The sequence below is a fragment of the Mustela nigripes genome, chromosome 3 (assembly GCF_022355385.1).
Source record: "Mustela nigripes isolate SB6536 chromosome 3, MUSNIG.SB6536, whole genome shotgun sequence".
NCBI classification, from domain to species: domain Eukaryota; kingdom Metazoa; phylum Chordata; class Mammalia; order Carnivora; family Mustelidae; genus Mustela; species Mustela nigripes.
In genome coordinates, this window is record NC_081559.1 from 64,582,810 (window position 1) to 64,871,167 (window position 288,358).

Below are 288,358 nucleotides of genomic sequence, written 5' to 3' on the forward strand. Positions count from 1 at the left end.
GCACAGTATATCCAAAGTGGAGTCAACCTTCAGTGTCAGATTTCACCTGGAGGCTTTCATTTCCTCCCTAAAATTTAAAAAAGGGCTAGGGCCTTCAGCATGGTGGAGTGATGAAGTCACCAAATCCTTTCCCCAAAAAGCAACTACAAAACTGGACAAAAATATCAAAAACAACCATTTCAATGTCCTGGAAATAACTCAAAAGCTTACAAGGAACCAAGAAGCATTTACTCCTGAAAAAATACTCAAAAACAATTATTTTGAGTATTAAAAATACTCAAGAACATTAAGTCAGAGACAAAAGGCTACATATTATATAACTCCCATTGCATAAAATATCCTTTGCGTAAAGTAGCCAAATAAGGCAAATCCACAGAGACAGTTCAGTCTTTTCTTTGAGCTGGGAGTGGAAGCAAATATTAACTGCATGAGGGCCTAAGGGAACATTCCACAGAGATGGAGACATTCTAAACTGGTTTGTGGTGATGGTTGCAAAACTCCATAGAAATAACTGAATTATATATTTACAATGGTGAATTTTATGATATATAAATTATCCCTCACATTGTTCATTTATACCTCAAAATCATTAAATTAAAAAATATGGACATCAGCACTTCAAAGAAAAGAAAGTGTACACTTTCCAAATACACAAAAGACATTCTATATAGTAATAAAGATTCTAATGTACAGTAAAATTTGGGAATACATACAGTAGGTATTCTTTGGGCCATCTATAAATAGGAACCCAGGTGAAAAGTGTCTTTCCCACAAAGATGTTATAAAATGGCTGGGTCAAGAATGCTTCTTTAAGATGGAGAAAATAGAGGGTACCTGGGTGGCTCAGTGGGTTAAGATGGAGAAAATTATATATAATGTTTATCTAAGGAAAAAGTAATATGCTTATGTTTGAAGAGAATAGAAGAATAAATAATCAGGAAAAACCTAAACCCCAGGAAAAACCTAAATGAATCAGAGTGAGAAAGCTTTAGAAAGAACTGAAATTATTCAACTACTGGAATTAACTGAAAAGAGGGCAAACTGTATTATGAAGAAAATAAATAGTACGGCCCAATGGGCCGTTCTGTTGGGTCCTTCGGTGATCCAAGGGAAAGTTCATGATCATTTCTAGAGAAGAATGAACAATGAGACAAGTGGAGGGGTACCTAGGAGATCAAAAACTGGGTCACTTAAAATACTGTCATCATGGAATGCTAATATTCCTGGAATCCTAGCTGGAATGGAAGTAATTATTTTCTAAAAGTCACTAAGGTCTCCACTCAGTCTGAAGTAAATCCATTTTACATTACACAGTGACACTGGAGAGATTCAAATACAATGCAAGTTATTTTACACCAGGCGGATGAGTTTGTTGTGAAAGGATAATGACCATGCACAAAGACATAAAGGTCAATACCTCCAAAATATGGTTTTGTTTACTACAACTGCACCAGCAACACAAGCTAAAGTCATATACCTCTGAATGATGTTGAGTTGCAGAGAGCACTATACCTTAGAGATGAATGGTTCAGTTTATGATAAGAATATATCTTGTGGTTATATATTTGGCATGTAGAGCAAATTAAAAAAATTCTAGCTTCTGTCCTACAGGTTGCAATCTAAGTAAAATAGGCAGGATTTTCTGCCAATCAAAACCCCAGGAAAAACCTAAATGAATCAGAGTGAGAGAGTTTTGGAAAGAACTGAAATTATTCAACTACTGGAATTAACTGAAAAGAGGGCAAGAGTCCAGAGTTTTGAGACTGGCTATAGTATGAAAAGATTTTTAAAAAGTCATTAAGAGGAAGGAAGTCATTCAGACAAGCAAATCATCCTAGGCAGATTGGAGTACTGAAGATAACTCTGAAGAAACAGGAAATGAAAAGATCCAGGGTGTAGGCACCATGGAAATTAGATGGGATTCCAGTGAACCTTATGCTGTACTTACCTCACTTGGGTCAGAGATTCTAGTAAGAATCTTGTGAAAGCTGTGGCCTTCTTCCAAGTAATGTGCACATGCACTAATATTTTGCATACCATTTCAGAAAGTTTGATGATGTCAAATTTGGGTCTTGGCCTCGTGGTCAAAGAGATTCAGCTAATATTAGAACCAAATCACACACTCTTAAAATTTTCTTCCACTCAGAAGTGCTTTAACTGTCACGGCAGAGCTCTAGTCCTTGAACAGAACATGGAGGAATTAAATGGAGAGTCCTACCACAGTGGGAAGAAAAGGTCTTGATCCTGAAAAGCTGGTATTTGTGCCATTTTCCTAAGACTCTCATTATGAGGTGGACATCTGGCTTGATTCTAGGATGTAGCAGTGAAACATTCAGATTTGGTTCTGCTGTCTTGAAGTTATCTTTGGTCTCAGGGTACAGGCGAAGGTTGAAGTTTGTGACCAATTCAAAGACTGAACTCGGGTAAGTGTTTAGCATAAAAAAGAGAGAGGATGGATTTAGCAAGAGAAAGATGGATAGAGGGAAGGGGAGAGAAAGGAAGGAGAAAGAAAAGGAAGGGAGAGAGGAAGAGGCGGAGATGTCAGAGCTCAAAGGAGAAGTAACAATATTGGAGTGTTAAGACTGAATGTTATCACTTTGCCCTTCTTCTACTCTGTTCAAGAACCTCATGACAAGAGGTCAACTCCTCTTTTATAAACTATTTGGCAAAGTAAGAACGACGAATGTTAATTAGAGCTAATATTTTGAGTGTTTCCTTGGGCCTTAATAAAGGGGGCTAAGGAGAATGGAAAGGAGGTTACAAAGAAGGGAAACAAAAACACACCAAATCTGCATTCACAGGGAAGAAGAGGAATAGTACAGACCTCAAATAAGGGAGCCAAGGAAAAATGCCCTGGGGTAGAAGTTGCGAAAGTAGTATAACAGAGGGTCAGCTACACACAGGACACACAAGAGGGGTATGACAACCTGTATCATCACTCCTCATTCGTTCAGAGACAAATTAAGATGGAGTTTCTGTAATTTTATGTGTATAACAACCCCATAAGAAGCTTACTAAAATGTGCAGTTTTGGACCTCCATCCCGAAGAGTCTGTTTCCATAGTCTGGAAAGGGCCTGGGGATCTATATGCTGTGGCAGGAAACAGGTGGTCCACAGACCACACTTTGAGAAAGTCAACCTCAAAAGGTGAAGGATAGAGGTAGATAGATCTACCCTTTTTTGGATCTTGGACTGCATAGCTTAGAGGTGGGTTTGTTCCATCATTTGGTGAACCAATTTGGGACAGACCTTAATCTTAACAACTTTGACTTTGAAATAACTCAGTGTATGAGGCAGACTCTGTTAAAAACTCTATGTGAAGATTATTAGTAGCAAAAAAGAACCAATTCCCTGCCTTTCTTTCTTGCTGTGACCCACATGGGATAAGTAAGTATTGGAGAGTATCCTTAACCCAAGCCATACCAACTCTGATGGCAGCTGAGTTTTATATTATTTTTTATATTTTTATATTAAAATTTTATATTAACTGTTCTTTAAATTTAATTTAGTTTTATAATTATGTAAAATATTTACATGGTTTCAAAGTCAAGTCTAGAAAATAAATGTATTTAAAGAAGTCTGGCTTTTCTCATTCTCTTCACTCTATCCCCTTCTTTTCTTTGTGGAGAACATTTTATGATTATTTATTCTTCTATTCTCTTCAAACATAAGCATATTACTTTTTCTTTAGATAAACATTATATATAATTTTCTCCATCTTAACCCGCTGAGCCACCCAGGTACCCTCTATTTTCTCCATCTTAAAGAAGCATTCTTGACCCAGCCATTTTATAACATCTTTGTGGGAAAAATGCATTTGAGTTTCAACTGACAGAATAACAAACCTTTTTTAAGTCTCTCTATATAAGTTAGCACTCATATAAAGTTCTATTTGATAATTTATTCATTAATTCAAGAGATATTTATTGAATAATGAGAAAAGGCCCAGGTGCAGGTCCTGGTTTTGTGAGAGGTAAAGCTCTTTTAATATCAGGGCCTCTCTTTAATAAAAAAAGAATATAAAACTATTAATATGCTGTACAACTCCCAGCAGCTCCCAGCAATAACCTGCCATAGTAGGGGTGCATGTAAGCTTCCTGGGAAATCAACCCCAGCATGGACTTATGCTGGGGGTCTATGCTGGTGGCTAGTACACAAAGCAAAACATGATCCTTTATTTTATGGAGCTTGTGCTATGGTGCTGGAAAGAGAGATTCAACACATAAGCTCAAATCAAATATACAATTACAAACTGTAAGTCAATCCCTGGTATGGGCTGAATTTCATCCCCCAACATTTGTATACTGAAGTCCTAACCCCTAGTACTTCATAATGTGACTATGGAGATAGTTAAAGAGTTAATGAAAGTAAAGTGAGGTCATTAGGATGGGACCTAACCCGGTATGACTGGTGGACATCCCAACAGAAGGATGACCATGTAAAGACGCAGAAAGAAAATGGCCACCTACAAGCCAAGGAGAGAGACTTCAGAAGAAGCTATTCCGGTGGATACCTGTTTAAGACTTGCAGCTTCCAGAACTGTGATAAAATAAATTTCTGTTGTTTAAACCATCCAGTTGTGTGCTTTCTGGGTCTGTCCCAATGGACTAATATAATCCCTTAAAAGGAAAGAGTGTTTGAGAGAAAGCACTGTCAGAGGAATGGCAAGGATACTAGTAAGAGATGGCATCTCTAAGGAAGTACATATAAGATGAGATATGAAAAGACTGAAAATGATGAACTCCAGGGAATAAAAAGACTTAACAGATCCTGTTAAAAGGCAAAAGAAATCAAGGTGCTTTTACTTCAGTTAATTATACCACAGTCTATAGAACTAGATAGTCCTCAGGAGATGATTGGTCTCTCTAAATTAACTATCCTAGATGAAAAATTAACATGCAGCTGAATTCATCATGGTCCACAGACTCTGAGGCACTGAATGAGCATGAAGTTGAATTTTTAATTGTAAGACAAAATGTATTTGAAATCATTCACACCTTGGTTTAGGGACAAGACATTTCAGAAGAAAATGAATACGATGAAATATGTAGCTTAAACACTTCTCAGAAAAAGAATAAAGAGGAGTTATGTCCTTCCTCCTGGCTCATTAAAGAGATTATGGGAATTATAGAACCTGAATATGCAAAACAAAAAGAACAGAAGCATAGACTCTGATTAGTCAAGGCTAATGACTCACACAGAGTAGTGCATACCTAAAAAATTCATTTATCTTTGGTAAGCAAGTCTATGCTTTTTTTGACTCAATGAATAAAAAGAATTATAGAATTATAGGATAGACAAGGGATTCCCTTATTTCGTGGGATGCCACAGAAACTACTTCTAATGCATATTTATTCAATTTGTTTTGTGACAGACTGAATTTTCGAATGGACAATGGCCCGACCAAATATGACAAGAGAATTCTGACCCAAAACCTCTGAAGCAATCTTCCCAGAATGGTCAGGATTTGGTCAATGACTGCTAGCTTCCCTGTTTTTTGCCCCAGCTTCTTATTCAGGACCAACCAGTGAAAGCTAAGTAGGCTCCCCAAACCAATCACATGAAGTACGCAGCTTCTAGTTAACTTATCTCCAGCTTGCCTGTGCCAACAACCTCTAATCAGAGCATACCTGAGGCCTTCTTTAGTCCCACTATACAATAAAACTTTTCTACTCCCTGCCTGCTTCTGAATCTTTGTCATATGCAAGTAATGGTAGCTGACTCTTGCAAATTCAGAATAAATAGCCTCTGTCTGTTCTCATTTGAGTGGCTTTCCTTATTTGCATACTTGTCTGTCCCAGAGAAGATGTCTGCTGGGTTGCCAGGCTGTCAGCAGAGGATGGGAATAAGCTGTGAGGTGTGCATCTGAGTGCTACTTGATACTTCCTTCAGAGAAGATGTCAGAGACTGGGAAGCTAACAGTAGCCCCTGAATCCCCATAACAACAGTGTCTCTGCTGTCCAATGACGGGATAAGCCATCCGAGAGAAGTTCAAAGTGGTGATTGTATCTATGAAGTTCTCCTTGTGCTCTGGCAGCTGGCCAGATGTGCTTCTGTGTCAACCAATCTTCTCTCAGGACTACACAGAAAAGCTTCACAGAACGATGATACCAGTGAATTATGGGGTCTGGGTAGTTGAAAACATTTGAAACAAACTGGTCATAACATTAGTTTTTATTCATTTTACCATTGTTTAAAATCTCACCAATGTCGGCATTGAACCCCAAGACAGAGCCTAGACTAAGAAGAAGCATTGGTCTGGAAATAAAATTTAGTCTCTAAACAGAGCTCCTACATGAAAGAAATGATCCACGCCAGGTTGCTAACACATTTTTCCATCACTAAAATGAGGATTACTGAACTATTGTAAAGTTAAAAGTGGATAATAGGAGGGAGTATTTTTGAAAGCAAATAATTGGAAGAGCATGAATGCAAGGCTTCCAAACCAAAACAGAGTTTTCAGCACATTTGATTTTATCCCAACACATAAATCATTCAGATCAGATGAGCACACTAGTGGGAGGACCAAGGGTGTAATTCTGGGCCACCTGGGGGAAAAGCAAAACTCTGCCTGTGCCGAGAGCCAGGGCTGGCTGACTTCTTCCTGGTTCTCCTCCCACTGAAATGATCAGAATGATAAAGGAGACTGGTAAGTTTCTCACTGTGAATAGAGATCAATATTCATTTCCTGGTAGCCATTTAAAGTCACTTTCTGGGGGGCACCTGGGTGGCTCAGTTGGTTAAGTGGCTGCCTCTGGCTCAGGTCATGATCTCAGGGTCCTGGGATGGAGTCTTACGTCAGGCTCCACACTCAACAGGGAGTCTGCCTCTCCCTTTCCTCTGCCTTTGTCCCTCCTCCCCCCTGCTCATGCTCCCTTGTCCTCTCTCTCTCATATAAATAAAATAAAATAACAAAATAAAATAAAATAAATTCACTTTCTGAAAAATGACCTGGTGCCACTCGCCATCCCACTTTGACTGTCAAACCAGAGTTCTCACCCACAGAAACCATTTTATTTTAACTTCCTTCCAGATGAGTACCCCAAAAAACTAGGTGAGGGAGGCTGCCCTCAGTATGCCCTCCTTTACGAGGCACGCATTTCAGAAAGCTGTCACCATTGTTTTACCTCTTCTTGACCACAGTATCAAGATTGTATACAACTGTTACCAGCTTTATACATCTCTCAATAGATTAGGGTTCTTTCATTCTAGATTCTCTGAAGTCTTTACATCAGCCGGTGTGAAAACTGAGTGGAACAGGAAGATCCTGTTACTTACAGTAATTTACACATTCAACGTCATTGAAGCTTCTTTCAGGTTGCCTTTGGACAGGGGGAGGAGCTTAAGGCTGAAAGGAGAACAGACAATGAATACATTTCTTTATAATAACGCTTCTCAACCCCAGCTGCACATTGGAATCACTTGGAAGGTATTTTTTAAATTACCAATGCTTGGGTCCCATCACCAGAAACTTAATTTGTCTGGGGTAGGACAAAGATACAGCATTAAAAAAAAAAATCCAAAAAGATTTTAATGGGCAGTCAAAGCATTTTCTCCAGGGGTGGCAACAGAGACTAGGAAAGTGCTTATGGACATTGGATTCCCATGACGATAAATGATAGGGCAGGACACGATGAGAAATCCATGGGGCTGTTCACAGCCTGTGAAGAAAGTTCCTCATAAAGAGACCATGATAAGAGAAGACAAGGATGTGAATGGGAGGAGAACAAACACTTGACCTACCTTCCCCCTCCGCCACTGCGTGGGACTTCATTGCTTTTCAGGGACCCTTGAAGCCTTGCACACTTGGTCCTCTAACTTCATCACCTCACTGCTGACTTGGACCCTGGGTCTCTCTGAGCTGCCCTTCTGTTTATTCTCAATCTACATGCTTGTTTGGGTGCTTCTCTCATATTTCTCCTGAACGCTCTGTTTTCAACAAGCCATTTTCCTGATCGGTGAAAAGCGTTTTAAAGCTGATTTTTGTCTTCCTGTCACGTGAGTGACTCCCTGGTGTTCTCAAGTGTATTCTCTTGTCCATAAAAATATGACTCATTCCTAACACACTTCTATTACCCAAGAGACCTCTGTGTCTTCATTCCTGCCTTTCAGTCAAAAAAATAGGTTTCCTGGCAGATTTTATATATTTCATGTATTTCCTTCTCTGTTCCATATATGTCATGTCATTCTCTCTGCTAATAAAGAAATATCAAAATATTTTTATTTGAAAGTCTGCATTCAGAAAATAACCTATCATATCGCATACATTTTTCATGCCCAGATGTTTACTCATCCGTTTTCCTCAAAGACCCAATAAAATAGTCAAAAAGCCACAGTCTATTTTAAATTAAAATGCATGGCTTTAAGGGCTATTTGACATGCAGTAATTATTTGTGTAGTCTTCTAGCCAAGCATAGAAATTGCCAATGTCTCTGCCCTTGAAGGAAATGAAGTGTGCAAAAAATTTCAAGCAAACATGAGCCAACTGTGCACACAAAAGGAAGGCTGCATAAGAAATTCACTGTGTCTCTACCTAAATTTCCCCTCGACTTGCCACAGATCAGCATGTACTTCACCTTTTTGGCACCAGTTAAAATCATCAACAGATGAGCTTTCCGGCAGAGGAGGGCTGACGTGCCCTCTCACAGATGGTCAGCATCACATGTTGTGGTAATGGCCAGACCGCCATGAGCATAGCATATAAAAACAGTGGCACTCAGGGCAGTTCAGCTCCAATTGCTCTGTGTTTAGAACTGATTCTCTTTCAAGATGGATTTCCTTCATAGGAATGGAGTGCTCGCTATTCAGCATTTGCAGAAAGACTATCGAGCTTACTACAGTTTTCTAAATTTTATGTCCAATGTTGGCGATCCCCGGAATATCTTTTCTATTTATTTTCCACTTTGGTTTCAACTTAATCAGACAGTTGGAACCAAGATGGTATGGGTGGCAGTCATTGGGGATTGGTTCAATCTTATTTTTAAATGGTAAGCCTTCTATTTGTTTTATTTTGCGTAAAGTTTGTTCTTAAATTTGTAGCTTTGGCTTAATGATCACATTTCAGATGTGTGTGGTTTTACTTGGAAAATCTTTCAAACATGGCAGTTAATTTGAAACACCTATTCATAAATCGAACTTACAGAAAGCATAGAAATGTATACTTTATCTGACTTATCAGTAAATTCCAAACCCTGTAAAACATATGCTGTGATTAAATAAGAAGTTAATTAAATGAGCTTCTTAATCTTAATGAAAATCTTAATGAAAAGATTGATAATTCTAGGAACCACTTGGATATCCCCAGTCTAAGAATCCAAAGCATCCACAGAAGTTTCCCTACAAGGAAAAAAGTCCCTCTTTTTACTGGAGACTAGGATGCCAAAAACTCCCTCTATAATAAGAGACATACCAGAACCCAAAGTCTCTTAATCATGAGCTTTCCCTGTCAACCCTCTGTTTGACTCATTTTTATAGGAGAGATCACTATTCCCAGTTAAGCAATAGTTGTGTGTTTAAATGTGTATGCATATTTATATTTCTTTAAATACAGGATATTGTTTGGTCATCGGCCTTACTGGTGGGTCCAAGAAACTCAGATTTATGCAAATCACTCGAGTCCGTGCCTTGAACAGTTCCCCACTACATGTGAAACAGGTCCAGGTAAGCAATTACTGCAGCCTCGAGTTACTAAAGATATTCCAACAGAGAGTCATTATGTGTGGTTATCACCTACCTGCTCTATGATATTATATAGGGTATTAAAGAAAATGTCATGAGTGAGGATGCTAAAAGTTCATAAGCATAAAAATTGCTAATGAAAAGGCAAGAAGTTTTATGAATGACCATTCTGTTATATGTAAAAGGGTAAATCAGGGACTACTTTCCAAATGATTTTATATTTTGCATTTATTTCTTGGAAGACTGTAATGGTTTGATTCTAAAACAAACAAAAACAGTTAACTAGAAGAAATTCCCAAAGAACTGTATTAAAATCCTAGAAATGTTGATTTATCTGTGGCTGAGCAACTTTCAAAGTTATTATGGATCTTCTGAGAGTGTCATGAATGAGGTAAGAACTTCCTGGTTTTACTATTGCCAGTAGACAATAGTTCCTAATCTTAGAATTTTTTTCTTTCAAATGTCTTTTTTTTTTTTCTTGCTTATAGAACATATAAGTAGACTTCTCAGGCCACTTCCTTTTATAAGTTAAGATTCTGTATGAGTGTGAAATCTATACTATGAAAGTTGATAAGATTATGAAAATGTTTTTAAATACATATATATATGAAAATTTATTTTCATACTTTAATTTGTGAGACTTTAATTTATGAGAATGTGTGATATTCTCATAATTTATATATGTATATATTTATATAATTTCATACATATATACATATTTCATACATATATACATATAATTTCATACATATATACATATATATAATATATATGTATGAAAATTTATTTTTTTTAAAGATTTTATTTATTTATTTTATATAGAGAGATCACAAGTAGACAGAGAGGTAGGCAGAGAGAGAGAGAGAGAGAGAGGGAAGCAGGCTCCCTGCTGAGCAAAGAGCCCGATGCGGGACTCCATCCCAGGACCCTGAGATCATGACCTGAGCCGAAGGCAGTGGCTTAACCCACTGAGCCACCAGGCGTCCCTGAATATTTATTTTCATACTTTAATTTGTGAGACTTTAATTTATGAGAATGTGTGATGATGTACCTTAGCACAGTTTGTTACATAGCAAAAAATTCTTGCCATTTGACATCTTGAAACTAATATTTAATATACTGAATATGTAAGTTCCTAATGAATTCTCTGAATTTATTTCTTTCTTGCTCCCATAAAACTATACACCCATCTGTTATATTATTTATCTCACCATACTATAATTAATTCTTCACATATATTTGGCTCCCCTAATAAGCTGTTCCATTAGGACAGGGGTGCTGTGTATTTTATCTTTGTGAAACCACTGTGGGATGGATGGATGCATAGATGGATGGATGGATGGATGGATAACATTTGAGACAACTGAAATGCTACTTTGGTTTATCCCAGCACTTCCCAGGATCTTCTACCTCATAAGACATTTTCTGGAGAAAAAAAAGAGAGAAAGAGATTGTATTCTATCTTCACTCCCTAAAGATTTATAACTCACGTAAGGATATAATAGGCTCTGAAAAATCCTGTATAACTTTAAAAGAACTTGGTCTATAAGGAATAGGTTGTCCTTGTTTAATGTAATATTTTTCCAAAACAGAGTGGTGCTTAATATGAATAGATCTCCACTTGGTAAAAACTCATGGCAAGCATCAAAGCAAATTATTATTATTATTATTATTATTATTTTAAATCAAGCAGCATAGGAAAGACATTCTGGAAATAGAAAGGCTGCCAGGCTTCTGGCAGGATTGATGCCCTTTACAGCTTCCCTCATCCATTTAACGACAAAGACACCTGTCGCAGTGGCCAGGCACAAGGTAGGCCCAGAGGTAGCTGCTAGAGCATGGCAGTCCTTTGTAAGTCAGTTGGTAAAGCAGAACATAGTAATGATACCTTTCAGATGTCTGACTTTCCAGCCCGAGGAAAATGAACTGATTCAGGGTCCAATGCAAGTACTTTAATTTTCTCATCAATCAAAAATAGGCATGAAAGACATGGAGGGCTGGGGCAGATTTTGGTGCAACAGCCCATGTTCTTAATTAGCCTTGAACATTTTGATTTCTGGCATTGTGATGAACTTGAAAAAATCTGAAAAAATGTTTCTTGAAAGTGTTTCGAGGCTCCATTTGACTCGATTTCTTTTATTTCTACCTATTTCTAAACATTACATGTAGCCTGTGGTTTTTTCCCGAGTTCTGTGTCACTTTCATGGCTAATATTCTACTATTTCTGATACCAATACTCTATTAACCACCTTTCAAATGGATTAGCACTTTGTTGTTGCAGGAAGCCCATCTGGCCATGCAATGGGCTCATCGTGTGTCTGGTACGTCATGATAACAGCTGCCCTGGGCCACACTGTCGGTCGGATGGACAAGTCGTTGACCATGTACCTGTACAGGTCAGCCTTGCTCAAGTTTCTGCGCCACTGGAATGTGCAAACAGATAGTCTTGAATACAGAAAGCCTTTTAAAAATTTACTTTGGCATATTTTTAGTTGTTGAAATGTGCTTATTCTCTTCGATCATAGCCAAAAAGCAAGATGGATAGAAAGTTAATAGTTTGCTTTAAGATAATGCCCTCGTTAGCTCAGAGCTATTGCCACATTATAAGGTTGGAAATGTTTAATTGATTAATGACTCGCCGGAAGTGCCTTTAGGTTTCCATAACACAATAATCATTTTGGTAGCTCATAAATAAGTCATCTAAAATTATATAAGGAAGTATTTTTGCATGCATATTCCCTCTTCTAAGATTAACGAGAAGTTTGGGACTCATAATTCCCCTTAAATGTATCGGCTTAGAAAAATTATGTTTCCTTCTTTGAATAGCCAATGTTTTTGACATCAATAACATATATTCTAGCTTTAAAGACTATACAGCCTTTTTAATTAAAAGCTTTCTAAAGGCAAACTTAAATGTGAATCTTAGTAGACTTAATGTTAGTAGAATCATAGTGTTTAGAGAGAGCCGGAATTTTAATATTAGATTATTCATAATTCTTATAGGAATTGGGATATTTCCTTCTCTTTTCTCCTGAAGTACTTAACTATCATTAAAACAATTCTGAGCACCACTTTAATCATACATTATTAGGCTACCAAGATAAGATTTGTCAGTTAATTTCTTAAAAAATTCTATAACATATACCATTACATTAAAGTTCTTCTAAAATTAAAAAAAAAACAAACATTTCCAAGTTCCATCACATATTCTACTTTTTAGAGTAGTATTGGACAATATAAGAAACCGCCAAGAAATCTGGATATTTTCTAAGTTTATTCTAATGAGACCACAACCTATACACCTTAGTATGTTTGTTATCCAACCCCAAACAGCAAGTCAGAAACTATAATTTAAAGAAATTAATATTTTCTATCTATGGACAGGTTTTCAAAAGAGAATCTAAATAAGCCTCACCTTTTCCCTGTAGTGCATTTCTTCCGCAATCTTCCAGACCTTGAGAAATGTTTGTTTCTTTTTTTTTTAATTCTATAATTCCCTTTCGGTTTTTATAACTGCAACATTTCATTTCTTCCATCAATATTTATTGAGTGCCTACTCCTTATCTTAATACAAACAAATCCCTGTTTGTTCTTCTCCCATAAGGATAACTTCTGTTTACTACCTCTTGGAAAGTCTCATTTCTTTCTATTTCTTAGTTTTTCAATAACCAGTTTGGTCCAGTTATCAGGAACAAACATTCAGCAGCAGAACTCCAAGCATTCTTATAACTGAATATTGCTAAATCTTCATTAAAATTATGAGTTTGGCCTACAGTATTTTTGAAAACTTTTTGAAAATTGCTGCTTCTAATCAAAAGTATATAATGTCTAAGTCAACTTCCTAGTCTCATTTTCTATATGTCAAAAAACAAAGAATTGGGACTTGAGCATCTGTAAAATAAAGCCCAGTGAAAATTTGCCCTTGATGAAATGCTTGTGTTATATTCATCAGAGTAGTAGCTGCCTCTCCAGTGAGTTTTCTTGAGACAGAAAAGAGGAAACACATACAACAGAGAGTAAAAATGTAAATGATCCACTCTAGGTCATTCTAGATATTAGTAATTCCCCCAAATTTGAATTGCCCATACTCCATTAAAATAATTTTCAGGTTGTCAAATTAGCTTCCTTTTATTTCACTTATTAAAATCTCAGGATATTGCACTGGTTAAGCTTAATGCATTGGTATATGTAGAAACCTCTGTTAAAGCTTTTCAAATCCTACGGAGCACATGAAAACATTCTGGGGGAAAAAAACCGACTCTGGAATCATAACGTTATGTCACAGTTAGATGGATTCCTCTGAGAAAGATCATCTGGTGTCACCCCCTGCGTTTTACAAGTGATACAATTTCTTTGCTTTTTATGTTTATATGTATTCTTTCATCGTAGACTGACCTGGTCGTTTCTTTGGAGTCTTTTTTGGTTGATTCAAATCAGTGTCTGCATCTCCAGAGTATTCATAGCAACACATTTTCCTCATCAAGTTATTCTTGGAGTATTTGGTGGTAAATATAATTACTTACCTTGAGTTGCGTCATTGGAAAGCTTTAGTGTCATTTGTTTTATGTCATCCATTCTCCCTGGTAGTCGGTACCCTGGTCTCAGGTAACTCTGTCAAACTACTGATACCAAATGCTGCCCTGGAAGCATAAGCCACTCAGTACACCTCTCAAATCCTCCATGTACATGATGTGCATGGTCTCATTCAGTGAGATGGGGTTCTCTGAAGTGTGGCTAGCACCATGTCCAACTCCCAAGCTATCAGCCCAGACAGAGGGCTTGTGTCTTGGTTTGGGAGATTTCATAATGGCCCTCCAGGCTGTACGCCATGCCACTCTCTTCGATACACCTGAAGTGATTATTACATGACCAGGGACTTCATTGAGCAGCTGCTTTGAATTCTTGAAGCAGCAACCTTCTCCATGATTGAGTTTCCACCATTCAACCCCACACACCTTTCAAAGGTTCTCTAGATAATTGGATTTGGCAATTAAAATATTAATTGCAAGCACCTAGATCAGTGCTCTGCCTATCAAGTGTTTGCCACCCAGTGCTGCAGACTCCTGAAAGATTCACTTGTGCTAACATGGATGGTGTAAAGAGCATGGGGCAGGTATTTTAGCTATTGCCTAGGGAAAGGGCTTTGGAAAATGAATAGGGTCTAGACGTCTAAAAGGCTTTGATCATGAACATGATGGCGAATTCTTTAATACAGAGAGGAATGATGCCCGAGGGGCTCAAGGGCACATGGTAGTCTTCAGTGTCTCTTTCTAATCCCCAGGCATGCTTGTGGCGGAGGCCTTTGAACACACCTCAGGCATCCAAACCGCCAGCCTGAGCACCTATCTGAAGACCAGCCTCTTCCTTTTTCTGTTTGCCCTTGGCTTTTACCTGCTTCTCAGACTGCTTGACATTGACCTGCTGTGGTCTCTGCCCATAGCCAAGAAATGGTGTGCCAACCCTGACTGGATCCACATTGACACCACGCCTTTCGCTGGACTCGTGAGGAATCTTGGGGTGCTCTTTGGCTTGGGCTTTGCGATCAACTCAGAGATGTTCCTTAGGAGCTGCCGAGGGGAAAACGGCTACAAGCTGAGCTTCCGGCTGCTCTGTGCCGTGGCCTCGTTGATCACACTGCAGCTCTACCATTTCATCAAGATCCCCACTCATGCAGAGCATTTATTTTACATCCTGTCTTTCTGTAAAAGTGCATCAATCCCACTGACTGTGGTTGCTCTGATTCCCTACTGTATTCATGTGTTAATGAAACCGAGTGAAAAGAAGATTAATTAGAGCTGTGCAGGGGCTTAGTGCTCTGTGGTCCCAGCATGACGCTCCTCCTCCATCTTACAGCAGAACCATAGAGCAGTGGCAGGCAGGAGGCTTCCAGAGATCACAAAATGGCGGACACAGGCCCCATGGCCCATCCCATCATACCTAAGCTTAGTTTGGTCTCAGTGTGGTCTCCCCCACACCCCCATTTTAAATTAGTTGCCCACCAGAATATTTGACATAAATATTATTGTCTGGTTTGAAAACCAGAATATTTGACACAAAATTCTGAATTTCTATATATTTTTTGACACACCAGACAATATGACACCTCAGGGTCTGCATTCCCACCTATAAACAATCTACCATTGTTGACCAATTGCCCCAGTAAGAAGCAGCATTCTCCATTTTCTCACAGTCCCAACAAGAGCCTCAGTGTCATTTACCTTCATCATAGGAAGGTCAGGCCATTTATGGCTCCTGTGGGCATTTTAGTGGGAGCCCCCATCAAATCCAATCCCCTTAGTTTTCAGATAAGGAGAGGGAGTTTCATCCTGTTGTGAAAACACTGGCTGTTGTCACACCATTTTCAGAACAGGAAGTAGAACCCCGAGTTTTCTCATGTGTATTTCCATCATGTGTTTTTGTTTCTTCATTTTTAAAAAGTAAAAATCTGTTAAGAGTGAATCCTTCTGTGATGATTGCCATGTAAATTAGCTGTTTTTCCAGAAATGTCATTAAAATTCCACATCCTGTTTGACTTACCCCATGCAGCGTGCTGACGGGGCCAGTCATGGCTCTAGATTTGGCTACATATCCAGGGGAAACAGGTCAGGTTACTATCTGGACTTGAGCTTCTGCTTAAGTTCTGGTATCTGTTTTACAGTAGCACTTTCTAGTATTTCAATAAACGTTGCCGAAGACCCTCTGCTTAGAACATTATTTACCAGTCTTTCAAAGCCAAGGAAATCAAGTGCTTTCCTCAAGGTCATGCTCCAACCCAAGAAAAACATTATTGGTTTAATCTTTATGATTATGGAACTGTGATGAAAATCTATAGCTTTACTTTAAAAAATTATTATTGAAAGAATATTAATATTATACTAGAATTTCTCAAAAAGAGTTTTTCTTTGCTTCTTTCTTCTCATTGGATCTCATAATTCTGGGCTTTAAGTCAATAATTATGTTATTTCAATCAAGTACATTTTGAGTCAGATTTTGCTACAGATCCTAGTTACCTATAGTCCACCACAATGTTTTATGTAACTTTTCTCAAGAATATCAGTACATGAATTATTTTAGATGATGATATATTAAATCATCCATAAATATTGAAAACATAACAGCTGAAGCACGTATTATTTGGCAAAATATTCGTTGAGGATAACAAAACCTCTAAATATCAAAGTAATTATTGTTTCCTTTCTAAATGTATTTTTAAAGTATATGCTGTTGCTTTTATAAGATATACATAGCAGCTTTATCGTTAAAGGTAATCAAACTTGGTTTCAGTGGTCAGGTGATTCCTAAGCAAGAAGCTTAGGGATGACGAAAGATTATCTTAAGAATGAATTGTCTCATGTTGATGGGACATTTGGGGAAAGGAGAAAAGAACGTTCTTAAGGTGGTGACCCTTGGTCATTGGTTCAAGTCCGCCCCAATTGTCCTCAGAAATTCACTTCAATCCTTTAACACTTTACGATGCATTTGTCTCATCTCATATTCTTCTGCGCTTGTCAGAGAGCTCATTCCTATCTGGGATCCCTTTTCCAAAGCTTTATTTGAGATTAGTAATGTCAGTTTGGAGGAATCCTCCATCTCAACAGAGACTCAGACTGCTGTCACCAAGCATGAAAAAACTGTGGCATTAACAGTTGAGGGATTTACTCCAATATTGACTCCACTGTGTAGCCCTCCTCAGTTCCCAGAGAGAAGTTCTCTTCAGCCACACATAGTGAGTGCTATCTGTTGGGTGACATGTGATCTTCGGAAGGGGAATACGATGAGATGTGGGTTTATTTTCTATAATCAATCCCCAACAATTCCACCCCTATCTGCCATAAAGCCTGAAAGTCCCCCTGTGATTAGATTTCCCTTTTTACTCTAGTTCATGTCTCCCGGAGGGATCCATCTGGTGGCAAATTGCTTTTGCAGTAGAAACTGCTTAGGCAGCAAGAGGAACAGCTTCTCACAGCCTTACAGAAAATGCCTCCCTTTAATAATGATGGAAAAACTCTTGTGCTTCCAATTTATTTGCCAAACATAAGTGGAATTGAGCTTGTTTGACTCACTGTTAATATATCCATATACTCAAAACGTCTACACATCTACATATTCAGGAGAAAAATGTCAATATCATGAGCTTTCAGGATAAGAACATCAAGACAGGCGACTTGAGAAACAGTCCAAACATATATTTGAAAAGAAAAGCAAAGAAATTGATTATTGCCTATACAAGTTCTCACGATGAGTGTTGAATCCCTTTCCTCTGACAACCTATTGATTGGACATCTACCTTACAAGTTTAAACTGGTGACCTCTCTAGACCTATTTCAGTATAACAGAAAGAAGATTTTTAAAATTACATTATAAGATGCCCTTGAAAGCTATATGTCTGAATGCTTTACACGTATTTACAATCTATAAATAAATTCAAGATCAAATTGGTACATACACATACCAAAAACCTTGACATAAGAGAAACTCAAAGACTTGCTTTTAAAATGTGCCTCATCTCTTAAGTATTACGAAACTGTATATTCTAGCTCTCTTTAACAAAATTTACAATGATGGAAATGTTCTATACCTGTGCTGTCTAACACGGTGGCCACTAGCCACATTGGCTCTTGAGTTCCTGAAATGCAGCTAATGCAACTGAGGAACTGAATTTTAAAATTTTATTTACTTTAAATCACTTTGAATCTAAAAAGTCATGTGTGTCTCGTGGTTCCTGAATTGAATAGCACAGATCAAGTTGCATAGTGCTTCTTCCTGAGGGGGAAAAAAAAAAAAGGTATTTTTATATTGTCACCTGTCCACAATCCTGTGTGTGAGACAGCATGAATGGTACTAACTAACTCCTTATTTTATTGCTCATATAACATGGACAAGGTGTGTTCCCCCCAGCCCTGAGATCTTTAATTAACCCCTGGAAGTTTATTTTCCAGATGAAACTAATAATAGTTACTGTTAACAAGGTATGTATGATGATAGAAAAATCCCATTGTGAACTTTACATATTAAAAAAAAAAAAAAATTAGCCTGTGTGGTAACTGAACATTTCCGAGGCTGGAAGGACTAGAGTGTGCCTACAGAAAGTGAACGGTAGACTCTGCTGCATTTCCCCGGGAGACCACTGCAGATCTAAGAGGCTCTCTGTGCACAGCCTCCTTCTCTCTCCCTCTGGCCTGTGAGCTCAGACCACCTGGTCTTTCTGGACCCTTAGCTCTCTGTTGCCTCAGATCCAGGGCTCTAGGCTCCCTCTCCCTGCACTGTGTCCTAGAACCCTCGAAAGGCCACAAAGTTGGGTAGAGTTTTCCCTCATGACCACATTCTGGAAGTTAGGATGACCTTCTGACCAAGTTTTCCTGCTTGTCTGGGGCTCCTGCACCTGTACGCTGCACACCAGTACTTCCGTGCATATTCAGAAACTGGTCAAAAAAGGATCCCTAGTGTCCAGTTGTCCCTGCAGATTTTGCCCTACTTACATGACTGTTCTGACCACACTGGGAATTGCAAATAGTCTCTGGATGAATATGTGGACCTAAGAGCTGTCAAGAAACCAAGGTAGTGTTTTAAATTTTTCCTCCTTCCCTACCTTTAATGCTTTCGGATGGCGATTTCACACTGAAACTAGTGTGGTGCTACATGTTAATTTAAAAAAAAAAAAAAAAGACTTCTTTTTTTCTTGAAAAGAATTGTTAGCAGCAGGAGAGGTGTACAAGAAGCAACAATTCCAGAAACTTCTGCCAAATGACAGCGACTTATGGGAAAACAAGAATTAGAAGTGCTTCATTTTAGCTGTGCAAAGGACGAGAGCAGTCTCCGTCAAATTTGGGGGTGGTTTGGGGTGGAGTACGAGTTACAGTTCTTGCTAGTCTTTGATGGAGATCACAGTAATGGCTTGGGAGGAATTACATCTCGTTTCTTTGGCAGCACAGAAGTGATTGCTCTCCAGGAGGGAGAAAATTCAAAGATTGAGGTTATGAAGGCGAGCATAAAGCTGATTAATTATTTTCTGTTTTGAATTTTTAAATTTCTTAGGATTTTTTTTTTCTTCTAACATTTTGCCATGTGATACTGAAAAGGAATCTGTCTTCAGCTCAGAAACCGTGGTATTTCCCCAAAGAGATGCCAGGACGGGGAAAGGTAATGAGAGAAGAGCGGCAGCTGTCGTCCTCCAGGGTGGGGTTTGGGGCACAGATCAGGGCCCACCAAGAGGATCTTTCGCTCAAGGAGCAGCACCTGAGCCTGTGTCCAGGGCTGGCTCAGGTGAAGCAGAACCCACTTCCCTGGGACAATCTGTATATTCTGCAGGAGCAGCAGGCCATATGTGTGTCTGGAAAAGAAAGCCAGAACTCATTAAGATGAAGAGCGTCCTTCCTCTGCTAGCTGTCACCTGCCTGTGCACATCATTGGGCCAATCACACTCTAACTTCTGTTCAAAGAACTGACTTTTTCCTCGTTCACTGTGTGTCTTATGAACAGCCGTGGCCAGATTGCCATCCTTGCTCACACATTCTGCCATTAATGGAGGGTTTTCTAAAGGTGGCCGCTGTATATACATGTCACTGCCTTTCCTAGACACCACCCTTGCCTTCAAGCTCAATAATTCCACGTTAAAACATCTGGTCCTTGAGATTTCTTTTTCTACAGAATGATTACAAATTCTACCTTTTTTAGATTTTTTCAATGAAAGCAATGGTAGAGATGTTGCTATCTTTCTAATGAAGCTTGCATTGACTTAACAAAGGGAAAATAAGTATTCCTGTCTGACTTTGTGAGACTTTATTGTGCATCTTATTCTCTTAGCATTGAAATGTTGATGCCTTCCCTGCTCGTGCTGGCCAATCAAGAGGCAGTGTCACATATCCCCATGTGGATCCCAAAGGGGATCAGATCCTAGAGGGGGAGGTGCTAGAAAATTCTAGGGCAGATAGATGTATGAAAGACTTTGAGGAGTTTGATAGCAAGCTCCCTGGACTGGAGTCATTAGGCCTGCATTCTAGTCTAGTCTAGTGGGTTTCTAGATCTGACCACTGTGATGCTGGGTGGTCAGTTAATGTTGGAGGTCTCAGTTGAGTAATTTCTCAAGTGAGTAAAATGAGCTTAGAATGAAAGGTTCATGCATTCCACCTCTGACATTCAGCACCCCTGAGGGTCTCATTCAATCAAATTGGAAGAAGAGCCGGAGCATATTAAATTTTACTTTTATGTAATCAAAAATACTGTAAATTCTAGAAATTAGTCCATGTTTAATTCGCTACTTTAATAAACAATTTTAGATTTATATAATACATTTCAATCTTTAAAACATTCTATTCCAATTAGAATCTGATTTTTATAGCTATGAAAAGAGATGCATGGAATAATTTAATTGATGTTACTGGGCCAAATTAACATGAGAATATTCAGACTGCCTGCTCACCTATCTTACAAAAGAGAGACTATAATTAAATTACCAGCTCCATTTCCCCTTCCTCACCATCCTAATGAGGACATATTTCTTGCAGGTAGAGATACTAAGGGGTTATCCATAATAACAGGCATACATAATAACATATATACATAATAACATTCTCTAGCTAAAATAGGACCCCTCCGTCCATGCTTATATTTTCTCCTGAATCTCCCTGGGTGCCTTCCTGACAAATACTTTATGTGCTAGAGATGCAAGGATGAGCTCAAGATGGGCCTGAGGGGTTGGAAGAATTGGTTGAGACTACATCTAGATGAGATGGTAACATTATTCCCCATCTCTTCCAACCCACCCTGTTTCAAATTCATCCTCCTAGTGTATCACTTTATTTTCAGCTCTGGCTATATTGTGCCAGTAGAATCTAGATCATTCCCAGACTAACAACAATTTCTTATGTGAGGGGACAAGAAAGCATGACCACAAAACACAAGTCTCTAAGTGAAAGCCTGCTTCACTAGAAGCATAATAAAGTGGGATACCTGGAATGTTCCTGGAAAATCACTAGAATGAGCCGCAAGGATTTCCATCCAGTGACACCTCCTTTTCATAGCATTGACATTTGAAAAAGACTGTGATGAGTTCTTTCTTTCAACTGATATTTTTGATCTACCTTTAGATATCGAGGTCATATTTTAAGGTTATTTGAGCAAGGTCATAGTTTAAGGTTATTTAAGCACACGTCAGTATCTCAACATGGCGTTATTTATACTTACATGTCAGTATGTTTATTAACAAAACTAAAAGTATTAAGATTGTGTTCATCCATAATTAATGGCAACATCCACAGCTACACTAAATAATTCAGTGGCCGAAACAAATGAGGGGTGTTTCCTTTCCATGCAGCAGGATGGCTCCCAGGTAGGCGGGAGTAACTGCTCAAGGATGTCCAGGAATCAGGCTCAGCCCATCTCCTTGCTCTGCCAGTCATGGTATGTGGCTTCTGACCAGGTGACAACCGCATGCCTGCTGTGCCTCCAGGAGAGAAGAAATAAGGAAGGAAAACAGCCTTTCTTCAAGCCAGGCTTTGTTCCAAAAGGAAGAGCCTCAAAAGAGACTTGAGTCTGTATTTTTTTCTTTTAATTCATGAACTACAGAGAAAGAGAGAGAGACAGAGACAGAGACAGAGAGAAAGAGAGAAGCAAACTCCCTAGGGAGCAGGGGGCCCCATGCGGGACTCAATCCCAGCTCCCAGGGATCATGACCAGAGCGGAAGGCAGATGCTTAACTGACTGAGCCACCCAGGCACCGGAGCCTGTATTTCACTAATCATAATAGTTTCATCCCGCCTCCCCTAGCCTTAGGGGAGGGAGTCTGGAAAGGTAAAGACTTTACTTCCCAACCTCTGTAACAGAGGCAAGCAAGGGAAAGGGATGCAGTATTGGGTGTAGACAAGCCAGTCTATGAGACCCATCATAGTGATTTCTCACATATTTAACAGTAAATACAACTTATGGCTGCATTCCTTACCTACAGCCTGCTAACTGATTTCATAGTAACATGCAAAAATTATAAGGGCAAAAGACCTTCTAAATTATAAAATGCTTTGTGAATGTTATCATGGGGTAGATATAAACAATTAACTGAATTTTCATCTTCTGAGAAATTTTATTAAAACATCGCTCATCTCTTCGTTGATTCCATGCTTGGTGTATTAGGGATACATACTCCCGACACATAAATGCAGAGTAGCTTCTTTCTTTTCTGTAATCACTCATAATAACTTTAGGCACTTGTTCTGTGTCACCTTGAGTGAAGATTTCCCTTTCTACCTCCAGCCATTCTGCTGTTCTCAAATTTATCCTTTTGTATCTGAGAGTAGGAGCTGTACCTGAATCATACAAAGGAGGAAACTGCCAATTTACCAGCTGTGCATTCTTCCTTTTTCTCCTGCACATTCTGTCTTCTTCCTGATTTATTGGATTGAGTTGTTGCACCCAGACAGCTACATGCCAATCACGTGTACCCTGATTACTCATTATGAGCCTTAGGATACCAGACAACTCACTAATGAGCACATTATAATGCTGGCCAGTGCTAATTAGATGATAATCATGTGCACTGCTTTATTTACAGTCTATCCATTTAAATTAATTGGGCATTTAATTGAACACAGTGTGAAAGAAATTGGAATTGGGTTTTCAAGTTTATTTAAGTTATTTTCACTTCCCATCTCTTATAGGCAGGTGAAATTATTCCCTTGATCTGGACATTTAGAGCAAATATGAATGGAATAAATGCTTATTTTATAATGATACACACATAGATGTAAATTTATCTCAAGATGTGTTTGGAAACAGCAACCAAATTTGCAAAATTTTTTTTTTATCTCCAACATACTTACGTGACCTGATTACAGAAAGATTCTGCATGCATAAGAGATATTAATCAATCCAACACTTAGCTGGAAATACGAGGTGAGAACCTAAACCAACCTGATGGGAATGTTCTGGTATTTTTTTAGGATAGGACATTTACATTTAATTCATGAATAAATACGTGGCAAACTGTACCTAATTGTGATCCTATGTATTTTCCCTTTTTCATGACACAGTATCCAAATATCCCGGGGTATACATTTTTAAAAGAGTGTATAATTGTCCAAAACTGCATGAATGAATGTATTCCTGAATTCAAAGTGACCTTTCATTGAAATAATTTCCTAAGAGCATTTGTAGAGTATACCCAGAGTAACTATATGGAAAAGGTTTCTAGACAAAATAATCCAGAGGCCAATTCTACTTTTTCCCCTCAAATAATAGCATATCTGGTTTGTGGTCATCTGCTCTCATGCGGTTTGGAGAGGTATCAGATGACTCAGAATCTCTTCTCTAAATAAGCTAGGAAATGTGCTGCTCCAATTGTTTATAAGAACAGTTCATAGAAAAAAAACGCATAAACGGTTTCTATAAAATAATTGGAAGAAAACGTGTCTTGGGAAGAGAACTCAAGGGGATTAGATCAAATGGAAGTTTTTGCAGTTATATTGTGTTTCATTAAACAATCTTATGTTTTCTTTGTTGACTCAAACAGGTGAATCAAGTAAAATAAATGATGTAAAGAATTTAAATCACTCTGATAAGGGCCAATATGATTCTGTTTGTAACAATCAAACAGAATGTTTGATTTTTCCAGGTCTTACCATGCTGCTTGTTAGTCCAAATGAGTCCAAATCTTTAGCTGAAACAAGTTTTACCAAGTTTCCAGGGACGGTATAAGAACATGTTCCAAGGGAGAAGTTGGGCTCCTGTTTTTATAAGACCCAAATTGTGTAGAAACAATGGAGGCCCAGACCAGGAAATTCATGGAAGTGGATATTCTAACCCTGTCTTCCCAATATGGTAACTTCTAGTCACATGTAGCTAGCAGGAACACGACAAGGGGCTAGTCAGAGTTGTGTGGTGTTTTAAGTATAAATACACATCCGATTTTGAATATTTAATATGATGAAGAAAATGGTCTTATTAATAATTTGCATATTGATTACATGTGATAATAATGTTTTGTATATATTGGGTTAAATGAAATATATTATTTAACATTCATTTCACCTGTTTCTTTTTTCCTTGCTGTGACTAGAAAATTTAAAATTAAAGATGTAGTTTGCATTAGCAATTTATATTTTTATTGGAAGACACTGCTCTAACTTAATGGGTTAGTTATTTGGGGGCTGACAAATCACTGACTACTTGTATTAATTTAAACTGATTATTCAACCAAGATGCATTGAGCTATCACTTTATACCGAGTACTGAGTAAAGTACTGGGAATGTATTTCCTTTCATGTAGATACTGAAACTGGATTTGAAAGACAAATCACAGGAATAGGAGAGTCCAGAAATAGATTCACCAGGAATCCCACTTCTTATAGTGTATTCTAAATTTCTGATCACAGAAGTGAGCATGGTTGACTTTTCCTGCATTATTCAGAATAGCTTGGAAACAATCTTAAAGTTCAAAAAAAGGGGACAGGGAAAAGAAAATTTGTCGCTACCTAATGTTTATCATGAAGCCAATGAAATGATAATATGGACCCATGTTTATTCTTTTCGTGGAATGCTGTTCATTGTATGTTGTGTAGAAGTGAGTTTCTGATCATTATGGGTGGTATGATGCCATCTGTCCATCTGTGTGTGTGTGTGTGTGTGTGCCTCCAACAGATTGGTTTCCTGAGATTTCCTTTCCTAATCATCCTGGAGACTCCTATCATCGCATTCATTTTTTTTTTTTTAAGATTTTATCTGTTTATTCAAGAAAGAGAGAGAGTGAGCTAGGGGCAGAGGCAGAGGGAGAAGCAGGCTTTCCAGTCAGCTGGGAGTCTGATGTGGGACTCAATCCCAAGACTCTGAGATCATGACCTGAGCCAAAGGCAAATGCTTAACCAACTGAGCCACCGAGGTGCCTCCCATCACCTAATTCTTGAGTTAGATCACCTGTTTCCTAGGTCCCATCTCTTCCTCTTTCTTCATTTACTTTGGTTTTAGGGAAAGCCTCCTGTGGCTTCCTGTGAAAATATGTGTGGGGAGGGAAAGTTTTGAAACTTTACATGACTGAGAGTGTTTTTAGGCTTCTCTCATTCCTGAGAACAGTTTTCTGGATATGGAATTCTAGGATGGAAATAATTTCCCCTCAGAATTTTGAAAGCAAATCTTTACATCTTCTGACTTTTAGTGTTATTGTCAAGAGATTCTGTGTCATTATAATCCTTGAGTATATATAACATGTTTGCCCTCTCCTTGAAAATTTGAGTGTCTTCTTTCCCCAGTTTTCTAAGATTGCATAATAGTGTGCCCACAGAGGATCTTTACTTATTTATTATATTTGACATTAGTTGAACCCTTTCAGGTTGTAAGTTTATATTCTCCAGTTACAGGAAATATCTTCAGACCACATAAAAATTTACTCCCTTCTAATCTTTCTTTCTAGAACTGCAATTAGCTAATTATTATACCTCCTGGGTTGTTCTTCTAAAATTTTTCTTTTTTTTCTTTCTACTTTTTGGCTCTATATTTTTGTCCCACTTTTAGGGAAATTTCCCCAATTATATCTTCCAATTCTTTTACTTTTTTTTTTCTCCTGTAAAAATTAAATACTTGGGGTTATGGGATGAGTTTGATCATAGCATGAACCCATCCGAAAACACTAGAAATCACAGAAAGACTTGAGATAAATGTCAGATAGAACAGAGAAAGCAAGTTACCCCTATTATCTGAGAAACATTAATAATGTAAAATTGCAGAAACCAAATCCTTTCCAGTAATATAAGACATGGGATAGATATGGAAACACTGGCGCTCCCTGGTGTTGTAAAATAAATTTGCAACTTTATTTATTTCTATATTTTTAAGGTTATAATCCTTTACCTTGTCACTGAGCCTCAAAAACAATTGCTTTCCCACATTATTTCAAACCCTCTGCTATCAACCTTTTCCCACTCATCAATAACTTTCAAGTACCTTATTTGAAAAATGACTCTTCCTCATTCATTTTTCACACCCCACACATTCCACTCCAGGAAACTGGCAACCTCCCAGCACAGAGCTTATGTTCTTCTTTGAAATGCACACTTAAACAAATGGGTTTTGGTTTTCTTTCTTCAGTATTACAGAATGAGCACATGCATACTGAAAATTTTAATTCCTTCTTGCAGGCATCTTCATTCTGCGATGTTATTGTCCCTGCCATTTTTCATGACTTAACTAGAGTGCTGATTTAACTAGACTGCTGTCCTCCACCCCCTCCCTCCCTGACTTGGCAGCCATCAATTCTTCTGACCTAACTAATTAACTTACTAAACCACCTTTCTGGTTATTTACCAGGAAATATGGGACAGACACATAAATAATATACATCAATATACAGCAGCTCAGGCTTAATTTGTAGGCAAAATTTCACGTGTTGGGCATGGGAAGAGAAAAATGTGTACATCGAGTATATCTGGAAAGAGCTAGAGTAGGAAGACATCTTGATGGCAGGACAACTTGATAGGAACTGCTACTGAATTTTTCACTTCTGTTGACAAGACCTCTTTTTTGTTTTTGTGGTTTTTATTTTTTATTTTTTTGGGGTGTTCATTTTAATGAACTCTTGCTTTTATTTAAATAGATGGGAATATCTTCTCATCTCATTATGTAAATTTATTGCCATTCTTAATGTTTTCCAAACCTTTTCTTTGGCTCTGTTACCTCTAATATCCTTGTTCTGGGCATTCTATTGCTGTCATTTTGATTTTTGTGTTAAAATATTTCCTCAGTGTCTGGTGATTCTCAACAATCTATTCCCATGGAAGAGTGAGAACTGAAAAGCCAAGGGGTACGTGTTGCTGGCGTAGAGTAATCTGATTGGGGAGTTTCGTTGGAGGATCTCTGCCCCAATAGTCTCTTTTCTTGGATTAGCCAGTTTCCCCAGAGGGTACCCCTAAAAACTCCTGCCAGAAGAGGAGGGAGCTGGATTTTTTTTTCTGCTCATATATAGCTTCATATTCAATCCCTTTGTCTTCAGCTGTCCCTTCAAATGTGACTTGTGTTTCTAAGTGCAAATGAGCTTCCCCATCCATCCCCAATTCCTTTGCTAGAATTACAGAAGGGCAGCCATCCTGCTGCAGGAGGAGTGTGTACTTCTGCTTCCATACAGGGGCAACCAATGTGAAGGGTGGTGACAAGGATTAAAAACCTGGGTTAGAGTCTTTATCCCAGGCTGCTGTCCTTCATCTCTTCAAAGTCTATTCATGAGATGAAAACAGTGCATTTTACCTTGCTGCAGCTTCATATAGTATTATACAAAACAAAACAAAAAAGCCACACTGGTAGATTCTAGTGCAGTAAATGTTGACGTCATCACCCACCTACTACACCCTGAATCTATAAATCCACACTCCTAACTGGTAAGTCCCTGCAAATACTCGCTCCTTTCTTCCTCTCCTAGCCTGAGAGTATCCAGAGTATCAAAGCCCTCCTTTACCTATCCTCATTCTTAGAGATGAATGAATCTGCTTTCACTTGCAAGAAAACTTAAGTGAGGAAATAGTTGGTTGTCGGTCCTCCTGTTATTTTCACACAGGATCCTGGTCCAGCTTGATAAACCCTCACTGACTGCCTATTATAAGTGTAGTGGGCTTTGTGTAAACTGAAGTTTTAAAAATGCAAAGGATAGTGCTCTGGCCTTGAGGAATCCAAAGTCTGATTGGGGAGTTTCATTGGAGGATCTCTGACTTCTTGTTAATTCCCATGTAGTTGGGACTGGCTTCTGCATGGAGAAAGCCACTGGGTAATGGCTGAGCACCTGCTTGACATTGGATTTTCACTCATGCTAACCCTAGTTTCTTTCATTTTCTATATACACATTTTTAAAACTAAGATATTATTGAAGGTCATTAGAAATTAACTTGGATCCCAACATATGACAATGTCTGTAAAAGTAAAATATAATCATTTCTCCTTAAAGAAAAAAAAAAAAAAAAACCCTGGCCCTCTTGTCATTGGTGCACGATCTGTACATGAAGTTCTTCGATCAGATCAGCTGATGGGGGCTCCTGTGGTGACGAGTTTATAATAGGCTCCTTTCTGGGCCATCAGTTCTTCATGGGTCCCCTTTTCAATCACTCTCCCCTGTGACATGACAGCAATGATATCTGAATTTTGGATGGTAGACAAGCGATGAGCGATGACAATGCAGGTCCGACCTTCTCTGGCTTTGTCCAGGGCGACCTGCACTGTCTGCAAAGAGAAGGTGGAAAGTGATGCAAAGACACATGTTTGTTGCCTGGCCCAACATCGCAAGAATTCTGCTGAACATTATGTGAGTAACATTGCAGTTCTCCGGAGTTAAACCCAAAGGCTTGACGGGTGGGAAAAGATGGCACATGTATTTGCTGACTGCAAGGCATCAATGATTTCAATTGCATTCACAGGCTGAGATGTTTCAGTGAAGCAAGAATGAAGCAAACTAGAGGTCACTGGAGTTTTAAAACACTTGATGGTCTCGTTGGCAAAAATGAAACCAAGGAAACCATGTAAGGTAGCAGTTAAGTGGTTGCTCTGGATACTGATCGTCATTGAGGGCATTTTAGTTCTCTCCAAATGAACCCTGATTTTTTAAGGAATTCACTATAAATGGTAAATTTCATAATTTTGCTTTGCCCAGTTTCATTTGCTTTCATGCACACTGCACTTTGGACACCACCTCTTACTTTGTGTTGTACACTGTCTACCTGCTCTGCCATGTAACTTAGAAATTATAAAATATGAAGTGCCCAACTGATGACCTAGATTATTATATTTCACTTAAGAAAGCTAATTACTTACCCTTGGAAAAGTGTCACCTAGCCTAGGCAGTCTTAAAAACAATTCTTATTTTAAAATTCAAATGCCTTTTTTTTATTTGAAACAATCTCATTTTGCCTCACTTCCCCTCGACTACTGTCTTTTTGGTCCACCCGGTAGTGCCACTTATACCGTCAATGAATCAGAAAATTGAAAAGAGTGCCTTTTTATAAGGGCATATATTACAGCAAAAGACTCATTTATAATGATCTAAGACTTTAGAAAATCAATACATACCTTTTCGCTTTCTGTATCTAAGGCAGAAGTAGCTTCATCTAGCAGCAAGATTTTAGGATCTCGTACAATGGCCCGAGCAATAGCAATACGTTGTTTCTCTCCTCGAGATAGCTGAGACCCTTGGGCCCCAACATTAGTTTCGTATTTCTGGAAAAGGTATGGTAAGTTTGAGACCCAGAAGCAGTCATTGTTCCTATGCTGGATGGAGCCCACATCAATGACCTCACCTTGGATTTAAACAATTTTTTTTTTAATTGGGAATAATAAATGAGTCCTTTTCTAAAGGATGTCAAGTCCATTTAGGGATATAAGAAAAATATGGGGTTTGTTGGGAAACTAGGGGATTTTATATCTCTTTCTCTGCATTTATTTTAGGTTTGTATTATCTTTTTTCTTTCTCCCTGTCTATGAGATCTCTGTGATTTAAGATTCCTGATTTCCAAACCCTTATCTGGAAGATCTTTCCAAGGTGGAATGATCCTACCAATGCAAGGGCCCTTTGAGAGATCTTTTGGTCCACCCTCTTACTGGGAAGGCATCATTCTGGATCTCGAGTTTATGTGCAAATCCCCACTCTGCTGCTTACTAACTCTGTGAGCATGAACACATTATTTCAATTTCTTTGAGCAGCCAACTTGTCTGTAAATGCAGACATTAATAACTAGTTCATATATTTGTTGTTTTAGGTGAAGTTATGAAGGAAGATCCCGAGCTAGATGCCTGGCATGGCTACATAAAAAATAGTTAACATTCATGGAATATTTACCACACATTGGGTATTGTGTTAACTAGTCCAGGCAGATGATCCTTTAACATTCACAGAAATAATTTTCTCCCTACTTTACAGATTACAGTTTTAGGCACAGACAGCTAAGAAGATTGTGTAAAGACAAACAAATACAAAACAGTGAAGGTGAACTCTAAATTCAGGTGTATCTTATTTCTGAGACTTTACCCTTGACCACTACTCTCCCTTTCCTTCCATAACAAGCATGTTTCCTCCCTGTCTCCCTCGCCTCCTGAAAAATGCTAACCAGCCCAGAGAGATTCCTGACAACCTGCTTTGTCCTAGTGGAGAAACAGTGCTCAATGAAGGGTATGATGGGTAAGTCTGTATGAGAAAGAGGCCATAAACCACCTCCAAGCCACTGTCTCTCACAAAATGAGAACATGTTCAGCAAAGATTCGTGGAATAAAGGAATCTCAAAGGAACACAGGAGCTTTGCTCTTCATTCAGAACACAACAACCAGTAATTTCCACATGCTTGTGGCTTAATGTTACCCAGGCTAGAGCCAGGCTAAGACTTAGGAGCCCTTGTGAAAAAGAACAAAGGGAAAAGCCCACCACAAGAGCACAAATTTTAGAAACATAATCACTTACAAAGAAAAGCAATTTTCCGGTGATATCTAAAAGAGCGGGAAAAGGTTAAAAGTTTGGTTCCTAAAATTTTGTTTCCATGTGTTAGTTTTCTTTGTGAGAAACCCCCACGAGGCTCTTGGTGGATGGAAGAATGCAGAGTCAGTATTGTACTAAGTTCAAACTTGGCTCTGGAAAAGTGAGAAGCATGAAGGCAGGTGCAACTCCCCGCACCATGCGCAGAAGATGCTGCCAAGTAATGCCATCATGACCATGACGATGACCATAATAATAGCAGCAGCTTTCTTTGGATGGCTATTATGTGTATTCTCCCATTTTAATGTTGTTTTGCCAATGGCAGAGTCTCAGAAAAGATAAGAAATTGTGCCACAGTTACCCAGCTAGGGAGTGGCAGAGTTTGAGTTCAAACCTCTGCCTGCTCCAAATCTCAGGATTGTTTCCCACCTTGCTCCTCGAAGGCTCAGTGTAGTTGTGCTGTATTTACAATAAGTTTCATGGCATCTTTTGCACTGGATAATATAATACTAAACACTAAACACTAAAAAGTAGGTTGATGAAGGACATTTTTTGCTTAAAAGACAGAGGCAATCCCAGGGCACCAGGAAATGACCCATGTTGCCTTTGACCCTCTCCTTGAGCCACAGTCTTAACACTTTTTAGGCCCTCTACCTCTACCCATCCCCATCTCCCACAAGGAAAGACTCTGACCTAGTCCTCACCTCTGGGAGTGACATGACAAAGTCATGGAGCTGTGCCTGCTTTGCGGCTTCTATGACTTTTTCCATGGGGATTTCTTTGGTGGTGTCCCCATACTTGATATTGTCCATGATGCTACAGGCAAACAACACTGGCTCCTGGGAAACAATCCCAATGTTCGATCGGAGAAACTGGACATTGACCCTTTTGCTGTCATGCCCATCTATCATCTGCCAATAGAGGGGACAAGCAGAGCATTAAGTTTTAGAATCCCAACAGTGAGGAAGGCTCATATTCTAGAGGTAGTATTATACAAGACATTTGCTTTGCTTAAGAGAGAAAAAATCCCGGGAGTCTCATAAGTAAGTTATGTTTCCTTTGACGTCTGGAGGTAATATGTGTCAGGAGTGGTGTCAGAGTTAGGATTATATTATGGTTTTGTTTGTTTGTTTTCCAAAGTCTAGCTTTATAGATAGTGCAAATGAGAAAGTCACTCAGAACAGTTATTTTGTCAAGAAAAATTTCCCTTAGACTTTGATGCAGTACGTCCCCTACAAGTATGAAGAATTCTCCATTTTGAGACTCCACAGGTTATGAAAGAGGCTTTTCTATGTAAAGCTATTGGACTATATAAGAATTAAATCTGTTTCCTTTATTTTACTGATACTAACAGGAGATAACAGACCCAGTAAGACAGGAGTACATTTATTCACTGAGTCCACAAACATACATTGAATTTCCTGTTGCAAGGACACCATTCTAGGCAGTCTTTTGGTTGTCATGTGAAGGAAAAATAATCTGTGTTCTAGCTATTCATGGGCAAGACACTCAAGTACAGGAATGCAAATATCTACCAGTTGAGCTGTTTCACTTAAAAGCTTTAAAATAGTAAAGGTATGCTTTAAAACAGTAAAGGTATGGTATGTCTAAAACTACCATAAATTGTTTGGCCTTATGATTTCAGAAAAAGATCATGTTAAATGTTGTGGACATGCTATATTTTCATTAAATTCTCAGCAACGGAAAAAGCAAACATTTGTTGGGAAAAAATGTAGGGCATTCCTCAGCAATTAGCCCTTGTTCATCTTCCTCTACTTATTTTCCATAGTACTTATAGATTGTAAAGCACAATTTAATACCTAATTACATACGGGAGCTGTTTGCTAATTACTGTACATGAGCTAGTATTGTAAGCCCCCAAAAGGCAGAAGACATGCTTCATGCTCTTAGAATCTCCCAGAGGACCTAAGACAGTACCCTATATCAGAGGAATTTAATTTTGAACATGTTAAAAGCTGCATTTGGTAGCTTTCTTAAGAGCAAAGACAATTTTTACAAATTGCATAAAAGGTGGTGTCTTTCTACTTGAAAAATGTTCGCAGAATTGTTTTACAATGATCCAACAAAATGGATTGTGTTTATGAGATGCAAGGAATCATGCTGATTTCATCATGGGCATGACCAGAACAGGCACTGAGCACATTGAGAGAAACACATTTAATGGATATGTTAATGTTGGAAAGCTCAAATATGAAGCGTGAGGGTCCCTGTATGTCTCATAGTTCACAGTCAGCCTGGGGTGATAGGATGATCTGACATTTTGGGAAATTAGACCCTCTCCTTTGCAGAGATCAGATCCCAGTGTGATATGCTTTCTAGGTTCATCGATCACTACTTACCTTTAAGCAAATTAAAATCTCTATACTGAAAATTAATAATAATGTGATTATAAATTATATATAATCAACTCATTCTCCTTATTTGCATAATTTCTTCAACTCTACCAGTATCTGTTCACTTGTTTCTTAGATTGCTTTATGCAGGGGACTCTTTAGTTGCCTCCTTTGAGTTTTAGCATTTATTTTCTTAATGTGATCTGTCCTCATGGCAATGAAGATTATACTACCCACAGAACTCAAAAAGGCTTTTTTTCAAAATATTAGGATTAAGCAACCAATCAAGTGTGGAACAGAATAAAACATTTTCAGACCTATGCCTCTGAATCATTTTTAGAAAACTACTGGTGGATGCACTCCAACAAAGTGAAAGGGAAACCCAGGAAAGAAGACGATATGGAATTAGGAAATAATGGATCTAATCCAAGAAAACTTGGCAGGAACCTCAGAGGGTGATAACTGTTCGGCAGCCACAAGTTGTAATTAATCCAGACAGTGATAGACATGAGAGAAAAAAGAAGTTCCGTCAGAAAAGGCAGCGGGATAGAGACATTGGAAGAATATAAAAATTTTATATAAAGGCAGAGGATGCAAGAAAAAAGAAAGCCTTTCAGAAAAGGATCAAGAAAGAAAATGTACTGCTGACCTAACTCACCACTTGACTAGCGGATGAACAATATTTGATTAGTCATAATAAAAGTTGTTCGTAGATTTTTAACTTTTAGAGTCAGCCTAGAGTGAAAGCTGAAAGATAGTAAATGTTATAAACAGAATATTACTGTTTTGCATTTTGATAATATAAAAGTACAGTTATTAAGACTGGAGAAATAAAAGGAGGGAGGAAGAGGTGAAAATAAACAGAATTGCTACTAACCTCATATCAGAAAATGTGAATTCAAGAGTAACTATCTGTAGGTGGTAGAAAAGAAGCAGAATTATATTCATTAAATTTACAAACAGAGGAAATGTTTAAAGTGATATATCTATGTTGGGAGAATGTGCATAAAGGGAACGGGAGTGGGAAGGATAAGCTAAATTTCCATCTCTTGAGAATAAATCAACAGAGAATCTAAATTTGTTAAATCGTGAAATAGCAGCATAATCATATTATGTAGAGACACTGAGGTAATCATTGAAAGATCTAAAAACATCATGTAGTTAAAAATAGTCTTTGAGCAGAGAAATGGGGAGCGGTGGAAAAGGGTAGAATAACAGGATGCTTTTTATCACAAATCTTTTCTATTTTATTTTGTAGTCCTCTGTATATATCATTTGGAAAGAAAGAAAAGAAAAAGGGTAGAAAAGAGAAGAAATGCTCTGGAAAATGAGCAACAAAGCAGTTCACCATTTTTTCCAAATCTCCTTGCCAAAGTTTTATGGCACAGAACTACCAATTTGAGTTCTTCATGTCATTGAGATGTAAGTTTCTCAAACCAGGATTGTCAGATTTTTCGTATTACACTCCCCTCCCACCTTGCTTACTTATCATTCCGTTCCTTATCACCCCCGTCAGTTTTTCCCTTCGAGGTCATTAGTTTCCTAATTAGTTTGCACTTTCTGCTCCATTTACAGGTAAGTGAACACTTCTGTTAAACACACTCATCTCTAGCTTTGCCGTGCGCCCAGTTTGCTTTGTGTAACTGGTCAGCAGGCCATCTGGAACTGGAAAGAATATGATGTTACAGAGTGTGAGGTAGAATCAGGTCACCCAGCAAATGACTGAAACTGGAAAATATCCATAGGGGTAAGTGTCCAAGGCAAGCATTTTAGAGTGAGTCTGGCAAGGTGTGATCTGGAAACCATGTTGAAAGGGTTGGAGATGCTCAACAGAAAGCAAAGTTCTCCAAGGCATTTGCATTGCTTACCAGCTTCCCTTGGTCAGGATCATAGAAACGTTCCAACAGCTGAATACTGGTGCTTTTGCCACAACCACTGCTTCCAACAAAGGCCAGTGTTTGACCTGGACGAACTGATACTGAGAGACCGTTCAGAACTTGAATATCAGGTCGAGAAGGGTATGTAAATTTACAGTCAACAAAGTCAATCTGGCCCCGGAAGTTGTCCTGTGGATGGGAAGATAGGACTTATATAGGTTCCTACTAGAACCTAGAGTACTGAAAATGCAGCTAACTCAGAGTTTTAAGTCCTTGTTTCAGATATTCCTTCAACAGCAGGCAACCACAGTGCAAAGTCTGAAGACAGCCACTTGATGAAACAGCATCCTGTTCCCTATTCTGGCAGGCAGAGGCTAAAGGGAGGTTTGAGTAGTAATATGAAAGATGTGAGACCTCTCCTTCCCATTCTAACCTAAAGGGATTTCCTCTTTATCCATTCCTTGACATTCTTAATGGAAAAGAATGACTAGAAGATACGATTCCATTGCAGAGGCCAGGAACTGTCCAAACCCCTACAGTTGTGATCCCCCTGAAGATTTCAAATAATAGCATTATGCTTCCAATGACTCCGAAAGTTACTTGCACCCATCCAAAGGTGGATGCCATTATTTGTATTATCTGAATCATGAATTATAGAAAGGGATAGACATTTAATAACAACAGGAGGAATGGGTCACTTGACCAATTTACAAAGACTTCTGAATTTCAGCTTTATTAGGGTTTGGTTTTGTTTTACTCTCTTGAACACACTGGAATATTAAAAAAAAAAAAAAGGCAGGAAGGATTAAAAAACACCTGTGAGAACCATCAGAAGAAAAGATACTTTGTTGAGATCAACTTAGTGTTCTGGGGTTCCATATGAGCTAAAACTTGAACCTAGATAAACATTAAATCAATGTTACTGGACAGGAAGAACTGGTTTTTCTACATCCTGTGCCAGAACATTGGTAGAAAACAAGGTGGCTGGGTAGGTTTCAAAAGACATCCAGCTTCATTCATTCTGGAACTAAGTGTGTTTTACATTACACAGAATTTAGCATTTACTGGATATCATTGCCTTATTCAAATGTCAGCTTTATGAATAATTTTAATGCTAATTTACTTCATTCCTTTACATTTATAAATCTACTGTCTGTGCACTCTGAGTGCAGATGAATGAATCCATAAACTGCAGGAACTGAAAAGCTAAGTGGTGTCATCTGACCAGCCCCCACGGCCCTTCTGCGCACATGTACACACTCATAAGCACGTCCTCCCCCATCTTCCCCTGTACCCCCCTCAGTACTCACCCACTTTTCACCTGCACTGCTGTACACCTTGATTGGGGGCTGTCGGTCCAGCAGTTGAAAAAAGCGTGCAGCTGCTATCTTAGCTTTGGCATAACTAGGGGTGTAAGAGGAGGCTCTTCCAAGGGCTGTCGCGCTGAGTACAACCGAAGAGATCACCCTGCAGTAGGGCAGATGCCGGGTGGAGAAAGAGTGTGGGGTGGTTGATAGGACAGCCTAAGAGGCAGACATGGGGGGGGCAGGGAGAGGGGGAGGCAGCCCTGGTTCTGGTAGGAAAGAACGGAGCAGCCTTGAGCAGGTCTCCCTAGACTTGTCTGGGAATGGGGGCTTGGAGAGACTAGCAGTTTGCAAATGAGTTCTATGTAAAAATGGTAAGCTGAATTGAACAAGGGGTGTTCACACCTCCAAACCCTGCTTTAACGATGATAGCCTCTTTTTCAAAAACTTGTTTGGGGGAAAAAAAGACTTCTTAAAAAAAAGAAGAAGAAGAAGAGAGGGGGCTTGAAAGACCACCAGATTGGGTTGAATTCTTCCAAAGCCAACATTCTTTGAATCTCTGATCCATTTGTAAAAGACAAGGATTCGTGATATAAGCATCCTTTTGTACCAAGCATGCATGTCATTCATGCTTAGACACCATGGGGAAGATACAATTGTCTGCTTGCTTCTCCAGCCTTTAACTATATTCAAGGGGTGCATAATTAGTGAGCCAATGGGTGTGTGAATACAGGAGTGATTAATATGGTGAGAGATCTGATTGAAGGGATGCACAGAGGTCCTGCCTCAGTGGTGGTGGAGAGTGATGTGTAGAGTGTTTTACTGCAGAGTTCATAAACAGGAATTCTTTCAGGCTAGACTTGCAAACCCAAACATCTCTAGGAGCCCAGCCCAAAGCTTGAAGCAATGAAAAGCACCTGGAACAAAATGGGAAATGGTAGAAGGTGATGTTTCAGTTTTTAAAGAGAAGCCGGAAGTTGGGAATTTTCCACACTTTCCCAATTTTTACATATGTGCAATTAATTCTTCAAATATCTCATATAAACTAACAAGTCAACGGTATGTGATTTCTGATTTGGGGGTTCACAGCTCTCAATAGGCCAAAATTTAGGAAAGAGGCTTTCCTGATCGGGGTGGGTCGAGCAGGAGAAAAACCTTCTTCCATATTTTTAGAAGAAATATAGAAGGCAAGAAGACAGAACTCATAGTTTGAGAAGGACCCCAAAAGAACAGATTTCTATTGGGACCACTTTTCCTAATGTCTTCCCAAGGCCTTCTCAGACCATTCCCCCTCATCCCTCTAACATACCTCCACTGCCCCCCAACACAACAGCCATATACACATGCCGCTAGTCCCTTTGTACCCTGACACCCTTTGGCTTTCACCTCCAGAAATGTGAGAAACTGGATTCAAAGCTAATCTTATCAGAAGAGCAGGCACAGATGATAAGAAAAGAACACAATTCTCCTGTCCTGGCCTTTGCTATCTCCACCTGGCAGGATTCAGCTGGAAACATGCCCTTCTTGCAAGAAGCAGAGTTCAGGTAAGACGGTTCAAAGAACCCTCTGATCCAAGGCCTCTAGATTTTCTCAGTGTTCACCAGTATGGCTGACTGGAAATGGTTCATTCATCCTATTACTCTGTACACATCCCTTTGCAATATGACTTTTTTACTCCTCTGTGATAGTGTGAATTATAGTAAGAAACATCTATTTGGTCTTTGGCTCCCATTCCTGGCACAGAGCTCTTAAATCCTTGGAAGTTCCTAAATTTGGAGAGCGATCAAGGTGTCTTTGGTTACGTTAATGAGGTGCCTTTGAAAGGCCCCTAGCAACCTAGAGCTGGGGGCTGGTTGCCAGGGGAAACAAGCACACAAGTAGAGGGGTGGAAATTTCAGTCCTATACCTGCCTCCCAACCTCTGGGAAAGGTAGGGTGTCTGAAGGGTCTAAGGAAAGCGATATGCCCAGTCTTGCAGGACAGAGCCCTTAACCTGTGAGATCCAACGCCATTTCCTGATAAATGGGTGTCAGAATTAAGTTGAACTGTAGGACAGCCACTGGAGGTCAGAAGTGTCTGTGTGACAGCAGTGTGACAATAAAACAGAAACACAATTGGCTCCTCTCATTGAAAGGTAGATTTTCATTCTCTTTTCTTAAGTCTGGGCTTGGTTGTATGACTTCACTCCGCTAAAGAGATATTTGAAAATGTGGTGCCTGCAGGGACTCGAAAAGTGGTTTCACAAAGCACAACAGGTCTTGCTTTCTTCTGTTGTGCTTGGAATGCTGAGACGGTGATAGGAAGAAAAGCCTACCGGCTAGAGAGGCCATGCAGAGACAGACAGAAGACACGCAAAAGCCTGACTGAATCAGTCCAGTCCAGAAGAACCACCCTGACAACCCACAGAATCTTGAGAACTCGTAAATCCCAACTGTTGAAGACACCAAGGTTGGTATGGTTCATTAAAGCAGCAAACGCTACCTTACAGAGTCAGGCTATTCCTCCCTAGCCTGCTGATCTTTTATGACCTTGGCCTGATAGTCCTCACCTGAACACATAGCTGAAATGGAGCCCCTCGTTGGGGATTAAGTAACCCCCGTATCTGTAGGAAGCAGAATTAGCAACAAACACCATGCACTGGGAAAAACCAAAGCAGAATCCATAAACGTTTGCTTTTCGAAATGCAGTCTTGAACGGCTTCTCCAGCTCAGTCTCAAAGGCTTCAATAAACTGCCTCTCCTTTCCAATCCCGGCGACAGTGCGGATATTACCCAGAGCTTCATTTGTAATCTGAAATGTGGAAAAGAGTCTTGGGAATAAAAGAACAGAAGTAACTACCCTCGTGACGTTTCAGCGGCTACGCGGACTGGATCTGGTGTGAATGGCGGAAGTCGGAACGTGCCTGTGTCAGAGGCATCATCTGGGAACACAAAGACCCTGAGTCGGTTAAACTCAAGTTCTACTTAACACTAACATGGACTTGTTGCCAGTTCCCCTAGAAGACAGAGGCGGAAAATGCACCCATGCTGATCCTTGAAAGCTTTTTAGCTCATGAATGTATTTGAAATGTCTAAAACGATATCTTTAGATGTCTTCTGACACAAAAGATACTTAAGAATGTGAGTTCAAAATACGATTGTATTTTCTTAAAAAATTAATCTGACCAAATATTATATAAGTATAAAGTTGATTTTTAGTCTCTACTATGAATCTGTATTTGTTTCAACCTGTACGTTAGGGTAGATCAGCACTGTTTTGGAGTTGGCATATCCTACCCTAAAAGAGCACAGAGGAGGGCTACTCTTCTTGGCTTGTCTACTTGGGCAATGTTCACATTCCCTCTCTCAAGAAACAAAACCTAGATAACTGTAAATTTGTTAAAAGAGTAAAGGTGTGTGCATGTGTACATATGATTCCTTATACCTGATAAATGTCTATGCTGCCATCTCCCCATTTACCTGATAACCAGATACTCATTAGAACACACTTTTAAAAGTGCATCCCTGAAAACTAAGAATATTCGAGACCTAAACTGTACGTCATAGTTCTATTTGGGAAAGACATTTGTTAGAAGTCTAGCAGACACTAAAGTGTGAAAATCCCAAAGTGTGTGCCATTCAAAAGATGGTAGCTCCTCTCTGTGGGAGCAGCATGACCTGGAGAAACCACTTAGCTAAAAAAACCAAGCAGACAGAAAACTGAAGTTTCCACTCCTGCGAATATGAATATACAGAACTGTGGGGCGCCTGGGTGGCTCAGTGGGTTAAAGCCTCTGCCTTCAGCTCAGGTCATGATCTCAGGGTCCTGGGATTGAGCCCGCAAGCCTGCTTCCTCCTCTCTCTCCGCCTGCTTATGATCTCTGTCTGTCAAATGAATAAATAAAATCTTAAAAAAAAAAAAAAGAATATACCAAATTGGGATGTGGAGAAAACAACCGTCAGAGAGGACGCTGAATATGGAGCCCTGTTTGCCCCGCTGTTTCTCTACACCTGTTCGCACTCATCAGAGCTTCACTGTCACAGCCTTCGGGTCAAGGCACACACAAAAAAGTCTAGAGGGACGCTTCCGGGGATGAACGTTTGTAGGCTAACGGCTTCCTTAAATCTCTCTGTACTGCTCACTCTTAACGGTTTGACAGCCACGGAGCTGTAAGCAGTTTGAAAATTGGGTCTGCTCGATTACCTGGCCGGCGATCTCCAGAGCCTCCTTGTCTTGAGAGGCAAAGCCTGTCAGCATTCGGGTCTGTATGGCTCCCGATAAAGCCAAGAAGGGGAAGAAGCACAGTATGACCAGGCTTAGCTTCCAGCTAAAGAAGAAGGCAATGATCATGGCCACAGTGATGTTAGTGAAGGAATTGACCATCATTCCGATTTGAGAGCCGGCTGCCTGCAAACCAAAAGCAATGAACCCATCTCAGACACACAGTCTCTCTTACCAAATTCCACTATGTGAAAAGGCAATCTTATACGAAAAAGAAAGTATTCTGATAAAATATGCATAACACGATGTTTATACTTACACTTAGCCCTTCATAAGTATACAATTCCGTGGCATTAAATACATTCGGGCTTGTGTAACCATCACCACCATCAATGCCCAAAATCTTTTTATCATCTACAACAAGAACTCTGAACCCATTAAATAATAACCCCTCTTTCTTCCTCTCCCCAGCCTCCTGACAACCTCTATTCTACTTTCTGTCTCTATAAATTTGCCTCTTCTGAGTACCTAAGTGGAATCACACAATAGCCTTCTGTGTCCAGCTAATTTTACTAAGCATATCATTTTCAAGGTCCATCCACGTTGTAGCACATATGAGAATTCCTATTCCTTTAAAAGCTGAATAGTATTTCATTATATGTATATACCACATTGTGTTTATCCATTCATCTGTTGATGGACGCTCACGTTGCTTCAACTTTGGGCCATATGAATAATGTTCTATGAACATTGATGTACAAATATCTATTTGTGTTTTTCTTCTTTTGGATATATGCCTAGGAGTGAAATTACTGGGTCATTTGGTAGTTCTATGCTTAAAAAGATGTTTTAAAATAATGAGCTCCCTAATGCATTTGAAGACTGGATTAATAAAAGTCCATTTTATTCATAGCTTTGTGGAAGCTCATCCAGTGACTGATTCCATTTCATGGGTGTCAGAGCTATAGCAGTCCATATGAGATTAATTCAGCCCTAAGCAAGGGCTGCTTGTATGTCAGGTGACTATGCATTTGGTCTGCTTGAAACTAACCAGGACTTGGACTTATGGTAATCTTTTTGATTATTCAGTGAAGACTGATGCTTGTTCTATAATCATAGTTTTGAAAACTGTACAAGACTATTCTAAGAGCCCACTTTGATTCTCATTGAAGTTAACCTGCTCATTGGTACAAAATCACATGCTGACTTAATAACTAGCTGTTCCATCAATACAAAATGGACAAAAATGATTCAGTCTCAGTATAGGTGGAGAAGGGACACTCATGGTAATTACTATTTATAATAAAAATTATTTCATGGTTTCAAATCTTTCAGTTGCAACTATGCAGATGTGACCAAAGGTCGGTATCTTCTGTGTAGAAAAGACTTGCATGGGTACAATTGCAAGATTTTTGTCAGGATTTTAGAGACTTTAGCATTATTTAAAAGATAAAGAATTCAAAACAATCACAAGTAAGCTATTAGGTAACAAGGAAGTGGTGGACAAGAATAATTTACATCTTCATTCTGTATTGAAGACTCATATGGAATATGAGCTCTCTCTCCCAAGAATTCCTATATATTGCTTATAACTTCCTTGAAGATAGGAATGAAAAGCTAAATTAAAAGTTTATATGTACACCTATATATATAGCAGTGTTATCCATAACAACCAAAAGGTGGAAGCAGGCCAAGTGCTCACTGACAAATGAATGAATAAACAAAATGTGGCCTACACAAACAATGGGTTATTATGCAAGCCTTTAAAAAGAAATGAAATTCTGACACATGCTACAACATGAATGAAACTTGAGGACATCAAGCCAGGTGAAATACACCAGTCACGAAAGGACAAGTATTATATGATTCTGCTTATATGAGGTTCCTGGAATAGTCAAATTCATTAAGTCAGCATGGGATGGTGGTTATCAGGGATTGAAGGGGTTTGAGGGGAGAGGGGAAGTTAATATTTAATGGGTACAGAGCTTTTATTTGGGATGATAGCAGTTCTAGATATGGAGAGTGGTGGTGATTGAGTAACAGTATGAATATACTTAATGTCACCGAATTGTACACTTTAAAATGGTTACAATGACCAATTTTATGTTTTGTATATTTTACCACAGTTAAAAAGAACAAAAAAATTTCTGGTTGGCAAGGACAGTCAAGCATTATAGAGAATTTGGAAAATAGATGCTAAGTTCTTTGGGATCTTATTATTTTGTTTTCTTTTACATTCTACTCAGTCAATATTTTTTAAAAAATTTAGAAAGTAATACAGCTCAAGACATGTAAAATAGATTACATGTACAACAATAAACATTTTTGCAGGGGCGCCTGGGTGGCTCAGTGGGTTAAAGCCTCTGCCTTCAGCTCAGGTTGTGATCTCAGGGTCCTGGGATTGAGCCCTGCGTCGGGCTCTCTGCTCAGCAGGGAGCCTGCTTCCTTTTCTCTCTCTGCCTGCCTCTCTGCCTACTTGTAATCTCTCTCTGTCAAATAAATAAATAAATAATCTTAAAAAAATTTTTTTTTTTTTTCACAAAAAAGGCACCAGTCTTGATATTATTTTGTACTTCAATTTTTTTCACTTGGTATAACATAAACATCCCCCCAGATCATTACATTAATACCTTGAAAAATAGTTGCCTAATTTTCATATTGATGTATTCACTCAACTATTTTCTTATTGGTGGATATTCAGGTAGTTTCCAGGGGATTTTCGTAATTTTTGATCAATATAAACATAGATTTGAATGCACATAGTCACAAAATAGGAGAGAATTTACTCATATGAATTTTAGTCAGAGAATTTGCAGACCTGATTATTCTCTAAAAAATGTCGGAAAAATTCAAACTGTAACCAATATTTTATGACAGTGTCAGTTCCTCCTCATCTTCACAAATATAGGAAGTTGTCATTCATGATAGTTTTTATTGAATTGATAGGTGGAAAATGGTGTTTTATTGTTTAATTAGTATTTTTCTATTAATAAGGTTATACAATTCTTCATTTGTTCATTATCTCATTGCACTTCTTTTTTTGTTGCTTGTCCATATACCTTTTTTTTAAACCTTTATTACTACTTTTTAAAATTCTCTGACCAATTTTAGGAGCACTAAACTTACCAGGTATATTAATCCTTGTTACAAATATTTTCATAATCATTTGTTTATACAAAAGTTTTAAGTTTTTATGTAGTCTGACAAGTCTACTTTATGTATTTTTGTCTTATTTATGAAAATCCCCTCTTCCTCCTCTTAGCACTCTACTCAAGTGTTTGAAAGTTCTAGTAATGAAATAAAATGGGAAAATTAAAATAGTTGGTATAAGTATTGAAAAAGAAAAAAATAGAGAAATAATTATATTTCTTTACATATAGTTTGATTATATACCTAGAAATTCAAAAGACTATATTAAATATTTAAAAAATTAGTTAATAAGAAAACCTGAAAAAGTGGATGACAATAAGATAAATATACAACTAAAATCTCAATCTATGACATTCATTCAGAATTGTGAAAAAATACATAAGAGAAAATGAACAATAGTGACATATTAATGTATCTGTGTATTATATATACTATACATAGCATATAGTATATTGTGTAGTTATAGATCTTACTAAAAACTAAAGATTCTAGTTTATATGTTTCTCTTGGGAACTTTTAGTATCCTCACAACAACAATCTGTGTGTGTGGGAGTCAGGGAAGTGTTGTGGCTGCATGGATGTATTCAGTGGGAATCAAAATAAATTTTTTGAAGAAGCCAAGATGATTTTAAATACATTAGAACAGTTAATGCCCAGGAATTAAAAAAAAAAAAAAGAATTTTGAGGAGGAAAAATTATTGTGCAAGGATCTACCTTACCAGATAATAAACACTTATCATAACATTACATAACTAAAATAGGAAGGTCCTGGCACAGAATAAATCAAACTGATCAATGAAAGAGAAGAGAGAATCCCCATAGCTCCACGCATCCTTGGGAAGTTAACATTCACAATGGGCAGGAGGATTTCAAATAGCTGGAAAATGACATCTGCATTAAATTTTGGTGGAGGAATATTTTCTATCCAGGTTGGAGGGAAAAAAAGGCAAGATTTCTACTTTACACCAATATCAAAATATATTTGACCCTAGTTAGCAATCACATTTAAAAAAATGTTTAACTGGGGTCCCTGGGTTAAGCCTCCGCCTTCAGCTCAGGTCATGATCTCAGGGCTCTGGGATTGAGCCCCACATTGGGCTCTCTGCTCAGCAGGGAGTCTACTTCCCCCTCTCTATCTTTGCCTGCCTCTCTGCCTACTTGTGATCTTTCTCTCTCTGTCAAATAAATAAATAAAATCTTTAAAAATAAATAAAACTAAAAACTAAAAAATGTTTAACAAAATTATTAAAGAAACTCTTAGAAACTTTTCATTTTATTAAAGAATAAGAAAATTTTTGTAAGATGATCAGATGCTACTCTCTGAATTCAAGTGAGAGTGAATAACCTTAAAAAGCCCCTTGCAGATTGAAGGATGCAAAAATAGAAGCGGTAAGGTGATTGCTTATTTATTTGATCTAAGCTTAAGAGTCTGGAAACTGGATACTAGAATACTCAGATGGTAAATGTGAGATTGCTACAGACTTTCTTCAAGCAGTAAGACAATGCATATTAAAACCCTTCAAAATGATTATACACTCTGAGCCAGTGATTACATTTTGAGAACCAAAAAATGATAAGGATATGGCAAGCTTGATGTAAAATGATGTAAGTTGCTTATAAAGAGGGAAAACAGAGATACATTTAGATAAGGAATTCTTAAATGATGACACCTTAAAATAATGGATTATACAACCATCAAAAATCTACTCTAGAAGAATATATAATTACTAAAATATGTTCACATCAGATTGTTGTAGGAGAAAAACAGAAAGCTAACAAAACAATATGTAGAGTGTGACCCAAAGTCTATGAGGAACACATTTATGCCCAGAAAAAAGCTCTGAGGAAGAGGATCCCAAGCTCCTCTGAAAGTCTCTCATACCATTGTCCATATTTTTGGTTGAGCTGGCTACGAGTCAAGACATACAGTACTCAGTTTTTCAATCCTGAGGGTTTTCCTTTCAAGAACCTCACAAATTGTGGTTTTCCTTTTTCGTCTTCCTTCCTTCCTTCCTTCCTTCCTTCCTTCCTTCCTTCCTCTCCCTTTCTTTCTTTTTATGTCCACAGAAAGTGAGCAGAGGTGCTGGATGGCACATTTGACTCTCATCACTTTAATACAACCCACTGGTTTTCTAAAAGCATTGCCTCACCTTACACATGGATGAGTCACCTGAACAACGAAGGCTGCAGGTTTTGGGGTCCAGAAATCACAGCTTTGTCTCTATGAGTGCCTCTATGAGTTTCTTCAGTTTCCGGATTGGCATTTACAGAGGCAACTAAGATCTCTTTTCCTAAGATTACCTGTCCACTGGGCACCTGTGTGAGGAGGCTTTGCTTCCACCTCTGGGGGGCGCCATTAAGTCTCATGGAATCCGAACCTCTGGGCCTGAAAATGATCTGAGGAATGAGTCTTAGGAAATTTCTCAGTTGCTAGACTCCCAAAAAAATCTACCCTGACAGATTTGACTCATGGCACTGATTCTGCACATTGCCTGAGAGAGACTGCTGTCCGTCAGGCTGGTGGGAAATGTGGCTCTGGGACATCTCAATCTTGTGAGTTCTTATTTCATGGGAAACATATAGGTGATTATCAGAATGCTCAAAGGAAAAAATGTTTACTCCAGTTAATAACATGCCTTGTCTCCCCCACTTCCCAAAGCTTACCCCTTGAACTTGGGAGGCATCCGTAGCAAGCCTTGTTGTTAGTGCCCCAGGACTATTTCTGAGGTCATCAAACCAGCCAATGTCTTGCCCTAACATTGCTCTGAAACCATATTTCCGTAGCCTTTTTGTAAGGAGTTCTCCAGATTTAGCAAAAGCATATCCCTGAAACATAAAGGAGTCTTTAGTGATATTTTAACATGAAAAGGGAGGAAATAGCTAAATCGCTTACTAAAAAATAAAATTCCTTACCTGCAGAAACTGAGTGCAAAGGGATACACAGCCCACTACTACAAATAGCAGGCACACACCATTGATCTGTGACCTTTGTTCTTCTTTATCAGGAAGTGAAAAAGTCTTCATAAGATAGTAAGCAAAAATATTACTTTATTATTACAAACAAGAGCAAAAGAAATAAAATACGTTTAAAAGAAGTTTCTCTTAACCATTGAGTTAAGAGAACATATTAGTAATTAGACCAAAGTTATCTATGAGCATGTCTACTTTAATTCCCGTGGGAAAGAAAACTTGGCAAATGAAAACCAACAGCAATAATTTTCAGAATTTTGGTCTGATTTCTTAGCCTGATGTAGGGGTGCCTGGGTGGCTCAGTGGGTTAATCCTCTGCCTTCGGCTCAGGTCATGATCTCAGGGTCTTAGCCTGATGCAGGCAATTGTGTTGGCTTTTCACTGATAGCGATGAAAAATATGATGCAATATCTCAAATCCTTTATGTAATAAGGCAAAGAAAAAAAGGAAGGAACGATGGGAGGAGGGAAGGAAGGAAGGAAAGAAGGGAAGAAAGGAGGGAAGATTAGAATGTTATCTGGAACGAAGAGTGTTATCATGACTTCTGCCCTTCTCAAATAGTAGAAGCAATAAAGATGATTTTCCCATTCAGGTATCATACATATATGTGTATATATATATATGTATAGACATATATATGTATATGTATGTATACCAATTTATATATGTGAATCATAGCATCATTAAAGTAGCTATCAAGGCATTAACTGGAACTAGTTTTCTATCCATCTGAGGTTGTTCTTTCTAAATCAGGGGAGGTTGAAAACATCCTTCCACCCACACCCTCCCCCGCCAAAAAACACTCTGGAAGTTGTGAATGGGGTGTTTTGAGTGTATAATTAGGAGCAGACTATACTTTATGAGCATACTCTGAACTTGCAGACGTATGCTCGAGCAAATGACTGGGGACTCAGCTGTTGCAATAAGACAAGGGGAGAACAGCTGCATATTCTAATGACCTTGCTCTATATGGAAATGGATTTCAGGTACAACAAAACTTCCTAACTTGAGCTAAGTGAGGGAACTCTCAGTTCAGAAAAAGTATGCACTGGACAGCCTTATTTATTGTTCTAAGTTAATTTAAGTAACCAGAACAATCCCAACAAGCAGTTGCTCAAAAGAAACCATTTATTCAATAAATATGTATTAAGTGCCTGCCACATACCAGATAAATCTCTTGAAAACAATGTATACCACTCCATTAACAAATCCTTTTTTGTAAAGCAAAGTAACCTATTCAAATCATCACAAATTCCAAAGTGGAGGGAGGGGTTCTAGATTAAAGATTTACTATTTCTAGGGTCTTCATGGTTCTTAATACTGGTGGAAGTGGGATCAGAAGATTCCATGCTCATTCTTCCCAGCACAGAATAACTCATACGTTTACAGGGTTTACTAATTTAGGGATTTAAAGACCTGTTTTTTTGGTTTTAAAAATCACTATACAGGGGCGCCTGGGTGGCTCAGTGGGTTAAAGCCTCTGCCTTCAGCTCAGGTCATGATCCCAGGGTCCTGGGATGGAGCCCTGCACTGGAGCCCTGCACTGGGTTCTCTGCTCAGCGGGGAGCCTGCTTCCTCTCCTCTCTCTCTCTCTACCTGACTCTCTGCCTATTTGTGATCTCTGTCAAATAAATAAATAAAATCTTTTTTTAAAAAATCACTATACAAATCCCCCAAGCCCCAAGCTGTGATTCCACAATTTCCCATTGCTCCCTCATGTCACCTATTACAATCATGGGCTATAGGACCATAGAAGTGCAGATTAGTCAACTTAACTCTTATTTTATAGATGGAAAACTAGAGCCCAAACTATCAAACCTTCTATCCAAGTTCATTTAGCTAGTGATTATTAGATAAGGAAATGTCTATTTTTCTGATTCCAGTGGTTTTCTTCCTGGCAGGCTCTCTTGGCTCCTGGCATTACTCATCTTCTCAGTATCAAACAAGTATTTGGCTAATATTAGATCTACACGACTGTCCAGTTCAAGACTGGGCATCTGTCTATCCATAACCTTTTTCACAAAATTCTACCCCATGAGTCCTTTGTATATACTTGTTGAAATGCAACCCAAAAGGCCACCTATCCATAGGTTTCCTTTTAATACATTTGCCATTTTTGTAATGGTAAGTTTGTTTAAGGAGAAAAGAAACATTCACTAAACTCTTGATATTTACCAGAGGCCAAATGTGTTAGTTAGCCTACTTTAACTTAAATGAAGATTTCCTTAAGTTGGGCTTCTTAAAACAACCCAGTAAGGTAGATTTTCTTGCCCCTCATTCTAGATGAGGAAACTAAGACTCATCAAGGAAAAGCCACTTGTTCAAATGCTTGCAGAGATCCAGGGCTGGCTGGCTCCAAAGTTCATGTTTTCTCCCAGCAGGCTACATCCACATTGCTGTGCTTGGAATACTTGTACATTTTCCAAGTCAACTAGACCCATGGAAAGTGAATCAGATAAATTATGTTTTATGTGTGCATCGATGCCTCGCTCGATTAACAACCAGGCTCCTCAGTGTCCAATCATTCGCTGGGTCTCCATTCCAAACTGTGGTTTCAATACACCAAATGTGAATATTGTGCCCTTTAGGTATGTCAGGATGAAAATAGCGTAATTACAAACAGACTATTATCTGACTCATGATTACACCCTGTGAGATGAAAGTATCATGAATCTGCTGATGAATATGTGGTAATTATGCTAAGAGACAAACAGAAATGATCTTCTTTATCAGAGAGGGAAAATAGTACTTCGTTTAGCATCATTCGCTTAGCAAATATAACCCTGTGAGAACATTAACCGTGAGCAGACTTTGGATTTCTCCAACTAGATCCTGTTACTCTGGTACTGCAGCCCTTAAGCTAAAGGCTTAAGCTGAGTTTTTCCTAGGATTCCTGGTTGTGACCCGAAGAATCACAGAGACTATTCTCACTACCAACAATGCGGGGGATGCTCTAGAAGAGCAGGGGTTAAAAATTTGAAAAATCAAATTTTTTCTAACTTGGCCACTTCATACACTAATAGGGCTGGAAGGTATCTTAGAAACCATTTTTGTCAATCCTTCCTTTTATTGTTGAGGAACCCAGGGCCCAAAGAAATGGCATGGTGCGACCCCAGGGCCTATGGTGCTTGAAAAGCATCTAGAAGACCTAGTTTCAGAAGAAAAGATCTCCTGGTTGGGAATCCAGCACTCTTTCCACAACAGCTCATATAAGAGTTTGGGTAAGGCTGAGTAAATGTATTCTTCGCCCTGTTTTTCTAAGAAAGTGGTGATCAGGAAGGAAGATAGTATCCCAGATTTTTTTTTTTTTTAAGATTTTATTTATTTATTTGACAGAAAGAGAGATCACAAGTAGGCAGAGAAGCAGGCAGAGAGAAAGGGGGAAGCAGGCTCCCTGCGGAGCAGAGAACCCAATGCGGGTCTCGATCCCAGGACCCTAAGATCATGACCCCAGCCGAAGGCAGAGGCTCAACCCACTGAGCCACCCAGGGACCCCCCAGATTTATTTTTTAAAGCAAACATCTAGAACTTAGTTGGGTCTTTACAGAATTCAATCCTATCCACCACCCTTTCTACATCTATCTCATCACTGCTCAGTGAGATGCATTTCCAGAGCCTTTCCCTACTAGTATGTCAGCGTAATGAGAGCAAGGAGGGGCTTTGGTTTTCTTGTTCCTCCCTCTAGCCTCAATCCCAGCAACGATGTCTATCTGACAAACAATAAGTGACTCATAAATATTTGCTGAATTGTGGGTATATTTCTGTGTTTAATGTCTTTCTTCCTCATAGACTACAAACTCTATTAGAGAAGCCAGCATGATTGAATGCAATCCCAAGTTCCTAGCACAGTATCTATGGGAGACAACCCGCAAACATCTGTTGAGTAAGTAAAAGAACATTTCCATTATATTTAGGATATTGTACTTACCAGAAAGTAAGCAATATAAGTTAATTATTTAAAAGATTGTCATCATAAAGGCTTTCACACTACCAGAAATTCAATTTACCAGGGTTGAAGGGCCCAGTTTCCAATTTCCTACCTCTCCGAAATTACCATGATTTCCTCACTTACCACAAGGGGGCAGTATGGAAATTAAAGCCCCGGCTGGGCCCTCCTGACACAATTGACTTGATTTTGTTTGTAGACTCTCCAAGTCTTTCTGTATGATTCGTGCCCGTGGGGACATTATTCGGGTCAGGACCTCTTCCAGAGAGGCCACCAAAGAAAGAGAAGTAGAAGGGAAACTAACGCTCAGGACTCTTGGCAAGCTCTGACAGTCCGGTGTGCCTAAATTCTTCAGCCTAGGCTTCGGAAAAGCTCAGTTCTAGTCCTGGCCCTACCACCTAATGCCTGTTTCACTATGAACAAATTAATAAAGTTATCTAGATTCTAGGTTTTTCTCCTTGTTAATATAATGGGATCTGTGTATGTGGGTAAATTTCAACTAAAAAACTTGGCAGCATTTCAATAACTAATTTTACAGTGAGAGTTTTATTAGAACCTGGCTCTCCAGTTACATTGGATTTGAATCCCCGATCCATTATTTGCTATCTGAAGTTCTGTATACCTTGGTTCGCTTCTTTGTAAAACAGGAACAAGAATATGTACCTGAGGTGGTTACTAGGAAAATTTAGTGACCTATTATATTTAAAGTGCTTAGATAGTGTCAATTCATGCTTATAGTTATTATTTTTTATTGTAGCAGTGAAGTCAGATGGAGACTATCAAAATGCCTGGGAAGTGAAAAATTGAAATAAGCTTATTCTTTATCCATGCCTCGTTTTACTTCTCTCTTCCTTTTCCTGTTTCCTCCCCCACCTGCCATTTCAATGGTGCAATCAGCAGAGCAGACAATTCTACAACGCGCACTCACACCTGCTTTTATAAGCCAACTTTGCACCTCAGCTATTTCTGCAAGATCAAAATGACCCTAAAATCCTTCTGTATTATTCAACGAACCTGCTTTGCATTCTGATTTTGTTTGCATCTAGGGAAATTGCCCTCTCCTAACACTACATTCGCAGCCACATTGCAGCTTTTTACAGACACGATGACTGGAAGAGTATCCTGCCCCCCACAAATGAGAGTACCTAGCTTCGTCTTCTTATCTTCTGTGGATGGAGACTCGGGGCACTTTGAATCCTTTAGAAATGAGGAAAAGAAAGCTCAATCCATTAAAATACAAAGCCAACCCATCAAAAATGACAATATCCACTGATGGAAAAACAAAAAAAAAAATCAGAAAACAAAAGTTAATCCATCTGTTCACTTACCCCAAGAATCTGGCTGAATAAAAAGGCATAGAGTGGTGTGACTGACCCATTGACAGCAGCCCCCACGGCCCCTACCAGCATGTAGGGCCACTCTGGAGCATTGAATTTTAGAATCCTCCTAACCGGGGCAGGTTCAATTTCTTCTTCCACAGGAATGTCCTTGTCCTTGAGGGGAAAAAAGGGTACATTAGTCACTCAAGGTACACGCAGATATTTTTGCCTATGTTCTTTTCTTATACAGCAGACCCTCTGGTATTCACAGATTTAAAAGTCATGGTTTGACTGGTTATGAGTGACCTCTAAGTTCTATGAGATGCTGTGATTCATTGTTTTGTAAGAAATGGTTTTGAATTCCTTGAGACCACCCTGGGACTTGGAAGGGACACACTTGGTGGGTACTCAACTGAAGGCAAACTTGTGGTTTCCATTTTGCAATTAGATATTTATTATTTATTTATCTGTTTATTTGGATACATTATTTATCTATTTCACAATTAGATATTTACTTATCTATTATTTATTTCATTTCACAATTATTTATTTATTACCTCCAGGGGAGTAATAAATAAATATGTTGAATCTTTGAAAAAAGTAACCCCTCCAATTTATAAAATTTTGGGGGGTATGGTGCTATTTACATAATTGAGGACTCATAAAAATTTCAAGGTGAATCCTTCATAAATGGTAAAGTTCTCCAATCTAGTAACTGACTAAAGTGCTAGGGCAGGGCAGTGTATCTGAAACAAGGCAAAATAATTATTAAAATGTATTAAATGGTGTCAACAGTTACCATTGACATGCTTTCTGTAAGATTTCCCTTAATTAGTGCCCAGAAGTAAATGGTAATCCAAAAAAAAAAAAAAGAAAGAAAGGAAAGAAAGAAAGAAAATGGTAATCCATTCAGGATTTCTAAATTCTACATATTCTTTTCAAGGCGTGAAAACTGTTTTAATATTTCCCTATTCTGATCTCTTTAGTTGTTGTCATTGAAGTGTCAGAGCTAACAAATTTTTGTCCTCTTTAAAGTAAATATTATAATCATAATCCCATAATTTTTACTATCATTTTCCCTTGCTATAGATATTACTCAGTGCATGATTTGTAGTACTAATCAATCATTTGTTAAATTTATTACTGACTTCACTTAAAGGATTTTAGGTGGCTTGTATAGATTTGCATTGATTTTTTTTTTACTCTTTCTATTAAAATATACAAAAATACAACAAATTGACTACAAAACCATTAATTAGTGTTCTGTTTCATTAATACATGATAATTTACCCTTTAGGTAGTTGAATGTCAGGAACAGGCAACAGCAAGGAAATTCAAATACTCTCCTTTTGCTTCCAAAGTCAAAGACCACATTACCAATTTAGTTTAAATAATACTTTGTGTGATGTTATGTCATTATCACTGCAAGCCAACTAGGGTGGAAGACAGCTTGGCAGGTGATGGATTTCTTATTGCCTCCATTGCAAATTCTTTCCTGGCCTGCTCTCAACATCTGCACTTGTCACTATACATTCATGCAGCAAATCCTTCTGTTCAATAATTTCATCTCTGACAACCTATTAACTCTATAAATCAATTTCAGGGAGGAAGAAGAGGGACTAGAAAAGCATGAGTAGGGGATGCCTGGGTGGCTCAGCTGGTTAAGCGGCTGCCTTCAGCTCAGGTCATGATCCCAGCGTCCTGGGATCGAGTCCCACATCGGGCTCCTTGCTCAGAAGGGAGCCTGCTTCTCTCTGTCTCTTTCTGCCACTCTGTCTGCATGTGCTCCCTCCCTCTCTCTCTGACAAATAAATAAATAAAATCTTTAAAAAAAAAAAAAAAAAGAAAGAAAGAAAGAAAGAAAAAAAAGCATGAGTAGAACAAGTATAGAAAGAACAAGGTTCTTGGATGAGCCCAGTGTAGCCACCTATGGAATATATTTAGCTCTCTGGGGCTCCGTTACTTCATCCTCAAAATGAGAGAGTTGGATTAAGTTGTTTGGGGAAGACAACTTTCTATGGGTGTCTTGTGTTTCTTCACATCTTATGCAGACGCACTGACTACCTCTATCCAGACTATTTTTTCAAGGACATTTGCATATCAAATAGCCTTAGAGGACAGAGATGATATCTCCAACCCAAGAAAAGAGCAGATGTGTTTACTGTCCATTATAAAACAATCAAGCTCCTCCAGCTCAGGATTCTCCCCCACCCCCAACACCTCCCCTTTGTTTGCTGGTTATCAACCGGCCTTGTTAAATCTGGGGGTTGGGCTGGGAAACCAGTGCAAATGATAAACTCTGGATACTATTCTTGCTGTGAATAATGTTTTTTTGTCTCTGGCTCAGGACGCTTGCATATTCTGCCAGCACCCATGAAATTGTGTCAGGATAACTTGGAAGCTTGCAATCGAGCAAAATGTAGACCCTTTACCATTCTAGACGGTGGTTAGTATCCAGATGAGGATGCTTGCTGGACTTACGGTAGATCAATGATTAAAAATACAGATTCCTGGGTCCCCATTACCAGAAAGTCGAATTTAGTAAGCCTGAGTATGAATCTGTGTTTTAAAAATACTCCTCGGGTAATTCTAATAATAAAGTCCAGTCTGTGAGATTCCCAGCAGTATGTAATCTCCAAGACTCCTTCTGGAGCAAAATGCCCAGGATTCCATGATTATACACTTGGGAAGTATCAGCTGTGCTGTACATCTAGGCACATCAGACTCTGACATTTCCCAGAACCAGGGCCCTATGAGAGAGCCAACTCACAGCCCAACATGACAGAAGTTTCCTTGGCTTTCTGATTCTTGAAGGTATCCCTAACCCTAAGCAACAATACCTGAGACATTTAAAAATAATACAAAGTGATTTTTTTCCCAGTAGTTATCATTCCAAGATAAACTAACAGGAGACAAATTTTAATTGATTTGAATAATGATCTTTTAATCCTCCTTCACTAGATATTGGACTTTATGGGAAACTGTCCCCTGACCCACCCCCAAAAAGATGCACCATCAAGCCTGAATGATGCAAAAACTAGAAAACCTGCCCCTGGGTAACTGACTTCTGATTGACTTATATGATAAAGCTTAAAAAAATAGTAAGAGAATAAAAAAAAAAGAATAGTGGAAGAATAGAAGAACACAAAATATAAAGTCATTGTGTACAGATTTTTTCCTTTGATTTTTGCAAAGCTAAAGACAAATTTAGTCTTCTAAAAAAGCTCAAGATGATTTATTCATCTTCCCTGCATCTATGGCAAAGCAGTAACTCACAGAAAGAGATGAAATTATAAAAGTTGATAGGTTTCCTTTATTGTAGCAAGGTCAAGTTGCACGGCGCATATGTGTTTATCTCATGTAAAGAAGTATCCTGCTAGCAAGTCCAGTACAGGGAGACGGATGGTGGCTCTTGTTCATCTTTGCATCTGTAACACAATCCTTGGCACACAGCAGATGTATGATCAATATTTACTGGATGAAAGAATGAATGAAACTTCTATGCCCATGGTGCATACATGCAATGAAACATTTATTTAAAAAAACAAACAAAAAAACAAACCACTGAGCTCTCCTACTATGCAGATGGTTCAGTGGTGGATGTTCCTTCCTTCCATCTCCTCTTATAGGTCAGGTGAAAATATAACTTCCTACTTAAATCTTATGTCCTACTTTCTATACAGTGTTATGCTGGTTTCTGTGTGCCAATCCATCCGGACCTCCTGCCTCAATAATGACTTCAAGATTTGATGATAAGAAATGGTAACTATGCCAAAGGAGCAGAGGTTGTCCCAATGGACACATACTGAAAGTCATTTGTTAAGTGTCCTGTCTCTGTCCTCTTATAGAATATTTAAACTCTATCTTCTAAGTTGGCTGTGATGGGTTTCAAATGTGTGACCTTGGCTTGAATTCCTATAGATTCTACTTCATTAGTTTCCCTGAGAGACATGCCTCCATCAAAGACTGGCACCTCTGGTCTGTAGGTTCCCCCTAATCCTCCATTTAATTTTATCAGCATCATAGCTAAGATCTGACTCCAGTTATAGGAGCCCAAATCACAGATTGGAGAGTGGGAAGAAACAGGCTGCACTCTTAGCTCTGTTACCAGCTAACTAGAAGAACTTGGTCTCATGTAACCCCACTTTGTGTCTGGAAATACAATCTTCTCATGCAACCATCTCTTCTAAATGCCCAGAATCAAAACTCTAAGAGACCACAAGGTGGAGATAATTCCTTTATGTAAGTAAACTTTTTGCATTGCAACATAAGATAGAACACTTCCCAGTCAACAGATAAGGTTAGAACTCCTCCATAAAATGAGAAAAAGAAAGGATTTTGCCAGTATTGGTCTTTCTGGAATTCAGTTAACTTTTAAAATGCTTTAAAATCTACTTGGGATTAGAATATCCCACATATTTAAAGTACTTTAAAGTATTACTTGGGACTAAAAATTCCATAAATTAAATGGTATTTATTCCACTGTTTCTTTTTAAAAAATTGGTGGGAGCACCTGGGTGGCTCTGTTGGTTAAACGTCCGACTCTTGATTTTGGCTCAGGTCATGATATCAGGGTCCTGGGACCCAGCCCTGCATGGGTCTTTGCATTCAACATGGAGTCTACTTGAGGATTCTCTTTCCCTCTCTCTCTACCCCTCTCTGCCCCAAATAAATAAGTAAAATCTTTTTAAAAATGTGTTAATTTAAATCTAAAAAACTAAAATTTAAATCTAAAAAACTCTAATATCATTACCATACAAATGAGTACATTAATATAAGCATAAGATCTTATTTTCTCAGAGAAAAGATCACAGTGGCTTCCCTTTTTCCCCCTTCTTCCTTCTCTCCTCACTGGAGAGAGAATAGGAAGTGACATCTTTTAAACATGACATTGATTTACATTCACATGAGTTGATTATTCCATTCTAATTTACAACACCGAGAAGTAGACTATTCTATAGAGCATTTTTACTTCTCTAAAACTGGTCTGTATATTTGATTTAGGTTTCCTCTTATTTAAATGGTTCCTTTCTAGGTTTCCTCCATATCATGAAAACCCTGCGGCAATCTGATCTCCAGATCTCCAGGAATCTGTCTCTGTAGCTGTGCGGGGCCACCTGCCAGTTTCAACAGCAAGAGCAGAATTAGATTTTCTTCTTCTCCTTCCTCCCTTCCTTCCATTTTTCCTTTCTTTCTCCCCTGTTCCCGTCTCTTCTTCCCTCCTCCCTCCTTCCTTCCTTTCTGTCTTGCTTTTGTTGTCAAATAGTTACAGAAGCTAGAAAAACAAACCATAATGCAGAATTCAAGTATGATTGGTACCCTTACATTTGAAATCTCAATGTAGCATTTGTTTCTTTGTCCCGTGGAGCTTGACTAGACTACTTATATAAGGCATCTTGTTGTTGTTAAAGGCAGCACCATGCAAATAAATGAAATACCTATCTCTAGATCTAGAAAAAGAGCTGAGTCCTTAATGGCAAGATGCAGTAAACAACCATGTTTGCTAAATGTGTTTTCTCTCTCTGCTGCTCCTGAGAAAAAAGTGTTTCTCTATGAAATTTGTTTAAACCAACTCCACTGGATATTGAGACATCCATGTATTCATTCCTAATGATTAGAACCAAGAAAGCCTTCATAATCCTTCTGTCATAGTCATAACATCATAAGGAAGACTGTACTTTATTCCACATTTGTCACTGTGAACAAAGGTTTATAATTATTTCCAAAACAGATTCTCATTTTAAATTTTTTAAAGACAGTTTGAGATGACATCATGCATAATGGATGTGCTTGTAATTGAAATATTCCTTGACTTGCTTGCTTCGATAAATCTTACGGTTTCAGCTTTACTGAACTGTAGAAATTCAATTTTTCATCCTAGTTTTAGAATCTCCTGATAGCCTAATGAGGCATTGGCCTAAGTGCCCAAGGGGATACAAACACAAATAATATATAGTCACTACTTTTAAGAAGCTGTAATTAAGTAAAGGAATAAGACCCCAAATGAGACTCAATAAGAAAACTGTCATGAAAGGGTTCAAATGAAGAGTTAGTGGGGGGTTGAAAGTGAGACTCTCAGCGGGAGAATGAAGTGCAGACATTAGGAAAGGCTTTGGGGAGGGGAATGATGGGCGCCTGCTGTGAAGGTAAGATGCCCAAGACAGCTTTGAGGACCTGCATCCTTAGGAGAAATATTGCTGTGTCTGTTGATTCCTCTCCTGTTTCTTTCAATTTTTGGTGTTGTTTTGAACTATATTAACATTAATAGTGTTAATTTTAGATGTATCCTAAAAAAGTTATGGTAAAACTATGAGAGGTAAACAACTGTCCATAAAACGTATTTAACCTCTGTTCATTCAAAAATTGCGATACCTTGTATAAGGGCTAATGTTCTCAAATACCTCCGGGGAATATGCACTTCTGCCAAGGTTGTTATAATTTAAGAAGATTTAAAAATTTGAGAGAAATTGTTTTTCAGGTATTCTTAAAAACTCTTAAAATTGTACATATATGATCAAATAATCTAAACACATGTAATTTGTCTGTGTCTGTTTCGATGGTTCATCTGAAAACTATCGATTAACCGTTATAGTCCAGTTTCAGTTACCAGATGTCCTTACAGTAATTAATTTCTCTGCATTTCTTTTAATACATTGTGTAGAATTTAGAGTTTTCATCACATCCTCATGGGTTCTCCCATTTAATCTGACTTAGTGAACATTACTGGATCTGTGCCTTGGAAACACATATTCTCAAGTTTAAAGGTCATGCAGTAGTCCCCAGGAAAGACTGCCTCTGCTCCCCAGAGCAACTAGTGCCTGACCTTTCTGTCTTCTTCAGAAGTAGACTTGTGATCTACAACAGCTAACGGAGGTTCGTGCACCAGGTAAGAAAGCTGAGACTTGGAGCGTTCTCGGATGGAAGCTCTGAAAATAAACAGAAATATGAGAGTCCGTAGGTTATGGGCAAGTTGGAACAGGACTGACTTATGTCACAGAAGTCAAATAAACAGAAAAGTTTGCAGGTAACATTGCAACCAGGCTTGTTAGATTTCGCAGAACTCTTCCTGCAGTGTAGCTGTTTAAATTTGACCCTGACCTAGACTCTGATTCAGAGGGTGCTCAAGGAGGGAGGGAGAGGAGAGGAAAGCTGCCCCACCCGTCTACCAACAAAAAGTCCAAGATTCAAATCCATTCGGAATCCACGTGGTTGGCTGATTGCTACCATGGCAACAGACCAGCCCCTTTACCTTCTTTTGGTTGTAGGTTGTAGTTTCGGAAACCTTTCTCTCTCTAGTTACACCTGATGTTTACTCTAGTGTAAGGCGACCTGGATACAAATGAGCTAATAGGAGGAAAATGGGGCCCCTACTAAGATTTTCTTCTTCTTCTTCTTCTTCTTCTTCTTCTTCTTCTTCTTCTTCTTCTTCTTCTTCTTCTTCTTCTTTTTAAAGATTTTATTTGCTTATTTGGCAGGGGGTGGGGGATGCGGAGAGAGCACAAGCAGGGGGAGCAGCAGAGGGAGAGGGAGAAAGTCATAGAGGCAAGCTGAAGATGAGTGGAGGTTGTTACATTATCAAAACACCTCATCTGAAGTAAGAAGGCGTAAAAAGAGAGCCAGAGCCGAGGAGCTAGATGGACCCACCCACAAATCCCTCTCCCTCGTTTGTATCCAAGTGAAGTTAGACAAAGACCAATAGGCACTTGCCTATTATACCTGCTCAACTAGGCCCCTGAGGAAGCACCAACACATCCGTTCATTCCTCTGCTTTGTTCCTACATCCTGTTAGTGGCACCGCCACCCTCTTAGTCACCCAGGTGCAGCGGGTGTGTGTGTCTTGAGTCCTTCCTCTTCCTTGCTCTTGCACATTCCCACTCTTGCCAAACCTCATAATGATTGGGCCTGAACCCACTCCTCATCCCACCTCCCTGCTATCAAAATGCCATCTGGGACACCTCAACCGCCTCCCACCTGGCCTGAGACTCTCCAGCGGTAGAGTCGCTTCTTTGAGTTAGTTCCCTAAGGTCAAGAAGTCTTCAGCATGCACGAGGAATGGGCATGTGTCAACTGGACAGAGCAGAGTGCATGGTGGGGCTGAGATGTAAGGTCATGGGCCTAGAGAGACGCTAAGAGCATTGGAAGCCATGGTAGAGTGTATGGAAAAGGAAACATGGCTGATGTCTTCCCAATTATGAGCATGGCAAAACACATCCTTGTCGCTTCCGATTTCTACTACCTGACTCTTATATTTCTTAAGTCTCTCTTTCTTTCCCTATTTGGCAGACCTTTCCACCTCTCTAGCATAGGCTGTCCCATGGAAACCCTGGGCCCACCTGCCAGCTCCCTCTGGTCCACCATAAGCACCAGAGTTAGAATTCTATCACACGCCTGGGTGGCTCCGTCAGCTCAGTGTCTGCCTTCAGCTCAGATTATGATCCCAGGGTCCTGGGATGGAGTCCCACATTGGGCTCCCTGCTCGGTGGGGAGCTTGCTTCTCCCTCTTCCTCTGCTGCTCTCCCTGCTTGTGCTCTCTCTCTTTTTCTCTCTCTCTCTTTCAGTGTCAAATAAATAAATAATGTCTTTTTTAAAAAAAAGAAACTGACCACGTGGGCCAGTCCCCTTCTCAGAAGCTGTGTACCACTTCTCTCCTCAAATAAAAACAGCTAATTTGGGGACTAAATAACTCTCCCATGTTCTCTCTCTCTTTCATCATTATTATTTCAGGAAATTAGTTACTCTTATCCATTAAATTGTTCTTGAACCTAAAATATATTACTAAAGAGAGACTGAGCTGTCAGAAAGACCAAAGCCAAGGAAATAAGATATAAATTAACATTTAATTTAGTCATTTTTTAGCAAAAAAAATCTGTCAGCATATACAATGAGATATTTTTAACAGACCTTCTTATTCAAACTTATAAATCTTTCTCTGCAGGAGGTTAATAGCTACTTTCTGGGTGTAGATTGTATTTCTGGATTTCTCATCCTAGTCACCAAAATGTATAATTTGTGAGATTAATAACCATATAGGAAATATTTATATTAAAAATGGTTATTTGATCCTAATAATAAACTGTAAGTAAACTATTTAGAACAAATAGAATTTTATTCATCTGAAAAGTTAAGAAAATATTTATTTTCCGGGTGCCTGGGTGGCTCAGGGTGTTAAAGCCTCTGCCTTACGCTCAGGTCATGATCTCAGGGTCCTGGGATCGGATAGAGGCCTGTATCAGGCTTTCTGCTCAGCAGGGGGCCTGCTTCCCTTCCTCTTTCTACCTGCCTCTCTGCCTACTTGTGATCTCTGTCTGTCAAATGAATAAAAAAATATATATATATATATATATTTATTTATTTTCTTGTTGACATGACCATGAATATATTGATCACTTCCTCTTTGCAATCAAAAGAGGTGCCTAGCCATTTTCTGTGTTTAAGAAGATAGTATTTTCAGATTGTGATTCTAATGACCCTTATAATTTTTTTCTTCCAATAAGAGAAACATGGTTAAACATAATGCCTAATATCTGTAAAAATCACCTAATAATTTTGGTAAATTTTTAAATTTTTACCTTTCAAAGTAACTTGAAACTATTGCTTTATTGTTTTCCAAATTCAATAAATTTGATAAAACCAGCATTTCTTGAAATTTTTATGAATAGACTTATTCTCAAAAGGAAAAATAAAAACCCTACGCATAAGCTCTATGAACTGCTCTTTTTTTTTTTTTTTTAGTATAGTTGAAACATAATTACATTAGATTCAGGTGTGCACCATAGTGATTCAACAACACTATACATTATTCTTTGAGTATTAAAAATAAATCTGTGTTTGAATTACTAGGAGTTGTTACCTAAATGTTTTATTTTAAGCCTCTTTAAACCAGTTTTCAATAAGCAATATATTACCTTGAAAGGGCAAGTCTTATAACTGAGCCTTTACCCGAAGTACAGCCTTGAATTAAATATCCTAGAAATTGTAAATGCAAGAGTAAGGAAATCAGCTGTCACCCATTATTTACAACCTCCTAACTTAGGGGAAAAAAATAATAAGTAATGTTTTCATGAGGAGAGACAGATACTCTTGAGCAGAATCCTTCTTAATATGCACACTTTCAACATTAAAGAACTATTTTACTGAAATTCTTAAGTCAGGATGAAAGTCAATACTTTTATATTCAGCCATAAGAAAATAAATAGCTGGGGTCTAAAGAAATTCTTCTCAAATGCTAAAAAAATATATTTCTTATTTCCTCTAGTTAAGGAATGATTTGAATTCAGACTGGTCGCTCTGGAAGCAGGAACATTTGTAATTCAATTGCAGCTCAGCAGGCGAAAGAATGGACCTAAGGCTGCAACTTCACCTCCATGTAAAACAGGGCTCTATACCATGGTTAGATCAAGGGGCCAAGACCCAACAGATTTTTTAAATACGCTTTCTAAGCTCAATTAACAACATTTTAATTATAAAGCAGCTCTATCATGACCCTACGCATAATAAGTAGCCAAAGTTAAAAAAAAATTCCCCTTAAACTGGGAATGGAAATGTCAATATAGCATTCAAGGGTTCATTTGCATGTTCATAGTACAGGAAACCTGGGGCTAAGCTCAAGGATCTCCAGGTTGTACCTGAGATATTGCCCGAGGACCATAGGTGCGGAGGGCTCCTAAGAATATTTTAAAACCTTAAAATGTGACAATGGCTTCAGCTTACCTTAAACTAGCTTGGTAGCTCCCTCTGCAAAAGGTCTGTTTGCTGTCAAGTGAGGCCCCATCAGTTTCATCTTCCCCTATTCAACACAACAGGAACCATTCCTTAGTGTATGCTTGCTTAGCCTATCTTTATTATGTCTGATGCTAAAACATTCTATTAACTTTGTTGTAGCAAACAAACAAACAAACAACAAAAAAAAAACAAACCTTAGCACTTATCCAGCACATTCTAACAAAAATAAAATGTCAAGATACTCAGCAGGGGGTGCCTGGCTGACTCAGTTCTAAGAGCATGCAACTCTTGAACATGGGGTCTTGAGTTCCAGCCCCACACTGGGCGTAGAGATTACTTAAATAAATAAATAAACAAACAAACAAACTTAAGAAAATACTCAGCAGGATTAAATCATTGGAACAGTGTGATACCCCATGTATTATCTCCAACAAATAGATATCTGATAGCATGGCTAATTAAAAAAAAAAAAAATGAAGGGGAAACCCTTCATTCACCCTTTGGTGAATGAATTGATAGGTGATGTGGTGGAGAACGTCGTTTGGAGTGGTTGATCGATGTAAGCTGGGATAAGTTATCAAATCTGAAAATTCAGACTGAAAAAGAAAGATGCGCTAGGGCCTGATGTATCTATCTGCTTTAGTGAAAATAGGCATTCCAGTGTTTAGTCATTGGTTAATTTACTCAATCAGTAAGAATAGAGGTCCTACTGGGCACAGGGTGCTCTAAGAAAGCTTTCTTATTTGCAAAGTGGGGAGGGGGGCACAAGAGGGATGGAATCAAGATTGTCTGCCCACAAAACCTGGGTTTTAGCTCTCTGACTTGATCAAGTAACTGAACCTCCTGAGCTTTTGTTTTTTTCTCTTATCATCTCTATAATATGCCTCGAGGGCTTTAGGGAGAACAAATAAGACAGTGTATATAAAAATATATAGAAATCCATGAAACCATGAGAGCTAACAAACATAATGCTTTCAAGACTGTACATGTGTAATGGAAAAGACACTTGCCCTTTGTGCCTTCGACATTGACAGCCTGATCGCCTTGACTCTGCAAAGTCACTAGAGTGAAGTAGACTCCTTTTCTTTCCAACAGCTCCTCATGGGTGCCTCTTTCCACTGCTGTACCATGTTCAAAACCAATAATGACATCTGCAGCTCTGACTGTGGACAGGCGATGAGCCACCGAAATGATCGTATGTCCCTGCTGGATCTGCAGGAATGTACAGTGCACTGTTAACCCTAACAGTAAGAGCTGACATTGACATTTGGATGGTCTCAGAATCCACAAGTGATCAGATCCTGGGTCCTTGGGAAAATCCTCAAACAGGTCCTCTGCAGATATTAGAAAAGGCCACTGCACTTTATCAAAGCCGTGAACACCCCACATGTTGGTCCAGTTGCTGCTATTAATCAACAGCTAAAATCAAAATGGAAATTTTTTGAAATCACGTAAGTTAGATTTAATAAGATTTAAAATTTATATTTGTAGCTTTCGCAAGCCAAACTGACTTCTATTCAACTGTGAGGAACATTCTAGTCAGTCAGTAGTTTCTACATAGACTGGAGACACTGACCCAGATAGTCCTTCTCTTTCCCTCCCCATCTCCATTCTGTTCTTCCCAGCCCACCACCCCACCCCCAAGCCTCCTCTCAGCAAGCTGCCTTTCCTATAGCACATTTTCACATGGTCTTGAAAAATGAATTCAGACTTTCAACAAACCTTACTGAGCGCCTCTTGCACCATGGCTTCACTCTCGTTGTCCAGTGCTGAGGTGGCCATGTCCAAAAGCAGGATCTTGGGGTTCCGGACAAGGGCTCTGGCAATGGCTACTCTTTGCTTCTGGCCACCACTCATCTGGCCTCCTCCTTCTCCAACAAGAGTGTCAAATTGCTAGGAAGAAGGTAACAACAGTAATGAAGAGGAACAATTTGATGGCTCTTGGCAGGGATTATTACAAGATCCTTTCTAGCTTCCTTCTCAAGCATGACTTTTCACAGGACCAAATTTCACTGAAAGAAATACTGTTTCCTGAAACAGGTTACTATCTAATCAATATTTGTGTGTAAGAAAAAGAAATTGATCCATTTGGGGGGCACCTGGGTGCCTCAGTCAGTTAAGTATATGCCTTCAGCTCAGGTCAGGATCCCAGGGTCTTGGGTTGGAGTCTTGCTCAGACTCTCTGCTCATCAGGGCTCCTGCTTCTCCCTCTCCCTCTACTGCTCCCTCTGCTTGTGTTCTCTCTCTCTGCCAAATCAACAAATAAAGTATTTGAAAGAAAAAAAAAGAAATTAATTCATTCTTTTATTTCCAGCTTCACTGGATTGTATAAATGCTTCTCTCTAGCTCAACTTGAAATAAAATGTTTTCACCAATGAAGGGGAGCCTGGTTGGCTCAGCTAGTTAAGCATCTGGCTCTTGATCTCAGCTCAGGTCTTGATCTCAGGGTCTTGAGTTCAAGCTCTATATTGGGTACCACACTGGGTACAGAGCCTACTTAAAAAAAATAAAAAGTTTCCACCAAAGCAAAAGTTGATCAGGGTCCTGAAAACCCATTTTAAAGGGTTAAAGCACTTACCAAATTCTTCCTTCTTTTTTCTAGCTAAGCAACACAGAAAAACACAACATTAACACTATCTTTGTATTGCAAATGAAAGATCAAACTAGTTGTATAGTCATTACCACTGACAGCAAAAAGTTATTGAGTATCTTTCATGTCTAGCATTATATTGGAATGTCACAATGATGTCAGGCTCTTGTCTTGTTTATTATTAGCCAACATGAGTTGGGCACTTACCATGTACAATGCATGAAGTTAAGCTCTTCACACATATTACCTCGTTAGTCCTCCCAGATGCCCCACGAGGCAGATAATGCTGTTCCCCTCAATCAATGGGTAAGGAAATGCTGGGGTGTAAGGGGTTAGAGTAACTAGCCCGAGTTTATAGAGCTTGCAAATGGAGGAGCTGGGAGTTTCATGGAGGCAGTCTGATTTCAAAGCTTTATACTCTTTACCACTGGACTCTATCATACTCAGAGCTGTAATCCTATTCGCACAGGTAATCCAAAAGACCAAATAGGCAATGATCTAGAACGCAGACTCTGGAGCCAGACCACATGGGTGTGAACTTTGACTCTCATGCCTTGATTAAGTTATTTGGCCTCTTGGAAACTTGGTTTTCTCTTTACAGATGAAAATAGTAATAGTAGCTGCCAACAGGATGGTTGTGAGTGTTAAATGAGATGTAAAGTGCTCAGAACAGTGTCTGGTAGGTAGTAAGCACTACATATATGTTAACTGGTTATAAGAGCTCTTCTTTGACTTAGCAGACCATTGGCCATAAAATACGTATAATAATACAGAGTTGGTTTTTGTTATCATTGTTTAAAATGAAGACAGATGAGGAGTTTTTGAATATGCGAGATACAATACTGAGGCCACAGTATTAGCTGTTCAAGCACAAGGCAATGAAAGAACAATGACATTGGTAGGCATCCACGAGCATTGTGCAAGTCATTGCCACATAACAAATTTATCAGTTGCCTGGACAAATGCTTAACAGATGGAGTAAGAAGACTGTGCCCTTGTCAAAGGGAGCGTTTAAAAGAAAGTTCCCTGTTTGGTAGATTTTTAATATATCGACAACAATATGCTTTCAGGCAAAGGGGAAAACTCATGATACATTTCCAGGAATGCAACCTAACATGGCATTAAGAATTTAATAATTTGGGATTTGGGACTTTTTCTTTCCTTTTACAACTTCTGGGTACCCCCGCTGGAACGAGGGTCTGGGGGGGGGGTACCTGTGGCAGGTCCATGATGAAGTTGTAGGCATTGGCTGCCTTGGCAGCTCGAACGATATCTTCCATCGTTGCATCCTCTCTGCCATAGCGAATGTTCTCTGCGATGGTGGTAGAGAACAGAACAGGCTCTTGCTCCACTATCCCAATCTGAGCTCTAAGCCATTGAACATTAAGAGAGCGAATATCATGGCCATCCAAAGTCACCTAGAGAACATGAGCACAACATCACATCTCTTGGAATCTTTCAGGGTTCTGAATGAAAATGTTATGTTTACTTGTCCTATGAGGAAAAATAATAGAGACCCGCAAGATTTTAACAGATGATTCCTCCTATAATGAGGTTATTTACATTGGAATGACGATGTAGAGTTGAAATCAAGTCTAGCTGTAGAACAATTAGTTGTAAAAACACAAATGATGTAAAGGTCATTTAATGTAACATGATTGGCCCAGGAATGGGAAGATTTTAAATTTTTCAATGGAGTCAGGTCAGTTATTCACCGTATTTTGTATGTTTTTATTATCTTTTGACTTATCACCAAAAATGGACTTCAAAAGCTACCAAGAAAATAAGAAATGGTCCCTATCTTGCAGGCATACTTTACAGTAACTCTTACTTTCTGGAAAGATTCATCAAATAACACTTTGGTGTTCAAACGTAATTGAAACCGTAAGTGGGATAAGCAAAAACCACTATTAGCAAAAAAGTAAAAATCTTACACCAAGAGACCATGATTTCTATGTATTCAGAGTATAGTTGTGCTGGTATGTACAAAGAATACCTGTAGGATGAATGGTCCATCGAAAGGAATTCCATCGTGTTAGTCATGTCAGTGTAACAGAGCACCCATGTCGGGGAACACCTGACGTTGAAGCCGCTTGATATAGACTCAAATGAGTCTATCTCAAGGCATCAAGGAGATTTTGACAAGAACAACTTTGAGAGTGTAGAAAGAGCAGAGCCTTTGACATTTAAGGGACCTGGGTTTAAATCAGGGGCAAGTGTCCATCTCTCTTGACTCTGCTTTCTTTATTTACAAAATGAGCATATATACCTTGGGGCTCATTTTGAAAATAAGCAATCATTTCCATAAAGTATTTGACATATGTAATCAACAAATGACAATGATGGATATTTATTTTCTTAGTTTGGGTCTATGTCTACAGGCAAATAAACACAAGGAGAAAAGAAACGAAGTAGTTTGTGAAATTATATGATTTTTCTTTAACACCTAAATTCTCAAAGCAGCCAACAATCAATTTGTTCATTCTGGCCATGCAACCTCTCCTATACTTAGGGTTTAGAAAACTTGAAGGCACAATAATGATTTTGTTACAATACAGAGAAAGAAATGGAAATGGCGAGGCAGCAACACCATTTTGAACGTGTGTGCAGATCACTGAGCGAACGGGCTAGTTGTTCACGGAACGTGACCACCATGCAGGGAATTAGTCCATTCCATTCAGTCGAGAACTCAGTAAGTCAACTCTGCGTGCATCCAGATGGTCTCAGTGTATGCGAGGCGTTTGCGTTTGACCAATGTATCTCCATTTGCACTCTCCCATTCCCCTGTATTGAGAGATTGCTGCAAGACACACACCATGCCTTCACTGGGGTCATAGAAACGCTGAATAAGCTGCAGGGCTGTGCTTTTCCCGGATCCGCTGGGTCCTACCACAGCAGTCACTTCCCCTGATTTAACGACCATGCTGAGGTTGTTTAAAATCTGTAAAGAAAAGAAAAGAAAAGAACAACGGTCAGATTGTCAGCAATTAGACTTGTAAGTTAGGAAGCTTTGTGAGGATACTCTGTACGTGTTTACTTATGCCCTCAAAACAGTAACTATCAATATCCATCAATAGCCAGAAAATCAGTAAAGAGTGCCTACGATGAGGTTTTAGCATTTAGCACATTGCTCATTAATAAACTGAGAGTGGCACCCAAGGAAGCAAATGATGTGTGGTAACACTGGTGTAGTAAATAGACTACACCAACTTTTAAAAGTATGCTCCAGAACCCACATTTAAAACACTTCTGATAGGTCACCTGGGTGGCTCGGTCAGTTAAGTGTTTGCCTTTAGCTCAGATCACTATCCCAGGGTCCTGGGATCGAGCCCTGCATCAGCCTCATTCTCCCTCCACCTGCTGTACCTCCTGCATGTGCTCTTTCTGACAAATAAGTAAGTAAAATCTTTAAAAACAAACAAACACTTCTGATATGCTAGGATGCCTCAAAGAGACTGTCCCAATTAGTTAAGGAAAGAAAACCATTAAGTTCGAAATATAGTACTAATTTACTGATCATAGATTAACAACAAATTAATTCACAAATTTTAAGCTGTCCTACACTTGTATTGTGTGTGAACGTAGTATCTGGAAAACTTTCCCTAACAAATGTTCGTGGTACATTTGTTAAGTTTAAAGCACTGTTAAATATCGAGACTGAATGTTGTTAAGTCTAGAAAGGGAAGAATAGGAAGCTTTCATAAGCATCTGTTGGATATTTTCACCAAGTCAGTGGTGATTTTTATACTTATTAGGTAAAGGGGTTTTAGGGTCCTTTGTGTGACAAAATCCCACACGTATTTCATTTCACACCGGACAGTCAGGCTTGCAAATAGACTTTCACTTACTAGACTGTAACCTCCCCCAGGGAAGGCAGGCACTGCTTTCCCTCATTATAGCCCAGTGTGGTCAGTCCTCCAGCAGGGCTAACTAAGTACATATAGGTGTAAGTTAAGAAGATTTTATTAAAACAAACTACTGGTGTGGGGAATAGAGGATAAAAGAGAAATGAAACAAATGTGTTTTAATTCAACTGGTATTTATGAAACAGCTATTATGAGCTGGTTCTGAACAGATATTATAAAGCAAGCTTTTAGCCATCCATTAGAAAATCTTTACTGGGTACTGCCTTGCGGCTTCTCTTTCACAAGGTACTTTGACATATGTTGTGACATTGAATGTTTTCATATGTTACTGATATGTAACAGTAATATGATATATGTAACAGTAATAAAAAATATACTTCGGCAATTTAATCAGAATATATAGGTACCTATGTTTTATATAGGTATGTCTAATGTATGTGTGTATGTTTGTATGTATGTGTTTACCTATGTTTTAGGTATAGAGTATCAGAATTAAGTTGCATGGGATTTAGTTCCTATAACAGAAATATTAAGAAAGTGTGGCTAAAGGTATTCTGTTAAAAATTAGGAAAAAGTCTCATTTCAAAGTCAACCTATGCAAGGAGAGTAGATGCTAATTTTCCTATAGAGCAAATTGCCTTTAAACATACTCGCTCTGTAGGTGCAGTAAAACTAAATATTTTTCCTCATGTGCCCTGGGCAGTCATCCAGCCCAAGACACAGCCCAAGAGCAGGGAGCCCCAAGATTACCTTTCCTCCAAAGACTGATCCAGTGACCCTTGTGAACTTACCGATAGGAAGTGAAAAACTGCAAAGGCAGCAGCTTCTCTTTGCCAGAAATGCCCTACCCACGCAGTGTCCCGCCTTGCGCATCTGTACTTCTGGATTGTTCTGATTGCCTGGCAGTTTATTCAGCTCATGCTTACAATGACGGGCCCTGCCATTCATTTCAACAGAGGCTCATACCTAACCTGACCTAACCGGAACGGGCTGCCAGACCGTGTCCTCCCTGGAGGGACTGGCACGTTTTCGTTATTACAAAGGAATGGGACTTGTGCCTGAGAAATGACGTGATGCCTAAGGGAACTTCTAGAGAAATGTGCTTCTGCTCTTTTTCCTGAGAACAGCTATCCTTCAGAAAAACAAGTAATTTGTGGCCCTGGGTATGAATCATTGAAGAAGAAAAGTGCTGTTGTTCCCGGAGAAACACATACCTTCACCTCCGGTCTGGAAGGATAGTGGAAGGTCACGTTATGGAATTCAATTTCACCTTTAATTCGATCCAACTTGTAACCATCCTCTGACATGCAGTCAATGATGGGTTTCTGGAGTAGAGTATAAAGGAATATAGCAGCAACAAATATATATACATTTATTGTCCAACTTGGTTTGAATTTACTGATAAAACAGAACAATCACCAGGTAAAACACTGCAACAAAGTTGCTTCCACATTAAATATTTATTAATAATAGTAATAATTCTAACAATTACTGAGATATTAATATGAGATATTATATTACTAGATATGAATAGTATTAGTATGTTCTATTACATATATAATATATTAATAGAGAACATACACAAAGAATAAATATATAATTAATTATGATCAATATGAAATACAATGCCTATAATTGATACATAACTTCACATTAAATAATTATAATTAGTTTAATTACTACCATTTGTTGATATGTTACTATGACATTATATTATATAACAAATAATGTAATATGCAGTATTGATCTATAATTATATTAGCACATAATATGTTAACATTATTATATATTATTATATTATTGAGATACCATTGAAGACAATTTACAAGGTATTTAATATGTTTTTTCACTTATGTAATTGTCACTATAACCTAACTAGATAGGCACTATGCTGAGTTGTTTGCTTAAGGAAGTAGAGAACTCTCAGAGAGGTTAAGTATCTTTCCTAAGGCCACACAACTAGTCAGTTAAGCCGAGGTCCAATTGTACTCTACATCTGAGTACTATGGTAAATGATGATTAAAACTAACTGTATGTTCTTAAGTGGTATCCTCAGATACTACCAACTTTCAGTGGCTGAATTTAACCTCCGTTGTTGTTAGTAGTGAGCCTAATCTAGAATTTAACCATTCTAGTTAACCAGACAAGAATGAGGGCCATCTCCAGGGCCAGCTTGTGAGAGAAACTCATCATCATATCTCTATCTAGGGCAATGGTGTAATCTACTTTCTTCCTCTTGGGTCTGTAGTAAAGATAATGAAGGAATTTTTAAATGCCTTGGTTTTTTGTAATAGTTTCAAAGGTCTTTTAGACTCATCATCTTACCTGAGCATATAACAACCCTAAGAATGAGGTAGAATTTGGATATCTTAATGTGCCTATTTGGTTTTCAACAATATGTTTTATACTGCAATATGTGAAGCCTCCAAATATAAAGCAGATAAAGTGACAAAGTTTCCTCAGGCAGGTTTTATGCTTCATAAATATAGAATATTTAAGGGACCAAAGAAATATCTCTGGCTTTCCAGGGCTGCCACAGAGGAAGAACAACATCTTTCTGTCTTCCCCCTTCTATTCTTGGATTTTGACTTTCTAGCTGACGTCCAATGGTTGGGACTGCAAGAGTAAAATAGAAGAGTAGATAACCAGGGAAATCCTAGCTAGGCTACCAGAATCCTTTACAAGCTTGTAGAAGCTTTCTGTCACAGTTAGAAGATAATCCAGACTTACGAACTTGGCCTTAAAGCTTTGCATGATCTGGCCCCTTCCTCTCTCTCTCCAGCCTCCGTGCTCTTGCTCACTCTGCTCTGACACACTGACCTTGTTTTTGGTTCCTGCACTCACCAATTTTTCACCAACCAGAAGGCCTCTCTTCCAGAATCACCGCCCTGCTCTCACTTCCCACGTACTGCTCCTCCCCTAAGCCTTGCTTTGCATGGCTGACTCTCCTGGGGTTCTCAGCGCAAATACTACCCCCTCAGAGATGAGGTTCCCCTCACTTAATGACTCCTCCCCTCACCCCAACTGTTACCATGCTATTTTATTTCCTTTATTGCACTGATATTATCTTATCTTTGAATGTACTTACTTCTTTTTCCAACTTTTATCTTTCACTGAAGTAAGATTGGTTTCAGGTGTACAACATAGTGATTCAATAATTACACTACCAAATGCTCACCAAGATATGTGTAGCTACCTTCTGTCATCATACAAAGTTATTAGGTTATCACTGGCTATTATTAGGGTATCATTGGCTTTTCATCCCGGTGACTTATTTATTTCACAACTGGCAGTTTATCCCCTTCACCCCATCCCCCTCTCTGGCAACCACCAGTTTGTTGTTTGTATTTATGAGTCTGTTTCTGTTTTTTCGTTTTCCATTTGCTTTGCAAATAGGGATTCTCTATATAAATGAAATCATATGGTATTTGTCTTTGTCTGACTTACTTCACTCAGCATAATATCCTCTCGATCCATAAATGTGCTTACTTCTTTATTGTCTGTTTTCCAATATGATAGGAGAGCAAGAGCCTTATTTGTTCTATTTTACTCTTGCAGTCCCAACCAAGTATGGGGTCTGGCTCATGAAGTCCTAATTAAGTACTGCTGAATTAAGGGCGTTGTAATAGTCCCTCGTTTTTCCTAACATTGAGTGTAAATTCCTCAGAACTGCATTTTTCTCCCCACCCTCAACCAGCTCATGGCCTTTACTTCGGCTTTCACATACCCGGTCTATTGTCTGAAAAATGCTGGTGGCCGCTGCACGCCCAGTTGCAAAGGCTTCCAGACAAGAAGAAGCATTGCCAAGATTTAAAGCTCCTAGTAGAATACTGAGGAAAATCTGAAATGAAAAGAGATAAACATGGTTTTCACGTGTTTTTGTCAATTTGTAAATAGTGCCATCATTTGGGCTATCCATGTGAGCTCAGAGATTTCTCAGAAATATTCTTCCATGGGTGTTTGAAAGCTAAATAGCTCTTTAGAAACACCTGGAATAGTTTTTTTTTTTTTTTCCAGCAAAGTATCTCTAATTTTTCTATTGTTATGGTTTAAAAGACTATATTATATTTAACTGAACATCTATGTATAGAACATTACACTACAAGACTGTAGAACACTATTCTACAGAGAAGAACATATTTTGAAATGAGCAAGAGGTCTAAGCAAGGCAGCATATAGACACAAAGTGAGTTAGAATAGTGATAGGATAATTCAGTTTGTAATATAAGCAGGCTTATATGATCTTCTGGTTAAAGGGCCATTGAAGCAATGAAGACAGTATGATCATCTTGATTGTCCTAGCGATAGGTGCATGCAATACAGGTTTGCTATTACTGCTCTATTGTTGCTACTAATAGAACATTACTAGGATAACTATTGCTATTACTACTACTACTACTACCACTACTACTACTACTACTACTACTACTACTACTACTACTTTTACTCATGTATATTTCTAAGTGCTTTACCTGTACTACTTTGCTTAATCCATACAACAGAAGAGAAAACCAAGGTGTATGGATGTTCCCTAACTTATCCTACATTAAAACTTGTATTAAGTGGTAGAGCAGCATTTGAACCCAGGCTCTTGACTGACATTCTGTCTTGTAAACAGGCCCAGCTTCTACTGGTGGTATGCAGTTGGTATGGCCAGGTTCCTGCACAATACTGAGGAAGCTGTCCTTTAACTCACTAAGCCCTTTCATTGGGTTAGGGGAAGGCGACTTGAGGAGCATATAATCCTACCAAATAGTGCTTTGTGTTTATCAGTGCTGTTCATAAAGGAAGAAGCAATGAGGCAATTTGTCACATGCCCCTAGGAGGAGCACAAGACTTCTCTTGACCAAATGGGTGCTAGTCATATGATTCTCGTGGAGGATGTTCCATTGGCCACCATCCATCAGGGACAGGAGTTACTTGCTGAGCTGAAGGTCGGCTTCTGCCTGACTGTCATCTTCTTTGGGCAGTCAAATGAACTTAGTCTGTGATGGTTTCCCTGCTTTCTTTTGGTCTTCTGTCTGGACCATGAGACTCCTCAGAGCCTCCCAGTTACCTCCCTCCCTCCAGTAACCTCCATTCCACAAATCACGATGATGTGCCCAGTTCCCTCTTGCCTTCTCTCTGAATTCCCCACTTGGTGTGTGGGACAAACATTCTCTCTTCATCTTTTTTGTTCCTTTTCCTTACAGAAAGTAGTTCCTCCTATGGGCAGATTACTTCATCTTTCAAGCTCCAATTCCTTTATCTGTAACACAGGAATACTAATAGCCTACACCTCATGGGACTTGTATGAACGGTAAATGAAATAATTAGTCTAAGAGTGATTAATCCAGTGTTAGCCACATAAATAGTGGTAATGATGTTGAAAGAAGCAAGATTCCACACATAGAAAGTGATACAGTGAATAGACAGAATAGTACTTTTCTAAATTGAGTTAAGACCACCTTTATCAGAGGTCTTCCCAACTGAGCAAAGGAAGCCTTCCACATGTCCTAGATCAGGGGTCAGCAAACATTTTCTTTAACGTGCCAGACTGTATATATTTTAGGCTTTAGGCCATATGGGCTCTGATGCAATTATCCAATTCTGCTATGTCCTACAAAGGCAGCAATAGATAAGAGTGAACAAATAATTATGGTTGTATTCCAATAAAACTTTATTTACAAAAAACAGGCATCAGGCTGGATTTGTCTGGTGGACCATAGTTTGCGGACTCCTGCTCTAGATTCTAGATTGAATCACTAGGGGCCTAAACTGAGGTTTGCAATCAAACCCTGCTTAGCCTGGCTTTGCAAACACCTTTCTCAGGCTACTTAGGGAAAGCGTGGGTGGGGACAGGGCAGAGGCCTGTACCTCGTATCATCACAATGGCTAGCACCTACCCCAACAGACCATCAATTCCCACCCCAGACATTTCACTCTAGACCCAAGGATGGCAGTGTGGGAAGAGGAAATGTGAGGGAGACCACCGGGGAACAATCTATCTGTGGGAGTGCTGTGCTAGGGAAAAGGGGATCACTGACTCCTTGGAAGCCAGATCCAGACTCCATGCCCCTCAACACATATTTTTTCAATCTCGTGGCTCCATTTCATTTTTAAGTGGTCATAGAATGGCATCAATATAGAATGAAGTTTTGATATGACATATGGTATTTATATGAAATATGTCACTTAGTGCTTGATACCTTATACACACTGAATAATGTTACTCTCTATTCCTGCTGTTATTTTTTATTACTGAATCCCGAAACCTGGGAAGCACAAAGAGCAGCCTTCTGCATCCTTCAATTCCTTCTCATCTTCTCTCCTAATAGCTCACAGAGTTTGTTTTTCGTCTGTGTACAAGAGATACCAATCAGTCATTTATGTCAACAACTTACCATGTATGCCCAATTACCATGCAGCCAATAATGATTTTGTTCATCAAAAAATTTATTCAGTTAGCCTAATTGTTAATTACTTTAGTGGATTAAGAACACTCAACCCAGCTCATACATACTCAGACTTCATAGTTTGCTACTCAGAAGTGTGGCCAAAAATGTGCCTGCACACATGAGTGAAAGAAAGAGAGAATTGGAGGGACAGAGGAAGGAAGGAATGAAGGAAGGGAGAGAAAGAGAAAGATCAATGATTATACTGTTAATGGAGGTCTCTTGTTTTCCCAAAGAGATATTTCTTAAGGTGCAAGCAGCAGCTTGCAGGAAGGCATTTAGGAGTAAGAGGTAAGGTTAATAATTAATGATGAAAATGTTAGAGACACATAGTATGTCACATCTGCACAAAGTAAGTACTCTCTCAGCCCAAAAGGTATACAAAGGTATACAAAAGGTATACAGCCCAAAAGGTATACAAAAGGTATACACAAGAGAGGACGCTGGAAATGAGGAGCGTAAAATTAGTTAAACAAGGAGGCCATTAGACTGAGGTTGATTTGATGCCTTAGTAGCCTACATGAGCAACCTAAAACCTAAGCACAAATGCCTCAAGTTCAAGACATCAAAAGCCCAAGGACAACCAATCACAAATGGTCAATTCAGATTCCCCAGGCAAGGCAGCTGCTTAAGCTAGAGCCCATCAAATAATTGTTTTGCTTTGTTTCTGCCTCTTCTTTATAAGAGTCTCTCCCCCAGTCCTGTGGGTAGAGAGTGGCTTCTCATCACTTCTGATTTGGTGCTGCCCAACTGGAATTATTTTTGCTTAAAGAATCTCCTAAAGATTTTAGTATGCCTCAATTTCTCTTTAAGCAGAAACATCACATTGGATTCCTGCTAAAGAGTAAGCAAGGGGTTTTTAAAATTCAGTGTTACCAGCTGGAATTGTGTATTATTTAATTTTCAATTTACCAATTCGTTCCTCCCTCTGAACTACTGTTTGGGCACACTTCTGTCCTCTCCTTGCCGGCATGGAATGAAAGGAAGGATGTCTTTTCTCAGTGCATGTTTTTCTGCAGAATGAGCAGATCTAAGCATCTGGGATGGAAGTCAACTGGTAAATGTTGAAAGTTCTTAAAGGCCATTAGACCAATAAAGATGAGGGACTTCATAGTCAGGTTTCCGACCTGCAGTACTTTCACTGGATTTTCAAATGTGCAAAGCTATATTAGAGTTGTTAAGAAAGTGCTTAAATTACAATGAAAGCAACATTTTCCTTCTTTCTATCCCTTTAAGGTCCCAAAGACACTTTAATATGTCTTATCATGTTTAATTTTTTAAAACAAAGTTCAAGTGATGTCAGTTGTTCATCTTGCAAAGAAGGAATGAATTTTAAAATGTTGTTCTTAGTGTATCATCAAGCCATTAATGAAATAAAGTAGTAACTTAGATGGACTATGGCTTGACCTCTGATAATCATTCCTATTTGCAAAATTCCATCCAACTTTCCCTAGAAAGTTGAATAAAATACAATTCCATTCAACTTTCCCTAGATATGTATTTATACTAAATCAGTAGACCTCAAATTATAAGGTATGAGCTAGGAAATTTCTAGTATATAAGATTTTTAGCATTTTTCATTGTTTAATTGGTGCCCAAGAATCTTAGGCTCAAGATTCACCCAGAATCTTATAGGCTTACCCAGCCTAAGTATTTTTATTTAAGAATCTTATATGAAACTGCTTCTCATCTCCAGGCCTTTCAAATTAATTATTAATTAATTAATTAATTATGGGGCACCTGGGTGGCTCAGTCAGCTAAGCGTCTGACTCCTGATTTCAGCTCAGGTCATGCATGACCTCAGGGCTGTGAGACGGAGCCCTACATCAGGCTCTGCCCTCAGTGGAGAGTCTGCTTGAGATTCTCTCTCTCTCCCTCTGCCCCTCCCACCCCTCGTGCATGCATGTTTTCTCTCCTCTCAAATAAATAAATAAATAAAATCTAAAATAAAAAATATTACTCTATTTAATTAAATAATTAATAGGCAAAATGAGACAGGTATCTCATGTTTTATCTCCCTGGCCTAACTGTGTGAGGGCAGGAAGGGGTGGGAACAAATGTAAACCAATCCAAATGTTCCGTTTCACTCAAGGGCTCTGATGGGAAAGTTCAGCAAGGCATATAAGAGAATACAAGATTGGATGAGCATGGAAGGCCTTGCTGGGGAGGTGCCATTCCGCTGAGAATCAGAACGATGACAAGAGTCCAGCTGTAACGAGAGGAGCTATAAGCTAAGGAGGAAAGACGTGGGTTCATGAGCAGGAGGAAGAGCTTTCTCTGACCCTAGCCACACCTGATCACCCTGCTCTTCGCTGCTAATGTCCTTGTCTTCCATAGCACGTGTTTTCCTCTGTCATTAGACACTGATGGGGTTGTTTAATTATTGCTTCTCTTCCCCACTGATCTATATGTTACATCAGGAAGAGATTACATTTCTTCTTTTTTTTTTTTCATATTATTTTATTTTATTTTATTTCTTTTCAGTGAAGATCACATTTCTTCGGTTCACTATTGACTCTTCTGGGCTTTCTATGGGTCTGACTTAGAGTAGTTTCTCAATAATTCTTGAAAGAACAACGGAAAAAAATACTGAAAATTAGAGTAGCCATGGCATTCGTGATAGCATGACTATAGCACAAATGAGCAATAAAATATGGCTGTATTACCTGTTCAGTTGAGGATATTATTGGCTTGATATCTAGTAACTCATTATGTTCCACAAATATGCCCATTAGCACATATTTTGTACTATTATTAAGCTTAACTACATGAGCTGTTAATTTTTAGCTGAGAGACCACTGACTTCCCATTTTCATGGCATATTATCTTTGGACTCAGTCAGAAAATCATTGTTTTACAGCTATAAAATCTTCAGTTAAGTGGAAATCATTAAATCGCTGGTCTCATCAATTCCAATGCTTAGTGTTCCTTTACTATAAAATGTGTAGGTATTGCTTGTTTCTGCAGATGGACTCCATCAAATTCTTGCTGCTCTCCTCTCTCAGACACTAAAGGAGCACACAAAATGCCTTAACTCTAGACTTTTCTGAAATTCCAACAGGAAATGTGATGTCTAGGTCATTAAGACCAAAGTACCTGGACGAGGGTTCCTGCTGAGTATTCTCCATCATCTAGGACAAGTTTGGAGCCGTACCAGAAGGCCAGTGCATAACAGAAGAAGATGAGACACCACATGAATCCAGTAAAGAATCCCATCACAATCCCTTTTCTAATTCCCCAACGCTGGGCAAACACAAGATTTTTCTCGTACCTATGAAGAGAAAGCATTTGTGTCTATGTCAGCAGCAGCAGCAGCTCACGTTAGAATGTTTAAAACAGCCACAGCACTGTGCTATTACTCAATGGTCATCAAATTACCCCCAGACACACAGCAGCTTTCAGAAAAGAAAATTGCAAACTTCCATGGAGTTATTTAGCTTATTTCCACCAGGCAATGAAATATGTTGAAGGAACGATGCCTAACCAGATTTCATGGTTGATTACTTCTTGGATAAGAACAGTATAAAAAAAGTGAGAACTTTACCCCAAGAGAAAAGAATTTTCACCACAAATGTTTAGACACGAGGGATCTAGTACTATTTGTGCTTGAATTGTTTTTTACCAAGTCACATGGCCTGCTTTCCATCGAAAAATGATGCAACTCTTTCCCCCCAGGTTCAAAACCAGTGTTTGCACCAACTCATGTCCATACACTCACCTATCTGCCCTGTGACCAAGAATGCTATGTTGTAACATGACCGGTCAGGTTCACAGCCATTGGATATGGATAACTACCCAGAAATTCAATCCAAGCACTAGGCTGCTGTGATTCTATGATCTAGACATTAATAACTGGCATTGTCTGTAACTGCCTTCCTTCTTCTCAAAAAAAAAAAAATCATGGAGAATATTTAATATTTCTCAGGACAAAGTGAAGGTCTATCCTGTGTTTGTTACCATTTTCGTAACATTTATAAAACTGCTATTAATAGCAATAATGAATATCTTTTATGGTGAAGGAAGTATGCTACTGAAATTTTTTATAAGAAACTAGGTAACTTCACTCTATAAACCAAAAGGAGCCAAATGAGGGAAAAAAAGGAAAAGAGAATAATTAGAGATTTTAAATTCTCTTCTCTTGGGCCACCTGGGTGGCTCAGTGGATTAAGCCTCTGCCTTCAGCTCAGGTCATGGTCTCAGGGTCCTGGGATTGAGCCCCGCATTGGGCTCTCTGCTCAGCAGGGAGACTGCTTCCCTTTCTCTCTTTCTGCCTGCCTCTCTGCTTACTTGTGATCTCTCTGTCAAATAAATAAACAAAATATTTTTAATAAATAAATAAATAAATTCTCTTCTCTTTTTTACTTGGTAACAATTGAGAATGACATCATCATACTAGATCTCATGAAATAAGTGAATTCATTTAGTGACTATTTTATAAAATCAGTACTTGACATGTGGTAAGCACTTAATAAATACTAGATAAAAGGAAAAATAAAATCAAATTCTCAACAACAGTGTTATTTGGTTAGTTTAGGTTTTTTATTTTCATTAAGAATTAATCTCCTAGAATGATGGTCCGTAATAAACCCAATGCTAAATTTTGTTTGATTAAGTGGAAATTTCGTCAGACTTTATAAAGAGCATGTAGTACAGTAGCTGAGTAAAAGATGATGAATAAAAAATATGCCGAGCAGCATTTTAGATCATGCAGCAGTGTTACAGACTTCCAGGAGGTAATATATGTATACATATACACCACCAGTGTTGAAATAAATACCTAAACTAAGATAATGTTCTAAAAATCTCCACCTACATTTTCAAAAACATACAGCTAAAGGCTTGGGGTCCTTATAATGCTTTGCCCAACTGATTACTCTCAGCTACCTCGTGAAGAAAAGCTCTATCAGGGTAAACAGACCAAGGTAAATCTGCCACTTTATACAAAATAGGGAAGATTCAGGGTAGTATGCCAAATGATGAAATTCAGGAAAGTGGCAGACATTTCAATAAACCAACCTTTCAACCTCTTTTTTCTCACCACCAAAAGCAGCCACTGTTCGCATAGATGAAATGACTTCATCAGCCACTGACCCAGCTTTGGCATAGGCCTTCAATTCATAGTCAGTAAATTTGGACACACTCTAAAATCCAAAAGAAGAAAACAAAACATGAAGACCAGAGAATTAGGTACGTCAGCCTGTCATTCAGTGATTCATTTAGCTGAGTTAAGTATGTGGTTGGTTTCATACAAGACTGGCTCCTTTGTAACAGTGTTCACCGAGGAAAGAATCTAGTCCAAGTTTGAGCCATGTTAAGCCCCATCCACAAATATTTGGTTGTTAGCATACCAAAATGACTTCTTTAGAAGTCAGCCTCTAAAACCATCTCACAGAGTAAGCCCCAAATAGGGCATTCTGTGAGACCACAGTGTTTCACTCATTATACTAATAAATACCATACCACACTTCTTTGCTATTGACCACAGGCCTTTTGCACAATTTCTGGACAAACACCAGAGACAGAGACGGGAGGTTAGTCAGAGTATATAATTGGGAGAGAGGTCCTGACCACACAGAGGCTCATGATGCTGCAATGGAGAAAGCTCCAGATAAATATTACCCATTTTGACTCAACTGTAGGGACTCAACTAACTAGTTTTGCTCTTTACAAAAAGAACTAAAATGATATTGCATTTAATACATAAACAGTTACTTTTTCTAAAATTGGACTTGGATTAAGTTGTAATTAGAATTAATCACCAAAGAAATCCCTGGCACAGATGAAGATACCAGAATGAACACAAGCAAATATTGTGGAAGTTCAACTAGCTCAGAAATCTAAAATACATATAGTACCCAGGCTGAAGGAATTTATCTTCCAAGTTTTTCCAAACTTTTAGCAGCAGAACTCTTCTCAAACTAAATCTTAAATGGAATTTAATACAAAATAAGTAAATGTAGCATTTTGTTACAACATATTTATGTCACAAGAACACGCTTTACAAAAGTTGTGACTTGAAAGGGCAACCATAGGGAAATTAGGGCTATTTTCATCAACATGAAAATCTGAATTTAGGTATTACGAATGACATTGTAGTTTTTACCACAATCCTCTTCTAATTTATTTCTAAATTATGTATGAGGAAATGAAGTAGTTGTGAATATTAATAGTCTTATTATAATTTAATGCACATTAAATAATCTCATTTTACTTCTGTAAAAATGATACAGGAATTTAAAGATGTAAACTGGAAAATATTTAATGATTGCACATGTTTCTCGTGGTAAATATAAAAGTCAGGCAAAGGCATATAACATGTAACATGTCATATATTGCCTGCCTTCTACTTTTCGTCCTGCTTTTGAATTGGGCTTAGTGAGGTTGCTTGTATCATTTTATACAAACATGCATAGACTTGAGTTCAAGAAGAAACCAGTGCAGAACTACAACATTCCAAATCAGTGACACATTTACAAGAACTTGAAATATGGGCACTTGAGATAGCAAGAGAAACCATGCCTTAAACCTGTCAAAATCAAGTTACCCAGGCTACATCTCCCCAATGTTGAAATGTGACATCTGACCCATCTGAGTATGAATATTAATCACAAGTTTGAGGAAAGAGATTAAGTATATTTAGGGGGGAAAAGCTGAATCAAATATTTACAGAATTCCCAAAGTTTCCCCGTGAGTAGTGAGGCTTCCCTGGAATGAAGCTAAGAGGTGTTTGGTAGGAAAGACTGTCATAGCGGATTGGAAAAAATAAAAGCTAATATCTCTTGAACAATTAATTCTGTGCCAGATGCCATCCTAAGTGCATAACATGGATGATGCCTTAAGTCATCACAGTGACCTTTGGGAAATATTATCCTTATCTTCAAGATGAGGAAGCTCAAGTTTTGACATGCTAAATGTATCTTTCTTGAGCAAGATGGTAGAGTCTGCGTTGGGGGGGGGGGGGCAGTTGAGAGGAATGAGCTCTTTGCCATTGTCACTCTGTACTACCTGGGAAATGTTTGAGTAATATAGCCAGCAGATTGTCAAGAATATTTTGCTAGAAAACATTATGGAGATTGGTTTCCTCTTGCTCAGTGATATGAGTGTATGCAGCTTTTCACATAAATTCTATTCTCATTTACAGCAAATTATTAGTGTGCCTGATCCCATGACCTGCTATCTGATGTGACTGCTCTAAAAGTATGATATAAGCATTTATTAATCTTTGGGAGTGTTTTCTAACTGGGACGACTCAAAATTCCTACTCCTACACTTTTTCTTGGCCTGCATGCCTGGGGAATGGAGATACTGCTCAGAATGGGTCAGGTGACCTCTTTCTGAAACTGATCAGACTGCATGGAGAACAAAGCTGTGAATGCAGAAATCTCCTTTATGTTTTTGTTACTGAGCTGGGTACATTTGTTGGGACTTTTTGGAGAAAACATCTGATTGGGAGACCATGGGAAGCAACAGGCATATGAGACAGTGGATGGGGATCTGGACTCAGACTCCCTTGTACTTGAATCCAGTTTTGTCACTCTCTAGCTGTACAGTCTCAGACAAGTCTCTTTACTCTCCGAGCCTCTGTTTCTTATGGCTAAAATGGCATTAATACCTTTGAAGATCGTTGAGAAGATTAGAGATAATATATATGAAGTTCTTTATAGTGCCTGGCAAAATAGTAAATGCTCAACAAATGTAGCTGTTACTGTTGTTAATACAATAATATTTATGTTATTAAAACAGCATCAACCCCTGGACTGATGGAATGTTATTTGACACTGAGGATAACCAAACAAAATAAATTGAAACAGTGACAAATAATGTTAACTAAACATACATAGGAAAAAGGAATCAAGTTTCACATTTCTGGCTGTTTCTTAGTGCAGATGTCTTGGGGAGAAGTGAGAAGACATTCTTACCAGACCAATGATGGCTGCTCCAATCCCGATAAGAGGGCTCACAGAGATAATGACCAAGGTCAGTTTCCAACCCTGGTAAAATCCCAACAGGAACCCACAGATGCTCGTGGTCATGCGCTGAATGAAAATGCCCATTTGGTCGGCAATGGCATCATTGACTTTGTTAATATCACTAGAAACGAGAGGCTCCGATCACTAAAACTGATTTTGGCCAATTCAAATTCTTGTTGAGAAATCCCAGGCTTTCCCTTCTACTGCCTTCTCTGTATCCCATTGCCTGTGGAAAACAGCCTTTCACATTTGAAAAAACTTGCTATAGCCTGTGAGGTCATTAAGCCTCTCCCTCCCTTACAGCCCAGTACGTTTGTCCTCAACCCAGTTTTCCCAACTGGTGTCCATTCAATGTTGACAAAGACTTTCAGAAATAATCTTATTTGTTTCTTTCTTTCTTATAACTCATACTCTTGGTCTGTCCTGAATAGCCCTTCTTTCCTTCTTTATAACTGCTAAACCCTTTTAGCCTCAAGGTGCAACCCACACACCACCTAATTCATAAAAACCCCCAAGGAAAAACTAATATCTTCTCCCTGTGCTTGCACAGCAATGTAATGAATCTGTGTATGTATGTGTACACATATATAATTATTGCATTCTGTTTATAGACAATATAGAAGAGTGGTTAAGATCACAGACTCTGTGGTTAAGAACACAAACTTTCCCTAGGCTAATTACTTAACCTTTCTGTGCCTTAGTTTCCTCATCTGTGAAATGGGAATAATGACAGAACCTACCTCAATAGGTTGTAATGAGGATTAGTTAGTATATGTTAAGTATATAGAACAGTGCTTAGAGTACAGTAAGCCATCAATGTGTCAACTTTATTTGTTTGCTTGCACCTTTATCCCTCCCACTAAGCTGTAAGTTCCCTGAGAACAGGACTTGTGTGGCTTATCTCTATGGCTTGCATACAGTTAAGTCATCTAGAGTATTGGTTGAATATAATTACATTAAATTCATATTCCTAGGAACATTCTCATAATCTCTTGTTCAGATGGAACAAACAGGGTTTAGGACTTAACAGCAAAAAAATGTCTCAAGATATTACCCAGAGTTTTGACAATTGTATTCTAGCAAGATTAAATATCTGTTCAATGTCACAGTAAATGAGGGGCAGAAAGAGTGCTAGAATCTAAGTATCCCAACATTCAGTCTTTGATCTTCACTGTAATACACACTCTCTCATGAGACCTCATGGGACCCCAAAGTTCAATTCAATAGGGTTCAATTGTTTCTAATTACTCAGAGCTAATTCAGAGTACCTAGAGGAAGAGGGGAAGGGGGCTATCAATGACCCCAACTGGTCTTTGGGTATTAACCAGATTTAAATCCAGTTGTTTAGTTTGAATCTTTCTCAAACTAATTTGGACTTTTTTTTTTTTTTTTTTGGTCTTTGTTTTTATGTGCAGAAATGACCTCAACAACCAAGGCAAGATAATTCCTTTTAAGTGCATTGTTTTTCCCTATAGATAAGTGGATTGTGACATCCCTCGGTCTTTCTTTTAGAGGCCACACAGCCCTATTTCTTTTAACTCCATTCTGTAATCCTTCATTTCTAGTATTTTGATCAAGGACCTACAAACAAAACTGTAGTATCCTGGCTTTCAGTTGTTAATGATCATAAAGCATGACCTATGAAAAAATGATGCTACTCATAAAAGCTCAATTTAATAGACAAAATGTGTCCAAAATGACTGAAAGTGTGTTTCTAATTGTTATTTAATTTAGAAACAAGGGTTCTATGATCAAAAATGCACACGTACATTAAAACCTCCTACCAGCTACTTACTCAGAGAATCTTGTATTCAGCTCTCCCACGGAATTGCAGTCAAACCATCCGATTTCCATTCGCATTACTTTCCTAAAGGAAATTTTTCTCATTTTCTGTATCTGACGAGCTGCAGCAATCACCCAAAAGCATATCTGAAAATGGAGCAAGGAGTGTTGGATATTATAATGTTAAAAATATTCCTTCGTTCCTTCACTTTTCAGAAGAAAATACTTTTAGGATAAGCCCCGAGAAAGAGAGGAAAGTGAGTCACAGAATGCCGAGTCCTGGGAAGTACAGTGAGCTCAGCATCTGCTGCCCAGAGAAGGATGAGCGGAACAGCTGTGGCCAGGGAAGGAGGAAGGGTTGGGTGCAAATTTGGCTTTGCCACTTGTCAATCTAACCTTACCAAACTTCACTTTCCGCATGCGAAAAGAAGGCTCACAGTGCCAAAAAGAAATTCTTGGTCTTATATCCCTATTTTTGCATGGCACTTCTGAGTGTAGTTTTTCCCCCGAGAGGCCTGCCAACAAGCATGTATGCATAGGTTTCAGACTGTGGGACAATGATTTCCAAAGAAAGGAAGACAAAAATTATGACATAAGCAGGGAATCTTCTGATAGCTATCCCCAACCAAGCAAAGTCGGGCTGTCATTAAAACTCTCAGTACCAGAATGGGGAAAATGGATTCATTTCTCTTTATAATGAACATGAACTTCCTGAAATTCTTGAATGAATGGAGGTTGAGGAGAGTCATTATTTTTTTCTGCAGAAGAAGGTAAAAGATGAAATATTTTTCTTCTTTAATAAGGGTTAAGTAACTCCATGCTCTTCCATGGCTTAAATATGGACTACATTAAGATTCAGTTTATAGATTTGGGGTTGGAACACAGGTTGATGAGATTTTGGCAGGGAAAGAAAAAAAGAAAGTAAAGTTCACTTTTCTCCAACTCCTCATGTCTGACTTTCCCTGGGGGACCCACACTCGCTCTACAAACACACCCACAACCACCTATTTTTGAGTTTAGAAGATGAAATAGAGGAGACATCGAAATTCAGTCTATTCTCTGTCTCTCTAGACAATTGTCTGTATTTTCTCCCAGTCTGAGAAGATGAATTCTTCCTCTCACCGCCCCACCCCTGCCGCCACCTCCAAATAAAATTGTAGTCCTTAGGGCTTCTGAACAACTTAAAAGTTAGAGTGCACTTTGCATTTCATTTTAATGTCTCTGAGCCCAGATGTTGACCTAAAAATAAAATGTTGGCACCACTCACTTGAATATATCCTGTGATAAGTACTACCAAAGCGATTCCAGCATAGTAACTGGCAAATTTGATCATTTCACTTTCAATGTCCAGCAACCTTCAAAAGAGGGGGAAAAATGTTAAGATTCAGAAGTAGGGTCAAGTTTACCAAAGATTACATCTGTGGGTAATGTAATAATATATTACAGAGGAAAATGATATATGAAATATGGGTAAGACATCTTATCTATGTAGGATTATCATCAATCCAACAAATCTCTCCCTAGACCTCATGGTACCAACCCCAGCAAAGATGCCTACGCCTTTTGTTTTCATTTTATTTTTACTTTTTTTAAAACTTTATTTATTTTTTGACAGACAGAGATCACAAATAGGCAGAGAGGCAGGCAGAGAGAGAAGGGGAAGCAGGCTCCCCGCTGAGCAGAGAGCCCGACGCAGGGCCCGATCCCAGGACCCTGAGACCACAACCTGAGCCCAAGGCAGAGGCTTCAACCTACTTAGCCACACAGGCGCCCCTTATTTTTACTTTTTTAAAAATCTTACTTATTTATTTGAGAGAGTGCATGGGGGGGGGGGGGGGCAGAAAGAGGGAGAAGCAGACTCCCTGCTGAGCAGGGAACCTGATGTGGGGCTCCATCCCAGGATCCCTGGCTGAAGGTGGATGCTTAACCCATCAAGCCACCCAGGCGTCTCTACCCCCTTCATGTTTATGGGCAGAAATAACTCACTGGCAGTTGTTAGAAGCCAGGGGCAGTAGATGGCAGCTCAGTGCTCTACCAGGACCCTTCCCTCATGTTCATTATGCAGTGATGGAGGAATCACTGCGAGGGTGAGGCTTTTTTTTTTTTTTAATTAACATAAACTGTATTATTTGTTTCAAGGGTACAGGTCTGTGATCATCAGTCTTACACAATTCACAACGCTCGCTGTAGCACATATCCTCTTATGAAACTCAACATCCAAAGAACAAACTAATCCAATCAAGAAATGGGCAGAACATCACTCAGCATCAGGGAAATACAAATCCAGACCACAGGGAGATACCACCTCACATAAGTCAGAATGGCTAAAATTAACAAGTCAGGAAATGACAGATGTTGGCAAGGATTTGGAGAAAGGGGAACCCTCCTACACTGTTGGTGGGAATGCAAGCTGGTGCAGCCACTCCAGAAAATAATATGGAGATTCTTCAAAAAAGTTGAAAATGGACCTACCCTATGACCCAGGAATTGCTACTGGGTATTTATCCCAAAGATACAAATGTAGTGATCCAAAGGGGCACATGCACCCCATGTTTATAGCAGCAATGTCCACAATAGCCACACTATGGAAGGAGTCTAGATGTCCATTGACAGATGAATGGATAAAGAAGATGTTGTGTGTATATATATACAATGGAATACTATGCAGCCATCAAAAACTGAAGTCTTGACATATGAAATGACGTGGATGGAACTAGAAGGTATCATGCTAAGCGAAATAAGTCCATCAGAGAAAGACAATTATCATATGATCTCCCTGATATAAGGAATAGAGAAACAAGACAGAAGATCATAGGGGAAGGAAGGGAAAAATGAAACAATATGAAACTAGAGAGGGAGACAAACCATAAGATACTTTTAATCTCAGGAAACAAACTGAGGGTTGCTAGGGAAAGGTTTAAAAAGCTAGACTGTTGTCTGCAAAGAAACTGGTAGAGAGGTGTGGGCTGTAAGTTAGGAGATTTACTGCTACCTCCTCCAGGAGTCCAAATCAGCTTTTCAACTCTTTTATCTCAAAGTAACACTAAAAAATGTGTGTGTCATCATCCCAGAGAAGGAGAAAATACTTTATCAGCCTAATTTTTCTGTCCACTGCAGCCCAGGTGCCCCTCTGTGAAAATTTCTAAGGTGAGAATTTGTGGGGAACAGCAAGAAAGCTCTACAGTGTTTTTTCAGTGCAACTACCACGCTTTGGCACAGGGTTTGGAGATTGGCAGGGGTAGGGAGGGGAGTCACAAATTAGTATGAAATTGTTTTCAGAAAATAAAGAATTGTGTGCTTAGAAAATTAACATATTGGTTACTAACAGTTCTAACCCTTGAAGATGTTCTAAATGATAGCGAGTCCATTTCTTTTTTTTTTTTTTTAAGATTTTATTTATTTATTTGATAGAGAGAGAGAGAGAGACCACAAGTAGGCAGAGAGGCAGGCAGAGAGAGCGGGAAAGCAGGCTCCCTGCTGAGGCTGGATCCCAGGACCCTGGGATCATGTGGAGCTTGATCCCAGGACTCTGGGATCATGACCTGAGCTGAAGGCAGAGACTTTAACCCACTGAGCCACCCAGATGCCCCGCAAGTCCGTTTCTTTAGAAAACTGGAAACCCGCATCTTGGGCACAGATGTTCCCATCTGATGTGCTTTCTGCTTCCTGTCAGGGCTTCTTCTGTGACTCAAGCTTGAATTGTTCTCTTCCTCTACTGAACTAGACCAAGTGTTTAAGTATAATTTCTTTAATTCAGAACAAACTGTTATTCCATGCCAGATTTTATTGACATCTTGCACTATTATTTGATATCTTCATTGATTATATCTATACTGAATAGATTTATGCTTGTTTTCCAGATTGTAGGCCACTTGAGGACAAGGACTTTGTTTTACCTGCTTGCTCACACTGCCGGAAGCCTTGTACAATACCTTATACATAGCAGACACAATGCCTCCATAAATGCTTCTTGATTTTGCTTTGACTTTCAAAATACTTATAATGAAGGGAAATAATTGCCTTGGTCAATCCCTCTTTGGAGGGATCATCTCCAAAATAGCTAAAATGTCTGTTCAGCACATTTTTGGTCTTTTATTATGGTTTAAGGGAACCCAAGAATGAACAAGACCTAGAAAACTTATATATATAAGTATCCACAAACAGAGGTTCTCACAAAACTTAAGTATCTCTGTATAAGATGCATAATGGAGAACAAGACTTCTAATGTGTAAATGAGGCCATACTCTTTGTTTTCTGTGAAATTTTTCTTTGTGAAATGAAATTTGGGTGTCCCAAAACAGAGAACTAGGAGTATTTGTCAGTAAGTTTTACTTAGATATCCTGTGGTGCGTTCCTCCTACAAGCACTGAGGCAATAAAATGGCTGCGATGAAAGAAGCAGCTGCCAGGAATAAACAGACCTACTCAGATTAAAAGTACTGAGCACTGACCCAGCTCCAGAATTTATTAGGGCAAACTTCAGGAGAATTATATTATTGCTGGATGGTGTGGATAAGGACATGTGTAATTTATGATTCTGTTCGCTCCTGAGGCACCCCAGAGATGAATGGCTAACTTATTTTTATTTTATTCTTGGAGATAAGAAGTTATTAGGGTTTTAGAAACTACTTGAGAATATTTCTGGAACAACAGGACAAACCTATCAGAAAAACTGATAGGAAGTAAAGGAGCAGGCTGGCTTGGCTTGTTTGACTGCACATCAATTTTTTTTATCATCGGGTGGAAAGTTTTCTTGCGGTTATAAAATCCTGGAAAGGAGTTTTTAAAGTGTGTAGGTGATTTGGCTCACCAAATGGGTGCCTTTCTTTTTCAACAGCAAAATTGACATACATCTATTTGCATTAAGGTTCATTTGTTGAAGAGAGAAGAGGGCAGAAAGATGACAATTAGGGGGGAAATAAGATATATTTTACAAATTATTAAGATATGTGGAGTCTTACCTTGCTTTTAATGAAAAATAAATGCACCATAAAATCAAAGTACTCAATCTATACCTCAAGATTTCAGATTTACTAAAGCCATAGGGCTTTCATTTTAAATACCTAGGAGGTCTTTACAACAAGGTGCATTGCTTAACACTGGGTTTTCCTTTCAATGGTTTTCATGCACCGTTGACCCAGTAGCATTAACACTTTAGAATGAAATCAGTGTCAACTCCAAAACAAGCATCACAGATTGGCAGAAACTTGCCCACATCCTATTCTCAGAATGTTGGAAGCTCTGTATTCTTTTTTTTTTTTTAATTTTTATTTATTTATTTGATAGAGAGAGATCACAAGTAGGCAGAGAGGCAGGCAGAGAGAGGGGGGGAAGCAGGCTCCCCACTGAGCAGAGAGCCCGATGTGGGGCTCGATCCCAGGACCCTGAGATCATGACCCGAGCTGAAGGCAGAGGCTTAAACCACTGAGCCACCCAGGCGCCCCTGGAAGTTCTGTATTCTTAATGCACAGGACATCAACCTGTGGACAAAGGGCAGATCACTGGGTGAAACTGTTTGACAGAACATTTGTACACTATGGTAGCTTACTGCCAGAACGGCTCGAATTTCCTTTCAGAGAATCTATGACAATTATTCTCGCCAATGAAGCTATTTTTTTGTTGGTTTGTTTTTCACGCCACTTTTTTTTTTTTTTTTTTGAGGTAAGTTTGGATTCTCATGCAATTGTGAGAAATACTACAGAAACACATACTCCCTTTGGTAATACTATGCAAAACGACGGGACAATATCCCAACCAGGATGATGATATTGATATAATCGAGATCAGAATGTTCTCCTCACCCCAGCGGTTCTTCATGTCACCCTTTTACATCTACACATGCTTCCATCCAGCCTCCACTCCCCTCTTAATCCCTAGTTACCTCTTGTCTGCTCTCTATTGCCACAGTTCTGTCATTTGAAGAATATTTTATAAATGGAATCACACAGTATGTAATCTTTTGGTGTTCGTTGGCTTTTTTTTTTTTTTTTCTTAGCGTAATGCTTTAAAGTTTCAGAAATTATTTGTTCCTGCTTATTGTTAAGTCATAGTCCCTGGTATAGATGTATCACAGTTTGCTTAACCACTTGCCCACTGAAGGATATCTGGGCTGTTTTCAGGTTTTGTCTGTGACAAATAAAGTGTCTGTAACCTTTATGTACAGGTTTTTATGTAAACATAGGTTTTCACTTCTCTGGGATAAATCCTCAACAGTAGAATTTCTGGGTTATAATATTTGCATGTTTAACTCTTTTTTAATGGCCAAACTATATTCCAGAGTGGCTGCACCATTTTACATTCCCACCAGCAAGGTGTAAGTGATCCGTTTCCTCCACAACCCCACCAACTCTGGTGTTACTATTATTTTTATTTTACCCATTCTAACAGATCTGTGCTGATACCTCATTTTGATTTTAATTTGCATTCCCTAACCACTAATGTGGCTAAATATCTTCTCATGTGCTCATTTGCTGTCTTTATATCCCTAGTGAAATGCTTGATCATGTGTTTTTCCCATATTCAAATTGGAGTTTTCTGAACCATTGAATTTGGAGAGTTCTTTAAATTTTCTAGATCCTAGTCCTTTTTTAGATATGTAATTTACAAATATGCTCTCCCAGTCTGTAGATTTTCTTTTCATCTCTTCCCTGGGTCTTCCAGAGCACAAGTTCTCCATTTTGATGAAATCCAATTCACCAATTTTTCTTTTTATGGATTATTAGTGTCAAGTCTAAAAGCTCTTTGGCCTTAGACACAAAAATGGTCACCCATATATTTTTCTAAAACTTTACAGTTTATTTTTTACATTTAAGTCCAAAATCCATTTTGAGCTATTTTTTGTATGGGTTCATTTTTTGCCTATGGATGTCCAACTAGTCATGCACCATTTGATAAAAAGTTTATATTTTCTCCATTGAATTTCTTTTCTACCTTTGCCAACAACCAATTGGACATGTTTGCATGGGTCTATGTTTGAGTTCTCTGTTCTGTTCTTCTGTTAATACCACACAACCTTGATTGCTGTAGCTATATAATATGTCTTGAAATCAGGTAGATTGTTTCCTCACATTTTATTCTTCTTTTTCAAAGTTGTTTTAGATATTCTAGTTCTTTTGCCTTTTAATATAAATTTTAGAGTTAATTTGACTATATCTCTAAAATATCTTGCTGAGATTTTGATAGAAATTTTATTAAAGCTATATGTCAGCTTGAGGGAATTAACATCTTTATTATATTGAATTTTCCAATTCATGAGCAAGTATGTCTCCCCATCTATTTAGGTCTTTGATTTCTTTTATCAGCATTTTGCATTTTTCAGCATAAAAGTCCTATACATGTTTTGCTGGATTTGCGCCTAAATAAATTTTTTGAGCAATTGTAAATGGCATTATGTTTATTTTCTTTTCTTTTATTTAATTTTTTAGCGCTATATTTTGAATTTTGGTGTCCATGTGTTCATTGTTAGTATGTAGAAATACCACTAAATTTTGTACATTTATTTGGTACTTGGTATTTTATGACTTTGCCAAACTCATTTATTGGTTCTAGGATATTTTTGTATATCATTTCAGCTTTTCTATGTTGACAATATCATCTCCAAAATAAACAGTTATATTTCTTACTTTTAGATCTGTATTTTTTTCATTACAAATGTTTTGATTGTAATAAAGAACACATAACATAAAATTTACCAACTTAACCATTTTTAAGTGCACAGTTCAGTTTTAATCAGTATTCCTTTCCTTCTTTGTTGTATAAGCTAGAACTTTGAGTAATGTGTTGAATAATAGCAGCGAAAGCCTCTATCCTTGCCTTTTTTCCAGTCTTAGGGAGAAAATATTCAGTCTTCCACTTTTAACCCACTGAGCCACCCAGGCGCCCCTTCCACTTTTGAGTATAATGTTAGCCATAGGACTTTTTTTTAGATGTCCTTTCTTAAGTTAAAGAAGTTCCTTTCTGTTCCTAGTTTTCTGAGAGTTTTTATTATGGATGGATATTGAAATTTTAAATGCTTTTTTCTATGTTGATGGAGATCATTGTGTGGTTTTTCTATATTAGCCCATTAATGTGGTGGATTACATTGACTTTTTCTAATACTGAACAATGTATGCTTCTCTAGAATACACTCTACTTGGTCATGGTGTATTTCATTGATTTTGTATATTTGTTTGTTTTGTCTTTATTATTTCTTCTCATACATTTTCAGTGGACTTATTTTGCTGTTTTTCTAGGTTTTTGAGTTGGAAGCTTAGATGTTTAATTTGCAATGTTTCCTCTTTTGTAATGTATGCATTTAGTGATATAATTTTTCCTCTCAGCCCTGTATAAGCTGTGTCCTCCAGATTTTCACATTTTCTATTTTCCCTTTCACTCAGTTTAATTTTTAAAACGTTTCGCGTGAGACTTCATCTTTGATCTAAGGAATATTTAGATGGCTGTAGTCTGATTCATAAGAATCTGGGGGGATTTCCATTATCTCTAGTTTTGATTTCTACTTTGATTCCATTGTAGCCAGAGAATGCACTCTATAATTTCAAGTATTTTGCATTTGTTGAGGTTTGTCTCATGGCTCAGGGTATGGTCCGTCTTGGCATATGCCCCGTAGGCTCTTGAAAAGAATGTGTATTATGTGGTTGTTGAGTGGAATGTTCTACAGATGTCAATGAGATCCTGTTGGTTGCTGGTGTTGAGTTCTTCTATATCTGTCATAATTTAATGTCTACCTGTTCTACAAATTGGTGAGAGATGGATATTTAAGGGATATTTAAGGGGTCTACTATAATTTTGATTTGTCTCTTTCCTTTCCATTCTGTCAGTTGTTGCTTCACATGTTTTGCAATTCTCTTGTTTGGTGAGTACACATTTAAGATTGCTGTGTCTTCATGGCAGATTGACCCATTTATCATCGTACAATTTCTCTCCTTGTCTCTGTAATTTTCTTTGTTCCAAAGTCTATTTTATCTCATACCAGTATAGCCATTTCTTCTTTCTTTTGATTAATGTTTGCATGATAAATCTTTTTCCATCCTTTAGAGAGAGAAACTGAGCAGGAGGAGGGGCAGAGGGAGAGAAAGAAGAATCTCAAGTAGACTCTCAGCTGAACACAGAGCCGAACATGGGACTCCATCTCATAACCCTGGGATCACAACCTGAGCCAAAACCAAGAGTCAGATGCTTAACCAACTGAGCAACCCAGGCACCCCTCGACTTGCCTCTATTTTTTAGTTAAAGTGATTTCCTCATAAATAGCATGTAGTTGGGTTATTTTAAAATCCAGGGCACCTGGGTGGCTCAGTGGGTTAAAGCCTCTGTTTTCGGCTCGGGTCATGATCTCAGGGTCCTGGGATCGAATCCCACATCGGGCTCTGTGCTCAGCAGGGAGCCTGCTTCCTCCTCTCTCTGCCTGCCTCTCTGCCTACTTCTGATCTGTCTCTGTCAAAGAAATAAATAAAATATTTAAAAAAAATCCATTCTACCAATCCCTGTCTTATTTAGTAGATTTAAATCACTTAAATTTGGGGCCACTAAGATAAACCAGGGGTGCCTGGGTGGCTCAGAGGGTTAAGCCTCTGCCTTTGACTCAGGTCATGATCTCAGGGTCCTGGGATCAAGCCCCACATTGGGCTCTCTGCTCAGCAGAGAGCCTGCTTCCCCCTCTCTCTCTGCCTACCTCTCTGCCTACTTGTGATCTCTCTCTCTGTGTCAAATACATAAATAAAATCTTTTAAAAAAATAAAATAAATCACAAATCTAATATAATAATTGATATGTTAGGGCTCAAATGTAACATTTTTTTTTCTTTTCTGTTTTTTCTCTCTGTTTCATATTTTTCTGTTTTCTTCCCCCTGATTTCTTATGGGCTAATCAAACCTTTTTTATTTTAATTTAATTTTATTTAATTCTCTTATTTTATTTTAAGTAGGTTCCACACCTAGCATGGAGCCCAATGTTGGGCTTGAACTCACAACCCTGAGATCAAGACATGAGCTGAGATTAAGAGTCAAATACTTAACAGACTGCTCCAGCCAGGTGCCCTCAAACATTTTTTTAGAATTCAGTTTTAATTTATCTGTAGTGGTTTTGACTGTATCTCTTTGAATAGCTTTTTTAGTGGTTGCTCTAGGAATTCCATTATAGATATATCACTTATTATAGTCAGCTAGTGTTGTCATTTTATCAGTTTGCACAGGGTATAAAAACACTGCCTCCCATTATATACATTTATTCTCCCCTGTTAATGATTTGTCTTTAATATTTCCAAATCACACTCACCTCAGACAGTATTAAATAGAGCTATATCAGACAGTGTTAGCATTTTTGCTTCCACCCTCAAACATAATTTAGAAAACTCTGGAAAAGAAGGGAAGTTTTGCTTACCATGTTCTTTCTACTAAATACCCAAGGTTTCTTTTATTGTTTCCTTTCTGTTCAAAGAACTTACTTTAGTCATTCTTTTAAGTAAGTCAGCTGACAATAAATTCTCTTCATTTCCCTCATCGAAAATGTCTTGACTTTCTCTTCCATGGGGGTGGTGATGAATGTCCTGACTCTCTGAAACTACCCGAGCAGGTAGGGGAGAGGTTTCTCATTACCATGGGGATGGTTTAGGCCTCCACATATTCTTCACTGACACCACAGGAGTTGGGTAGGGGAGAGACAGGGCAGTGGCTCATTGATACCTGGCAAATACGGAAGTCTAGGTCCCCAACCTTGCTGCCATGGATAAGAGGGGGGTTATGGGGGCGCCTGGGTGGCTTAGAGGGTTAAGCCTCTGCCTTCTGCTCAGGTCATGATCTCAAGGTCTTTGGATCAAGCCCCGCATCAGGCTCTCTGCTCAGCAGGGACCCTGCTTCCTCCTCTCTCTCTGCCTGCCTCTCTGCCTACTTGTGATCTCTGTCTGTCAAATAAATAAATAAAATCTTTAAAAAAAAAAAAAAAAAGAGGGGGGTTATGTGTGTTTTGTTTTGTTCTGTGGTGTTGGCTTGAGTAGAATAGTAACTGCCTGAAATTCTTCCGTCAGGCTGCCTCTTTGTGGTCTATTATCTAGAGAAAGCAGAATTTTATTGAGTCCTTTGTCGTCTGTACATACTGGGTATTTCTAGGTTACAGCTTCCCAATACCCAATCTAGTACAAATGAAGCCTAAAGAAAATCCATGAAATACACAACCATGTCATTATTTGGGTCCTGAGATCTCTAACCTTCTCCTATCCACTTTTTTAGACTCTTAGGTAGGTGGTTTTATGTGTAATGGATTAAATAATCCAATCAAATGGCAGAGATTGTGAGATGGGTAAATTATAAAAGAACAAAATACAAGCTACAACTGTAGGCTGTCTGAAGGAGACATATTTAAATTCAAAGATATGAGCAAGTTGAAAGTAGTATGGAAAAAAGAAATGTCATGGTAAAAAGCAGCCATAACAAACCAAGAGTGGCTATACTAATATAAGATAAATTATAAAAAATTGTTACTATAAATAAAAACCATTTTTGTAATTATAAAGGGTCAATTTATAGAAAGATTATAGAAATTTTAAATATATATGCATCTAAAAACGGAGCCCCCAAATACATGAAACAAAGGGTGACAGATTCAAGGGTAGAAATAGATCAGTGATAATAGTCAGAGATTACAACTCCATATTTTCAGTTTTGGATAGAACTAGGAATAGAAGACTTGAGTAACACCATAAACCAATTAGTCCTGACAGACATCTTTGGAACGTTCCATTCAATAACAGCAAAATACATATTCCCCACAAGTGCATGTGGAACACTCTCCAGGATAGGCACATGCTAGGCTGTGCTAATTCATGCTATGATATGATGAACCTTGAAAACATTATGTTCAGATGAAGAAGCCAATCACAAAGGACCCCATACTGTGGGATTCCATTTGTATGAAATGGCCAGAATAGGTAAGTCTACAGAGCCAGAAGGTAGATTAGTGGTTGTCTAGGACTGAGCGGGGGGATGAGGGAATCGGAGAATGATAGCTAAGGGGTATGGGGTTTCTTTTCGTAGTAATAAAAGTGTTCTAAAATTGATTATAGTGGTGGAGGCACAACTCTGCAAAAGACTAAAAACCATTGAGTTGTACACCTTAAGTTGGTAAATTTCATGGCATGTAAATTATGTCTCAATAAAATTATTTTAAAAAGTGCATGGTTTCACAGTGTCTAACTTCAATATAGTGCTTGAATGCATACACTAACTGTACGTTGCTGAAAAAGCAGACTGAAATCCAAGAGAAAATACAGGCTGATTTCTACTTTAATGCATTCACATGTGGGGGAAATGAGGAATCGGACTTCTCAAGTGCTGCAGAGAATGGCAGAAATTATGGTATGTTACTTCCACAATTAAGTCACAAGACTTTGTGGCTTCCATTTGAATTTTTATACTTCGGTTGGTTAAAAGAAAATAGAAAGTAGCTGCACTGTGGTATTTGGACTCTTTGAACTTCCCTTTCAGTCATTTTTCATTCTTTTGTCTTACTATTTGATTATTCTGAGCAAATAAATTATGATAAACTAATCAGGAGGCCTGATGATCTATAATACTTTCAGCATTATGCACTGAGAGTCATTTGGAAGGTTTTGCCTAAAAATTCCATCCAATAGATTATAACTGAAATGTAGAAACCAACCAGTGAAATGAAAGAGCAAAACCAGTTCCTACTATTACACATGCCTGCTTATGTTGATAAAATCATGGAGTAACCTTCCAAGACTAATATACTTATTATAATAGGTGGAGAAATTACACTTTTAATGATATACTTTTTCCAAGGAAAAAGATGCAAAAGAGCTGAGTAATTCTGGAGGCACGTTAACCACTTACAGGTAGGAAAATGTCCACTCCCTTCTCTTCTGTTCCACCCAAGTCTATTTTCACAGTGATCTTAACTACATAAAAGCTAAACAAATATTTACCCAGAAGTAAAGCAGGAGTCATGTCAGGGACCATAATAATTCACAATTAAAGTATTTAACTCATCAAAAAATTAAAAAAAAAAAAAGAATGAAACCATTACCAAATAAGGAAATAGCTCATTAAAACTATAACAAAACAAAACAAAACAAAAGCATTTAACTCATCAAAGGAGATCCTCATAAAGAAAAAGCCTGAGAAAGACAAGGTCTACACAATTCCAGAAACTCATACGAAATTTTTTAAAAAGGACAAATATCCTTTTACATGGTCTGTATCCTATAAATTCAGCAAAAGCCAATGAGCTTCTGAAAGCCTCCATTTGCTTTGCACTATTTGCTCACCTTCAAGTATATCACCTAGTAAAAATTACTAAAGTGTGAGCGATGGGTAGCCACGGAAAATTCCTTTCTACTGGATGTTAGTGATATAGATGTTAATGATAGATTCACTCTTTACATTGTCTAATAAATATTTATGAACACTTGTTATCATGGACATGTCTCAAATTTTAGCCTAACATTTATTTCCAAACTTGAAGGCATAACAGGCTATACTTTCAGGAATTTTCCCTAGAAAATTTTACCTTCATAAATGTTATTAATGATTTGGGTCAATTTACATCATACATAAATCTGAATGCACTTTTTTCAAAGGGGGAAATAATGAATCTTACGTTTTTGTAGTCGAACTACTCTGTAAAAAACAATTTCTTTTTGTCTTCCAACATAAAAGACTTAAAATTAAAAGACTGCCATTGACAACAGTAATTCATTTATACAAACTGTTCTGAATCTTACTTCCAAATTTAGAAAAGAAACATATATATTTAGATATTAGGAAATTTATTTCTAATGAGTAAGCTTATTATTTTTTAAAAGCTAATTCTGCACATTGTATATTGTCTTGTATTTTTCTGTCAAATACTAACCAGCTATAACTACATATCTATTTGAATGGTCTCTGATTTAATGATGATTTTACTGACTAGACCTAAACACCACGAAGATAAGGACCATGACTCAAAATAATCACTATATCCTTGAGGCTTATACAATTTCCTGGTATGAAGTTGGTGTTCAAAAATTTTGGTTGAATGAGTAAATGAATGAAAGACCCTAACAGTAGATAATATTATGGAACAGTATCAGTGATTTAACAGGATTTGCTCATAATCTAAATGAAATATGTGGAAATATTTTTTAAATGAAGGTGAAAAATATAAATTTGCCTAAGGGAGCTATTCCAAGTGTCTTTCTAGTCAGGATGTGCTGGGCCCTTGGCTCTTGAACCTGAGCGTGTGGGTTCATACATGCCAATGAGCATGTTCTGGCCCTGAGGCAGTGTGAGGCAGGCTGCAAAGTTCATTCTGTGACAGTGAGTCAACATCATGAAACACTATAGACTCACTGTTGGGCTTATCACAAAATGAATAGTAGCACGGTGGGTTCTGGCTAATACTGCATGGCCCCCTTCTGTTTATAGCGCCACACCACTCTTCCGTAGAGACTCAACTACTGAGACAAAGCAGCCCCTACTCCAAGTGCTGTAGCACACTAATGAGTTTCCCATTAAAGAAAGAAGACTGAAGATCATGTGGGCCATTTGCCACAGTCACAGAAGCTAAGAAACAGAAAGCAGTTAAGGCACTAAAAGAAGTCTTGCATATAAGACATAAGACATGACAAAGACTCAAGTAAAATTCATGGCTTACCTTCCCACTGTACTGGTAGTGTTCATCCTCAAGCCTATAGTATACCAAGTGCTTAAATTGGGTGACCCACTTAATGGATAATTTCTAATTTTGTTTTTTTGTTAGGATTTTAAAACCCGGTAAAATAGGAAGAAGCTCAGGGCAGAGTAATTTTCAGAAATATGGGTTAAATTTTTGTTTCTGTTTGCTCTCTGTTGGATATCACTCCAGTTCAGCTAATAAAATCCCATTTACACATTTTGAATTATAATTTAATGGATGAGGAAAAAATAAAAAATAGCCTACCCACACCGCGTTCCATTGGTCATACTCTGGTTAAGGGAGCTGTTGATCCATACGATAGTGTTGTTTACACATGCTCTTCCAGGGATCTTGAGTTCTTGTAATTCAGTGTCGTAGTCAATAAAAACATCTGTCATTGTGCCAAAAATGAGCAGCACTCCTGGATGGGATAGTCCATGGAGAAATGCACATAAACTTCCCACAAACATCAGCCAAATGTCAGTCGTTGAAGAAAATCGAAACTTGAAAAACAAAGGATTCAGAGATCATCTATGGGTGAAAAGCAGGAGAAGTAGGAGGACTATTTAATTTTAGTTACTAGATTGTGATAAATATCATTTAGCACCAAATTTTATGGGAATCATCGTAATTGAACAATAGAGTGATCACTAATTATATCAAAATAAATGGTATATTGGGGCACCTGGGTGGCCCAGTTGGTTGAGCATCTGCCTTCAGCTCAGTTCATGATACCAGAGTCCTGGGGTCAAACCCCGCATCAGTCTCTGTTCAGTGGGGAATCTGTTCCTCCCTCTGCCTCTCCCTCTGTGATTTCTCTCACTTTCACTCTCTCTCAAATAAATAAATAAAATCTTAAGAAAAAATAAGTGGTATATTAATTATCTAAAACACTGGACTCTTACACAGTTCGTTTATATTATTTCTTTCCTAGTCTCTGAATTCATTCTCTTTACCTCAAGAACTGACTTAGTTTCTTAGCCATTGATTCACAACTTCAGTGGGACATGGTCACGGCATTGATGCCATTGCCATGTAGAAATGCTTGTGAAGGATTCAGCAATAGCATAAATTGTATCCCAGAACGAATATTGGCAAACAAGAGTGCCTATTAGTGTCTAGAAATGCCTCAGCCTTGTGAAAATTAGGGGAAAATACCACACTATGGAATTTCCAAAGATATGTGATAAGGATAAATATACATCATATGATTACTGTGATGATTTTCTTTACTAAATTAATTATGGACTTAGTGATTATCTTCCAGGACACTTTTCTGATCTACCAGATAGGATTATGTGTTTAATATTACCAGATAGGATTTACTTATATATATATTTATTTATTTATAACTGGGGAGGAGAGAGAGAGACAGTGAGATGGGACAGAGGGAGAGAGAGAATTTTAAGCAGACTCCACCTCCAGCATGGAGCCCAACACAGGGCTTGAACTCACAACCCTGAATCACAACCTGACATGCTTAACTGACTGAGATGCTTAACTGACTGAGACACCCAGGCACCCAGGATTTAAGTTGAATTACCAATATATTTCTAACTGCCATTTAGCATGTCATTACATAGACAAAGTTTATGACTGAAAAAGTGAACACTGTTCTTAAAAACCTGCCAGTGATTTAAGATTTAACACTCCCTCCATAATCTGAACAATTTGTGGTTGCAAAATTTATGTCAAAAATCAGCACAGTTTTATTACCAATTGAAAGAAGCCAACTTGACTGCTGTCACCTTTCCTCTCATCTTGTAACCTGAGGAGAAAAACGTAATGGATTTATAGACCATCCTTTCCAAAACAAAGAGAAATTCTCCCTAGATAATGACTCCATGAGTCATCCTTTAGTAAGGAATAAAGTCCCCATTGACTGAGAAATTCTTGCCAAACCTGGCATCTTGAAAACAAGCTCTTATTTTTCAGATTTACCTCTTTCAGAGATTTCAGTATAGCTATATCTCATGTTTAGCAGAGATTCAGTGAAGTTTTTCTGAGAGGTATTGAAAGGAAATAAAAGGTTCTCTGTATTCCCAGTTATACTAACGTAAAACTATTGGACCTCAACCTTGACCCTCAACCCATTTCTATGTATAGTCCCTTGTAATGTAAGTTCAGGTGGTTGGATTAGCTGATTTAAAGCTTCCTTCCAGCACTTAAAAATTTAACAACTACATTAAACAGTATTGATATGATGGAAAAGTTTTAAAAAACTCTCATACTTCCCATAATATTGTATTTCCTCACTATTTCTTACTCATTTCATTTCTCATAAAGTTGTATGTAACCATGTAACCCATCTTTGACCTTCTCAACTCCAGGGATCTCTACTTCACCTGAGTCATCCTTTCATGGATACACCCTGGACCTTTCTTTCACCAGAAACTACTCTACTCCAATGGCATTCTGGGACTGTCTGTGCATCCTGTTTTGTCACTTCCTTTCTCCTTCTCCACCTATTTGTCATCTCAGTTGAGTCCTGCAGTCCCTTAAACCCTCCTTAATTTATAATTCTTAAAACCCCATCAAGATTGTGCTTCCTTCCCCATGTGTCCCAGATCCCACACCAGCCATTTGAACTACATTCTTACCATCAACCTTAATCCTTTTCCCCACCTCCATCTTTGGAAACTCCATCTCTACATCCATGTATGTTTGCCCCCCCTTCTCCCGAAGCCAGGCTGTGGGACCTGCTGGAGACACATGTGAACTGGTGCCAACATATGCCACTCCTGGCAGTCAGCTGCCCTAAACTTCCCCTCCAGCTCGGAGTAGAAGCCCAAGTCCTTGCTGAGATATGCAAGGCCCTCCATGGTCTGGCCAATTGGCTCTCTGACCTTGTCTCCTCCTACTGCACTCCAGTTCTCAGCACCCAAGCCACTTGGCCTCTTTGCTGACTTTGTTCATGTCAAATTTGTTCTCACTTTAGACCATTTGCACTTTTTATTTCCTCTCACTAGAATGTTCTTTCTTCAGATACCTGCATGGTCAACCCCGTCATCTCCTTCAGATTTTCCTTCATAAGTCACCTTCTCAGTGAGACCTTCCCTGGCCAAAACGTTTAGAAATTTCAACTTTCTCCCCCCATCACTCCATACCTCCATTCCATGTTTGCTTTTTTCTTTTTCTTAGAAAAAAAGTGATAGATTATTACTAGCTACATGCTATATATACTTCTCAAGGACAGATATTTTGACCCATTTTGTTCTTTTATTTATACTAAGCATTTATAATAGTGCCTGATACCTGGCAGGCACTTAATTAATATTTGTGAAATGAATGGATGAATGAATGAATGCATGAATGAATGAATGATTAGGGTCTCTAATCATAGCTCAATCTATAGCACTGTACTTCATCTGTCTACAGATTGCCCCATTTTCCTCCACAGCTTTCTCAAACTGTCACCATGATCTTCTCATTCTACATTACCTCATATATCAGAAGATAGATTCATCTCCTCTAAAAACTGAATTCACTTAACCTTCCTATTCATTCTTGCATTGCCATTCACCTACATCCACACCCATTTTCATCTTTTTTCTACCCAGTGAGAAAAGCGTGGTTCTTCTAGGTCCAGGCTGACCCTAGCACTCCTAGTCTAAAACTTGTGTTACCACATCCAACACCCCTCTCTACTGTGACTTACTTGGAATTTCCTATACAACTTGAATCTTGGCCTTTCCACCACCTCTCTCTAGGAAATTGCCTGATGCCTACCTTCTGTCTTCTCAGATTAGACTCTGTCTAGTCCTACCTTTTTACTAATGTATGAGTAACTGACATTTTTATATGAGTATTCAAATTCTCAAGCTAAAGAGAAATATCTAATATTTAAATTTTAGGGTTCTACTATTTGCCTGTGGGAAGAATTTGAGGTTTAGCGGTACCCCCCTATGCTCATGAAATCATATTTGTTCACCTTTTACTCTGCCCATTTAGGTTAGAAATTCTGTAGTGTTGCTGAATATATCCAATCCAGAAAGGATATGTCAAAAGATTTTTTATATCAAATTACAGCAATGTTTTAAAGAGAAAAGGAATACCTGTGTCATTTTATGGGAAATACAAGATGCATGAAAATATTATCTCTGCTTTGTGCCTTTAAAAGGAATATTAAGGAGTTATTCTAGAAAAGATTATGTATTGTTGAAATAGTCACTTACCTTGAATTCTTATCATTGTTATCTGTCAGGATAAAAACAATGCACAACGCAGTTAATAATAATGACACAACAACACAGTCATTAAAAAGTTTGCTCTGGGAAAACATTCCCATAAGTTAGCTTTACTCATGGAACACAGCAAAACGACTATTTGCTTTTCTCTCTCTCTCTCTCTCTCTTTTTCATTCTCTCTCTCTGTCTGTCTCTCATATTACACAAGAAGACACCCTGTCAGGTTCAGGACTGCTGGCTTGACTACATATTTTTGATATTTCTACAGGATAAGAGGTATTTGTATTTCCTGAACGTCAACTGGATACCAACATTTTAAATTAGCATAAGAAAATTTAGTTCTTTGAACTACCAAGTAAAATGAATATTTATTGTTTTGTTCCCTGGAAACAAATTTATCTATCTCAGAATTTATCTATTTAAAATTGAGACTACAAATTAATTAGACAATAAGATGATGTTGATACTCATATGCCAGGAGAAACCACCAAATTAATCTGAATAGAATTTTCCCCAGCCTAGAGAGAGCAAATGGAGCATAGGAAGTGAAAGTGGGATTGCTGGGACATGGGTGTAGAGAAGCAACAGGGAAAGGAATTTCAGGGTGCTAATGTCAACCCCGCCATGGTACAGCAAATTCTGAATCTCTGGCATTTTAATTAATTTAATTTAAGTAAGAGTAAAGAGGCATTGTAGTATAGATAGAGATTATACATCTTGGCTTTAGAAATCAGAACTGGAGCAGGCTGAGGTGACATCACGTCATAGGAGTTCAATTAGTTAGTTATCAAACCATTCCAAACACCTACAAATCCAACAGGAGATTGAAGAGAAGAAGAACAGCAATTCTAGAAACAGAAAATCAACCACTTTCTGAAAGGTAGGACCTGCACAGAGGTAAATCCAAAGTGAAGGAAAGATAGACCATGGAGGGAGGGGCCGGCTCCCGGCAAGCGGCGGAGCACAAAATCAGAACTTTTAAAAGTCTGCTCCACTGAGGGACATCCCTCCAGAAGCTAAGCGGGGGTGGAACTCTTGTGGAGACAGTGTGGTCTCAGGTCCCGTGGGGTCATGGAAGGATTGGGGTGTCTGAAGTGGCAGAGCTCATGGGTATTAGAGCAGGAAGCTACCTATAGAGACGGAGCCAAGGAGTGAGCTCTCAGCTCGGAGTTACCTTAAACTGTGATCCATGACACAGTGAATCCACTACTCTTTGAGCAGGGATACCACAAGTGACAGATCCAGGAAGAAACCCCCCCACCCCAGAAGAGCAGAGTGACAGGAATCTGTTGGGTTTGGAGACTCCAAATGGGGCTATGTGCCAGAGACAGAAATGCTCAGTCATATGCCGGGTGAGCTCGGAGCACAACCAGAGACCAGGGAGACAGGAGTAATTGAGCGCTTTTCTCCCAGGGTGCACTGAGGAGTGTGACCCTGAGCTCTCGACCTCCCACCTTGGCCGGAGATTGGGAGGCCGCCATTTTCATTCCCATCTTCCAGAGCTCTACAGAAAGGAAAACATTCAGGGAACAAAAGCTCCTGAGAGTGAACTGAGGAGATTACTTAGCCCGGCCCATGGCAAGGGTAATGCAATTTCTCCTCGGGCAAAGATACTTGAGAATTAGTACAACAGGTCCCTCCTCCAGAGGATCAGCAAGAACATCCAGCCAAGACCAAGCTCATTGATCAAGGAGAATAGTGGAATTCCAGAGAAGGGGAAAGCAAAACATGGAATTCATGGCTTCTGCCCTATGATTCTTTTTTTTTTTTTAAGATTTTATTTATTTATTTGACAGATAGAGATCACAAGAAGGCAGAGAGGCAGGCACAGAGTGGGGGGAAGCAGGCTCCCTGCTGAGCAGAGAGTCTGATGCAGGGCTTGATCCCAGGACCCTGAGATCATGACCTGAGCAGAAGGTAGAGGCTTAACCCACTGAGCCACCCAGGTGCCCCACGCCCTATGATTCTTTAGTCTTGCAAAGTTAAATAAATGTTTTTAATTTTATTTTTTTCTTATTCTAATTTTTTTTAACTTTTACTCTTTTCTCTTTTAACATTTTTTAACTAGTTTATCTTAATAATACCTTTTTTTAAAAAAAGATCTTTTTGAACTTTATTATTATAGTCATATTTTATCCTTTATTGTAACTAACTTTATTTTTTTGTATACATATAGAGTTTTTTTCTTCTGATAAAATTTGGATATAACTTATTCTAATAGATTAAAATATACTCTAAATCTAGCACAGAGCTTTGTTCTAGTCTCCAACCTAAGCAAATTCTCTCCACTTTTTTTTTCTTTCTTTTCCCAACCAACTTATCTTATCAACTCCTTTCTTAAGATTTTTTAAAAATTTTCATCTTTAGAGTCACATTCCATCCCTTCATCATGTTTACCCTTATTTATGTGTATGTGTATATGTATGTATGTATATATATATTTTTTTCTTTCTTTAAAATTTTGGGAGGTAGTTTCTTCTAAAAGGCCAAAATATACCCACAATCAAGTGGGTGGCTCTATTCTATTCACCAGTCTAATATATATGTATAAATATATTTTTTCAAAAATTTTTAAACTTCTTTTTACAGCCTTTCTTCTCCCCATGATTTGGGGTCTCTTCTGATTGTTTAATGCTCATTTTTCTGGGGGTATTTACCACCCTTTTAGTATTTTATTCTCTCATTCATATATTTTTATCTGGATAAAATGACAAGGCAGAAAGACTCACCAAAAAATAAATAAATAAATAAACCCACCAAAAACAAAACAAACAAACAAGAGGCAGTACCGAAGGCTAGGGACCTAATCAATATAGACATGGATAATATGTCAGATCTTGAGTTCAGTATGATGATTCTCAGGGCGCTAGCTGGGCTTGAAATAGGCATGGAAGATATTAAAGAAACCTTGTCTGGAGAAATAAAAGCCCTTTCTGGAGAAATTAAAGAACTAAAATCTAACCAAGCTGAAATTAAAAAAAAAAAAACTATTAATGGGGTGCAATAAAAAAATAGAGGCTCTTACTGCTAGGGTAAATGAGGTAGAAGAGAGAAAGAAATAGAGAGATATAACCCCAAATGACAGAGAATAATGAAACTGGACAAAAGAGAGACAAGCAACTACTGGACCATGAGGGGAGAATTCGAGAGATAAGTGATACCATAAGATGAAACAATATTAGAATAATTGGGATTCTGGAAGAAGAAGAAAGAGAGAGGGGAGCAGAAGGTATATTGGAGTGAATTATTGTAGAGAATTTCCCTAATATGGCAAAGGGAATAAACATCAAAATTCAGGAGGCACAGAGAATCCTCCTCAAATTAAAAAAAAAAATAGGTCCATACCCCATCATCTAATAGTAAAACTTACAAGTCTTAGTGACAAAGAGAAAATTCTGAAAGCAAGCTGGTTGCTGCTTTCAATGGTAACATACAATGGTAAAAATATTAGATTGGCAGCAGACCCATCCACAGAGACCTGGCAGACCAGAAAGAACTGGTATGATATATTCAGAGCACTAAGTGAGAAAAACATGCAGCCAAGAGTACTATATCTAGCTAGGCTATCATTGAAAATAGAAGAAAAGATAAAAAGCCTTCAGGACAAACAAAAACTAAAAGAATTTGTAAACACCAAACCAGCTCTACAGGAAATATTGAAAGGAATCTGCTAAACAAAGAGAGAGCCTAAAAATAGTAGACCAGAGAAGAACAGAGACAACATAGAGTAACAGTCACCTTACAAGCAATACAATGGCACTAAATTCATATCTCTCAATAGTTACCTTGAATGTAAATGGGCTAAATGCCCCAATCAAAAGACATGCGGTATCAGAATGGATTAAAAAAACAAAACCAATCAATATGCTGTCTATAAGAAACTCATTTTAGACCCAAAGACACCTCCAGATTTAAAGTGAAGGGGTGGAAAACAATTTACCATGCTAATGGACATCCAAAAAAAAGCTGGGGTGGTAATCCTTATATCAGATAAATTAGATTTTAAGCCAAAGACTATAATAAGAGATGATGAAGGACTCTATATCATACTCAAAGGGTCTGTCCAACAAGAAGATCTAACAATTTTAAATATCTATGCCCCTAACATGGGAGCAGCCAACTATATAAACCAATTAATAACAAAATCAAAGAAACACATTGACAATAATACAATAATAGTGGGGACTTTAACACTCCCTTCACTGAAATGGACAGATCATTCAAGCAAAAGATCAACAAGGAAATAAAGGCCTTAAATGACACACTGGACCAGATGGACATCACAGATATATTCAGAATATTCCACCCCAAAGCAAAAGAATACACATTCTTCTCTAGTGCACATGGAACATTCTCCAGAATAGATTACATCCCAGGTCACAAATCAGGTTTCAACTAGTACCAAAAGATTGGGATCATTCCCTGCATATTTTCAGCCGACAATGCTCTGAAGCTAGAACTCAATCACAAGAGGAAATTTGGAAAGAACCCAAATACATGGAGGCTAAAGAGCAGAATGGGTCAACCAGAAAATTAAAGAAGAATTGAAAAAATTCATGGAAACAGATGATAATGAAAACACAATTGTCCAAAATTGTCTGTGGGACACAGCAAAGGCAGTCCTGAGAGGAAAATATATAGCAAAGAAGACTTTCTCAAGAAACAAGAAATGTCTCAAATACACAACCTAACCCTACACCTATAGGAGCTAGAGAAAGAACAACAAAGAAAGCTTAAACCCAGCAGGAGAAGAGAAATAATAAAGATCAGAGCAGAAATCAATGAAATAGAAACCAAAAAAACAGTAGAACAAATCAACTAAGCTAGCACATGGTTCTTTGAAAGAATTAATAAGATTGATAAACCCCTGGCCAGATTTATCAAAAAGAAAAGAGAAAGGACCCAAATAAATGAAATCATGAATGAAAGAGGAGAGATCACAACCAACACCAAAGAAATACAAGAAATTATAAGAATATATTATGAGCAACTATATGCTAGCAAATTTGATAATCTGGAAGAAATTGATGCATTCTTAGAGATGTATAAACCACCAAAACTGAACCAGCATGAAGTAGAAAACCTGAACAGACCCATAACCAGTAAGGAGATTGAAGCAGGCATCAAAAGTCTCCCAACGAACAAGAGCTCAGGGCCAGACGGCTTCCTAGGGGAATTCTATGAAACATTTAAAGAATAATTAATTCCTATTCTTCTGAAACTGTTCCAAAAAATAGAAATGGAAGGAAAATTTCCAAACTAATTTTATGAAGCCAGTCTTCCCTTGATCCCAAAACCAAAGACCCCATCAAAAAAGAGAATTATATACCAATATCCTTGATGAATATGGATGCAAAAATTCTCACCAAAATATTAGCCAATAGGATTCAATAGTACCTTATAAGGATTATTCACCACAACCAAGTGGGATTTATTCCTGGGCTGCAGGTTTGGTTCAACATCTGCAAATCAATGTGATACAATACATTAATAAAAGAAAGAACAAGAACCGTATGATGCTCTCAATAGATGCTGAAAAAGCATTTGACAAAGTACAGCATCCTTTCTTGTTCAAAACTCTGCAAAGTGTAGGCATAGAGGGTACATACCTCAGTATCATCAAAGTCATCTATGAAAAACCCACAGCGAATATCATTCTTAATGGAGAAAAACTGAGAGCTTTTCTGCTAAGGTCAGGAACATGGCAGGGATGTCCATTATCACCACTGCTATTCAACATAGTACTAGAAGTCCTTGCCTTAGCAATCAGCCAACAAAAAGAAATTACATGCATCCAAATTGGCAAAGAAGAAGTCAAACTATCATTCTTGACAGATGATATGATAGTTTATGTGGAAAACCCAAACAACTCCACTCCAAATCTGAGTTCGTACAGGAATTTAGTAAAGTTTCAGGATATAAAATCAATGCACAGAAATCAGTTGCATTTCTATGCACCAACAACAAGACAGAAGAAAGAGAAATTAAGGAGTCAATCCCGTATACAATTGCACCCCAAACCATAAGATACCTAGGAATAAACCTAACCAATGAGGAAAAGAATCTGTACTCAGAAAACTATAAAGTACTCATGAAAGAAATTGAGGAAGACACAAAGAAAATGGAAAAACAAAGACAATGGAAAAACATCTCATGCTCATGGATTGGAAGAACAAATATTGTGAAAATGTCTATGCTACCTAAAGCAATTTACACGTTTAATGCAATCTTTATCAAAATACCATCCCTTCTTTTCAAAGAAATGGAACAAATAATCCTAAAATTTATATGGAACCAGAAAAGACCTCAAATAGCCAGAGGAATGTTGAAAAAGAAAACCAAAGTTGGTGGCATCACAATTCCATACTTCAAGCTCTATTACAAAGCTGCCATCATCAAGACAGTATGACACTAGCACAAAAACAGACACATGGATCAATGGAACAGAATAGAGAGCCCAAAAATAGACCCTCAACTCTGTGGTCAACTAATCTTCGACAAAGCAGGACAGAATGTCCAATGGGGCTGGGGGGGGGGTGAGGAATCTCTTCAAAAAATGGTGTTGGGAAAATTGGACAGCCACATGCAAAAAAATAAAATGAATCTGAACCATTTCCTTACACCACACACAAAAACAGACTCAAAATAGATGAAGGACCTCAATGTGAGAAAGGAATCCGTCAAAATCCTTGAGGAGAACACAGGCAGCAACCTCTTCTACCTCAGTCGCAGCAACTTCTTCCTAGGAACATCGCCAAAGGCAAGGGAAGCAAGGGCAAAAATAAACTATTGGGACTTCATCAAGATCAAAAGCTTTTTCACAGCAAAGGAAACAGTCAACAAAACCAAAGACACCTGACAGAATGGGAGAAGATATTTGCAAACAACATATCAGATAAAGGGCTAGTATCCAAAGTCTATAAAGAACTTATCAAACTCAACACCCAAAGGACAAATAATCCAAGCAAGAAATGGGCAGAGGACATGAACAAACATTTATGCAAAGAAGACATCCAGGTGGCCAACAGACACATGAAGAAGTGCTCTGCATCACTTGGCATCAGGGAAATACAAGTCAAAACCACAATGAGATACCATCTCACACCAGTCAGAATGGCTAAAATTACCAAGTCAGGGAATGACAGATGCTGGTGGGGATGAGGAGAAAAGGGAACCCTCCTACACTATTGGTGGGAATGCAAGCTGGTGCAACCACTCTGGAAAAAAACATGGAGGTTCCTCAAAAAGTTGAAAATAAAGCTACCCTATGACCTAGCAATCACACTACTGGGTATTTACCCTAACGATACAAATGTAGTGATCTGAAGGGGCATATGCACCCAAATGTTTATAACAGCAATGTCCACAATAGCCAAACTATGGAAAGAACCTAGATGTCTGTCAACAGATGAGTGGATGAAGAAGATGTGGTATATATACACAATGCAGCCATCACAAGAAATGAAATCTTGCCTTTTGCAACAACATGGATGGAACTAGAAGGTGTTATGCTGAGTGAAATAAGTCAATCAGAGAAAGACAATTATCATATAATCTCCATGATATGAAAAATTTGATAGGCAACGGGGGGAGGTTTGGGAGTAGGGAAGGAAAAAATGAAACAAGACGGGATCTGGAGGGAGATGAACCATAAGAGACTCTTAATCTCACAAAACAAACTGAGGGTTGCTGAGGGGAGGTGGGTAGGGAGAGGGTGGTTGGGTTATGGACATTGGGGAGGGTATTTACTATGGTGACTGCTGTGAAGTGTGTAAAGCTGGCGATTCACAGACCTGTACCCTGGGGCTAATAATACATTATATGTTAATAAAAAATTTAAAAAATCAGAACTGGATTCGGATGATGGCTCCATAATCACTGGTCATGACATCTTTGCAACAGTTTAAACAAATTATTCAAGTCTCATTTTCTTCCTCTGTAAGTTGTAAAATAATATAATTTGTTTAAAAACTATGGGGCACCTGGGTGGCTCAGTGGGTTAAAGCCTCTGCCTTTGGCTCAGGTCATGATCCCAGGGTCCTGGGATCCAGCCCCGCATCGGGCTCTCTGCTCAGCGGGAAGCCTGCTTCCTCCTCTCTCTCTGCTTGCCTTTCTGCGTACTTGTGATCTCTGTCTGTCAAATAAATAAATAAAATCTTTAAAAAAAAAAAAAAGCAAAACTAATAAATGTGGGGTACCTGGGTTGTTCAAAAGGTTAAGGGTCCGGTCAGTTCAGGTCATGATCTCAGGGTCCTGAGATGGAGCCCCCTCAGTTAGGCTCCCCTCAACACTCAGTGGGGAGTCTGCTTCCCCTACACTTTCCCTCTGCCTCTCCCTCTACCCCTCCCCCTGTTTGGGCACTCTCTCTCTCTCCCTCAAATAAGTAAATAAATAGTTTTAAAAATAACAATAATAATTGCTTGGAATCACTTGTGCTCACTACATGTTAGAGGAGGGCCCTACATGGGCCCTCTTTCCCATTATCTCACTCTGGCCAGTATAGTCTTTGTTGTTTCTCACTAAATAATTACTACTATAATCAATTTTAACAATAGATGGATAAAGGCAATAATAATAACCAGTGCTGGATTTTGTAGATGAGATACTTTCATTCACCTACGCTTTGAGCAGTTTTTTCCCCCCAAGTTCTTAATTTGTGGTACAGGTTGAATATTACATGATGAGTTGACATTAGCTTCCCTAGGCATGGGAAATGTATAGAGGAGGTACAGTTTAAAATCCATTTATGCTGCTTTCACAACTGGTGCTTTTGAAAAATGTTTTGATATCAGTGAAATGGAATTGGGCATCAATTTCTGGACCTGCCATGATTTCAGTCTTGGAAAATGTACCAGTGCCACTGGTTGTGTCCTTCAATGTACGCAGCCACCGCACATTCTCCCACACTTCATATGTTTTTACCCAGCATTTTCAAGCATTCCATTACATGGATTCTGGATAGAACCACCCGTTAGTCAGTAAGAAATACATTCAGTAATGGTTCTTTATATTATTGTTGGTCTTCCTCTGACCCTTGGAAGTTCACTAGCTTGTCCACTTTTGCTCTCACCTCTTTTTGTTTAAGAGACAGTAAAAGAAAAAGACCACTTACAGAATCTGTCTGACTCAAACCCATAATTGTCCTCTCCAAATTTCTTCACACTGCGAAGAATTACTGACTCAGACATTGCAATCTGCAGCCAATAGCCCTATAAAATAAAATAAGCATTGCAATTATTTCTTTTCTCTTCTTTAAACAAAGTAATCAAATGAAAGAACAGTTTCTTACAATCACTAACAATTTCAATCTTCACTAAAAAGATTTTTTTTAGTTGGTCAATAACTCCATGAAAGAGTCTAATTATTAGGACAGATAAAGTCAAACCATATGGCTTTCTCTAGTTGATGAGTGGATAGTTATTTTTTATTTATTTGTTCTTTCTGATTGTCCATCTTTCCATCCTTTCTCCTTCCTTCCTTCCTTCCCTCCTTCCATGAATAAAAATAAAAACCACTAGAGCTGCACAACCAACTGGTGACATTATTGGGTCAATGTCTGGAAGGACAACACCTATCACTGGTGGGTAGCCTGCAATGCTCCTTTGTAAATGCAACGCCTATATCGAGAATATGGTGAGTCCAGGGGAAGAGCTGCCTACTCACTTTAGAAAACAAGTATTACCTTGACATCAAAACAAGCAAGAATGCTATAAGAAAAAATAGAATTATAATGACTTTTTGAAAATAGATCCAAAATTGCTATATACGTGAAGTATAATTCAGCAGTTCATGAACAAAATAAAATGAACAATGTTGGTCCCAGGAATGCAATCATCATTCAATGAAAAACTTTGGTTATTTTGATAGATGCAGAAAAGGTATCAATAAGAATCAACATCCATTACTGATTTCTAAAACCTAATAAATTTAGAGAAATCATTATCTGGCACTCTAATGAATAGATTTTGGGTAACGATCAGCAATGAATACTAAAACCATTAACTGAAATACTGGCAAAGGTTCAATATCTAGTAGTACAAAGTACTGCAAAGATGTAGAGGGAAAACATTATATAAAGTCATTCTATCTCCTTAAGTTCCTCTTGGCTCTCACCATTTCTCACACTTTCCTTGTTTTCAATGACCTTGACAGTTTTGAGGAGTGCAATTATTTTGTAGAATGTCCCCTAAAATGGAATTTATCTGATACTTTTCTCTAGATTTTTCTCAGGATTAGACAGGGACTGTGTATTTTAGGAAGGAAAACCACAGAGATAAAGTACCCTTCTCATTACATTTTATCAAATGTTATTATCAACATAATAGTGCCAATCAACATGATTTATAAAAAATAAATTTTACAAAATAAACTCATTATTAAGAAGTAGAGTGAGAAACATTATTTCATTAAGCAATTTAGGAGGTCAGTAAAATTTTTTTAAAAATACATCAACTAGATTCAAAATTCTTATTTAACAACAAATTTTTTTCACTATAGCAGTATTACATTCAGAGAATGCAACATTCATGGGTTATATCACTTTTGAAATTTTAGCCCAAAATTTGTTTTTCAAAGAAAAAGAAAGAAATACTTTCATAATGAGAAAATAAAATTTTAACAATAGTTGTAATATTACATCTCTTAATTTTTAGATAAGACTTTTTTAAAAAAAATTCATATTCAATGGTTTTTTTCCTGGCTTAGTTCTTCATTTAAAAATGTTTCTTTCTGGGATGCCTGGGTGGCTCAGTGGGTTAAAACCTCTGCCTTCAGCTCAGGTCCTGGTCCCAGGGTCCTGGGATTGAGCCCCACATCAGGCTCTCTGCTCAGCGGGGAGCCTGCTTCCTCCTCTCCGCCTGCCTCTCTGCCTACTTGTGATCTCTCTGTGTGTCAAATAAATAAATAAAATCTTTTTAAAAAATGTTTCTTTCCACTGGTGTGCAAATATTTGGCAGCACTTAGAGGCCAGTTGTGTAGTGTCTTGTCCATGAACTTCAGAGTTTCACAGATCCTGTGACTTTACTCCATGTTGTTGTATATGTTTTTTAACCTCTCTCCAGGCCCTGAATTCTCCATCATTCTAGTCAATGATGGTGATAAAATCTTCCTTGGAGGACTAGTGTGAAAATGACATGAAACTGTGTTTGCACATCAGCTGACACAAAAGGAGAAGACGGCTAACATTCCTTTTGGTCTTCAAGCCTAGTCCCCCTACCATTCCCATGGGGGTCACTTGCAGTAAGCCACCCTCTATTAAAAAGGAGAGTGATGATCAACCAACCTACTCTCTTCATTTTCCCTCTCTGTGCCCTCAGCAATTCTGTACAGTTGTTTTCACATTGGGTTTGCTTACATTTCACTTCTTTATGAATGCAATGATTGTTGGGATATCTATTTTACTATTTAAGAGTAATATTCTCAAACACCAAAATTCATGCATAGCATGGATTTCCACCCTTGTGGCATTGACAGTGCCCTTCAGCCAAAGACCACTGGGAACACAACTGTAGTGGAACAACCTGGATTTATTACTTAATTGCAGTAGAGGAGAACACCCAGTGGGGACTATGGGGGTCTCAGTTAGAAGGTGTTAGGAAGAAACTATTGCAGAACTTGGGTTTCAGTTGTGTGTTTTGTGAGAGGATCCAAGAAAGCCAGGGTTTGCTCCAGATTGGATGCTGTTGGAAAGTCAGAGCAATTTCATGATTGGGTGCAGAAATAGTCACTCATAGCAAGACAAAGGGATGTTTGATATTTTTGAAGGTTGCACAATGACCTTCTTTTTGCCTGTGTTTGGGAAAAATTATGGACTTGTCTTTGTTTCATTTTTATCCTGGTTTCAGACTGAGTTTGTCTGAGGTTGATGGGATGGTTAATTTCATGTATCATTTTGAGTGAACTAAGGGATGCCCAGATAGCTGGTAAAGCATTATTTCTGGGAATGTCCGTGATGGTGTTTACAGAAGAGATTAGCATTTGAATCTGTAGACTGCCCTGACCAGTGCAGATGGGCATTATTCATTCAGTCCTTTGAAGGCCTGAATGGGGCAAAGAGGCAGAGAAACTAAATAGACATTTTTTCTAAAGAAGACATCCAAATGGCCAACAGGTACATGAAAAGATGCTCAACATCACTAATCATCAGGAAAAGGCATATCCAAACCATAATGACATATCACCTCACATCTGTTAGAAGGGCTATCACTAAAAAGACACAAAATAACCAGTACCGATAACCATTTGGTGAGAAGGGAACCCTCGTGCCCTGTTGATGGGAATATAAACTGGTTTAGCCACTATGAAAACCACTATGCAGGTTCCTTAAGAAATAAAATACAAGGGTGCCGGGGTGGCTCAGTCAATTAAGCGTTGGCTCAGGTCATGATCTTGGGATCCTGGGATTGAGTCCACATCAGGCTACCTGCTTGGCGGGGAGTCAGTCGGCTTCTTCCTCTCTTTGTGCTCTGCCCCTGCTTGTGCATTCTCTCTTTCTTTCCTTCTCTTTCTCTCTCAAAGAAATAAATAAAATCTTAAAAAAATATATATAGCTATCATATGATCCAGCAATCCCACTTCTGAGTATATACCCAAAGGAAATTAAAATAGGATTTTGAAGAGATACCTGTACTCCTGTGTTTATTGCAGCATTATTCACCATAGCCAAGATAGAGAAACAACGTAAGTGCCCATCAATGGATGAATGGATAAAAAAGATGTGGCATAGTGTGTTTGGGTGGCTCAGTTGGCTGAGTGACTGCCTTTATTCAGCTCAGGTCATGATCCTGGGGTCCCAGGATGAAGTCTCACATTGGGCTCCCTGCTCAAGGGGAGTCTCCTTCTCTCTCTGACTCTCCCCACTCTTATGTTCTCTCTCTCACTCTTTCTCTCAAATAACTAAAATCTTTTTAAAAAAATGTGGCATATATATATATACACACACATATATAGAATATATAAAAAATTACATATGTGTATGTGTATGTGTATGTACACACAATGGAATATTACTCAGCCATAAGAAAGAAGGAAATCCTGCCACTTGTGACAACATAGATGGGCCTTGAGGACATTATTTTTAATAAGATAAGCCAGACAGAGAAAGACAAACATGATATGATGTTGCCTATATGTGGAATCTTAAAAAGCTGAACTCATAGAAATAGTAGAATGGAGGTTACCAGAGGCTGAGGGGTGGAGGGATTGGGGAGACATTAAAGGATACAGACTTGCAACTAGAAGATGAGTATGTTCTGGAGATCTAAAGCACAACAGAGTGATTATAGTCAACAGTACCATATTGCATACTCCAAAATTGCTAAGAGGGTGTATCTTAAATGGTCTTACCACAAAAAAGAAATGATAATTGTGTGACATGATAGTGGTGTTAGCTAAAGCTCTGGTGGTGACCATGCTGCCATATATGAGTGTATCAGAGCAACAAGTTGTACACCTTCAACTTCCACAATGTCATATGTCAAACACATCTGAGTAAAATATTAATTTTTTTGAAGTCAGGAAAGGATGAACTTGCTTTTTTACTTTAGGAAGGAAATGCATCCTTTCCTGCCCTTGGACATCAGAACTACTGGTTCCCACCCCTTCAGTTGGTTGCTCAGTCAGAAACTGAAGCTATTCCCTTATCTCTGCCCAGCTCAGAAATGGCAATGACGACTTTTGAGGGCCATGGTGTTGGAAAAGTTCATGACTTGCATGTATCCACAAAGACAGTGGCAGTTTTATAATGTTGAGTCTGGGAAAGGACAACGAGATACCAAAATCACTAGAATGAATAAGCAAAAGCCTTGCCTATGATATTTTCCAGGAAAGGCGATATTTCCAGAATTGGATGTTAGATGGATTACCTCATATCATTTAAGCATAGAATGAAATTCTGGTATATCACTAGACCATGCTTTCTTCCCCAGTTTAGTTCCCTTTTCATTAGATGAGATTCTGGGAAACATAGCAGATGCTAGAGAGTACCTCTGATAGTTTCTGAAACCCTGGGAACATAGTGGGAATCTAGTTTTCGGTGGTCAACAGGTTTGTTTCACAGGGTCACAAGAGTGTGTCTCCTCTTCACCTGGTACATTCCACAATTTAAGCGTACTCTGGTGTGTTGTCACATTTTTTTCCCCATCAATATTAGCAGATGTAATGTCATCTAATTCTACTCTCTCAGCTGTTATCTATAGTACCGAAGCTAACAATTTTACTCTTGAGCTTCCTAAAGTGTGTGAAGGTTTCTCGGATATCACACATTGCAGGAAGCTTTAACTAAGGTTTCCTAACAATTTACAATAACACAATTTTACTTTAACCACACAAAAGAACTCAGAATTGAAAATGAGGTACCATGCTATTTCCTTTTCACTCTGCCTTTTCATAAAGTAAATGATTTTAATCTCCTAAAAGTCTCTCTGGACACAAACTGAGAATTTTAAAATCTTCCAGGAAGATGGTCTTCCAATAAATTTAGAAAATCTAGGGAGTCAAAAGTCACAAATCAAGATTCCTAAGCACTGGCTGGCAGACTTTGGCCACCTAATTGTGGAACCCCCAAGAATTTTTAATTGTCCATGCTGGATCTACTGTCCCTCTCTGCTAAATGACGTGTGGTCTGTGTGCAGACTATATGTACTTCTGTTTAACTATCCAGGGTTGAAGTTTTCTTTTCTTTGATAAGATGTGTAATCTTATCAACACAGAGGAGAGTCTCCTGACCTTTACTGGTAGACACATCACAGACAATTCTACTTTAGAACACTAGCAACAATATTCTGGATGACCACTGCTGGGGAGGAGAGAGAGAAGACAGAAAGTAACACCTGGATGGGTTGCCTGACAGAACCTAGGACACTGACAAACCTCAGAAAGGAAATAAATAAGCACTGCCCTAGGGGGTTAAGGCTGTCAAAACTAGATGAGATAAAGTTCTATAAGCTATGTCAGGGGCAACCCAAAAATCCAAAGAATACAAAATGTCAGTGCCCACCACGGATCATTGCATCAAGGTTGCTAAGTGTGACGTCAAGATTCCAGTCTGACTATTGATCCTGCAGGAGAACTGAAAAAGAGAAAGGGAAAGAATGACAGAAAGGCATGCAGGCAGGCAGGCAGGCAGGAGGGAAGGGGAAGAGAGGGTGGGAGCGTGGGAGGGAGGGCAGAAGGGAGGAAGGGAGGGGAGAGAAAGAAAGAAGAGAGAAAAGCAACAGGTCAGGGGTGAAAATAGTTCTCCTAGAAGCTGGAATTCTTCCAGGGTGAAGATATAACTATAATAGAAGCATTCGGCCCACTGCGTTTTTTATAAATAAAGCTTTATTGGAACACAATTATGGCCATTAGTTTTAATGTTGTCTTTGGCTGTTCTTGTGCTACACTCAAAGAGTTAAGGAATTGTGACAGACTATACTTACAACCCCCCATCCACCCACCAATTCTTAAACCATTTACTTTCTAGCCTTCTGCAGAAAATATTTGCTGACTCCTGTATTACGAGGTCAGTTCAGGAGAGCCTGGTGCCTGGGTAGAAATATTGCCTGATTTACCCAACCTAAAAATCGTACGGAGCCCCAGCCCTCCAACCTGCCCTATCCTCATGGAACTTACATTGTGGCAGGGAAGGCAGGTGCCACATAAGAGATGACAAGCATGTGACTGTGAGTGAAGAGGAAGCATGGGCATCTCCTAGACCCTCCAGCAGAGGTCCTGTCCTGGTCTAGAGAGTGCAGAGAGACCCTGGAGCCAGAGTATTTTCAGGGTGGGACATAGGAGATGAGAGTGACTTAGCCAAGGAAACAGGAGACAAAAAAGCATCCCTGGCAGGGAAGAGCACATGAAAAGGCCCAGATCCAAGAGAGAGCACATAGGCTCAAGGACAGAAGAATGTCCAGTGAGTGTGAAGGAAAGTGGATGGACATCTTGGAAGGACATGGCTGCTGGATTCTTCTGGGCCTCATCTTTAACACTGAGGACTTGGGACCTTACCCCAATGGCAAGGGAACTAAGAGAGAATTTTAGGCAAGATAAAGATACGGCCATTTTATACTTGTTTAAAAATGGCAACACTCTTCAGGCGTGGAATTTGAGAGCCCCCACCCAGAGGGACTAGGAAATCAGTTGGGAAGGACAAACATTTTGCCAGGCCAGGCAACGGGCACCCTTGTTCAACAGGGCACAGACCACACAGTTCATCCCCAGACAGATAGGCCATTGGTGCCGAGGCTCCTGTTGCTTTTGGCTCTTTTCCCTTCTCTACTCATCAGGTTTTCAATTGTCTCTGTGGAGATTTGTTCTGCTTTCCAATTCATTTTCTCCCAAATACTACCTTTAAAACATGTTGGACCTTGCTTCAACTGAATTTAGAAGGAAGAGCCTGGGGTTTTCCTACATCCAGGCCAAGGTAATAAGGAGGATCTAAATGCCCTAACAGTCAGTGAGGAGCTGGAGGGACAGCGAGGGGTACAAGGCCAGGCTCACGGAGTGAAATGTTCTTCATCCCACTGCACAGCCCACTGTGAATATTCTCCTTGGCATTTCTCTTATGAGGCCTTTCCCTTCGTAGAAGCTCTCCAGGCCTCCAGGACCACACATTCCCCTTCCCTGAGCTGCTCAGGGAGAAATGCAGAATGGCTCCTGGTCCTCTGGAATTTGAAAGTTGTCTTTTCAGCCACAAATTCTGATTTATTTTTTTTTTAAGCCCTGAAAATGCCTTTCAACTGCTGACATGCAGAAATGTAGATAGTGCACTTTTGATATTATTAAACACAGCAAATGATTGGCTTTTCCCAAGGATCATGAAAAGAAAGATTAGTTTACACTAAGAAGCAAGAAAAATAGAAAAATACTGCCTTGTAGATAAGCAGGTTGTGGCGTGATGGTGTGAGTCAACAATGTGGAAGATAGGCTAGGATAGAAATGAGGCCCCTTTAGCCTGAGGGCTGCAGCTGATGACAAGGGAATGAAATGAAATGGAGGACTAAAGAATTGCTCTCAAACAAGAGTTTAAGGTCAACATTACCCCCAGCCTATCTTGGTCTCTACATGCATAGCTCTCCCATCTGCTCAAAGCAACACACAAACCCTAACACTTGATTCTTGCAATGGAACTTGGGCATTTTTTGTTTTTTTCTTTTTTTTAGCAATTTCAGTGTCCTTTAAAACTATGGAATGAGCAGGGTTGTTGTTTTGGGTTTTTTTTTCCCCCTACATTACTTCTTAATCTATTTCCAGCAACCTTCAGCAAATATTTGACACCTTTACTGTTAATGGGAGGACACATAAATTACTCAAGGGGCTTACGACCAAGTAGGGGGCAGGGCATGTAAACAGTAACTCCCAGGCAGGGAAATGGAATCTCAGAGAAAATAACAGAAGGTTACAGAGCAGAGGAAAGAGGGTACCCAAGTCTGGAGGGGTAGGGAGTGTGTGGGGCTGAGGTGGGGGGTGTTGCTGCATAGAGAAAGAACTTGTATTAAACAAGACCCTGTAAATAAGTTAATGCTTTACAAGTTTAATGATAACCACCATTAGATCCCAATATTAAGAGTTTGGGATGCAGTCATTATAATTTGTCTCTAATATGTCTAGTAAGCTAGCCTTCCCTCAAAACACTTGGAAATACCACACTTTATTCCCAGGCATCATTCGATATTTGACCAATGTGTTCAAATTATCAGCAACATGTGATTTCTACTAGCTAGGGAAACCTAAAAAGGGAAATTAGATTCTAGAAACCAACCTTTCTCCCTCTAGCCATGCATCCGAAGCTCATATTTTTTAGTATCTTAATTACTGAAAACTGGGAGAATGACGAAATGAGCATGGTGTTGGAGAAAAGAGAAAGCTGGTAGAGTTCTCTAATAAATCAGCACCAGCTTTCTGGGATGCGATTTGTGGTGATCTGTGCAAACAGCATTGTGCTTTCATAAAACCAAGATTTAAAAGTTCACTAGCATTTTTACTTTGGGCAGATTATTCAATCCATTCACCCATTTGCACCACACACCCTGTACACCACACTCACATTCTCAAGAGAGTTGATGCATAAAGTTATAAATGAAACAGTGACCAAGAGCCATCTCTGTTGTACATCCTGTTATGAAATTATCAATGTATTCTGCAAGTTCCTATCCAAGCATTACAGTATTGCTTATAGCATGACAAGAGGACAGCCTTTAGTAAATCAGAAACACAACACCCCCCAGAGTAGAAGCCAGAAGCCATGGACTTGAAGAATGTAGACCTCAAATATTCTAGACAGTAGAAGTCACTTACCTATGAGTGTGAACTTGAGAAAGCCAGAGAACAAGAGACTCTACTGTGGAGAGTCAAAGCGTTTTACCACTCTTTCCAACTTCAGTTTTCATCATTATAAAACACTGAGCAGAATTCAGGCTTTTTTGAAAACATTATCTATTTGCTGACGGGTCAATGCCCTGAAGGCCAGGCGAAGCACAGTTCAGTGACATCTGTGGAAAGGTTGAGCACACTGGAAACAATAACCTCAGATCCAGAGCATGCTTGAGAAGCCATCTGAGGGTGCCACCAGGCATCAGAAAGTGGGGATTCCCTTGAAAGGAGACTGTGGCACCACCCCCGCCCCCCAAGACCACTGTGATTGTGGCTTGGTCCTCCTCTTCCGTTCATAGGTCTTGGTCCGAAGAAGTTACTTGAAAACCTAACAAGCCAATACCAAAAAACCTTGAAACTTTTCCCCTCAATCTGAAAGATTACTCTTGGAAATTCCTTACGTGGCAGGCCCCTGATACTCCTGCCCTAGCCCCAGAGCTGTGTGGAGATAGATAACCTGGAAGAACTCCTGAACCAGCGTTTTGCTCAAAACTCTGTGCGCTCACATGACCCTTGCACCCTGGCCTCCACAGTCAACGACCTCAGGCTCTACCCACCAGAGGAAGCCTTGTGTAAGGAGAGAGAAATGATTTTTTAAAAGGTATTTAAACCTTTTCGTTTAACCTGTTCATTTAAGAACAGAAATCCAAGTCAAATAAATTCATAGAGCTTCTCCCATGCCTTTGTGCGGTTTGGATCTGTTCCTATCCCTTCTCGCAAATTCTTCCCATTTTCTCAAATGCTCTTATTTTTTCTTTCTCTGCCTGAGTTAATCCTTTGCTAAGTGTGTCTCACTCTGGCCTTCAGCAATAAATAATGATAGCCAATGGTGGTCAAGCCCTTGTTGGCTCAGTTGAAGAGTTTCATTTGTACCCCCTTATTTGGATTTCTCAATATGCATAGGGGTTAGATGCTCTCATCATCATCCCCATTGTATCCTGGAGGGGACGGAAGCACGGAGAGGTCTTACAACTAAGGGGTACAGCCTATGCTCCTAACCACTCTCTGCTAACCTTTCACCCACACTCTAAAATGCAGGTGGGCCAGTGCTTCTCCATTTACAGAAAGGAAGCTCAAATAATAAGATCAAGCTTTCTCAACTTCAAGTTTTCCAGTCATGACCTTTTTTAAAATTCAGCATCCACAGGGTGCTCAGTCGGTTAAGTGCCTGCCTTCAGCTCAGGTCATGGTCCCAGGATCCTGGGATCCAACCAGGCATCGGGCTCCCTGCTCAGTGTGGAGTCTGCTTCTACCTCTTCCTCTGCCCCTCCTTCCTGCTTGTGCTCTCTCTCATTCTCTCACTTTCTTTCAAATAAAGTAATTAAAAATCTTTAAAAAAAAATTCAGCAGGGGCACCTGGGTGACTCAGTTGGTTGAGCAGCTGCCTTTAGCTCAGGTCATGATCCCAGGCTCCTGGTCTCCTGGTATCAAGCCCCATATCAGGCTCCCTCTCCTACTTCCCCTGCATGTTCTATCTCTCACTGCCTCTCTCTGTCAAATAAATAAATAAAATCTTTAAAAAAAAAATTCAGCATCCACTACTGTTTATCTCTACTGGAATCCATATATATGATGATTTATAATTTAGCCCCAAATTTTGTATGTTATTATATGTATATGTTAAATTTTCCATATGTTGAGGTCAGCAAACATAAGCAAGATTTATAAATGTTCCCCTCTCCGAGCTGGTTTGCGAAGCCCTGGGACAGGTTGACTTCTGAGGCAACGCAAATGTAGTAATACTGGGTTTGGCACTGGTTAGGACCCAGGAAAAAGAAATTTGCTCTACACAAAACCAAAATGACAGCACATCTGTGGGATTATAGCCTTGATAGGGAGAAGAGCCTCTGTAGAATTTTATGACCTTCGTTCTGGTGAAATTATTGATAACAGTCACAGGATGGAAAGGAGTTGCTCACTAGTCCCAGCGTCCTAAGTTTTCCCCTTGTGTGACATGTAGATGTATGGGAAGATTAAAAAAAGAAAGAGAGGGGGCACCTGGGTCGCTCAGTGGGTTAAAGCCTCTGCCTTCGGCTCAGGTCATGATCCCAGGGTCCTAGGATCGAGCCCTGCATCGGGCTCTCTGCTCAGCGGGGAGCCTGCTTCCTCCTCTCTCTCTCTGCCTGACTCTCAGTCTACTTGTAATCTCTGCCTGTCAAATAAATAAATAAAATCTTTAAAAAAGAGAGAGAGAGAGAGAGTTCTAGAGCTAGAAACGATATTGCAGATACCACCTCATCTTGTAGATGCAAAAACTGAGGGCAGAGCAATGACCTGTCCTGAGCCCCATGCAAGTTTAATAACATCTTCCTCTGCTCCTTCAACTCTGGCCCCTTGAGCAGCCAGGACAGGATGAATACCAAGTTAACCATTCCTATTGTGTTTCAGCCATAGGTGAGCTTTCTTTATGATCTAGAGTCTAAAAGCAGGTAGAGCTGTGGTGCCTGCTGTCCTCCAGTTAAAACATCAACTGAAACATTTTTGAGGGCTTCTTGTGTGCCAAATACTGCTCTAAACTGGGATACAGTATGAGCAATACTCATGAGAATCCCTGCCCTCAGGAATCCTATATTCTGATGGGAGTAAGGGCAGACAGATAGTAAACAACAAGCACAACATATGTGCAGATGGTGAGAGATGCTACGGAGAGAAACATTAGAGGAAAGGAATATGATAGGGAGTAAGTGTATGTGTGAATGTGTGTTTGTGAGGCGAGCAGGAGTGCCGCCATTTTAAGTCAGGTGGTTGGAGAAGGTGACGTAGGAGGAATGATCTGAGGTGAGGGAGCAGGCACATGAGGATCTGGAAGAACAGTAAGTGCGAAAGCTCTGGGCAGGGGAGCACCTGTTGTGTTTAAGGAATCACAAGGAAGTCCGTAGAGCTGGAGGAGAGTAAGAGAGAGAACAGTAGTAAATGGTATCATTGTAATAACAGTAAAGCAGTGGTTCCCAAAATGTGATTACTAGACCAGCAGCATCAGCATTAGCTGTTAGAAATATAAATTCTGGGGTCTACCCTAGATGTCCTGAATAAAAACTCTTGGGGTGGTACTCAGCATGCTGAAGTTTGAGAACCACTATCATAAAATCTTAAGAGGTCACTTTAGACCAATTTGGACCATGGTTCAAACTCATTTTGAAAAATGCCTCAAGGAAGGCCCAAATGAGGAAGATAGAATTCAGCCAACAATAAATTGTTCCCAAAATCGTACTAGGGGGAAAAAAACAAAACTATTGAGGATCATTCTGGGCACTGTGGAAGAAACAAAATAAATCAGTATTATTTTCAATACGTGAATCATTCAAACATAAATCATTGAGCATCTTCTATTTGCAAGATGTCATGTCAGATCCTATGCTGGCTGCCCACTTGTACACTTAAGAGTTAGTGTCCTCGAGAATGTATAAATCTTAAAGGGAAGATAAAGCCCCACATAAAAAGCAATTAAGAGGGGCTCCTGGGTGACTCAGTGGGTTAAACCTCTGCCTTCAGCTCAGGTCATGATCTCAGGGTCCTGGGATCCAGCCCCACATTGGGCTCTCTGCTCAGAAGGGAGCCTGCTCCCCAGCCCCTGCTGCCCGCCTGCCTCTCTGCCTACTTGTGATCTCTGTCTGTCAAATAAATAAATAAAATCTTTTAAAATTTTTAAAAATAAAATAAAAATTTTAAAAAGCAATTAAGAATAAAATAAGGCAGAACAAAATCAAATGTCAAAGCATTCAATGCATCTCTTACATATTTTTTAAAAAATGACACATCAGTGGGGACAAGAATCATTAGGGAAAGAGTCTCTGAGGAGAGGGAATTGGAGTTTCATCTCGGAGTGTGAGGAACACCCAGTCAGGAATACAGCATGAACAAGGTCATAGAACACACACAGGCAACATTAGGAAGAACCAGATGAGAGAAGAGGCTCGAAAATAGTGAGGGGTTTTTTGTTTGTTTGTTGGCCAACAGTGGCATCTAGGTTTGCTGGGGTAGGTGAAAATAGGCAAAGAAAGGTTTTCAATGCCGGTAAGATGAGTTATAGATAGTGTAAAACCGAAGCTTCAGTCCGGAAGAAGTCTTACCCATGTACACCAATGACGGGCTCTTTTGCTTCATTATCACCACCCCAAAGAATCAATATAAATTGTGAAAATCCAGCTTGACACAATATAATCAGCTGTGTTTTGTGGCATAAAGATGAGTAGAGAGAAAAATGTCGGCATTAGAGCTTCCTTGGGTAGCTTTCTGTTTCTAAAGCAAGCCATGTGGAAGGATACAGTCTCCATAGTTTAGTTCACTGCAAAGGGAGGCAGAATAGACAGTCCAGTGAAAAGAGCATCGGTTTATGGAGTCATGAGAACTGGGCTCATGTCCTGCCTCTGTCACTTACTTGTGATGTGATTTTAGTTAAGGTAATGATACTTACTAATTATTCCCACCTCACATAAAGTTCAACAGTTTTTAATTAAAGAGAAGTTGCTGGCTAGAGAAGGTGCTTGATTTCACAAGTCACTCAGGGACTGGAGGTGACAGAGCCTCTGCTATCCTCAACATGTGACTTTCTAGGTCTTGGACATTGGCATCTAGTCATCCAACAGCAGAAGAGAAAATATGAAGTACTGATTACAGACAGTGTCCACAAGCCAAACCCGGAAGCAGCAGGCATATGCCATTGGCCAGGACTCTTGTTTCTTGGCCCCACCTAACTGCTAAAGAGACTAGGACATGAGGTTTAGCTGTGCACCCAGGAGGTGTGGTCAAAAACAAGCCAATCTCAAGAGATGGGCTTTGGAATCACAGTGATTTGAATTCACTTCCCAAACATGTGACATTGGACAGGTTGCTTATTCTCCACCAGCCTCAGCTTCTTCATCAGTAAAATGGAAGTACTAGTAGCATCGTTACATGGTGAGGAAGTCGGCCTGAACTCTCCTGTGCCATAGAGCCTGGGCAAACATGCTGCACCTGGAAAAGAAAGTATTTTGAATGCAGAGGCATCAATATTTGGCACATGCAGAGGCATCCTCAAAGGAATCCTCCAGAAGGAGTGCCTACCACTAGTTGATCTGAAACACCCCCCAACCAAGGATTATGCCCTAAAATGGATAAGTTTCAATTTTGAGTCTGAGATGTCAGTCTATCTGGATGGCACGTGGATATTCACTCCAGACCCAACATGCCTCAAGCTAATGATTAGGTCCCCTCCTTAATTGTACAGCACTGTGAGTCTGGCTGGCTCTGCCCTGAAAAATTCAAGCTTAAGATTTTTTAAATGAACTTTCTCAGTCTCATTCCTTCTAGTCAAAGGTGTCCACAATTGATATTCACAATAAGATATTAATAGCACATATTTTCCCAGAACCCTTCCAAAGAAGTCAATGATATCCAAAAAGAGATGGGCCCTCTGGTTGTGCCCATCAAGAAGTAATTCAGTGTTAGTGTATAGTAGGAACACTGTCAACCAATGACCTGTGCATTTTTCTCTTCCCCTTTCCTTACCCTGTAATTCTTCTCTAGGCAGGTAGTTAGGTGAATTTTGTACAGTTTTTGCCTACCAAAATCTGTATATTCCTACTTTTGTTTTGTAGACATGTAAAAAGGGCTAGAAGAAAAATATAAATGTGATTATCTCTAAGTTATAACAATGTGTGGATGAGTTTTATGTTCTTCATGCTTTCTTGCAGCTTCTACACTGTATACAATGAAAGCAAACTATTTTTAATGTATGATTTATTAAATGAAAAGAATAAAGTATATGACAAAAGTAATGCCTATAAGGATGCTTAATAACATTTATGCTACTAATACTTTTTTAAAGTATATCTGGAGGTTTTGAATGCTCTCCAAATATTAGTTGCGGTTCAGTTGATGCTTTTCTTCCTGAAGGCTCTAGCGTCTGCCAAAAACATGGACCCCCTCATTTGGATATCACAGGCAAAATTTCCGTGGATTTGAAGCCTCTGTGTGCACTGCAGTCCTGGTTTATCCCAACACAGACAAGTCCCGTGTGGGGGTATGTGAGGCTTGTACTCATGTGTATGACCCAGTGGTCTTAAATCTAGAAGCAGCCCCATCCTACTCCAGATCTGTGCCCTGGGCCCACTTCTCCCCAAGGCTGACTCTAATCTGAACAGCCTTTGGGTCCCTTTTGGCTCCTCGTACAGTTTGTCCCAACCCCATGTCGTGGCTGGCTCTGGCTCCTGGGACTCCTCCAGACTCCCACTTGTTTGGCCGTTTAGAGTACAGTATTTGGCACATAAAACACTTCATGATGGTCTTCAAATCATGCTTCCTTCAATATGGTTATGGAGATAAAAGTTAAAAGTAGTGAATTGGGGGGCACCTGGGTGGCTCAGTGGGTTAAGCTGCTGCCTTTGGCTCAGGTCATGATCCCAGGGTCCTGGGATCGAGCCCCGCATCGGGCTCTCTGCTCAGCCGGGAGCCTGCTTCCTTCTCTCTCTCTCTGCCTGCCTCTGCCTGCTTGTGATCTCTCTCTGTCAAATAAATAAATAAATCTTTTAAAAAAAAATAGTGAATTGGGCCACCTCAGTATATTTTTAGATGTTTTATGCTGCCCCTATAGAACTAACACCACCAAATGAGACTTTCTCATCACACTCTCAGCAAGTTGTAGCTTACAATTATCTGATGAATTACATTGAAATACACAGCTATTTATCTTCTTTAGCTCTCAGTACTTGGCCAGAATTTCTATATTTGATTCCCTCCCTAATGATGAAAACTGACCAAAAAAAAAAAAATGTAAACTTTATTCATGAGCAGATCTTTCCATACCTTCAAGTGGGCTAGTTCTCATCTTCCCCTGAAGACTCATAAAAATTACGAGGGAACATTCGTCCCTGGAGAAGGGAGAAGAATAGGTGAAAAAAAAAAAAAAAAAAAAAAAACTAAAGAGGAAGAAAATTAGAGACAATCCTGCTATGGAACATTTGTTACCCAGTGATTGTGCCTATGTCATCAAGTAGTCATTTAAACTGTAAAATGAATTAATTTCTTACTGGAAAGGGACAAGCCTGCTGAGGCTCTGGGAAGATTGGGTTTCACGTCTCAGCTTCACCCGGAACACCTCCCTTCTTAAAGTCATGTATCAGTCTTGGAAACTATAGTCAAGCATAGGTCATAATGATCTAGGCCAAGTGGTTACAAATAATGCGTGTGTGGGAGGGTGTATCTACTACTCCCTAGCTTAACGCAAGGCAATTCATTCTTAAATGCAACATGCCTTGGCAACAAGGAACCAGTCTTACCAAATCAGCCAATCATATCTTTGGACAGCAATCTAATAGCCTCATAAAACCAAAATCCACTTCTTTTTTCAGTACGTTTTTCAATCCAGTTAGATGTGGGTAAACTAATATTGTTAGCTTTGAGGAGAAAAATTGAAGATACTTTATTTTTATTGCTCTCTTGCCAGTGGCCGTTCAGAGCTCCCCAGTTCTACTCTTACTAACTCCAGGTGACTCCTGACTACACCTGGAAACTTAGTTTGTGAAATGCTGCTTTAAAGCAGGGAGCTTTCGAGACCTGATTCACTGATTCATTACTTCTCACTGACACTTGTCTAGGCACACATTTGAAAATGTCAAATTTTAAATAATAATGATTAAAAGTGATGAATTAAGGGACCCTGGTCATAAGCATCAAATCTCAAACTAAAGTAGGATAAGATTAAGGACATGAAGCCCAATTACACCTGTGTCTGCCTTTCCTGGAAATGTGGAGGTTGCTGGCATAGTACTAGGGGATCTTCCAGTTCAGGCCAGACCTTCCAGCAGCCCTCATGTCAGAGTCCAGACTTAATCTCTCCCAGGATGTAGACAGTCATGTTTACCTTCAGACCACAGTCCATCCCACATTCGCTGATTTGGCACATCTTCACTTCCTTATTGAGTATGGAAGGGTGGCTGCCTAAGTTCTCAGAAATTTATTTTGGGATTTCCCCTGTCATTTATGGGCATGTACAAATGATAGTCGCTAGTTCCTTTCTCTTCTGGACTGTTACATATGTCTTGATTTTTAGTATAAATGAGTGTGTACGGAATGGTGTGTGTGTGTGTGTGCATAAGTGTGCCAAGCAGAACACAACTCATAACACCTCATAGACGAAGTTATAGTATTTCTCTCCAAGTCAGACCTCAAGGAATTATATCTGGTGACTGTGAGGTGGCATATCAAAAAATGAAGAGCTACATGCTGAGAATACTGGGACAAAGAGAAAGAAAGAAGCTGGGCCTTAATGATAGGATTGGGCCACTGAACAAACCCTGAAATCCAATGCCTCCAGATTTCACATCATGTGAAATAATGGTTCTTATGACTAATATCACCATTACTCAGATGTGCAGCTAGACACATGCTAACTGATACTCCTTACATTCTTAGGTAGCTCCAGAAACTACATCGCATCATTACTTCACTTCTCAAGGATGTATAGGCATGTGCATACACACACACACACACACACACGCACATACTCTCACACGCACACAATTCTATACATTCTGCAGATTTTATCAAGGAAAATTCAGAAAATGCCACAAGAAATTAAGTAAAAAGAGTAAATAAGGGAAAAAACAGTCTAACTTAATGGCTCCTTGATGATTGATCTCAAATCTTCATTCCAATCATTATCATGGCTTCTCCCCGTGATTCCCCTACCGAAGTGATTATTGGCTTTCTCCTCATCCCTCACCTTTATTCCTGATGTGTCACTGGAAATTCAAGTTTACGGCTGAAGCATTAAGCTTTTCTCTCCTCCACACCTCTGCTTCCTACAGCCCTTTCTTACTATCAGTCTTGTAAAAGATCTAATCTTGAAAATATCTAGACCTAACTCAGCCAGCCACTCAGGGTAACAAACTTTTCTTCCTAGCACCGTGGTGCTATTTGTCCATAACCTCACTGAAAAGGCTCCGGTCCTGATAGATGCTACTGTGACTCACTCAAAGCCTGGATTAGCCACCTTTGGGCACAACTTCGAAGTTGAGCTGGGTCCTCCAACCCCTGCTGAGGTGCCTGTAAGTACTTAGAACCTAAAAATAATCATTGGTAGTGCTCAGCCTGGTAGCTACAAAGAGCTCACAGGTAAGGAAGCTTGGCTGAGTGGTTTGGTGGCCATTGATATATGGGAGAGGTTTCATATCAGTGAGACCCACGGGCAAGCACGGCACCATTGGTGATGATGTCTGCGGACCAATCTTTACATCTGATCATATGTCATGTACTATTTGAGTGTTCTTGGACCATGTGTGATCACACTGGTATCTGAATGAAACACCTTCTTCAGGCATGAAACCCCATTTTTAACTTCTAATACTCCTACTATATCCTAAATTCCAAAATATTCCCGTTTAAATGTAATAGGGATTAAAAAAAAAAAGTCACATCACTGCTGTTTGCATAACCTTCCTTATGACTTCCAGTGTTGCTTCTCAATTGTGGCATTTAAATCTCTAAGCCCCAAAACTCTTGATAACGTCAACTCTAAGAAACCACTTTTTTTCTTCACATTCCCATTGGATTTATATGGTTTTTGTTCTTTCCGTTGTAAGGATCTGAAACTGTGCTTTTGGACACAGTTATTAAAGTTTATCTTAACCCCAGAGTCCTTTTCTCTCACTCTATTTTATTTATATTAGTAAAACATTTCTGATAAATCATTTGTATAAATGCATGGCTTTGTGAACTTCCTGAGCCATCCAATGGCTTTTCTCCTTCTTCATTGGCACTTACCAGTTCATCGTGAGCAACTCGAGCCTGCTCTCACCCTTGGATCATCTTGGTGTTCAGTTCCCCCATCCCAGGGCAAAGTCTCTGAACAAAGCAAACCACATTCCTGACACCTATAAGAGGAGAGAGAAACAAGGAAAATTAGGGGTTTACTCATTACTGGAAGGTAGGCAGGTGCACAGGAATACTTAATGCTTGTTACTCCTTGGGAACAACCAGAATAGGGCAGCTTCTGACCCATGATCCACCCATTCTTTCATTTATTTATGCAATAAATATTTATCAGAGACTACTAACTTGGCACTATGGATAGAGATGATGAGAAAACAGACATGGTCTCATGAAGCTTATAGTCCTAATAATAAGTAATAACCAATACTAAGTAATAATCATACAAGTAACCATAGACAAGGTCATAAGATCTATTAGGGCAGAGTTCAAGAGGCTGTGCAAGAGTCAGGCAGAGCATTTTAACTTAGATTGAGAATTTGGAGAAGGCCGGCCTGAGGAAGAGAGGCCAGGGGGATTGGCCAGTGAAAGGGTCAGAAGAAGAGGACTAGAGCTGAGGAAAAACAGCTCATATAAAATCCTAAGGCAGGAGAGAATTTGTAGATTAAAGTAACTAAAAGAAGGCCACTACAGGGGCGCCTGGGTGGCTCAGTGGGTTAAGCCGCTGCCTTCGGCTCAGGTCATGATCTCAGGGTCCTGGGATCGAGCCCCGCGTCGGGCTCTCTGCTCAGCATGGAGCCTGCTTCCTCCTCTCTCTCTGCCTCTCTGCCTACTTGTGACCTCTCTCTGTCAAATGAATAAATAAAATCTTAAAAAAAAAAAAAAAAGGCCACTATGGCTGAAGAGTGGTGACAAAAGGAGAGGGTGGCATGGCCTATGGCTGGATAGGTATGTGGAAGGCTGTTATATAATGACCTTGTAAGCCACATTAATGAGTTATGATTGAACAGAAGAGTGATGTGATCCAACTTGTGCTCTTAAACATTCACTGTGATTGCAGGTTGAGTCGTGGGTGGCAAGCTTGGAAGCAGAGACATAGGTCAAAGGCTATTGGAGAAATACAAACAAAAATATGACATGGCAGCCTATCTTATGGTACTGATAGTAGAGTTCTCAAAAATTGGCCACTTTCAAGAAATATGTATGTATATGATTATTATTTATTAAGTATTAAATTTAACAGTTTTGGGGAGTCAGGAGCGTTAAGTCAATGATGACTCCAAAATCCCTGGAAAAAATGACTAGATGGGTAGACATGTCACCTAGTGACATGGAGAAGAACCAAGGAGAAAAATTGTTGTAAGAGTTAAAACTAAGTGTTCAGTTTTTAATATGTTTATTCTGAGATATTAAGAGAAAGATAGAGTAACAACTAGGTCTGGAATTCAATATGTAACAGGACTGGAGATGTTGATATTGGAATAATTGGAATTTCTATGATATTTATGGACTTGGAAGGATCTAAAACTTGCAGAAGAGCACAAAATGAAAAAAAAAAATTCTGCAATTGGCTCCTGAAGGACTCCATCATTTAAGGTTGGGCCAAAGAAGGGGGAAAAGAGATTACAAGCTGACTACCAGAAATATAGATTAAAAATAAATATATAATAAATATAAATTAAATATAGATTAAAAACCACAAGGGTCTCTAGTTGCAGATTCTGGAAACTAAGCTTTTCAGAATGTCCATCCTTCGGCTCCAGACATTGAGCCAGGAAAAAAAAAAAAAAATCTGCCACTGTCTTCCACAATCATCAAAGAAGAAAGTATGCTAGACAATAGAAGCTAAATTCGTAGTATTTGGATCAATCTGCCATCCAGGGCTTCAAACATCATCCAAGTGGATTGATAACATCAGTGAAAATGGAGGAGTAGGGATTTCAAGGGCCTTATGCTTCCCCAGGAACCCCAAATAATCTGGCAAAAACTGTAAAACCAATCTTATCGGAACTCTGCAAGATGGAAGTGTTTATAGCAATCAAGTGAGCAGTTAACCGGAGAAAGGCTCCTAGAACACAGTAAGAGAATTCCATGGCATTTTGTCTTAGCCTCATCCCATGCCCTTCCCAGTGTAGTGGCAGTCTTCAAGATGGCAGCTTGAATCCTCAGTATGAATACATGGTACTGGAGGGAAGAGAGAAAGCCTTGTTCCCAAGGAGTTACATTTGTTTTAACCAGTCCGTGATTTCCCTGAAGAATTAACACAAGGAGTGGGCCTTTGTTTCACCTAACTTGTAACCCTCTTAGGATGGAAATATTGACAGCTTAGTACTGCCACCAGGCACCAAAATTAACAACTGAAGCAAACAGTAGATAAGACAAAAGCAAACAGTAGACAAGACAAAAGCAGGAAGAAATAGCGGGGCAGTAGAGTAAGATTCTTTGGGGAATAAGAGCTTTGAAAACTCCTGAGTATACTAGCTCATCTAGAAAACTGTGTGCATGTCCAGGGCAGTAAACATGCTCAGAGAAGACTAGGGAAGACAATAAGCTTTCACTTCTAGTTGATCTTTTTTTTTTTTTTCCTTTAAGATTTTATTTGAGATAGAGAGCGAGAGTGTGAGCACAAGTGAGGGAAGGAGCAGAGGCAGAGGCAAAGGTTGAGGGAGAAGCAGACTCCCTGATGAGCAGGGAGCCTGATGTGGGGCTTGATCCCAGGACTGGGATCATGACCTGAGCCAAAGGCAGATGTTTAACCACAGACCTACCCAGGCACCCTACTTCTAGTTGATCTTTAAGCAGGAAGTGAAGGCCAATTCAGAATTATAAATTGCCTGGCTAAGCATTGAGGAAAAAGAAGAACATTTTTACAACTGAGGTACTGTTACGGTTTGAATTGTGTACTCCCAGAATTCATGTCGAAACTGTCATCTCCAGTACCTCAGAATGTTAGTGTATTTGGAGATAAGGACTTCAAAGAAGTATTATGTTAAAATGAGGCTGTTAGGGTGGATTGTCCCCAATCCAATTTGACTGATGTCCTTAATAAAAAGAAGAAATTAGGACACTCAGAGACATCATGTCTGAGCAAGTGCAGAGGAAAGACCATAGGAGGACATAGAAGGTGACCATCTGCAAGGCAATGAGAGAGGCCTCAGAAGAAATGAACATTGTCAACACCTTGAACTTGGACTTCCAGCCTCCAGAATGGTGAAAAAATAAATTTCTGTTGTTGAAGTCACCCGGTTTGTAGTATTTTGTCATGGTAGCCCTAGCAAATGAATATAGGTATGCAGATCTGAAAGTGACTTTCTACAGAACATACACACACAAAATTTTAGAAAACTGTTTAGCAATTTGAGTAGAAAGAAAAGAAACAAGAAGTCACAGATTAAGCGAAATGGAAGTGAGATATATGAGGAGACAAAAAGATAATAATATCTTTTATTATGGAAAGATAATAGAGTGAGATAAGGAAGAAAAACAAGAGACTAAGGAATTAAAAATGTATTATCAGAATTAAAATCTTCATTGCAAACAGTAAACAAAGAACCAGCATTGTAGGAAATGGAATCAGTGACATATTACATAAATATGGGAATTATTCCAGACTGTAGAGAAAGAAGGCAAAAATATGAAAAAGATAAAATAGATATTATAAATAAAATGATAGGAAATGGAGACAAGATAAGAATTGTAAGGCTCTCCATGGAAGAAACAAAGAAAAAAAAAAAAACAACAACACTGAGGCCATCATCATTGAAATAAATTAACATCTGGAGTTGAAAAATTTTGAAGTGTAAAGACTGAAGGTCAATAAAAGCAGAACTATATCTGGTTAGTTCCTGCCCACCCCCCCAAAATTATCAAATTACAAGGACAGAGGGGAAAAGTCCCGAAATCTTCTGGGCTGTAAAAAAGATTAAGCCTTAAGACGATCATTGAGTGGGATTGTTTTCCATGGCTGATGATCATTTTTAAAAGTTATTGGTGCTGTGGTAGTAATGATTAAGTAATTTTTCAACTCTTCACAAATATAGAACCACAAATAATTTGCTTTTCAAATAGCTAAGCATATAAGCATATAAACTATTGCTTCCCACAAAGTTAATGGAGATGCAGAGGAAATTAAAAGATGTTTTACATATTTAAAATCCATATTAAATGACCTGATAATTAGAAAAGACTAAGAAAGCACTCACTGCCAGATATAATGTTATCAAACCCTCTTAGTGTCATGTTCCACCTGGGAATTGCAGGTGACCTTGCGTAAAAATAAGTACCTGTTATTCAAAGGTGTATCAGTCAGCTTTTGCTATATAACATACCATCCCAAAACTTAGTGGCTTAAAACACCATTTTATTCATCGACAATTCTGTAAGGGAAGCATTGCGATGGGCTCTGCTGACTTGGGCGTGGTTGGGTGGGGATGGAGGGAGGTCTCCCTGGGGGTCATGCACCACGCTGCTGTCATCTGGTAACCCCCGGTCTCATGTAGCAATGGACTGGTGGTCTGAGGTGGTGTGCTCACAGGTTTGGTGGTTTGGTGCCAGCAGACAGCTATTTCACAGGATTCTAGCAACCTAGCCCAGATTTTATACGGTGGCAGCATTATAAATAGGCGGGCTCCCATGTGCCAGTTTTAAACCTGTCCTTGTATCGCTTACACTGATGCCCCATTGTCCAAAATAATTCACACGGCCAAGCCCAGAGTCAGTATGGGAAGGGATTACACACATGAACATGGATATGGAAAGGTTTGTCCATGACTGCAACAGTCTACCATACGGTTCAACCATATAAACATGCTTCACAGTACACATTTAGGAATTTATTCTAAGTAACATCAGATGTGTGCGAAGATGTTTGTTTAAAGATGTTGTTAAAGGGCGGCTGGGTGTTTCAGTCGGTTAAGCACCTGACTCTTGATTTCGGCTCAGGTCATGCTCTCAGGGTTGTGGGGTCAAGCCCCTCATTGGGGTCTGCGCTCAGCTCAGAGTCTGCTGATCCCTCTCCCTCCTTCCACTTCTGCATTTCTCACAGGCTCTCTCTCTTTTGCTCTCTCTCTAAAATAAATAAATAAAATCTTTTCAAAAATTGTTCTTCAAAGGAATATTCATAGTAATGTAAAATTAGAAGGGTTCTAAACGCACAATTATGGAGGTTAGGAAACAAACCCGTATGATGGGATACAATACAACTTCTTGTTTTTTTAATCACTGAACAGAAGAATATTTATTGATAGCAGAAAGTGTTCTGGATAAGCGTAGGGTAAATTTTCTAGAAAGCGACCAACAGGGGCACCTGGGTTAGTTAAGCAACTGCCTTTGTTTCAGGTCATGATCCTGGGGTGCTGGGATTGAGCCCTGCATGGGGCTCCCTGCTCAGCTGGGAGTCTACTTCTTTCTCTTCCTCTGCTGCTCCCCAATAGTCCCACCCGCTCCCACCACCCCACAACGGCTGGTGCTCTCTCTCCTTCTCTCTGGACAAAAAAAAAAAAAAAGCAGCCAACAATACATATGAGACTGTTTTGGTAAAACACATGGAGACACACATACATGATACGAGAAAAAGACTAAATAAATGTACTCTAAATTGTAACAGTGATTTTGAGTATGCTGATACAGACTCCAAAGTGAGACAGATCTGAGTCTGAATAACTAGGTAAGTACATTGGATCAATTATTTAACCTCTCTGGGTCTCAGTTTTCTCAACTACAAATTAGTGTCTAGTCTAACAATTGATCGGGGCGTTACGAGGATTAAAGAAGCTCATGCTTGTAACGCTGTGCTTGGCCAACTAAACTGAAGTTTGTTAGTATTACTCTGAGTCGCTAAATAAGGAATGATTTTTCTGTTGATTTTTCTCTGATGAGATTAAGTTACTTGTATCTAATAACAAAACTAAAGGAATAGTAAAAAAAAAAAAAATTATTGGAATTATTGGGATTTTGTTTAAATGTTAAACAAGCCCGCATACAGATGGAACAGAGCCAAAACCCAAGTTCTGTAGCCTCAGTTCAGCAAAGGAAATGCTCTCTCTCATTCAGGGAAAAGCTAGAGGAACCAGCCCCGTGCTTTGAGAAACTGTCAGGCAGTAGTCCCAGTACATTGTAAAGGTAAGAAACAGTTCACCTGGGACATTTGCTTAACAATGTTGGTGATGCACAAAACGGCCACCGGAAGCTAGCCTATATTAGGCCAGATGGACATCACTGTGGGTCATTTTCTGGGTCTACAGCCCATCAACTTCAGCTATTAAAACAAGGGACATGTCCTTTATTTTTGGTAGGTTTCATTAATAACAACATTTCCATTCCCAGGATGCGAGGCTTTGCACTCAAATCAGCTTACAGGTAGTTTGCTTTCAAACACAGTGAAACTAATAATTCACATTGCAGAAGAAGCAACCACCAAAAAGCCAAGTTTATGTAACTCTATTCAAGCAAGGAAAGAACATTATATTGGGAAAATCAGAAAAGCTAATAGCGTTTCACAAATTTCAGTCACCCTAATAGTGTCCATAAATCTTGCAAACTAAATGAATCCAATGCATCTAGATGATAAAGATATTTAGGTTTAAAAGCAATGATTGTTCCAGACATTGCAAGCTTGTTGCTGGCTAAGTAAGCTTGTTGCTGGCTAAGTAAGCTTGTTGCTGGCTAAGTTTGTTCCCTATTACTTGTATTTCCCATAACAACTGGCAAAGTATTTTGCATAAGAAATACATGGGGCCTGCCTGGGTTTGTTGATTAATAGTCAAAGCACTTAAATTGACATTAGGTGCTTGTAAATGCAGGCTCAACTTCATGACCTTAAGAGAAGCTCGTCTGATGTACTTTATAAAATAGCAGTGAGGTATGTTACTTTTTAAATATCATTATGACAAAGAAGTAGGGAAAATTTGAAAGCAGATTTAGAAGCATAAAAAACCTACAGCAAACCTATACCTTCCATTAAGGGACCAGTCTGTTCTTAATAAGGTATTCATTCCAAGCACAGATTATGAAGGCTGAAGCTAATCTCAGTGTGCCTCTCTCCTCCCCAATAATACTTTAATTCAATTTTGAACTTCAGTGCAGAAGAACATTAATTATATGAGCGTGTATACATACATACATAAAATCAATCTAACACTACACACATTCGTAAAAAAAAAAAGTTACAAAAATAAAAAAAAGTATGGTTATATCACATTTTAAACTTTTTATAACAGACTATTTCAAATCTACATAAAAGTAGACATGTTGCCGTCCTGAACTCCTAGGTACTCATTACCAGCCCAGCTTAAACCCATGGCTAACCGTGGCCCAACCACACCCATAGCCATTCCTTCCACTACTGCAGTATTTTGAAACAATTCCCAGACATCCTATTATTTTCTCCATTAATATTTCAGTAATTAACCTAAACAGCAAAGGTTCTTTTTTGGATAACCCTAATACTGTCAGCACATTTAGAAAATTAACAATAATTACTTAATAGAATCAACTATCCATTATTTAAATTGTCAATTGTGTCATAAAAATTGCTATAAGTGGATTTATTATTGTTTTAAAGTATGTCCCTTTGAATTAGGATCCAAATAATTCCTGTATATGGCACAAGGTTATTACATCTAATTTAAGCCTCCTTTAATCAACAGATTTCCTCTCCATTTTTTGTGCGTGCAGTTTATTTCTATGGAATAAATAAAGTTGTTTGTCCTTCGACTTCCCTCCATTGGTTTGCTAATGGGACCTCCAGCGTAAAATTTATTCTGTTTCCTCCTTTCTCTGTATTTCCTGCACACTAGTGTTGGGATGTAAAATCTCCATTAGATTCAAGTTATGTAGGTTTTGGTGATTTTCTGGGAGGCGATGGGGGTGGGCAGGATTTTCCCTAGACACCATTGTGTTGGGTCATTTTATTCTCAGTATAGTCTTAAAAAAAAGAATCCTTTCCTTTTTGTATTGCCTTGTTCTCTTTTTTCACCCACACCACCTAACTACCATGACCCATATTTACAATCCAATGCATATCCTTCCATATTTTCTCCATGTTCACTTAACTATCTTCATGCGTGTGCAGAGATTCTCTGTTTACTTTACAAAAAGACATCTCGAAAAGCCTTCCAAACCAAGTAGTAGAGCCCCCATTTAACGGCTCCAAAATAATATTCTCTGAGTGTATTTTCCACAATTTATTCAGCCATCCTAATGCAGGTGGCACATACTTTGTTCTTAGATCTCATTGCCACATCTTGTTCATATACACATATATACTGGCTTTTGTTTTTATAGGATGAATTTCCCAAGAGTGAGATTGTGGGGTCCAAAAGTATTCTGTATATTTTATTCTAATGGATGTATCCAAATTGCTTTCAAGAAAAGTTGTAGCAGTTCACATATCCACCAGCAGAAGAGGAGGTCACCCTTTCCTCCACAATCTAAAACAGTCTCAAGGAGGCGGGGGGCGGGGGGGATAGTCACAACTGAGAATCACATGTTGGGAGCCAGCAAGGAGCAGGGGTCATTCAAGGCCAGGAAAATCTCCATGGGATTCCCTCATCAGCAATGAGTGAGCTAATGGTAAATTGTTCTTCAATAAAAAAGACCCTATTCATCTTTGTATCTTATCAGGCTAGCACAGGTCTGGCACAGAACAAAAAGTTCTGAGTACCCTCAAACAGGGTCTGAAAATAGTTATCTCTAACTGCTAAGAGCTGCCTCTAACTCTTCTCCATTTCATGGATCCCTGGGGAGTTCTTTCCTACTAGGTGGTACTTGCATATTACATGATGCAATGTATCTAGCATCTGCCCTTAATCTCATTTGAGTCTCTCCATCTCAGCTAAAATTCTGGGGAAAAGAATTTGTCTTGGATTGGAAGAAACCAGGAAACTTGGCAAGCGAATCATTCCTACGTCATGGAATGTTCTGGGTTTGTTGTTGTTGTTGTTTTAAATGTTCTGCATGTGAGGGTCACACCAAAAGGAATACCCATTTGCCTTCCTCTGTGAGAGTCACATTTTTCTTATTAAGCCTTCATTCATCTCTCTTGCTTCATTTGCCTTTCCAGGTCATTGTTCCCTAATATAATACTCCTTATCTCACCTTTCCGTCCAAGACCTCTTATTCGAATAAGCTAAAAGGTTGTGCCTTCTGCAAATGAGAAAGATCTTTCTTCAAAGAATCTACCAAATGTTCTCACAATTCAGTCCTTAACTATTAGTTTAGCAAAGGACTTTACAGTGAAGGGGAACAAAAAATTAGCCCAGCTTCATTTTACAATTGGGAGAATCCGGAAATGCCAAATGAGTAACAAAGCTCCTAGTTTTGACCAAGCCTAGCTATGCATTTATGGGAAGCATTAAGCTGCTCGAATGAAAAGTGATTGTTGGTGTCATAAGGGGGATCTTTATGCTGGAAATAAGAAAGCTGTCTGTTGACAAAGAGAAGAGGTACACTTTGTAAAAATGCAAAGTCATAATACCGATTCATCATTATGCAGAGAGACACACTGCACTGAGAGTGACCTTGGAGACAGGATTCCACTACGCCAGGAAGGAGAAGGCCAGCATGCACCCTCCATAAACAGCCTTGCCTCACTGGCCCCCTTACAAGAGTGACACCAGCCATGCTCCAGGAACGGGATCCATTACGGCTTGCAGTGCCGGCCCACATCTGATTTCCTTTCAAGACTGTCTCTGGCTTGGAAAATAGCACAGTGCAGTTGCAAGAAACCTGAGACATGTCGCCCGAGATAGCCTTGAATCTGGACGTTCTTGTGTTTTGGTGTCTGAAAAGGTGGAAAAAGCACCCTTGGGCAGAATTGGGGGAAATATGGGTGACATGGAGACTTTTTTATTATTATTACTAATATATAATGTATTATTTGTTTCAGGGGTACAGGTCTGTGATTCATCAGTCTTACACAACACACAGCGCTCACCATAGCACGTACCCTCCCCAGTGTCATCACCCAGCCACCCCATCCCTCCCACCCTCTTCCACTTCAGCAACCCTCTGTTTGTTTCCGGAGATTAAGAGTCTCTTATGGTTTGTCTCCCTTTCTGGTTTCGTCTTGTTTCATTTTTCCCTCTCTTCCCCTATGATCCTCTGCCTTGTTTCTCAAATTCCACATATCAGTGAGATCATATGATAATTGTCTTTCTCTGATCGACTTACTTCACTTAACATAATACCCTCTAGTTTCATCCACGTCATTACAAATGGCAAGATTTCATTTTCTGGTAGTTGCATAATATTCCATTGTGTATATATATACCACATCTTCCTTATCCACTCATCTGTCAGTGGACATCTGAGCTCTTCCCATAGTTTGGCTATTGTGGACATTGTTGCTATAAACACTGGGGTGCAGCTGCCCCTTCAGATCACTACATTTGTATCTTTGGGATAAATACCCAGTAGTGCAATTGCTGGGTCACAGGGTAACTCTATTTTTACATTTTTGAGGAACTTCCATACTGTTTTCCAGGGTGGCTGCACCAACTTGCATTCCCACCAACAGTGTAGGAGGGTTCCCCTTTCCCTGCATCCTCGCCAACATCTGTCGTTTCCTGATTTGCTAAATTTTAGCCATTCTGACTGATGTGGAGTGGTATCTCACTGTGGTTTTGACTTATATTTCCTTGATGCTGAGTGATGTTGAGCACGTTTTTATGTGTGTTGGCCATTTGGATGTCTTCTTTGTAGAAATGTCTGTTCATGACATAGAGATTTAAAAGAAAAAGGACAGTCATCTGCTTAGTGTTTTGTTTTCTACAGCTGAATGAAATCCACAGCACAATCTTCTGATTTTAAAAAGAACTAGGAAAAAATAGAATGGAAATTTGGTTCTGTAATTTTTACGTTAACTTTGATGACCAGAAATCTAATATAGGGAAAGTTCTGAGCAAGCATCCCTTCAAAGGTTGCCTTGTTAAAGAATATAATGAAAGAAAATTTAGCTCTTAAGATGTAAATTTGAATGTAGTCCAGACAAGGCACTGTTGACAAGTGAGTCCATTAACCGAACCCCTACATGGGACCACCTGAAAAGGATAGAAATGACCTAATGTGATAGCTTTTCCTTTGCTCCTTTCCCTTCTCTCCTCCAGACCACCCAGGTTCTTAAGGCTCTCTACGTCTCTCGGTGACAATAACACAGGAAGGGTCTGATATCAATCATTCATACCTTTCTTCATGTGGATGGGGGTCAATGTATTACTTCCCTAAGAGGTCTCTCTATCTAAGCTTTACTTTGACTTGCAGAAGATAATGGAGAAGTATATCTGGCATATTTTTGGCACCTTGCTTCCTTACCTCTATAAATTTCAGTCTTGGTTTTTTTGTCCTTTTGGAGAAAAAAGATCCCCATTTAATTTATAGGATGAAAGCAGTGTCTAAACTCTACCCAGACAGATACAGTCATTCATTCACTCATCCCAGCTAAACCATAATAAATTGCATTTTTAAGGAGGGAAGAGAGAAGCCTGGGAAACCTGAGACCTACAGCAATAAGCTGACATATAGGGAAACTGAAAGTAAGCAATCCATGGAGTTTGTACCTGGCTGTGTGCTTAAGAGGGAGGTGGTAGCCTGGGGAGAGGGGGGGGGTTACAGATTAGCACTGTCTTGTCCTCCTCTTCACCTGTGGTCCCAGGATATGGCAGGTCAATCGTGACAAGCTCTGAAACAGACCAGCTCTGGGCAGGGATCTCCTTTCGCAGGGATCTCCATTCCAGGGACCACTTCAGTAAGCTCTCCTTGTCATGCCTTCAAACACCAATTAAAACTCATAAATAAGTACAGAACCTCATTGCATTAAATCACTTTCATCTCCTTGCTCATCGATGCTGAAAAACTGAGAGAAAAAGAATCCTCCAAGATTGGTGTCCCCTACCTACTCTCTTAGCAGGCAAAGAGTACTAAATCAGAACAGACAAGTTAACAGGAAGAAAAAACGAACAAACAAACAAAAACCCAGAGACTATGAATAGTAATCACAATTCAAAATTAATTGATTAGGGGTGCCTGGGTGGCTCAGTGGGTTAAAGCCTCTGCCTTCGGCTCAGGTCATGATCCCAGGGTCCTGGGATCGAGCCCTGCATCGGGCTCTCTGCTCAGCTGGGAGCCTGCTTCCCATCCTCTCTCTCTCTGCCTGCCTGTCTGCCTGCTTGTGATCTCTGTCTGTTAAATAAATAAATAAAATCTTAAAAAAAAATTAATTGATTAAAACAATGTGCATGGGACAGTTTACAAAATGCTTCCACGTTACATTATTTCAACTGCTGAATCTGGTCAAGAGATTGCACTCAGAGATAAAGGAATGTTATTCATCCTTTTTAAGTCCCTCCTGAAAGTTGTTAAATTTAAGTTACTGAAGGTACTACCAATTCCTCCAAAAACACATGACCCACAGCTGTTTGGTTTCCTTCAGCCACTGGAGAGAGATTTAGTCATCAGCTGGTGTCACAAAAGAATGACTCAGAGTGAGGAAGGAACCTGAGGGCTCTTCACACATGTGTGTACTCGGAGCTGGACGGAAGCCCGGGGAATCTCCTCCTCCAGAGGATTGGTGTGGTCAGGTGGCTCAATCCTTCCTTCCTCAGTACAGTGGACAGAACCACCCTCTGCCTAGCCGGTCCCCACAGCTTCTCTACGCCAGTTCATCTCCAAAGGTAACCAGTGACTGAATTCTGTCATTTATCCCTTCGTTTCTCCATCTTCAAACTGCCTTTGATTTTCCTCACTCTTACAGAACTAATCAAGTTATTTTTCATGCTATGAAGTAATAATAGTAATAATAATATTACTATTAGAAGGCTGTGATGGACACTGAGTCCATCTTACCATAGACGTGATCCCAGTGTCACCCGGGTCCTTGCCTGGAACTCCCCATCCCCAGGTCTCTCTTTGAATGTTCTTTGACACCTTATAGTTACAACCAAATTTATATCTAGTTATTCTCTCTGTGCCTATTTGACACCATCTATAAATCTTACAATGAACTGGAAACTGGATGGGGGGGGCGCTCCGAAAGGAGTAGGAATCTTAGTGGAGTTTCTTACTGGAACCGCAGATGTGCTACTGGGGTTCTGTGCAAACTATGGGTCTGATCTGTCTGTCTACCTGCTTTGCCAGTGTTACCAGACGTCCCTTGAGGCGAATGCACACAGGCATGCTCAGTGAGTGAGAAAAATTCCTTCTAGGTCAGAAGGAATCAGGGAACTTCCTCATAATGCATATGATGCACAATATTGGGTTCCTGGATACTAAGATGACAGCAGTAAACCTGCTTCAGATGTATGATCCTATGATTGACATTTTACCAAGAAGACATTGAGCTTTCTCCCAAGTCCAAGTCTGTTTTCACTTTGACTCCCAAAATACAGTGGGTAGTTTAGTGGCTTTGCTGCCAGTTAATCCCAGCATGCCCTGTTAAAGGCTTTAGGATTTAAATGGTGTGTGGTGCACTCCCTCAGTAGGTTGATTTTTAGCAGTTGCAGAAAAAGTTTAAATAAAACATATTTTTAAATTAAAAATCAACTTGGGTTGTACAAATAGCTCTGAAATGTCCCCCTACACACTAGCTCAAGGGTAATGATTATGCTTTATTTATCTTAGAATCCTTTAGCATATGCTAGATGCTCTAAGAATGTCCGTGGTTAGATGCTGCATAAAATGAAATTTAAATGTCATATAGTCTTTGTATTGTGTTTTTGAGATTTGAAAAGTGTGTCCAATTTTTAGAATAAATCTCAGTGCTTAAATACAAGAAAAAAATAGTTATCTCCTACACTTTAAATGTGGAAAGGGGGAATTGGTCGTAAAATCCTTATAACAAATGTCACTTTCTTAAGGTACAGACTAAAACCTCAGAGCTTTCCTTCTGCTCAAAGTTAAGTGAAGACAAAAGAAACACACTGAAGTTTTGAACATACTTTCAGCATCTATACATAACATTGTCTCCATATTCTAAATGTAAGGGCCTACTTAGCCAGAGCAAGCCATTTTGTTGTTTATACAGTAAATTTAGATTGACCCTGCCCCCCCCACACCTCAGAGGAACTTAGAAACAAATCTGGGAAACCAGTAAAGTATGACTGACCAGCCCCTGATAACAGAGCCCATATACCAGGACGTGTCAGGTCAGGGGGAGGTAACAGAGCCCATAATACAAGGATGAGTCAAGTCAGGTGGAGACATCCAATCAGGAAAGCACCTCCCTAACCACCCAAGAATGTGGACCCTGCCTTTTGGGCGCCAATTCTGACCAGAGTGATAGACTAGTTCAAATAGCTACTATAGGGTGAATTGTAATTCAATTGGCCACCTGGTGGCCAGGCTCAACCACATGGCCTTTACTCTATAAAAGTTAGTCTGTGAAGACCTGTACCCCTGGGGATAAAAATATATGTTTATAAAAATAAAAAATTTAAAAAAAAAAGTTAGTCTGTGAGGCTGAGAAGGGTCACCTCTTTGCAAAAGATGGCCCTGGCTGGTCAGTTTGATTCTCGATGCTTGGCACCAAATAAAGCTTTGCTTGACCTTCGCTTTGTATCAGTCTTGCTCCTTTGACCATGGACCCAACACTAAGTTTTCTGGTTTTCTTTAAGTTTGTTGTTGTTGTTGTTGTTGTTAAGTAATCTCTATAGCCGGCATAAGGCTTGAATTCATGACACCAAGACCAAGAGTCACATGCTCTTCTGACTGAGCCAGCGGGCACCCATGTAAGCTTTCTTTGAAGCCTTGTAATGACAAGCTATAACCGTATACAATATATCATCTCTTAAGTAAAGCAACCATGGCTTTCACAGTAATTCTTAACCTGCCAATACCATCAGGAAGCCTATTGACAAAGTAATCAACCTGAGGGGAATGGGGAATAATTTATTAATTAATAATTGTGGATATTATGATGAATTATAATTTAAAATGTTTGAGAGAAGGCAAAAGAAAATTAGAGATAGTTTTATCCTTAGAACTAAAAATACCAGTGTAAGCCCATCAGGCCTTCCCTCCGTTAGGAGTGGCTGCCCTCCCTCTCCTAGGAGACTTTCTGAATGAATGAATCTGCAGAGGAAACATACACTCTTCCACACTTCACTGGTCCCACCACACAAATAACACTCTGGGTATCCCACACTAACTCCCTCCTGAAGGAAGCAGGATTCAAGGGAATGTAACTGGTGGAGGAACTTCTTTATTCCATGGAGTGAGAGAACTTACTGTTTCCATGACGACGAAGACCACCTCAATTGTATCAGCAGCAGCATCATAACCATTATTATTATTATTATTATTATTATTACTATTATTTTAATCAGACCCTCAGAGAAGCCTTTCTAAGCATATTTTATATAGGATCCCTTGGCTCTGCTGAAAAAAAATTTCCTTAGATTTCTGGGTGCCCAACTTGCACACTTTTTTTCACAGAAATGTTATTTATTCATCATATAAATTAGTTTTGCATTAGGTCGAATTATTTCTTTTTCTTAGAGGTGTGGCAAAAATCTGTGAAAGCTCACTTGGGTTAAAAAAACAAACAGAACTTCTTACTTCAAGGAAAATGTCAAAATAAGAAGGAATTTGGTATAATATAGCTAGGTTAACAAAATTTAAGTGTACTAAGGACATACATGTCCCCAATGCCATGGGTATTAAGAAAGTTGTGAAAGAGAACTTCAAAAGGAAAACATTTGAGAAAGCTACTGCTAAATGCTCTTTGATTTTTTTAAAGAAACTATTTAGTTGTTGATTCAGCTTGCGTTGTGATTACAACAAATTGAAAGTAAATAAAAATTCTACATATTCCAATCAGTCAGTGTAACTGACTAGTTGTAGTATCACCTTCTAAAACAAAGCCCCTCGTGGAATTACGCAGAAATAAAATCAAGTCGCATGAGAGGGAGTATTTAGAAAGAATTCTGTATTTCTTATGAAAAATGGGGCTCACCATGACATTGAGACATGGAGACATTATTCTCAGTTCTTTTTGTTTGTCTGTAACTGTCATTTATTTTTAAAGGGTGAGGAATGTGATTAAGAGAAGTGAAATCAGAGGATCTTTATTTTTTTATTTTTAATGGGGGAAAAGACACCCAGGTATAGAAAGTTTAAAAAAAGCAGAAGTGAGCAAGGACAGCAATCAAGTTGCAATAGTTTCCTACAGCTGCAAACACGTGCTTACACTTAAGCATTTTTGCATGGCAATGAAAGAGACAATTAGTTCTCCTTTCTTGGTTCCTTTTCAATCTTTGTGGCATGATCAAGACTTTTGATAAAGTGTGTTTATTCCTCCTGTTAACTGATTCTGCTTTAATTTCTTTGCACTTCTTCCTGCTCCTACACAGTTGGGAGTTGAGAGATCAGAATTTTAGCTCTAACCACTCTCTGGATAATGACTTTCTGTTAGGAAACCTGTTCTACTTAGCTCACAGAAATATTTTGACAATTAAATGAGATAAATATTCCTTGAACACTTTTCAAAAACTCTTAAAGTTCCTCTAAATTGGAAGTGTGAATATGATGTTGCTATTATTACCCTTCTGTCTGATGGTTCAGAGGGCTCGGAGACTAATCCAGTTACCACCGGAACCTTGGGCTTAGAGTTGAAACTTCTTCCTTCTTCTCTTCCTTCTTTCCTTCGACAGCATTTATTTTACCTACTGCCAAGGTTCATGCAAGTACTGGTGGTTGTAGAGAAGTGTACACATAGCCCAGACTCCCGGATTGAGCGGGAAACCAGGTGGCAGTGGAGCAGAGGAAGAAATGGTGAATAACCAAATGTGAGTGGCCCGGGTATCAGTCTTCAAAACAGCGCCACGATCCTATCTTGAGACAATTAGCCTGCCTTTCTTTTTGTTTTGTTTTGTTTTTAAATTTTTTATTTTTTAAATTACTTTTCAGCGTACTAGAGTTCATTGTTTATACACCACACCCAGTGCTCAATGCAATAGGTGCCCTCCACAATACCCACCACCAGGCTGGCCCAACTTCCCACCCCCTGCCCCTTCAAAACCCTCAGATTGTTTTTCAGAGTCCATAGTCTCTCATGGTTCATCTCCCTTTCCAATTTCCCTCAACTCCCTTTTCTTTTTCATCTCCCCATGTCCTCCGTGTTATTTCTTATGCTCCATAAATAAGTGAAACCACATGATAATTGACTCTTTCTGCTTGACTTATTTCACTCAGCATAATCTCTTCCAGTCCCGTCCATGTTGATACAAAAGTTGGGTATTCATCCTTTCTGATGGAGGCATAATACTCCATAGTGTAGCCTGCATTTCTGAATTTGTTTCTTACTCTATATAATGGAGATAATTTTACTCTAAGTCTTTTTATTTATTTATTTTATTTATTTGAGAGAGAGATTGAGAGGACAAGTTGGGGGAGGGGCAGAGAGAGAAGCAGACTCACTGCAGAGCAGGGAGGCTGACCTAGGACTCTTGGGATCACGACCTGAGCCAAAGGCAGATGCTTAAACCCTGAGCTACCTGGGCATCCCAAAAAAGGCACTTTTTTAAAATCACAGAAACTAACACATAGAGTAGCAGCCTAGAAGCAATATTTATAAGTAATAAAACTTTTCTGGTAAGGCCATAAAAAATAATCCTTATCAGTGTGGCCCTACCAAGGAACTGATGACTGAGTTTCCAGAAAAGTGGTTCTGGACTCCCAACACAAGGAAGCTCTAGACCAGTGGTTCTCACCTGGGAGCTGTTTTGTCCCCCAGGAGACATCTGGCAATGTCTGGAGACATTGTTTGTTGTCACAACTGGGGAGGGGGTGCTCCTGGCATCACGGGGGTAGAGGCCAGGGGGTGCTGCTAAACATCCTGCAATACTCAGAACAGACCGCACAACAAATAATTGTTTCACCTCAATGAACAAAAAGTACCCATTGCCGAGGTCTGAGCAGCACACAGAGCAGGCCCCTCACGAGTGAACACGACTGATCCCGCCCTAATGATGAGGTTCTTCCTGTGCAGCAGGCATTGATCCCTTTACTTTACCAGGTACTCTCCACCAGAGAAGTGATTATTTCCATTTTACAGCTAGGAAAATGGAGGCTAAGAAAATATAAATAAATTTCCCCAAAAAACCTCTGATGATCAAGGAGCGGGCACTGGACCTCTATCTGCCTGATTCTGAGACCTGGGTTCCGAACCCCAGCCCTGCCGGGGTGTGTGTGTGTGTGTGTGTGTGTGTGTGTGGCCTCAGTCCTGTCTTCCCAGGTTTATTTTTACTAGCTTAGGGAAAATCTCCAGGCCAGTTCAGAGGATGCATATTTAGAATTGCGCCAGCCCTCACGCCCCGTGTGGGCCTGCAGATCTGCTTCCCCTCACTCTGTCCTCAGCTTTGACTAGCCCGTGGGCTCACAGCCCACAGATGAGGGGCTCTTGCTTTCAGCCAAGTGGTGTGTACCCCTGCTAAACGCTTTGTTGAGAGATAAATTGGAAGACAAAGCTGATAAGCAAACGACCCAAGCAACTAGGGTCAGTGCCCCCAGCCTGAATTATCGGGAACAACGGGCCATGCGGAGGCAGCCAGGCTGGCAGAATATGGTTGAGGCGGCCATAGTAGTCACAGTCATTCATTTACTTCTCTGTGGTCGATGAACCAATCGGCCATCCATCAGCTTCTGCGTCCGCATCGCGTTCCCAATGACTCCGACCAAGGGCTGCTGCTAGGAAACACGACCACACATGGAATCCTGGCTAAGATAGAAGTCAAAGGTTTGTGTGTGTTGGTTTGTGATTGACTCAATACAATGACCTAGAGGAATGTGAAGCTTAGGAATGAAGAAGAACTGCTATTTCTTGGACAATAGTATTTGGGGTAAGAACAGGCTATATGAAACTCTCTGTCGATGTTGGTAGTCCCCTGGATTCAGGCTGCAGGCTGGGACACCAGCATCGGAAATGACTCTCAGCCCAGAGGGGTACATAATGAAGATCACACATTTTAATGTGAGCCCATCCTTGACAACTAAAAAGCTCTTCTCTGTTGCCTGTCACCAAGGAAAAAATGAGTTTGGCTAATGAAAGAAGAAGTAAGGAGGAAATGGAGAGCATGAGGAGGGAGGAGGGAGCCTGACGGTTTAAGTTTGAATTTTTGCTTTTCTCTAGTGGTTGTGAAGGTGAACTTACCAAAGATTAGAAGTCCAAGGTCACTAGATCTTGAAGTGCTGGAGTTCTTGATTCATGCATGAAACTCCTTTGGATTAAAAGAAGCCTTTTCTTAGGGAAAAAAAAAAAAAAACCCACTTTATTTTCCTCTGTCAAATTTTTACTTTTTTATTTTGCAATAATGTCAAACTTATGGAAAAGTTGAAAGAATAATACAACCTAGAATCCCCGAATATTAACATTTACCACATCTGCATTGTCATTCTCTCTTTATATCCATATGTATGGAGGGTTTTTGTTGCTGTTGTTCTATTTTTAATTGAAGTATCATTGGTATACAATATTATATTAATTTCACGTGTACGATATAGTAACTTGACATTTGTATACATTACAAAATGCTCACTACCTATCACATACAAGTCATTATGTTATTATTGATTATTTTTCCCATGCTCTACCTCTTCTCTCTGGGACTTATTTATTTTCTAACTGGAATTTTGTAACTCTTAATTCCTTTCACCTGTTTCGCCCATTCCCCACCCCCACCCCTTGACCACCACTGCCCCAGCAACTGCCTGTTTGTGGCTTGGCAACCACATCTTCCTTATCCATTCATCTATTGACAAACACTTAGACTACTTCCTTAACATGTTTACTTATTTATATAAATATAGTTATTATTTTCTTAACTTTGAGAGTAAGTTGCAGACACGGTGCTACTTAATCTTTAAATACTTCAGTGTGTGTTTCCCAAAAGCAGGGCACTTTCTACATAATCATAATAAATTATAAAAATTGAGAAATGAATATTTCTTGAGTTGCAATATTATTTATCAGATCAACAAATCTTACTCAAATTCCACTAGCTGAGCAAATAATGTTCTTTCTGGCAAAAGAAAAAAAAATAGTTTTCTGACCCAGTATCACATATTGCACGAGTTATCATATCTCTTCAGTTCCCATTTATCTGGAGCAGTCTTCACTCTTTTTTTTCCTTCATGACTTCGACATTTTTAAAGAGTATAGGCCATATATTGTGCAGAGTTGGGAGATATGTCTTCATGCAGGATTAGCTTCCATGTATGCAGGAAAGTGCCTCTGTGTCCTTCCCAGTGCACAGTACCAGGGGGCCCATGATGTTGGTTTGTCCCACAACTAGTGGTATGAATTTTTGTTACTTGATTAAGGTGGTATCTGTCAGATTTCTCCGCTGTGAAATTGTTATTGCTCTCTTTTTAATTAGTACATTTCTCACGGGGAGATATTTTGAGATTCTATAATTATTGTTTCTTATCAGAATTTCACCTAATAATTTTAGCATCCATTGATCACTCTTGCCTGAAGTAATTGTTACTATTACAGTTGCCAAATGGTGATTTTTCTAATTCTATCATTTCTTTTACATTTATTAGTTGGCTTATTAATTCTTCTATAAAATGAGGCAAATAACATGCCCCCTTTAACTCAAAATGTTGTTGGGAGAATCAAATGAGATCTATATTTAAAAGTGCAGTGTAGAATGCTTCACAAATGCAAACCATTCTTTTGCTATTCCTCCCCTTCTGCTTGCCCAGCAAAACATGATGACATAGAAAGTTTCCACTCTCTGATCTAGGACACAATAAACCCCATGAGCATTTGCATTCTTCAAATAACTCTATGAAATTTGGATTGCAATGAAGGCTACAGAATCCATTTAGAAAATAATTCAACATTTAGTTGTTCAATTATTCAATTTATTGAGGCTAGAGTTGAACAACACACTATACTAATTAAATTTATAAATACAAAATTTCCTTAAAATTTCTAAAAATGAAATTTCCCAAGAGATAGTTACACCAACACCTTACCTCAAAATTATACGCTTTTTAATGTATTTATATATTTAACAAGGAAAAATTCTACTAGTTGGGCATTAATTTTCCATAAATAAGAAACTCCTACACAGGAAAGATTTGGGAAACTAACCCAAATTATTAAGGCATGTTCGTCTAAAAACTTGATGGCTTTAGAAATAGATGCAGCCATATCAAAAGAATCAGCCAGTTTGCTTAAACCCACTATATTTTAATTTTTACCTCTGACTTAGTTTTATCAAAGACAGTCTCTTACCTCTTCTCTCTTTAGCTAAAGATTTTTTGCCAGGAAGAAAGATGAAATCAGAGACCAAAATTTCCTTGAGAAGTGAAGATGATATATTATATCAAGTGATTTTTTTTTAATCTGAAGTAATCTGTTCCTTATAAAGCAATAGAAACAAAGTTGCATGAAAGTGAGTACACGAGTGTATGTGTATAATTCTATGTGTGTATATTTTTATTCCTTATTAGAGAAAGAAATATTTACATATACAGGAAAAAAAAACTGGAAGAAAATATGTACCAAAAATATTAAGAGTCAAATGTGATAATCATTACTCAATTCTTTTTTTTTTCTGTATCTGCCAATTTTTTTTTAACCATGAGCGTAAGTTACTTTTACAAACAGAAAAAAGATGAACAATTTTTTTAAATGGTTCAAATGAAAAACCAGGAAATAGCTGTAAAAAAGAAAAAAGAAAACCCACTCTTATAAAATTGCTTGGCCTTGCAAGCATTTTGAACATAGGGTCCATGAACAGTCATGATTCCCAAAGCATCTGTGAGGTCTAAACTTCAACTCCAGGCTTATCCATTGTCCTCTGAGAAGCACTCAAAGCCCTTCTTGATTTTAAGGATGGATCCAGATCAAGGGCAGAGACATGTGTGAACACAGGGCAAAGCAAGGAAACTTCCTGCATCGAAAGGGAAGGAAATAAGGTCTCTCCCGCAGGTGATGTTGTCTGTGACTCCTCTTGCTTCCAAAGGCAAGAGAGAGCCAATGCAGACCCAGTGCTGCTCCTATGTGGTGTGGGACCTAATGATCTCTTTCCTTTGGTTTGCCTATGACTGAGCTAGGATGTCTGAGCTGCCATGATGCTCAGACCTGAAGCAAACAGGCAAATGTCACCCCCCACACTCATCTCCCATCTCTGCCTGGTTCTCGTTCACTTCCTACTACGGGATAGCTTGCTCTTCCCAAGCAATCAGTACCCACAATAAAAGTGATAGTATAGGCTGTCATTGTAAATGACAAACATTGCAATATATATGGGATTTTATATCCCAAATAGTTTGAAGTCTCACTCCATGATACTTTTGATATTATGCTTCCAAATTAGTATCACACTTGTTTTCAATAATACAATTGCTTGATTTATTCACAAATGTTATTTTGCAGCCAAACATTGTATAATAATTAGTACAATTTTTAAGATGGCATATGCATTTAAATGGTCAAGACTATAAAATTAATAGGGGTACCTGGGTGGCTCAGTTGGTTAACTCAGTTGGCTCAGTTGTCTCAGGTCTTGGACTCAAGGTCATGAAATCAAGTCCTACTTAAAAAAAAAAAAAACTATAAAATTAACATAGTATTCTTTCTTTAACATTTCCAAAACAACTGTGATATTTCTAAATTGGTACAGTCAGCCTACATGAAATAGTAATTTGTTTTTTATTTAGGAAAAAATAAAAAAGTAATACGTGCTGAGGGAAAATGCAAGTGGTAATCTTCTGAAACCCTCCACCTGTTTGATTTTTTGCCTCTAGGCCACCTCTAGCCTGGACTAATTAGTTTTCTAGGTCATCCTGCTGCACTTATGGTCAAAGCCTCATGATTTTCCAGAAAGAATTTGCATTCCTTTATCCTATGTCATGTGATTCTTTTTCTCACAGAAACTAGTGTGCAAAGAGAACAGAATCTGAGGTTTCTTGATTCTGTTTGGGATGCTGTGCCTTTGGCCATCATCCCTCAATCTCTTCCCATTCATCTCACCCTCTGTCCAGGCGCTCCCTGGTGGCCAAGCATTTGCATAATCCCTGCATGGAGTTGGGATGATCTCAGAGTTGGGTTGAAGAATGACAATAACCCACTGAAAATAAGAAAATGGAAACCAACTTGGAAATATTTTCATAGTGGCAACTACTTTACCTGACAGTATAAAAATAATTAAGAATCTAATCAATCAATTGAAATTGAACATTTTCTAATAGATTCGCCTATTTCTACTCTTGAATTTCACAAGGTCACAAGCGATAAGATTTTACTGTGACAGTCTCTGTTTCAGATGGATAAATTCATACATTCATTCATATCAACACAAGAGTTGCGTCAGCTTCGCCATGGAACCTCTCTCCTGTTCACTTTTTCTGGCTGTTTTGGTTAGTTTTTGCATTACTTTAGAGGAATGGTTGAGCACTTAAAAGGCCATCTTCCTAGCCAAATAATAGTTATTCTTCTTTTTTAACTATTCACTCAAGTGCATTAAAATATCTGAAGTCGTCAGTGTTGGGTTATAGCACCTTGATTGTTCTAATTTGAGTTTTCTTTCTAATTTTGAGCTTTCAGGTCCCTATCCTATACAGAAGAAAAAAAATGTTCTTCTGGGTGTTAGCCCTCCTAATCCTTTGTGGTTTTCTATGGAATTATAAAAGACAACTAAAGATTGCAGACATCACAGATAAGTATATTTTCATAACTGGTTGTGACACTGGCTTTGGAAATTTGGCAGCCAGAACTTTTGATAAAAAAGGATTTCGTGTAATTGCTGCCTGTCTGACTGAATCAGAGTCAACAGCCTTAAAGGCAGAAACCTCAGAAAGGCTTCACACTGTGCTTCTGGATGTAACTGACCCTGAGAATGTCAAGAGGACTGCCCAGTGGGTGAAAAATCAAGTTGGGGAGAAAGGTTAGTGATGTGGGGGTGGGAAGAATGGAGGGGGTGTTGTAAATTAGCTACAGCTAAATAAAATGTGTTTGGATCTTAAATGACCTTTCAAGAAAATGTCTCCTAAATACCAGCTATGGTACTGGAGAATCTTGGAAAAATCTTAGGATAAAGCCCTCAATAGTTTTGAGCTGCAAGCTCACTGTTTGCATGAGAGACACAGCCCACATTATCCTCAGTCTTAAGTCCCAGTGGGTGAATTTCGAAGTAAGTTTGAGGTATTGACTTTCCCTGCACTTCTCTCATAAAATTCTAGTTTAGCTACATAAAATTCTACATTTAGCTACATTAGCTACATTTTAGCTACATTCACAGTGAAGGAACTTGGGGCTTAAAGCTACAGGAGATCATGCAAGCAATCAATGTACGTGAATTTTCTCTATCATATCTACATCATTTAGTTGAGACTCCAGACCACAAAAGCAATGGCTTAATAATGCTCCTGACAATTTTTAATGCTTGAATTCCAAATAACTTTAACAATATTAAATGTTTTCCATCATAAAACAATTGATGACTGGATTTTTTTATTTTTTTACTAAAAATAGATATGAAGTATATTGTATTGCTCTTTGTAAAAAGTAGTTTATAAATAAATAATCTCTGGCTTTGCAATCTAGTAAATGGAAAAAATAGACCAATTTACTCTGCATCTATGATAAAAAAAAAAGCAATAGCGAAATAAGTCAATCAGAGAAAGACAATTATCATATGATCTCCCTGATATGAGGAATTTGAGAGGCAATGTGGGGGGTTTGGGGGGTAGGAAAGGAATAAATGAAACAAAATGGGATAGGGAGGAGGACAAACCATAAGGGACTCTTAATCTCACAAAACAATCTGAGGGTTGCTGAGGGGAGGGGGATAGGGTGGCTGGGTTATGGACATTGGGGAGGGTATGTGCTATGGTGAGTTCTGTGAAGTGTGTAAACCTGGCAATTCACAGACCTGTACCCCTCCCTGGGGCTAATAATATATTATATGTTAATAAAAAATAAAAAAATATTTTAAAAAAAGACAAAAAAGCAAAAGGTTCATTCAGTGTCAGTATTTTACATGCAGAACCAGAAATAGAGTTACTGTGAGACTGGCTTCCAGTAACAGAGCTCCAACTATTTTAATTTCGCCTCCCTACCCTCTTAGAGAGTAGTTCCTTCCCAAAACTGTAAAGCATTTCAGAGCAGGAATGTGTCTACAAGGAGGAAATGGCAGAGTTGTGTAAAGCAGGGACTGTATTTCCATCAAGGATGCCCATATAAGTGCCATCTTCCATCACACCTGCTTCCTTTCCACTCTGATCTAGGTCTCTGGGGTCTGATCAACAATGCCGGTGTTCTCGGCGTGCTGGCTCCCACCGATTGGCTGACAGTGGAGGACTACAGAGAACCTATTGAAGTGAACTTGTTTGGCCTCATCAATGTGACTCTAAATTTGCTTCCCTTGGTCAAAAAAGCTCAAGGAAGGATTATCAATATCTCCAGCATTGGAGGTCGGCTGGCGTTCAGTGGAGGGGGTTATAATCCATCCAAATATGCAGTAGAAGGCTTCAATGACAGCTTAAGGTAAAGCAAACATTGACATATTAGGAAATAATAGCTGTTAATGTTTACTGAATGTTAATTATGTACTAGACACTCTAGTTAGTGCTTTAAGTTATTCCCAATTTGTAGGCAATACCACTGAAACAAAGAGATTAAGCAATTTGCCCAAGGTCACCCAGCTGGTAAGTGGTAGAATTGAGATTTGAACTTAAGTCTATCCAAGTCTTTTTTACTTTTTTGCATTAATGTATGATACTGACAGTGATGGTAAATTTATATTCTACAGGTCGGTGTGTTATATAATCAGGGAATCATATAGAAAACCTAAGGCAGGGTATAACTCTCCATTGGTATAACTGTCAGTTGCAGAAACAATAGTACCATCTTATTTAAACCCTCAGTAGAAAATTATCTGATAAGGTAAATGTAATTATCACAAAATAATAACTCAGCTATGCAGCTTTTGTCCCCCTCTTGTTGCAAATTCTGGATTCAAATTTCCATACATTTCAGACACTACAGCCAAATGGATGATAACTTTCCCATCCTCACCCCACCCCCCAAAGACAAGAAAGACAGATTTCCTCTGATGCGTCCATTTCCCAAAAAAAGGGGGGGGGGTTTACTAATCAGAGGTGAAGATTTTGCTCCCACAAGAAAGCACTAACCACTCTGTTATCAGAGAACCCCAGAGCTCAAAACAAAGAATCTATTTAACAAATAAAGACCCCAACTCAGTGCCCTCAAGCATGGATTTCTCTGGATTTGTAACATTTGATATTCACTGGGTTTCCTGAATCTGTAGGTTTATATCTTTGGTCAAATTTGATGAGTTTTCAGCTATTGCCTCTTCAAACATTCTTTTCTGCAATCCAGTCTTTCTCTTCTTTTTCTGAGACTCTATAACACAAATGTTAGACCTTTGACTTTGTCCCATAAATCCTTAAGGTTCTGCTCACTTTCTCATTTTTCTCTCTCTGCTATACATATTGGATAATTCCTAATGGTCTACCTTCAAATTCACTGACTTTCCTCCATCATCACAGTGCTATTGAGTCCAATCAAAAAATATTTTATTTTGGTTATTGTGTTTTTCAAGTATAAAATTTTCATTTGGTTCTTCTTTGTCTTTTCTTTTCTTTGGGAAATATTCTAACTTTCCGGTCACTTCAAGAGTATTTTCCTTTGTATTTGGAACATTTTTATAATAGCTGCGTTAAAGACTTTGGTAATTCCAACATCTGTATCCTTCGGCATTAGCATCTGCCATTGTCTTTTCCCATGTGAGTCGAGATTTTCCAGTTCTTTTTATGCTGAACATTTGGAATGTGCCAGTTCTTTTTATGCTGAGTATTTGGAATGATATGAGACTATGGGTCTTATTTAAGTCCTATGGAGAATGTTGATATTTTTGCTTCATTTTATTTATTTGAGAGAGAGAGAGAGCACGCATGAGTGGGGTGGGAGGGGCAGAGGGAGGGACGGTGCCCGCCTGAGCTGAAGGCAGCTGCCTAAATGACTGAGCCACCGAGGTGCCCCAGTATTTTTGTTTTAGCAGACAGTTGATGAGGTTGCATTCAGGTCACAGTTGCTAACCATCATTCTGTACTTTGAGATTTCAATGTTTGCTTGATTTTTAAAGACTTTGCTGTGGTATTCAAATCTGTTCTGCAGATGTACTACACAGTAGCCATCTGGGATATGAAAGATGCTTGTCCCAGAGTTCGCTTCTCTAAGTCAGACCCACACATGCACGTGTGCTGTGCATAAACAATGTTAGAGGCGCACTTTCCTGAGCTCCTCTCTCTCTCATCTTTCCAGTTCTCTCTTGTTTCCTGGGACTGCCCTCCTGCTGGAAGTTACTCCATTCTGCCAACTACTTCACACATATGCTGGGCATGGGGCCACATGATGGGAGGAAAGAGAGAGACAAAAAGCACCAGGGTTTCTTCCCACCCTCTTGGAGACTAATAACCACTTTAAAAAAGGGATTTCAGGGCGCCTGGGTGGCTCAGTGGGTTAAGCCTCTGCCTTCGGCTCAGGTCACGATCTCAGGGTCCTGGGATCGAGGCCCGCATCAGGCTCTCTGCTCAGCGGGGAGCCTGCTTTCTCCTCTCTTTCTCTATGCCTGCCTCTCTGCATACTTGTGATTTCTCTCTCTCTTTCAAATAAATAAAAATAAAATCTTTTAAAAAATAAATAACTAAAAAATAAAAATAAAAAGGGATTTCAGCTGAAAGACTTATGTGTTTGCAATGCACTATACCATGCCTGAAATTACCCAGTAAAGAATGGTTTCATTTTGTTGTTGTTGTTTTCTAAATCATGGAGCTGGTACTGGGAATGGTATTGTGCGTGCAGGTCCCAGTCCAGTGGTGGCCCCAGAATTTCTATATATAGGAGGATTTAGGGTCAATGGTCCAACTGGGAGAAGGCTGGAGCTCTTCAAAGCTGTATTTGCCCAACACAGCACACATAACTGGGTTCATACTGGTTTGACTTACCTGGTAAACTTAGTTGGGTGACTTAAAGCCATTTGTCCCTAGATTGTATGTTCTTTCATTAGTAGATGGGGTGACAAATCTTTCCAAACACTTTCCAAAACCCAAAGAAGCACAGAAGATAAGTGAGTAAAGTAAATTAAGTTAGAAAATAACTTTTAATAATTTTAATGCAAGCAACATACTTTTCAAAATCTTTCAAGATCAAGTTAATTTGCATTTTTAGTAAACTACACTGCAAACTAAACAATAGGCATGTTGCTGAAAGCAGAATGTAAGATAATTCATATTTTAAGTTCATTGGTACAATTCTTTAAAAATCATGTGGTAAAGACTTATATAAAATGAGTAATTACTTCCTCATAGATCCTTGGTGGAAATATACATTAAATTTAGGAAATAATTGCTCATATAACAGTTTGCAATTCTTCGTTTTGCTTTTAAAAGGGAGAAGTGCATCATGATTCCCCTAAAACCTTGTGGCCCAGTAAATCTGAGGCCACATAATGAAAGATCTCACTGAGCAGGATAGGGAGCAGGCGAGCCACATCAGAGATTGTCACACTTGTGTCCCCAGCCTGTCCTCATTTGTGTCGCAATGTCCTCACATTTCTAAAATAGAAGTAGACTGGTCCATCCAGGCCAGTCATCACTCCATTTCCCATAAGGTTTTTTGCATTCCAAGAAGAAACCTGTCCTTAACCCGACTGCTTGTCAATTTAATGAGAGAGTATGACTTAGTGGGGAACACTAGTCCAGGAGGGGGTCTGCAGATCCCTTTCCCATTCTGCCATTAAACCAGCCTTCACCACGCTAACTTCAGCTTCCTCACTGCAAACTGAGAGTGTAGAACTAAATATTCCTTTCCAACCCATGCATTTCTGTGATCCCATGAAAAAATTCGTTCGAGGGGCGCCTGGGTGGCTCAGCGGGTTAAAGCCTCTGCCTTTGGCTCAGGTCATGATCCCAGGGTCCTGGGATCAAGCCCCACATCCGGCTCTCTGCTCAGCAGGGAGCCTGCTTCCTCTTCTCTCTCTGCTTGTCTCTCTGCCTACTTGTGATCTCTGTCTGTCAAATAAATAAATAAAATCTTAAAAAAAAATTCTTTCAAAAATAATCACCCAAATAGCAAACATTCTCCAAATAAACCTGGATTAAACATCATCAATGTGTTCTTTCACAGACGGGACATGAAAGCTTTTGGTGTACACGTTTCATGTATTGAACCAGGATTATTCAAAACAGGATTATCAGATCCAATAAAAGCCACTGAAAAAAAACTTGCCATTTGGAAGCATCTGTCTCCAGATATCAAACAACAGTATGGAGAAGGTTACATTCAAAAAAGTAAGTCTCTGGGTGGGCCCAGGGTTCCTCCGGAGTTCATTGTTCTAGGCAACATGAAGAAGACTCAAATACAAATGAAAAAACAAGGTTTTGTTAATGATATACAATAGGGAGATAACATATGGATTAAAGATCCCTATTAATTCCAGTGCCATCTCTTACTTCAAGTCTTTACAAACATTTACTGAGCATTTACCCCGTGCCAAATCCTACCTTATGAATTCTATCATTTATTCCTCAAAAGAACCACAGGAGCAGTGAACAGAGGCATGGAAAGGTGAATGTTCTATACACAGCTGTACAACTCCTCCCGGTCATGCCTAGACTCGAGCCCACAGTCTTCACTTCTACACAAGCCTCCTCTTTTTGGTAAACACCAACCACTCACTAAACATTGGTTAAGGATTTATGGAGTTTACAAAATACCAAGACTCAGACTCTGACCCTTAACCAGCTTAGTTTAGTGGAGGAGAAAAAGTAACCAGTGAGATTGTAAAACAATGAGACTGTGCAGAATGCAAGAAAATTGATCCTGTAATTCTTAGACAGACCCCAAAAGCCCGGAAGGGGTGCTAGACAGTACAGTCTCTAATTGCCCAAAGGAATTCAGAACTGGATGAAAGCATTGCTGGCCAGTGGCCTTTCTGAGACAGGTCAGGTTTGAGCAAGGCCTAAAGGCCAGGAAGGAATTATCTGGGTGGAAGCCTTCCAGAGCAGGAATGCACGGGGGGTGGAGATGGAAGGCGAAGCAGCAGCCTAAGTCATACTGAGTCAGGGATGGAAATAATAGATTAGTGTATGATGACTAACATATAGTGAACATTTGGTACTTGCCACCATTCTAAGTGGTTTACATGGACTGCCTCATTTTAAATGTCTAAATAAACCCTGTGAAGGAGATATTCCCTGAATTGTCTAGAAACAGAGGCACAGAGAAGCTGCTTGCCCAGGGCTGCACAGTTAGTAAGTGGAAGGGCTGGCTTTGAACCCAGACAGCCTGACTTTGCCATTTAGTCTTGGGCCCTGCGCGATCATGGAAACGAGGCATTAAGGAGCTGGTGGAACTTCCTGTACCAGGTCTCCACCTCCACCTCAAACTTCCTGGTCATGTTTAAAGCTTAGTCGACATTCCTCAAACACTTACTGGGCTCCTGCATTAAGCCACACAGGGCCCCACCTAACTTTGTGTCACTGTAACCTCAAAACTCTGGTCCTGCTTCTTCACCTGGAAATTTGGCGAGAGAGCCAAGTGTGGCAAGGTTCAAGGCCAGAAGTTTTCAAGAGGGAGCCAAGAGCCAAGTCAAATCCACCTGGGAGGTTTTTAGGATGACAGACTCCTCCAGCCACCTGACCCGACTGCGCACGCGCGCACACACGTACGGAGAATGTCTGGTTTCACAAACCTCCCAGTGCTATCATATCACTTGATGCTGAGAACCTCTGCTATAAAATACTTGTGTTTCTCACTCATTATCAACTCTGAAAATTCTAAGTAGGTTCAGAAATAAGGGCACCTGGGTGGTTCAGTGGTTAAGCATCTGCCTTGGGCTCAAGTGATGATCCCAGGGTCCTGGGATGGAGCCCTACATAGGGCTCTGTGCTTAGCAGGCAACCTGCTTCTCCCTCTCTTCCCTAATCGTGCTGTCTGCATCTCTCAAATGAATAAATAAAATCTTTTAAAAAATACTTCATTTAAAAGAGCTTTCTCTTTTTGATATTAACACTGATACTTTCTAAATGCCTATAATAGGTCATCAACTTCCATCTCAAAATTATTTTTGACTTGGCCCCTGGCTCAGGTGTTTCCCTCTCAGAAATACCAGAAGGCTTTGAGCACAGTTTTGCACTGGTTGTTTTTATTATTTTTTCAAACTAGGACTTGAACATCAGCCAGACTCATAATTCCCAAGCAGACCACGAATTTAAGCTCACCCTTCTTCATTTCCTAGACTATAGTTGTGAAAGTTTAAAATAGCCACTAAGACTTGTTAGGTAAGTTCTTTGAACAACTTGTGACTATAGGGGCCTTAACTTGAAAAAGAGATTTAAAATCATAGATTTTTCTCTTAGGAAGACACAACTCAGGTATGTTTTAAGAACACTGCAGGAATGCTCCAAGCCATTACCAATCTTCTGATAAAATACCTGCTTCTCTAAAATGACCCTAGAACATTACTCAAGCATTTCAGCTGCCTGATCACCAGGATATGTTTAGCTTTCTGAGTCAATACTTTTGGGGATGATTCCCTCTTTATTCACCGAATTACAGAGACACAAGGTATGTGAGCGCACGCGCACACACATGCATACTCGCACAGCCCCTCCCCATTTCCTAAGCATATAGTAGTCCCTTAAAACAAATTTAGGATCAAACCCATAGCTTCTTGGGCTCAGAGGCCTCATGGACTTTATAAAGTATCTTTCTCTCATTGCTTTAAGGTAGTGGTTCTCAAAGTCTGCTCCCTGGACCAGCACCAACAGCATCATTTGAAAACTTGATAGAAACGCAAATTATTGGGTCCCACTTCACACCTACTGAGTCAGAAGCTGGTGGTGGGACCCAGCAACTGGGTTTTAACAAGCCCTCTAGGAGATTCTGCTGCCTACTCAAGTTTGAGAGCGAGCAGTCGAACGAAAACATTGCTGCATCCTTCAAACCCACCACAGGGGCCTCAATTTATAACAGCAAATTCAAAAGAAATTTTCACACACACACATCCTCCCCTTTACACCCTGGCCTCATACACTCCTTTCCCCCTTCTTCCAAAGAGTACATGTACTTTTGTCTCTTTCTGCAGGTCTAGACAAGCTGAAAGGCACAACTTCCTTTGTGAACGTGGACCTCTCCCTGGTGGTGGAGTGTATGGACCATGCGCTCACAAGTCTCTTCCCAAAGACCCATTATGTTGCTGGGAGAGATGCCAAGGCCTTCTGGATACCTCTGTCTCACATGCCAGCAGTTTTGCAAGACTTCTTATTGTTGAAACAGAAAGTAGAGCTGGCTAATCCCAAGGCGGTGTGACCGGTGTGACTCAGCAGACAACAAATGCCTACCCCAGGCTATGAGATTGGCTGCTTTCAAGGGCATATCTCCTTTTTGGTCTCATTCCTTACCTAATTCATCCAGACTCATTTAGATCATTTAGATGTGCTGCTTTTGATACATGAGGGAGTCCTACCCACACTGGGAAAGTCCCAGGGTCCCTTCTTAAGCCTTCTTTGAGAAGAAGGGCAGCAATGACCTATCCCATAAAGGGCCATGATAGCACCTGCCCAATATTTAGGTTTTGTCTGCTTAATATATGGAAGGGAAATTGAAAGCCTTTCCCATCCAACATGATCTCTGCCACTGCCAGCCCCATTGCCTCTAGCCCCCACACCTTGAACTCCAGAATGTTAATTATTTGTCCCATATCAAAATGTTCAGAGAAAAGTAGAATACTTTCATGAGTGGGTTGGATGTCTTATTTGCTGAGAAGAAGACTCAGAAAGACTGGAACTCAGTTTTCTAACCTGTGGTGGGTCAGGGAAGGTGGGGTGAGGAAGCATCATGTGACTCATACAAACGAACTAGAACAGAGAAACACTAGGGAGGATTGCAAGTAGGAGGATAGGGGAGGAGCAGAAGGACAAGAGGACTGTAAAGAAGAAACAAGTATGGAAGTGGAGGGAGGGAGAGTCCAAGACAAGCCTGCCTGTTCTAGAGGGAGCTGTGGAGGCTGAACAGCCGTTTCAAGGCTGCTGTGAACACAGATGCCCACACAGCTGTCTATGGAAAGCTGGTAACAAAAGTAACCACTCGTTCCAAAGAAGAAAAACAGAAGGTATTCATGTCATTATGATGACTGTAAATATAACAAGACCCAGAATATCTGCAACAACTTACACCCAAGAAGGTGGGAAAGCCTGTGTTTGAGGTGTCTCTGAAGCCCCATGAAGACATAGAACTAAATTAAGACTCTAGCCTACAGTTGCAGTGACAGCTGTAACTTGCTCTTTGCTCATATTCGTGGTCCTTATTGGACTGACCCTGGTCCCACACCTCATCCCAAAACAAGTTCTCTACACGGTTGCTTCTCCAGATAGCAGCACCCAGTATCACTCATGTAGGCTGGTTGACAATTCACATGAAAAGCCTGAAGTGTCAAAATTCAATATTTGTGGCTAAATTATATAGGGTGAAAGAGCCAGAAAAATTGTATCATGTACACACACAGACACACACACACACACACACACTTATTGTGAAGAAAATATTTAATATCTGCTGCATGAAACCATACCCATTTGAAGAGATCAGTAATGCTATTCATTTTTATCCACCTTTCTGGAAACATCTGTTCATGAGGTAGTCTCCCCTTCTCACATTTGCAATGTATTAATGACTTTGAAAAAACAAATTTTCAATGGTGTCAGTCCACCTGGACATACATGTCATTATTTCAAGGGAAAATACACTCATCCTTTTTGCATGAAAATGAAGAAAATCACAGCAGGAATCAGAAGAATTCTCAGGCAAAGTTATCTAAGCTATTGTCACTACCAACCCCGGGAAGTCACCTCCATCCTGGGGTCCCATTGACAGCTCACCTTTAAGATCTCTGAGTTCTTCTTGTTGCCAGTAAGCGCCCGCAGGTTAGGGAACCCTCGCACAGCTTGTCCTTGGAGCCGAAGTTCATCAGCGTTGTTTGCTGAGGCTCTTCCTTCTCACCTTGAATTCCCAGGTCCTGGCTTCATCACATTGTTTTAAAAATGTCGGGCCCACTCTCCCTAATCGTCCTGTCCTCCGCTGCTTCCAGGACTTTTAAAATCGGCAGGATCCTGCTTTGCTGGACGTCCAACCATTCCAGTTGTGTTGTGGGGTCTACCTAATGGTTTTATTTCCTTTGTTTCACCTGGACCTGAGTTCTTTGCTCATTTCTCCACGTAACTACAATTGTCAAATCCCTGTTTCATCGATCCAATGAATGCTCCCAAATACGATATCATCTCAAAACAAAATCAAATATATTCATCCAAGCAACCTTGTAAGCTTTTAAAACTAAATGAGAAGATGGCAGTATTTGGAATATAAAGGTATAGTCTCAACAAAAGCACAAGACCTGGAAGAAAGAGAAGGAGAGAGGAAGGGAGGGGCATAAAAAGGTCATTGCCCCAGGAGTCTGAGGTATGACTGTCTCAACTCTCTCCATCTCACCATCACTTCTGATATTCTCTGTGATCTTAGGAAAATAATATATTTTTTATCTATACTATTTGGGAGGACATATACTGGGCATTCCGCTAAGTCCTGGCCAGTAAGGAACGACACGGCCCCTTCTTTCATAAAGCTTATTATAATCCAAAAGCTGAGATTACTACTTGGGATGCCTTAGAGTAGCTTCTCCAGGAATCTGTGGTCAAGCTAAAGTGAGATGTTGTCTCTCTACCACCTCTCGTTTAGGGGACCCTTTCCTCACTTAGTTTGGAGGCACAAGGAGAACCTCCCAGACTTTTCCTCTGATATGACCTAAAAAATCCCACTACATCCTCTGTAGCTCTATCTGGATATCCACAAGATATTCACATCTGGAGTTCCTACCACTCTCACCCGACCTACCCTTTCCCAGGCAAGCACCAACTACTATCAATTTGATCTCCTAAGGAGATACCTCGTCTACTACTTTTCTTCTCCAAGGGAATCATCTATTCAAGCTTTCATCATCCCTTATCTCAATGGCAGTATATTTACCCTTGTATTTTTTCGATGATTTCTCCTCACTGCAGTCAGAATTATTCATAATTCAGATCTAATTATTCTACCCTTTTCCCCACCACCACTTTCTTAAACCCTTCAATAGGTTTCCATTGCATTATGGCTAAGGACAAAAATGCATAAATGACGTTGCCCCAGCACTTCTCATTAGCCTCCTCAGACCCTTCGTCCATGCTCTTGCCTAGGAAGTTTCCATTTTTCTTGTTTATCTAGTTTCCTCATCCTGTAGATCTCAGACCCTTCCTCAAGGAAGCCTGTACAGTTCCAAACTCTGACCACAGTCTTTGTATCCCAAATTGGTTTCTGTCTTGTACAGGACCCTTATCACAATCTGTCATTACATATTTGTGTAATTAGTTTGTTACTATGGGTCTCCCCAACCAGACTTTAAGTTTCATGAAATCAGGAACCATGACTCTTCACTTATCTTTGTATTCCCTTGCCTAGCACAGTGCTGGCACACAGAATCACTGTTCAAAAATATTTATTGAATGAATTTAGAAATCAGCCTCTCTGAGCCTTTCTGACTAGGGGGCAATCTATCACTTAAGATAGGGCTTGCCAATCTCATTGATTGTGGTATTAAAGAATCAGTTTGACTAAAATCCTATAACTTCCTTAAGTCTCCTTACCTCCTGTTTTTTCTGTAAGCCTCCCTTTGGAAATGAGTCGCCAACGGTCTGTTGGTCCCGAGACACTGTGAAGGAACCTCTGTCCATGTTGAGCCATTCTGGGCTCCGTGGTCACAGAACAGGGAGCATCAGGAATCATTTCATCCACCTCTCTGCCTGTAGGATGATATGGCCAAGCCAGCCAGGCTAAAGAGAACCACTTCAATTTAAAGTCTCTCTGGGAGTGCTTGGATGTCTCAATTGGTTAAGTGTCTGACTCTTGATTTTGGCTCAGGTCATGATCTCAGGGTTATGAGGTGGGGCTCTGTGCTGGACGTTGAGTCTGCTTATGATTTTCTCTCTGTCTCTCCCCTCCTCTAAAAAAAATTTAAAAATAATAAAATAAAACGTTTTAATATACTAAATTAAATCTTTTCAGAAATCCATAACTTCTTTGGGAAACCCAGCCAATTTTTAATAAAGAAAATAGCCAGGAGCTTCTAAGAAAAATGATGAATTTTAGCTTTATTCTCTATTAATTCCAATAATTCTCAGAAATGTGAGAGATCAGAGTCCCATCAGGATGGAGGAAATAGTTAAACAGTCTCAAACTGGAAAGCTGTGTAATGTATAGAAATTATTTGTAACAATCTAAACTAAGCCACAGTTTATAAGGACTATACTGGTTGACAATTTCATGGATTTTTGCCTGTTAAAAAATAAGACAATTCTGTTGATATTCATAATACTGACATTCTTCCTCAACCCTGTGACTCATTTTCAAAAAGAAAATATGAATAATTTCCATCCTACTATATATATGAGGCACTAAAATAGTCAGGGCTCTGGTGCAGATCTAGTTTAGCTGAATCTCGGAGCTCTTTTTGCACACAGCACCTGCCTGAGAAAGAACCAGATCACAGCTCTTGGCTGATTAGTCCCTAGAAATAAATAGCACTCTGGCCTGAAATGGGTCAGGCAAGGCAACGTAGCATTCTGTCACACTCTACAACCAGCAACTGCCCTGAACAGTACCATTTCAGTCCCTTTTGAGAAACTGGACATGGAAAGGATTCCACTATAGATACATAGCATAAGCCCTGGGCAAAAACCATTTAGTCCTATCCTGAGGCAGGAGTGGGGGGTTGCTAATTACTCTCAGCCATCTGGGTCTGTTTTTGCTCTTAGCTATGGCAGCTGGAACTTCAGTACGATGCCACCCAATGAATGGTGGTGCTTGGGTTTGGGATCAGTAAACCAAGCAAACTAGCTTCCCACAGGTATAATAAGAAAATATTATCGATGGTTATTTAATACTTAGTATGTGTGAGGTTCTTAATGCATTTGGATATCGCACAAATGATTTCATCTAACCCTAACCATATCTCAGGTATGTTTTGTTGTTGTTACTGTTGTTTCACTTATTTGTTTTTAATATGGTAAGAACGTTTAATATGGGATCCATTCTCTTAAATGAAGTGTACAACACAGGATTGTAAGTGAAGTCACAAAGTTGTACAGCAGGTCTCTAGAACCTAGTCATTTGGCATAAATGAAGTTTATGAACAACAATTCCCCATTTCCCCTGCCCTCAGTCCCTAGAAACCACCATTCTACTCTCTGCTTCTATGAGTTTGAATATTTTATATAACTCATGTAAATGGAATCATGCAGTATTTGTCCTTCTGTGACTGGCTTACTTGACTTAGCATACTGTCCCCCGGGCTCTTCCATGTCGTCACATATGGAAGAAATACCTTCTTGTTAAGGCTAAGTAATCTTTCATTGTCATTATATATCACCTTTTCTTTGTTGGTTCATCTGTTGGTAGACATTTATGTTGTATCCATATGTGAACTGTTATGGATAATGTTACAATGAATATGGGAGTACATACACCTCTTTGAGATCCTGATTTTATTTCTTTTGGATAAAAACCCAGAAGTGAGATTGTTGGATGATACTTCTTTTTTTAATTTTTTGAGGACCCTCCATGCTGTTTTCCACAGCAGCTGATCCATTTCATTTTCCTGCCAATGGTGCACAAGCGTTTCCATTTCTCCACATCTTCACCAACACTTACCTCTTGCTTTCTTGATAATCACCATCCTAACAAGTGTAAGTTGATACGTCGCTGTAATTTTGATTTGCATTATTTGATCATCAGTGATTAGTGATATTCAGCATCTTTTCATTTACCTGTTGGCTATTTGGATATCTTCTTTGAAGAAACATCTATTCAAGGCACTTACCCATTTCTTAATCAGGTTACTTGTTTTTTTATTATTGAGGTAAAGAAGTTTTTCTATATTTTGGATATTAGATATGTTTTTTAGAGTTGGAGAAATGAAGTCACGAAGAGGTGGACAATTTGCACAAGCTCATACTCCATGTAAGTATGGGCCAAGGTTCAAACCTGGACTGTCTGATGCCAGAGCTCACACTCAGAACCACTGAGCTCCACTATATAGAAGCAGGGTACTTTTCTAAACCTCAATTCTGGGCCTGTTTTAAAAAAAAAACAAAAAAACTTTACTAATCTAACATGAGTCTTGCCTAGGCAATAATATTATGCATAAGGGGGTACCTGGGTGGCTCAGTGGGTTAAGCCTCTGCCTTCAGCTCAGGTCATGATCTCAGGGTCCTGGGATCGAGCTCCAAATTGGGCTCTCTGCTCAGAGGAGAGCCTGCTTCCCCCTCTATCTCTGCCTGCCTCTCTGTCTATTTGTGATCTCTGTCAAATAAATAAATAAAATTTAAAAAATAATAATAATATGCATTAAAATGATGCCTAATTTTGAGCTTATATAAATATAGACTCTTTTGTTTTCCCCCATTCTAATTTTAAACTTTTCTCACAATAAAATAACTGGAGCACTTATACACCATTTTTCAGGTCCTTGAAGTTTTCTGTCTAGATTTTCTTACTTTCCTTCTTTTTTTTCTTTTTTGTTATTATTGATTTTATTTATTGTTAATATTATTGTTGGTTGTTTCAAGAATTTATATGTAATCAGCTTTTGCTAATCTCAGTAAGGGACTTACATCATCTGTCTTGACCCAAGACCAGCTCTTTGAATCTTTTAGCTTTTAAGATCAGAAAAAGGAAAAAGGACAGAAGGCCATGATCCCACAAATACTGTTTCCCTATGGCTGTATTTTTTTGTCAGTGCAGAGAAGTGATGCAAGAAGTGCCACTGGGAGGTAATGGGTTGGACTGTCCTAGTCACCATGGCTAAAACTATCCCTGGAAATACTAACGAGAGAAAAAAGGGGATCTTAGCAGACTGGGGTCAGGGCCTCCTAGAGCTAACACACTGAAATCCAAGATAATACCATAGGTAGCCAGACATTCCAGCTTGGCTGGAAGAGGACATGCAGCCCAGTATGTCTCAAGAGATGTTTCCTCTAACAACATTCCCAGTATGACAAGTTTCTGCTCCAATACCACTGAAGAATGGTAAGGTCATAACCTCCTAATTACCTTGTTGATTAGCTGTAGTTAATAGAATGTTCTTTACTATTTTTGAGCCAAAAACTGTCAGTAGAGAGGAGAGAGGGGAGAAAGGGCTGCTGGTTCTGAAACCATTATGATAACAACAGTTCATGTTCACTGAACCTTTAAAATGAGCCAGCATCTACTCAGAGTACTGTCCATGCATTTTCTCATGTCTTTACAACTTTCACACAACACATACTTTTACTGTCCCATTTCACAAATGAGCCTAATAGTCAAGATTCACTCAACTCTAATAACCTATGATTCCTAAATTCTCCCTAAGTCCTTAAATATGAGTTCCCAAGGAAAGAAAGAAAAGTTAGTGGATTTTAAAACTTGAAATACTTACTTAAAATTCTTCCTCGAACTCTGCAGCCATCCTAAATGAAAAACTCTAAAATTCTGTATGCTGAAAGCACAAGACAAACCTCTTGGCCAAAGACCCTGAAGCCCCCTTGCTCTGTTCTTGAAGCCTTGAGAGAAACGACAGGCAGGGATCTGCAGGCTCTTCTCATGCTTCCACACGCTCTCCACCATTAACTGCTAACACCTTTTTAGAAATAGGGCTCTTCCTAAAATAGGAACAATTATCTCCATGCTTTACAAATTCCAGTGCTCATTCTGAATGAGATAAACCTAAGTATCTGATTGGGAAACTCTTCAAGTACTCAAGTTTTGTGTGGGCTCCCTCCCCACAGTGGCCACTCACTTCCAATTTAGAATTGAATCTGGTCTGAGTTCTGTCCCCTAGAGGAGCACTTTTTAATCATCGTTTTAGATGAAGACACAGAGGCAGGTTTGTTAATGCACCAGGGGAATACCTGAGAAGATAGACTCTGGGTTTGAAATCTGAGTTCTAACCATGGGCTAATACAGGAAATGATATAGGGAAAGATGCAGGGCTCTGCTATGGTTCCAAAAAAAGCAAGCATGGCATTCAGAGCCATGTTGTGGAAATACTAAGGCATTTTATGCAACAGTCAGCTCAAAGAGAGTCAACAGTGTGATGTAATGGTATGACGTAAACTGCTCGCCCCCACCTGCCACTCCCGCAGGGAAAAAATAAGTAAATGATGCTTTGATCTTGGTTTAAATTTTAAATTTGCAACATATAGAGGAAGGTTGGTGATAGCTGTGTACTCGCAACTGCTCAGAGCCATGGGAAAATGTTGCCTTTACTGTTGGGAACCCAGCCACTGTTGAGAACCCAGCCTCTTTGGAATGTCCTTTACAGACATTCCAAAGAGGGTGGCCAGGAAATCAAGGTTACCTGAAGGCCAGCTTAGCGGAAGGAGAGCTGAAGACTCTGATGTTACTTGAAAGGAGACTCTGTGAAATAGGGGACAGGGCAGCCACTTACTTGAAGGATCCTCTCTGTGAAGCAGAAATTAACCTCATTCCAGGAAGTATAGAATGGTAGGGCCAGGGTCATGGGTGGAAATTATGTAGAGTTCAAGTTCACCACAGTATCAAGGAGGAGGTGTTTTATTGTTTTTGTTTTTGTTTTTGCCAAGGAGTGCTTGACTGAAGAACAAGCGTGGTGGGTAGACAATCACAGGGAGGACAGCCATTGGGATGGAGATGCTGGAGAAGGGATTCAAGGGGGCCCAGGTGGCTAACTTGCTTGACATCTCAAGATTCTCACAAACTTCAGATTCTATGATTGGGCCAAGGGGTGTTCCCCAGATATGACATATACAAGTGCATGGACAGCTAAGAACTTCCAGTCCAGTCCCTAAAGTCTGACAGAGCAACAAATCTAATGCTTCTCACCCCACTTCATAGAAGGCCTGAAATTTCATTTCTTCAAGCCTTGAAAGCTCACTTTAACCTTACAAGGACAAAGGAGACAGGTGTTCAAAGCCACATTTATAGACTTCCAGATGAACTTAGATTACACTCCAGATGGTGCCCAGAGGTAGCCCCAGAGCCAGCACAGGGAAGGGCAGGCTGGAAGGAGCTTGGAACCATGTGTCCTTGACTAGTTTAGCTGTGCATGTGCAGTTATCCGAAACAAGGACTGATTTTTAGAAATGGATATAGCTTAAATAAATAAAGCTCTGCAAAGACTACATAGTGAAAACCTAGTTTGCCTGCCTAGCTAGGACCTTCTTGTGTATCTTTCCTAGGACCTGTAGATAAATATTAATACATAGATATCCTCCTTGCCCTCATTCTTAAACAAGTGATAGCAGTGTTAGACTCTACAGATTTTTGGTCTACTTTTCTCTATAATATGCTCAAATTTCAGCGAACAAGAGAGTAGCAATATTTAAAACAAATGCTTATAGTTTCCTTTTTATATATGGCCCAGCCTGAGGCAATAGACAGCTGTGATTGCATCATTTTACTTCATCATCCCTTGACTTAACTAATGTATAATGTCATTAAATCATGGTGCTATTATTCTTTCATTAAATATATTTTAAAATTTGTATTTCCTACACCCTTGTTTCTTCTCTAATTTAATGCAGGATTGATCCTTGCCCTGGATAAAAGAAGAAAGGAGATGATTATATTGATTATAAGCAGTTCTTAAGAGTATAATGTTATTTATCAATACTAGTGATTACAAGTGGAATCTCCAATGCATTAGTAAGTGATTCTGAAGGTAAGTTGCTCCTCTATGAGAGGTTAATTAACTCTTTTAGGAAACCAGTTAGAAATCATTGCAGCCTCTTTTGGGGAGATATCTGATTCCCGAATGTTCTTTGATTCACTGAGAGTCTTTTACACATCATCAACAGTCAAGAGCTCCTAAAATTTAGCCACTGACTAAAATTCTTTTCCTTTATTTCTTTATTTCTTAAACCAATCCTTTCTGGGTTTTGTGGATGAGTACCCAGAGATCTATTTACTTGACTATTGGCTAAAAGTAGCAAATGAGGCATTAACAAAGTTGCCCTGTTGGATTCCAAAACTAACCCTCCTGGAGAGTTCTCTGTTAAGCAAACCACTCCCTGAAATGGAGTCACATTGCTGATCATCACTTTGGAATGACAGAGGGGGACTGTCATGGATTAAATTTTGTCCCCCCACAAAAATAGATATGCTGGAGCCCCAGGACCACAGAATGTGACCTTTTCTGGAGATAGGGTCTTTACAGAGATGATCAAGCTAAAGTGAGGTCACTAGGTGAGGTCCTAATCCAATACGACTGGTGAACTTATAAAAAGGAAAATGTGGACACAGAGACAAGCACACCTTGAGGGAAGACAATGTGAAGAGGCACAGGAAGAAGACAGCCATCTACCAGCCAAGGAAAGAAGCCAGGACCAGAGCCTTCCCTCACAGCATTCTGGGGGACGCAAACCTGTGGACATCTTGATTTCAGAATTCTAGCCTCCAGAAGTGGGAGACAATAAATTTCTGTTGTTTAATCAAAGTTTGTGCTACTTTGTTACAGAACCGTATGATGGTATTAACATGGTATTGTCTGGGCAAAATCATGGAGTAAAGCAATCCTTACGAGCTCATCTAGTCCACCTTCTTGCTTCTAAGCATCTTTCCCAGGTGAATACTTTTTAAAAACTGTTATAAATCTGTCTAGACATGCTTCACCAGTGGTTAAGAGCAAAGACTCTTGGATCAAGCTGCTGGAGTCAAAACCCAGCTCTGCCCATAGCACTGGCTTTACCACTGGCAGGTACTTAACTCCTCTAAACCCTAGTTTCCCCATCTGTAGACTGGGGATAACAAGAGTACCTGCCTCAGATAGTTACAAGAATTAAATTAGTGAATACAGGTCAAAGAGTAGCACAGTGCTCAATAAATGTTAGCTGTTGTTCTTGTTTACTTCGTTGGCACCCTCTCAGATGAGCTGACGCTCGTGGCAGATCCTAGCTGTACATCAGCCCCATCTTGGCCATGGTTTGAATGGACTGGCCAAAGACAAGAGCAAGAGCAATATTCTGATTTTTCTTCTTCCCAGTTTTATAAGTTAAGTGTGATAAGAAGGGATTTGACTCACAGCAGAAGGGAGATGGAAGGGAGAAGAATCAAGACCTAGGGGGAGAAAACCAGTCACGCAAAACATTCTTTGGTCACCATCTTCTTCCTACCCACTCTGCCTGCCTGAGGCACTGTGACAAAGATGGAGGACTGGCCTGACAAGGCCCCAGTTACTCAACATGTGTTAGAACTGGAGTAGCAGAGTTGCAAGGCCCTTCATCTCTCTGACCCATCTTCTAATTTTTTTTTTTTTTTATTTTAAAAAAGGACCAGAAGCCCTGAAAGATAGGGAAACTACAACAAGATTATCTGTCATTTGCCCAATAGAGCAAGGCTCAGATAAAACATGGGTTTCTTCTCTTGTGAGAAAGATAAGAGAAGGAAGACTGACCCCAGAGAGTGAGCTATAGAGATCTAAGAACTCCATCATCATCCCTGAAGAGTTGCAGAAGCGAGATGATGATAGTGATATTACCAAATATTGAGCAACCGCTACACACATGGCACCATGTTAATTATTCTGCATGCATGAGTAGCTCACTTAATCCTCACACAACAAGCTTGCACCATGATTATGAAGAAGAGTAGGGCTCAGGTTGGTTACTCCAGAGCTAGGGGCCAGCACTCAGGACAATCTGCTCCCATGTTGGACAGCCCCTCCTAGAGGCAGCCACCAGCCACAGATGCTGCTCAGGGTCCATCTTGTTCTCTGCATATACATTTTTAGAACATCTAAGCCACAGCAGTGAGAAGTCTTACCTTTCATGAGTGAAGTAGATTTCCTTGGTCTTCCATACCGAGTTTTGAACTATTGAAAGCTATCATCAAAAATAACTACCACAATCATCTTGATGTGAGAGCAGGTTCTTAGACAAAAATCTTTGGTGAATTTAGGTCTGATATCCTTTGTGCTACCATAAATTAGCTGAGATCGTTGCTCTTCTCTGAGGTAATGATACGGCATTTTCCCCGTGAACTTTTTTAGTACTGTGTAATGAAATGCAGTGGAAACCACAGGAAGTATTGTGGTTGGGTTTTGAACTTGAGCCACCACACTCAACGCAAACACTGTGACAAGGGTACTGTGGAATAAAAAAAAAGAAAGAGGGGGTGACATCATTGGGAGGTCCCCATCCTTCTTTAGGTGACAAAACAGCCTGGGGATGACAACAGAAACACCATTTGGGGGACCTGACTTATGGCTTTTTGGTACAAGTGTCTCCATTTAAACCCAAAACTAAGAACAAACCAGGGGGCAGGCCCTCCACTTAGGCTGCCCCCTTAGCTCCCAGACAAGAGGCTACATCTGAGGATGACTGGGGTGTGTAAGTACCAGCCTGTTTCCTAATGGAAACAGCTCTAAGTTAGGTGACAAGCATTTCCTCAGTGTCTTCTATTTTCAGAGCCAAGTCAAGGGCTGGCAAAATGTCCTGTTGCAGGATTGCATAAGCTCTCCCTCTACATTTCATCCCTAGATGGTTAAAGTAGCAACTGCTCTTCCATTTCAGCAGGAAGTGAAGTAAGACCACCTGTTCCTTCTGCAAATTGCCAAAGAAGCTTGCAAAAGGTATATTATGAACCCAAAATAAGTTAGTGCAGAGAGGAAGTGAATGAGTAATTGTAGAAAGTCCTACCAGTTATTGAACATTTTTTTAAAAGAATTTGTTTATTTCTCTGACAGACAGAGATCACAAGTAGGCAGAGAGGCAGGCAGAGAGAGAGAGAGAGAGGAAGGGAATCAGGCTCCCTGCTGAGCAGATAGCCCACAGAGCTCAATCCCAAACCTGAGCAGAAGGCAGAGGCTCAACCCACTGAGCCACCCAGGGGCCCCTTGAACACTTTTTATATGAATGTGTGTTACAATGTATTATCGGATATAATCTACTCAACAACCTTATAGCAGGTGCTATTATGATGAATCATTTTACAGAGGAGAAAAACAAAGATTTGAATGTTATGCCCAAGGACACACATACACACATACACACACAAAAACATCCCACCCCCCCACCCCCCCGGACAGATGTGGAACTTGATCCTGGTTCGTTAGACATTTATGGATTACCTACAGATGTCTCCATTCCTCCTGCCCCTTCCCCTCACACACAAGGCAAGTTTTCAAAATGACTTATTCATGTGTTCTAATTTATTCCCCTTTCTTCTAGGGGAGTAAGACTTAAAACTAAAGACTACGGTAAGAGAAGTTAGCCTGTAAAATATTTTCATGTTTTCCTATCTAGACTAGGGTAGGTAGCCTAGGTACCCTTCTTTTCTTCCTCCATAGTAAAAATAGAAAGCAGGAGAGTGTTTTCTAATTAATCTAAACTCTTCTATGATAATAATAATAATAAAGCTTCCCAATCCAAGATAAAAGAAAATTAGAAGCTAAGAAGATTCGAGATTTATTAGGAAAATATTTTGATATTACACTGGAGTGGATCGCTAGGAAAATGTATTTCCAACTTTTAATGAAACCAGAAGCTCTCTATCAGGAAGAGGAGAATTCTGCCTGGAGGTCCGTGGCCCACCACTGCAGGGCAGCCTATTAGTGGATCACCTCATTTGGCCAGCAGGTAGCACAAGCTCGAATGCTCAGCAGTTTCTTATAATTGCCAAAGAGCAAATGGCTACATCTCACCTGGAAATGGTTGCTTGAGCTCTTTTAGGGTTAAGTTTAAGGAAGATTTATTTTTTCAAAATCAATTTAAAACTGCAAAAAAAAAAAAAAAAGAAGAAGAAGAAAAAGAAGAAAGACAGAAAGAAAGAAAAAGAAAAAGAAAAAAACCACCCTCAAACCCTTCTAGTATTTTTATAGATAGAAATAGCATATTCATGAGGCCAGCCCATGTACCTGTGTGTCAAGTGACACACAGGAGGGACCTGGGAAGCTGTTTCAGACTGGGGAGGAGGGACAGGCAAGACACAAAGGGGGCCAGAAGTTTCTGAGAGGCAGCACGTGCCTTGCGTACTGGTCTCATTCTCCTCCAAATCTTGAAATACACTTATTCCTGCCACCACGAAGAAGGTGTCACCATCAAAAAGAAAAGCACTTAGTCCAAGGTCGCACTGTTGGTTGGTGACTAAATTAGGAGTTGAGCTCTAGTGTGTTCGATTCCCAGATCCAGCGTCTTGGCATACTTGGCAATACTTGGCAAGGAAGCCCTAGACGTGGTCGGCCCTTTCTCCAAGTGGTTTCGGGGCAAGACGCTGCTGCTTCCTGAAGCCGGTCCCCTCCCTTCCTCTATTCCTCCCCTGCAACATCCCAGACCCCAGGGAACAAATGGAAAAGGAGTGAACTTCCTCCTCCCTCACTCCACTTTTGTCAAGATGAAAGCCTGCAAACCCGGTGGTGCCATTTGGACGCTAGGGGGCACTGGATGCTCGTAAAACCCCTGAGATTCCAGGCAGGGTCTGGCTGTCCGGTTTGCTCTGACTGGCAAGGACCATCTGTCCCTCCGTCCCTAAGAAGTTTCACTTCTAATAGATCGAAATCTACCATGCTTCGAAGCAGACTCATTTCTTTATTTGGTATACTATATTTCTTTATTTGGTACCTTTCTCTTGCTCTAGAATTCTTTTCTTCAGACCGTCTAAATGACTCCTTGCTCTCGTCCTTGCTATGAGAACGCAAAGAGCAGGTCCCCTGGGTCTGCCGGCAAACCATCCTGCTCCCCGCTATTGCTAGCCTCTAGCATGACCCAGAAGAACACCGAACACAATCAGTGAATAAATGTATTTAAAAAAAAAAAAAAACCAAGCAGGTGATTAAAAACAGAGGTATAAAAGAAAAATCACCCCCATCTCCAAAATCCTGTGCCCACAGTTCACGGCGCTTAAATGCCTTCATGGAGAAAGGAGCATGGATGGGTGAAGCCAGCCGCTTGAAGAAGCTGCTGTTCATTCCACTGGGGGAAGCGCAGAGCGCTGTGGAAAGGAGAGTGGTGGGATATTCTCATTTAGAGAACAGGTGCCGCCCTACAGTCAGAGGCCCTTCTAAGTTGGGCCCTTGGCAACAGCCTTTGAAATAACTGAGTGCTGGCAACACAGGTCGGACATGAATATGCAAATGAGAATCCTTAAGTTGCCCACTTCATGCTTTTGGATTTTTTTTTTTTTTTTAAATCAGCCACTAACCATGACTAACAAAAAATAAAGGAGAAAGAAAAAGGTTGACCTTCACTTGGTTTCTCCCACTGACCTCCCTGTGCCAGAGCCAAAGCACTTTTCAGAGGAGGGAGAAAGATGGTGGGGGTCTCCGTGAGGAGCGGAGACCACGGAGCGCTAAAGACATTTTCACCTCCCCTCTTGACAAAAGCTCCGGAATGGATCAATAGGGTCTACTCAGTTCCGTCAATCAATTGCGCTTGCTCTATTTTCATTGCCACTAAGATGGAGAAAAAACTAACGTTTGCTACAAAGCCCCCATCAGTGCATTCAGGGAACTCATGGGGGGGCTTACTGAGTAATGTCTGTAAACTTGCCAGCCCACTAATTGTGCGTATCATTTCCTTACAGTCTCTCCATCCTGTCACTCTAGTCCCAATAATCACTTTGGCTTCCATACTTCTTTCTTTGTTCACCGCGCTCCCAGGAGGTGGGCTCAGGGGGAGGCACCTCAGAGGCAGGCATGTCTTTATAACTAAATGTGACAACGGGTTTGGGGAATTTGCTGGCATAATTATAAAGAAGAATTTTGCATTGTTATCCATCACTTCCTGAGACAGGAACTGGAGCGGTGAGGGTCTCGGGTCCCTCCCCCTCTGAGACTGGTGGCAGCCCCGCAGCTGGTGTTGACTGACGGACCCACCCTGCCTGGCGGGGAGGGGACAAATTTCAATAAGGCCTGAAAAGACTGTCAAATCAGACCTAATACAAAAAGCTGAATGGCAATGAAACAAAACAAAACAAACAAACAAAAACTTATTCAGTCTTTAGAAGATGAATTACACCCAAGTTCCAAATTCCTGGCCCCCTTGGAGAGGAATCCGCTTGTGGATATCTTTTTTGAAAGAGTTCTCCGAGGCTCACCGCTGCAGACCCGCAGAAGACGACCAGCACCCTACACCTCCACGTCCAGTAACGGTGTCCAGCCCCCGCGCTCCTAATTCCCCTCCATGTGTGACGGCTGTCCTTGCCTGTGGCCGGAAACACAAATGCTTACGAGTCTGCCCCTTCTGTGGAAGTCTGCTTGAAGCCTTCAACACCTTTTAGCGTTGCTTGGAATTTAGCTTCTTACTGAGATGGAAACAGGTATTAAGAAGCACGTTTTTTGAGACGGGAAAGTGAGCTGCTGGGACCACTGATGCCCTCCCTGGCCCACCCCAGGGCACAGTGTCAGAGAGCCCTGAGGCATAACCATCTCTTCCACCAGCCCCTTACGTTTCCCATCCTTGGTCCTTCCCCCCCCTTGCCCTTGCAGATCCCTTGAGTTCTCTCAGGGCCTAGAAGCTTCTACTGGGGAATGGAAACTTTGGGTCTTCTCTGGCAACTCTCCGGGATGGGGTGGCAGCAGGGGTGTGGGTGAAGATGAGGTTTAGGGATCCCCTTTTAACTTCCCTTAGGCATATTTCCCCCCTCAGCCTTCTTGCTGAGTGTAATTTGGACATACCATCCTATTTTATAAGCTGTGAAAGCAACAGCAGTGTTCCAGAGAAACACAGCATCTGGATGGCACGTGAAAAGCTCTGATGCAATGCTCCAGCCTCCAATGTCCTATTTCTTTTTTTCCCAATCCTTTGGCAACAGTTCCCAGCATTCTTCTTGTGGGCAGGAAGAGGGGAAGGAGGCAGCGGAAAGCGATCTGCCTGCCCTTTGGGTGAAGCTTTGTCAAATCAGTTTGCTGTAGCTAGTAAGGGGTGTCAGGGAACTAACCGGAAACAAGTTGGGTAATCTGTTCGGTCCTTTCACATTTGCACGGGTCTGCCCAGCTCCTCAGAGTCCTCCTTCCACTTACTCATTACAGGGAAGATGGGAGGAGACCCCAAGCTGAAATCCATAGGTTGAATCCCCTAATTTCAAACCTTATGTATTCCAGAAGTTTCTATAAATGTAACTCTGGTTCTGATCGTAGCTAAAAAGGGTGCATTCAGGTGGGGTGGGGCGTGGGGAACTTGTAGGAGCCGGGAGGCTGTGGGCACCAAGAGTCTGCCGGTTACCCATGGACTCCTCTCACAGCACCCCTTGCCCCTTTGGGTGACAGACAGGTCAGTCCTTGGCTGCCAAAGAGTGATCTGGTCATCTCCCCACCCCCTCCAACCCCGGCATGGCCTCAATCATGGCTCTCTCACCGGCATGATAAATCTTTGATGAGGTGCCTCCAGAAGGACTCCCCTCTCTGGGTTTCCATCACACTCCTGGTGGAGCACATTTTTCCATGGTTTTCTCTGCTCATTCACTAAGTTTCTTGCCCCAGAAACAGGCCCTCCAGGCTCCCTTCAGGAATCTGGCTGGGAGAGACTTTGAACAACACTTAGATGGCCACGGTCAAGATGTTCCTTGCTGTGGAAACTCAGCTGCCCTCCCGACCAGTGGATGCATCTGGTCTCTCTCTTCAAGTTGAGCTCTTACCCTACTAGAGCACTTTCTAGTATGTGAAGCCTCCAGTTTGACCATTTCAGTTAATCCAAGAATTATCTGTCTGGAGCTGATAGCCAACCCCCCCCCCCCAGTCTGCCTTCACCCCCACTCCCAGGGCCCTGCAAAGTCTTTATTATGCAAACACAGCCCCCCACTTCCCCCACCCCCCCATTCACCCACCCCCACCCCAGGCCTGCCACCAGAATCAAACCCCGATTTGTCAGGATTCCAGGACAGGGTATAGAAGGGGTTTCTTTCTGAGACCGACACCATTAATCATCTGTGTGCAACTAGGAATGAGTTTCTCATGGAAACAACGGGTCAGTGGATCGTTCAGTTTTCTCTCCTAAGAGCAGGAGTCCAGGCAATCTAAACCAAGGCTCAGCCGTAGCGCGAAGGGTGCTAGGCTTGCTTACGTGTTTGGACTACAGAATTCACACAATCAGGAGGGAGGAGAATACAGAAAAACAGAGAAGAAAAATGTCTTTCTGCTTTTCTGGGTACAGGACTGGTCCTGGGAAAGTTCTTAAAACAAACCAGAGACGTTGTGCCTGTGGCTTCCTGTAACTCCCCCTTTGGGCCCCTTGCTCAGCACCTAACAGCCTGGCCTCAAGTATTCCAGGACTCCTGCTGTTCGAAAGGCATCAACTTGGCCCCCTTCCTAGGCCTGGCCCCGTCCTCACAGGCTGAAGGCACCAGCGATAGATGAGCCGTTTCAAGCCCACAGGCCCTGCTGCGTGGATCCGCTGTCTTGCTGAGTCACACAAGGGAACCAGCAAACCCACCTTGGGCTGGAGTGGGAGGGCTGAGCAAGTGAGTGTGGGGGCCCCATGAGCCTGCACAAGAACTCCTGGTAGATGTTCTGACCAGGAAGCAGCATCCCCAGGAGAGTCACAGTGGCAGTGATGCCCCGGGCCCTGGCCAAGCTACAGGCCCCAGGCGGAGTGGTTTGCCTCCTTCCTTTAGCCAGCGAATACTGGAGCACTGAGACCAATGGTGTGAGCCTGAGCATTTGGGTGAGAGCACAAATGAAACAAATGTCTTTGTCCTCATGGAGCTTCCAGTCTCATCCGTTATCTCATGTCGTTTTCATAACCTAGAAGCCTGAAACTGTCATATCCTCATGTTATTCGGTTAAAAAAAAGATGCCTTGAGATTTGATTTGCACCACAAGAACTTGCTGGTTTAGGCAATGAAACTAGGCCTGCAAGCCAGGTTCTCTGTGACTCCTGTGTCTATGTCTTCACTGCTGGGCCCAGCCATCTAGAAGCCAGAGCTCCCAGTTCCTCAACCCACCACAGATAGGGTCAAGAACTGGGCTCAGGGGCCCCAGGCTATTGCTTTGGTCAGCCTCTCCCTTGTCTTGTCGTCTGAACCCACATACTCTCAAGAGGCTCACATTTCCCCCAAGCTGAGGGAAGGGGACAGGAGACGAAGGCTGGGAGCTATGGGTCATCTGTGAATTGGGGGTCGTCTTTATGACCACAGCCTCCATGGGTCTAGTTAGAGGTGTTCTCAAGCCTCCTTGAAGCCTCAAGAACAGGTCATTGTCAAAGGAGTGAGTCATTGTCTAGATATTTTCTTCTTGAATTAAAACATAAAAAAATAACAGGTTCATTCAAAAACTGTTACCTGGGATCTAAAGGATTGGTGTATTTTATCACCAAAAAAATTTAGAAACATAAACTCTCTTTGCAATCCAGCGTGACATACACACACTCACTCGTCAATGAGCTAAAGAAACAAACTAAGGTCTCTAGAGGGGCCGGGGTTCCCGTGAAGTCTGAGGGTAGGTGCATTAAGTCAAGGGGAGCAGTCTTGACCACGCCTGACTTTTCTAAAATTGAATATCTGTTTAGTGCTTTGGGGTCACTAGAGACAGAACCCTCGGACACACTTCCTTGGCTAACATTTGATCTCCAAGAAATGCCTTTCATGTTTGTAAGCTCAAAACACGTCTCTTGCACAATATAGAACTTTGGTTCCACCTGGCTCAGTTTTAGCTGCATGTTCTCAGAAAACTGTTGGCCATCTCCTTCCATTTAGAACAGCTCTGACGTGTGTAGTTCTGGTCAGCGAAAGGATTCTGACCCAGAAGGAGGGCTTCTACTCTCTTTCCTTCACCCCTGCCATGTTCCTACCTTCCCACACGGAAGTGAGCCCCTTCCTTTCCCACCCCCTAAGTCTCCCTCTCCAGGACAAGGCCAAGAGGACTAACTTCATGCCCCTCAAAGGCTGCCTCTGTCGGCTTAGAGGGAAAATAAAGCAAAGAGAGAAGAGGAAAGGGGAAGCAAACAGGTGAGGAGAGAGGAGGGTTAGGAAACTTCCTTTAGTGCTTACTGGGGATGGTTGCTCTGCCTAGAAATCTGGCAAATGAAAGGCTGGGCCATTTTTGTATTTAGGTTGATTCATCCTTTGCTAAATACCACACAGTCCTGGCTGAGCACATTTTTCTGTTCCATTCCATTCTGGTAATCAAGTATGCTAAGTAATGGCGACAGCATCAGATGGAAATTAAAGACTTAACTGGGATGGCTTCCAGATCCCTCTTTGAGGCCTATGTACCCATCCCCCAGCTGCTAAGTTCTCACAGCCATGCCCTTTGACAGACTTGCCCTCAGCTAGCATGCTGCCCCACCCAAGGTCATAGAGTGTGATATAGACTGAATGTTCGTGTCCCCTAAAATTTGTGTGTGGAACCCTAATTCCCAATGTAATGGTATTTGGAGATATGGTCTTTGGGAGGTAATTTTGTCACAAGTGTGGAGACTTCATGAATGAGATTAATGTCCTTCTAAAACAAGCTCCAGAGAACCTCCTTATCCCTTCTGCCACATAAGGACACAGCAAGAAGATAGCCAACTGTCTGAGAAACAGGAAGTAGGTTCTCACCAAACATCAACATTCTAAGCCCCTTGATTTGGATTTCGAAAAGCCTCCAGAACTGTGAGAAATAAATTTCTATTGTTTATAAACCACCCTATGATGTGTATGGTCTCTGGTATTCTGTTAGAGCAGCCCGAACAGACCAGCACAGGAGGCTGGTGGCCCATGCCTGGCTCCTCAAAGGCTTGGCCCAACCTCAATTAGGGACAACTTAGAAGGACCATTCCCAGCTCCAGAGCATCCTGTAGAATTGACTGAGGCCTTCATGCCCGTTGCATCAGAGTTCATCTTCTCCCCTTGCCCCATCCTGCCTTTGTCCCACCCGTCCTTATAGCTACATGACTAGCTTTCCAGAACATTCTTGAGGTCCCATATTAATATTTAGTTTCCTAAAGGGATGAATCCAAGCATCTTTCGTAGATGTATAGATAGATGAAGATAGTCTTTTCTTCAACTCCTTCAACCTGTCCAATAACTAAGTAGAAGGGGTATCGGGGATCTTTAGAGAAGTTCTGCTCCACAGGAGTCTCTGCCCCATGAACACAGGTCTGCTGTATTATCCAGCCTTGAGAGTCACCCTGCCTGCAGCAGGTGGCTCCAGAGGTAAACAAACAGATGAACTGTGGGCCCACACAGAAGTTTACATTCGGGAGGGAGAGAGACAAAATCAGTAAACAGACTTAGTACATAAAATACAGTGGCCGGGACTAAGAAATAAAAACAACTGGTGAGGTGACACAGAAAAACAGAGGGTAGAAGCCAGGTAAGTGGGACAGATGGGCCCTCACTGAAACCGATAGCTTGGATGGGACCTAATTAATAAAAACTAGAAAACAAAGTAATTGTTTGTAAAATATAATTCTTTTAATAAATGATACTTTTCAAAGCATAAGCTTCATGGCGTTAATAAAAGAGAGTCTTCCTTTATGCAAGATTTTTATTTTTTTAATATTTTAAAAAGGTTTTATTTATTTGACAGAGAGCACAGCAGGGGGAGCAGCAGGCAGAGGGAGAAGCAGGCTCCCCGCTGAGCAGGGAGTTAAAAGACGCAAGGCTCAATCCCAGGACCCTGGGCATGACCCCAGCCAAAGGCAGACACTTAACAACTGAGCCACCCAGTTGCACCCATGAAAGACTTTTTAAAAAACTGATCTTCAGGGGGTGCCTGGGTGGCTCAGTCGGTTAAGCCTCTGCCTTTAGCTCAGGTCATGATCTCTGGGTCCTGGGATCAAGCCCCGAATCAGGCTCTTGGCTCAGCAGGGAGCCTGCTTCCCCCTCTCTCTCTGCCTGCCTCTCTGTCTACTTGTGATCTCTGTCTTGTCAAATAAATAAATAAAAATCTTAAAAAAAAAAATGATCCTCAATCCTCCATTTAAGAAATACAAAAAACAGACAACTAGATCACATTACTAATTTCCAGCCAACCTGATCAAGACCCGAGTCTTCTGCTACCAAGAACAGAGATCTTTCCATTAGCATCATGTCTCAGATCACAGAGAGGGCCCAGAAATGTGGCTGGCCCTGGTTAGAGATGTGGCTCTGGACTGAACCCTCCTGGTTCAAAGCCCGGCTCTGCTACTTACTCCTTGTGTAGTTTTGAGCAGACTGTTTTAATTCTGGGCCTGTTTCCTCCTTGGGAAAATGAGGATGTTATTAATAGTACCTCCCTCCCGTTGTTAGACTCTTTTTAAATGAGATGCTATGTATAAAAACCAGGTACAGAAGAGCATAGACTAACTGCTCCATAGGCACCAGCTGTGGACCCAAGTTCCTCCCGAGCCTGGTCTCAAAAGGCCAGAAAGCCGGGGCGGTTTCATGAGTGGTCCTCCAACTCCTGTTTCGTAGGAGGGCACTATTAAGTTTTAGGAATCTGGGGACCCAGGAGGGACCGAGCTTCTCTCCCTCTGTTGGGTGAACCTGTAGTAACAGCCTGTTTCCTTTCCTGTAACCTGCCGCAGTCGCATAAACTCCTCAGATGTCTTTTAAACAACATTTGACAATTCTGTTCAGTTAAAAACCTTTATCAGGACATTAGAAGAAAAAAGTCAAGATGTTAATTCAAAGAGCCACATTATCGTGACCAGAGTGCCCTCACAGGCTTGAAGTCCTCTGAAGCAGCCTGTGAGGTAAGCAGGATAATATGTACCGTGAAGTGATTTATCTTTCACTGGGGGTACGGAATTCAGCAGATTTCTCTCATGTCTTCACCTTTAACTTTTCTCATGTATTTACTTAGCTTACATTTATACTAAGTGCCAGGCTCAGTGTGAGGGGCTATGGATGGAGAGAAAGCTAGCCGTCGTCCCTAAGATACTCACACAGAGTAGGAGCGAGATGCAGAAAGGACCGATTTTAATAAAGTATATTGTAATGTCACTGCCAGAAGAGCAGAATGGAGGCAAGCTGGGAAGGCCGTGACAGTACAGGTAAAGGCTGTGTATCCCACTTGATTAGTGAAAGACCCACCAGGAAATTACAGATAGAATTTAGTCTAGCATTAGGTGTCTGAGCTGTGGGACTCCACCACCTGTTTTGAGATAGAGCTCAGAAAAATCACTGCAGCTGCTTTTAACACTTCCCTGTGTCTTTGGTTCCCCGGGAACAACCAGAAGAAGTCACAGAAGGATCTTGCATTGTGGGACACAGAAGTCACACCATGAATATTCAGCCTGTCTTCCGCAGAATAAAATCATGGCATTGGTTCATTATGTATTTAAACGTTAGTGACTTGCACGAGGAAAGGATTAATGCTGCTTGGCACAGCTAGTCAGGGCTGGCTTGGCCCTTCATAGGGAGAGAAACCAGCACCCACCTAGGGAAGGAGCACCCCAAGAGATTGTCCCGCACAAGGAGTTCCTTTGTGTGACTGAAGCCTTCTCTTCCAAGGGCTTTTATTAAATCACATTAGTGTTAACTGAAGACAAGATAGTAACCAGGGGCCAGAATGGATTTCTCTGCCCTCAGTAGAACCCAAGTCCCTGAAGGCTTCCTTGCAACAGGAAGTTTGGCTAGGAGTTAGGGAAGCTGTAAGGGAGTGGAGACGGAGAGGAATCAGGTCTAAGTGGCTTAGGACGGGATATTTCCCCACCAACCTATGTGAGAACTCAGTGAGGCAAAATGGTGCAGAGTGCAGACCGAGGGGCCAGACCGAGCTAGGGTCCTAGATCCAACATTTAGTAGATGTAAGATCTTGTACAAGCTATTCAATCCTTTCTGACTTCAGTTTCCTCATCTATAAAATGGAGATGACAATAATAATCCACTTCATAGTGTCGTTGGGAGAATTAAATGAGTTCATGCTTGGAAAGTGCCTAGAAGATGTCTTGACACCTAGAAAACCTGCTGTTACTGCTGTTGTTGCTAGACGGTATAGGGTACAAGAATCCACATGATTCCAGTACGGGAAGTCAAGGAAAATTGTTCCTAGGTCACAGTCTTGTGCCGAAGCATGCTCTGTTGTGTTATCATCTAGAAAGCATCTTCCTATCTGTGGTCTCTCCATTTTCTGATCTGTAAGGTGGTAACAATAGTAGTTCCCATGTAAGGCTCTCAGGAGAACTCAGTGAGATCCTTCACATGAAGTGGTCAGGACATGTGAGCTGCTCCTATTTGATACCATGCCCTGGAAACTACTAGAGGCTCACTCAATAGCTGTTGAGTCAATGAGTCAGTATTAGCCAGAGAGTCCTGTGGAGTTCATCATCTCCATGATTTTTGCTTGTTTGTTTGTTTTAGGTCAGAAACGGAGGTATAGTGAAGCTTAGTAGTTTGCATGAGCGAGTTAAGTAAAGAGCCGTGTCTCCAGCTCTACTTTCTGAGATGCCGAATCTCACTGCTACACTGCAGCTTGGTGGCCATTTGCTCAAATTATTAACATTGGTGACTTTATACTCCAAATACCACAGCTCAACCCATTCTGAGTGTTAACCCAGGTGGCCATCATAACTGACTAGAGCATTTCCTCCTGGGCTGAACTGGGCTGAGCTCTGTCTCTTGCCATCTTTTCATGGGTTCTGAAACAGAACAGTAGAAGGAAGGATCATGACTCCGGGATTTTCAGACATTATAGACAGCCTTCCAAGGCCATCTTGGAAAACAAAAACAAGGCCCCAGATACCAAGCTGATGACTACAAATTCAAGTTTAAATTTTTATCGTGTGTATTTTACAATTCAGAAATAAATTCAAGTTTGACTTTCAAAGAATGGAAACCACGTGATTCATTTCAGTCCTAGATTCATCTGTTCGTTAATCCAGAGACCACCCATGGTCCTCAAATCTCCTCAGAAGTCGGCCGGATGCTGTTGGTTCTTCACAGGTGCCTTCCTGCTCCGCCAGAAGCTTCATTCTGGCTACGGTCCTTTCGTGTACCCTAGGAAACTTGGCCTGGACCTGGAGTCCTATGAAAGGGCCCCACAGCTTTGGATGTATAAAGGATTGCAGGAGTTTCCTACAGAAAGGAACCCCTTGTGGCATCTTCCAGCTCTGAAACTGACAGGCAGGCTTTCAGATACTTAAAAAAGTATTCCACAATGCATCTCTTTGATAGCTCACCTAGAGAGAGAGAGACAGCCTTTGTGGGTAAAAATTAAGACACTGTTACTGAATCTGCCTTCTCTGAAGTTGTTGTAACAAGCTTAGAACTTACTAGAACAGCTGCAGTGAATTTGAAATGAACTCAACTCCACATGAAGGCTCAAGTTCAGATAAATCATTGAAACCATGGCCTTTGAAAGCTGGAAGAGAATTTAGAAAACTGTGTCCAACCTCTTCACTTTCCAGAAATAGCCATTAATGGGCTGGGAGGTGAAAAGACTTACCCACGGTCATATAGCCAGTTAGAGCTTCCGTCTCTCCAGTGTGACTGAGGTATGTGTCAGCCCTACACCTGAGGCCCTTAACAAGGATCAAGAACAGATAAACTGACAACCCCCCCCACACACACCCCCACCAAAGCCCAAGTGCTACCTTCATAATGCGGGTTTCTTTTTCTTTCTTTCTTTCTTTTTTTTTTTTTTTTAAATTTATTTCACAGACAGAGATCACAAGTAGGCAGAGAGGCAGGCAGAGAGAGAGGAGGAAGCAGGCTTCCTGCTGTGCAGAGAGCCCGATGCGGGGCTTGATCCCAGGGCTCGATCCCAGGACGCGGGGATCATGACCTGAGCCGGAAGCAGAGGCTTTAACCCACTGAGCCACCCAGGCGTCCCCCCACCCACCCCCGCATAATGCGGGTTTCTACTGCAAAGTAAGTCTCCAGTGCTCTCCACCAAATGCATTTGGTTGCTTTAAGATTCAGAAAACGGCAGCAAATTCCATGCCAAGAACATGAGGTCGCTTACCTTAAAAAAACTGAAGGATCGCTCTGAAATGCTTTATTCTTAGAAGTTGCCCAAAAATAAAACCATGGAAACCTAGAAGTAGTAAACACACAATTGCACTCTTGGAAAGAGACCATGTCCTACCTGACTTTTGGTAGAAGTGTCATTCATGTCAAGGAGGCTCAGGGCTTTCTGAAGTGTCCTGTTCTCTAGCCCCTAAGAGGCCTCCTGTGGAAATCACAGCCACCCTAGGGCTGAGGAAAACTAACAAATAGAATACAGTGAAAGGTCCCTCAGAGGAGTTCTTGTGAGGCTCAGTCATTTAAGCATCGGGTTAAGTCATAATCTCAGGGTTCTGGGATCGAGTCCTTCATGGAGCTCTCTGCTCAGCAGGGAGCCTGCTTCTCCCCCTCCCTGCCTACTGCTCTCCCTGCTTGTGTGTGTGCTCTCTCTCTTTCTGTCAAATAAATAAAATTTTTTAAAAAAATAAAGTCTATTTAAAAAAAGAAAGAAAGAAAAGCCCCTTGAGGCTAAGCCTTGAAGCTAAGGAAATATGGAAAGGGATAAAAGAATAAATTTCTGTTGTCAACTTGATCTTTAATCCAGTGAAGTTCTGGGTGCTAGATACAGGAATTTTGTGGAAGGCCCTACCCCTGCCTTGTTGGAACAAGAAATGTGGCTCTGAACATTGCAACATAAATATGCACTTTACCTTTCTCAGCCTTGGTTTTCCCGTCTTTCATGTTCAAGGGTATGAATTGCCTTCTCATTACATCTAAGTAACAATAAAATGAGATCCCAAATTTTATCACCTCCACTGCAGCCTCATTAAAGACAAGGTATGTGAATTCTTCCAGAGACCCAGATAAAATCTTGAACATCCCCCCTAACATCGTTTATTAAAAACAAAACAAAAAAATTAGGGACACCTAGGTGGCTCAGTTGGTTAAGCGTCCATCCCTTGACTTCACCTCAGGTCATGGTCACAGGGTTGTGAGATTGAGCCCCGTGTTGGGCTCTGCACTGAGTGGGAAGTGTTGGGTCCATTATTAAATGAAACGAGACTGAGACAAAGTGAAAGTTATTTAAAGCTTTATTTTATGATAAGTATTAGAAGTTAGACTGATTGGTCAGGGAAACGAGACAGAGATAAGGCGAAAGTTATGCAAAGCTCTATTCTATGCTAGTTTTAGAAGTCAGACTGACTGGCCAGGGCTGTCTCTGAAGAGAGCCACCACCCCCAGCTTACAGGCTCAAGAATTGACTGACTGACCGGTCAGGGCCGCCTCCGAAGAGGGCGACCCCGACCCATCTTACAGACTACCTTTTATAGAGCGAAAGTCTGGCCACACATTGGTGGCCAATGAGATTGTAGTCATGTTAGGTCACATGCACGTGGCCAACTGAATTACAATTTACCCTATAGTAGCTGTTTGACCTAACCTATTACTCTGGTCAGAATTGGTGCTCAAGGTTGGCGCCCAAATGGCAGGGTTTACATTCTTTGGTGGTTAGAGGAAAAGTACGTGTGCTTCTTACTGATTGGATGTTTCTACCTGGCCCGACTCGTCCTTGTATTCTGGGCTCTGTTCTCAAGAACTGGCCGACCTGGCCTTGTATTCTGGGCTCTGTTATTAGGAACTAGCTGACCATATTTTACTGGTTTCCCAGACTTGCTTCTAAGTAAGTTTCTCAGGGGAGGCGGTGGGGAGGGGGGGGGGCGCAGGATCAATTTAAGTTTTACTGCACAAACAACAAAATGGCTTTAACCAAGATGGAGTTGCTCTGGCTAAATAGGTCCTTACAGGGAGTCTGCTTGAGATTTTCTCTCTCTCCCTCTCTGTCCCTCCCCACACTTGCTCTTTAAAGAAACTTAATGTATATGTATATATATAATATTTATATACACAATTTGTATAAATATATTTATTATTTATATTTATATAAATATATGTAATCTTTTAAAAGAAAAAAAATATCAGTTACTTCTATTTAGATCAGTAGTTCTAAGGCCGGCTACATATTAAAATTCCCCATTGAGCTTTTAAAAATATATTTCCTTTCTAAGAAAAAGTCCTTCCCCTCTCCTCACTCAATCAACCACCATAAGCATGTCTACTGTGGACAGAGGGCTGACTCTGTGCCAGCCAGTGGGCTTAACACCTTCTCTACATACATTACATGTTGGACTCCCATGGTTTTCTAGAAGCAGCCTCTGGGGCTGAGATTAAAAGCAGGAGGATGGCCCCGCCCCTGGGCTGGTTGGTCACTCGTCCTCCTGGCAAACAACAATCACTAGGGGGCACTAGTTACCAAAGGAACAGAAATCTGCCCCTAGTCTCTGGTTGGCGTTAAGTAGGGAAGGCACTCAGTGACTGGCAGTATCATTATCTAGGTGGGACTCAATGACATCTAGTAGTTTCTAGCGACCAGTTTGCTTTGTTTCCTATCACTAATTCCAGAATGTCACGGACACAATGTGAACACAGATGCCTGAGAGAAGTGGCCACAGCAGCGTCTTGAAGAGCACAAGCTCTGGAGACAGAGCAGGGTTTGAATTCTAGCCCTGTCACTTACTGTGTGACTTTGGGAAAGGGCTTCAAACACTCTGTGGCTCATCTGAAAAATGGGCATAATAATGTATCTACCTCACAGGACTTTTATGAGGATGCGTGAGATAAAACACGTAAGGTACTCACCCCTGAACCTGCCACATTAATGTTCCATAAGCTATTAGTATAGTTCTAGTGCCTGGAACACTGGGTACTATGGGGACAATTCATGACTGTATTATTTGGAAAGGACATCAAGTACAGTGGAAGGATTGAGCTCTTAGCTCTTTCAGGCAAGTTTGAGACATACATAGGAATAGAGAGGACCGTATGATAGCATCATGGACCCCATGCCCAGATTCAACAAGAATCGTTTCACAGCCGATTTCTTTGCATCTGTTCTGTTCCTCCCTCTCTCCCCAGCACACACACCAGTTTATTTCAAAGAAGAGAGTAATTTTATGCTTTATGCTCTTAAGGGAGCTTTCCAAAAGGAAACACATGGTTTTATACTATCCCCATCAGGCTTGTGACCACAGTGAGTGCAGGGGAAGACAAGAACAGAGGATGACAGGTCAAGGGCAGTCAAGGGCTCCAGGCCGAAGTTAAAGACTCTTTCCAGGACCCCTAGGAATGCTTGTACATCTCCAGCTGGCTTCCTCAGAACCCTCCCTCACCCCAGGGCCTACCTAGTTCTTCACAGTTTGTGAGCCACCCTGAAATACACCGCCTCAAAAATCAAATAATGGTCTTTTTCCATTTCAGAGAAAAAAAATAAAACAATTTAATGGATAGAGTTCTCAATTTAAAGTTCTCCTCTCCCCTATTTTCCTGAAACCCATGGTCTCTGCATCAAACTTTGCCTGCAACTGAATGCTGGTAGAACCCACAGTAAGTGAGCGAGCGAGCGAGCGAATAAAAAACTTACTGGGAAACCCTAAAAATGGGTGACCGTATGATCGGACAGCTTTCTGTGAACACACTTGCTACGGTTGCGATCTTGTGTTGTGCAGTGTAAGTACACGCCTGCTAGTAAAATGACCTCTGCTTCACGTGATGAAATGATGAGTAACACCAACTTCAGTCCCATAAGTAGGACCCTGTCCCCGGGGCACTCCCACCCTGGCCCAACTTCCGAACAGCTGCTCGGGCTGGAAACAAAGGCAGGGTCAGAACTGGGCACCAAGAGAGCCATGGCCCAGGAGAGGCAATGGGAGGGCCAAAGTAGGTTGACTTCCCGAAGGCACTGCCAGGCTTTCTGATGCCTTTCTGGGGTACACTCAGAAACCAAGGCGAGCAGAACACGAATTTTCATAAAAGAAATGCCCAAGACTCATTTCATATTGAGCTTAATGCCCAAGACAAAAACCAAAGCTGAAAATTACAAGCATTTCCAAGCACAGGTTCTCGTGGCTTCCTTTCACTCTTGTATTCGCGCTTTCTGCTGGCTGATGCCCCCGTCCCTGAGTTAATGCATCCAAATACAATGCACTGAAGCTTGAATTCCAATGTGGAACAAAACCCTCTCCAGCTGCGACCATCCTCACTGCTCTTCCGTCCTCTCAGCTCTCAGCGGGAGGAGCTCTGAGACCCCTCAGCAGTGGGTACTTTCACTGAGCTCGGGAGCACAATTAGATTTGAAAAGGAGGACCTGGCTCAGAGCCTAGAATGTAAGGAAGGAAAAGAAGAGGTGGAAATTGACTTTGAAAGGCAATTAAGGGGGCTGTCCACCCAGAGGTCAGGTGGGAACTTAAGGAGCTTACTCCTCTCTGAGATTAATTACCCCACCAGGCCTGTCAGGGCTGGATGTGCTGTGAACTCCTCCCCCCCACCTCTGGGCACCCTTAGTTCTCAGGTGGCCTAGCACTCAAAGCCCCAAGTTCTCTGCGCAGAAAAATACAACAGACTCGTGAGCTGGTCTTAAGAAACACACCAAAGTAGTCTGATAAAATACAAATTTATTAGAAATTTCTCAGCAGCATCATTTCCATTTGCTTTTCTAATCAAAGTACATTTCAAAAAAAATTGCAATAAGCTCCCAAAATAGGAGCCACGAATATTTTGAGAACTCAGTAATAAAATAATCAGTAGTACATGTTTCTTCCATTCATCCATCCATCCATCCATTCATGGTTTTAAAAATGTGCAATATTAGCACAGAGAGTCAGGAATGCTACGTAGTACGGAAACTGTATATTCCTGCCATGGTTCCCATTGTGGGAACCCACTACTCAAGAGAAAAATCTAGGCTCTACAGTACATTCCAAAACACAAATGTACGATTTAGCCAAAAGGACCTTAAAAAAAAAAAAAAAAAAAAAAGGCTCAAGAAGAACAGTTTCCCTTTCTATTCATGTTCAACTGAGGAAATAAATAGTCATTATAATGATATTTTCACACACAGAAACAAAAACCCAGTTGAGGCTTTGCTTAACTGGTATCTGTTTTGCACCATACTTGATGAAGACAGGGGTTTGGTTTTAGTAATTCAGCGGTTGAGCTCCAGCATCCAGGGTAGGGAACTGCCTGAGAGGCACGGAAGGACAGAAATCACCCTAGGATCCATCAGGCAAAAGGGTTCATGCAATCTGATAAACTCTTTGCAGGACACTTGTACCTCAGGACACGTGACTTTCTCACAGATGTCGCAGGTAAGAATGTTGACTTGGCAGCTAGCGAGGTAAAGACATGTGAGAGCATTCAGCACAGACGTGCAGAAGGGCAGCACCAAGCTGGTTTTCTACTTTCTGCGCTACTGGAGGCAGCGACAAGCAGATCCAGATGTCCGCACGACACACCGCACCCTCTGTCCATACGCCTACCGACCAGGTTACAGGTAATGTTGAACAAATGCGGAACATTCATTAAGTGCCAAAGGTGTAAAAGTGGACCCAGGAGTGGGGCCCGGATCTCTTTCCTGAATAATCCTATAGAGAACAGGAGTGGTACCCTTCTTCAGACATGGCTACACCACCCCACGCCCCGTCAATTCCTTTCCTTGTTGGATCATTTACGGTAATGATCACCACCCATTCAGCAGATACTTTTATCAGCAAATTTAATGATGTGATAATCTTTCTGAAATTTACAAATGTACAACATATTTATAGAATTACCTTCGGAGAGCTTCAGTGCAAAGATATACATATAGTACATTGTGATAATTATCTGTAAAAATAGGAGACAGCATTAAGTTAAAAAAAAAAAAAAAAAAAAAAAAAAGACACTCAAGGCAGAGTTTCCATGGACACTTCCAACTATAGGCGAACTGGGAAAAAAAATATATATATATTTTTAATAAAGTACTGAATGTCAACTTTCTCTTCATCTGCTTGTAAAAAATATATGTGCAAAAGTGTGTTTCTAATTATTCCCTAGATAGCTGGCATGGCTATACCTCAGAGTCTTCTCTAACAAGGCTTGCGGTGTCTATAAAAGTGTCTTCTGTTGCAGTATAGGTTGGCACTGGGCCTCTCGGGGAACTTTTAGCAGGGACAGAAGGCATTGGAGGTGGAGTCACAGCCGTGCTGTCCTTCTGTTCATTCTCCATCTAAGGCCACAATGAAACACGGATCAGCCATTTATTCCCCCAACAGGACTAGAAACAGTTTCGTGTGAAGAAAACAAATCATTGCCAGTTTGCTCAAGATAATCTGAGCATACATCCCAGTGAGCCAAGCAAGGGATTGCTAAGGAAGAATGCCGAATGCTTGTGCTAAGACAAATTGTCAACGATTACCTCTGCATAGATCGGATTTTCAAAGTTCGTGGCCGGTTTCGGTTTTCGTTTGAAGATATTCCATTTTGTTGCCTAAATGAAAAAGGGGAAATGGAAAACCTTCAGTAATGGAATTCTCTGGCGTGGATTTGGTCCCCTCAAGCTTTAAAATGTCTTCTTAGTAAAGGACAAAGCAAATTTGGACCTGGGACCATGTGACTTGCCCCTTGGGTAAACTGTTCAGTTCCTCCTCAGACGGCCCCCAAACTGAAACTGAGAAGTCTCTGACTCTTTTCGTCTAATAAATTTCAAAATATTTCCTTGATTTGACATGTAGAGTTGACAGAATCTGTGCCTCTAGAATCTAGAAGCCCTGGGAGAGAGTAGAGATTTCTTCGGGGGTTGCCAAAAATGTAAAGAGAAAGCCAGATGGTAACTCCCATTTCCTAAAATGGGGTTTTGATCCTTGGTCAACGCAAGCATATCCCTTCTCCCTTCCTCATTTCTTCCTATAATCAGAACAGCCATAGTGATACCAAAAATGAGTCTTTACTAAGAGCCCACTAGGTATCAGGGGTTAGCCTACAAGTTTTGCAATTTACCTTCCCAGCAGGTTTGTGAGGTGGGTGCTCTTTTGTTACAGATGAGGAAACAGAGTCACAGCAAGCTCATGTAACTGAATTGTAGGTGGAAGAGTAGGCAGTAATTACAGACTCTGAGGCCCATAGACCGAAGAAGCGAAAGAGGAATCACCATCGATGATGGCGGGTAGCCCGGGGCCTGCTGAAAAGCCGTCCATGGCGCCACTGCTGGACACAGCTCTGGCTACCCAGTGGAGGCCGGGAGCAGATACCCAACTCCAGCAGGTAGCTAAGGCAGCCCATCTATTTTAGGGGTATCTCTTGCTCTGTGAAAGTAGGGGGCCAATATGTGAAGGAGTCAGGGGGGCACATGACCACAGAAGACCATTCATTGTAATCTGTATGTAAGTGAGCACCTACTCCGTACATGACCGCCACCAAGAGAAAGATGACTCATTCAGGCCAAGAGCGGGAAACTTACACCTGTGGAATGGACTACCTGGGGTTAAACAATTACTAATAAGAGGAACCATGGTGATTTCCACTGCAAACCCATTGGGAAACCCAATGCAGATCAATGTGACTTTTGGAAAATGACAGAACGGAGTTACAGGAATTCATGTTCCTAGATTTGAGTCCTTTGAGCCCATTTACTGATGAATGACAGATCTGTGAGCCTCTCCGGCACATGAGTGCTAACCTAAGGAGATCCTAACCAAGTGCCTCTATGGCTTCAAGCCACACTGGCTGCCCCTTCCAGTGCCTAGGGCATGACTGATATGAGGAGATCACTAGATATGCCGGGCAGAAGAGACCTTAAAAGAGTCTCAGCCCCGGGACACCTGGGTGGCTCAGTTGGTTGGACGACTGCCTTCAGCTCAGGTCATGATCCTGGAGTCCCGGGATCGAGTCCCGCATCGGGCTCTCAGTTCCACGGGGAGTCTGCTTCTCTCTCTGAGCTTCTCCTGGCTCATGCTGTCTCACTTTCTCTCTCTCAAATAAATTAAAAAAAAAAAAAGAGAGAGAGAGAGAGAGTCTCAGCCTCAATCGATAAAAGAAAAAAAGAAGAGGAAGAGCAGACATACTGCAAAGGGGAAGATGAGAAAGAAGGGACTATAATGGGTGAAGATCTCTCATTTGAAGTCTTTCCATGTTCATTTTGTTTCTGATGACAGGCGTGCAGGTCAGAGGCTGCAGCACACGCCCCACCCCACATTCCCTTCCTGCTCAGGCTGGGAGAGAGTTCAGTGTAGTGAAGAGATCACTAGACTTGAAATGGACTGAAAAGAAAAAGTAAGTGAGAATATAAAATAAACCTGACACTGCCTTGGGGTTGAGTCAGGCTCAGGGAACATTCAAGACACACAGCATTGTGACATTCAAGTCTTTTGGTGTCTGTGGAAAATTAATCTCCAAAATCCACTTTTATATGTAGCCTGAAGAAAGAAATTCAGTCCCTTGAAAAATATGAAACTGAAAATTCCTTTCTAAGACAACATTTGTATGTGTCTCGTGTGTGTGTGTGTGTCAGGAGGAGAAGGAATTAGTACATGAAATATAAAAAGATAGACAGAGAGGGGTACCTGGATGGCTCAGGGGGTTAAAGCCTCTGCCTTCAGCTTGGGTCATGATCTCAGGGCCCTGGGATCAAGCCCCACATCGGGCTCTCCGCTCAGCAGGGAGCCTGCTTCCCTGCCTTTTTCTCTGCCTGCCTCTCTGACTACTTGTGATCGCTCTGTCAAATAAATAAATAAAACCTTAAAAAAAAAAAAAAGAAGAAGAAAGGTAGACAGAGAGCTAAGTTCTTCATTAGCATCTTTTTTTTTTTTTTTTTTTTTTTTTTGAGAGAGAATGGGAGGCATAAAGGGAGGACAGGAAAGGATCTTAAGCAGGCTCCATGCCCACACAGGAGTCCGACGCAGGGCTTGATCTCAAGACCCTGAGATCTCGGCCTGTGCCAAAAACAAGAGTCAGGGAGGCTTAACCGACTGAGCCACCCAGGTATCCCTCATGAGCATGAATTTAGTTCAACTTTTATTTTGATCCAAACAAGCGGAACAGGAACCAGTATCTGAGGTGCTGGAAATCCAACACGACTTCCAAGTTAACTTGGCAGATACCAGTTATGCACAGAGATGGTGCAATTTGAGAAATAAGGATGATGTAAGTGGCCAGATTTCTAACTACCCTTGGATTTGATTTTTTACATCACTTCACAGAAGAAGTCACAGAACCTTAAGACAGAGACATGCCAGATCCTTCTGTCCTCCACTGGGAATATGGGGGGAGGCAGAGTGGAAGAGGATCTGGGGGGCCACAGTGCACTGAGGGAGACAGAAAGCTGATGCTCCACGGACAGGGTCCAGAATGGGAAAATGTCCTGGTAAGCAGAGACAAACTTTTGTACCACAAATATTTCACTTCATATGCCAACAGTGGCCCTAAGGAGAAGCATGAAGACTCTAGAACCCAGAGGTAAAATAGTTGGCCCAGGATCAGAGAGCTAAATCTTATTTAGCTTCATACGTAGCCATTAAAACTAGGGATTGATTAAACATTCACACAAAATTTTCTATCAGATTTATTTACTGACTTTCTCTCTGTAGACCAAATAGTCTAAAAATTTCAAAGTGCCTGAAGGCATGATAGAGAAGTTCCATTAGCGGTCTTTTTTCTTTTACTTTTGGTTGTTAAACACTGTGCCTGGCACACTGAGGGCGAAAACACTGGTTGGTTGGATGGCCACATGGATAGATGGAGAGTATCAACTAGTGCCATCTCGTGGTGAATACAGGTTAACAGCAGAGGAGCTAAGAACACAGCACATTTTTCAGGGAACAAAGATGTACACTGTAGAAAAATTCCACTATGTAACAAAAGGAAAGAGTCTTCTACATGTATCCTTGACACAGTGACACAATGACATAGTGAAGTCATTCTCTAAAATCAAGCACCTCGGTCTGAAGAGACTAGATCTGGAAGTCTGTTGCCTTTCTTTTCTATTATGGTCTCTCATGTCACCAGGAGTATCATGCCTGTTTCAGAAATGTGGCTTTAGCTGTGGAAAATTTTTCAATTTACTATTTTTTTTAAAAAAATTATCTTTCTTAACTGCCTATCTATAGGTTCCACGAGCTTATCAGGGTCTCCCTAGTTACCCTGAGCATTAGTAAACCCAGCAACTCTGAAGCCCTTTGCAAATCTCACGTCCCTTCAGTAGCCATCCACTGTTACCTGAGTTCCCTCAGCACCAGGGGAGGTCGGCTTTGTGTCTGGAACTATTTCAGAAGGGTTGATGGGACTTCCATAGTTCTGGTTATCCACATTTCCAGATACAGTCACCTGTGTGCACATTAAAGCACAGTATCCAGTTTTGAAACAATCCTGGCTGTGAAGTTTCTTATTAACTCTTTGGCTCTCTTCATAGCCTTGCTTTCCCACAGACATAGCCAGGCACTCTTTCTCTTACATGAGCCTAACCCCATCGCCCACGACTAAACACTGTTCCATCTTCCCCAAATCAGAAGCACCACCACTATGTCATCCATGTCATGCCTTAATCCTGGGAGGCAAACACACGTATCACAGCTTACACTCTCAGTAATGACAATTTTATTGTGTTGTCTGTGCTCCCGTATTCCCACTGCGGACCGTATTTTTCGATCAACAACTCTGGCTGTACACTGGCCACCAAATCTAGAGGAACAGCATGAATTATTCCCAAACTCATCAGAACTGAGAATCTAATCTTTGGATATTTAGAGTAAAATTAATAATCTGAGAGGACTGCTTATAAGATGCTGAATATCTGAAACAAAGGTATAATGGAATTAATAACCCTCTAGACATTTTTCTGTAACATTCATGTGATTCCAAGGTCCCCTCTTAAGCCCAAATTACTATCAATATATAATTAACAAATTACAAGGCAAAAAATCCACTTTTTCCTGTATTTTTATATTCACTGTTTCATTTCTTTTCAAATGTGGGTATGTTTATAAACATGGCCTTATTTTATTTCAAGTGAAAATGCCAACTGAGATGTCACATCTGTTTTATCATGTGATTAGATTTTTGCTATCGATATCAAAGGATCAGACAAAATGCTTTCAAGATGCAACTATTTCTGATCTTAGGAAAGCTATTCATAAAATAAACACTTCTGTATTTAAGAGGTAGCATATCTTATGATTTCAAAAGAAGTTTAGGTATTAACAACGAAACCATATTTCACAAAGACAAGAAGGACAGACTAAGAGTTGACAAGCACTAGAAATGGTATGGGAGCTACTGATCCAAAGCCCATGAAAACCTCTTCTCCTTCATCTATACACCTATGTTGTCTCCCTGCTCCTCTTGAAGGGAGTGAGTAATAGGGCTGCACCACAGGAAACTGAGAGAGCTGCCTATCTATTCTGGAGACTTTTGTACTTTTCAGAGATGTATGGGGAAGGCAAGTATAGGGAGGTCACCTCAAATAACACCCTTGTGCTATCAGTAAGAACCCAGAGAGTATATCCAGTCCCCCAAATCTCTATATAATGACCTGACGATCATTCACTTGTCCATTTCACAAATACTTACAGAGAGCCTGTGTGTGCCTGGCACTGCCTGCCAAGCCCCTGAATGGATTCCTAGTTCTTGCCCTGACCACTCAGAATGAAAAGGCTCTTGGTCAGCACCCCAAGGGCCGCTAAACCCCAGCAACTATGTGCGAAATTGGTGTCGTATCCTTGGGTCCATCCTGTGACTGCATATATCAAGCAGAAGAATGAATGAACACTGCTTCCTTCCATTCAAAGGTAAGTTGGGAGAACTCTAAGAGGGTCTTATTCAATAGAACAAGATTCAACAACAGCAGCTCCTCAAAGAAAGGGCTGATTTCTCACCTGCGTTGGCTGAACCACTTTGACATCACTGTCCCTGGATGCATACATTGGGTTTTCAAATATTATGGGCTGCTTCCCCATCTCCATGGCAAAGTTTTCACTCTGATGAAAAAAAAAAAAAAAAAAAATATATATATATATATATATATAATCTGGTTCACACATAAAGGAAGGTGCCCTCCTCATACCTCAAGAAATTTCAGGTACTATGCCAAATATACCCCAAAAGAACTTACCCCAACCCAAAAAACGGAGGGGGGCAGGAGACATAAGGCTTCCGTATGGCAAACCATTACACAAAGTTAATAAATGCACTCATTTATCAGATCAAGAAAGCAAACATTCCCCCCCTATATCCACATTGTCTTTGGCTCCTTAATACAAATAACTCACTTGGGGATTGGGTTTGTACAACCGAGAAAAGAGTGGGTGATGGAAAAAGAGCTAAGAGGAGAAGAGGGAGATATGAAAAAGGGAAGAACCGATCACCCTATACTTTTATGCAAGGGCAAACATGAAAGAATTGGGGGAAAGCAGAATACTGAAAGTGATTTTCCAGTACTGATTATAAAGACTGTACTAGTCCACTCATAAAGTAGCCATTTGATCCTCACAAGAGGTATTACTGTACCCATTTCACAGATGAGGACAGTGAGGGTCAGAGTGATCAAGCTCGTGCCTACTGTAACGTCCTTAGCAGGTGGCAGAATTACGATTTGAACCAACCACCGACTCTAAAAATCACTGCTTGTTCTGTCAATATTTTACATTGGTGGTAAAATATATGAGACTAGGAGACGTATTTCCCTACTCTTTCCTTTCACATACAAGGAGTCACCAAATTAAAGCAACACCATGCTCTCTTTCTCCCCCTCCCAAAACACACAAGGCTGCTTAAGATTCCCATTAAATTCAACACTCTTCAGGATTCAACTGTGACTTAGAGCAGAGGTAGAGTTCAATTGTATTACTAGTATTTTTAGAGAACTTTCTACAACAAACAATGTTTCCTGATTTTGTAGACTATCTTGAGAGGCACAATGCTTTATCTTTTTTTTACTAGGTTAATTTTATTCTCTATAAAAGTATTTCTTTTCTTTAAAAAAGAAAAAAACAGTAAAAATGAAAACCTTCAAACTGTCCCTTGTAGCCACACTCACCATCACCATCGAGCGGTCAATAGCAGACTCAGGCCCAAAACCAGATACTCCGATATCCATGTTAACATCTGCTCCCGATCTGAAGGTCACCCCATTTCCATTTTCAGAGGATTTTACTAGACTGCTTAAGCTGAAAAGAAGTAATTGAAACAATGTGCAATTTTTTAAACAACCTTTGGCAACAGTGCCCTCTCCTCCATATTGCAAACTCTTCCTTCAATGAAGGGCTGGATTCCCACTATGAATCTCCACATCAAATATGGTAGGACATTGCCTCAGCTACATGGAAGTGTTAAAGCACATTCCCGAATGGTGGGAGATCTGAGAGAGAGCCAACCGGTAACTTGCAGGAATAAAGAGTGGTCCATCCCACAGAGAGAGTTCCAGTCTGACCCAAATGCCCACCAGTGGGCACAACCATTTAAACTATAAAATAGGATCTGCACCTAGGCTTCCAAAGAAGCACTTGATTCAGAAGTTGTCATCTGAAATGATGGCTTCAAGTTCACTACTTTTTGTTTCTGCAGAAAAAGCAAGCTGCACACTGTGCTTAAAATATATATAAATAAAACACCTAACTGATTCAAACGGTCCCATCACCCAGGCTTCCAACATCAATCTTCCCCATACTGAAACTGACCTTGGTAGCTTGGGCAGAGAAGGCAAAAGGGAGCCCGTTCTCCGGTAGTGGAAAAATCCTAAAGCCGCCAAAGCGGCGATGATGATGATCAGGATGATGGTCAAGAGCACAGCCACTGCTGTCGTCAAAGAGGGGAGAAGGGACCATATCAGCAGGTGGAAAGGGAAAGGCACCGGAAGACTTTACGGTGGAAGCACGGGGTAGAACCACTCTTTCTCCCAAGACGGAGTTAAACAGAATCTAGACAGCATTCAGAATTTAGGAGCGCTGTGGCCTTTCCAGGCTGCTCATATTCTTAGAACTTACTTGTTCCTGGAGGGACACCTTTGGAAAGCCCTATTTCACAGTGTTTCCCCATGTAGCCGCTGGGACACCTGAAGTAGAAGAAGAATGGTTCACAAGCTATGGCCTTCCTAGGCTTCCAGAGTCATAGCTCTTACAAGCCCGTCTTCGGGTAGGGAGAGGGTAGACTGAGCAAATTATGTGCAGAACAGTCAATGTGTCCTGCACGACCTTCCTGTGCTCTGCCAGTGGGCGATGAGCAGAAAGGATGGCAATCCGACTTTGAAATTCACTTTTGGTGTTGTGACCCTGATATCAAATAAACCTCATGGTGTCACATTTACCCTCCAGAACTCTTCCTTCAAGAGAAAACTGAGAATCACCATTGTGTTCTTTCCTCTGACACGTATTCATTAAGTACTTTCAGAGACCTCCATTTATCTTGCTCCGTGTTAGAGCTTTCTCCGTAATTCTCTTTTTTCCACATCTCTGGCCCAGTTTCTGCTCATCACGAGGGCTTGGGCTGGAGCACCACTGCTGACACCTGATCTCCCACAATCCTAATGTTATTACCACCTCCAGATGAGTAGGGGAAAAATGGGGCTGTCACTTCTCTAAGCCCTTGTTAGAGCTGGCCCACACTCCTGTGGCATCTCCTGGGGAGGCGGGATGGGAAATGCAGAATCCCTGTGAAGGGGGTAGGCCATTTGATCCAGAAGATTCTTATGAACAGTATACAGGTGGAGACACACTGCCTTGGTTCTCTGTGGACTCTCCCAAGGGAGGGCAAGCTGGCAAAGACGAGAAAATTAGTGAAGTGGCAAGGTTCTTGTTATTTTTCTGGCCACTTGGTCTAAAATTCCTCCAGGAGACACAAGGCCTACAGCTTGGACCTCAAGATTCAGACTTACTTGCATTTGGGGAGGTCGTTCTCATCAAAATAGCAACTTCCTCCATACATACACCGGCATGGGGGGGGCATGGTGATAGGACTTTCGATGGCTGCAGAAAGGGAAAGGCATGCAAGCGTTAGTCAGCCACACTCTGCAGGCCACCCAAACCATGCAGATCTGTTCAGGCCCAGGGTTGGGGTGGGGAGTGGGTGGGGCAGGGCAGCTACTTAGCCTCCCTCTCTAAACATTACCTTCCCCTGGAGTCAGATAAATTTCCTTAATAATAAGGTTTTTGAAAGGAATGCACATTTGGTGGAAGGAAAGAGGCAATTTTATAGTATTTCCCCTCCAAACAGTGGAGAGACACTATACTCCAGAACATACATTAATGTTTAAAAGACGCTTATGGTAAAGGGATCTCTTAGGACATTCACGTTCTCATTGGAAGTTTTCAGAATTCTCCTCCACAAGCCCTGTTAAATACAAGAGCTCAGTCTGGGGACACCTGGACTTGAACTGAAGGTTCCAAAGCATCAGGGACCCATCAAGCAACTGACAGACACACAATGCAGGGGCACAGATGCCGGATAAGACAGCTAGTCAGAGCTGTCTTATTTTTTTAAGTCCTCCAAAACTGCCCTCACTCTGGGCCCCTGTTCCAGCTCAGCCCCCACGTACTCCCTGGATGTGCCTGATGGGCTTGTTAGTGTTGCCATGTCTCATACTTAGAAGATGTTCAGTGAGTATTTAGAACTTGTGCCCTTACTTAAGGAGTTCAGATGTCCTCCTGGCTCAGTCCCTCAATCTGAAAGTCTACTCAAAATCTGCTTCATCAGAGAGGCCTTCTTGGAACTCTAGCTAAAGGCAACCCAACTCCCGCCCTATCCTCAACCCTCTTACCTTGCTTTGGTTTTCTCCTTTTGCTTTTACGACCTGATATTATATACGGGGGTGGGTGGGTCTCTATTTACTGTCCTACTAGAATATAAACCCAACAAGAGCAAACATTGTTTTTTCACTTCCATTACCTCCAGCACTAATGCCTAGCATGTAGTAGGCACTCAAAAACTTATCAAATTAACTAATTAATATACCAAACCAAGACCCTATATGGAATAACTACCACCATTAGCATGCTTGCTTTGGTTAAGTTCTTTTAACCAAGAATCTTACTATAATGCACTTGGCAAAAAATGTAAATGAGGAAAGTAGTCCACGGGGTGACAATTTGGACACCACCACTCCCGAGTGTGAAATCGCAATAAATGTCAGAACCGTCCATCTACCGCAGAGAACAAATGTCAAAAGCCTGAAATCGTTTGGTTCAAAATATTGCTAAATATTGTAAGCTTGCCAGTATTTCTCCAGTAGCCTTGGGATGAGAGTGGGGATTCAGAAAGGGTGGGGATTCGGGAAGGGAACCTGGGGAAGCAGTTTTCTCTCCCTGAGTTCATTCTCTAAACCTGCCAACTTTCCAGCCTGATTGGGAAGAGCCAAAAGGTGGTGCATGGTTTGACCACTTGCTCCCCCTGGTGGCCAAAGGTGGTTAAGCATCTCCCCATCAGCTAAAACTGAGGGATGGGAACCATAAAATGGTCACTAAAACATAAAAACAAGAACGTGAGCCACAAAATGGGCCACTGGTGAACTGCAGGATGATTTTTTAAATGTGGATATTAAGAACTGGACACTAATTAGGATCACCAGTGGACACCTATGGTTGATATGCTTCTTAATTTGAGAAGAGTCATCGAAGACAAGTCTTGCCAGGCAGAGGTCAGCCACAGTATTTCGGATGAGAAAAAAAACCACTGCATCCTTATCTGGCCTCTGTCTCCCAACAGTGTACAATGCCTTTTACCATGTGGCCCTTTTCCATTTATCAAAACTCTGAAATGAGCATGCGAGGAAAACAGTGACCCTCTTCCTACCCTCCCATCTGTAGTGGGTGAGGCCCTCCCACCACAGAAACCTAGTGCCCCACTTGAACTCCAGGTAAGGCTGAATGGATTCCAGAGCAACTGACATCTGGTATGGGGTAGAGAAAGGAGGTGGAAGCCTTCTAGAGAACCCACTCTTCCAAATACCTACAAAACAACACTACTGTAGATATGGGGGCAAATAATTCTCAGTAATCTTTGGAACACCAGTCCTGTTGGGCTCCCTAAGTCCCACTCAGCTCTGTTCGTATTTCCCTATCTCCTCCCTCCTTCAAGCCACCCCTACTCTATCCTGCAAAGGACCCAGCACAGGGATTTTTCAGATTCCCGCAGAAGGTGTAACACTGGTAGGGAAACTGAGGAAAGCAGGGGAGTGTTCCCAAGCCTCCGTAGCTGCCCAGGCAGTGGCCTTACCTGCATTACAATCAGTGCTGCTCCCCGCGATGAAGGCGGACCCTTGGGGGCAGGCACAGCTATACCCTCCAGGTCTCAGGAGGCAGAGGTGACTGCAGACATTTTTACAGCGATTGGGCACTGGAAAGCACATGAAAACAGCGGTTAGGATCCGAGGAGGAAATGAGAACGCCAACCAAGGATATGTTCATCAACTGAGTTGTGGCCCTTCCATCCTACTCCTGTACGGCTCACATGTTCTCCTGGCATTACCTAGCTCTGCCCTTGCCCTGGCAGGTGTGGAAGTAGGTGTCTAGTGCACTGCATGACCTCAAAACCTAGTCAATGCAAAACAAGATAGTTCAAAAGACCAGTAAGACCCTATTATTATGTCAAGATTTCTCATTACCATAGATCATAATGTATCCAGATCAAATGTTAGATATGATTTCTACCCTACCCTCATAGGAGGACCTTCTTCTGGACTTCTTTGGTTCTCCTACTTGCAAGACAAGGGAACGTAAGGCTGTGATTATCAGAATCACCTGGGAGCTATTTCACCACTATTGATGCGCAGTCACAGAAATTCAGATTTTAATTGGTCTAGGATACAACAAAAGTGTTACCATTAAAAGCTTACCAAGTAATTCTGGAGTCTTCTGAACTCTATCCTAGCCTATTATTATGATATCTCCAAGATATAGATGATCTCTAAATTCCTTCACAGACTTATTTTTTAAGTGATCCTGATTCATTGTCATTCGATGTGGAATCACACACAAGGCATGGCTATAAAATTGTAAACCATTTCCCAAGACTCACACAAAATCTGCCCATTCCTTCAGGTCTCTAGAGCAGAACGTTTCCAACTTGAATGTAATACAAATCACCTAGGAAATGAGACTCCAAAAGGTTGGGTGAGGCCTGACAGTCTTGTATTTCTTACCAACTCCCTTAAGATACCAGTGCAACTCGTCCATGGCCCACTCTTGTGTAGGGCCTGGACAGGACTTTTCAAATGTGGTTCCTTTACCAGCAACACCAGCATCAGTTGAGAACTTATTTGAAATGGACATTTTTAGGCCACCTCAGGTCTATTAAATCAGAAACCCCTCAGGTGAGGCCCAACAAGCTCTCTAGATGATTCTGATACATGCTCAAATGGTAGAACTACTTGTGCAGAGTAAATGCTCATCTGACAAAGCTGGGCTAGGTCCCCGGCATACACAGTCATCAGCCCTCTCTTAAGGGGGCCCAGCTGACTCCAGATTTTCCTCTAACTCCTAGGTAGCCTTCTCTACAAAGGCCAGAGAGTGGGCTCACCATGTGTACTGTGCTCTCTCCTCCTGTCTTCAAAACTGCTCAAGATGAGAGTCCCAGCTACACGGAAGACATAAGGGCTATTGTATCAGTGGGGTTCCTTATACGTGAGAGGAACATAAAACCTCTTTACACAGTTTTGGAGATTAACTGAGGTAACCATCTGTCAGAATTAACACTTGAAGAGACAATCTGACTTATAGAGCTTAATAAACGTTTATTTCCTTTCCTTTCTTCAAGAATTTCCCTTCCAGGGCATCTGGGGGGCTCAGCCGGTTACATGTCTGCCCTCAGCTCGGGACATGACCCCAGAGTCCTGGGATCAAGTCCCAGGTTGGGAATCCCTCCTCAGCGGGGAGTCTGATTCTCCCTCTGACCCTCCTGCTCTCCTGCTCTCTCTCTCTCTCTCCACCCCCTCTCTCAAATAAATAAATAAATCTTTAAAAAAATAATAAGAAGAAGAATTTCCTTTCCCTTTCACCTTACTCCATTCAACGGTGAGGATGCATTAGAACACAGCTAACCTGATGAAATAGGACCCACAACTAAGAAAATGGGGAAGACGGGAGGAGACAGCATATGACTGACAATTTTAAACTAGGTTCTCATAGCTCAGGATAACGTGACTCACCTAGCCTTGGAATTGTAAGGGTGTGTAACACCAACCATATCCAGGAAACCTGTTGTAACCCACCTGACACCCACTGAGCAGGATTTTTTTTTTTTTTAAGATTTTATTTGACAGACAGAGATCACAAGCAGGCAGAGAGGGAGAGGAAGGGACGCAGGCTCCCTGCTGAGCAAACAGCCCGATGTGGGGCTTGATCCTAGGACCCTGAGACCATGACCCGAGCTGAAGGGAGAGGCCTAACCCACTGAGCCACCCAGGCGCCCCCCCCCCCCCCAAGCAGGATTTTGATGCCTGCTGGATTCTGTGGCCTAGAAGTATAAACCTGCAATTCCAATGAGGACTGAAATATTTTTACTTCATGCCTGCTAGTGATGTACATAATTGCATCTGACCTCCAATTTTATCTTTCTCTGGTCAAAATGGTCTACACACAGACACGCACACACACTCCCCTTTCATTTACCAAGAGATCAGACTATTATAATCCATTACCACTGTCCAACAATATAGCCATTAATTTGAAATAAAGTTTCCAGATAATAAGGAACATCTTATTCCAAGGTTGGTGTTACCTGACCGATCGTATCTATGTTGATGGAAGATTCGAACTTGAGTGAGCCACGGGTTCACCATCAGCATTTTCTCTTTCTCATCTCGCCCAAATTTATCTTGCTTCCACACTTCTCCCTTATTCCTAGATATCCAGTAAAACTGGCCTTCGAAGATGTCCAGACTATATGGGTTCACTGCTGTTTACCCACAGAGGAAAGCCAAAGCAAAACAAGGTTATTGAACAGAAAATACCCTACCCCTCTTTTATATCAGATATCATTATGCTTGAATTAATCCCTAATACAACATTCAGGCAGGCTTTCTCTACTGTGACCACAGAAGTGTGCGATGTTGGGAGATCAAGATGACAGATGTTGAACTAGATTAATGCCTACTGGTTGATGGCAATTACAGGGAACCTGCCCACTTTCAAGTTGCTGATTTAATTTTATGTTTGCACAACAATTTGGATGGCAGAGATTCTATTTTTTTTCCTTTGAACGTAAGACACCGCTTATCACACAGAGCTAACAGGTACTGGATTGTTGCAATTCTGCAGAAATCTGGAGAAGAAAACAAAATGCTTCTCTCCTTCTAGATGTTTCCAGTTGTACAAAGTAAGCAATTGAGCATAAATCGAAACAAATGGCTCTAGAAGTGGTTAGACATGGGTTTCCACTGGTACACCTGAAATGCCACTCTATCAGGCCAACTTAACAGGAAATTCAGCTATTCCAATATCTGTCGCTAAGAGCAACTTTTAAAAATTATGTTACAAGGAAAAACACCTTAATTATTGCTAATGGATTCATTTGCATTTAAATGAGCAGCTGGGGATTGGAAGGAGTGATAGCTAAGAAACTGTATCCACCTAAGATCAGGGCAGACACTAGAAATATATTTCTTGATTACAGAACATATTAAAATCTAACCCATTTCTAACCTGTATTTGTAACGATTCTTCTATCAGTCCCATCATGTTTTATGGTTTCAATATTGCTCTCCTTAAAGTCACTCCAGTAGATCCGGTCATCATTCAAATAATCAATAGTAAGGCCTGTTGGCCAACCGAGGTCCCCCTGCACCAGGGCTTTCCGATGTTGTCCATCCATCCAGGCAGACTCAATTTTAGGTTCTCCGCCCCAGTCAGTCCAGTACATAAGCCTGTAACAGAAGGTTTTATCTTTTTAATATTTCATCTAGTGAGGCTTCTCCACCGAAGCAGAACATGACCTTCCAGCAGGGAAATCTGCTGTGTGTCATAGAGATCTGGGTGCTAAGTGATGCGGTTTTTGCACTTTACTTTAGAAGACAGGGTGAGAAAAGGAGGAGCCAGTGCATCTGTGGTCTATCCTTCCTGAAAACTTCCTCCATAAAGATTGCCCAGCCCTGTTTGAGTATATATATTCAGACACTTTAAAATGTATAATCACAAAAGCTGTTCATTCTTCATAAAATATTTATTGAATGCCTTCTGTGTTAGCAGCACTGTTCTGTGTTTGAGATGTATCAGAGAATAAGGATTATAACTTTAAAATGGATTATTTTGCATCCAATTAATAATTATAGAACTGCACAGACCAGGGATGGCACGATTTCAAATACCTGGAAGGACCAGGCAGGAGACGTAAATGAGTGGTGCATCACAGTTACAAACATCAAGTGATGGTAAGAGCAAAGCCCTGTCTAGAAGTTCCAGGCAACACTGCAGCAAGAAAGGCATCCATACTGGGGCACCACAGGTGGCTCTGTCTGTTAGGAGTCCGCCTATAGACTTTGGCCGAGATCATGATCTCACGGTTATGAGATTGAGCCCTCCATCGGGCTCCGCACTGGGCATGAAACCTCTCCCTCTCCCCCTTTAGGTAAAGAAGTCATTACCTACATAGTGTTATCAGTTGTTCTGATTTTTCAAGCCAAAAACATAGCTTAAACTTTTTTTTTAGTGTTTGTAACTAAATTTTTAAAACCCTAAAACTCTGCTTTGTTCAAGTCCAATCTGTCTGTAGGCTGTATTTAGGCTACCAGCCACCACTTTGCAGACTCCAGTCTAATCATCAGGTTGAGACCGACCCTTAAATTCTATTGAGAAATGTGTGGATTTTAGACAAACTGGGCTATGGAAAAAATGTGACCAGAGGCCCTCCCCTTATGCAGTATCAGTCCGAGGCTAGGATGGTTCTAAATGATCTTTAGAGAATACTGTAATTCTCTAAGTTAGTAATAGATGCCACTCCAAATAGTCCAAGGACAATTTCAGTCCAATTAGGAAAAAATAATTGAGATATAAATTTTTGACAATCCACTGGAAAACATCTAGAACGTGAAGGACCCCTCCGAGTACTTACCCTAGTTTGGGATTCACAACCACTGCAGTTGGTTGATCCAGTCCGGTGGAAATCAGCCACTTTCTGTACCTCCCATCAAGTTTAGCCACCTCGATCCGTTTGGTCTTGGCATCTGACCAGTAAATATGCCTGAATTTAAAAAAACAAAATTAAACATCTAAAAAAGTCTCAGTGGGTCACTTCTGGGAAATAGGTTTAAAGATGAGAGCCTTCAATTTGGAAGCTGGGGCCAAGAAGACAACCACTTAGATAACCAGTGGTCAGAGAAGAGTTTCCTTCTCTGGGGAATGTCCTGATATCTTCCGCCAAGAGTCTTTGGAAAGTTACGAGTGGAAGCCTAAGGAGTGGAGGGGGGACTCCTGCCTCATCTGCCAGCATCAGTGATGATGATGGACTCACATCTGACATTGTGCTAGGAGACATGCACTGCCAGGTGGAAGTCATAAGGCACTGGTGAGCTGGCCAATTCCAACTGCCCTGGGACCCTGCTTCTGCTTAATGAAGAGCACCACTGGCATCAGCAGCAGTCCGGCATCAGCTCCAGGAATGAGTGGAAATAGCCTTTCCAAAATAACAAACTCAGCAAGGCCATCCTGCCCTGTTCCACTATCCTGCAGGTCTCAGTCCCGTACAAGCAGAAAGATTTCCATCAGTTTCTTCACGCACTCACTCATGAAGGCTAAGAAAGAAGTGAAACTTCAAACATGAATTGCCTGGTTGATTTTCAGAAGGAAGTGCTGAAGTCTAGAGTTTCAAGTTACTGACTCTCCAAAGGCCTTGATTTCTGACAGAAAACACTGAAATGAGTGCCCTGATAGCCTGTGGGCACAGCAGGGACCTAATTAACTTCTTCAGAGATGCTCAAGTCTTCCAGAAGCACCAGACAAGTTTGTTAAAAGGTGAAAATTAATTTATGCTGTAAATGACTCTCCATTATCCCAGAGGGCAACAAGCCCCTGAGCCTTTCCTCTCAAACATATTTTCATTATTCCTTAATTTTCAAGGACATGGGGAATTCAATAAATGTTTGAGCTCAGATCCTAATGTAATCCCTTTCCCATAAATGTCACTCCTGATGCAAGGCTCTTTCTTGAAGAAGGAGCTTATGAACTTTTCCACATCAGTTTACATCTCCTGTATCCTACTTAAGGTTCATATTTAGGGATCACACAGAATGTCTGGCTCTGGTCCCTGGGGTTCTAGAAAATCTGAAAGAGCAGAACAAAGCTGACACCACTATGAACTCAAAACCAAACATTAAACAGGAAAGTCAAATTTCCAATCTGTTCAGACGAAACAGCCCTGCTGAAAACACAGGATGTGGATTGCTGCCCCTCAAAATAATTACCATAGAGAAAAATGTTTCATCTCAACTGCCTTGCTGGTAGGACTGGAGGCTGTTCCACTTCCTCACAAAATGGCTAGTGCTGCCATACTGAGAGTTCTGATTTGGGAATCCAAAACTTTGTTGGCAAGAACGCTCTCCTGGATATAATATGAGATCTTGACCTTGGTGCGCTCCCAAACCTTTCCATGGCATCCACAGAATATAGGAAATGATAATGTTTATTTGACACCTTGGGATAAGCAGAGGTGGCAGAGGGAGCTAGATACGCCAAGCCCAGGCATCACACAGTTGCACCAGCGCTGAGGGCTACCCTTATCTGGGCCAGCTTATAACTCACTGTACAGCTTATGACAAGCTGTAGGGGGTCTGGCCAGGATAACAGAAGAGACAAGAGAGGAATGCCACTAAACTTACCTTCCAACCCAGTCCACTGCTAACCCATTTGGTTCCATTATGGATTTCAGGTTCAGGTTAACTTTCGACACAGGATTATTAGTACCAGATTCAAAGTTGGGGATGTAGGCACGTTTGATAGCTCCAGAATCAGAGCCATGCCCTAGCACAGTATAATACACAACACCTGCAAGGCAAGACACACAGTTGAGTTTCATGTTAAGGACATCAGATAAGGGAGGAAATGGGGGTCTAAGTAGGTCAACTGTTGTTCATTTACTGACATCTTTACTTCCTCATTGTTCCTATAAGACAAATAATTCAATTATACTGATCTGATCAAACCTCAGGACATCATACTTGAGCTACTAACTACAAATACTTCAACTGATAGCTTATTGATACGGACTTGGGTGTCTCTATTTCAAAGGCAACTTACTAAAATACATTTCAGCCAAGGAGTCTGTATTTACTCTCAAGTTCTAGTTTCCCAAATGAAATGTATAGATAAGCCAGGGGCAGGTTAGTCAATAACTTACAGTAAAGGAGCTATGTAGATGAGAAGTCCTATTTTGTGTATACACCAAAGGAAAGTGGACAGCAGGCATCTTAAAATGCATAGGAAGACTGCAACTTTTAAGGCAGACTTTTTAAGAAAAGATATACCTTCCTAGGTGTTTGCCATTCTTGAAAAGTTTACTGCATCATGTAAACGAGTGTGAAAACACAGCCATAATAAATCTTACATAGCATAGTTACTGCTAGTTTGCAAAACATTTTCACACCTGTTATCTCATTTGATCTTTAAAGAACTCTCCAGGGAGGCAGGCAGACAAGATTACTGTTCTTATTTTACAGTTAAGAAAAGGAGAACCAGAGAATTGTTATAATCGTTACAATTATTTAGTTATAAAGCTCAGTACATGAGGGAAAGAGGCATCTAAGATGAGTTTTCTGATTCCTGCCCCATTACCATCTCCCACACACACCAGAGAGCCATGAGAGACTCAACAATAAACATTTTTCATGTTTTCATTCACTGAACTAAAGACCTCAAGCAACCAGCACATACACTGTTGGGTCAGATGCTGGGTCAGATGTTGGGACAGATGGTAGCCCTGCAGAATCGAGTAAGATTCAATCCTACCTCCAAAGAGCCCATGGTTAAGGTACAGGGAGAAAATTATGTGGATGCCTGTAACTCAATGTTAACAGGTGCTTTAGTGAAAGCATGTATAAAACCCTACAGGCTCACCCAGTGAACAATTATGGAACTGTGCCCAGGAAGGGTTATAGAAGATATCAGAGGAGGGGACATTTGAACCGAGTCTTTGAAGTTTGAGTAGAAATTTTGAAGGGTACAGGGATAGGGGAGAACAATCCCTTCATGAGCAGAGATGAAGAAATAGTAAACAAAGGGATATGAGGTGGTCCTAAAAGGATAGTCCCCAGAGATGGGAGAAGGTTCGGTTAAAACTTGAGAATGTTTTGCCGGGACACATGGCCAAATTAAGGCGTCCTGAGCACACTGGATAGGAGGAGCTCTATCCTCCACTCATGCAACAAAATTTACTCACTAAAAATCAGATGCCCTAAAGTTTAAAACCTTGTAATTCAATTAATATCAACGGCAGCTGCCAAAGTTCATACTCACTGAGACCTATGCCTTCGGGGTCCCAATCATAATCAAGAGTCTGAATACGTTCCTCGCCTTCAAGATAATCTGAGAACCTCTCAGATGAGAGATTGTATTTGCGAATTCGTACGTTTTCAGGCAGTAGCAACAAAGGAGGGCTACCTATTAAAAAAGACAAGGGCGGTTATATTTCTTTGAATTCTATCTGAACTCTTCTTTAAAATGAAGCAGATATAAAATAGTAAGTATCCTCCCACCTTTAAAAAAAACACGAGTTTTTATAGGAATCTGACTACCTCTGCTCATCAACGGAACTAACGACTACCAACTGGGGTGCAAAATCTGTGACTGGACATTCTTGTCTCCATTCTCAGGTGGAAAGCTAGTGTTTCTGTTAGGGATGTTATCACTTCTTTCTTCTTTGTCCTCTGTAGTTAATGGTTTAGAACAAGACAGGACGGAGACCCCCACAGAGTCTCTCTTTTCCCCTGATTTTTTGCCCTTATTCACTGACAATGAAACAGACAAGGTTGCAGACAATCTGATGGAAGAAACACAGTTATGTAGAGTGATACCAGAAGTTTACCAGAATGTCCTCATTTCTTATTCTTTACTGACAGATTTGGATTCTTTTAGCAGGTAATCGGCTCCACGACTCAATTTATTTCTCAGCTAATGACAAAAAAACAGCTTGTTCTTGTTCTCACACAAAGTAGCGATTTCAATGGTGACTCATCCTGAGGTGCACGGTCTATAATTTTAAAATTTAATTTACTTGCATAAGGTCAATCGAATCTCATTTAAGTAACTTTTGAAAGTTCACTTTATATATTTCTTCTGTCTTGGCATTGTGTTTTATATGACCATGAGCATTTATTTCAGTCATCTCCTTAGTTAAAAGGAGTTAGTTAACTAGTTTTTAATTGGCTGCCTAATTACCAGACCAATTGCTCAAATGCCTTTACCCTAGTTTTCATTCACTGTCAAAATGTTTGGGGGCGGGGGGTAAAACAATTTAAGAATGCTTGTCAGATGTATGCTTTAAAACCCAATTTGTATGAAGAACTTGGACAGCCATTTTAACCTTAATTTGCAAAGTAAAATGTTATTTTCTTATCTTCCATATCATGTTCTTTAAACTCTAGCACAAACTTCAAATCTGTAAGACTCATAAAGACCTATACCCCCTGACGGGGATATCCTGATTTAGATCAGACCTCTGGAAATTTGGACTATATAAAACTTCTGCCACGTAGTCTTTTGTCATTTCTATCTAGTACTTACTACTGCCTTCTATCAGGCCTGACTCTCAGATACCAGCATTAACCCAAAATGCAGAACTAGTGATTGAAGTTATTAATGAGCCATGCTCCCTCCATCTGTGATCGGCAGCCCATGAACAATCAAAAAAATTTATCAACACAATGTCCTTGATTTGCCCTGACTGAATGTAACACATCCTGAATCACAGGGCCTCAAACCTTGATCTTGCAGTGGGAGCTGGAGGGCTTCATTAATTTCCTTCTGTTGACCACCACCCTACCACTCTCTAGGCAAGCTTTTGTTGTCTGAATATTCTGGAAGACGACATCTTGTTCACTTTTTGAAGTTTTATCAAGGCGGACAAGAGCCTAAGCCCAGAACAATAAACAATACTGACTCCTATTTTAATTCCTGCATATCTGTTGCAGTATTGCAGTTATTGTTTTAATCTGGCAGGAGAGGAGAGAGAAGAGCCTGGATGGGCACTGGAGGACAAGTAGCTGGTGAATTAAAAATAAGACTTTTGGAGTCTGAAGTTCACTTTCTGGTCTATTGAACTCATCAGCATTTAGTTCTCTGAAAGTCAACTGATTAATCCCAACATGAATCCATCATACCATCAGCTGCGCATCGTTTTCCATACTGGTCACTCACAGACCTGAAGCCTTCCGCACAGGAACACTCATAACTTCCTTTGGTATTCTGGCAGTTCTGGGGACAAACCCCAAATTGCTCACATTCATTGATGTCTGCAGATAAAACAAAAGCAAATATGCAACATCTGCTCCCAACCATTCCTTCCAGGCCCTGCCTCTACTGAAATCCAAAGTCATAAGCAATGAAGCCGGAGAAGGCTGCAGAGGAAGACAGGCAATGATGCGATCATTTGTGGAGCACTTCCTAAGCTTCAGACATTGTTTCACATGCTTTTCATGTTTGTGGCTCATTTAATTCTCCAAAATGACTCTGCAATATGGACTATGCCTAAACCCGAAGTCCCAAAGCTAATAAGCGATGAAGACAGGGTTCAACTACAACAGAGTGATTCTGTGCCAACAGCAAAGCAAAACATTCACTTTTGGAAAGCTGCTGGATGTTGGTGTTGTTTGGTATATCACTTCCCTTGGCCTAACTAGCTTCAGGAGGGGGACTTTTTTTCATTCTGTTTCTTCACTGAGTTCTTAAGCTTCAGCTTCTGAAAGAACTCTCTCAGTCACCTGAGCATGACACGTCATGAGTTAGAAAGAGCAAATTCAAATAATGAAATCCTATTCATTCCTTACCATCTTGATAAGCTACCTTCCAACTCCATACCTTAGATCTCACTTACGTCTGGCCTAAGTAGGTGTGTAATAAAGTAGATGTATAATAAATAAAGTAGGTGTGCTATTGGACTTTGGACTTTGATGAAGAAAGTAAAACTTTATTTTTTAAAAATCTGATCTCCCACACTGATAAAATAAGCAGGCATTGCTTCTTAACACTTTGTGAGTCTTATCAATTCCACAGACATTACTGCCTAGCCATCTGCTAGGGATTGGCAAGAGAGCATGGAACAAAGGTAACTTGCATCCCTGAGTATTGCTTTTTGTTTTTTTTTCCATGACCCAAGAAATTAAGACACAAAATCTTAACATTTGTCATCACAGGTTATATACGTCTTGAATTACAGCTTACACTCTCATTCAGAACTGATCATCACCCTCTAACAGTATAATTATTTGTGCACTTAAGTATTTTAATGAACTAGAACTAAGAGTTTAGCCCCATTAAGGGAATAAAACAGTGGTTTAATAAAAGGGAATGAGTAGATAACCTGACGTATGAGCATCTCCTAATGGGAATTGGAGTAAATATACTTACCGTCACAGGAGTTTCTGTCCAACATACTGGCTTCAAACCCAGGTCTACAGGAGCAGATAAAGCCTCCTTCACTTAACTGTGTACAGTTTTGTTCACATAGATTCTCTGCACATGATCTTTCTTTTCCTGTGTCTGGGAAAAACAATCTTAGCATTACAAATAAAAGGTATAAATCTACCTACAGTCTACTGTAAGACATCTCAAGATCATCCCTTTCCGTAAGTCTTTGTAGAAGACTGAAGGCTTCTGTATATTCAGATATCTGGCAATGGGGCAAATGCCATTTATGTAATTGTATATAATGTTAGATGCTTGAGACAATCTTCCCACTATACTCAGCACTGCTAGGCTTCCCAGAGCATCCAATTCCAGAGTGCAGAACTATGAAGTCTGGGGCTCTTTACAACTGTAACCATCTGCTACATACATACATACATACATACATACATACATACATACATGTGTACGCACACATATATACATGTATGTATACATGCACATGTATGATGCAGATGGTTCATATGTGTATACATACATACATATATGTGTATGTATACATATATATGAAATAGGGATTAAGATAGATGTAGTATGTGTAATATATATCCTGTTATGTGTGTAATAAAGAACAATGGTACAGTTTAAAGCAACATAACAAACAGGAGGAAATTATAATGTTGTAAGACGACCAACTGAGGTATGTGTACACATACCAAGTGTTGGCCAGGGCACAGTAACATGCATATAGTTATCAGTCATCTAACTGCTGTAAGAACCATAAAGTGGCACACATGGGAAGAAATTTCACAACAACATGTATGAATCAAGGACTTTAAAAATACTCACTTTATTATACAGCTATTCCACATTAATGCATTTTCCCTCAAAAAGGAATAAAAAAGGTATACTATAATTTATGTTTAAGGATTATAAATTGTTGATAAAATTCTGAAAACAACTTGAACAATTACCGTTTACTGTGTTTTATCAAACCCAAGTAAGACACCATTGATGCCCTATTTTATATAATGCTAAAATGGAAACACTCTGGGACTTACACTCTGGCATGTTATCAATTGAAGAACTATTCTTGTTTCAGAGATATTTAAATGTGAAAATAAATATGCATCTTACAATCAATGAGTTATGATCTACATGGAAAATATCTATTAACAAAAATGGAGGGAAATATAGTAATACTAAATATAGAATATATCTTTAAATTTTTTAATATTAAGAATTGATTTTTGCACGTATATGTGCAAAGAAAGACAATGAAGTACACCAAACTTAAGATTAGTTTGCTTTTAGTTATGGGAGTCCAGTGATTTTTACTTTTGATCATCAATATATTTTCTGGATTTCACAGCTTTCACAATACAAAGAAAAAATTCAACAATGGTTCATTTTTATAGGGCTTATATGAATGACTCTTGTTATCTGTGCTATCCTGGGGTCCAGACACTCCAGGACAGACTTTTAACATTTCAGATTCCATCCTCACACTTCACTGCTTATCACTGCCCTGAGTTCTTATCTCTGCCAATATCTGTCAAAGCCATCTGGCTTTCATTTTTGTTATTATTGTAAGTTTGCTTCTTCTATACTGAGTCTCCATCTACCCTCAAACCTAGATCTTACAAGGAAGCAGACAAAGATGAACACACCTAATGAGTGATAATGGAGGCCAAGGTGGGGGAAGTGTGGTGATTATCCCCATAAAGGATTTAAGCTTTATCTGCATTTCAAATAAAATATCTCTAGGTCACAGACTTCTGAATATTTTAGCCAATGAGATTGTAGTATCTCCTGCTCATTTCTTCCCAAGCAAAACAGACTTATATCTGTCTGTCTCCTACAGTAGGAAATGAGGATCCTTTAAGGATATTTAAGTATATATGGTTTGAATACCCTAAAAACACTGAGTTTCAAAAAAGAAAAAAAATCACAAAATAAAGCACAAGAGCATTCAATGAAATGCTGCCCTTGGAGCTCAAACTTCAAAGCTATATACATGAAAACCTCAGTTTAGCTCTTAAGAACTACACATTGCTAAATAAATCTATCTAGATTTTTTTATTTCTTCAGAGTCAACTTCACTGCTTTCTGGCTTTCTAAGAATTTGGTCATTTGTCTAATTTCTTGACGTGAAGTTTCTCATACTATTCCCTTATAATCTTTTAAATTTCTGTAAGGTTGGTAGTGATGTCTCCTCTATAATGTTAATAAATATGGCCTGTTTTATATTCTTGGATAGCCTTTAGACAGTCACATAACCTCCTTGGGTCTCATGTGCATGTTAGACTCTATAATCTTCTCCTAGCTCTAAAATCTACAACATGACTAAAGATCCCAGGAAATAAATATTTCTGGACCAAGTGCCCCCCTGAGTGAGTTACACTCTTATGAAACAAGAGTCCTTCAAACAAGAGCAGAAACCATTTAACACTGTAAGATTCTTCCCCAAATATGAGGAACTTATGACTTATTTCAGTAACAATCACCATCTTAATCCACAAACAACAGATCATATCCAAACCCAAACATATGACATTCTAAAAATATTCGTATCTTTCCTTTCCTGATTTTAAAATACTTTTTAAAAAGCAAACATATGCACCGAACATCAGAGATCCTGTTTAAATAGTAAGAAGAGGAGAAAGGCAAGGGGATTAGTAGCATCCAAGAAATGGTATCTTATTTTATTTTTTAAAAGGATTTTATTTATTTATTTGACATACAGAGAGATCACAAGTAGGCAGAGAGGCAGGCAGAGAGGCAGGCAGAGAGAGTGGGGGAAGCAGGCTCCCTGCCAAGCAGAGAGCCCGATGAAGGACTTGATCCCAGGACCCTGAGGTCATGACCTGAGCAAAAGGCAGAGGCTTCAACCACTAAGCCACCCAGGTGCCCCAAGAACTGGTATTATTAAATAAGAATTCTGTGTCTCAAATTATCGCCCCACAGCAGTAAGACTGATACAATATCACATATTCACTTAATACCTAAAAACAAATGCTATTTCTATACCTTAAATTAATACCTATGCTACTTATTTCTTTAAATAAGTCCTGCTTTCAATCGAATGTTATTTGAATTAAAAGGACTGTAGTCGATTGTTAAGCTTTTTAAATGGCTAACTAAAAGAGGAACTAAGGTTTGACCCAAGCCCAACTAGAAAATACTCCAAACTCTTGGAACAGCTTACTTAACCGTCGCAGCACCAGAACTCAAATCTAACACCCAGTTTTGCAAATCCTGTCATGATCATGCATTTTTAAATATTTAATCAAGTCACATTGCTATGTCAAAAATTCCAAGCCCCGGGACGCCTGGGTGGCTCAGTTGGTTAAGCAGCTGCCTTCGGCTCAGGTCATGATCCCGGCGTTCTGGGATCGAGTCCCACATCGGGCTCCTTGCTCAGCAGGGAGCCTGCTTCTCCCTCTGCCTCTGCCTGCCATTCTGTCTGCCTGTGCTCGCTCTCTCCCCCCCTCTCTCTGATAAATAAATAAATAAATAAAATCTAAAAAAAAAAAAAAATAAAATAAAATAAAAAATTCCAAGGTCCACTAGGCAAGTGCGTAAAATAAAGGACAAATCAATGCATTAATGATCAATTAGTTACCCTCCTTTGTAACTCACACAGGATAAAAGTTGCCCGGAAATCACTGGGAAGCCTCAGGAAAAAAAACATTAAAGCCCAAGAAGTTAAAAAATATGTGGAGCTAAGATGACTAAGTCATGGGCTCCTAGAGTCTGAAGAACTTTTTTTGGTTTTCCTATGAAGCAACTGAGGCCAGGAGAGGTCAATTGATGCCCAAAGGGGCACAGGTAGTGGCCAAAGAAACTAGATGCCAGCTCTAGTCACCTGGAGTCACAAGACTATTCAAATTCTGCCTCTGCCACACTGTATGACCTCAAGCAACTTCTTAAGCTCTCTGAGATTATTTATACAGATAAGACATAGTAGTAGTAACCCAGTGGGGTTTGTTTGAGTGACAAATTAGATAATGTATGTGCAAGGATTTCCTAAGAGCTCTAAAGGACTAAAAAGGTGTGAATTAACATGCCATTCCAACATTTCCATCACAACACTGAACTAGAACCACTCCTTGTGTTCCTTATCTTTTTTCTACACAAAGTAGTCCCTCTACTTTAAAACTAAAAATAAATGTTCCTCCTGACAACTCCATCTTTATGGGGTTAAGCTTTTCCCCTTAGTGCTGAAGGATACTGCATTTGGCTTAAGGCGGAAAAAAATATGCAGACTAGTAAACACAATACACAGCTTTAAGGTGCTGGGAGGCACCTAGTTAACTGGGGGGAGATGCTCTGGAGTTAGGCAGATCAGAGTTTAAATCCTCAGCCTCTTGATGGTAAAAAGACATGCAGGTTTTTCATACCTGCAAGCCAGTTTCCTCATTAAAAAAAATACTTCAGGGGCACCTGGCTAGCACAGCTGGTTAAGCATCTAACTCTTGGGTTTAGCTCAGGTCATGATCTCAGGGTCGTAAGATGGAGCCCCACGTCCGGCTCTGCACCTAGCACAGAGTTTGCTTGGGTTTCTCTCTTCCTCTCACTTTGCCCCTCCCCACCCCCATTCTCTCTCCCTCTCATATAAATAAACAAATCTTTTTAAAAAATTTGGTGAACATTCTCAGCTCATGGGGTTGTTACAAGGGTAAAATGAGATAATCCTTGTAGTCTTTAGCACAATGTCTGGTACAGAGTACGTGCTCAATAACAGATAGCTACAGGCTTGATTGCAATTCAGAGCACAAAATAAAGAGAAATATGTGGTTATCATGTTCTTACGTTATTGCACACTCTTGTTAGGTAAACCCGAGTTATTACAATGAAATACAATAATCAATATTTACTTACTGCAACCAGTTTCATCAAAATGGTCACCACAATCATCAACATCATCGCATACAAGAGACTGTGAAATGCAATGTCCATTGCTACACTTAAATTCGTTTTCTGTACAAGGTCTAGAGGTTGAAGCTAAACCTGTAATTTAAGAACAGAAGTTCAAGTCAAAGTCAAAACTTTCTCTTCTGTGGAACAAGATGCTTCCCTTTGTGGCAGACAGTTACTGCTCACAGGTAAGCCTGTGCTTCCCTACATTTCCGTCTCCCTTGCAGTTGTGTTGGAACCATGTGACTAGTTCTGGCCAATGGGCTACGAGTAGGAAGTGATATGACTGAAGCAATTAAAGCTTCTGTGTCTCCCGCTTTGGCAACCTTGGAAGTCATGGGTTTCAGGTGGCCCAGCTACAAGTTGGAGGGGCTGGGCAATATGCACTGGGCTTTACTTGGGTGAGAAGTGAGTCTTCATAAGGTATCACCCCTGAGAGTTGCAAATTTGTTGGGTGCACAGGTGGCATGAGATACCCTGAATAGTAAAAATGTAAGGTACTTTCATAATAAAAAGGTAAATTATGGGATGCTGTCTTCATGGTCAGGAGGCAAGCAATGAGGAAAGAGATATTGGAGATAGGAAAGATGGAGACCCATATGATGCAAAGGCAAAGACTTTGGTGAAAGTGTCACTTTGGAAAAATTGGAAAGCAGATCACCTGCAGATCACCTGCTTGTTGAACCTGCTGATCTAAGGAAAGAGATGAGAAAACGGGATGCTAGTAGTGTGCATTGCTTGCCATTACCTGAGTTTGGCAGGGGAGTATCAATCAGAGAAAAAGTTCAGGGAAGAGCCGGTTGATTTATAAGCAGAAAAGAAATAAAGCCCAGCAATTTGATGTGTGGGAAAAGCTGACTCCATTTAGATCCTGAACAGTGAGATTATGAAGTTTAGAAGGCTTTGAGACACAAATAACCAGTAAAACCTCTGAGTTGGATGAAATAATGGCCCATCTATTTTTCTAGATGGGCTGAATGTAACCGATTATCAGTTGAGACAAAGGTGCATGAGAAAAACAAAGATATAAAGCAGATTCAAAAGCTATGTCTCAAAGGAAACAGCCGTGCCCACTGGTCCTCTGGAACTGCTAGAGGCTGGTGAATGTGATGAGTCTCTCATTCTTTCTTGCCCAATGGTATCTATTTCTATTATGCTTCCCCTGATCTACTACTATCTCTTAGGGGCAGAGTGGCATAAATAAAACTTGTTTAACTAGTTTATGTTTCTTCAAACCAAGAGGAACCTTGTCTGCAACTGACAGCAGGACTGAAGCCTATTACCCAGGACTCCTGGATTTCAGTTACTGAATGGGACTATGAGTCATGTCCCTTGGGGACAGGTTCAGGGTGTTCTATGCATAGGAAGAAAAGTATAAATGGATTCTTAGTGACACAAGGTTAAATTGTGGCAAAATCACTGGTATTCATTAAAAACCCCTGCACTTCCCTGCAGTGAGATTGGAACCTTGTGACCAGTTCCAACCAAAGGATCACAAGCACAAGCAAGATCTATCACTTCCACGCCCAGGAAAATACAAATCTGCATGCTTCCTTCATTTCTGTCTTCTCCTGCTTGGCAACCTTGAAGACTACGTGTTGCAGGTGACATACTTACAGGATGGAGAACTGCCTGACCTTCATCAAACTTTACATCAACCTCTGCTCCCAGGGCGCCTGGCTGGTGCAGATGGTTGGGCATCCAAGTCTTGGTTTCAGCTCAGGTCATGATCTCCGAGTTGTGCGATCTAGCCCTGCAGTGGGCTCTGTGCTGAGCACAGAGTCTGCTGGGGTTTCCCTGTCCCTCTGCCCCTCTCTGCCTCATGGTCTCTCTCAAATCAATCAATCTTAAGAAAAAAAATTCAACCTCTGCTACTTTAAGCCACTGAAATGTTGTGGTTTGTCTATTTTGATGGCAAGCAGTGATTCCTCTAACATCCAATTCTTTGGGAAGAGTAAGCTTACTGCCCCTTTTATCCACTCTCAAATTTGACCACATGCTCCAATTGTCTTGCTCCATTAAAGAAAAAAGAAAGAAAGAAAGAAAAGGCAAGAGCAATAAGGGAAATGGAAACAGAATGGGAGAAGGCGAAACCTGCTCAAAATTTTTAAAATGTCCTATTTCTTGGTTTTCATCCTTTTGTACCAGGCCTCAAATAAACCTAGGAACGATGTTAAAACCACAGGGCCACCTCTGCCAAAAAGAACCAAAATACTGTAGGTACGAAAGTACAAGCCAGAGCGCCACCAGAGTGTCCTCGTCCTCTCTGACACAGAGCTGTCGGTGAGCATTCTAAGGCCACAGCAATACAAAGGATGGGACATAGAAAAAAAATGAGTCATTTATCTAAATTTTCCCAAAGAGCATCCTTTTAGGAAGAAAAGTAATTGGAGTCAGGGGAAATCATTTCTCTTACTGACTTTTCTCTAGATAAATTACCCCCAAATTAATCAACTCTCCCCTTCAATGGACAGATTTTAAAACATTCTCACAAGGGGAATGCGCAGATTTTTTTCTTCCAGTATCTGTAACATTTAACACCACCGGTTTGAAACTTCTATCTTAAAATAATCCAGAATTTAACTCTTCTGGGAAATGAATTTCCACTTTAAAGATGCACATAGGACCAGCTCTGTTAACACCGGTGCTGCCTTTTTGAGCGTGATCATTTCAGCTGAGCATTCAGCAGCTCCCGTGCCTAGATTAACAATTAGCAACTCGAGGCTGAAGAGTGACCAAAACTCATTTTTGAAAATAAATAAACCATTAATTTGTGAAGCGTGAGTCAACTAGCATTTAGTGTTTGTTCTCAATGTCTCAAAAAAACCCTTATTGACTACGTAAATGAAGACTAAAAAATTAGACAACTTGCTCCAACGAGGCGGGAATAAGCAGGGGAGGGATGTATTTGAGTAGTGAGTGTGTTTATATGGTCTGGAAAACAATTGTCAAAGGGGATCTGTAGGCCCAGCTCAGCCTCTACCAAACAAACTGAAATCCCAGAGGTACATTCTGCAAACTGCAGAAGACTTGGGGCCCTTAGTTTTCCCTCGTCTTCACTTTGCTTACACTGCTCCTCCTTCTCATCGCTCCCATCTCCACAGTCATCCACATGGTTGCACAGCTCATGCTTATAAATACAGCGATTGTTGTCACATCGGAACCGGTACGGTGATTCGCAGGAAACATCCACTGGAAGGCAAAACAGACAAGCAAGTTGAGAGTAGAAGTAGTATCTAAATGCTCTTGTGCCAGCACCAGGCTCGCTCCATTCATCTATTCATCTGTTCATTCAATGAACCAATCCACAAATCCACCTTGAGGATCCAGCACACACCATGTCACTGTGCTAGGAGCCAGAAACGATGCAGAACAAGACAGACACAGTCCTGGAACTCACAGAACTTTCATTCTAACAGGAAAACAGACTTTGCCAATTAACCATTCAATTATAACTTTGAGAAGAGCCACAAACCAGACCTGCTATCATGGCATCTATGGTGGCAAGGGGTGGGAGTTGGGGGTAGGGTACGTGGTGCTGATAGAGATCAGAAGAGGCTGGGGGAAGATTTGAAGTCAGGAAGGAGCACAGCCCATGTTTGGACCTGAATTATAATCCCTGCAGCCAGAGCACAGAATGAGGGGGACAATGACAAGCCATGAGGCTGGAGAGACTGGCAGGGACCATACATGAACACTTATCCTAATATTAAGAAGGCTGCTGTGATCTTTCTGACTGCAGTTGTCACTGACCCTCCAGAGCATGAAATTTCACACGGTGACAGACTTTCCTTCCTGAATGTGCTTACCTCTTACATTTAAAGTTGCTATTTCACAACTGACCTCTGACTCATCTTGTTGTCCAGAGTTAAACTTCTAGCTGATGCTTATGCACCTGTGAGGAACCCAAAGGTGGAACCCAAAGGTAGAACCCAGGTCCCTTACTTGTCCTCTGTTCAGGCCCCAGAGATTGGGTAATCTCAACATACACATGTCTTCCACATGGAAGGCTTTGGCTATCTGATTTCTCCTTCTGCCTTTGCATCACACACAGGAACAAAAGCAGAAACTCATGATAAGATCGGCTGGGGATAAAAAAGTCAGACCTAAGAGCTGATTCTTAGAAGTACTGTTAACAGAACTGTTGCAGAAATTCTTTGTTGTGAAAGATGTGCGCACATTATAAAACAGTGCTAGTCGCTTTTTAATGGGGCTGTGTATCTGCCTCTCCACTTTTTAATGGGGCTGCAGGCACTTTATCTCATTGAGGGAGCAACTTCCTAAGTACTTAAGTACTAAGTTCCACAGGGTGAAGGTATTTTTCAAGATCCATCAAGTTAAAAGCAAAACAGAAGAGGGTTAATTCTTAACAAGAAAAGATGTGGCAAGAAAATGTGGAGATGCTGCTGTGAAAATATAATGGACCCTAATTAAAGTGCTCCAAAGGGAAGGAAATACTGACGTGGCATTTTTGTCCAATCCCCGGGCTAAAAAGGACAGGGATGAATGTCTGTCTAACATTCTAACATTCCCATGTTCCAAACAACGAACTGGGAAAGAAGACCAAGTAAAATGCATCCAGTTTTCAAACATTGTCCAACTGGCCTCTGGCATCACACGCCCCATGGAAAAAGCATTGAGATTTTGCCAGATGACACCACTCCCAAACCCGCCCTTCATCTCCCTCTTACGGCACAGGTGAAGTTCCTCATCAGAACCATCGCCACAGTCGTTATCGCCATCACATTTCCAAGGTGACGGGATGCACACGTGATTTTTACATTCGAACATAGTCGCTGAGCAATACGCACCATTGGGAAAGCGAGTGGCTGTTGGTAGAGAGGAGACAGATTCCAACTGTTAGAAAAAGTAACAAGTTTTGAAAAGGTAGGCTGTTATTCGTCCCGTAACTCTTTCCATGACAGCCTGTCTTCCTTATTCGAGATGGACTGTCACCTTCCACTGCCTGAAATTGTGATGGACTACCTCTTCAGGACCGTTGTCCCATCCCAGTTTTCAAAGACATGAGTCATTCTGCGGATGGCACTGGACTTCCTCTTCATAGGCAAGGGCACCTCTTCAGCTGTGTCAGCATTGGCCCTATCCATCATCCATTTATATAGTTTCTCTGAAACCAGGATTTAAGATGTGGCAACTACATCCTTAACAATACCCATCACAGATCATCAAAAACAGTCCATATTTATTCAGTGATTCATAAAGACTAAACTGTGAATGATCATACTGACCTTCATTTTTAAGCTTTTTATATGCCATCACAAAATTCAGAAAGGTGTTAATGCTGTCAATTCAGTATGTTCTAATACCCAATCCAAGTTTTTTATACCCATCTATTCACTGCTTGAATGTTCTCATTCACCTGAGGTGGGTTTTTTTTTTTTTTTCAATCAATGAATTTGTATTGCAGGTGATAGTATTTTTGTTAGCACAGATATTTACTATATTCTCTATTTAAAATATGGTCAATGAAATGCATCTGAATGACTACTAGGACTATTTGGGTATGATGACTCAGACCCCTAAGTGAACGCCAATGAGCGCCAAGGAGAAAATCCCTGCATCCTAGCCATTTAAGAAGTGGTGGCTGCTAGAGAGGTGGGGTCTAAAAGGCCATCTGCTGCATTTCAGATGATCAGGGCCCTGGGGGCCCAGACACTTACGACAAGCAGCTTCATCGGAGGCATCTAGACAGTCAGCCACTCCATCACAAGTCGACTGCTCAGGCACACAGTGTCCACTCTGACACTGAAAATACCCAGGCTGGCACGTCTTCATCTCTGAAGAGAAAAGACTGTCATTCCAAAAGGTCTCGTTCTTCTCAGACAGGTCTGGGGAACAGACTAACGAACTAACGACTTCATCCCATTCCTATCCAAACCCTATGACTAGTGCACGGCAAATGCACAGCTGTGTCTAGAAAAGGAATAAGTGCACCAAAACCACATTCAACATATGGAAATGGAAGTACCTCTCTCTCCCCTATTACATAATCTCTAGCATTTTCTCGGAAACCTGAATTCCTAGACCCAACCCTTAATGAGTCAAGAGCTATAAAAGTCACTTGGGGGTTATGATTCCTGGTCTAATGCCCCTGACCCCTACACCATGGAGCTACAGAAATATATCCCCCACAGACACTTTCAGGGAACAGTAGGAAAAATGAATGCTTTTGTTGTTGTCGTTTATAAGAACAATGCAGATTCAAGTCTGCTCCTAGGAAATATTTAAGGTAAAATGAGATTTTCAACAATTTCTTGCCCTTTTCGCCTATTACAAGTTAAGACTACTATAAGAATAAAGCATAGAAAATACAGAGGGGAAGGTACTGTGCTCTGGGAAGGCTTATGTATTACACAAAGTATAAAAAAATTGTTTTACTCTTAAAAAAACATACGAACTCTCACTTGAAGTCCTTTCTTCTGTTAACTATGCCGACTCTGGTACTACACCCCGTGGTAAGCCTCTGAAAGACCCGACAGTTACCACAGTCCTGCTCATCCGAGTTGTCGCCACAGTCGTTGTTATGGTCACAGACCCATCGAGAGGGAATGCAGCTGTGATCAGCACATCGAAATTCACTCTCCGAGCACTCCCGAGGGACTGCAAAGGAAAGCCACCCAGCCATCAGTGGGAACCAGGAATCATACACAGAAGACAAACTGGTGAGGGCCTGAGTATCCTCAGCATGCCGGCACTCCTGTGTCCCGAGTCCTAGCCATCTCCTTGAGCAGGCAGACTACGCGTCCTCCAAAACTAGACCTTCTACCTCAATTTTAAGAATGTGAAGAAGGGCCTTTATTAAGCCTTTTCTCCAAAGGTGATTTACTTGTAAGATAATTGTTGCTTTCATGATAGTCTAGATAACCTATAGGAGGTTATGAAAGCAACAATTATCATGAAAGCAACAATTATCTTACAACAATTATCTTAATCCTCCTATAGGATTAAACATTAACTTTCTCAAATTTAAAATTCCACTGGATCACACTTTTGTCTTGAGTTTTAGTCAACTGATATATTTCCTCAACTGCCTATGGAAAGTGGCAATCATTTCTTACTTCCAAAACGTGACTAAAGTTATCATGTATTGCATATTACAGGGCACCTAGCTGGTTCAGCTGGTAGAGAATGAGACTCTTGATCTTGGGCTTGTGAGTTCAAGCCTCACATTGGGAGCCTACTTTAAAAAAAAAAAAAAAAAAGAACGTATTCCGTATTAATCGATCTGAAATTGACATATACATGAATCAGTGACCTATGTTTAGAGCAGGGTAATATATCCAATTACTCAGGACTATCTAGTTTGATGTGACCCAAATCTTTGGCTTCTTATCCTTGACCTCCCTGTCCAATTCCTTATAGTCAGCACCTTCATTGGGAGAAAGAAACTAAAGCCTGACCTGTCATTTAATCACTAGCCCTCCTAAAATAGTCAGACATTCTGGGGTGGGCGGAGAGGGGAGGACAATCCTAAATACAAGGTCTCTTTCCTCTGCTACTAAGACCATTCTGAGGCAAGCACTTAAGAAGCAAATTCTTTGGGTTAGCACCTTTGCTTCTAGAACTTCTCTTGGTCCTTATTTTTTTGTTTCTATTCTTTATCTTACTGTAATTGTCCTGTATTACAAGTCGCCTCACACTCTCTTTAGAAAAAAAGTTAGATATAAACAAACAAAACATATACTTGGGTAAACACCCTTCTCCCAAAACTTCATTATAAGCATCTTAAAGGGAGATGTTTCTGTCTTTAGTCAAAGAAAAAGTGGAAATGTACTAGTCAGGAGAATGCAAGCAATCAGGTAATTGTCACCCTACCCGTTTGGGATGAATGGCATAGAGAACTGAATTATGGGCGAGGAACAGAAAGCACAACTCTGGCAGCACATAAAGACAGGAGAACCATGAACACTCACCACAATTCTCCTCATCTGAGTGATCTCCACAGTCATTGTGCCCATCACACCTCCAGCGAAGAGGGATACAGTGGTGATTATTACAGCGAAATTCCCCGGAAGGTTTGCACGTCCTCTCCTCTACAAAGCACAGTCATTGCAAAGACTTCAGAAGCTGGAGGTCAAGAAATGCCAAGGTAGCACTGGCTTTCTTGTGAGACAACTGGAGAATTATGCTCCCATATTCTCAAAGCTTCCAGAGAGAGGAATGCTAACAGCATTCACGGTCAATATTCCTCTTTTGGCCAACCTGAACCTATCCTACTTCAACTTTAAACTGCTTTAAACTAGATTCATTCTTTTTTGGAGCAACTGCTCAAAAAATGAATTGACATCTGGCTTCTAATTTGCAACAAAGACCTGGAGAGGAAGATTAAGTGATGCTAACAGAACATTTCCATCTCACTGCCTTCAGTTGGTTAAATTCAGTGTTATTAAATTCAGTGTTAAAATAACCCATTATCTGCCTTTCTGCCAACTAAACCTAATATGCACTCACAGATATTCAGGTTTCCAGTTGAAGTGTATGGCTAATCTTGACAGATTCTATTAATTCATTTGACCTTCTGTCCCTAAGTTCTTTCCATGTTGCCAATGTGACTTAACAGCTTTCTCGTAGAAGATACGGACAGAGAGACATTCGGAATATGAAAATCTCCAAATAAGAAATGTTCTGATTTTGAATTATTCTTTTTAGAGATAGGTATCAAATCTTTTCTCTACCTCCTTCCATCAGTTTCAATAAATCTATAAAATTAGACAATTTAAACTTGTCAAGTGCAAATAACGATTCCACATTTAGGAGAAATTATGTAAGTTCCTAGTATCTTAATAATGTCTTCCCCAATTCCAACATTCCTCAGGATGGGATTTCATTTAAGAGGATATAAATTAAACTCCCCCAAAGTCCGCTAAATGCTTAAAAAAAAAAAAAAGTAACGTGTTACTAGAAAGATCAATAGATGATGCTTTTTCAGAGGTAATTGGAGGAGCAAGGACATGGGAAAGGCACTCTCCTCACCCAGAGCGCACCTGACGCTTCCGGGCTCTTGCCCCTCCCCCACACCCCTGCAGCCCCTCCTACCACAGCCTTGCTCATCGCTGTTGTCCCTGCAATCATCGAAACCGTTACACACAGCCCACTGTGGGATGCAGCGGTAGTTCGTTCTGCAGCTGAATTCTGTATGGTTGTCACAGTGATGGCTCACTGAAAAGACAGGAAAAAGCAAAGTTGGAACTGAATGTTCAGTCCAAAAGACACCTTCGCATTGTCATATGAAGGACCTGGTGTTGAGGAGGCAATTACCGTGTTACCAACTGGATTGATTCTGCCCACGTGTGTTGTTTTAGGTGTGATCTATTTACCCAGAGCAGAAAGCATCTTAAGTTTCCTCCCTGTCAAAGTATCCTTCATTTGTGTTACAGGATTAACTACGGGGCAGGGGGGTGGTGGAGGAGGGGAAGGCCTGGGCTTGAAGCAAAAAAACACCTGGGTGTCAGCTCTACCACTCAACAGAAACGTGACCAACTACTTAAGGTGAGCCTCAGTTTCCTCACCTGGAAAATGGAAATTGGTAAATGTACATTCCCTACTGGGCAGTGTTTCACTGAGGCTCAAATGAGAAAGTGCTAGACATACACTAATGGAAGTTCTTGTGATCGTATTTTGGAGAGTTAAGATATCCAGAGTACAGAGGAATGAGCCTCTTTCGGAACAAGGTCTGGTTCCACCTGCCAACCATACAGCTATACTTTCCTCAAGTGCCAGAATTAGCAGGGAGAGCCAAGACGGAGGGTGCCACGGGGCTGAAGTAGGGGCTTCCCTGTCATCTCGCAATCCACACGGGTCCTCCTGCTTTCCCATCCGTGCTCCCACATGTCCCTCCCGCAGAACTCACAGCATTCGGGCATGGGCTCATCCGAGTAGTCGCCACAGTCATTGTCCACATCACACTTCCAGTGCTGAGGGATGCAGTGATTATTAGCACACTTGAAGTAGCCCGGCCGGCAGAGCCGACTGGCACAGTTGTAGACATCTTCGTCCGAGTTATCCCCGCAGTCGTTCTCCGAGTCACACCGCCAGGCTTCGGGGATGCACCGTTTGTTGGCACACTGCCATTCGTTGGACTGGCAGCGGTGATGCTCTGCAGGGAGGGGCATTTGGTTGCTAGGCGTTATGGACAGACGTTCCTGATTTACATGGAGGGATCTTCGAGAGCTTCATCCTAACTTCTTTTTTAGAGTACTTTTGTCCTAATGCACTTATTATCAGCCAATACCACGACAACGTCAGTTATTCACTTGACTATTACTGACTCCTAAATTCTTAAATATCTTTCTCTTGCATGCAGAATTAGGGGTTAAAGACAGTGTCACTGATGGCCTACTGAATTCTGATGGCCACCTCCCATCCCTATTCTCCTAATGGACAGTATTTCTCAAACTTTGTGTTTGCTGCTATTGTCAGACAGTGTTGTTTTCAGTTTTGCGGGTTTTCCCCCTTTGCTTTTCAAAAAATGGAAACACTAACAAATATCACATAAGCATCCTTAAAATGAGAGTAGGAAGCCCTCCTTTGGCCCCCAGTGTTCACTCTTGAGGAGGATTCCATGCACAGCACATGGCACCAAACCACCAAAGACAACACACCGTCTACCTCAACACTCTGCCTTGCGGAGACCCTAGTCTATCTTAAGAACCTCATAAAAATATAGGATGGGCTCTTGACTTTTTTCCTAGGACTCTAGACTGGTCTGGGGGTTAGGACATGCAGAAAATCCCCACAGAATCAGGATTGTTCACAATCTACTACAGAAGTGGGCCAAAGACGGTAACTGAACACACCACAGAGAATCTGGTCCTCGTCTGAGCCATCAGGGCAATCTTGGTGAGCATTGCACAGGAAATGTGAGCTGGTGCAGTTGCCGTCCTTGCACTGGAACTGTCCAAGCCGGCAGTAGCGCTGCGGGCAAAGCACCGGCTCGTCAGAGCCATCTGAGCAGTCTCTCTGCCCGTCGCACTTCCACCAGATAGGAATACACCTGCACAGAGAAAACACAGTGTTTCTCTTAGCAAAGCACAGGGGGTAGAGGCTACCTGAAGAGAAGACATCAAAACTGAATTCCAGGTAATTACACGCATGAGCTCCTTTACTGTGGTGTATTTTCAGAGAAAACATGACTAGAGGAGATGGACCACGTTTGTTAAGACCCAAATTCATGCTGAGAAAATGCTCTGACCTAATGATTACATTCCTGCCACAGAACACAGTGGACTATGTGTGTAGGGCTATGGTTCTGGTAGCAGGAAATGGTTGGGACTGTCGGCTGGGGTGACATAACAGACTGGTGGGTACTGGTTGGGAAGGCAGAAGGCATTTACATTTATTGAAAGCCTGGGTCAAGATCAATAAATGCTAGATTCTTAATCTAAGGTATTTTATTTAATCATCAAAACAATCTGCCATTGGATCTTAAATGCAATGGTTTGCATTAATGTCTCCTCCCTCTGACTCAGTATCCCCAGTCACCAATGGATTATGGCCACTGTGGCCATGTTTTGTAACAGATACAAATAATCAAAAGTGGATGTAAATGTGTAATCCTGGATCCTCCGGCATAATACTAAGAAGCTAGGCCAGTGTATGAGTGTGAAAGACAGAGAAACTCTACCACTTATTTTTTCCAGATTTTTATTTAAATTCTATTTAGTTAACATATAGTGTACCTGTAAGTTTCAGAAGTAGCATTTAGTGATTCATCACTTACACATAATACTCAGTGCTCAGCTCAAGTGTCCTCTTCTTAATCCCCATCATTCATTTAGCCCACCCCCAACTACCACCCCTCTAGAAACCCTCAGCTAAGTCTTTTTAAAAATACAGTTAATTAACATACAGTGTATTAGTTTCAGAGGTAGAGTTCAGTGATTCATCAGTCTTATAAAACACCCAGTGCTCATTACATCACGTGCCCTCCTTAATGTCTATCACCGAAATACCCCATCCCCTAACCCTCTCCCCTCCAGGCAACCTTCCATTTGTTTCCTATGATTAAGAGTCTCTTATGGTCTGTCTCCCTCTCTGACTTCATCTTGCTTTTGCCCTTCCTTCCTCTATGATCCTCCGTTTTGTTTCTTAAAGGCTTTGCTTCCCTTTTTTCCCCCTTCCCCTACGTTCACCTGTTTTGTTTCTTAAATTCCATATATGAGTGAGATCATATGGTATTTGTCTTGCTCTGACCAATTTATTTTGCTTAGCATAATACAGTCTAGCTCCATCCACATCACTGCAAATGACAACATTTGATTCTTTTTTGATGGCTGAGTAATACTCTCTCATATGTATACCACATCTTTCTTTATCCATTCCTCAGTCTATAATTTAGCTATTCTTGATGAGGCTGCTTTAACTTCACGGTGCATGTGTTCCTTCAAATCAGTCTTTTTTTATCTTTTTGGTAAACACCTAGCAGTGTGATCGCTGGGTCATAGGGTAGCTCTTAACTTTGTGAGGCGCCTCCATCCTGTTTTCCAGAGTGGCTGCACCAGCTCGTATTGCAACCAATGGTGTAGGAGGGCTCCCCTTCCTCCACATCCTCGTCAACACCTGTTATTTCTTGTATTGTTAATCTTAGCCATTCTGACAGGTATGAAGTGGTATCTCATTATGTTTTGGTTTCAATTTCCCTGACGATGTGTGGTATTGGGCATCTTCTCATATGTCTACTGGCCATTTGGATGTATCCTTTGGGAAAAAAATGTCTGTTCATGTCTTCTCCCCATTGCTTAACTGGATTATTTGTTTCTTGGGTGTTGAGTTTTATAAGTTTGGATATTTTGGATACTGACCCTTTACTGGAAATTCTACCACTCTTAAGGTCCACTTTTAAGTGTACACATATACAATCTTGATCCTGACACCTAAGACAATTTATTAGAAATTTAAAAAAAAAAAACCACGTAGTTTCTAGCTCCTTCTCTACAAAGAAATACTTGCATACATTTTGCTTAACAAACTGCTTCTATCCATGAAAGAAATTATCTGAGATTGGAGACTTGAGTGTGTTGGCGCATTCCAAATGAGCCACATTAACTATCCCAAATCTTTTTTTTTTTTTTTAAAGATACTTTTTTTTTTTTTTTCAAGATTTTATTTATTTATTTGACAGAGAGAGATCACAGTAGGAGAGAGGAAGGGAAGAGATCACAGAGAGAGAGGAAGGGAAGCAGGCCCCCTGCCGAGCAGAGAGCCCGATGCGGGACTCGATCCCGGGACCCTGAGATCATGACCTGAGCTGAAGGCAGCGGCTTAACCACTGAGCCACCCAGGCGCCCCCAAATCTTAATTCATTAGGAAACTCCCATCCCCTGGACCCTCAAAGTTCTGTGTGTGTCCATCCAAGGGGATGGAGAGGCAGTGGGCAGAGGGAAGAGCAAGCCTTACTTTTCACTGTTGGCACACCGGAACTGGGTGCTGGAGCACCTGGGCACGCAGACATAGAGGGTACCCAAACGAAGGGTTTGGAAGTCATCTGGACACTCACAGGTGAATCCATTTCCTCCTGCTCTGATGAGGCAGAGATGAGAACAGCCACCATTGTTGGTACCACAGGGATTGCTCACTAGTAGAAGGAAAATATGTTAGTTCACTTAGAATATCCAACACACATGAATTGATTGCCCACCTCATTAAACTAGTTATCGCTCAGTAAGAAAAATCATACCAAAGTTTCACGCTTTTTCGCAAAATTCATAAATGGGACAGATGGCAGAAGTGTAAGCAATGCTGTGCTTTGAGAAAACGGATCTATGTGCAACCAGAAGTGAGACATACCCGCTGGTGTTCTGGGCTAGAAAAGATGTGTTTCTCAACATCTTTGGAGAGTGGATGGGAAACTTAGCTTACATTCATGTGGCTAGACCTAACAGTTTTAATTTCTAGCAGATGCTATATTCTCTCATTCTAAGAATATGGGCAACAGAAGTATGGCCAAGAATGAGATGGACAGGTAAACTGTGTGGCATCTTTACTAATTTACTGGGTCACCACTTGTAGATGGAAATTAATTTGAACTTCTTTTTAAATGGATATAGATAGATACACATGTATGCATGTATATATATATTTTAATTAAGTAAACTCTATACCCAACGTGGGGCTCAAACTCATGATCCCAGATCAAGAATCACATGCTTTACCAACTGAACCAGCCACGTGCTCCTAATTCGAATTTTCACTAAAATAATATAAAGAATATTAACTTCCGGGGTAGGGGGAGACCCTGAGTATCTTTTATTTTGCCAATTCTCATTTTTCCTTACTTTCAAGCTTACCCCATTTTAAACAAAACACAACAAAGGAGGCCAAAAAAATCCATTCTGGAGTAAATTCTGAACTTTTGCTAGATTATCTATAAATCATGAAATGGCTTTAACTACATGATGAGGAATATAAGTTCACAAGAAAAAAAATATAATGAGACACTGTGTTGCTCTTAACATTATTACCTTCCAGATGACAAGCATATGTTTAACACACAAAATTTAATATTCAAATAGAAATTTACTAAATTGTGTTCTATAATTATTCTCACTTTCTTTTAAACATTTCTTTTAAATCAATCATTTTAATGGATTAATCTGGGTATTAGGGAATGACTGTTTATCTCTTGTTATAATTTATTGTGGTTACATAGGAAATGCCCTTATTTTTCAAGGATGTTATCTTAAATATTTAGGAGTGGAATATCACGATAGTTTTTTTTTTTTTAAGATTTTATTTCAGGGCACCTGGGTGGCTCAGTTGTTAAGTGTCTGCCTTTGGCTCAGGCCATGATCCCAGGGTGCTGGGATGGAGGCCCCCATCTTGCTCCCTGCTCAACAGGGAGTGTACTTCTCCCTCTCACTCTCCCTCTGTGCACTCTCTCTCTCACAAATTAATCAATAAAATCTTAAAAAAGAAAGAACATAGTACAGGAGCGTCTGTTGGCCGTATTTGCCACCACTTAAGAATATACACTGTGAGTGAAGTCAACTAGAAGATGGAGGAGCCAAGGGATCGATTAATGCCTAATCGAGTTATTTGAACACTTCCCAAATCAAACTATGCCCTTGACTTGCCAGTTATGAAATCCTTGTGCTTTGAGTCCATTTACAAGCAGATCTAAAACAGGCAGATCTCATTCGTAGCGATAGGCCTCAGACCAGTGGTTGCCAGGAGCAGTCAGAAGTCATGGACAGGGAAGATGCACAATGCAAGCTTGTCAAAAGTCACTTGACATGTATGTGTGGATCGAATTCTGGACTCTATTTTCTCCAATCTTAAGTCTATTCTTACTCCAGTACCATGCTTTGATTACCCACCCCCCCCCCCCCGCTTCAGCAACCCTCAGTGTGTTTCCTAGCATTCAGCATCTCTTATGGTTTGTGTCTTTCTCTGATTTCATCTTATTTTATTTTTCTAACCCTTCCCCTTTGTTCATCTGTATCTTAAATTCCACATACGAGTGAAATCACATGATATTTGTCTCTGATTTATTTTGTTTAGCATAATACCCTGTGGTTCTATCTACATCTTTGCAAATGGCAAAGTTTCTTTCTTTTTGATGGCTGAGTAACATTCCATTGTGTATATATACATCTTTATCCATTTATCTGTCAATGAACACCTAGACTTTTTCTGTAGTTCGGCTATTGCTTCTATTAACATTGGGGTTCAGGTGCCACTTTGAATCACTGTTTGTATCCTTTGGATAAATACCTAGTAAAGCAATTTCTGGGTCATAGTTCTATTTTTAAGTTTCTGAGGAACCTCCATCCTGTTTTCAACATGGCTGTACCAGTTTGCATTCCCACCAACAGTGTAAGAGGGTTCCCCTTTCTCCACAACCTCGTCAACACTTATTGTTTCTACAGGTTTTATTTTAGCCATTCTGACTGGTTTGGCGCACTTTAAAATACTTCAGTCACTTCAGCTCAGAAAATACAGCAACACAACAACTGTTAATTCTTATCAAAAATGAAAACCCAGATTGATCTTTAAGAGTAAACCAGGTGTTAAGGGGGAAAAAAAGTTGTAAGCAGGTTTTCCCATATGTTTTGTAATAAACATTACCACATTAACAACATTCTCTTTGTAAATCATCATGTTTACCCTTAAATAAGAATGGCATGCGGAGAAGCTAAAGCAACTGGGCCAAACTTCCACACACTCACCAATTGGCTGCCTGTATGGATGATATACGCGGATGTCAAATGGTTTGTGTGTTGTGTTCACCAGCACAACCCTATCTGATCCATCATATTTGTTTCCCTTTTCAACTGTCCTTGTATTCCAGTCGGTCCAATAAATAGTATCTTCAAAAATGGTGATAGCAAAGGGGTGAGACAGCGTTCCGTCATATACCGTGTGCCGATGGCGGCCCTCCAAATCAGAGTACCTGGGGCAGAAGAAGAGTCACTCAGTCAAGCTAATCTTTCTTCCAATGACATTAATGACAGATGCACTGACAAATCAATTAATAAAATTCTACCTTCTCAGGGTACCTACAGCCCAGATCCTCCCCCAAACTCCTAGACTCTAATTAAAACAAAAGCTAAGCTTAAAACATATTTTGGACTAAACGAAACATGCAAAAATTGAAAAAGCCATGCTCAAAGAATTGTAATAGCCACAGTTGTTCAACCATCTCTTAATTCCTAACCACAGCTGCTTTGCTGGACATACAGCTGGTTCAGCTCTTAGAGGCTTATAACCGCTCCGATTAATGTTCTCCATTCAACATCCCTGGGACACCATTTTCGTTTCCTAAGTCACTGGAAGAAATTAGAGGAGGGCAATACAAAGCTGGAATTTTGCCTTTTCATGAACATTTCTGAGGAGAAGCTGTTCTTAGGAAATACCAAGATTCTTGGTGTCACATGCGAGGAATATGCCAACTCAGATAGAGTACAGGCCTGCAGGCTTCACTCTGCTTACTGTGGCAGCACATTTATTATTAATCATGCCCTAGGCTCTATTTCTGAATACTTTTCCAGACAATTAAAATTCCAGAGGAGGTTTTCTGATTTCAAGGTATCACAGAGCATCCATGGCCAGATTTCCAGTCCTTCCAATTCCAATATCTCACTCATTCTATGAGTCTATGTCAAAATACTGGTATTTTAATATTTTACAATTTTAGACTAGACCCTAAAATCCAAAAAGGAAGTGGGGAGAGCTAGCAGCTAATAAATTTGATGCTAGCCATAAAAAATTAAAAAGGCTGTCCAAAAATGACAATTTATGTGAACTTATAGAAGCCATAGGAAAACTTCATGGCCAATGTTACAGGACAATTAGATCTCAATTTTAGAAATGAACAGTTTAAAAGGAGGACAAGGAAATTAAGATGAGTTGAGGACTAAGCTGTCTGCAATAGAGGAGAGATTACTACCTCTATTCTCTACAGGAAAATAAAAGAAGTAAAAGCACCAGGACAAAAACCTGATGGATCTGGCTTCAACGTTCATACTCTTTCTACTATACCATAACCACAGAGCTCAGTATTTCCTATAGGCAGTTTTAGTTGAAAAGGACTTCAGAGTGACTTCTAACACAGAGACCAGTTAGAATCTACATGGGAATAACACATTAGCAATACAAGTCCTAGTATTTGGAATAAATAGTTGCTTGGTTCACTTTATCCTGTTCTATTTACGTACTCAATGTAACCCAGGTGGGCATCTGCCCAGTAGAGTAGATCATTGGTGTAATCAATGGTGATGCCATTGGGCCACTCTATCTTGGTAGAGATAATCACAGACTTATTCCTTCCATCCATGCCTACTCTCCCAATGTAGGCTCGGTCAGCCCAGTCTGCCCAGTAGACATGCCTATTGGAGGAAACACAAAAGGTCAGTCCCTGAAGTTAAAAAAGTCAGTAGCCAAAAGACATAACTCTTCTCCAATCAGAATTCTACACACTGTCTCAGAAAGGAAAAAAAAAAAATGACAGAAAATAATCTAAAAGTGGATGATGTATAGGAAATGCTCAAGAATGAACATGATTAACTGGGCATTTCAGTGGATTTGACATGTAGAGTCAAGTAAAGGTGGGTTGTTTTTTGTTTTTTTGTTTTTAACTACAATTTCTCTGCATGCAGCCAAAACAGGTAATCTGAAAAGTGAAATGGTGTGTCATGGCAAAGAAAACAGAAGAGCTGATGAATATCATTTGAGGATGCCATGCTTCTACCCATTACAACTAAACCATTTACCAGTTAGGAAGAGCAGAAGACAAATCCCAGCAAGATACTGGCCTTGAGATAACTATGTCAACAGCCTTTTTGGTGACAGAGGCAGAATATGGGCATGAGAGAAGAGCCCAGGATTACAGGGAGACAATACCCGTATCGCGGGTGAAGGACAATTCCTCTGGGATGATCAAAGCAGAAGGTATTGTTGTCATCCACACAGTGCTCAGCCAACTTGCGGCGGTATCGACCATCAAGGTCAGAGACAGAGAGGCAATTCAGGTAGGAATCCACCCAGTAGAGCTTTCTGAAATGGAAAGCCAGGAGTTACGACGACAGACGTTTTACTTGGGAAACAGTATATAGTAGTCACTGAACTTCCTATCCAAGCTACAGTGGAATCCCAAAGCCAACTGTTAGAAGGCACTTCCCCCAAGAAAACAGTGGGGGAAACAGGAAATGGACTTCCCCGCAAAGAGGCAGAAGATTCAAGAGCGAGCTATAATTCCCACTGTCACATAGGGAATTCTGGGGCCACACCTCACACAAGGATTCTGGCTTTACTTTCTTAATGCAGCATAAGCATCCTTCCCAGGCAAGGTAAGAGCTTAGAGGAGCAGGGATGTGGAAGAGAGAGGCATTAAGTGTTGTGAACCACAGTTTAAATGGTAGAGCCAAGGAAACAGACTTATCTAAGTGAATTATTGAGACTGCATGAAGGAACTCTGAATTATGGCCACAAGCTTAGATTTGATTCTCTATTGGTTATAATATACTTTTTAAAACCATTTCAACTTTTAGAGAGCTCCTCAGTGTTTTCTTACCTGGCCACCCAGTCCACAGCCAGACTTTCTGCAGCTGGTAGTCTGTGATTTATGATTGTCTCCCTGTTTGTCTTATTTAGAAACATTCTCTCAATGACTTTATTCTCCGTATCAATCCAATACAATCTCTTTTCTACTCGGTCAAAATCGAGGGCCACAGCATTGCCCAGTCCTTGCAAAATGAGGGAGTAAAAATGGCCATCTGTAGTGAGATTTCTCAAATAGTAACGGTTGCTAAAAATGAGATAGGGCTCGATGTTACTGTTCTGCCGGCAGCTCTTTCCGTCTGGTTCTCGGATGTAGCCTGGGGCACACTTACAGATGTAGGAGCCCATTACATTCTCGCACATCTGACTACAGACAAAGGGTGTCTCCTTGCATTCATTAATGTCATTGCAACTCCGTTTGTCAGCCAGAAGCTTGTAACCAGGAAGACAAGAACAATAGAAACTGGTGAGGGTGTCCGTGCAGTTTTGGTCACAGCCACTGAGCCAAGGGTCACTGCACTCGTTAACGCCTGTAAGTAAAAGACAGGTATTAAAGATGCTAAAATGTCCACAATATACCCACCAGAGTGGTCCAAAGTCAAGCTTCCCTCTGGACAGCCTATTTATTAATGAAACATGCTAAAAGAATACAGACAATAAGGGTTTTCTAAAAGCCAGAGATACTCAAAATTCCCTATTTCTCAACTTCCTCCCCAATTAATCCTTCACCAGTGGTTTTAACAACTAATATAATGAACAAGCTTATGTCTGACTTCTAATCCTACAGCTGCCAATCTCCTTGTAACCAATAATTTAAAAAGTAACATGGCAGAAGAGAGAAGAAAGTAGAGCTGAAGAAAAGCGCCTGGCCAGTGGTGTGCTGGTAAAACAGATCTCGGGGGTAGGGAGATGCTGTAATTTGTAGCATCTTCCATTTTGGCCATGTGACTCTCATACCATGGCCAATTTCAGGTTACCAGAGTGACCTCACTGGACACAGAGCTGGAAGAGATGCATACATTTGGCTCCCACAAGATAGGATGAGCCACCCAGCAGTCCACTGGGTGTCCTTCTGGCTGGTCCTGTGACACATGGCCAAGCTCACCCAGAAACTATCTACATAGGGAAGAGAGTATGTTCCTAGTAATTATATTTTATAAATGCCCAACTGGTTTACCCATGAAGGTTGGAGTGAGAGGGAGTTTAAAACTCTCCGATCACCTGAAGATGAAAATGAACAGGGGAAGGAATCCTAGTAGAGGGAGACCTCAGAGAAGTCGTTTCAAGGGTTCAAAGTGATTGTCCTGCTTAACAATGGTGTTAGCTACTAATGGTATGAATCTACTCATCTTCTATTTTCTGTAATGACTGCCTAACTGATGAGTTAGCCTAAAAATGTTTGTGTACTAACTTCATATACTAAGAAACGCTTGCCTTTTGATAAAAAGAACAAAGACAAGCAATAGTCATTTTCTGGTAACATTCTACTTAGAGGACAACTGGAAAAGTCCTGGTGAGTCATGAAGTGTTGAGAAACCACATTCAGTTCCCTGGTTTTCCTTTTCCCAAATCCTCTGTTATACTCACCACATCCTTTCTCATCACTGTTGTCCAAACAGTCATCTAGGCGGTTGCAGATTTTCACCATATCGATGCAGTTCCCATTGTCACACTTGAACTGATGAGGGGGGCACGTGGTCTCTGGAGTGTGGCACAGGTGCTCCAGCTCGTCAGACCCATCACCACAGTCGTTCTCCCCGTCACACATATACTGCTTATAAATGCACATCCCGTTCTGACAGGTGAACTTGTTCTCGCTGCAGGTGGGGTAGGAGCAGTCCCTCTCATCACTGTAGTCCCCACAGTCATTGCGCCAGTCACACCTGTGTGATGAGACCAGTACCACTCCTGGAGAGGCTGACAAGTCCCAACTATCACACGCTCAGGGCCTTGCTTCCTCCTCTGTCTACCTGAATGTCAGGCCGAGCATTTCAGTCGCAAGGTTACCCATGTCCTTAGTTCTCCCTCTCCTGGAATCACTATCTACCCCACCAATCTCCAGTTCCAGAAGAATCTAATATTTAGCATTCTATATGATCTCTCCAGGTGCTGGTGGCTACCATTAGAAATGGCAATCTAGAGATATTAAAAATAACTGCATTCATTTTTTAAGCAGTCAACAAATTAAACATAAACTCATAGTTCTGGTGTTCATCAGATCTGTTCATGAGACAATGAGATGACTTATGGGCACAGGCAAATTCCTAGGCAGCCAGATGACAGAAGTGCCCACATCCAAATGAACATGTATTATACATAGGAAGATCACTATGTGTCCTCCAAGAACATGTATGTATCTTCCGCTCGGAGTAATGGTTACATTGTCCTGTTCCTTCCACCTTTAATCGTAATACCCTGCCACCCACCATGAGCTGTGAGTAGTCATGGTGCTGGAAAGACGGAGAACCAGCAGAACAGCAAGGCTGTGGGCAAAGGAACAAGGCACTTCCTAGTCCTATTTGGGGACCTAACATTCCCAGGCATCACAAAGACAATAAGGTTCCCTGAAGTTCTGTAAGCCAGACTGCTATTTCTTTTCTACATTATTCCAAAATCCTTGGCAAGTTATGATTACTGAAGGGGTTCCTGCTGCCAGTAACAAAACATAAGCATAAAGGAATCATGGAAGTCAAAAGCAAGGAATTAAGTATAAAAGCACCTTGGATAGGGATTGGCAAAGCTTGTGCTTGACAATTCATAAAAGGATTTACCATGGAGGGCATAGGGCCTAGAGGCTTAGCATTAGAAGACGTCAAGGTACCAAAGCTGAATGTGGTCAGTTTTATAACTGATCTATGGTCAGGTCAGTAACGAGCAATGCCATCCATAAACCTAGGGCACTGGCTAAGTGACTTAGAACAAAATGTGTGTGTGTAATAGTAAAGAAAGTTGTGATCAGAGCAAGCTGGTTCAGCCCCATTTGTTCTCCCAGGAGCTGCTTAACTCATTTCCAAATGATCTGAAACACAAACGCTTTCTTTTCCTCTAGCTTAGATCCCACTCAAAAGGAAGAAAAAAAAAAGTCAGTTTGTAAAGTAAATCAGAAGGTTTTTGGACATAATTGAACATTACTATTCCAGCAAACGGCTCACAACTCAGTCTTATCCAGATTCCTCGGCAGCAACAGTAATGAGCTAGGAAGAAAAAAGTCAAAAGGAAAAATGATCCCCTTGACCATCTCTCAAATAGGGGAAAACACATTGTGCCAAGCAAGCAAAAGTGCACATGAACAGGTCTCTTATTAGCAGCTAGTGGCACCCCCAAGCAAACAGAATCTGCAGTTAGTTTAGAACCTGTAGCTCAGGTTTACAGAGAAGCAGTATTTTTTCTGTTTTGTCATCGCCCTTGGCTAAAGCAGTTCTGAAAGCTCAGCCGAAACCAAACAAAAAACTAGGATGAGAGAAAGGGGAAGGAAGGTGGAAAGGAGTGTAGAAAAGAGGAAATAAGTAAAGAAAAGAAAAGAAGCAGTGAAGGTTTGTTTGGTAGGACAGGGGTAAGTCAGCTACAAGATCACACTGATCATGGCATTGTGAAGAAAGAGCTCAGAAAGGAAGTAGACAAAATCTAGAATCTGATGAACATTAAGAACTGATAGAAATCTCTTCTGTAGACTATAAGGCTAGGTTTTCAGAATATATCTCAGACTGATGGTACTAAATAGAACAGCATGGGGCGTCTGGGTGGCTCAGTGGGTTAAAGCCTCGGCCTTCAGCTCAGGTCATGATCCCAGGGTCCTAGGATGGAGCCCTGCATCAGGCTCTCTGCTCAGCGGGAAACCTGCTTCCCTCCCTCCCTCTCTGTCTATCTGCCTATTTGTGATCTCTGTCTGTCAAATAAATAAAAATCTTAAAAAAAAAAAAAAAAAAAAAACCAAAACACACTCCTGTGCACTGCAGAACAGCATTCACATCTCTTAGCTACAACATGCATTCTCAGCTCACCTCACCTGCTTCTCCCCAATGTCTCACTGGCTCTAAGCCTAAGTGCCAAGCTCTGTTCATGATCATGCCTGTACTGTTCTTTTTCTTACAGCAAAGAGAAGGAAATCAAGTATCTTGTACCCTTGCCTCTACTCCAAGTGGAAAACCAAGATTTCACCTACTTTAAGAAAGAGTTTTCTTCTATTAAGCTCACCTCATTTGTTTCCCTGGCCCTCGCGCCAAGGTTACATTGCGCCTTTCATGAGCCATAAGCCTTTTTACCGTCATGGGTTCCCTCCTCCAGGAGCTTATTAAAAATTATATTTAATGACCACATTGGGATAAAGGCAGATATATTAATCTTACACATTAGAATACTTTCTTTGATCTAAACTTTCCTTTTTTTCTTTTGATTTTAAAAGGAATCCAAATATTTTCATGGACCACTAAAAGTACTACGATCTTAGGCATTGTGGCCACCATGCCTAATGGATGTTAGCCCTGCCCCTCTGTATATTTGAGGTTACTGGAAAATCTGAAGCCCCAATTCACCTGTATGAGTGTGGAACACACAATCCATTACTACAGGTGAAATCACTGCCAGAGCAAGACCTCCTGGTGCAATTCTGATGCTCATCATAGCCATCCGTACAATCCGCATCACCATCACAGACCCAAGACTGGGGAATGCACTTCCTGGCTGGAGGCTCATTATTTGCACAGAGAAACTCAGAACTTGAGCAGCTGTGGCTGTCTGAAACCAAAGCACACAAGAAACAGAAACCACATGAAAACTCATTCCAGTAGTCAAATTCATTCTGAACCATTCCCCTTGCTTTACGTTACGTACTAGTGAGAGGGATGAAAGGAAAGTAGAGTACCACACGTGGACAAGTCACATCGCTTTCATGTAACAGAATATAATAAAAAAAAAACCTTCAAATTTCCTTTTTAATTGCTCTAGACCTTGGATTTTTTTTAAGAAGAAATAAAACATAATAAAGCATCTCATTAATTTACTATAAAATTTATGTAAAATAATACTTTTCCCTTAGAACTTCAGAAACCTACTCCCATTTTGTTATTTGTGTACCAAAAATGCCTCATACTTGGTAAAAATGTTTGGTTTATAAAGTGTACTCACAAAAACACAGTATGAGATAGGTATTTTTATGCCAGTTCTACAGATAAAAATTGGAGCTCAAACTAGATGACTCCAAGTCATAGAACTTTCTGAAGACCTAGTGCTTTACACATAGGTCTTTCTCCTCCAAATTTAGGCTTTTTCAACTATATTACACCCAAGTAGAATAAGCATATATAGGAACAGAATATATCACCAAGACTTGTCAGAAACCCTGACACTGTCAGGAAAGAGAAGAGATGCTAACACATCATCATTAATGCCTGCAGAATAAAAGAACCGGCATTTTATCCAATCACCCTGTGAATGAATGGGAAAAAAAGAGGGGGTGTCTTGGTGAGGTGAGATGGGAGAAGTACATGCTATAGTCTATGTTTGTGCAGCTGCCAACTGCCCATTTCAATGGATGGAGTACACATGGAACTATAGACAGCCACCAACGTCAATGACATATGGGGTTGCAATGAAATGCAAACATCAGGGAGCCATTGTTTTCATTGCTGATCATGAAAAGATACTCTTCTAAGACATCACAGTTAAAAGAGTTCCATGTTCGGGCGCCTGGGTGGCTCAGTGGGTTAAGCCGCTGCCTTCGGCTCAGGTCATGATCTCAGGGTCCTGGGATCGAGTCCCGCATCGGGCTCTCTGCTCAGCAGGGAGCCTGCTTCCTCCTCTCTCTCTCTCTGCCTGCCTCTCTGTCTACTTGTGATCTCTGTCAAATAAATAAATAAAATCTTTAAAAAAAAAAAAAAAAAAAAGAGTTCCATGTTCTATCGGTAATGGAAAATGGTGTTCCATGGTCTGTTCCACAAATTACACAAAAGAAATAACCCTCCCACTACCCACTCCTCAAAATAATAGCAACAAGGTAATCAATGAAATTTGAGGCACAGTTAATTGCTACACTGTTTAAGGCTACTAGTAAGATTGGCCAATTGAGTTCTCTTTATCTGCTCAAGAAGTTTAAGACATTATTCCTGTCAGCTAAATGCAAGAGAAAGACAATAAACAATAAAATCATTTTCTATCATTTTAAGGCATTTAAGTAGATGCTCTCCAACCATTTCAGAGTGGAAAAATAAAGGTAACAATTTATCAGCATGCACTCAATTAAAGAGGAATCTACCAGTCATACTCTCCAAAGACACAAAACCAATCTCCTGAGTTTCCTTAGAAGGTAACTCTGCAGAGGAACAAACGGTTTCTCTTACCACAGTGGTGCCTTTCATCCTCATCACTCATGTCCCCACAGTCATTATCTCCGTCACAGATCCATTCACTTCGAATGCACCTCCCACTGTCACACTTGAACTCATTACTTAAGCATGTTGCTTCATGGTACTCTGAGAAAAGATTAAAAAAAAAAAGTCTCAGGGAAAGAAAGTGGTCTGCAGTCTAAAAAATCTTAGAAGAAGCCTGCTATCACATGGGCTGTCTAAAAAACTCGAGGAGAGCATTCCCTAGCTATGTACAGCTCTGCTGGGTCCTCCAAGGAGACCGATACCAGTGACCAATGGTCTGCGACTGAAGCAGTTGATTGATGGTGGAAAGCCCTCACTATTTTTTGTTACTAGGATGTGATTTGCTATTTCCTTACAGGTATGATAGAGAATTAACAGTCTTTTCCCAAGAGGATATAAACTACTACTTCACACATTCCATTTTTAAGTCTACTTTTCATCCCAGAACATTTTATTTGATGTAGACTATCCCCCCCAGCATGCCTGATCTCCATTTTCCTGTTCTCTTTTTTTGCTTTTCTCCATAGGACTTACCACCTTTCAACATGCTATATAATTTACTTATCTGTTTTGCTGCCTGTGTCCCCTCACCAGAATATAAGCCCAACGTGGGCCCCAAAGTACTTAGAACATAAGCACTCAATAAATGTTTGTTGATTTTAACTGATAAGATACGCTATGCTTTAAATTAGTCATCACTGACTCAAATTCTTTCATCATAAACCTACACGTCCTTATCAACTATTTGCCATAGGCCCATACACACAGGGTCCCCTCAAAATTAACCTAAGGCAAAAGAAAATTAGCTGGTAAGAAAGGAGTGTACAACACCATAACTTTTTTAAGAGACAAAGCCACTCTGACACAAAAACACCACTTTTAGAAATTTAGCCCAGAAGAATCTTCCCACATATGCACAAAGAGGTTTCTAAAAGGATGTTCAAATAAATAAATAAATAAATAAATAGGTCTTCACCCCAGGATTACTTTTCATAGTGAAAAAATGAAAATAAGCTAAACATCCATCACATAGGCAAAGGAAAAGTCACTTGGGCCACCCACACTTCAGAGTAATATTCAGCAGTGCCAAGGAATGAGTAGATCTGTGTTCACTAACAAGCTGACAAGGTGCAGTTAAGCTGTAAGGGGCAGAGCTGCAGAAAAAGATGCATAGTAAGATCTCTATTTGTGTTTTAAAAATTATATATGAAAATATACAGCAAAAGGTAAGGAGAATTCACACTCACCCTTTGCAGTGATTATCTCTGGGGAGTGAGATTAGAGAAGGCTGAGAAAATGTAAATTTTGCTTTTTTGTATACACCTTATGACTTGTAATACTCTTACATATTATGAGAATGTATTCATAAATAAGACATGCAGTTGGTACCACTTACTGACTCTGGTTCCCATAGAGAAGTTCAGAAAGTATACTTACTCTTCGTACTTTTGAACCCATCATTCACATGTCTAAATCATTCCCTAACAATATTCTACTCACAGTTATGTATTTATATTAAGATCCTCAAAACTCTACATGTTCTTTGCTTTCCACAAAACTTTCAGTGTTGGGGAAAAAGAACTTGGCAAAGAATTTCAGATACCACTCTCCTGAGAGAGAACAGGGACAGAAAATAGTCTGAATTTATCTATAAAACTCTAAAAACGGTACTAAGAAAACATCCCCCAAATAAAAAGTTTTATATATGAGGATTGTATTGTAGACGATTGGATTATAACAACGGGGGAATAAAAACCATTCAAGTGGTTAAAATTGAGGCAATTAACTCAAATATAACCACTTGATGGAATACTATACTGCCATTAAAAACAAGTATGAAGACTGTGTAACAAAGATCAGCAAACTTTCTTTTTACCAGATAGCAAATATTTTAGGCTTATAGGACAAATGTTCTCTGTCACACCTACCTGATACTGCCACTGTAGCACATAGCAGCCACAGACAGTATGTCGCTGCCTTCTAATAAAACTTTATAAAGCCAGGCAGCTGGCCATGGCTGTAGTCTGCAGAATGATTTATTAACAGATAAAAAAAGCAATGACCATTACATTTTTTAAAATGTGCATGGATATAGATTAGAACTTGTAAAGGTTAACAGCAGCCTCCAAATACAAATAGGTAGAAGTGCCTCCAGGAATACAACCAGAGGGGCTCTATAACTTCTTGGGAAACTCAGATGGCAATGGGACCTTACCTCATAAGCTGGCACACAGACCAGGAGGAGGATGTGTGCCATAATATGCCTCTTCCCTTTGGATACAATCATTCTAGTCTCTTTTGGATCCTCCCATAGCCTTGTGGGCTACAACTGAACCAAATTCAAAAATCCCAATTCACAGTCAATTAAAATTAATTGAGTTCTACATGCCAGGCACAGTATTATGTGCATCACCAACATAATTTCATTTCATGGACATCAGTCAGCAGCCTTTATATGCTGATCCCTCCTCACACTAACAAGTTTTTAATGACTCTCTGCTGAGTGGTTTCACCCTCCTAGCTGAAAGCAGGAGCAGAGAGCGCAAACAGTAGTCAGCTCTGGTCCTAGACTGTACTTGGAAGCAGTGAAAGAGTTTCTCTCACTGCATCATAACACTTGGCATGCTTGCTTGCTTGCTCTCTTACCACAAGTGGCAGGTTCATCAGAGCCATCAGGACAATCTCTTTCCTCGTCACAGTACCAGTGTCTCGGGATACAACGTCCAGATGTGCAGGCAAACTCGTCACTGCTGCACGTGTGAGAAGCTGAGGATGGAGGTAAAACCCAGGAGTAAAATACAAGCTTGTTCCCGTCAACCTTAACCATCTGCCCACAGCTCTGAACTAGGTAACTGGTGCCAGGGAAGGAAGGCTGAGACCTGGAAAAGGGTTTTATATAAGATTTGTATGGGGAGGAAGGGATGGGGGTGCAGGGAGAGAAGGCGGACAGTACTGTTTCAGTTTTCCAGAATTTCTCTTTCTAGATTCTAGAAACCCAACAATAAATTGTATTTGTTAGAAATATCTCTTTCATACATGAAACCACAAGTTATGGATAAGAAGATTTGGCTCTATGTTGTCTGCAGTGACCTAAAATTGGATTAATTCTATGGAAATAGTATGAAAAGCAAAAACAACATATAACCATATCTGAGCTCAGCACACATGGTTCTAAAAAGAAAGTTGTGCTCTTATTCATTCTTATGGGATCTTTATTTGAGCAAAAATGACTCTACCTATGTTTGATCGTTGATTAATTCACGTAACCCTGATCAGATGTATTTTCTAAACTGTTACGTGGGTAGTATAAACCAGAAACAGGTCTTACAATTCTTCTGGTCTGCAAGGCCCCTTACTTTGGCCCAAGATATCAGATGATTTGCCAGGGGTAAAACTGATCAGGAAGCAGAGGCCCCTGAAAGGTCAGTGCTGTCTCTAATCTATATGTCCCATTCTGATGGCTACATCCTGAATACTGCTTCTTCCTGCGGCTGTTATTACAACCGATGCCTGCTCTTGGCCTACACCTTCCTCTGGTGATAATTACTAAATTCTTTAATTATGTACCTATTACACTAATAGACTCAAAGTTACTGAGCTTAAGAAAGGCCTCCTGATTTGATCTATAAATACAGGAAAATGCTTGACTGAAAATGAAATAAAGTTTTCTGAAATTCAAGCATATTAAAAAGATACAAAAATTCTTGCAGTTACTAAATAGTAACTATAATCAAATGAAGTGCAAATGTAAGGGCTTGACCAGCACATTCTGCCTGGGGTTCCTGAAGACAAAAGGCCCTTGACTCTGGGAGAAATGGCTCTGCAATTATAAAAAGTCAGGGACCACAGCAAGTCTCTGAAGAAATATTTGGAGTAGGGGATCCATCCAGAGAACAGAGACAGGGGCTGCTTACACTCTTCCAATCACATACTAAAGTAACTGCCTACTCCATCTACCGATTCAGTCAACTTATGCTGACTAGTAGCCCAAAGACCTTTAGCTCCAGATAGGCATCCCTGAACCACAGAAGAACAGCCTGGCTCTCTTACCACAGAAAATAGGGCTTTCATCACTCATGTCTCCACAGTCATTGTCTTCATCACACAAGTAAAAATGAGGAATGCAAATGTTTGTCGTCTGACATTTTACATAGCCGGGCTGGCATGTGCGATCAGCTTTGAAAAGATAAAAGAGAAACATTTGGAACCGATCCACGCCATACACAGAACATTAAAAATGTCCATGCTAACAGAGCTACTGGACTCAAAACACCAGAAGGGAAGCATGTTTAAAGCTCTCACAAAGGCATCATCCACAACATTCATTTCCTACCATCGCTTCTAAAGTAGAAGGAGGTATTTCCAGCTATGGGGGGGCGGGGGGGTATGCTTACTTTGTAGTTTAAGTCATCCATTTTAATTATTTAATAGCACCAACAAGAGTCTCAACACTTAGTTAAATAAACTATAGTGTATCCACACAATGGGTTAATACGTAGCTATAAAAAGGAATGAAGATCTCTAAACACTGGTAAGGAATGATGGTATGATCTCCAGCACATGTTGTTAACAGAAAGAAAGCAAGATTCAAAAAACCACAGACTATCTTTTGTGTGAGAAAAAAACAGTATGTTTGTGTGTGTAACAACAGAGAGAGATGCTTATGTTAAAAAACAATAATGAATCTCCAGGCTTCCAAGATGTTGAAAGGAAAGAAGGCTATGGGAAGAAGGTGGTCCCAGCCCCTTCTATTCTAAAGAAGCAGGAAGCCAAGGTGGTGGTCAGTCTTCCATCTGAGAAAAGGTTCAAGATTTCTTGCATCGGACAGGACATGTAGCCCTAAAGGGACCTCACTAACTTTGTCAAATGGCCTGGCAACACCTGGCCACAGTGGCAAAGGGCTATTCTCAGTGAACATCTAGAAGCACCTCCCACAATTAATCACCTCATGCAGGCTTTGGACAGCCAGAGAGCTTCTCCACCACTTAAGTTGGCCCATAAATACAGACCAGGGACAAAGCAAGAGAAGCAGCAGAGACCGTTGGCCCAGGCTGAGAGACAGCTGCTGGCAAAGGGGATGTCCCCACTAAGCAGCTGCCTGTCCTTTAAGTTGGGGTTAATACTGTCACCACCCTTGGTTTAAAACAAGGCGGCTCAGCTGGTAGTGACTGAACATGCTGTGGATCCCACTGAGCTGGCTGTCTTCTTGCCTGCTCTGTATTGTAGGATGGGCGCTCACTTCTGCATTATCAAGGGGAAGGCCAGGCTGGGCGTCTGATGCATAGAAGACCTGCATCACTGTCACTTTCACACCGGTTAACGGAGAACACTAAGGAGCTCTGGCTAAGCTAGTGGAAGCTATCAGAACCAATGACAATGACAGCTACGATGACATCCATGGTTGATGGAGAAGCAACGACCCGGGTCCAAAATCCATTGCAAAGCTAGAAAAGGCAAAGGTTAAAGAACTCGATGGGGTTGAAGTTTCTGTACATAAAAAGTAATAAAAAGCTCTCTTTCAGCTAGTGTCAAAAAAAATAATGAAAAAATAAAATGACAGTTGTCACAACTATGGATAGATTGAGAATAGATCAGAGTGAGTGGAATGGAGAAAACTGGAGAAAATGGAAAAAAAAAGGAGGGAAGACTGCTGTGAATATACCTCATCATATAATTTTGACCACAGAACCACGTATTATTTTATATTATTTTGTATAAATGTAAACAATGAAATAAAAAAATGGGAAAAGGAAAGCAATTCCTAAAATTTGGAAATAGTAATAGAAGTAAGTACTACATCAAGTTAATAGCACAACAATTAAAAAAAAAAAAACGATGGAGGCATAATACTCCACGGTATATATGGACCACATCTTCCTTATCCATTCGTCCACTGAAGGGCATCTTGGTTCTTTCCACAGTTTGATGACCATGGCCACTGCTGCTATAAACATTGGGGTAGCAACATTGAAAGGACTGGAAGAGATTACGCTGAGTGAAGTAAGTCACGCAGACAGTGTCAATTATCATATGGTTTCACTTATTTGTGGAGCATAACAAATAGCATGGAGGACAAGGGGAGTTAGAGAGGAGAAGGGAGTTGGGGGAAATTGGAAGGGGAGGTGAACCATGAGAGACTATGGACTCTGAAAAACAATCTGAGGGGTTTAAAGGGGCGGGGGTTGGGAGGTTGGGGGAACCAGGTGGTGGGTATCAGAGAAGGCACAGATTGCATGGAGCACTGGGTGTGGTACAAAAACAATGAATACTGTTATGCTGAAAATAAAGTGACTTTAAAACCAGTACTACATAGCAGGACATAATCTAAGAACAAGAGAGACTTAAAAATCTTGAATTATCACTAGTAAATTTACTGGTAGTAGTATTACTTGTGTGGTATTTTGAAACTATAGGCATTTTGAAATTATGGTAGAATAAAGCAAATAAGCATTTGTGTTAATGTCATCATTACGTCATTGCATATTTTAAGCATGCAAGAGACAGGATTATAAAATCTAAAGAAGTTGTAATCTTAAATTAAAATGGGAAAGACCAATATAAATTTTTTTCCTTAAAAATTCTATTTCCTAGCTCTGTACACTGAAAAGTGCTGGAAGCAATGAGAGCCAAATAGAAATGGTCAACCAGACACTGTGGTAATCTCTAAATCTAAATCTGCAAAAGGAACAAGTTCCCCTTTCCAAAAGGTCCGAGACAGGAAATGGACCAAACGGGCCATAACAGAAAAGCCAACTTAGCACTCCCTCTGGCCTAAGAGAGGGAAGTTGACCACCAGAAACACTAAATGACTTTACTGCACTAAAAGTCATCAAATACGTAGAAATTCATCAGTCTAATACTAAAAGCAATACTAAAAGACAAAAAATTAGTGCTCACTGGTCACCAATTCATTACTCTGAAAACTGACAAAGGAAAGGAATCAAGCCATTTCTCCTACAGAATTTTACTTCAGGGTAACAAAATAGCTGATCAGGAAAATTTCTTCTTTGTGGAACGTTACCTAATACATGTAGAAGAAATAACAGAATTTTTAAATGCCTATTTTGTAACCCTTAAAGAAATAATGGATTTATAGAACAACCATCCATGTATGCTAAAACCACTGGGGAGCAGGTTGATGGGATGTTCTTAAGGGAAGATTTAGGCTGACTTCTAAATCTACTAATTAACTTTATCATTAAAGTGAACAACTAAGTATTACATGCTTCATGATGTGATGCAACAGCAAATACACAGCTCCACCTATGGAGAATTCTTTTTTTTTTATATATATTTATTTTTTATTTTCGGCATAACAGTATTCATTATTTTTTTTCACCACACCCAGTGCTCCATGCAATCCATGCCCTCTATAATCCTTACCCAAATAATTAAACCTAATGCAATCAGACCACTAGGTACAAATTCCAGTTAATGGGAAATAAGAGGGACAAAATAGATGGCTCAATTCAGAAATTAGTCAAATCCAGAGTGCGGGAAATTCCACAGGACAAATCAATGGCATTGGAAAAAAGGGGGGGGCACTGCTGAGGCATTAAAGAGATTACAGAGTTATAATCATCAAAACCAATGTGTAGACCTTGCCTGAATGCTAATCTGAACAAAACAACTGCATAAAGATATTTGGGGAATAACTGCAAGTTTTGAATATGGACTGAGTAGTCAAGTAAGTACTGTCAGTCTTGCCAGACATTATTACCGCATGATGGTCAGTTGTCAAAATGTCTTCATAAATGACATGCATGTCTGAGAGCTGCTTTCTAGTATTCAAAGGAAGGGGAGTCAGGGGAAATGGAGGAAACAGACTCATCATTTATTGATAAACGTTGGAGTTGGATAATGGATATATTTTACTATTCTTTGTACTTTGGTGTATGTTTGAAATTTTCCATAAGAAGGAGTTCTTTTAAAATGCATAGCCGAAGAAATATTGTATGTAATTCTACCTACAAAAGCAGCAGAGCAAGTAGATATATCCAAACTGAAATGTATTTGAATTTACACACTGCTCTTCTCTTTTCCCTACATGCTAAAGAGCAAATCCCAGAAATTTTGGAAAAATCAATAAAACAATTTACCAGAAAAATGAAAGAAAGAAATCATTTTAGCTTTGTGCAGAACAAAGGTTAACCATATCACATGTAGACAATAGCTTTTGTCAGCAACTACTGGTAAAGTCTTAAAACAATCAAAAATTTTGTCAAGTGAGTTTTTTATCTGGCAGATAAATAAACCAAGGATAAAATAGTCGAGATTAAAATATTCAATGGTCATGTGGGTCCATAAATTTAGGTGAATAATTAGATATATTAGATTTGTTTTTACAAAACCATTTAGCAGAATATAATAAAATGAAACTTATATTCTAGATGAATACTTAGGGTTCTTTTTTTTTTGTAGAAAGCCTTTGTTTCTACATAAAAACTATCTCCCATGAGGTGAAAGAGACTCCAAACAAAACAAAACACACACACACACACAAAACCCAAAACAAATAAGCAAACAAAGAGAGTTCAGACCCACAAAGCAGAATAAGTCCTTGATGAACTTACAGCAATTTTTCTCATCTGAGGTATCATTATCATGGCAGTTGTTGATGCCATTGCAGACAAACTGAAGAGGAATGCACCTTTTATTACCGCAGGTAAACTCCACAGTGGCATTACAGTCCCTGAACAGGCACCCTGCCTCATCACTGTTGTCACCACAGTCATTGTAGTGGTCACAGCGATAATGATACTGGACGCATCGCCCATTGGCACAGGTGAAGGCTGTCGGGTGGCAGGTGTGAAATGCTACAAGGAGGAAAAAACATTGAAGAGAGTTCCCGATCACAGAGCATCATCCTAGTTTCTAAAAAAGTACAATCAAATAAAATGGATTCTTTGAGGTTACCTTCTAAAGCAAAAATGGCTGCAAAACGGACTGCGTGCAAAGTGAAATAAACTTTAAATTAGATCAAACAAAATATGTTGTATACTTTTCTTAGGCAAATTAGGTACTTTAAGCGAATGTTGGAGTCGCTTTGCTTCCTCTACCATCTCAATTTAAAATTTTACCCCAATCCCAGAAAAGCATGCAAATACAATGTCTTTGGGGAAAATCAAACTCTTAGCTCCTATAGTCTATTGGAAAAATGTAGCTAATTTCTAGTGTTTGACTCACCCCATCCAGATGGAAGCTGAATACTGAATGATTTCAGTAAATTACTAATGATCCTTCTGCTATGAAAATTAATAAAATGATAACAATCATCGAATAGAGCTCCCAGTTCCATGCTAAGTCATGCTTGACATGCACCAATCCCCATGCTGTGATTTTTATGTATTCCTTCTCTCACTCCTCACAAAAATCCTAGGAATATCTCCATCTAACAGATGAGGTGTCGGAGGCTCAGATAGGTTAGGTCACTTTCCTGAGGCTGCACAGATTATAAAGGGAAGAGCTAGGATTTTAATCCAGCCCCTTTGCTCTTAACCACTACAGAGGTGCTTTCTAATAAAGCATCAACACTAATCCCTGGCATGTACATCAGCTTATATGGGATTTAACAGTCTGTGTTCTTGGACTAAATGTTTTCAGTTCAAACAGGACATATAGGCACAAAATTCACAGCTATTCACACACAGCAGGACTCTGTACCGAACACTTGGCATAAAGACAAGTTTATAGCCTAACAAAAACTCCAGGAATCCAACTCACCACAGACACTTTCCAACTCATCACTGCCATCACCACAGTCATTATCATTGTCGCATTTCCATTGTTCTGAGATGCAGTGTCCATTGAGGCATGTGAACTTGGAATTGTCACACCGTGTACCATTGTCCACGATGCAATGCTTTTTATTGTTGGCCAGATACCAGTGGCCCTCATGTGGACACTGGCACTCAGCACCGTTTGGACCTGGAAAAAAAAAAAAAAAAAAGTTGGCCCAAAAAGCAAAACATCTGTGGAGCACCCATTCATATTCTCTCTTCCAGAATAGCAGTGGCAATATTTCTATAGTAAAGGCACTGTAAGGCAAGCCATAGAAACTCTTCCCATCAGCCTCTCAACTACATTCTGCGTCATTTGTCCATGAAGAACCACCACCAAGTCCAAGAAATGTGGCTAATTTACCCTAATCATTAACAACTAGCTCTTGCCTACACTGAAACAATAGAAATGATCCTCCCTTCTTAGGAACATCTGTAAAACAACAGCATCAAAAGATACATCTTTCTGCGAATCTGTTGCTATCTATAAACCACACTATGGGATACATAAGAATCACACTTTCAAGTATGATCAGAAATACTTCAGACTATAAATAGTACCTCCTAAGTGGAAGAACTAGATCCCTTCCTAAGGGAGGTAAGCTCTTTGATGGAATTTCTATCCAAGTCACTAAGTTTGGCATCCAAAGACCCCATCTTTCTTTCTACTCCCATCAAGCCTGATGGGAGCGCTCCACATTAAATGGAAAAGAAATCTGTCAAAGTCTTCCTCTAGGGGCGCCTGGGTGGCTCAGTGGGTTAAGCCGCTGCCTTCGGCTCGGGTCATGATCTCAGGGTCCTGGGATCGAGCCCCGCATCGGGCTCTCTGCTCAGCAGGGAGCCTGCTTCCTTCTCTCTCTCTCTCTGCCTGCCTCTCAGTGTACTTGTAATTTCTCTCTGTCAAATAAATAAATAAAATCTTTAAAAAAAAAAAAATCAGTATAGGGCTCTCTTGGACCCTGTACCACTTTAAAAAAAAAAAAAAAAAAAAAAGTCTTCCTCTAAACCTACAAATACCCAAATCTATTTTATGAATTATCCTGAAAGCAAGGAGAACTTGGATTTTTTCTACCCCTCTTGGAGCTGAATATCCCCTCAGCCTTCCCTACCAATCATTATCATTATTACCCTACATGATTCAGTCTTCATTGGCAATGTCTTACCTGGTGCACAAATATGGCTGCAGCCTCCATTAAACTCGCTGCAAGGGTTGCTACACTGTTGCTGAGGATTCTTCACAACAACACGAATACCATTAGGCGGGGAGGGAAAATTCACAGTCATTGCCATCTGACCTGACCCATCATATTTGTTAGCTCGATAAATTCTTCTCATGCTCCAGTCAGTCCAATAAATATACTGGTCATAGACAGTCATGCTAAAAGGATGAAAGACTGTAGAGACAATGACCTCACGCTGCGTGCCGATTAGAGTGCTGCGTTCAATCTTCTGCCTAAAATGAAGTATAAAAGAAAATGCTGGAATTCAAGAAGAATAAGCACCTCAAATGGCAGCCCAATGCCTGGGCCTAACCACTTCTTTTCACAAGCCCCCAACTTTCTTTTCAATATGGCCTACATAAATCACTGATTTCCAAGTATTAATATAACCTGTAAGTTATCCTAGAAAGGTAACCAGGCCAAAATTAGAAATAGGAGATTATGAAATAATACACACATTGCACGGAACTCAGTGTTTAGCACACAGTAGTCTCAATAAAATGTGAATTACTTTTTTCCTCCCACTCCCTTAATGACCTTCTCGATTTGTCATTTACCCAGTACTTGGAGATATTTACCTATAATGATCCAAATTTAGACACTAAATATCACTGCTTGCTTCCAAATGAGAGGATAAAAGATGAGATCATTAGGTGCTTAGTGTCACAAGCAGAAATCACAATCTTAAGAAAATAAGCAAAGTTAAGTTGAGATTCCTGACATGTAGACACCAGCAATAATAAATGAAATCCTTATTCCATTAAGATGATTGGAATGTGAGTAATCTGAGGGCTACTTAAAGAAGATACATGAGAAATTAGAGTCAACAGAAGTTTGTAAGGAAAATACTCTTAAATTGGCTAAGAAAAATCTATTTGAGAAGATGACCAATAGACAAAGACTAAAGGAAAATGTTTTTAACTGAAGGCTAAATAAAGCCGAGAGAAAACTTAGTACCAATGTGCATTTAAAACTTGTCCACATTTTCTGGTAGTTAATTTTCTGATAGTTTAGATGGGGCCTGGAGATTATAAATTGAGTGATTACATTTGTAATTATAACTGAAATTAACTCATCTAGTAATGTATCCTTAGATGCCTTCTAGTTCTTATTCAATCTCATGATAGGTCAATTTTGACAGGTACATCTACCAAGCTAGAATTCAGTTCATAAAAACTGTGATTCTACATTTTGGCCATTTCCATTTGGCATATTATAATTTTATCATGTTATGCAAATCTCTCCTCTGAAAGTGAAAGCAAGAACTCTTCTTAACAGCACCCACAAAAGAATGAAAGAACTTACAGACTGGCATCTGCCCAGTAGAGAAGGTCATTCTCATGGTCCAGAGTGAGCCCATTGGGCCAGACCAGGCTGCTGTTCACAATAGGTACCCGGAAATTTCCTCCCAGTGTAGCTCTCTCAATTTTGGCATTAGTACCCCAGTCAGTCCAGTACATGTACCTAGTCATCCAAATGGAGTTGTAATTAATTCACAAGGATCATAATACCTTTTACTTAAGAATGGCAGCCCTCTTCAACTGCAAAATCTCACATTTAATATAGCAAATGAAACCCACTCCATTCTCATCTACACAACTTGCCCAAAAGCCAACCTTTCTAGCAACAACAAGAGTTACTTCCCATTAAAAACTGCTTGTGTTTTTTCACTTTTGAACATATAGCTACAGGGTTTCAAGCCCGTAAAATATTGGCTATGGACATAACACAATTTCAGGCCCCAACCCTTCCAGAAATAAACATAGAGAAATATGATAAATAAGACCATGGCATACCCTCGGCAAGGATCTAATACAATTGCTCTTGGCTTTGAAACATGGGCAATCACAGTGCGCTGAGAACCATCCTCAGCCATGGAGTAAATTGTCTGGTTGCTGTAGTCACTATAATATATTCTTCTATTGATCCAGTCAAAGGCAATGCCCTCAGGAGTCCCTCTACCTGGATATATACCAACAAACACACACAAAGGCATTAAGAGTCTCAAAGGCATTTTAGAATCTCTGGGTCAAACACATGTGTTGATTATGTTGCATCAACTTCCAAGAGAAGCTGCTCCTGGAGTGCCCTTACCTGAAATAATGGTCGTAGGAGACCTGGTCCCTGAATTTAGATTGACATACGAAATCTGACCATTTCCAGATCCTAAAGATTGTGTGAAGTAGATTCTGTTAGTTATGCCATCATAGGCCAGGTCTACAGCAATTCTTTCCACACGTATTTCTTCAAAAGGTGGGCTATGGGCGCCAGGGTCCAAGTGTAAGCTTCTCAAGGTATTCTCCAAGGCAAAGATGAGAAAATTTTCTGTTGCAATGGCACAGCTCTTGCCATCACCTTCTAGGGTTCCAAAGGCACAGCCACATTTTGGGGTGTTCAGTCCAGGCAAAGCAAAGCAGAAATGGGTGCATCCACCATTATTTTCCAAGCAAGGGTTGTTGTTGACCTCAGCTGGTGACCGAGGCTGAACACTCTGGTCAAAGACGGTCACATCTCTTAGCCACTTGAGATTGTCCCTTATCACTGTTGGTGGCTCACTGTTACCTGGTTCCTTGCTGGCTTGGAATATTTTTTTTAAATTCCTGTCTACCCATATGATAGAATTTCCAAAAACAGTGATGGCAAAAGGAGTTGGGTAACGACTGCCATAACGAATCACTTCAGATTGCTGTGCCTCAATACCAATCCTTGCAATTATATCTAAAGAATCATCAACCCAATAAATGTAGCCATTGCTATGGTCTACTGCCAAACCCCGTGGGGTGACAATGCCTTCTGATACAAGCACAGTTCGATTGGTACAATCAAGGAAAGAACGTTCAATCTTTGGGCTCGGCCCATAGTCAGCCCAGAAGAGGTATCTATGCTTGGGGTCTACAACAATATCCCTGGGCCTATCTGCAGTGGCTTTAAGGAGAATACGGCGGTAAGTGGTGTTGATCCGCAGAACTTCTATCAGTGTTTCAGACAGAAAAGCATTGGTGAAATAAAGATTTCCTGCAGGAAAATGAAAGAACGTGCTGATAAATGCAAAACCAAGAAGGAAAAAGAGGGAAACTTTTCAAATTCAGAACAAAATATAAAAAGCTGAGGTTTGGGTCAATAAATGCTGTCTTTTACAAGATAGTAAACAGTCCCAGTTCAGAGTTAGAAAAATAAATATTTACTCTTAGGAACTAAAGAAACTGTTTTGGGGCACCTGGGTGGCTCAGTTGTTGGAGCATCTGACTCTTGGTTTTGGCTCAGGTCATGGTCTCGGGGATGGGAGACCCAGCCCTGTGAAGAGCCTGCATGAAGCCCCATGTGGGGTTCCACGCTCAGTGGGGAGTCTGCTTGAGAGTCCCTCCCTTTCCCTTTGCCTCTCCCCAACCCTCACACACTCTCTTTCTCTCAAATAAATGAATAAATCCCTTTGAAAAATATTGTTTCTTCACATTGAAAGAGGAAGTGCCCGCCTTCAGCTTCTAAATCAGATCAGAATTCATAGCAAACGTCATAACCCACTTGCTACTGAAAAATCATTTTCCAGAATGTTCTTCCTCTTCCACCTGAATGTTTAACACCTAAATCTCCAAACACTCTAATACACATTATCATAGCATAACTTCTACTCCCAACACGACAAAATGAGCAAAGAGGGAGGGAGAGCCAAGAGCTTCTCAGCTTATTTTGATGTCTTCAAGTCCTCCTTTATGTTTAGTACTAAGAGTCTAGTCTCAAAATTAGAATACATTTGATACATCTGTTTCTCAGTTCATCATTAAATAAAAACAAATAGTAATTTAAAATTAAGTACATGACCCCCGAACTAATATTATACTGTATGTTAACTAACTGGAATTTAAGTTAAAAATTTTTTAAGAATTTTGTTATGCAAGAGTGGAAACATGTCGAGTCTTACATGAGGGTAATGACCAACCAATTCAATGTCTTAGTACATCAAAGGAGAGACAAGGGTTATGAACAGGCAGGGTTCATGGGGAGCTGCAACAATGGTTAATGAGGGAATAAGTCAGTGGTGACGGGTTCTGTTACCACCTGGAGATCACATTTTATTCCTAGTGTTGTTTACAATATTAATAAGTGTATGCTGTATATGTCATTATTTAAAAAAATAAAAAATAAAAGTAATATAATTAGGTACATGAATCAATACGACTAAGTTAATGTAATACTGGGTCAAGCATTTCAATAGAATTATAATAAAGAAGTGCCTAATGATCAAAGGATTTTTATACATTAACGAGATAAGCAATTAAGAATTTGTCAACTAAAACTGCTCAGCTTTAAAATAAATCATTGTCATTTCATGGTTCACTTACTTTAATATCCCTTCCTCTTTGAAAATTTAGACATTTCTAATTTAGAAATTAGGTGCTAATTTAAGTGTGAAAAAAAATCAACGTAATTTTCCTAGCCATTCTGCCTATAGTTTTGATTGTTAATAATGGAAGAAAATGAATTGTTAGGACTCTGTCCACTGAAACACATTATCATTAACTTAATAGGCATACAGCTTAGTCTAAAAGCATAATTCAATTTACATTAAATAATACCAATAGTTATCTAGAAAAAGACTTATAGCACTTACAGCGTTAGATTAAACTTTCAAGCATAAAATAAAATGTAAACACCAAAATATTTCTCAATGAAATCCCTATACAGCTTACCTACCTGCTACCCAATCCACTGCAATGCCCCGAACTCCGTTTTCTCCTATCCCATCTGCAACGATGTTCCAAAAACCAGACCCATCGGGTCTGATTCTATAGATTGCATTATGAGTTAATACAGTGCTGCTAAAATCACACCAGTAAATAAAACCAGAAGACACATCGACATCCACATGCAGTGCATTTTGTCCTGAAACATTTAAGACAAGTTCATTAAACAATGCTCTAACTGGAACTAGAACTTTGACATTCCCGCCTTTCCTCTCCATCTGTCATTCCCAACCCCCTGCTCTGACCATGTCCCTGTGACAAAATAAAACTGTTTCTCAGTTGCAATGAGTACACCCAGCGCCCAGATCTTGGGTTTCTAAAAGCCATTTCCCACAATAAGGAGAACTGGCTCCCAAGAAAAATAGCTGATTCTAGGTTTGGGAAGGGAAGGTACAAGGTAAGCCTAGAAGCTCTTAGACCCAGAAGCAAGGAAGCACTCAAACACTCACGGAATCATGTCAAAAGAATACAGGCAGTCATTGATTCCAACAGAAAATCTACTTGGCCAAAATGAGGCCAATACAGTATCAAGAGTAATTGTGGTAAACGTTTTAACACACTGAATTTTAAAAATGAATTAAAACTTGAATCTATGATGACACTGTGCCCCTGAAACCAGTAACATTAAATGTACATATATGCATGTGCATGTACTCAGATTGAGCATTCAAATATGTTAAAATAACAATTTCAAATGTGTTAAAACTAACAATTTTTCTATCTAGGTTTACAATGTAAGGATGGCCACTGTACCTTTCATTCAACTTTTCTGATTTGAAATTTTTCAAAATGAAAAGTTGGGAGAAAAAATAATTGATTTTATGATCTTTATAAGATGGTAATTTAGAGACATAACATTTCAGATGTGGGGAAAACAAAGCAGAGTCATGCGTACTTGTGCCTAGCACCATCAGCCAAGAGCATACATGGTACCAGACATCCCCTGACTCCTTCCACTATGTGTATGGTCATCTCTTCTGGCCATCTCTTCCTCCCCTCCATTCCCTTCACCCTTTTTCTTCCTTTTCTATCTTTTATTTCTATCATTACCTGTGACATACCCCTTGTGATGGTAGTGAACACTTGGTTCCTCCTACAGTAACAGTGATCACTTTCTATGTTCATAGTATACAAACACAAAATACTGCAAAAATACAGTTACTAAGAAGGTTCTAATATGGCCAACTCATTTATTTCAACTCATCAAATATATAATAAACCAGATTATGGACTACTGTATTACTATTCTAAATAAGAGTCTAACCTTGATCCCAAATATCCATTAACTGTTCTTCTAAACACCAACTCTGCATACTTCCTGCAGTCTCATGCTACATTCTATCTTGCTCTAGGCCTCTCATTCTCAGTGTGATCCATGGACCAGAGACATCATCATGCCCTGGGAACTTGCTAGGAATGCAAGCTGAGGGTTGAAGAAGGGAAGGGAGTGGGGGTTGCTGGGTGACAGGCATTAATTAGAGGGCACATGATCTGATGAGCACTGGGTGTTATATGCAACCAATGTTAATGAACACTACATCAAAAACTAATGGTGGGTTGAAGTGCCTGGGTGGCTCGGTGGGTTGAGCCTCTGCCTTTGGCTCCGGTCAAATAAATCTGTCAAATACATAAAATCTTAAAAAAAAAAAAAAAAAAACTAATGATGGCTAATTAAACTTAATTTAAAAATTTTTTTAAAGATTTTATTTATTTATTTGACAGAGAGATGACAAGTAGGCAGGGAGGCAGGCAGAGAGAGAGAGGAGAGGAAGCAGGCTCCCTGCCAAGCAGAGAGCCTGATGTGGGGATCAATCCCAGGACCCTGGGATCATGACCTGAGCTGAAGGCAGAGGATTTAACCCACTGAGCCACCCAGGCGCCCCAGAAAATAAAATGATTTTTTAAAAAAAGGAATGTGGATTCTCTAGCCTTACTCCAGATGACTAAATGGGGAAATCTGGAGATGGGGCCAAGATCTGAGTTTTAACAAGCTCTCCAATTCGGATGTACACTAACGTTTGAGAACAATTCAAGGCAGAGCCAGTGTATCTCAAGGGAAAGACCAGCTTCATTACATGCTAAATCCAAACATGGAGAATGGCTTTATGGCACCAAGAATTTCACATGGCAGCAGAGTGAAATCTTACATCTACTGGAGTTGGCATACCTGGGATTCCCACTGGCACCATGGCTTCAGAGTGATCTGAAACTTCCAAGCTGAAGCCTGTGATTATAGACAGCATTGAAACAACAAGAAAAGAGCTATATGGAGAACAGGTCCGATTATCAGGGTTGAGTTTCAGTCCACTGGCACAGGCACATGAGAACAATCCTCCTGGTGTAGGCAGGCAAATCTGCTGACAGGCATTCCCATTGTTGCTGCAGCCATTGGAGGATGAATCTAAATGAAATCAAAATTAGTTTGTAACTTTTGACCTCACATACTTGACACTCTACCTCAAATATCTTGTATTGGGTCACCGAATAATTCATTACAAAAAATCAGTAACAAAATACAGCACCTGGGTTAACAATCTAAAAACAGCATTGAAGAGACTACAGCTTGAACAATTAACACACAAAGGTACCACAACTATTATAGAGAATGGAGCATCCATTTTTTTTCTTCCATAAATCATAGAGAAATTAGAAGAATTGGGGAAATCAGTGTGCAAATTCTAATTTTGTTAACCCTTCTGACCTATGTACTGGCATTTAAAATTATATCAGTTTTAATTATATGATCAACAATGTGATGGGCATTTGATTTAGAATATATTAATTAAGAACATTTAAAGGTTTTTTTCACATGCAATAAAAACAAAGGCCAAGTGACAAACCTAGGTTACAGACAGCAAACTGTTTAGTCAACTTTGGTTAGAGACTAAAAGCTACAAAATATGTCAAAACTTCCAAATGTAATTTCTGTATCACAATGCTAGTTTAAGGGGCAAATCAAAAGTTAGATTATCTACGAAAAAATGCTGAAAACAGCCAAGTATTCCCTTTAAGATTAGAAATTCTAACCTATTAACACTTCCCCATCAGGTACCCGACCAATGTTTCCTGACCACCTTCAACGTGCCAGGAACTCATCTAGTTACTGGATAGAGAGCAAGAAACAAGACAGAAAAAAATGCCTGTCCTTATGGAGTTTACATTCTAACTAGAAACAACAGACAACAAACTGATAGATGTCAGGGACCGCTATGAAGCAAAGCAAAGTAAGGAATTTAAAATGATGGGGAAAGAATGGGGACTAAGCTTACTCTGAAGTCAGCCTGGCCTCTCAGATGCCAGGTTAGTCTCTGACACTCAGCCAACCTTAGGACAGGGCTATCATTTCAAAAATATTTGGGGTAATTTCAATTCACATGCATGTATGTGTACACGGGTCTATGTGCGGGTGTGAACTTACATATGTCAGTGTGCAGAAGTGTGAATGTACATTTTACATTCATGAACGTGTGTGTTTCAGGGACAAATACTTACCCTGTCTGTGATAAACTCGAAGACCCCTCAAATTTGCAAAATTCTCTCTCAAGACTACTTTGTTGTCCCCAGTGGCCTTATCAACTCTTTCAATGACTTCATAGTGTCCATCCGTGTAATAAAGGAAGGAACCATAGACAGCGATTCCCCAGGGGTGGGAAAGATGGTTCACCAGGATCATTCTATTTGTACCATCCACATTTCCTCTTTCGATCTAAAACATCAGAATTGTCATGATTGACTGATTGATGGTGAAATGAGAGAAACATTTAAAACTAACATTATCTCTCTGTTTTTTAATTTCAATTAGCCAACATATAGTACATCATTAATTTCAGATACAGAGTTCAGTACTTTATCAGGGATATAGAACACCCAGGGCTTAGCACATCACAGGCCCTCCTTAATGCCCACCACCCAGTTACCCCAACCCCTCACCAACCTCCCCTCCAGCAAACTACATTCTCTTAATAAAAATACATCACATCTATCTAGCACTCTATCCTTCACAGACATTTTTCGGATCTGTTTTAGGATCTGATAGTCACAACTGCATGGAGCAGTAGGCCAGGCAAATGTCATCATGCCCATTTCACTGACAATGAAGTTTCAGCTCAATTAAGACAACTAACATTCTCAGACGACATGGTGACGAAAAGGGGAACTAAACCTCGCTAGTCCTTGTCATATTCTGGACAAGGATACACATTTAGTGTCGAACTGTAGATCACTACCCAGGAGCTGATGGACCCTGCATTTAACATCTTCACAAACGATTTCTACAATGGGACTAGGAAACATGTTTTATTCAATGACAAGACAGCAAGACTGAACGGGACAAGGTTGTATTCGAATGGTGTATTGAATGGTGCTGTTGTATTCAAACAGGTAACAAGTCTTCATCAAAATGACCGTGATAAGCTGGAAAAGAACTCACATAAATGAAGTTCCTAATGGGAAATGGCAAGTCTGCTTCTAGAAGAAAAATAAACTGTAGACACAGCTGGTTTGATTTCATTCCAGAAACTTGTCTCAAAGGCCTCCTCTATGCCAGGATCTGAGCCGAGTACTGGCAAGAGAGACAAATGAGGTTTGGCTCACGACCTCAATGGACAAGGAAACCCAGCAGTTACAAGAGCAGGTTATGCCCTAGAAACTGACAGAAGTTCCAGAAAGTCAGAGCAGAGGGAAGATAAGCTTGGAAGGGAGCTTTGAAGGGGCGGACCAGGACCAGATTAGCTGTCCAAGCTCAGCTGAGGGAGGTGTCTGGAGCTATTCCTCAAGCTGAGCAGTGATCAGACCTATTTGTTGTGGATTTATGAAGACAACATGCCTCCATCGTGAAAGTAAGGTTGATTAATGATAGCGATCATCCGATCAAGACCCAGAAGGGTGGAAGTGGCAGAGAAAGGCTGCACCTGAGAAAAGAGGCAGAGGACAAATGGCCAGCACTTTTTGATGGATATTAGAGTGAGGGAAACATGAGGGTTCTGACCTGGGAGAAAAGATGGAGAGTCACACCTCCAGAAAGCCCACCCATTCAGGAGGGCAGAGCAGATGTGAAAATAGGAAGGGAGAAAGGTGGTGGGCACTGTCTGGGACATATTAAGTTGCCAGAGAGATCACACCATGTGGTAAGAGTTCCCTCATTACTGCATACAGACACTGAAGTGCGTGAAGTGCTTTCACTCATCACTACTTCTATTCAGTGTTCTTAGTTTATCACCACTGTTAAGTCCATATTAGGATTGAAACTGGCACTGCTGAACTAATAACAAACTGAACATCGGACCTACTGTGCAACATTAAGGACCAATGTCCAAAACATCTGAAATGTCCAAAACATCTGAAATCACCACTATTTAAAAAGCAGGGAAGAAAAGATACAGTAGTAAAAAGAAGGGGCACATGCACCCCAATGTTCATAGCAGTAATGTCCACAAGATGCCAAGATGCCCTTCAACAGACAAATGGATAAAGAAGATGTGGTTTGTATATAAATGGAGTATTACCCAGCCATCAGAAAGGATGAATACCCACCATTTGCATCATCATGGATGGAACTGGAAGGGATTATGCTAAGTGAGATTAAGTCAAGCAGAGAAGGACAACTATCATAAGGTTTCACTCATATGTGGAATATAAGAAATAAAACAGAAGACCACAGGGGAAGGGAGGGAAAACTGAATGGGAAAAAATCAGAGATGGAAACAAACCATGAGAGACTCTTGACTCTGGGAAACAAACTGAGGCTTACAGAAGGAAGGGATGTGGGTGGATGGGGTAATGGGGTGATGGGTATAAGGAGTGTGCATGTTGGGATGATGCGGGGTGTTGTACACAACTAATGAACTGTTGAACAATACAACAAAAACTTGTGAGGTACTAAATGCTGGTTAACTGAAAATAATAATGGTAATGATAATAATATTTACAGGGATTCATTTACTACCAACCACTGAGAGGAACTTACCAATGCAAAGACTGGATCACAGTCTGCTCTTCAGAAAAACAGATACATACTAATGATGAAATTTCATAAAAATAAATTACTAAAGATGATTTTAAATTAGAAAAAAATACCAATTAAAAAAATAAAAAACAGGGAAGAGACTGACACATATTCAATACAATATCCACAGCAATATTTTAATTGATCAATAGTTATTACTGAGCACCTTCTACATGCCTTGTCACACCTCAATTGCATAAGCACAACAGTGATGATCAAACATTATTTCTGTGAATGGATGTAATTATATAGTTTCTTCATCTTACTGCAGAAAATAATGAGCTCAACCTTGAAGTTTAAAATTACCACCAAAGGGACTTTTCCCATATGCATCAACCATGTCAAGACCTTAGAGAATGGCACATAGCTAGGAGGGGATGCCATGCTCAAAGGCTTGGTATTTACTTTTTTATCCCCTTAGTCTCTACAACTGGAGAGCCTGGATAGCTTTCAAAGAAAATCACTGAAATCACTAAAACATGAAAGAAATGGCTCTTCAAGGACAAATAAGAAATGAAAAATGGAAATATTTTTATCTTGAAGAAAAGCAAAGGATCGGGGAAACGACAATGAAAATTATTCTATAAGGAACTATGCACAAACTAGTGAAAAATGACTTCAACTAGGGCAATAGTTGCTCTAGGGAAAAAAGTTATTAGGAAGAAAGGGCAATAAAACACTGGTCCAAGTGGCCAAGGGAGGTTATTCAGGAACCCCAGACAGACAAGGAACATCAGTATCAGCTACACAAGCTAGGCAATGAAGATCAACAGAGTGCACGTACCACTCCCGAGCTCATGACCGCCCAGTAGAGTTTCTGCTCCTCAATATCAAGGGTGATGAACTCCACGTACTCAAGATTTCCCGAGAAGAGAACTTTTGGAAATTTGCCATCCATGTTAGCACTTGCAATCTTGGCCGGAACACTACCGTCTATTCCTTGGTCTGACCAGTACAGTTTCCTTCAACCATGGAAAAACACCAGCATTTCACAAAACAGACAGGCATAAAACAGTTACATTAAATATTTAAATGAAAAAAAAAGTGTTATTTATTGTCCTTGAAATGTGCACAGTTCAGTGGAGGAAATCGGAACTGTTAGTACCTTGTGACATATAAGATGGAGGAGTACTTAGCTGGCGTTTTGTCAATGTCTGTATATTTTCTTGTTATTATTAGGATAGAGTCTATTGAAAATGGTATCTAGTGGCGCCTGGCTGGCTCAGTGGGGTAAGCCTCTGCCTTCGGCTCAGGTCATCATCTCAGGGTCCTGGGATGGAGCCCCATATCAGGCTCCCTGGCCTGCTTCCCCACCCCCCAACCCCGCCTGCCTCTCTGCCTACCATGATCTCTGTCAAATAAAATCTTATTTAAAAAAAAAGAAAGAAAGAAAATGGTATTTAAAATAGGATGCAAGGAACCTACATTGATGGAGGATCCTTAACCCTAATCAGGTAAGTTCAAAGTTTATTACTAAGAGCGAGCCTACATCAACAATCAATGCCTTTCAAAGAATCGCGCATATGCAGTCCTGGGAAGGACACTGGTACCTCCCTGCTTACTTCTCAGACCTGTTAGTTAACTCTTCTCCAAATCATCATCTGGCACAAGACCAGCTACTTTCTTTTCTGATTTTTGTGATGAAAAATGAAATATTGTACATAAACCTAATCTCCAACTGCCAAATACATAATACATAAAATTTCATTAATGTATATGAAGGGTTGCTTTCCAAGTCCTCTGTGGACATACCTTCTGGATATGAATCCAAGTTTCCATTCCTTCTACCTCATCTGCTGCAACAGCCTCAGGAGAGTATGGTCTTTTCCCACAAGTCTTCAAAACGCTTCATTTCAATCGTTATTTGCAAACTTCTTGCACCCTCCATATGCCTGTCCATGAACCTCATCTTCAAATCTAAACTTCCCTACTTCTAAGTTCTCAAACTCTGACATTCTCTGCTTTGACCAAACTCTCCCATCTCTTCACTGCTCCTATTTTGTTTCTTCTATTGTGTCTGTTCGTCGACCTTAAAACTTGCCTGAGCTTCCAAACCTTTGGTTCCTCTCTGCCTGGACTTAATGCATAAGCATTTTACCAACATCCTTATTTATTCTCTTGATCTCCCATTGTGCTTAACTTGTTAGTCATTGGCCCTGAGTTCCTGTCATAATTTTCTTTCTTCTCTCAAATTCCAGGCTACCAAAAGTTTGCTGGGCAAAGTCACAAAACTCTTGTGACTTCTGAGTTGACCAAAAATTTAAGCTACCAAACCTTAACTGGGAACTCTCTCCCCTAGCTGAACATTTTCTCCTAACTAGTCTCCCTGCTCCTGGTTTCTTCCACTCTTATCTGACCTATCTTCCTGAAATACGTATTTGATTCTATCATAATTCCTTTCCTCCCAATTCCCAGCTGGCTTTTTATTTCTCAAAAGAATAAAATGTACCTTCTTAGTATAATGACATTAAAGTCCTTCCAGGATTTGTCCCCAAATACCTTTAGCTCCCATCCTGTCAACCACCCCTAACTCGAAACCTCTGGTTCCAGCCTTCCACATGATCATGCTAAAACCTTGAAATGTTTCTATGCCTTCACTGCTCACTTGACCTCAAGAACCACTCCCCAGTTCCAACCCACTCTCTACCTATGAGACGCCTTGAATTCTTCAAGTTCTACTTCAAATGTTATCCAGTTATCCAATGTTGCTAATTTAAAGAACATAGAACAAAACACAAATTATATGCTTCACATTAACTCAGAGCTATTTCTCTTTCTCACTGAGCTCTGTATTTTTCAAAATGTTGGCATATGAAATCAGAAAAGGTCTTAACTTTGAAATCTTCCATTTTATCAGGCCATAATATTAACAAGAATGGTGCTGCATAGAAGATACGTGTCATTTATGAACACTCACCCATTAGCAGGATCAACAGTTATGCCAACTGGACTACCAACTCCAAAACCTGTCCCATCATTGGTAATCAGTGTTTTTCTGTATCTGATATCTCCCTGCAGTTTCAAAACCTATAGCACAAAATCACTTATTAGAACTGAGTTTCATAAGGGGAAACAAAGAAAACTGAGATGAAGGAGAACTTACACAACAAATTCCAAAGCCCAATTAGAGATGAATGGGAGGGTTTGTGTGAGATTCAGATAATCCCTAATTGCATTTCAGGGCTATGAGGAAATCAGCTCAATAGAAAGTAAGAAAAGCAAAATCATCCCTTAAATTCCTATGTCAATTCACCTCAAGTTTCAGGAGAGGAAATTTATATGGATAAAAGAAGGATTCAAATGGGTAAACATGCAGACTCATCACCTGAGAGAAACTACAAAAATGTCTTCAGAAAAGGAAACAGGAGAAAACTCTGGAAGAAACATAGGAGCCCCAGAGCTCTCTGGAATTCCAGTGACTTGGCACCCAGTGGCCCATCATCGAAAATACAGTTGACTAAACAGTCCAAATTTATTCTGAGTGAAATCTGTGACAGGTTAACAGTCAAGTTAAAATGCAAGAGTTCAAATCCCTGACCATCTAGATCTGCCTGAGGCAAGTAAATTCACTTTTTTGAACTTAGTTTATTAGTAAAATGTGGACAATAATGGGATATTCTATACAGAACTATGAGATAATACATGTAAAGCCTTAAACATGGCATCCAGTGTGTGTTTCCTATTTTTCTTATTGGTCCATTTACTGGACACTTATTATGTAGCAGGCATTATAGTAAGCATTGTTGGATTGAATCCTCACAATAATTCTGTGAGACAGATACCATATTATGAATGCCCATATTATATATGAAGAAACTATTATATATCATATATACTATATATTATTATATATGATGAAAGAGACCTTAAGTGGCTTTCTCAGTGTTATCTATTTTTAATTATTATCGCTGTAAATTGTGAAAACTAATGTTAGCAGAATCTTGAAACATCACAGAAAAATATGGGTTACTATATTACAAATACCTTCTTATAGGAATGAGGCTATTCTAATATGCACTTAAGACCATCAGAGAGGTAAGAGATTAGAAGATGTATGTTGATTGCTGACTGGCATTAAGGTTTTTCTATAAAGCTGTTTTTTAATGCAAAAAGATTATTTGTGGATCAGTGTTTACATTTCTATCTCTGCCCTCTTTCTGTCTCTATATGTATTTTTAACTCCCTCCTCCTCCTCCTCATCCCCCCCCCATACACACCTCTCTTTAATCCCTCACTCTTCTAAATTTTTCTCTCTCCTTCCTGGTATCTTTCTTTTTAATTTGCCTCTTTCTGTCAAAATTTCTCTACTTTTACTGGATCTCTTTAAATTCAAAGGAAAGCTCTTTTTCCCTTTTTTTTTTTTTTTTTTTTTTGGCTTGTATCAAGTTCTCTCTCACACAACCATTCTGTATGCCTCATTCTCCAGCAACATAACTGCGTTTAGTGAATGGGCACACAGCTACCCCTAGTGGAAAACAATTTATTCAGTATTTCTCTTATTTTCAAATTTGAACTAAGTATGAGTTATTCTTATCCCGGAAGTTATTGGGTTCGTGTAAACAGTAAGCGAACACGATCTCTGCATCCTTACTCCATCTAACATTCCCCTGAGACAGTCACTACTGACAACACCAGAGGAGAAAACCAATAAAAAACACTAAAAGTGCAATTTACCTCTGGATCATTGTTCTCATAGCTCCTCTGTGGCTATTCTGAACATACTGGTGGTTTGAGGGAAACCGGACTCTGTATTCACGGGCTACCTTAGTGTCCAGAAGTACTTTTAGTTACTGAGCCAGAACCCCATTTTACAGTATGGAACCAGAGGCTCAGAGAAGTAAAGGTAACTTGTCCAAGGTCAAATAGCCGGGGAGTGGAGGAAATACAGTGCTGTCCCCAGTCACAAAATGCATTTTTGTATCTTAAAGTCCTTATCAAGTGCTTCTCTCCGCATGGGAAGACTTTTCCTTACTTCTTCATTTAGCAGAGATCAGTATGCGTCATCTTTCAGGACACAGCTCCCTGGAAATTGGTTCTCCTGCCATTCTCCCGCCTCACACGTTTACCTCTTCCCCTAGTCACAGAACACTTTACAGTCACTGCTCCTATTATACCTAACACACTGGAACAGAGCGATTTCTTTGCATGTCTGTCAGATGTGTGAACCACTTAAAGGAAGAAACAAGTATTTTATTCATCTTTGAAGATCCAGGACTAACCGTGGGACTGATCTCTGTTTAGTACTATGTGTTTAGGAAGTCAGTAAGCCAGACTCAAAGCAGGTGTTTGGAATCCAAAGCAAATTATCTTTCCTCCGTGCCTCACTGCATTTGGACACAATTACAGACTTTAGGCCTTACCAGTACTGCGTGCATACACACACACACACACACACGTTCATTCACTCACTCACACAGTATCCATCAGCTGGTGCCTTTTCATTGTACTTAATACTGATGGAGGAAACATGTTCCCTACTTTCGGAAAACTATTTACAAAGCAAGAAACAAAAGACAGAGTAGGAACACATTGTCATTCAGAATGAAGATGTGCTAAGATGTGAGTTTGGAATTAAGAGTTTTAGGCAGTCAATCATGCCTGTCTTTTGATAGGAGAGTGACACTTGTAGTTGAGGTTATGAAAAAATGTATTTTGTCACTATCAAAGGGGGCTACAGCAGGCTGGACTGCTGGAATTGTCCTTTTTTAACAAGGCAAACTCAAAACACCTCCTGGGAATCAGGGCAGGGAAGCTAACTGTTGAAGCCAGTTTCTCAAATTATGTAAAATTCAGGCTTTTATCTAAACAACAAAGGGCTTGAACCAGATGAATCTCCAAGATCGCCCTCATGTTAAGAGCTTAGGTTAGCATTTGTACATATTTCAAATGTCCCTCTAATTGTGAATGTGCACTACCCTTACCTGCCCTCAGGAATGCTGTGATAATTTACCGAGATCCTGTTTGTAGAAGACCGTTGTAAACTAAAAGCATGGTTCTGACCGTCAAATAAGCACTTCCCCTGTCCAATCTGTGCTGACTTACCCACTTGACTGTTAGAAGCCTTCCTCACCTTCATTCGGCATCTGTCTTTCTGAATACTCCACAGAGAACCAGCTAAGCAGGTGGTGCCTCACCCTGAGCTGTGAACTGTCACTCTGCACATCCTCACTAACTGCCCCGCTCACAAGACCCTCCCCTTGCTTTAGAAATTTTCACTTTCAAATTATTATGAACTAATAATCCCTTACAGGAAAATTGGGGCGGCTCAGTCAGTTAAGTGTCTGCCTTCAGCTCAGGTCATGATCCCAGGGTCCTGGGATGGAGCCCTGTGTTGGGCTCCCTGCTCAGCAGGGAGCCTGCTTCCCTCTCTCCCTCTGCAGCTCCCCCTGCTTGTGCTCTCTCTCTCTCTCTCTGACAAATAAATAAATAAAAATCTTTAATAATCCCTTGTATATTTTAACCTTGTCCCAGAATGGAGCAAACCAATACTAGTTGAGTTACCTCTGATTTACTTCATGTGATTGTATACCAGTACCCCATCTAAAATTTCTTCTGGGAATTAAAGTAAAAAGAATACTTATCACATCGAGGAAAGTATCAAAGGAATTAGAATCAAGTTTCTACTTTCTGTTTCACTGTTAGAAAAACTGTATGGAGCCATAGAAAGATTTCCATCTTAGAATAGAAGTAACCTATAAATTTGGTTTGTACTGAAATACGTTACAGACTTGGTGAGGAAAGATAGGGAAAATTTCCAGCCTACTCTATTCTTTCATACTTAATGCTGAATTCCTTATGTAATTTTTTCATTTATCTTTTTATATATTTTTATAGATCATCTAAAATCCTTTTATATGAACAAGCTAATATTGATGCTTAAGAGGAAAATAAAGTAAGGCAGTAGGAAGTTCCAAATAATTTATTTCTAAGGTGGTTTTATTCTTTCACTTCTAAATCTGATAGTTCATACTGATAAACTCCTCCCTTTCGCCTCTGCTGAAAAATAAGTTCAAAATCTAGGAAAATATTTCTTGTGAACAGATTTTAGATGCATCAAAAACCAGTGTTCCTGTAAACAGTATTATGGAATCATTACCTCAATTGATGAAGTTCCAGGACTGGTGTAATATAAGTTTTTCGATATCCAATCTAAGGCCAGGCTCATGGAAGGCCCCGCCCTAGATAGAGAAACCAATATTGTCCTGTTGGTACCATCTGTCTTCACTCTTTGAATTACACCCTGGAAAGAAAGATGAAGAGAAGTGAGCTGTTTCAAGCCCACAGTTTCTATATGGAGGCACTTTCTTCACTGTGGCTACTGCTGGCTGCCATGTTTCTTGAACACTCCTCACATCTGGAGACAAGGCAAAGGTTCAGCACCATTGAGCGGGCACATACTGTATAATGCTAACTAACATCAGCAATACTTTGAAAACACTGATTTTTAAGTGTGTCTGAGGACTGTTCAAGTCTCATCATTTAGGCTGCCTCCTGAGACTGGCTACAGAGATTCATTTCTTAACTATCACAGACCAGAGTCATAAAAATGTCATAAAAATAACCCAAGTCATAGGTGAAAATCAGGAGGCCAAAACAGCCATAAACGCCCATTTTATTTACATAGAGGAGAGAAGCATCAAACAAAAAGATCTTCCCTCTAAAGATCTTGATGGTCTTGATCTAAAGATCTTCTCCTCTAAAGGGTGAGTTCCCACAGGAAGGGAACTGAAGAATGTTTTTTTAATCCTGGAGGCAAATATGCTGATGAAGACCCCAGCATCAAATGTTTTGCTGGAATTTCCTCAGGGAACTATTGCTTTTTGTCTTGTTATGATCATTTTTATGACTGTCTAAGATCTTCTACTAGGTTAAGCTTCCCAAAAGCAAGCCTTGTTATGATCATTTTTATGATCGTCTAATATCTTCTACTAGGTTAAGCTTCCCAAGAGCAAGCCTTGTTGCTCCTTCTTTTCGGTGTGTATTCCACAGCAGCAAGTCATTAGTTCAGCGCAGAGCAAAGAGTAGGCACTTAATCCAATAGCTTAAATATGCTTATTATCTGACTGCTCCAGGCCAGCCTCCTATGTACATTATTCACCAAAATAAACCTTGTGGCACTATGTGTTAATTAACTGAATTTAAATCAAGTAATTTTTTTTTAAAAAACTGAGTGGTAAATTAATTTCTGAACCACTTCCCTTTTATCCACCCAACAAATGTTTGCTTTTAAGAAGGCATCGGTGCAGGGAGACTCTTCCAAGAACCAGTTATACACTTTCAATGTTATTCAAAACTTACTGAATTCTCAATCCAATAGATGAACTGCTCTGAGTCATCAAACTCAACATCGTAACCGTTTATCACCCCTGCTATGGGGACCATAGCATCGTTGCTCTTCACTTCGGGGTTAAGGGAGATTCCAAAAATTATACTGTTTCTCATGACTATTAAGAAAGGCTGATCATCTGTGAAAACAGAAAAATACTTATCAAAATTATACCCCACTATTCCCAGACATGTAGAGTAATGGAAGGCAGTGGATTGTTATCACCTCCTAGGATAAAATGCCCTTGCAGTTTTGCAGCAGTTAATATCATACATGGTACACATTTCATTAGACAACCCAGGCCTTGAATTGGGTGTTTCAGCAGGTTTCCCTGGCACCAGACCTCCAATTCTACATATAGTGCTCCTGGACTTCCCCCAACAAGGCAGGTCGGTATTTCCCTTACTCTTCGTGAAGCCCTTGCTTACATGGATAAAGCATCTGCTTTTATTAAGCATCACAGGGAACACACAGACAAACCTAATACCCAATAACTCAAGAAAAGGATTTTGAAAAAAAGTCAAAGAAAACATATGGACTATTATTGCTGAATGGCAAGTTATTAGTTTTAATATTATCAAGTGTAGCTTAGTGTTTATTAGAGACTTTACTAAATAAATCCAATGTATTATCTCTCCAAATGTTCTCTGATCAGCAGCTGTCTTCTGCGCTTGATTCGAACTCCCAAAAAATCTGTAACTATGTCTGATTTACTCACTGTTATGTCCCTAAACCTGGCATGTAATAGTTGCCAAATAAGTATCTGCTAACCAAATGAAAGAACCATAAATGGATAAACAGATGGAAGCATAAATGAATATATAAATAGTATCTTCTGAAGTCCTCAAAGGTATCTGTACATTGCAACTTAAACATCCTCATAGTGTCTTATTCTAACTATCAGTTCACTTTATCTCCTTAACAGGAAGTAAGAGGTCTTTTTTCAAAGATAACCTTTATCCCATCTGTAGTCCTTTTAGCAAAAAAATCTAAATCGATGAAATTCAAGAGTGGGGTTTTATTTATGACTATTTCAGAAAAGGAAAACTGCAACTTGAGTTTTGTGGTATGAAAAAACATCTACATGAGCATATCACATATTAAGTAAAATTAAAATGATTAATCACTGCATAATTTTCACCTGCTAAAAATGATGGTTTCATTATTTTAATAATCTGGAAAGTTTTAGCTCTTCAAAGGGATTATTTTGGCTCTTTACTTATTTTAATACCGCATTAGCTTTTCCTTGTTCCTAGCATTTCTATTACTAAAAATAACTTAGCATTTATTAACATAGTAAACATTTAAAGTAATATTGCAACCACTAACTATTATATTTTACAGCTATTATATATAGCTTTAGTCTTTCCCAATAAACCTGCAAAGTTGTTTTCAACCGAGGCCAAGGCAACTTGCAGGGGCTAACGGCCGTTTAACTCATAAGCCTGTCCTCTCTCAACTGCTCCACATTGCCTCTCTTCTGAACCAATGCAAAACCCGTAATAATCGTCCCAGTTTATTGAGAATATGTGCCACATACTATGCCCCAAATATTATTTCACTTAATTTATCTCCCTAAAGCCTCATAACCCTGTTTGTTAGGTCATAACACTTCCCCACACCCCAACTTTCAAAGGAGGCACAAAAAATAAAGCGATTTAACCAAAGTCACACAGCCAGATCTTCAGACTCCAGAACTTATGTTCCTAAGCACTACTCTGCAAAAAGTGCAGGCTGAGTATCAAATTATCACTCACTTCATTTAACTGCAGTAAGAAAGCTATATTAGGAGTTCCAATGTATTTGAAATTATATTGAGATATTCATTATACATTATAAGTGTTCATTTGTTCAGTAAAAACAAGAAATATTCCCCAATTATCACAGGGAAAATTTTAAATTTTACTTACTCAGAACTTAATACTGCTCTTGTAAATATGTAATTTTCCTTCTGTTTAACTGGAGGATTCTCAACCAGAGCACCTAAAAACTGCATTTCTCATCCATCAAACATGGGCCTTCTTGATTCCTCCAAGCAGCTCCTCTCTAGCCCTACCCAGATCTACTCCTTTGGCCACTACTCCTTCACAAGGCTATGTCTTGGGCCCCTTGATCTGATGGCTGCTGCTGGATTTGAGAGGACTGACCACTTGGGAATATTTATGGGCCATGCACCACAGGGGGAGTGTCATTCAAAGCTGTGCTGTCAGGAAGCGTGAGAGTCAAGGTGAAGGGTGATGCCAGGGAAGAGCTAGACAGGACTGACCACTGAGACAAGTGGCATAGGGCGGGGGGGTGTAAAAAGTACTCAGTGGTAAAGGAAAAAGGGGAGTGATTTTATGACATTACACAGCTATAAAGGAGCAAATGGGTTCAAAATACAGAACTGAAGGAGAAAAAATGGTTACTAAAGGGCTTGTCATTCACTCAGCATTTACTCAGTGCTGCCATGTGCCACAGGCAATGAGTACCTATCAGGTGGACTAAATCCTCAAGGAACTTAAGAGTCTACAAAACAAGGGAAAGTACATGGACGCTTATGAGTCCCAATGAAGGAATATGCATAGAATGGGCTTGAATGGGAAGGACTTCAGGAGGAAGTGACATTTAAGCCATCCTAGGACAGCATGTCTCAGTCTTTTGGGTTTGTTTTTTAAGATTTTTATTTATTTATTAGAGAGGGAGAGAGCATGAGAAGGTGGAGAGACAGAGGAAGAAGCAGGGAGGGAGAAGCAGGCTCCCTGCTTAGCAGGATAGCCTGGTGCAGGGCTCAATCCTGGAATTCCAGGATCATAACCTGAGCCAAAGGCAGACACTCAACCAACGAAGACACCCAGGTGCACCTGTCTGTCTTTTGAAATAAAAAATCATTTCTTCATTTTTATTCTTTATGTCATGATCCCATTATGATTAATATTAGCAGAGCAGAGAAGCAGAGACAGCAGTCAGAAACAGGAAATTGATGATGTAATTGGAAATTGATGATGTAATTGAAAAGCAACATTTATTTCTCCATAACCAGGTCCTCCTTAATTGGCTCAGACCTTGCACTAACTGATCAGTGCCTGCAAACTTTCCAACAGTGTGTGCAGGCAGTGTTTTCTTCTTAAGTTGCATATAATCACTGAAAAAAGTTCCCTGTGTCCTTCAGTCTGAGCCAGAAACCTCTTTTGGATTTTAGGTTGTTTATTGTAGAGGATGCTGGGAGATGTTTTGGTTTGCTTTTTGTTTATTTTTTGGTCTTTTGCCATTGCAGAGAACATATTTTCTAAAGAATAAAAAGCTATTTCATGCAGAGACACTTCTCAGTTTTTAATTTTATAACATAGAATCGGAAAAAATAGAAATACATCGTAATTCCCTTGCTGAACTGTAACCACTATTGATGTTCATGTCTGTTGTTTTCCAAACTTTTTATTTATTTTTTAAGATTTTATTTATTTTATTTAGAGAGAAAGAGAGAGCACATGCTGGGGGAGGGGTTGGAGCAGAGGGAAAGGGAGAGAGAGAGAATCTCAAGCAGAGTCCATGCTGAGTGTAGAACCCAATGTAGGGCCCAATACCACAACACTGATATCCTGATCAGAGTCGAAATCAAGAGTCCAACGCCAAACCGACTGAGCCACCTAAGCGCTCCTTCCAGACCTTTTCAATGCGTTTTTTTCCTATGGCCAATACTGAACAGTATCTACTTTTTCACTTTACCTTATCCATGAGCGGTTCCAAAGATATTCTAGATACTTAGTAAGCAATATTTTAAAAGTTATTTAACCTGTAAATCAAGAAAAATGTTCTTATCCTAAGTGTTTACAAGTCTTCTAAGCTTATTATTGAAAAAAAAAAAGTGGAACTCTTTTTTAGTTAACATATATTGGCATTAAGTTACCCAACTGGTGCTCAGAAATCACCTGAGAAAACCCCCAAAAATTCCACTTCAGTAAAGTCAGCCCATGGAAAACAACCAGTGCAATTATTTAAGAAACAACAAAAGCTACTGTTTAGATATCAATCACCATCAGATAGTATTATTGATTACACCAATCCCTAATGCACAGTTCAACAACCTTTGCGGGGTGAAAGAATGCTTTGTATCCAAAATGTCTATAGCCCCAGTTTAATCTTCTTGCTGAAAGACTCAGAGGACACACTAAATTGAACAATGTCAACAAGGATTAGGTGCATAATAAGTCTCTGGAGAAAAACAGCAAATGCCAATCCCTTTGTAAGCATTACCAATAATTAAAATCTTTCATCATGAAAGTATCATTGCAAAATATTATATCCTGATGGAATTCGATTTTCAGTAATCCTCCATCTGCAAAATCTGAAAACACCATTAATTTCCTGGACTCGGCATGAATTTTCCACTTGAAAACTAACTTCCCTCTAGACTAGGATTCTACTTTCTCTCAGTTTAAGAATTTTTTTATCATTAAATATTTAACTTCTCTGCAACCATTTCTGTCAGTACCAAAACACATTCACTCCTCTGAGAAAAGAAAAGAACTGGAACTTAGATAACTTTCTAGATTTTTGACCAAAAGGTGAATGATTTTTTATTATACATCTAGTACATACTCCAGCAGAAATCTCTTCAGTGGACTGACTCTCTCTTTCCCTTTTGTTCTTACTCCCTGAAGAACTTTAGTACAATTCTCCACATACATTTCTAAAAATATCTAGAGTAAAACAAAATTAAATTGCTCCAAGAGTTGCTTACAGCCTATCACAAAAAGAAAATTTTCATTTTTAAAATACCAGATATTAATTACTGAAATTGGTGTCAGAAGACTCACACTGAAACACTCCTATTGTTATCAATAAAAATAAGATAAGGAACTTGAAAAATAAAGCCATACACAAGTGTCAAGAATTTTTACTCCCCACCCCCCCCCCTTTTTTTAAAGAATTTTTACTTCTCAGAGTGCCCGGGTGGCTCAGTGGGTTAAAACCTCTGCCTTTGGCTCAGGTCATGATTTCAGAGTCCTTGGATTGAGCCCCGCATCGGGCTCTCTGCTCAGCAGGGAGCCTGCTTTCCCCTCTCTCTCTGCCTGCCTCTCTGCCTACTTGTGATCTCTGTCATATAAATAAGTAAATTTTTTTTTTTAATGTTACTTCTTAAGCACAGAATCTGGAACTTCCTATCTTCACAGCTTGCCTACCTGTAACCAGGTAAGACAAAATATGAGGTTAAAGATTGCTGAAGTACATGCGTACATTATGAGCTTCACATACAGAAACCATATTAGAGCTGAGGGGCTCACCTCAATCACCCCAGAGAGCACGTGCTCCAGACACTCGCTGCACGGAAGGGAACACAGCCCACGTTCCATTAGCAAGTGGATTAGAGCTGACACCGCTTTGTTAGACTACGGTGGGCTCCCCTTTCAGGCATACTGTACCTTTCAAGCAAGTCACAGAATCATGAGAAAGAATCCAACCGGAAGGACAAGCACAGGAATAAAGGTGTGGCCCATGGGAAAGCAGGCACAGATGACTGCAGGAGGAAAAAGCACATGAATTTTCACCTGTAACAGAAAAAGGAAAGACAAAAACATTGGTGAATCGAAGACCTCTCACATTAAGTGCACAGAATGAATGGATAAAGGAAATGTGGTACACACACACACTATTGGTATCATTCAGCCATAAACAAGAAGAAACTCTTGCTGTTTGCAACAACACGGATGGACCTTGGAAGCATTACACTACGTGAAATCAGAGAGAAAGACAAATACTACATGATCTCAGTGGTATGTGAAATTTAAGAAAAACCAAATTCTTAGAGACAACAGACTGGCAGTTGCCAGCTGCATGCGGTAGGCGGTGGGAAACATGGGGGGAGGTGGTCTAAAGTGAAAACTTCCAATTACAAAGATCAGTAAGTCCTAGGATGTAATATACAGTATGATGACTATAGTTAACAATGCTGATTATCTATTTTAAGGTAGTTAAGAGGGTAGATCTTAAAAATTATCATACACACAAAAATTTTGTAACTTCATATAATGGGGGACAATAAACTTATTGTCATGATCATTTCATAATATATACAGATATCAAATCATGTTGTAAACCTAAAAATACAACCTCGTATGTCAAATTTCTCTCAATTAAAATAAATGAATACATTTTTTAAATGTGCACACAGTCATACTGTTACTGTCCTCCCAGAGACCTCCAGTGGAGATACCCCTGTTGGTTTGGGTTATATTTTCCCATGTTCCCTAGCATTGTGCTTTTAACACAAAATTGGGAAGAGGGGGGAATGACTTGCCCAAGGTCACAGATCAATCCTGTCTATAACCAGATTATGAACAAAAGCCACTGAGTAGCCCAGAGCTTAGTAATAGATACATGATGCCAAATACTACATGTCTCTTTGCCTGAGCAAAGAGAGATCTTTTTACATTAAATGAAACTGACATGCACATTCCCTTTGTGACCTTGACATTTACCCACTGTCGTCCAAGATTTGGTTAGATAGTCATCTTTTATTCCTCTATTGATGACATGTTTGTGTGTCTCTGTTTTTAAAAAATAAGGGATCCTGTGTGCATCCCCAACTCACAGAATGTTCTCTGGATCCTCTGTGTCCTTATTACATATAATGCGTTAGATTCGTTCACTCAAAAAAATGTTCACTATGTTCCAAACACCATTCTAAGCACTGAGAACACTGTAAACATACAGCTGATATTCTAACAAAGGAGACAGGACTAAACTCATAAATGATGTGATTTCAAGATGTGTAGGTGAAGAGCAGAAGCATTATGAGAGAGGCACGCTATTTTGGATATAGGGCAGCCAAGGGCCACCAAGGAGTATTTGAGAGAATCCAAAATGACCTTGAAGGAAGAACTCAAGCAGAAGTCTGGAAGAGGGGTGTTCCAGGTAGTAGAAAGAACTGGTACAGAAGTTCAGTGTAGGAAGCAGCCTGGTATGCTTTGGGACCAAAATGAAGTCCAGCGTGGCAAGAGTAAAAGGAAGAAGAGACAAGGAAGAAAAAGGGCCAGATTCTGAGACATGATGAGAAAGTACTACAGGGAGGGTTTCTTGTTTGTTTTTCTAAGAGAGAAGATTAAGTGAGGATTAAGCAACTTATCCCTCTTCCCACCAGAAAGAACACTACCAATGCCAAATGTGTAAGTCACCCCCAGCCATGCACACCCTACATCTAGGATGACTTGGGGAAGCCGCAGCACGGAACCCTCAGGACACCGGTGCCATAATAAACAAGTCCTAAGAATAAGCTGCTCCAAACCCCAGAGTGGTAGCAAGAAAAGGATCGAAGAGACTATCTGGTCTGTGTTCCAGTTGTCGGCCAAGGAAATGGGGATTCTGAGACCGTCCCAGAGACAGACGCCAACTGCTGAATAAAAGGACACAATTTCAAGTCACTGTTGTTACACACAAGATTTTTGTCTACCACAGTAAATGAAAGTAATGGAAATGTTAGGACTGGGGTGGTTGGTGAAGAGGAAAGGAAAATGTATTGCTCAAACAGGTCTGCAACACTGTACACTCAGCATTCCCTGCACACGTGTTTTCCAAGCTAGTCCCAGGCATGTGTCTCTATACCACTTACCCTCTGGTTGTTTCACAGGATGGACTGCAACAACCCCAAGGGGCTGCTGAGCAGTATGAATTATGACTGACTGGTTCCCACCATGCCACTTATTGGCTCGAATCACCTGGTAAGTTGAACGGTCAGTCCAGTACACGGAATCTTCGAAGAGAGTGAGGGCATAGGGATGTCGCAGAATCTGTGAAGCCAGAGAGAACAATGAGACTTCACCCAGAAATAAAAAACAAGGTGACTAATATACAAAAGGAAAAGGGTATCTGTCCAAGAAGATGGTTTCCTTTAGCATTTAATTATTTAATAAAGACATGGGGAAGCCATTGTGCAAGAGACATAAAAAAAAATGCACTGCTTGACCTATATATATATATATCCCATCGTATTATATCCCATTGTATTACTCAAAACTGTTTCACCTGTGTGTGTCATTTAGTCTTCCTTTTTACTCTGGTAATTACTCTGGGCATCCAATTTACAAACAAAAGCAACATTTTAGTCTAAAAATAAGTAAGATGACTTATCAGGATCTCCTACTCCCAAGCCTCAGCCCCCAGCCCATTATCACCACTGTTTATCCAGTGCTATCTCTGCCAGTCACAGATTCACATAAATCTGATAGTAGATGCCTATTCTCTGAAGGTAGGGAGACCCTGCCAGGGTCTCCTAAGGCAACAGAACTATCAACAGTGACAACTGTATTATTTTTTATTACTTTTTTAGACTTATTTATTTTAGAGACAGAAAGAGCATGATCAGGGGAAGGGGCAGTGGGAAAGGGGAGAGAGAAACCCAAACAGACTCATGCTGAGCACAGATCCCAATGTGGGCCTAGATCTCAGGACCTTGAGATCATGACCTGAGCTGAATCAAGAGTCAGACCTTAATTATCTAAACCATCCAGGCACTCCAACAATGACAATTTTAAATAGAAGTCTGGAACAGCTCTTTGGCAAAATACATGTTTTCTGTATTTTCCCATTTAACTTGTGAAAGTAAATTCACTGGCATTTTCTGAATAAAAATTGATTAACATTCAGAATTGTCTAATCAGTAAGTTGTGCACCTGAAACCAATATCGCATTGTGTAACAATTATACTCCAATGAAAGATATGAAATATGTAACAGGTTATGAATTAATTGAGGAATTTGAATATGAAATTATTAATTTTTGCTTAACACACTTATCTAAACCGTAGAAGCAACAGATAAGCATCTACAGGTCAACTAAATCACACAAACAATTAATCCTTCCTGGACATGGTACAATCTGACCATGAACTGGAATGAAAATATTTATTTTCTGTTGGTAAGAAAATATGGATAAGCCCTGACTCCTGTTGACAGTCCCTGGATTGACCTGGTAATGTCTAAGACACAATAATTCATTTCTTAGTTTTCTTATTACTGTATGTGCTTTCGACTAAGCTACTCTTATGGGTTCGTAAGTTTAGTCTTCCTCTGTGTCAACTTACCAAATCACTGGCTATTAGCTGCCTGCGATGCTGTCCATTATAATCACAATAGTCTATGTAATCAAGATAGGCATCCATAAAGTAGAGCAGTCTGTTGGGGTAGTCAATAGTTAGGCCACTGGGCCAGAAAATCTTGTCCTG

The 288,358-nt window shown here is 40.1% G+C and overlaps 4 protein-coding genes and 1 pseudogene across 8 annotated transcripts in view; 3 read left to right on the forward strand and 2 right to left on the reverse strand.

Annotated features, from left to right (window-relative positions):
* Positions 1 to 8,769: 8,769 nt before the first annotated feature.
* G6PC2 (glucose-6-phosphatase catalytic subunit 2) lies at positions 8,770 to 15,682 on the forward strand. 2 transcript variants are annotated; one of them, XM_059392761.1, is made up of 5 exons: positions 8,770 to 8,987; positions 9,551 to 9,660; positions 11,960 to 12,074; positions 14,068 to 14,183; positions 14,960 to 15,682. In XM_059392761.1, exons 1-5 carry the CDS (start codon positions 8,770 to 8,772, stop codon positions 15,469 to 15,471), a joined length of 1,071 nt encoding a protein of 356 aa, XP_059248744.1. In that variant the 3' UTR covers positions 15,472 to 15,682. The 2 variants fall into 2 exon arrangements, with proteins under 2 accessions (XP_059248744.1, XP_059248745.1); XM_059392762.1 differs by having other exon boundaries at positions 11,960 to 12,068.
* Positions 15,683 to 26,444: 10,762 nt separating this feature from the next.
* On the reverse strand, positions 26,445 to 122,796 carry ABCB11 (ATP binding cassette subfamily B member 11). 2 transcript variants are annotated; one of them, XM_059394120.1, is made up of 28 exons: positions 122,712 to 122,796; positions 113,548 to 113,644; positions 104,424 to 104,445; positions 101,965 to 102,016; positions 100,513 to 100,751; positions 86,847 to 86,934; positions 85,593 to 85,726; positions 83,747 to 83,918; positions 80,844 to 80,968; positions 78,924 to 79,098; positions 73,121 to 73,234; positions 70,608 to 70,718; positions 68,343 to 68,468; positions 66,742 to 66,945; positions 64,660 to 64,830; positions 63,948 to 64,149; positions 62,926 to 63,001; positions 59,039 to 59,141; positions 52,225 to 52,389; positions 46,894 to 46,998; positions 46,645 to 46,806; positions 40,813 to 41,016; positions 39,179 to 39,420; positions 36,638 to 36,794; positions 35,319 to 35,516; positions 31,801 to 32,007; positions 29,704 to 29,850; positions 26,445 to 28,860 (listed from the first exon to the last, which is right to left on the reverse strand). In XM_059394120.1, exons 2-28 carry the CDS (start codon positions 113,621 to 113,623, stop codon positions 28,660 to 28,662), a joined length of 3,978 nt encoding a protein of 1,325 aa, XP_059250103.1. In that variant the 5' UTR covers positions 113,624 to 113,644; positions 122,712 to 122,796; the 3' UTR covers positions 26,445 to 28,659. The 2 variants fall into 2 exon arrangements, with proteins under 2 accessions (XP_059250103.1, XP_059250104.1); XM_059394121.1 differs by lacking the exons at positions 113,548 to 113,644; positions 122,712 to 122,796 and having other exon boundaries at positions 100,513 to 100,779.
* A 22,212-nt stretch (positions 122,797 to 145,008) lies between these two features.
* Positions 145,009 to 165,242, forward strand: DHRS9 (dehydrogenase/reductase 9). Of its 3 annotated transcripts, none has more exons than XM_059392766.1 (5): positions 145,009 to 145,141; positions 156,018 to 156,364; positions 157,707 to 157,965; positions 161,629 to 161,792; positions 164,591 to 165,242. In XM_059392766.1, the coding sequence occupies exons 2-5, from the start codon at positions 156,052 to 156,054 to the stop codon at positions 164,812 to 164,814; spliced, it is 960 nt and encodes a 319-aa protein (XP_059248749.1). In that variant the 5' UTR covers positions 145,009 to 145,141; positions 156,018 to 156,051; the 3' UTR covers positions 164,815 to 165,242. The 3 variants fall into 3 exon arrangements, with proteins under 3 accessions (XP_059248749.1, XP_059248750.1, XP_059248746.1); XM_059392767.1 differs by having other exon boundaries at positions 156,025 to 156,364; XM_059392763.1 differs by lacking the exon at positions 145,009 to 145,141 and adding an exon at positions 149,092 to 149,251.
* A 29,638-nt stretch (positions 165,243 to 194,880) lies between these two features.
* LRP2 (LDL receptor related protein 2) overlaps positions 194,881 to 288,358 on the reverse strand; it is a 201,086-nt gene continuing 107,608 nt past the window's right edge. Inside the window, exons 29-79 of the mRNA XM_059394122.1 lie at positions 288,218 to 288,358; positions 286,748 to 286,925; positions 284,562 to 284,687; positions 279,132 to 279,298; positions 277,930 to 278,073; positions 273,751 to 273,860; positions 271,618 to 271,795; positions 268,322 to 268,535; positions 266,997 to 267,230; positions 264,780 to 264,968; positions 262,182 to 263,102; positions 261,884 to 262,049; positions 261,393 to 261,551; positions 260,031 to 260,320; positions 258,812 to 259,015; positions 257,662 to 257,904; positions 253,139 to 253,264; positions 251,735 to 251,854; positions 249,059 to 249,190; positions 247,256 to 247,457; positions 244,311 to 244,606; positions 242,737 to 243,253; positions 242,067 to 242,219; positions 241,382 to 241,552; positions 239,894 to 240,117; positions 237,123 to 237,300; positions 234,524 to 234,720; positions 233,578 to 233,823; positions 232,764 to 232,886; positions 231,641 to 231,760; positions 230,211 to 230,327; positions 229,388 to 229,504; positions 228,398 to 228,535; positions 226,776 to 226,898; positions 223,671 to 223,799; positions 218,790 to 218,921; positions 217,544 to 217,675; positions 215,682 to 215,825; positions 214,049 to 214,214; positions 212,287 to 212,415; positions 210,882 to 211,102; positions 209,959 to 210,135; positions 207,457 to 207,576; positions 205,121 to 205,211; positions 204,234 to 204,301; positions 203,928 to 204,045; positions 203,288 to 203,417; positions 202,128 to 202,229; positions 200,473 to 200,580; positions 196,679 to 196,750; positions 194,881 to 196,489 (exon numbers count right to left, since the gene is read on the reverse strand). The exon at positions 288,218 to 288,358 is cut by the window's right edge and continues 88 nt beyond it. Coding sequence (XP_059250105.1) covers positions 196,331 to 196,489; positions 196,679 to 196,750; positions 200,473 to 200,580; positions 202,128 to 202,229; positions 203,288 to 203,417; positions 203,928 to 204,045; positions 204,234 to 204,301; positions 205,121 to 205,211; positions 207,457 to 207,576; positions 209,959 to 210,135; positions 210,882 to 211,102; positions 212,287 to 212,415; positions 214,049 to 214,214; positions 215,682 to 215,825; positions 217,544 to 217,675; positions 218,790 to 218,921; positions 223,671 to 223,799; positions 226,776 to 226,898; positions 228,398 to 228,535; positions 229,388 to 229,504; positions 230,211 to 230,327; positions 231,641 to 231,760; positions 232,764 to 232,886; positions 233,578 to 233,823; positions 234,524 to 234,720; positions 237,123 to 237,300; positions 239,894 to 240,117; positions 241,382 to 241,552; positions 242,067 to 242,219; positions 242,737 to 243,253; positions 244,311 to 244,606; positions 247,256 to 247,457; positions 249,059 to 249,190; positions 251,735 to 251,854; positions 253,139 to 253,264; positions 257,662 to 257,904; positions 258,812 to 259,015; positions 260,031 to 260,320; positions 261,393 to 261,551; positions 261,884 to 262,049; positions 262,182 to 263,102; positions 264,780 to 264,968; positions 266,997 to 267,230; positions 268,322 to 268,535; positions 271,618 to 271,795; positions 273,751 to 273,860; positions 277,930 to 278,073; positions 279,132 to 279,298; positions 284,562 to 284,687; positions 286,748 to 286,925; positions 288,218 to 288,358 — 9,162 coding nt within the window. The 3' untranslated portion in view covers positions 194,881 to 196,330. The remainder of the gene's footprint in view (positions 196,490 to 196,678; positions 196,751 to 200,472; positions 200,581 to 202,127; positions 202,230 to 203,287; positions 203,418 to 203,927; positions 204,046 to 204,233; positions 204,302 to 205,120; positions 205,212 to 207,456; positions 207,577 to 209,958; positions 210,136 to 210,881; positions 211,103 to 212,286; positions 212,416 to 214,048; positions 214,215 to 215,681; positions 215,826 to 217,543; positions 217,676 to 218,789; positions 218,922 to 223,670; positions 223,800 to 226,775; positions 226,899 to 228,397; positions 228,536 to 229,387; positions 229,505 to 230,210; positions 230,328 to 231,640; positions 231,761 to 232,763; positions 232,887 to 233,577; positions 233,824 to 234,523; positions 234,721 to 237,122; positions 237,301 to 239,893; positions 240,118 to 241,381; positions 241,553 to 242,066; positions 242,220 to 242,736; positions 243,254 to 244,310; positions 244,607 to 247,255; positions 247,458 to 249,058; positions 249,191 to 251,734; positions 251,855 to 253,138; positions 253,265 to 257,661; positions 257,905 to 258,811; positions 259,016 to 260,030; positions 260,321 to 261,392; positions 261,552 to 261,883; positions 262,050 to 262,181; positions 263,103 to 264,779; positions 264,969 to 266,996; positions 267,231 to 268,321; positions 268,536 to 271,617; positions 271,796 to 273,750; positions 273,861 to 277,929; positions 278,074 to 279,131; positions 279,299 to 284,561; positions 284,688 to 286,747; positions 286,926 to 288,217) is intronic.
* LOC132013331 (large ribosomal subunit protein eL8-like) lies at positions 253,746 to 254,592 on the forward strand (annotated as a pseudogene).

What these genes read in the sequence shown, in the direction of transcription:
- ABCB11 (XM_059394120.1), bottom strand. Translation starts at nt 113,623, where the DNA reads ATGTCTGAGTCAGTAATTCTTCGCAGTGTGAAGAAATTTGGAGAGGAC. An exon ending in CTTCTGAAGAAGACAGAAAG is followed by an intron (nt 52,390 to 59,038) that starts GTCAGGCACTAG and finishes TTTCCCCTCAAG; the next exon opens with GACAAGGACATTCCTGTGGA. An exon ending in CATTTCAGCTATGTGTTCAG is followed by an intron (nt 36,795 to 39,178) that starts GTGAGGACTATC and finishes GCCCTACTGCAG; the next exon opens with GGTGATCTCTTCGGTTGTAC.
- DHRS9 (XM_059392763.1), top strand. An exon ending in GGCTTCAATGACAGCTTAAG is followed by an intron (nt 157,966 to 161,628) that starts GTAAAGCAAACA and finishes GTTCTTTCACAG; the next exon opens with ACGGGACATGAAAGCTTTTG. An exon ending in AGAAGGTTACATTCAAAAAA is followed by an intron (nt 161,793 to 164,590) that starts GTAAGTCTCTGG and finishes CTCTTTCTGCAG; the next exon opens with GTCTAGACAAGCTGAAAGGC.
- G6PC2 (XM_059392761.1), top strand. Translation starts at nt 8,770, where the DNA reads ATGGATTTCCTTCATAGGAATGGAGTGCTCGCTATTCAGCATTTGCAG. An exon ending in TACATGTGAAACAGGTCCAG is followed by an intron (nt 9,661 to 11,959) that starts GTAAGCAATTAC and finishes TTGTTGTTGCAG; the next exon opens with GAAGCCCATCTGGCCATGCA. An exon ending in TATTCTTGGAGTATTTGGTG is followed by an intron (nt 14,184 to 14,959) that starts GTAAATATAATT and finishes TCTAATCCCCAG; the next exon opens with GCATGCTTGTGGCGGAGGCC.